General features: G+C 42.9%; 8 protein-coding genes across 14 annotated transcripts in view; 2 read left to right on the forward strand and 6 right to left on the reverse strand.

Annotated features, from left to right (window-relative positions):
* Positions 1-12,806: 12,806 nt before the first annotated feature.
* LOC123995247 (GTPase IMAP family member 8-like) lies at positions 12,807-18,918 on the reverse strand. Of its 3 annotated transcripts, XR_006831797.1 has the most exons (4): positions 18,798-18,918; positions 14,453-15,059; positions 12,971-13,982; positions 12,807-12,852 (listed from the first exon to the last, which is right to left on the reverse strand). XR_006831797.1 is itself a non-coding variant. In XM_046298721.1 (3 exons), exons 2-3 carry the CDS (start codon positions 15,027-15,029, stop codon positions 13,132-13,134), a joined length of 1,428 nt encoding a protein of 475 aa, XP_046154677.1. In that variant the 5' UTR covers positions 15,030-15,059; positions 18,798-18,918; the 3' UTR covers positions 12,889-13,131. The 3 variants fall into 3 exon arrangements, 2 of the variants coding, with proteins under 2 accessions (XP_046154677.1, XP_046154689.1); XM_046298721.1 differs by lacking the exon at positions 12,807-12,852 and having other exon boundaries at positions 12,889-13,982; XM_046298733.1 differs by lacking the exons at positions 12,807-12,852; positions 18,798-18,918 and adding an exon at positions 15,328-15,635 and having other exon boundaries at positions 12,889-13,982; positions 14,453-15,261.
* An 8,371-nt stretch (positions 18,919-27,289) lies between these two features.
* LOC123995262 (GTPase IMAP family member 7-like) lies at positions 27,290-31,855 on the reverse strand. Of its 4 annotated transcripts, none has more exons than XM_046298755.1 (4): positions 31,810-31,855; positions 30,909-30,968; positions 28,354-28,407; positions 27,290-28,202 (listed from the first exon to the last, which is right to left on the reverse strand). In XM_046298755.1, the coding sequence occupies exons 1-4, from the start codon at positions 31,832-31,834 to the stop codon at positions 27,310-27,312; spliced, it is 1,032 nt and encodes a 343-aa protein (XP_046154711.1). In that variant the 5' UTR covers positions 31,835-31,855; the 3' UTR covers positions 27,290-27,309. The 4 variants fall into 4 exon arrangements, 3 of the variants coding, with proteins under 3 accessions (XP_046154711.1, XP_046154702.1, XP_046154720.1); XM_046298746.1 differs by having other exon boundaries at positions 28,354-28,410; positions 31,810-31,849; XM_046298764.1 differs by lacking the exon at positions 28,354-28,407 and having other exon boundaries at positions 31,810-31,834.
* A 6,557-nt stretch (positions 31,856-38,412) lies between these two features.
* zgc:64002 (uncharacterized protein LOC393330 homolog) lies at positions 38,413-48,528 on the reverse strand. Its single transcript, XM_046292031.1, is given in 4 exon segments — positions 38,413-39,070; positions 39,366-39,573; positions 48,406-48,438; positions 48,441-48,528. Coding segments are annotated over 4 exon segments (753 nt in total). The 3' UTR covers positions 38,413-38,646.
* An 11,767-nt stretch (positions 48,529-60,295) lies between these two features.
* On the forward strand, positions 60,296-103,913 carry LOC123995277 (B-cell receptor CD22-like). Its single transcript, XM_046298781.1, has 11 exons — positions 60,296-60,457; positions 60,722-60,769; positions 63,173-63,214; positions 74,042-74,305; positions 76,128-76,391; positions 76,616-76,882; positions 93,328-93,591; positions 95,292-95,576; positions 96,614-96,701; positions 97,042-97,111; positions 103,340-103,913. Exons 2-11 carry the CDS (start codon positions 60,724-60,726, stop codon positions 103,580-103,582), a joined length of 1,833 nt encoding a protein of 610 aa, XP_046154737.1. The 5' UTR covers positions 60,296-60,457; positions 60,722-60,723; the 3' UTR covers positions 103,583-103,913.
* An 8,979-nt stretch (positions 103,914-112,892) lies between these two features.
* Positions 112,893-195,049, reverse strand: LOC123995284 (solute carrier family 46 member 3-like). 2 transcript variants are annotated; one of them, XR_006831803.1, is made up of 8 exons: positions 194,924-195,049; positions 193,273-193,490; positions 129,994-130,870; positions 121,319-121,402; positions 118,757-118,913; positions 114,818-114,922; positions 114,138-114,394; positions 112,893-114,069 (listed from the first exon to the last, which is right to left on the reverse strand). XR_006831803.1 is itself a non-coding variant. In XM_046298794.1 (7 exons), exons 2-6 carry the CDS (start codon positions 193,453-193,455, stop codon positions 114,823-114,825), a joined length of 1,401 nt encoding a protein of 466 aa, XP_046154750.1. In that variant the 5' UTR covers positions 193,456-193,490; positions 194,924-195,049; the 3' UTR covers positions 112,893-114,394; positions 114,818-114,822. The 2 variants fall into 2 exon arrangements, 1 of the variants encoding a protein (XP_046154750.1); XM_046298794.1 differs by having other exon boundaries at positions 112,893-114,394.
* A 16,501-nt stretch (positions 195,050-211,550) lies between these two features.
* Positions 211,551-227,992, forward strand: LOC124015578 (protein Mis18-alpha-like). The gene is given in 6 exon segments (XM_046330921.1): positions 211,551-211,814; positions 211,817-211,837; positions 221,620-221,689; positions 224,960-225,082; positions 225,522-225,624; positions 227,644-227,992. Coding segments are annotated over 6 exon segments (609 nt in total). The 5' UTR covers positions 211,551-211,600; the 3' UTR covers positions 227,722-227,992.
* Positions 227,993-244,044: 16,052 nt separating this feature from the next.
* On the reverse strand, positions 244,045-246,182 carry LOC124015572 (pollen-specific leucine-rich repeat extensin-like protein 2). The gene is made up of 2 exons (XM_046330891.1): positions 245,853-246,182; positions 244,045-245,192 (listed from the first exon to the last, which is right to left on the reverse strand). The coding sequence occupies exon 2, from the start codon at positions 245,113-245,115 to the stop codon at positions 244,453-244,455; it is 663 nt and encodes a 220-aa protein (XP_046186847.1). The 5' UTR covers positions 245,116-245,192; positions 245,853-246,182; the 3' UTR covers positions 244,045-244,452.
* Positions 245,570-288,358, reverse strand: part of LOC123990973 (hormonally up-regulated neu tumor-associated kinase homolog A-like) — a 50,709-nt gene continuing 7,920 nt past the window's right edge. The window contains exons 2-10 of the mRNA XM_046292042.1: positions 279,131-279,273; positions 264,245-264,394; positions 262,835-262,890; positions 255,010-255,145; positions 254,047-254,174; positions 252,669-252,795; positions 252,107-252,275; positions 245,853-246,012; positions 245,570-245,583 (exon numbers count right to left, since the gene is read on the reverse strand). Of these exons, the coding sequence (XP_046147998.1) occupies positions 245,570-245,583; positions 245,853-246,012; positions 252,107-252,275; positions 252,669-252,795; positions 254,047-254,174; positions 255,010-255,145; positions 262,835-262,890; positions 264,245-264,394; positions 279,131-279,273 (1,083 nt within the window). The remainder of the gene's footprint in view (positions 245,584-245,852; positions 246,013-252,106; positions 252,276-252,668; positions 252,796-254,046; positions 254,175-255,009; positions 255,146-262,834; positions 262,891-264,244; positions 264,395-279,130; positions 279,274-288,358) is intronic.

Raw genomic sequence — 288,358 nt, forward strand, 5'->3', positions numbered from 1 at the left:
TTACTAGATGCTGTTCTTCCACTAACCTCATTGCAACTCCTCCAAGTCTCCGACCACTGCCTTGTATCCTTTTCCCTCTCGCTCTCATCCAACACCTCCCACAATGCCCCTATTCGGATGGTATCGCGCCGTCCCAACCTTCGCTCTCTCTCCCCCTCTACTCTCTCCTCTTCCATCCTATCATCTCTTCCCTCCGCTCAAACCTTCTCCCACCTATCTCCTGATTCTGCCTCCTCAACCCTCCTCTCCTCCCTCTCTGCATCCCTTGACTCTCTATGTCCCCTATCCTCCAGGCCGGCTCGGTCCTCCCCTCCCGCTCCGTGGCTCGATGACTCATTGCGAGCTCACAGAACAGGGCTCCGGGCAGCCGAGCGGAAATGGAGGAAAACTCGCCTCCCTGCGGACCTGGCATCCTTTCACTCCCTCCTCTCTACATTTTCCTCCTCTGTCTCTGCTGCTAAAGCCACTTTCTACCACGCTAAATTCCAAGCATCTGCCTCTAACCCTAGGAAGCTCTTTGCCACCTTCTCCTCCCTCCTGAATCCTCCGCCCCCTCCCCCTCCTCCCTCTCTGCAGATGACTTCGTCAACCATTTTGAAAAGAAGGTCGACGACATCCGATCCTCGTTTGCTAAGTCAAACGACACCGCTGGTTCTGCTCACACTGCCCTACCCTGTGCTCTGACCTCTTTCTCCCCTCTCTCTCCAGATGAAATCTCGCGTCTTGTGACGGCCGGCCGCCCAACAACCTGCCCGCTTGACCCTATCCCCTCCTCTCTTCTCCAGACCATTTCCGGAGACCTTCTCCCTTACCTCACCTCGCTCATCAACTCATCCCTGACCGCTGGCTACGTCCCTTCCGTCTTCAAGAGAGCGAGAGTTGCACCCCTTCTGAAAAAACCTACACTCGATCCCTCCGATGTCAACAATTACAGACCAGTATCCCTTCTTTCTTTTCTCTCCAAAACTCTTGAACGTGCCGTCCTTGGCCAGCTCTCCCGCTATCTCTCTCTGAATGACCTTCTTGATCCAAATCAGTCAGGTTTCAAGACTAGTCATTCAACTGAGACTGCTCTCCTCTGTATCACGGAGGCGCTCCGCACTGCTAAAGCTAACTCTCTCTCCTCTGCTCTCATCCTTCTAGATCTATCGGCTGCCTTCGATACTGTGAACCATCAGATCCTCCTCTCCACCCTCTCCGAGTTGGGCATCTCCCGGCGCGGCCCACGCTTGGATTGCGTCCTACCTGACAGGTCGCTCCTACCAGGTGGCGTGGCGAGAATCTGTCTCCTCACCACGCGCTCTCACCACTGGTGTCCCCCAGGGCTCTGTTCTTGGCCCTCTCCTATTCTCGCTATACACCAAGTCACTTGGCTCTGTCATAACCTCACATGGTCTCTCTTATCATTGCTATGCAGACGACACACAATTAATCTTCTCCTTTCCCCTTCTGATGACCAGGTGGCGAATCGCATCTCTGCATGTCTGGCAGACATATCAGTGTGGATGACGGATCACCACCTCAAGCTGAACCTCGGCAAGACGGAGCTGCTCTTCCTCCCGGGGAAGGACTGCCCGTTCCATGATCTCGCCATCACGGTTGACAACTCCATTGTGTCCTCCTCCCAGAGCGCCAAGAACCTTGGCGTGATCCTGGACAACACCCTGTCATTCTCAACCAACATCAAGGCGGTGGCCCGTTCCTGTAGGTTCATGCTCTACAACATCCGCAGAGTACGACCCTGCCTCACACAGGAAGCGGCGCAGGTCCTAATCCAGGCACTTGTCATCTCCCGTCTGGATTACTGCAACTCGCTGTTGGCTGGGCTCCCTGCCTGTGCCATTAAACCCCTTCAACTCATCCAGGACGCCGCAGCCCGTCTGGTGTTCAACCTTCCCAAGTTCTCTCACGTCACCCCGCTCCTCCGTTCTCTCCACTGGCTTCCAGTTGAAGCTCGCATCCGCTACAAGACCATGGTGCTTGCCTACGGAGCTGTGAGGGGAACGGCACCTCAGTACCTCCAGGCTCTGATCAGGCCCTACACCCAAACAAGGGCACTGCGTTCATCCACCTCTGGCCTGCTCGCCTCCCTACCACTGAGGAAGTACAGCTCCCGCTCAGCGCAGTCAAAACTGTTCGCTGCCCTGGCCCCCCAATGGTGGAACAAACTCCCTCACGACGCCAGGACAGCGGAGTCAATCACCACCTTCCGGAGACACCTGAAACCCCACCTCTTTAAGGAATACCTAGGATAGGATAAGTAATCCCTCTCACCCCCCTTAAGTTTTAGATGCACTATTGTAAAGTGACTGTTCCACTGGATGTCATAAGGTGAATGCACCAATTTGTAAGTCGCTCTGGATAAGAGCGTCTGCTAAATGACTTAAATGTAAATGTAATGTAAATGTGTGTCTTGGTGTGTCTTGGTGTGTTGTGGTGTCTTGGTGTGGTGTGTCTTGGTGTGTCGTGGTGTGTCTTGGTGTGTCGTGGTGTTAAATAGATTTTGGGGTGGTTTGTATGATTTGATTTACACAACATGCCAACCACTCTGAAGACACTAAATATGTTTTATTTTGAAGCAAAACAACAAATAAGACCAAAAAAACAGAACTTGAGTGTGCATAACTATTCACCCCCCAAAGTCAATACTTTGTAGAGCCACCTTTTGCAGCAGTTACAGCTGCAAGTCTCTTGGGGTATGTCTCTATAAGCTTGGCACATCTAGCCACTGGGATTTTTGCCCATTCTTCAAGGCAAAACTGCTCCAGCTCCTTCAAGTTGGATGTGTTCCGCTGAGGTCAGGGCCAAAGTTGTGGAGAAGTACAGATCAGGGTTGGGTTATAAAATATTTGAAACTTTGAACATCTCACGGAGCACCATTAAATCTGTTATTTAAAAAATGGAAAGAATATGGCACCACAACAAGCCTGCCAAGAGAGGCTGCCCACCAAAACTCACAGACCAGGCAAGGAGGGCGTTAATCAGAGAAGCAACAAAGACACCAAAGATAACCCTGAACGAGTTGCAAAGCTCCACAGCGGAGATTGGAGTATCTGTCCATAGGACCACTTTAAGCCGTACACTCCACAGCGCTGGGCTTTACGGAAGAGTGGCCAGAAAAAAAGCCATTGCTGAAAGAAAAAAAGAAACAAACACGTTTGGTGTTCACCAAAAGGCATGTAGGAGACTCCCCAAACAGATGGAAGAAGGTACCGTGGGAGACTCCCCAAACATATGGAAGAAGGTACCGTGGGAGACTCCCCAAACATATGGAAGAAGGTACCGTGGGAGACTCCCCAAACATATGGAAGAAGGTACCGTGGGAGACTCCCCAAACATATGGAAGAAGGTACCGTGGGAGACTCCCCAAACATATGGAAGAAGGTACCATGGGGGACTCCCCAAACAGATGGAAGAAGGTACCGTGGGAGACTCCCCAAACATATGGAAGAAGGTACCGTGGGAGACTCCCCAAACATATGGAAGAAGGTACTGTAGGAGACTCCCCAAACATATGGAAGAAGGTACTGTGGTAGACTCCCCAAACATATGGAAGAAGGTACCGTGGGAGACTCCCCAAACATATGGAAGAAGGTACCATGGGGGACTCCCCAAACATATGGAAGAAGGCATGTGGGAGACTCCCCAAACATATGGAAGAAGGTACTGTGGGAGACTCCCCAAACATATAGAAGAAGCCATGTGGGAGACTCCCCAAACATATGGAAGAAGGTACTGTAGGAGACACCCCAAACATATGGAAGAAGGTACTGTAGGAGACACCCCAAACATATGGAAGAAGGTACTGTGGGAGACTCCCCAAACATATAGAAGAAGCCATGTGGGAGACTCCCCAAACATATGGAAGAAGGTACTGTAGGAGACTCCCCAAACATATGGAAGAAGGTAATCTGGTCAGATGAGGCTGAAAATGAGCTTTTTGGCCATCAAGAAAAACGCTATGTCTGGCACAAACCCAACACCTCTCTTGACCCCGAGAACACTATGTTTTTCATCAGCAGGGACTGGGAAACTGGTCAGAATTGAAGGATTGAAGGATGGTGCTAAATACAGGGAAATTCTTGAGGAAAACCTGTTTCAGAGATTTGGTAATGGGACAGAGGTTCACCTTCCAGCAGGACAATTGAGAATATGTGGTATGACTTAAAGATTGCTGTACACCAGTGGAACGGAAAGCTCCTTGGTCTTCATGGTGCCGCTTGCTTGGTGGTGCCACTTGCTTAGTGGTGTTGCAGACTCTGGGGCCTTTCAGAACAAGTGTATATATACTGAGATTATGTAACACTTAAATAAAGTCCACCTGTGTGCACTCTAACTAATGATGTGACTTCTGTAGGTAATTGGAAGGCACCAGATCTTATTTTGGGGTGAATACATATGAACACATCACTTTTCCGTTTATTTCTTACTTATTTTTATTTTCTTAAAGAAATAAAACAAAATCACTTAATAAAAATCCATTTAAATTACAGGTTGTAATGCAACAAAATAGGAAAAACGCCAAGAAAGACGAGTACTTTTTCAAGGCACTGTATTAGCTAGCTAAGTGCACAGACGCAATGCACACAGCACTAAGTACTTTCTCCAAGCTAACTGTAGCTAGTATTACAATTAAATCACAATGGATTAGATCTTTTCTGTCACGCCCTGACCTTAGAGATCCTTGTTATTCTCTATGTTTGGTTAGGTCGGGGTGTGATTTGGCATTTTATGTTCCCTATTTCTTTGTGTTTGGCCGAGTATGGTTCCCAATCAGAGGCAGCTGTCTTTCATTGTCTCTGATTGGGGATCATACTTTGGCAGCCCTTTTTCCCTCCTTCAGTGTGGCATCTTGTCTTTGTTTGAGTGCGTGTAGTTTGCACGACAAAGCTTTTCGTTCGTTATATTGTTTATATTTTTTTTGGTGTAACATTTCAAATGAAAGAAGAATGTCTACCACACTGCACCTTGGTCTCCTTCCGATGACAAACGGTTTCAATGAAACAGCTGCCTGTGTTAGCTTCCTAGCTAGTGCAGTGTCCTTAGCATTGCAGTGTCCTGAGCTAGCTACATATATATATATATATATATATATATATATATATATATATATATATATATATATATATATATATATATATGAAAAAGTATGTGGACACCCCTTCAAATAAGTGGATTCTGCTATTCCAGCCACACCCATTGCTGACAGGTTTATACAACCGAGCACACCGCCATGCAATCTCCATAGACAAACATTGGCAGTAGAATATTGTATATTGACGATATGAAAGATGCTTGTTCTTGCCTTTTTCTTTATGCGGATGACTCTACACTTCTGGTGTCTCACAAAGGTAAAACTACGTTGGAGAGTATACTTAGCACAGAACTAACTAACATTAGGAAATGGCTTGGAGATAATAAGCTATCTCTGCACTTTGGGAAAACTGAGACAATTATTTTGGGATCCAGATCTAAAATGAGTAGGTCCTCTGAAATCAGAGTGGAGTTAGTGGGTGAGGTGCTGACTACTGTTAGCTACTTGGGATGTATCCTTGATGGAAGCTTGGGAGGTGTGAGCATGGCCAATAAAGTGCTAGGTAGGTTAATGCCAGGACTACATTTTTAGCTAGAAAGTCCAAGCTGCTGGATTCCATGTAAGTGCTAGCTACTGCCCTCATTCAATGCCATTTTGACTACGCTAGTACTTCCTGGTTTGAAGGGCTTATCTAAACTAATGAAGGAGAAGCTCCAGTTATCCCAGAATAAGCTGATCATGGTAGTACTGAAGGTGAGTCCACGTACTCACATAGGCAAGAGCTGCTTTCAGGAACTAAACTGGCTACATGTTGAGGCGTATTAGGTATGCACACAATCACAGCATCAGATCAGGTGTTGCTGATGTGTGCTTATACAGGTTCAGGAGTAATGCTGGGAAAGGTACTGTCTAGTATACTGGAGCTTCAGAATGGAATGAGTTGCCTCTGCCTATAAAAACAACGTCCTCTCTGGGCAGCTTTAAACATAAAGTAAAAATATGTTTGTTTTCTGTGCCCATATGAATAACCCCTATGATGTAACTGCAATGATGAGATAGATGTTCTTCTTCTCTGTTTTTGACGAGATAGATGTTCTTCTTCTCTGTTTTTGATGAGATAGATGTTCTTCTTCTCTGTTTTTGACGAGATAGATGTTCTTCTTCTCTGTTTTTGATGAGATAGATGTTCTTCTTCTCTGTTTTTGATGAGATAGATGTTCTTCTTCTCTGTTTTTGATGAGATAGATGTTCTTCTTCTCTGTTTTTGATGAGATAGATGTTCTTCTTCTCTGTTTTTCATGAGATAGATGTTCTTCTTCTCTGTTTTTGATGAGATAGATGTTCTTCTTCTCTGTTTTTGATGAGATAGATGTTCTTCTTCTCTGTTTTTGATGAGATAGATGTTTTTGATGAGATAGATGTTCTTCTTTTTGTTTTATTGTTTCACTGCCATACTGTGTTTAACTGTGTTGGATCTTGTCCAGCCATCTTGTCTCAAGAGGACCACAATGGAAATAAGTCCCAGACTTTATTATGTGTTATCCTCGATTTTAGTCATGTGTATGTATGGCTATTTCAAATGTTATGTTTGTTTGTTTGTTTTAAATGGTCAAAATAATAAACTAAACAAAAAAAAGCCTTACTGAAGAGCTCAGTGACTTTCAATGAGACACCATCACCTTTCCAACAAGTCAGTTTGTCAAATTTCTGCTCAGCTAGATCTGCACCCGGTCAACTCTAAGTGCTGTTATTGTGAAGTGGAAATGTCTAGGAGCAACAACGGCTCACAGAACTGAACTAAGAGAAGCGCAAAGCGTGTCAAAATCGTCTGTCCTCGGTTGCAAGTCTCATTACCGAGTTACAAACTGCCTTCGGACTCTGGAGCAGTAGAAACACGTTCTCTGGTATGATAAATCACACTTCATCATCTGGCATTCCGACAAACGTATATGGTTTGTAGTAGTGCATATGTAGTGCCAACTGTAAAGTTTGGTGGAGGAGAAATAATAGTCTGAGCTGTTTTTCATGGTTCAGGCCCCTTAGTTCCAGTGAAGGGAAATCTTAACAGTAAAACATACAATGACATTCTAGATGATTCTGTGGCAACAGTTTGGGGAAGGACCTTTCCTGTTTCAGCATGACAATGCCCCTATGCACAAAGCGAGATCCATACAGAAATGGTTTGTTCAGTGTGTGGAATAACTGCCCAACATCAGTGCTTAATTGTCAGGCCAGATGCCCAACATCAGTGCTTAATTGTTAGGCCAGATGCCCAACATCAGTGCTTAATTGTCAGGCCAAATGCCCAACATCAGTGCTTAATTGTCAGGCCAGATGCCCAACCTCACTAGTATCTAGTGGAAACCTTCCCAGAAGAGTGGAGGCTGTTATAGCAGCAATGTTCCAACATCTAGTGGAAACCTTCCCAGAAGAGTGGAAGCTGTTATAGCAGCAATGTTCCAACATCTAGTGGAAAGCCTTCCCAGAAGAGTGGAGGCTGTTATAGCAGCAATGTTCCAACATCTAGTGGAAACCTTCCCAGAAGAGTGGAAGCTGTTGTAGCAGCAATGTTCCAACATCTAGTGGAAAGCCTTCCCAGAAGAGCGGAGGCTGTTATAGCAGCAATGTTCCTACATCTAGTAGAAAGCCTTCCCAGAAGAGCGGAAGCTGTTATAGCAGCAATGTTCCTACATCTAGTGGAAAGCCTTCCCAGAAGAGTAGAGGCTGTTATAGCAGCAATGTTCCTACATCTAGTAGAAAGCCTTCCCAGAAGAGTGGAAGCTGTTGTAGCAGCAATGGGGGACCAACTCCATATTAATGCCTTCCCAGTAGAGTGGAGGCTGTTATAGCAGCAAAGGGGGGACCAACTCCATATTAATGCCTTCCCAGTAGAGTGGAGGCTGTTGTAGCAGCAATGGGGGACCAACTCCATATTAATGCCTTCCCAGTAGAGTGGAGGCTGTTGTAGCAGCAATGGGGGACCAACTCCATATTAATGCCTTCCCAGTAGAGTGGAGGCTGTTGTAGCAGCAAAGGGGGGACCAACTCCATATTAATGCCCATGATTTTGGAATGAGATGTTCTACAAGTGGGTGGCCACTGACTTTTGGTTATGTAGTGCTAAGGAACATGCTAATGTTAGCTAGGTAGCTATTAGTCCTGGCCTCGCTTCCTGTCCCATTAGTCCTGGCCTCGCTTCCTGTCCCATTAGTCCTGGCCTCGCTTCCTGTCCCATTAGTCCTGGCCTCGCTTCCGTTCCCATTAGTCCTGGCCTAGCTTCCTGTCCCATTAGTCCTGGCCTCGCTTCCGTTCCCATTAGTCCTGGCCTAGCTTCCTGTCCCATTAGTCCTCCATCTCCATATGACTAAAGGACCTATCATGGTCCAAACACACCAACATAATCGTGAAGCACGACAACGCCGCTTTCTCCCTCAGGAGGCTGAAAAGATTTGGCATGGCAACTGCTCAGCATCTGACCACAAGGTGCTACAGAGGACAACTACATCACTTGGGCTTCCTGCCACCCAGGACCACTATAACAGGCGGTGTCAGAGGAAGTCCCTAAAAAACTGTCACAGACTCCAGCCATCCAAGTCACAGTCCTTTCTCTCTGCGGTACCAGAGAGCCAAGTCTGAGGACCAAACAGAACCTGAGCGGTTTCTACGCCAAAGCCTTAACAGTTAAACGGCTACCCAGACGTTCTACCTACATATACAGGGCCTTCAGAAAGTATTCAGACCCCATGACTTTTCCCACATTGTTAGGTTACATCCTTATTCTAAAACTGATTAAATCTTTCTCTTTTTTTTGCCCTCGTCAATCTATACACAATACTTCATAATGACAAAGCAAAAACAGGTTTTTACACATTTATAGAAGTATTCAGACCCTTTACTCATTACTTTGTTGAAGCACCACTGACAGCAATTACAGCCTCAAGTCTTCTAGGGTGACGCTACAAGTTTGGTACACCTGTATTTGGGGTGTTCCTCCCATTCTTCCCTGCAGATCCTCTCAAGCTCTATCAGGTTGGGATGGGGAGAGTTGCTGCACAGCTATTTTCAGGTCTCGAATGCAGAGATGGCTGTCCTTCTGGAAGGTTCTCCCATCTCCACAGAGGAACTCTAAAGCTCTGTCAGAGTGACCATCGGGTCCTTGGTCAGGGAGATGACCTTCTCCCCAGATTGGCCAGCTCTAGGAGATGTTGGTGGTTTCAAACTGTTTCCATTTAAAGAATGATGGAGACCACTGTGTTCTTGAGGATCTTCAATGCTGCAGAAATGTTTTGGTAGCCTTCTCCAGATCTGTGCCTCGACACAATCCTGTCTCGGAGCCCTATGGACAATTCATTCAACCTCATGACCTAGTTTTTGCTATGACATGCACTGTCAACTGTGGGACCTTATATAGACAGGTGTGTGCCTTTCCAAATCTTGTCCAATCAATTGAATTTACCACAGGTGGACTCCAATCAAGTTGTAGAAACATCTCAAGGATGATCAATGGAAACAAGATGCACCTGAGACGAATTTCGAGTCACATAGCAAAGAGTCTGAATACTGAAGTAAATAAGGTATCTGTTTATTTTTAATACATTTGCTAAAATTTCCAAAAACTTGTTTTCTCTTTGTCATTATTGGGGTATTGTGATGTCATTCTGGGGTATTGTGATGTCATTCTGGGGTATTGTGATGTCATTATTGGGGTATTGTGTGTAGATTGCGGAGTTTCTATTTCATTTAATACATTTTAGAATAAGGCTGTAATGTAACAAAATGTGGAAAAAGTCAAGGGGTCTGAATGAATACTTTAAAACTTTTTTTTCACCCAACTACCTCATAGCCCAGTACACAGACTCTGTACTGGTAACTCTTGTATATTATTTTATTGTGTCATTTTACTGTGTTACTATTTAATTTATAACTATTTAAATGCGTTTTTTGGTTAAGGGCTCGTAAGTAAGCATTTCATTGTTAAGTTCAGACTTCTTGTATTCGGCGCATGATCACATTACATAAGCATAGTCTCTCTCACTGTGTGTGTGTGTGTGTGTGTGTGTGTGTGTGTGTGTGTGTGTGTGTGTGTGTGTGTGTGTGTGTGTGTGTGTGTGTGTGTGTGTGTGTGTGTGTGTGTGTGTGTGTGTGTGTGTGTGTGTGTGTGTGTGTGTGTGTGTGTGTGTGTGTGTGTGTGTGTGTGTGTGTTAGAGAGAGAAAGAACATCAGGCAGGGGAGTGTAAACCAGCCAGATAGGACTTTGGAATGCAACAAACTGATTGAAAGATCTCTTGCTAAGTTCTAACATTAACCACAGAAGCGCTTGATGAGAGAAAGAGTTATTTTATTATTTCGTAAACCTTTTGCTGTTTAAGATTTAATATAATGTATTAAAAAGCACAAGAAACAGTGAGATACATTACATTTAGAAAGATTAAAAAATAAAAAACATTTATAAAAAAAGGCCTCCATACACAATCAAATTTTGAAACGGACCAAAAAAAAATCTCATAATATCCTTAAAGTTGAAATGTTTTTATTTTATTTAACTAGGCAAGAAAAAATGTGTATTTACAATGACGGCCTACCCCGGCCAAACCCGGACGACACTGGGCCAATTGTGATCATATACAATTCAAATATATCGAGCACCTTTTTACTGAAGCATGTGTTTGTTTTCTATGAATGTGTTTTGCTTTTTGTGTTTTGATGTGAGTATTGAGGTGAATATTGGAGGTGAATATTGAGGTGAATATTGAGGTGAGTATTGAGGTGAATATTGAGTGAGTATTGAGGTGAATATTGAGTGAGTATTGAGGTGAATATTGAGGTGAATATTGAGGTGAATATTGAGGTGAATATTGAGGTGAGTATTGAGGTGAATATTGAGTGAGTATTGAGGTGAATATTGAGTGAGTATTGAGGTGAATATTGAGTGAGTATTGAGGTGAATATTGAGGTGAGTATTGAGGTGAATATTGAGTAAATATTGAGGTGAGTATTGAGGTGAGTATTGAGGTGAGTATTGACGTGAGTATTGAGTAAATATTGAGGTGAATATTGAGGTGAGTATTGAGGTGAATATTGACGTGAGTATTGAGTAAATATTGAGGTGAATATTGAGGTGAATATTGAGATGGAACACCTTGGCCCTCTGTTAATAAATGAGATGGAACACCTTGGCCTTCTGTTAATAAATGAGATGGAACACCTTGGTAGAGCATGGCGCTTGTAACGCCAGGGTAGTGGGTTCGATCCCCGGGACCACCCATACGTAGAATGTATGCACACATGACTGTAAGTCGCTTTGGATAAAAGCGTCTGCTAAATGGCATATATTATTATTATATTAATAAATGAGATGGAACACCTTGGCCCTCTGTTAATAAATGAGATGGAACACCTTGGCACTCTGTTAATAAATGAGATGGAACACCTTGGCCCTCTGTTAACAAATGAGATGGAACACCTTGGCCCTCTGTTAACAAATGAGATGGAACACCTTGGCCCTCTGTTAATAAATGAGATGGAACACCTTGGCACTCTGTTAATAAATGAGATGGAACACCTTGGCACTCTGTTAACAAATGAGATGGAACACCTTGGCACTCTGTTAACAAATGAGATGGGACACCTTGGCACTCTGTTAACAAATGAGATGGGACACCTTGGCACTCTGTTAACAAATGAGATGGGACACCTTGGCACTCTGTTAACAAATGAGATGGGACACCTTGGCCCTCGGTTAATAAATGAGATGGAACACCTTGGCCCTCTGTTAATAAATGAGATGGAACACCTTGGCCCTCGGTTAATAAATGAGATGGAACACCTTGGCCCTCTGTTAATAAATGAGATGGAACACCTTGGCCCTCTGTTAATAAATGAGATGGAACACCTTGGCCCTCTGTTAATAAATGAGATGGAACACCTTGGCCCTCTGTTAATAAATGAGATGGAACACCTTGGCCCTCGGTTAATAAATGAGAAAGATTATTTGAGGGATGTGTGATGTCATTCATCCTTACACATGAACACGTGATAGTTTGTTCAGTCGCATCCTTCTCCCCATCTAATCCCTCCTGCTCCAGTTTCAACTGTTCTGCCTTACTATTATTCAACCATGCTGGTCATTTATGAACATTTGAACATCTTGGCCACATTCTGTTATAATCTCCACCCGGCACAGCCAGAAGAGGACTGGCCACCCCACATAGCCTGGTTCCTCTCTAGGTTTCTTACTAGGTTTTGGCCTTTCTAGGGAGTTTTTCCTAGCCACTGTGCTTTTACACCTGCATTGTTTGCTGTTTGGGGTTTTAGGCTGGGTTTCTGTACAGCACTTTGAGATATCAGCTGATGTACGAAGGGCTATATAAATACATTTGATTTGATTTGATTACACCTGCCCTGATAGTCCTGCAATCTCTGATGACAACTGCCCTGGTAATTCTTACATATATATTTTTTTAACCTTTAACTAGGCACGTCAGAACAAATTCTTATTTACAATGACGGTCTAGGAACAGTGTTCAGGGGCAGAACGACAGATTTATACTTTGTCAGCTCTGGGATTTGAACTTGCAACCTTGCGGTTACTAGTCCAATGCTCTAACCACTAGGCTACCCTGCCACCTCTACACTCTAACCACTAGGCTACCCTGCCACCTCTACACTCTAACCACTAGGCTACCCTGCCACCTCTACACTCTAACCACTAGGCTACCCTGCCACCTCTACACTCTAACCACTAGGCTACCCTGCCACCTCTACACTCTAACCACTAGGCTACCCTGCCACCTCTACACTCTAACCACTAGGCTACCCTGCCGTTCTGACAAAGATGATGGTGTTTTCTACACTCTAACCACTAGGCTACCCTGCCGCCTCTACGCTCTAACCACTAGGCTACTTGCCGCCTCTACACTCTAACCACTACGCTACCTGCCGCCTCTACACTCTAACCACTAGGCTACCCTGCCGCCCCGTATTTTGTTCTATCCACTAACAAGTATCTACCACAACATGGGTACCTCGAAAATAACCTTTAAAAAGTATCCTCAACTGTCTGTAAATATTTCCAGATGATTAAAATGACCTGTGAATTAGCACGTTTGTGAAAGATCGCTGTAATTGTGGGCAGGTTTGTGGGGAAATGTTCTGACAAAGATGATGGTGTTTTCCAAAAAACGTGTAAAAGATTCACGCACTGCTACCCAGATGGCGACCACCCAGTCGCAAAAGCGTCTCCAGGCAGTACTCAGCCTATCGCTGTTATCTGTAGTGGTCTCTCTTTGTTCTCGCATGATAGTGCGCGCTATGCCGACAATCTCACCAACATAGGCTGTAGCACCATTGACTTGTACCATCTCATCTACCTTCGTAAACAACTCCCTAACCTGCCGTTCGTTGTTCATGGATGTGTTGTTGAAGATACAGTATCTGCCACCACACATGTCCACAAGATTTTTAAGATCCTCGTTTGCCTGTATATTTTGTTCAATGTTTTGGCTGCTGAGTCTATCACCATGTGTGAAAAGAACCACTGCATATTTTAAGGCCTCCTTACCAAATGCCTTTTTGAGTAAGTGAATTATCTCATCATCAGTCTTTTCAAACCTGCCCAGTTCAATCACTAAGACAAAAGCATGCAGCCCCTCTTCAGCGAGCAGGCAACTCTTCATCATCTCATTAAACACATGCTGAGGAGTGTGTTTCCCCTTGGAGAGGCCAGGTGTGTCTATCACCTTGACTTCCCTTCCTGCCACTACTGCTGATTTGGCCTGGCTTTTTTCTGTTACTGAGTTAAAGCTACAGTCAGACCTGAACTGCTCTGATCCTCTCAGACCCAAAATGGTGTTTCCTGATGCACTCTTCCCAACTCCACTTCTGCCCAGTAACACAATTCTTCTCTCAGCTGAGCTCTCCGTGGTGTTTTCTGAATTCATGTTGGAAGCTGATGAAGAAGATGAAGAAAAAGCACATTTGTAAAACACTTTTTTTAAAGTTGAGTTAATAGAACCACTGACAATTGTCTCAATAATGTTATTATATTAATTAATTAATAATGCTATTATATTAATTAAGTAATAATGTTATTATATTAATTCATTAATAATGTTATTATATGAATTAATTAATAATGTTATTATATTAATTAAATAATAATGTTATTATATTAATTAATTGATCATGTTATTATAATAATTAATTAATAATGTTATTATATTAATTAATTAATAATGCTATTATATTAATTAAGTAATAATGTTATTATAGTAATTAATTGATAATGTTATTATATTAATTAATTGATAATGTTTTTATATTAATTATCCCCAGATGTCCTTTTCAAATGGAAGACACACTATAACCCGCTTGTCTTTAACAACAGTTTCTACAGGAACAACATGTTACAGTACTCACCAGTCTTTTGGAGTGGTTCTAGTTTGGTCAGAAGATTGTCAACCTGATCACGACTCTCAATCTTATTGTCGAACAGATAGCACCTCCCCTGGAATTTCATCACTGCTTCACGGAAGTCTTCAGCTCCTTCTTCTTGAATCATTTCATCCACTGTCAGCTCATCTGCCATGTCACCATGTGTCAAAAGGATACAGCTTCTTTCCATTCCCTCTTTACCAACTATGTCTTCAATTCTCTCCACGGCTTCTTGCTCTTCCTTTGTGAACCTGTCCACTTTTATTACCACAAGGAAAACACAGGGGACAGGAGATTCCATGGCCCGCTTGCACTCTGCCTCAATCAGTCCATCAGAGCTGTTAGTGCTGAAAATACCCACAGTGTCCACCACAGAGATATTACGACCATTAATTACGCACATGTCTTCTGCACAATCTTTTGTCACAGAGACTAAACTCCGTTTGGACAGAAACGCTTTTCTTCCCAGGATGCTGTTTCCTGATGCACTCTTCCCAACGCCGGTCTTGCCTAACAGGACAATCCTAAGGTGCGGTGACTCTGTCATTCTTGACTCAGCCATCACTTTCGTCTTAAGATGTCCCGAGGATCACTATAGGAAACAACAAGCGTTAAAGCACCTTCAGCAGGTGGAGGTGTCCCGAGGATCACTATAGGAAACAACAAGCGTTAAAGCACCTTCAGCAGGTGGAGGTGTCCCGAGGATCACTATAGGAAACAACAAGCGTTAAAGCACCTTCAGCAGGTGGAGGTGTCCCGAGGATCACTATAGGAAACAACAAGCGTTAAAGCACCTTCAGCAGGTGGAGGTGTCCCGAGGATCACTATAGGAAACAACGTTAAAGCAAGCGTTAAAGCACCTTCAGCAGGTGGAGGTGTCCCGAGGATCACTATAGGAAACAACAAGCGTTAAAGCACCTTCAGCAGGTGGAGGTGTCCCGAGGATCACTATAGGAAACAACAAGCGTTAAAGCACCTTCAGCAGGTGGAGGTGTCCCGAGGATCACTATAGGAAACAACAAGCGTTAAAGCACCTTCAGCAGGTGGAGGTGTCCCGAGGATCACTATAGGAAACAACAAGCGTTAAAGCACCTTCAGCAGGTGGAGGTGTCCCGAGGATCACTATAGGAAACAACAAGCGTTAAAGCACCTTCAGCAGGTGGAGGTGTCCACGAGGATCACTATAGGAAACAACAAGCGTTAAAGCACCTTCAGCAGGTGGAGATGTCCCGAGGATCACTATAGGAAACAACAAGCGTTAAAGCACCTTCAGCAGGTGGAGGTGTCCCGAGGATCACTATAGGAAACAACAAGCGTTAAAGCACCTTCAGCAGGTGGAGGTGTCCCGAGGATCACTATAGGAAACAACAAGCGTTAAAGCACCTTCAGCAGGTGGAGATGTCCCGAGGATCACTATAGGAAACAACAAGCGTTAAAGCACCTTCAGCAGGTGGAGGTGTCCCGAGGATCACTATAGGAAACAACAAGCGTTAAAGCACCTTCAGCAGGTGGAGGTGTCCCGAGGATCACTATAGGAAACAACAAGCGTTAAAGCACCTTCAGCAGGTGGAGATGTCCCGAGGATCACTATAGGAAACAACAAGCGTTAAAGCACCTTCAGCAGGTGGAGGTGTCCCGAGGATCACTATAGGAAACAACAAGCGTTAAAGCACCTTCAGCAGGTGGAGATGTCCCGAGGATCACTATAGGAAACAACAAGCGTTAAAGCACCTTCAGCAGGTGGAGATGTCCCGAGGATCACTATAGGAAACAACAAGCGTTAAAGCACCTTCAGCAGGTGGAGGTGTCCCGAGGATCACTATAGGAAACAACAAGCGTTAAAGCACCTTCAGCAGGTGGAGGTGTCCCGAGGATAACTATAGGAGGTGAGTCATTGATGAGGTTTGCTGAACAAACTGTGAAAAATATTGTTTGTTTATCTGAAGAGAATAAAGTAGAATATCCATAATGATATATCAATGAAAAATGGGGAGAAAAATGACCAATTTATTTCCCCAGGATTCACACAGAAATGTAACCACTCAAATTCACAAGAAATGATTTACCATCATATCAGAATTACAGTTTTAATCTTGTTTTGAGGCTATATTGGGTTTCTTACATGTAGTTTGTTTACAGACATTGTAGTAAAAACAACAACTTATATTTGGGGTTCTGATGGGGTGCAACAGTTGAACTAAGATCACGAGGCTAATAAAGTTATACAGTATTTTTCAAGAATCAATGGGTACACATCATTAATATAAACGTTAAAAAATGGATGTGGCAACTACTGATTGCCCCTTTAACTAAAGTTACTTTGAAAAGTAGTTAACTAAATCCAAACCTTTTTTTGGATGAATGATCATATGACAATCTGAATTGTCAGACCACAAATTGCAAGAACAGAATGAAGCAGGTCTCATGTTGAAAAAGAAAAGCACGTTATTGCCTACAGATTACATTTTTGCTTAATTTTCTTTTTTAAACACTGTAGTTCGCGGTAATGTTGGTTCTATATTGACACTTCCAGACATTCGCCAAACATTTTAAATATCAATAACTAATTCACCGTTTGTCACAGAAACACCAAATGATGTATTATATATATTTATTCTATAAACTTTGAACTTTTACAACCTTTGTTTTGAATAAAAAAATCCAGTTTTGATTTGATAGAGGGAGTGTCGTCTGTCTAGAGGGCGTGTCGTCTGTCTAGAGGGCGTGTCGTCTGCCTAGAGGGCGTGTCGTCTGCCTAGAGGGCGTGTCGTCTGCCTAGAGGGCGTGTCTAGAGGGCATGCCGTCTGCCTAGAGGGCGTGTAGTCTGCCTAGAGGGCATGTCGTCTGTCTAGAGGGGCGTGTGGTCAAAGTTCTAACCAGTCATCAAATCAAATCAAATGTATTTATATAGCCCTTCGTACATCAGCTGATATCTCAAAGTGCTGTACAGAAGCACAGCCTAAAACCCCAAACAGCAAGCAATGCAGGTGTAGAAGCACGGTGGCTAGGAAAAACTCCCTAGAAAGGCCAAAACCTAGGAAGAAACCTAGAGAGGAACCAGGCTATGTGGGGTGGCCAGTCCTCTTCTGGCTGTGCCGGGTGGAGATTATAACAGAACATGGCCAAGATGTTCAAAACCAGTCTGTTATACCCTATTAGAAGGGGCCTGGCAGAAAATACTGCATCTTTAGTCATATTAAATTAGGTTACAGGAAAAAAACGAAGGGATCAGGCCTGACTAACAAAGAAGACAGGTGGATGGATCAAGAGGACATTCCACAGTGGTCGATAAGGAAAAACTAAAAGTGAACCATAATACATACACTTTTTTCTTTAAAGTTATTACAAATAAATGCATATTTTCACCTTTTTCATCGTTAAATGCAATATTTGAGATGATGTATTTATATCAAATCAAAACTGGATTTTTTTCCTCAAAACAAAGGTCGTACAAGTATGCTAGACATTGATTGAATAAATAGTTAGTTAGTTTGAAGTTTTGTGACAAAGGGTGAATTAGTTATTGATTTATACAATTGCAAATGGCTTTTGGCAAATGCCTGTTCAATGCCTAAGAGTAGGCCACTCTTGGCCATGATTAGACACCTGTGTCTTTTGACACTACATAAACGAGTCATACCGCAGTGTTTGTGATTATACCCTGATGAAGACAGCTGGGCTGTCGAAACATTGGATATTAAATCTTTGCATCTGAGCTCCTAGAGTGTGCGGCTCTCCTTCATTTTCAAGTTTTCTACTCCGCTAGCCAGCACCTCACCTAAATAGGTGTGTGTATCTTTTTCTTCTACAATGCCTGTTCAATGCCTGTTCAATGCCTGTTCAATGCCTGTTCAATGCCGGTTCAATGCCTGTTCAATGCCTGTTCAATGCCTGTTCAATGCCTGTTCAATGCCTGTTCAATGCCTGTTCAATGCCGGTTCAATGCCGGTTCAATGTCTGAATATAAAACCAACTTTACCTTTGGTCATGAAGGTTAGGTAAAAGAGAATTGTAGGCTATTTCCTCAGGCGCAACCCAACAACCTCAGCAATTTACCACTTGCTTCAAATTGCAAATGTCTTTTTAAATTCTCTCTTCCTTTCTGACTTCCCCAAGAGACAAACACCACCCATTGTACCCACTAAAGCCTTGAGCGCTTACTAACGTCTCCGAGTGAACTACAATGTAAATATGATCCACATTGAATGCCCAATGAGACAAATTGTGAACTGTGCTACAGTCACAACTTGATAAACTCGCTCTCAAATTTTACAGCATGCGATTATGAAACAGCTAATGATTTAGCTTTGAATAAAATCTTTACACTTACCTATAAGGTCTGATTTATCGGTTAAACTCCGTCCACATAACTACTTTCGGTTGTGAATGTTATATAACAACTGCGTAAGAGACTTCCTCTTCCTCTTTCTTTTTCTTTTGTCTTCTTCTGTGAATTTTATATAGCGGTTGGCAACCAACTGTGCATTACCGCCACCAACTGGACTGGAGTGTGGACCAGAGACAGGGAAGGTCTCAATCCTACCCAATAATCTCGTCTCCCTAAGGAAACTAAATACATAATTAAATACTACTCCTGTTCAACTCCCTATCCCAACCACACCTCTCCCACTACATAGTCCTGTTCAAAGCATGCGCGGACCAACTGTCAAGTGTCTTCACTGACATTTTCAACCTCTCCCTGACCGAGTGTGTAATATCTAAATGTTTTAAGCACGTCACCATAGTGCCCAAGGAAGTGAAGTTAACCTGCCTAAATGATTACCGCCCTATACCACTCACGTCGGTAGCCATGAAGTGCTTTGAAAAGCTGGCCATGGCTCACATCAACAGCATCCTCCCGGAAACCCTGCTTTGAGTACACGTCCTGGTAATCCGTCTGGCCCAGCGGCTTTGTGAATGTTGACCTGTTTAAAAGTTTTGTTCACATAGGCTACCGTGAGCTGTATCACACAGTCATCCAGAACAGCTGGTGCTCTTGTGCATGCTTCAGCCTTGAAGGGAGCATAAACGGCATTTAGCTTGTCTGGTAGGCTCGCATCACTGGGAGGCGTGCGGCAGGGTTTCCCTTTGTAGTCTGTAATAGTTTTCAAGCCCTGCCACCTCTGACAAGCGTCAGTAGTAGGATTCAATCTTAGTCCTGTATTGATGCTTTGCCTGGTTGATGGTTCGTCTGAGGGCATAGCGGGATTTCTTAGAAGCTTCCGGGTTAGAGTCCTGCTCTTTGAAAGCGGCAGCTATACCCTTTAGCTCAGTGCGGATGTTGCTTGTAATCCATGGCTTCTGGTTGGGATATGTACGTACGGTCACTGCAGCGACGACGTCGACGACGTCATCAATGCTATTATTGATGAAGCCAGTGACTGAGGTGGTGGACTCCTCAATGCCATTGGATGAATCCCAGAACATATTCCAGTCTGTGCTGCAAAACAGTCCTGTAGCGTAGCATCTGTAGTTTATCATCCGCATCATCTGACCACTTCCCTATTGAGTGAGTCACTGGCACTTCCTGCTTTAGTTTTTGCTTGTAAGCAGGAATCAGGAGGATAGAATTATGGTCAGATCTACCAAATGGAGGGTGAGGGAGAGCTTTGTATGCATCTCTGTGTGTGGAGTAAAGGTGGTGTAGGATTTTTTTTCCTCCAGGTTGCACATTTAACATGCTGGTAGAAAACATGACATGGCAATTCCATAAGGAATTGGCAAGACAGTTGAAACAGACTGGCACCCGTGCTAGTGAACTGACATTAGCCAGTTTGACAGTAGGCCTGAATAGATACAGGATCAGATTTGCCTCTGGGGATCAATGTTCATTATTAACGAAAATGAATATCTGATCATGAACGATAGGCCAGTATAATTCTGCATCATCTGAGCCCCGAGTTAAAAGCGAACGGCTTCAAATCAAATCACATTTTAATTGTCACATGCTTCGTAAACAACAGCCATAGACAAACATTGAAATTACGGAGAACAATGAACAAGACAAAGATAAATAGAAAAGTAATGACTTTACTTTTTAATAATAAAAATCAAGTAAATTGTCTGTTTTATTCATTTGTATTTTGGTATAAAGAGACAATGTAAAACAACAAGACATTCGTGTTGAAACATTATAAAACCGTTATAATCAATGTGGTCCTCATTACAGTCATATATTTACAAAATACAGTATATGAAAAAAGTAAAAACCCTAAAAACAATATATACATACCACATACTTGCATGAATGATTATTACAATACAAACATTCCCATATTGAACATTCTGTATTCTCTGAAACATACTTAGCTAATTCCTTTGATACAGTATTATTATCAAATGGGCAGTGGCCTCCATTCGCTATTTGTGACATGTATTTTCTACCCTGCCCCTGTTCCTGCCCATTTGATCATGAGCCATACTAAATCAAATCTAATTGAATATATTAGTAAAGATAATATTTAATTGAGAATAGTCTGATGGGTGAAAATATGATCACTTGATGAGGGATAAGCTGTGCAGCCTGAGGCATTTTGCATAACCGGCTGACAAAATGTCATGACTGCCACAGCTTTAGTAGGAAGCTCCTATAGACCGCTGAGTTGTTTTCCTTCAGAGTCAGTGAACAGGTACAACAGGTACCAGGTCATAACATCTACAGAAAAGACAGGAATGCCAATGGTGGAGGTGTTGGTGTTTATATTCAGAACCACATTCCTGTCAAGATTATTCAGATCCATCAGATGTAGTGATCATAATATAATATCCATGTCTAGGAAAACAATGTTGCAAAGACAAAAAATTGTGTATGTGGTCATAAAATAGGTTTTGCAGTGTCGAATATGAGAACAATAGTTGTTTATCTGACGTGTGTAATGAGTAAAAACCCTCATTGTTTTTTGCACAGGCTGTACACACTTCATCAGTCTCTCATTCACAATTTGACGAGCAAACAAATTCCTGGCAGAATCCCCCGTGTGGCCGTAACGCCCCCTAAACAAATCCATGTCTTTTGTGGCCAGTGGCCGTTGCGCCCTTGGGCTGAATATTATAATCCCCTTCTTCCGGCTGCCAATCACTGTGCTCCAAAGCACCTCTCACTCACATGGCTCTCTCAGATGGCTCTCATAAAAATTTACATTTTTATTAGCCAATGCCTGTCACACGATCGTGTCCTTCTCACAGGCATCTCACCTAAGAAGTAAGCTACAAGTGAAGACAGACACATCGGGGACACAACTGCACACGTCCTTCTTATCCAATTCCCGAGGAGCATTTATTAGATGTTAAAAGAACTGTGCACATTTACTTTTCGTCAGCCAACAAGATGAGTAGGTCTAACGAACAGCAACAGCACTAGCCCATATCAATCTACTATCCCCCATAGTACAAAAGTCAACCTATTCCATTGGTCAACTTGTCTTTCTGTGCGAGAAAGACATATTGCAAACATAGTCTGGGACAGTTGTGGAATGAGAGAGATCCCAAATTAATACAACCACTTACATCAACAACAACAAAAAATTACGCAATGTTGCAACAGATCAGAATGTTTAGCTTAAAGTGTGATAAACTATTAGGCTGTTTCTTCACATTTATAAGGGAAGCAATGTGCACACCTCAGTAAGCATGAATGTTCCATTATCAGTAAACACTATTATCAAAACAGACCACAAACATAATGATGCAGGTAATGCTTTTATCATTTTATGGTGAAAATTATCTTCCCCAAACTTGAAACTCAGGCTGCTTTTTGTCTGTAGTTAGTCAGGTTACACCTTTTTGTCTGTAGTTAGTCAGGTTACACCTTTTTGTCTGTAGTTAGTCAGGTTACACCTTTTTGTCTGTAGTTAGTCAGGTTACACCTTTTTGTCTGTAGTTAGTCAGGTTACACCTTTTTGTCTGTAGTTAGTCAGGTTTTTGTCTGTAGTTAGTCAGGTTACACCTTTTTGTCTGTAGTTAGTCAGGTTACTTTTTGTCTGTAGTTAGTCAGGTTACACCTTTTTGTCTGTAGTTAGTCAGGTTACACCTTTTTGTCTGTAGTTAGTCAGGTTACACCTTTTTGTCTGTAGTTAGTCAGGTTACACCTTTTTGTCTGTAGTTAGTCAGGTTACACCTTTTTGTCTGTAGTTAGTCAGGTTACACCAGGTTTTTTGTCTGTAGTTAGTCAGGTTACACCTTTTTGTCTGTAGTTAGTCAGGTTACACCTTTTTGTTTTTGTCTGTAGTTAGTCAGGTTACACCTTTTTGTCTGTAGTTAGTCAGGTTACACCTTTTTGTCTGTAGTTAGTCAGGTTACACCTTTTTGTCTGTAGTTAGTCAGGTTACACCTTTTTGTCTGTAGTTAGTCAGGTTACAGTCTGTAGTTAGTCAGGTTACACCTTTTTGTCTGTAGTTAGTCAGGTTACACCTTTTTGTCTGTAGTTAGTCAGGTTACACCTTTTTGTCTGTAGTTAGTCAGGTTACACCTTTTTGTCTGTAGTTAGTCAGGTTACACCTTTTTGTCTGTAGTTAGTCAGGTTACACCTTTTTGTCTGTAGTTAGTCAGGTTACACCTTTTTGTCTGTTACAGTTAGTCAGGTTACACCTTTTTGTCTGTAGTTAGTCAGGTTACACCTTTTTGTCTGTAGTTAGTCAGGTTACACCTTTTGTCTGTAGTTAGTCAGGTTACACCTTTTTGTCTGTAGTTAGTCAGGTTACACCTTTTTGTCTGTAGTTAGTCAGGTTACACCTTTTTGTCTGTAGTTAGTCAGGTTACACCTTTTTGTCTGTAGTTAGTCAGGTTACACCTTTTTGTCTGTAGTTAGTCAGGTTACACCTTTTTGTCTGTAGTTAGTCAGGTTACACCTTTTTGTCTGTAGTTAGTCAGGTTACACCTTTTTGTCTGTAGTTAGTCAGGTTTTTGTCTGTAGTTAGTCAGGTTACACCTTTTTGTCTGTAGTTAGTCAGGTTACACCTTTTTGTCTGTAGTTAGTCAGGTTACACCTTTTTGTCTGTAGTTAGTCAGGTTTTTTGTCTGTAGTTAGTCAGGTTACACCTTTTTGTCTGTAGTTAGTCAGGTTACACCTTTTTGTCTGTAGTTAGTCAGGTTACACCTTTTTGTCTGTAGTTAGTCAGGTTACACCTTTTTGTCTGTAGTTAGTCAGGTTACACCTTTTTGTCTGTAGTTAGTCAGGTTACACCTTTTTGTCTGTAGTTAGTCAGGTTACACCTTTTTGTCTGTAGTTAGTCAGGTTACACCTTTTTGTCTGTAGTTAGTCAGGTTACACCTTTTTGTCTGTAGTTAGTCAGGTTACACCTTTTTGTCTGTAGTTAGTCAGGTTACACCTTTTTGTCTGTAGTTAGTCAGGTTACACCTTTTTGTCTGTAGTTAGTCAGGTTACACCAGGTTACACCTTTTTGTCTGTAGTTAGTCAGGTTACACCTTTTTGTCTGTAGTTAGTCAGGTTACACCTTTTTGTCTGTAGTTAGTCAGGTTACACCTTTTTGTCTGTAGTTAGTCAGGTTACACCTTTTTGTCTGTAGTTAGTCAGGTTACACCTTTTTGTCTGTAGTTAGTCAGGTTACACCTTTTTGTCTGTAGTTAGTCAGGTTACACCTTTTTGTCTGTAGTTAGTCAGGTTACACCTTTTTGTCTGTTAGTTACCTTTTTGTCAGGTTACACCTTTTTGTCTGTAGTTAGTCAGGTTACACCTTTTTGTCTGTAGTTAGTTAGTCAGGTTACACCTTTTTGTCTGTAGTTAGTCAGGTTACACCTTTTTGTCTGTAGTTAGTCAGGTTACACCTTTTTGTCTGTAGTTAGTCAGGTTACACCTTTTTGTCTGTAGTTAGTCAGGTTACACCAGGTTTTTTGTCTGTAGTTAGTCAGGTTACACCTTTTTGTCTGTAGTTAGTCAGGTTACACCTTTTTGTCTGTAGTTTCAGGTTCAGGTTTCAGGTTACACCTTTTTGTCTGTAGTTAGTCAGGTTACACCTTTTTGTCTGTAGTTAGTCACCTTTTTGTCTGTAGTTAGTCAGGTTACACCTTTTTGTCTGTAGTTAGTCAGGTTACACCTTTTTGTCTGTAGTTAGTCAGGTTACACCTTTTTGTCTGTAGTTAGTCAGGTTTTTTGTCTGTAGTTAGTCAGGTTACACCTTTTTGTCTGTAGTTAGTCAGGTTACACCTTTTTGTCTGTAGTTAGTCAGGTTACACCTTTTTGTCTGTAGTTAGTCAGGTTACACCTTTTTGTCTGTAGTTAGTCAGGTTACCTTTTTGTCTGTAGTTAGTCAGGTTACACCTTTTTGTCTGTAGTTAGTCAGGTTACACCTTTTTGTCTGTAGTTAGTCAGGTTACACCTTTTTGTCTGTAGTTAGTCAGGTTACACCTTTTTGTCTGTAGTTAGTCAGGTTACACCTTTTTGTCTGTAGTTAGTCAGGTTACACCTTTTTGTCTGTAGTTAGTCAGGTTACACCTTTTTGTCTGTAGTTAGTCAGGTTACACCTTTTTGTCTGTAGTTAGTCAGGTTACACCTTTTTGTCTGTAGTTAGTCAGGTTACACCTTTTTGTCTGTAGTTAGTCAGGTTACACCTTTTGTCTGTAGTTAGTCAGGTTACACCTTTTTGTCTGTAGTTAGTCAGGTTACACCTTTTTGTCTGTAGTTAGTCAGGTTACACCTTTTTGTCTGTAGTTAGTCAGGGTTACACCTTTTTGTCTGTAGTTAGTCAGGTTACACCTTTTTGTCTGTAGTTAGTCAGGTTACACCTTTTTGTCTGTAGTTAGTCAGGTTACACCTTTTTGTCTGTAGTTAGTCAGGTTACACCTTTTTGTCTGTAGTTAGTCAGGTTTTTTGTCTGTAGTTAGTCAGGTTACACCTTTTTGTCTGTAGTTAGTCAGGTTACACCTTTTTGTCTGTAGTTAGTCAGGTTACACCTTTTTGTCTGTAGTTAGTCAGGTTACACCTTTTTGTCTGTAGTTAGTCAGGTTACACCTTTTTGTCTGTAGTTAGTCAGGTTACACCTTTTTGTCTGTAGTTAGTCAGGTTACACCTTTTTGTCTGTAGTTAGTCAGGTTACACCTTTTTTACACCTTTTTGTCTGTAGTTAGTCAGGTTACACCTTTTTGTCTGTAGTTAGTCAGGTTACACCTTTTTGTCTGTAGTTAGTCAGGTTACACCTTTTTGTCTGTAGTTAGTCAGGTTACACCTTTTTGTCTGTAGTTAGTCAGGTTACACCTTTTTGTCTGTAGTTAGTCAGGTTACACCTTTTTGTCTGTAGTTAGTCAGGTTACACCTTTTTGTCTGTAGTTAGTCAGGTTACACCTTTTTGTCTGTAGTTAGTCAGGTTACACCTTTTTGTCTGTAGTTAGTCAGGTTACACCTTTTTGTCTGTAGTTAGTCAGGTTACACCTTTTTGTCTGTAGTTAGTCAGGTTACACCTTTTTGTCTGTAGTTAGTCAGGTTACACCTTTTTGTCTGTAGTTAGTCAGGTTACAAGTTAGTCAGGCTTTTTGTCTGTAGTTAGTCAGGTTACACCTTTTTGTCTGTAGTTAGTCAGGTTACACCTTTTTGTATGTAGTTAGTCAGGTTACACCTTTTTGTCTTAGTTAGTCAGGTTACACCTTTTTGTCTGTAGTTAGTCAGGTTACACCTTTTTGTCTGTAGTTAGTCAGGTTACACCTTTTTGTCTGTAGTTAGTCAGGTTACACCTTTTTGTCTGTAGTTAGTCAGGTTACACCTTTTTGTCTGTAGTTAGTCAGGTTACACCTTTTTGTCTAGTTTCAGGACCTTTTTGTCTGTAGTTAGTCAGGTTACACCTTTTTGTCTGTAGTTAGTCAGGTTACACCTTTTTGTCTGTAGTTAGTCAGGTTACACCTTTTTTAGTTACACCTTTTTGTGAGTTAGTCAAATCTTATCAGTTACACCTTTTTGCAAATCAGGCCTTTTTGTGGGTCAGGCTACATGAGTTAGTTAGGCTTTACACCTGTTGAAAAGCAGATTAACGTGCTTCGTTTTAAGAAGTTATTTGGACACTTAGTTGTGATACAAATCTTATCAGAGCAAATAGGCCTGTGGGCTAGGCTACATGAGGTGTGCAACTATGATCTGAAGAAGAAGAAAAAGGCTGTTTCTTGCCTTACTGCACACAAGCTGGGTATCAAGTGATAATACACCATTCACATGTGATAGTCTAATATTGTCACCCATCAGACTATTCTTGATTTAATCTTGTCTTTACATATACTAAATGACATATGTGTGATTGATTTAGAATGGACCATTATCAGGCACCTGTATCGAAACATGTGGAAAAATACATGTCATCTCTGCACTTAAATAGCGAATGGAGGACGTTTTTTCCTGTGGTTCATTTTTATGTCAGGTAATCTATACTCCTGTTGTAAAGATAAGCAATGTGCTTAATAGAAGGAAAATGAAATTTGAGAAATAAATACAGTAGGCCTACTCTATAGAGAGCTGATGGGATCCTCCTCTTTTTAATAGAGGCCATCACTCTGTTTTTCTCACGCAATTGCATAGCCCATAGAAATGTTGAGCAACATGAGCTCTCATGAAGTGTTTGATTAGATTTTCCATTACATTTTGTATTGATGTCAGAGTGATTAGAGGGACAATAGAGTGCTGAGTACCAGGCAGTTAACAAGTTTGGTTGACTACTAACGACTAGCATCAGAGCTTGGAGAACCCGAATTACCGTGACTAAACGGTCATGTGGAATTTGACTGAGGTCCATAACCTATGACTGCCTAGTCACCGTTACAGCCATAGTTATGTATTTCTGGCGGCGGCTAATTGGAGATAAAATACTAAAATCAATCAATCCATTCGTTTCCAGATTAGGCACCTTCTATGCATATTGCTTAATGGAACCCTCTAAAGTCTCAAAATCTGGGATCTGTTCAATAAGCTGTCGTGCATCTTTTTGTAAAGCAGCAAAGTAACGCTTTGTCTCTTTCAGGTCCCTGTCTCTATTGATCTCCAGCTGTCTGATTCTGTTTTCCTTCTCCAGGACCGTCTTCTCAAGAGTTAGATTTTCAATCAGCAGTGCTCTCAGAGCTTCCTCGTATCTAGCTAGTAATGATGCCTCCTTTTCCTGCATTTTCTTCTCAAAGATATCCCTGGCCTTCCTTTCCCTATCAGCAAGCATTTCGTTTACTTGTTGATATGTGTAATTTGTGTAGTAGCTACCCTGATTTTCCTTAATCATTTCATCTATCTTGTCAAAGAGTTTCAGCACTTGGGTACGGTCACTTTTTTCCATATTGTTGAAGACATGGTATCTATTCCCTAACCTCTGCAGAATTTTTCTGAATTCCTCATTTGCCTCTTCCAACATTTTCTCAATCCCTCCTTCAGCACAGGTAAAAAGGATCATGGTGTGCTTCTCTGCATCTTTCCCAAATATTTCCTCAAGTTTGTGTACTGTGCTCATCTCCTCCCTGGTGATGGGACCTACTTTAATAACAACTATGATGGCATGGGGACCAGGTGCTGACATGTTGACACACTTAGCTATCTCTCTCTTCACTGTCAATTCAGGCAGATTTGTGTCTAATAGACCAGGTGTATCGACTACGGTGACCTGCCTGTCTCCCACCTCCCCCGTCTCTTTAGAACACTCTTTGGTGACAGATGACATACGACCAGCTGATCTGAAGGCATCTCTCCCCAGGATGGTGTTGGCTGAAGAACTCTTCCCAGCACCAGTCTTCCCCACCAGCACTATTCTGGTCATGAACACTAGGAGAGAACAAAAAAGGAGTACAGAGTCACATACGCCCCACACAACTATATGGCCTTACTCCTTGAGTAAGTGAATGGACACACGAGTGGTATTGAAAGCATAAATTGATAAACAACTGAGCCACATATTAATGATCCATTTACTAACTCATGTTAGGAGGAAGTTCTGAGCTCCATGTTCTCCGACGTGGCTGGCTCTCATCTACTGATTTTGAAAAAGCAAAGTTAAAACATTGTGTATTAGGAGCTTTTCCCAGCACCAGTAGGCTAATCCACTAGGACAATATTCTGTGTATAAATGCACAGTTAAGCAATGAGAACGGGATAGGGATTATCGTGTGAATAACTTCCAACTAAGGGCCCGGAGCAAAAAAAAGTAATTCAAACGGGGAATGAAACGGGAGATTTAACAAGCGCATTCACAAAATAAAGCACTGTCGTTGCACCAATGTGTACCTAACCATAAACATCAATGCCTTTCTTTAAAATCAATACACAAGTATATATTTTTTTTTAAACCTGCATATTTAGTTAATATTGCCTGCTAACATGAATTTCTTTTAACTAGGGAACTTGTGTCACTTCTCTTGCGTTCTGTGCAAGCAGAGTCAGGGTATATGCAGCAGTTTGGGCCTCCTGGCTCGTTGCGAACTGTGTGAAGACCATTTCTTCCTAACAAAGAACGTAATTCATTTGCCAGAATTGTACATAATTATGACATAACATTGAAGGTTGTGCAATGTAACAGCAATATCTAGACTTAGGGTTGAAAGAATAAACGTTTTGTTTTATATTTATTATAGTTCCCGGATTCGACCATATTAATGACCAAAGGCTCGTATTTACCCCCTGTATATAGCCTCCACATTGACTCTGTACTGGTACCCCCTGTATATAGCCTCCACATTGACTCTGTACCGTAATACCCTGTATATAGCCTCCACATTGACTCTGTACCGTAATACCCTGTATATAGCCTCCACATTGACTCTGTACTGGTACCCCCTGTATATAGCCTCCACATTGACTCTGTACTGGTACCCCCTGTATATAGCCTCCACATTGACTCTGTACCAGTACCCCCTGTATATAGCCTCCACATTGACTCTGTACCGTTACCCCCTGTATATAGCCTCCACATTGACTCTGTACCAGTACCCCCTGTATATAGCCTCCACATTGACTCTGTACCAGTACCCCCTGTATATAGCCTCCACATTGACTCTGTACCGTAACACCCTGTATATAGCCTCCACATTGACTCTGTACCGTAATACCCTGTATATAGCCTCCACATTGACTCTGTACCGTAATAACCTGTATATAGCCTCCACATTGACTCTGTCCCGGTACCCCCTGTATATAGCCTCCACATTGACTCTGTACCGTAACACCCTGTATATAGCCTCCACATTGACTCTGTACCGTAATACCCTGTATATAGCCTCCACATTGACTCTGTACCGTAACACCCTGTATATAGCCTCCACATTGACTCTGTACCGTAATACCCTGTATATAGCCTCCACACTGACTCTGTACTGGTACCCCCTGTATATAGCCTCCACATTGACTCTGTACCCCCTGTATATAGCCTCCACATTGAATCTGTACCAGTACCCCCTGTATATAGTCTCCACATTGACTCTGTACTGGTACCCCCTGTATATAGTCTCCACATTGACTCTGTACTGGTACCCCCTGTATAAAGCCTCCACATTGACTCTGTACTGGTACCCCCTGTATAAAGCCTCCACATTGTACTGGTACCCCCTGTATATAGCCTCCACATTGACTCTGTACTGGTACCCCCTGTATATAGCCTCCACATTGACTCTGTACTGGTACCCCCTGTATATAGCCTCCACATTGACTCTGTACCGGTACCCCCTGTATATAGCCTCCACATTGACTCTGTACTGGTACCCCCTGTATATAGCCTCCACATTGACTCTGTACCGGTACCCTCTGTATATAGCCTCCACATTGTACTGGTACCCCCTGTATATAGCCTCCACATTGACTCTGTACTGGTACCCCCTGTATATAGCCTCCACATTGACTCTGTACTGGTACCCCCTGTATATAGCCTCCACATTGACTCTGTACCGGTACCCCCTGTATATAGCCTCCACATTGACTCTGTACTGGTACCCCCTGTATATAGCCTCCACATTGACTCTGTACCGGTACCCCCTGTATATAGCCTCCACATTGACTCTGTACCGGTACCCCCTGTATATAGTCTGACTATTGTTATTTTACTGCTGCTCTTTAGTTATTTGTTACTTTTATTTATTTATTTTTGCTTCTTTAAAAAAAAATAGCATTGTTGTTTATAGGCTTGTAAAGCTGAATACCTGCTGTATTCGGTGCACGTGACAAATAACATTTGATTTGAACTCCCTGCTATCAACCAATCACCATCCAGGATACAAAACAACTTGCGCATTATACAACCTTATAGTACTTTATTTTGTTAAAATTAGAAGTTATCAGTTATAGATTCATAATATCGTTGTGTAGAAAGATTTAACAAATTAAACTACATTAAAATAGAATTAAATTAAATAGTGACAAATTAACACATTCATTAATATTATTGTAATTGTTACATGAATATGGATGTTTTTCTTCAACTGAAATAGGCTTCTGGAAAAAAAACAAATATTTCCTGCAAAAATAGATAATGGTAATTCTTACAATTGGGACGTCCACCTCTAATGCTGGACCTTCTCTGTCCTCCTGTCAGCAGAGAATCTTCTGCAAAAGATCAAATAATTCTAATGAAAAATAACCCATAATAATAATTTAATACTATTACACATGAGAAAATTGAGAATGATGATATCTGAAACAAATAATTAGCTAGTTAATGTCAAGTTATTCTAGAGGGTGAATTTTCTATTCTTAACCAAGTTTAAATACTTGCAGTTCATGAATGAGCCAAAGTTGACAAGTGGGAAATATGACAAGGCGCGTTCACACTCCCACCTTAGCCCAGAGCTAAAAACAATGCCAGTGTGGAAAGGCCTAACTAGCTGGCCTACACATCTGGCGTGTTTTCACTAGGAACTAAACGGAAGCAAACGAGCCAATAGGGGAACGGACCTTAACTTGTCCAACACGAAACTCTCGATTTCGTTCCAAAAAGTATTCCGCTGAAAAACGTTTCGCTACGGTTTGCACTCATTTCAAATACTGATAAATGTAAGAGATTATGGATACTCGACCCCAGGCCAAATGTATCACCACAAACACAGCATTTTTAATTGGATTTTTCATTGATTAAAAAAATAAATAAGGAAAATTGTACGTGGCTTACTTTCACTTTCATGTCCAAACGTAACCAAATGTATGTTGTCCTCTGCGTATAGGAACATATACATTAAGGCTAACTGTTGAACTGTAAACTACCTAACAATTCAGTATAGGCCATCGTTTTCGGGTGTAGACTCGCTGCATGCTATGTTAGGCGCGTCTAGTCTTATCGTCCGTGGAATAGGAATAGACGAATGGAATAGTCCAACAAATATCCAAAAACATATGGCCAGTTTGTGAGAAGTATTCTAATAGATGCATAGTGCATTGTCAAATGACTCACCGTCGGTCGGTTTAGATGATGCCATTGAGAATTTAAATAACAGACGTCCGTGAATTTACTAAAGACAGCACAGTATGAAGACAGGCTAAAACTCCTTAACCAATAGAAATCCGTGATCACGCCTGACGATTTGGGCAGCCTAAACTCCTGCGTAAATCACGTCATCCGTCATCACGTCATCAAGTGAAACCGTCGTTTCGCGACGAATTGCGCATGTGTAGGCCGTCAACTCAAAGACACGCTTTCGATATAAGTTGTTTTTTGACAAAAATAAAAACGTGTCAGTTTGTCACTTTCACGAAGTTTGAGTAATAACATGTTCAAATACTTGAGATTGGTTCGAATCTAGGTTGTGTGTCTTTCAGGTTGAGAGAAAATTAAAGAATATTAAGAATATTTCAATTCTCTCATTGTTCTCAAACCCAAATCCCCCGGCCTGGTCTAATTTTGCGCCTCTGGGTTTAAAGAAAACTCTGTGATTTTACCATCCCATCGGCTGATGGTTAACTGCACCATTACACGGAGTACTGCAACGGTGCGGGTAGGCCTACAGTACTTAGTCAGGCCTACTAAGAAGCCCGTGTAAAAAAAAAAAACATTATCGTAAAGGATAAACATGTCACAATCATATAATGCAGAGGATGCTTGATCAAATAAATAAACAGTGCTTAGCAAGAGTTTTTAATCTGAGTAGAGTTTTCTTTGTATACTAGATATTAACCTACCACAGGAGTTTATTACAGTCTCCTAAACCACAGACATCCTGTTCCAGCCCAGCCTCACGTTCAATTCATCCTGTTCAACTAAAGGTTTCTGTTGCAACTGAGATGCAGAAACAATGCAGCAGAGATTCGCCATATAAGGCAGAATATTAATATTAAGCCCGGTGAAAAAGTTGGTAACAAAAATGACAAAAAACGTTCTCATTGAGTTTCCAAGTGCACACAATATTGATGGAAGGGGGGGGGGTAAAACTGGGCTTTGGTTTATAAGTCATTATTGTCCAACAGGGATGGACCTCTTGTGCTAGCCTGGAAAAATCTGTTCATAATAAAATTCCACTCCTTCAAATCAAATCATGTTTTATTTGCACTGAATACAACCAGTGAAATGCTTACTTATACGAGCCCTTTCCCAACAATGCAGAGTTAAAAGGTAAACATAATAATAACTAGCACAAAAAATATATATATTAACACAATAAAATAAGAATAACGAGGCTTTACAGTGTATTAGTATTCAGACCCCTTGACTTTTTCCACAATTTGTTATGTCAGGAAGCAAGTTCAGGGAGTGCGTCATTTAAAAAGCAATGACCAAAACAAGTAACATGAACAACGCACAGACAAGAAACAGAAACAATGACTCCTGGGGAAGGAACCAAAGGGTGTGACATATATAGGACAGGAAATCAAGGAGGTGATGGAGTCCAGGTGAGCCTGATGACGTGCAGGTGTAACGATGGTGACTGGTGTGCACCATAATGAGCAGCCTGATGACCGAGAGGACGGAGAGGGAGCACACGTGACAACAGCCTTATTCAAAAATTGATTAAATAGTTGTTTTAACCTCATCAATCACAATACCTCATAATGACATCACAATACCCCATAATGACATCACAATACCCCATAATGACATCACAATACCTCATAATGACATCACAATACCCCATAATGACATCACAATACCCCATAATGACATCACAATACCTCATAATGACAAAAGCAACTAAAAAAACTTATGTGAATGCACCAATTTGTAAGTCGCTCTGGATAAGAGCGTCTGCTAAATGACTTAAATGTAAATGTAAATGTTATTTACTTAAGTATTCAGACCCTTTGCTGTGAGACTCAGAATTGAGCTCAGGTGCATCCTGTTTCCATTGATCATCCTTGAGATGTTTCTACAACTTGATTGGAGTCCACCTGTGGTAAATTAAATTGATTGGACATGATTTGGAAAGGCACACACCTGTCTATATAAGGTCACACAGTTGACAGGGCATGTCAGAGCAAAAGTCAAGCCATGAGGTCAAATGAATTGTCTGTAGAGCTCCGCGGCAGGATTGTGTCAGGGGCACAGATCTGGGGCAGGGCACCAAAACATTTCTGCAGCATTGAAGGTCCCCAAGAACACAGTGGCCTCCATCATTCTTAAATGGAAGAAGTTTGGAACCACCAAGACTCTTTCTAGAGCTGACCGCCTGTTAGAGTGATGGTCACTCTGATAGAGCTCCAGAGTTCCTCTGTGGAGATGGGGGAACCTTCCAGAAGGACAACCATCTCTGCAGCACTCCACCAATCAGGCCTTTATGGTAGAGTGGCCAGACGGAAGCCACTCCTCAGTAAAAGGCACATGACAGCCCACTTGGAGTTTTCCAAAAGGCACCTAAAGGACGTTCAGACCATGAGAAACAAGATTCTCTGGTCTGATGAAACCAAGATTGAACTCTTTGGCCTGAATGCCAAGCGTCACATCTGGAGGAACCCTGAGACCATCCCTATGGTGAAGCATGGTGGTGGCAGCATCATGCTGTGGGGATGTTTTTCAGCAGCAGGGATTGGGAGACTAGTCAGGATCGAGGGAAAGATGAACAGAGCAAAATACAGAGATAGCCTTGATGAAAACCTGCTCAGGACCTCAGACCGGGCGAAGGTTCACCTTCCAACAGGACAATGACCTAAGCACACAGTCAAGACAACACAGGAGTGGCTTCAGGACAAGTCTCTGAATGTCCTTGAGTGGCCCAGCCAGAGCCCGGACTTGAACCCAATCGAACATCTCTGGAGAGACCTGAAACTAGTCGGGAGATGCTCCCCATCCAACTTGCAGAGCTTGAGAGGATCTGTAGAGAAGAATGGGATAAACTCCCCAAATACGGTTTCTATAAACCTGTTTTTGCTTTATCATTATGGGGTATTGTGTGTGGATGGGAGCTCGGGAGCTCGGTCCCTGTAATGTACTGGGCCGTACGCACTACCCTCTGCCTTTGCGGTCAGATGCAGATCAGTTGCCATATCAAGGGGTAATGCAGCCAGTCAAGATGCTCTCAATGGTGCAGAGGGAAGAGGTTTTGTTGTGCACTCTTCACATTTGTGTTTATGTGTGGACCATGATAGGTCCTTAGTGATGTGGACACCGAGCAACCTGAAGCTCTCGACCCGCCCCGTCGATGTGAATGGGGGCGTCCTTGGCATGGAATGGAAGGATGCCCCCATTCTCAGCTCCTTTGTCTTGCTGACGTTGCAGTCCTTGCATCACACTGTCTCATAAATCAAATCAAATCAAATTTGATTTGTCACATACACATGGTTAGCAGATGTTAATGCGAGTGTAGTGAAATGCTTGTGCTTCTAGTTCCGACAATGCAGTGATAATTCCAAAACTACTACCTTATAGACACAAGTGTAAGGGGATAAAGAATTTGTACATTAAGATATATGAATGAGTGATGGTACAGAGCAGCATAGGCAAGATACAGTAGATGGTATTGAGTAGGCATATGAGAAGATAAACAAACATAGTTAAAGTGGCTAGATGGGATGCAGTAGATGATATAGAGTACAGTATATACATATGAGATGAGTATGTAAACAAAGTGGCATAGTTAAAGTGGCTAGTGATACATGTATTATATAAGTATTACATAAAGATGCAGTAGATGATATAGAGTACAGTATATACATATGCATAATAGATTAATAATGTAGGGTATGTAAACATTATATTAGGTAGCATTGTTTAAAGTGGCTAGTGATACATGTATTACATAAGGATGCAGTAGATGGTATAGAGTGCAGTATATACATATGAGATGAGTATGTAAACAAAGTGGCATAGTTAAAGTGGCTAGTGATACATGTATTATATAAGGATGCAGTCGATGATATAGAGTACAGTATATACATATGAGATGAGTATGTAAACAAAGTGGCATAGTTAAAGTGGCTAGTGATACATTTATTATATAAGGATGCAGTCGATGATGTAGAGTACAGTATATTTGTAACATTATATTAGGTAGCATAGTTAAAGTGGCTAGTGATACATGTATTATATAAGGATGCAGATTCATGTATTACATAAGGATGCAAACATGTAAACATTATATTAGGTAGCATAGTTAAAGTTAGTGAAGTGGCTAGTGATGTAAACATTATATTGTATTATATAAGGATGCAGTAGATGATATAGAGTACATAGTTAAAGTGGCTATGATTTGTAACATTATATTAGGTAGCATTATATTGTTTAAAGTGGCTAGTGATACATGTATTACATAAGGATGCAGGGTAGTAAACATTATATTAGGTTGCATTGGTTAAAGTGGCTAGTGATTCATGTATTACATAAGGATGCAGATTAATAATGTAGGGTATGTAAACATTATATTAGGTAGCATTGTTTAAAGTGGCTAGTGATACATGTATTACATAAGGATGCAGTAGATGATATAGAGTACAGTATATTTGTAACATTATATTAGGTAGCATTGGTTAAAGTGGCTAGTGATACATGTATCAACCACTCTGCAGCTTGCTATATGTAGTTCCCACCGTGTTGACTTGTACCACCACAGGCCTCTATTTTCTATCAGGGCCTATGTTCACAGTGAGTCAGTGTAGGAGTGGTGATCTAGGATCAGGTCTAGGATCAGGTTAACAGGGTAGGATTGGTGGTCTAGGATCAGGTCTAGGATCAGGTCTCAGGGTAGGAGTGGTGGTCTAGGATCAGGTCTCAGGGTAGGAGTGGTGGTCTAGGATCAGGTCTAGGATCAGGTCTCAGGTTAGGAGTGGTGGTCTAAGATCAGGTCTCAGGGTAGGAGTGGTGGTCTAGGATCAGGTCTCAGGGTAGGAGTGGTGGTCTAGGATCAGGTCTAGGATCAGGTCTCAGGTTAGGAGTGGTGGTCTAAGATCAGGTCTCAGGGTAGGAGTGGTGGTCTAGGATCAGGTCTCAGGGTAGGAGTGGTGGTCTAGGATCAGTTCTAGGATCAGGTCTCAGGGTAGGAGTGGTGGTCTAGGATCAGGTCTCAGGGTAGGAGTGGTGGTCTAGGATCAGGTCTCAGGGTAGGTGCTGATCTGGTGGTCTCAGGGATCAGTGATCTAGGATCAGGTCTCAGGGTAGGAGTGGTGATCTAGGATCAGGTCTCAGGGTAGGACTGGTGATCTAGGATCAGGTCTCAGGGTAGGAGTGGTGATCTAGGATCAGGTCTCAGGGTAGGAGTGGTGATCTAGGATCAGGTCTCAGGGTAGGAGTGGTGATCTCAGGATCAGGGTCTCAGGATCAGGTAGGAGTGTGTGATCTAGGATCAGGTCTCAGGGTAGGAGTGGTGATCTAGGATCAGGTCTCAGGGTAGGAGTGGTGATCTAGGATCAGGTCTCAGGGTAGGAGTGGTGATCTAGGATCAGGTCTCAGGGTAGGAGTGGTGATCTAGGATCAGGTCTCAGGGTAGGAGTGGTGATCTAGGATCAGGTCTCAGGGTAGGAGTGAACCCATTTGGGATGCAGAGTGAATGCCTGTTCCCTATATTGCCGTTCACTACTTTAGACCAGAGCTCATTTGGGATGCAGAGTGAATGTTCCTGTCTGACACCCTCTGTTCCATATGTCTGTTTCTATCTCTCCCTGTCCCGGATAAATTGGTTTTGGAAAGAAATGAGAGATAATAATAATAATAAAAATAATAATTACAATAAAAAGTAGTAAATAATGTTTAAATTCAACACTGTGGCATGTCGGAGGACAGCATGAGTGACTGAGTGACTGAGTACTTACAGCTGGATATTCAATACTGTGGCATGTCGGAGGACAGCATGAGTGACTGAGTGACTGAGTACTTACAGCTGGATATTCAATACTGTGGCATGTCGGAGGACAGCGTGAGAGACGGAGTGACTGAGTACTTACAGCTGGATATTCAATACTGTGGCATGTCGGAGGACAGCGTGAGAGACGGAGTGACTGAGTACTTACAGCTGGATATTCAATACTGTGGCATGTCGGAGGACAGCGTGAGAGACAGAGTGACTGAGTACTTACAGCTGGATATTCAATACTGTGGCATGTCGGAGGACAGCGTGAGTGCCGGAGTGACTGAGTACTGACAGCTGGATATTCAATACTGTGGCATGTCGGAGGACAGCGTGAGTGACGGAGTGACTGAGTACTTACAGCTGGATATTCAATACTGTGGCATGTCGGAGGACAGCGTGAGTGCCGGAGTGACTGAGTACTAACAGCTGGATATTCAATACTGTGGCATGTCGGAGGACAGCATGAGTGACTGAGTACTTACAGCTGGACCCGATGAGCGTGCCCGATCTCCCAAGAAGAGTCCTGTGACAACACCCTTATGGAAAACCTGATGAACTGGAATAACACACACGTGTGTGTGTGTGTGTGTGTGTGTGTGTGTGTGTGTGTGTGTGTGTGTGTGTGTGTGTGTGTGTGTGTGTGTGTGTGTGTGTGTGTGTGTGTGTGTGTGTGTGTGTGTGTGTGTGTGTGTGTGTGTGTGTGTGTGTGTGTGTGTGTGTGTTTGCCAGATCAGCACTAGACAAAACAAGAACATAAATGTATAAACTAAAAAAAATCCATAAACACATTTTATCCACCATATGTTATTTTTTTATTAACATTTAAGAAGGAAAACCCAGACACTGCTCTTGCTTTTATTACCCCCAAGCCATAAGACTCCTGAACAGGTCGTCAAATGGCTACCTGGACTATCTGCATTGTGTCCCACCACCCGCCAACCCCTCTTTTTATAGTGTATAATAACCCATAACACAACCACAAGAGTGTTACATAGTTTCTTACATAAACGTACAAGAGGTGATCAGTGTTTGATGGCGATGAGATGAAAGGAGGCGGCGTAGTCACACTTGTGGTTGCTGTTCCGGTCCTCAGCCTGCTGCAGAGTGAACTCCTCCACAGACAGTCCCAGCTTCGACAGCGTCTCGGTGATGAACTCCTCGCTCAGGTTGACACAGTCGAACCTCTGCTCTCCCACCGTGTAGAAGGTCTCATCCAGGTCCCCGACCAGGACCAGGACCCCTCCAGACCTCAGTAGGTCCACCATGGAGGACAGCGAGCGGTGGTAGGACTCGCGGTCCTTACACGCCGCTTCCAGGCACAGCGAGGAGAGGACACAGTCCGCCGGAGGAACCGTGACAGGGTGGAACGGGTTCTCCAGGCAGATGTCACACTTTAGAACCTGTTTAACCCTCTGACGGAGAGTGTCTGAGATGATCGCTGGGGTTCTGGTGAGAGCAAGAGACAGAAGGAGAATTAGGTTTTTATAAGTAAATAGAATACAACGATTACAAGAAAGAAATTAACCGCAAAGAGGGATACCTACATTTAAAAAAAAAAATTTTTTTAACCATAGTTGAAACCGTACAACTTCTAACCTGTATCTGCACTGTAAAAATACAGTACATTTTCTTTGGAATGTATGGTAACGTACTGTACTTTTTAATTTTATTTACAGTAACTGTCAGGTAACCAGATGCCAGTAAGTTAATGTAAAAAAACTAAAAAACAGGATTACTGCACCTTTTCCTCTCCAGATCACAGACATACTGGAGGTGAGCGTTCCAGTCTAAACATCCCTCCTCGGCGTTCAGCCACTTCTCAATCTCCTTCCTGTTGCTGTCCACGTAGTCCGACACCACGATCTCATCATAGTACTCACAGGCACTGATCAGCGTGTGGATGGTTGGCCCTGTACCCACCTCTATCAGCCTCTGGCCCCTGTACTTACCTGAGGAGAGAAACAACACAGTTTCGTTCATTCTCTGTTGATATGGATTTAACTGTCCATTATATAGAGGGGATTCGGAAAGTATTCAGACCCCTTCCCTTTTGGCCACATTTTGTTACATTACAGCCTTATTGTAAAATGGATGAAAACCTAATGTAACGATCGTCGTCGGAACGAGACCAAAGTGCAGCGTGGTAAGTTTTCTTTAATATATTAAATGTTCCACCAAAAACAATCAACAATTCAACGAACGAAAATCAATGAAATGCAACAAACAAAGACAAGATTCCACAAATGAAAGAGGGAAAAAGGCCGAAGTGTGATTCCCAATCAGAGACAACGATGGACAGCTGCCTCTGATTGGGAACCATAACAGGCCCAACACAAAGAAACAGATAACATAGAAAGTCCAAATCACACCTTGACCTAACCAAAATAGAGAATAAAAACCTCTCTATGGCCAGGGTATGACAACAAATATTTCCTCATCAAGCTACACACAATACACCATAATGACATCACAATAATCCATAATGACATCACAATACCCCATAACGACGTCACAATACCCCATAATGACATCACAATACCCCATAATGACATCACAATACCCCATAATGACAAAGCCTACATTTTTTGCAAATGTATATAAAAAAAACTAAAACAGAAATACCCTATTTGTATTCATTATGGATCCCCATTAGCTGCTGTCAATGCAGCTGCTACTCTTCTTGGGATCCAGCAAAATTAAGGCAGTTTATAAAACATGTAAAACATTACAATACATTCACAGATTTCACAACACACTGTGTGCCCTCAGGCCCCTACTCCACCACTACCACATACCTACATTACTAATTTACAGTCTAGACAGTACTGAAGCCATGTGTATGCATAGTGTGTATGTTGTCGTGTGTGTGTGTGTGTGTGTGTGTGTGTGTGTGTGTGTGTGTGTGTGTGTGTGTGTGTGTGTGTGTGTGTGTGTGTGTGTGTGTGTGTGTGTGTGTGTGTGTGTGTGTGTGTGTGTGTGTGTGTGTGTGTGTGTGTGTGTGTGTGTGTGTGTGTGTGTGTGTGTGTGTGTGTGTGTGTGTGTGTTGCATCAGTCCCCACTGTTCCATTTTCCAACAGCAGTCTAGGTGTATTTTAATCTGTTTTTAATTATAATTTCACTGTTTGAGTCAGTGACCTGATGTGGAATAGAGTTCCATGGAGTCATGGCTCTATGTAGTACTGTGGAATAGAGTTCCATGTAGTCATGGCTCTATGTAGTACTGTGGAATAGAGTTCCATGTAGTACTGTGGAATAGAGTTCCATGTAGTCGTGGCTCTATGTAGTCCTGTGGAATAGAGTTCCATGTAGTCATGGCTCTATGTAGTCCTGTGGAATAGAGTTCCATGTAGTCATGGCTCTATGTAGTACTGTGGAATAGAGTTCCATGTAGTCATGGCTCTATGTAGTACTGTGGAATAGAGTTCCATGTAGTCATGTCTCTATGTAGTTCTGTGGAATAGAGTTCCATGTAGTCATGGCTCTATGTAGTACTGTGGAATAGAGTTCCATGTAGTACTGTGGAATAGAGTTCCATGTAGTCATGGCTCTATGTAGTACTGTGGAATAGAGTTCCATGTAGTCATGGCTCTATGTAGTACTGTGGAATAGAGTTCCATGTAGTCATGGCTCTATGTAGTACTGTGGAATAGAGTTCCATGTAGTCATGGCTCTATGTAGTACTGTGGAATAGAGTTCCATGTAGTCATGGCTCTATGTAGTACTGTGGAATAGAGTTCCATGTAGTCATGTCTCTATGTAGTTCTGTGGAATAGAGTTCCATGTAGTCATGGCTCTATGTAGTACTGTGGAATAGAGTTCCATGTAGTACTGTGGAATAGAGTTCCATGTAGTCATGGCTCTATGTAGTACTGTGGAATAGAGTTCCATGTAGTCATGGCTCTATGTAGTACTGTGGAATAGAGTTCCATGTCGTCATGGCTCTATGTAGTACTGTGGAATAGAGTTCCATGTAGTCATGTCTCTATGTAGTACTGTGGAATAGAGTTCCATGTAGTCATGGCTCTATGTAGTACTGTGGAATAGAGTTCCATGTAGTACTGTGGAATAGAGTTCCATGTAGTCATGGCTCTATGTAGTACTGTGTAATAGAGTTCCATGTAGTCATGGCTCTATGTAGTACTGTGGAATAGAGTTCCATGTAGTCATGGCTCTATGTAGTACTGTGGAATAGAGTTCCATGTAGTCACGGCTCTATGTAGTACTGTGGAATAGAGTTCCATGTAGTCATGGCTCTATGTAGTACTGTGGAATAGAGTTCCATGTGGTCATGGCTCTATGTAGTACTGTGGAATAGAGTTCCATGTAGTCATGGCTCTATGTAGTACTGTGGAATAGAGTTTCATGTAGTCGTGGCTCTATGTAGTACTGAGGAATAGAGTTCCATGTAGTCATGGCTCTATGTAGTACTGTGGAATAGAGTTCCATGTCGTCATGGCTCTATGTAGTACTGTGGAATAGAGTTCCATGTAGTCATGTCTCTATGTAGTACTGTGAAATAGAGTTCCATGTAGTCATGGCTCTATGTAGTACTGTGGAATAGAGTTCCATGTAGTCATGGCTCTATGTAGTACTGTGGAATAGAGTTCCATGTAGTCACGGCTCTATGTAGTACTGTGGAATAGAGTTCCATGTAGTCATGGCTCTATGTAGTACTGTGGAATAGAGTTCCATGTAGTCATGGCTCTATGTAGTACTGTGGAATAGAGTTCCATGTAGTCATGGCTCTATGTAGTACTGTGGAATAGAGTTCCATGTAGTCATGGCTCTATGTAGTACTGTGGAATAGAGTTCCATGTAGTCGTGGCTCTATGTAGTACTGTGGAATAGAGTTCCATGTAGTCATGGCTCTATGTAGTACTGTGGAATAGAGTTCCATGTAGTCGTGGCTCTATGTAGTACTGTGTAATAGAGTTCCATGTAGTCATGGCTCTATGTAGTACTGTGGAATAGAGTTCCATGTAGTCATGGCTCTATGTAGTACTGTGGAATAGAGTTCCATGTAGTCATGGCTCTATGTAGTACTGTGGAATAGAGTTCCATGTAGTCATGGCTCTATGTAGTACTGTGGAATAGAGTTCCATGTAGTCATGGCTCTATGTAGTACTGTGGAAAAGAGTTCCATGTAGTCATGGCTCTATGTAGTACTGTGGAATAGAGTTCCATGTAGTCATGTCTCTATGTAGTACTGTGGAATAGAGTTCCATGTAGTCATGGCTCTATGTAGTACTGTGGAACAGAGTTCCATGTAGTCATGGCTCTATGTAGTACTGTGGAATAGAGTTCCATGTAGTCATGGCTCTATGTAGTACTGTGGAATAGAGTTCCATGTAGTCATGGCTCTATGTAGTACTGTGGAATAGAGTTCCATGTAGTCATGGCTCTATGTAGTACTGTGGAATAGAGTTCCATGTAGTCATGGCTCTATGTAGTACTGTGGAATAGAGTTCCATGTAGTCATGGCTCTATGTAGTACTGTGCGCCTCCCATAGTCTGTTCTGGACTTGGGGACTGTGGCAGAGACCTCTGGTGGCATGTCTTGTGGGGCATGTATGTGTGTCCAAGCTGTGTGCTAGTAGTTTAGACAGACAACTCTGTGCATTCAACATGTCAATACCTCTCACAAATACAAGTTGTGATGAAGTCAAACTCTTCTCCACTTTGAGCCAGGAGAGATTGACATGCATATTATTAATATTATCTCTCTGTGTACATGCAAGGGCCAGCCGTGCTGCCCTGTTCTGAGACAATTGCAATTTTCCAAAGTCCTTTTTCGTGGCACCTGACTGTAGTCGTGTGGTCAGTAGTCCAAGTATGACAAAACTAGGGCCTGTAGGACCTGCCTTGTTGATAGTGTTGTTAAGAAGGTAGAAACTAGGGCCTGTAGGACCTGCCTTGTTGATAGTGTTGTTAATAAGGTAGAAACTAGGGCCTGTAGGACCTGCCTTGTTGATAGTGTTGTTAAGAAGGTAGAGACTAGGGCCTGTAGGACCTGCCTTGTTGATAGTGCTGCTAAGAAGGTAGAAACTAGGGCCTGTAGGACCAGCCTTGTTGATAGTGTTTTTAAGAAGGTAGAAACTAGGGCCTGTAGGACCTGCCTTGTTGATAGTGTTGTTAAGAAGGTAGAAACTAGGGCCTGTAGGACCTGCCTTGTTGATAGTGTTGTTAAGAAGGCAGAGCAGAGCTTTATTATGGACAGACTTCTCCCCATCTTAGCTACTGTTGTATCAATATGTTTTGACTATGACAGTTTTACAATCCAGGGTTACTCCAAGTAGTTTATGTAACGGTTTTCTTCCGTCGAAGGAGAGTCGGACCAAAATGCAGCGTGGTAATTTTGATACATGTTTAATAATGATGAAAAACGAACAATACAAAAACAACAAACGGAATGAGAAAACCTATACAGCCTATCTGGTGACAACGAACACAGAGACAGGAACAATCACCCACAAAATACTCAAAGAATATGGCTGCCTAAATATGGTTCCCAATCAGAGACAACGATAATCACCTGACTCTGATTGAGAACCGCCTCAGGCAGCCATAGGCTATGCATGACACCCCACAAAACCCCAATACAAAAACACACCACAATAACCCATGTCACACCCTGGCCTGACCAAATAAATGAAGACAAACATACATTACTTCGACGAGGGCGTGACAGAACCCCCCCCTAAGGTGCGGACTCCCGGACGCACATCAAAACAATAGGGAGGGTCCGGGTGGGCGTCTGTCCATGGTGGCGGCTCTGGCTCGGGACGTGGACCCCACTCCATCAATGTCTTAGTTCCTCCCCCTCGCGTCCTAGGATAGTCCACCCTCGCCGCCGACCATGGCCTAGTAGTCCTCACCCAGAACCCCACTGGACTGAGGGGCAGCTCGGGACTGAGGGACAGCTCGGGACTGAGGGGCAGCTCGGGACTGAGGCAGCTCGGGACTGAGGGGTAGCCTGGCACTGACGGGAAGCTCAGCACTGATGGGAAGCTCAGCACTGAGGGGAAGCTCAGCACTGAGAGGAAGCCCAGCACTGAGAGGAAGCTCAGCACTGAGAGGAAGCTCAGTCAGGTAGTTGGATCCGGCAAATCCTGGCTGGCTGGCGGATCTGGAAGAGTCTGGTTGACTGGCGGATCTGGAAGAGTCTGGTTGACTGGAGGATCTGGAAGAGTCTGGTTGACTGGCAGATCTGGAAGAGTCTGGTTGACTGGCAGATCTGGAAGAGTCTGGCTGACTGGCAGATCTGGAAGAGTCTGGCTAACTGGCGGATCCTGGCTGACTGGCGGATCTGGAAGATCATGGCTGACTGGCGGATCCTGGCTGACTGGCGCATCCTGGCTGACTGGTGGATCTAGCTGCTCTGGCTGCTCCATGCAGACTGGCAGCTCTGGCTGCTCCATTTATACTGGCAGCTCTGGCTGCTCCATGCAGACTGGCAGCTCTGGCTGCTCTATGCAGACTGGCAGCTCCATGCAGACTGGCAGCTCTGGCTGCTCTATGCAGACTGGCAGCTCTATGCAGACTGGCAGCTCTGGCTGCCCCATGAAAACTGGCAGCTCTGGCTGCTCCATGCAAACTGGCAGATCTGGCTGCTCCATGCAGACTGGCAGCTCTGGCTGCTCCATGCAGACTGACAGCTCAGGCTGCTCCATGCAGGCTGGCAGCTCTGGCTGCGCTGAACAGGCAGGAGACTCCAGCAGCGCTGTAGAGGAGGAAGGCTCTGGCAGTGCTGAACAGGCGGGAGACTCCGGCAGCACATGAGTGGAGGAAGGCTCTGGCTGCGCTAAACAGGCGGGAGACTCCAGCAGCGCTGTAGAGGAGGAAGGCTCTGGCTGCGCTGAACATGCGGGAGGCTCCGGCAGCGCTGTAGAGGAGGAAGGCTCTGGCTGCGCTAAACAGGCGGGAGACTCCGGCAGCGCCAGAGAGGAGGAAGGCTCTGATAGCGCTAGACAGGTGAGGCGCACTGAAGGCCTGGTGCGTGGTGCTGGAACTGGTGGTACTGGACCAAGGACACGCACAGGAAGCCTGGTGCGGGGAGCTGCCACCGGAGGACTGGTGTGTGTAGGTGGCACTGGATAGACCGGACCGTGCAGGCGCACTGGAGCTCTTGAGCACCGAGCTTGCCCAACCTTACCTGGCTCGATGCCGACTCTAGCCCGGCCAATACAAAGAGCTGGTATGTACCGCACCGGGCTATACACCCGCACTGGAAACACCGTGCACTCCATAGCATAACACGGTGCCTGCCCGGTCTCTTTAGCCCCCCGGTAAGCACAGGAAGTTTGCGCAGGTCTCCTACCTGGCGTAGCCATACTCCCTGTGAGCCCCCACCCAATACATTTTTGGGGCTGACTCTCGGGCTTCCATCCGCGTCGCCGTGCTGCCTCTTCATACCAGCACCTCTCCGCTTTCAACGCCTCCAGTTCTTCTTTGGGGCGTCGATATTCACCAGGCTGTGCCCAGGGTCCTTTTCCATCCAATATCTCCTCTCAAGTCCAGAAGTCCTGTGATCGCTGCTCCTCGCAATAAACAGGGGATGTTGGCTCAGTTCTGAACCCTGACTCTGCCACACTCTCCCTGAGCCCCCCCCCCCAAGAAATGTTTGGGGCTGACTTTCGGGCTTCCTTGCCAACCGTGTTCCCTCGTATCATCGGCTCCTCTCTCCGGCTGCCTCTGCTCTCCTAAGTGCCTCCACCTGTTCCCATGGGAGGCGATCTCTTCCAGCCAGTATCTCCTCCCAAGTGTGACAACCCTTGCCATACAAAACGTCTTCCCATGTCCATTCCTCCTTTCGCTGCTTCTGCTGTCGCTGCCTATCACCACGCTGCTTGGTCCTGGTGTGGTGGGTGATTCTGTTACAGTTTTCTTCCGTCGAAGGAGAGTCGGACCAAAATGCAGCGTGGTAATTTTGATACATGTTTAATAATGATGAAACACGAACAATACAAAAACAATAAACGGAATGTGAAAACCTATACAGCCTATCTGGTGACAACGAACACAGAGACAGGAACAATCACCCACAAAATACTCAAAGAATATGGCTGCCTAAATATGGTTCCCAATCAGAGACAACGATAATCACCTGACTCTGATTGAGAACCGCCTCAGGCAGCCATAGACTATGCATGACACCCCACAAAACCCCAATACAAAAACACCCTGGCCTGATCAATTAAATGAAGTCAAACATACATTACTTCGACCAGGGCGTGACAGTTTAGTCACCTCAACTTGCTAAATTATTTATAATAAGATTTAGTTGAGGTTTAGGGTTTAGTGAGTGTTTTGTTCCAAATTCAATGCTTTTAGTTGTATAAATATTTAGGGCCACCCACTCTGAAACTAACTCCAGCTCTTTGTTGAGTGTAGCAGTCATTTCAGTCGCTGTGGTAGCTGACGTGTATAGTGTTGAGTCATCCACATACATAGAAACTCTGGCTTTACTCAGTCAGTGGCATATCGTTCGTAAAAATTTTAAAAAGCAACCCCTTGCTAAACAAGAAGAGAAGAAGCTTCCACCCTCTGTGTTCTGTTAGACAGGTAACACTTTATCCACATTATAGCAGGGAGTGTAAAGCCATAACACATACGTTTTTCCAGCAGCAGACTAGGATCGATAATGTCAAAAGCTGCACTGAGGGCCTCCCGGGTGGCGCAGAGATTCTGGGTTCGAGCCCAGGCTCTGCCACAGCCGGCCGCGACCGGGAGGCCCATGGGGCGACGCACAATTGTCTCATCGCGCACTAGCGACACACAATTGTCTCATCGCGCACTAGCGACTCCTGTGGCGGGCCGGGCACAGTGCACGCTGACACGGTCGCCAGGTGTACGGTGTTTCCTCCGACACATTGTTGCAGGTGGCTTCCGGGTTGGATGTGCATTGTGTCAAGAAGCAGTGCGGCTGGGTTTTGTTTCGGAGGACGCACAGCTCTCGACCTTCGCCTCTCCCCAGTCCGTACGGGAGTTGCAGCGATGAGACAAGACTGTAACTACCAATTGGAAACCTTGAAATTGGGGAGAAAAAATGGGGTACAAAAATAAAAAATCTGAAATCTAACAAAACAGAATCATTTTGTCGTCAATGTCTCTCAGCCAATCATCAGTCATTTGTGTAAGTGCTGTGGTTGTTGAGTGTCCTTCAATACATGCTGAAAGTCTGTCAATTTATTTACTGTAAAATAGCATTTTATCTGGTCAAACACAATTTTTTCAAGAAGTTTACTAAGGGTTGGTAACAGTCGGCTATTTGAAGGGGGCTTGACTATTCTTGAGTAGCGGAATGACTTCTGCTTCCCTCCAGGCCTGAGGAAACGCTTTCTAGTAAGCTTACATTGAAGATGTGGCAATATGCTTAGACACACCAATTGCCTTATCAATACACCTATAATAATATATGCCATTTAGCAGACGCTTTTATCCAAAGCGACTTACAGTCATGTGTGCATACATTCTACGTTGGGTGGTCAATTGAACCCACTTCCCTAGACACACGCAATGCTCTACCAACTGAGCATTATTGGAATCAAACACACCACTTACCTTATCAATACACCTGTCCCTACCTTATCAATACACCTAAACAGAAGGTCTATAAATACAGATAGACACACCGATTACCTTATCAATACACCTAAACACACCACTTACCTTATCAATACACCTAGACACACCAATTACCTTATCAATACACCTAGACACACCAATGAAATTACATTATTGGAATCAATGACACAGAGTGATCTACTGTCCCTGTTGTGTACCTGTTGAGAAGGTCTTGCTGAGCTGACAGAGGTGGTGTGGTGGCTATTGTCTTTCTGGGTGGCAGCAAACTGGTGGCAGTAGTTGAGGTGGTCTTTGGGTGGTGGCTGGTGGCAGCTGTTCATGGTGCTGTTCAGGTGGTGTGGTGGCTGTTCAGGTGGTGTGGTGGCTGTTCAGGTGGTGTGGTGGCTGTTCAGGTATTCAGGTGGTGTGGTGGCTATTCAGGTGTTCAGGTGGTCTGGTGGGTGTTCAGGTGTGCGACTCAGGATGGTGGTGGGAGAGGTGCAGTACCTGTGAGAGAGAGGGGAAACAATCGGTTAGATACTACAGCCCATTGTGCAGAAACCTCCCTTTTCCCCCTGACACCAGGAGTGGTGTCGCCCTGGGTGGCTGTCTAAAGCCCCTGCTGCAAGTGTGTGTGTGTGTGTGTGTGTGTGTGTGTGTGTGTGTGTGTGTGTGTGTGTGTGTGTGTGTGTGTGTGTGTGTGTGTGTGTGTGTGTGTGTGTGTGTGTGTGTGTGTGTGTGTGTGTGTGTGTGTGTGTGTGTGTGTGTGTGTGTGTGTGTGTGTGTGTGTGTGTGTGTGAACTACAGACCTATAGTCACAGACTGATATCTGACCAGGCCCTGTATTACAGACCAATAGCCACAGACTGAAATCTGACCAGGCCCTGTATTACAGACCAATAGCCACAGACTGATATCTGACCAGTCTCTGTATTACAGACCAATAGCCACAGACTGAAATCTGACCAGTCTCTGTATTACAGACCAATAGCCACAGACTGAAATCTGACCAGTCTCTGTATTACAGACCAATAGCCACAGACTGAAATCTGACCAGTCTCTGTATTACAGACCTATAGCCACAGACTGATATCTGACCAGTCTGTGTGGAGTACTATTAGATCTCATTGGCTGTTTGTAATGGAAAGCCAAATGTCGTGTTGGACATGTCAGACAGACACTCATGTAAAGACATCACATCAGAGAAACAGAAAGTTGACTGTGTGAAAGTAGGGTAAATATACCTCCACCTCCTGGAATAGAGTTTGTATATCACCATAAAATGATGTTATACCTCCACCTCCTGGAATAGAGTTTGTATATCACCATAAAATGATGTTATACCTCCACCTCCTGGAATAGAGTTTGTATATCACCATAAAATGATGTTATACCTCCACCTCCTGGAATAGAGTTTGTATTTATCACCATAAAATGATGTTATACCTCCACCTCCTGGAATAGAGTTTGTGGTAATCACCATAAAATGATGTTATACCACCTCCTGGAATAGAGTTTGAAATATCACCATAAAATGATGTTACACCTCCACCTCCTGGAATAGAGTTTGTATATCACCATAAAATGATGTTATACCTGACCACCTCCTGGAATAGAGTTTTATATCACCATAAAATGATTTATACCTCCACCTCCTGGAATAGAGTTTGTACATTTCAGCCATAAAATGATGTTATACCTCCACCTCCTGGAATAGAGTTTGTATATCACCATAAAATGATGTTATACTGGTTCCACATAATTCCTGGAATAGAGTTTGTATATCACCATAAAATGATGTTATAAACTCCACCTCCTGGAATAGCAGCCGTGCCTTATTCCTATTATAAACTGGTTACCAACATTTGTATATAAACATCACCATAAAATGATGTTATACCTATTATAAACCTCCTGGAATTAGAGTTTGTTATTATCACCATACAAATGATGTATAAATACCACCTCCAGCAGCCGTGAGTTTGTATTATCACCATTAAAATGATGTTATATAAACTGGGAATAGAGTTTGTCCTATTATAAACTGGTTACCATAAAATGATGTTATTATAAACTGGTTCCACCTGGAATAGAGTTTTATAAACTGGTTCAACATAAAATGATGTTATTATAAACTGGTTACCTCCTGGAATAGCAGTTTGTATATAAACACAACATAAAATGATGTTATAAACTCCACCTCCTGGAATAGAGTTTGTTATCACCATAATTAAAATTATGTTATAAACTGCCAACATTATTCCTGGGCCGGAGTTTGCTAATAAACTGGTTACCAACAGATAACTTTTTATTATAAATAAAATATTTAGACGGACACTTTCTGTTATTATAAACTGGAAACCAATCAACATTACAGGACTACTTATTCCTATTATAAACTGGTTACCAAATACAACGGTGTCATTTCATTGAAATAGCCATGATAAAGTTATTTAAAGTGGTAATCAGCAGTTTAAACAATAACAAATTACAGCAGCCGTGCCTTATTGATCTCACCACCGATGGGGGATGGGGATGAATAAATGGTTACCAACATAAAACACTGCCTTATTCTATTATAAACTGGTTCAAATAATTACAGCAGCCGATTGTTATATAAACTGGTTACTGAACATCCATTATATTATAAACTGGTTACCAACATTATATTATATTATTGTTATTTTGACCAAATTTTTTGAGGCTATACAGTTTTATAAACTTTACCAACATTAAACAAGGTTTTATTTAAACTGGTTCTTATGGGGCTTATTCCTATTATAAACTGGTTGAGCTAAGCTCTATTATAAACTGCCATTTCTAAGTTACATTTAAAGCAAATTATTACAGAGGTGCCTTATTCCTATTATAAACTGGTTACCAACATAACCCACAGCTATTATAAACTGGTTACCAACATTATTACAGCCGTGGTATTATAAACTGTTACCAACATACCACAAGCAGCCGTGCCTTATTGTTATTATAAACTGGTTACCAACATTATTACAGCAGCCGTGCCTTATTGTTATTATAAACTGGTTACCAACATTATTACAGCAGCCGTGCCTTATTCCTATTATAAACTGGTTACCAACATAATTACAGCAGCCGTGCCTTATTCCTATTATAAACTGGTTACCAACATTATTACAGCAGCCGTGCCTTATTCCTATTATAAACTGGTTACCAACATTATTACAGCAGCCGTGCCTTATTCCTATTATAAACTGGTTACCAACATAATTACAGCAGCCGTGCCTTATTCCTATTATAAACTGGTTACCAACATTATTACAGCAGCCGTGCCTTATTCCTATTATAAACTGGTTACCAACATAATTACAGCAGCCGTGCCTTATTGTTATTATAAACTGGTTACCAACATAACTACAGCAGTAAAAATACATGTTTTGTCATAACCGTGATATACGGTCTGATATATACCACGGCTGTCAGCCAATCAGCATTCAGTGCTCAAACCACCCAGTTCATAATCTTCAACAATCAAATGGGTACATATCATTCATTTATAAGTCCCCAAAAAATGGATGTAGGGAACTGCTGATTGGCCCTTGTGAGATTGTCTCTGTCAGACCTGGTGAGTGTACATTATTCACCGCTGTTGGTATCATCAATGTAAACATGCAGAGATATGCGATGCCAACATTTATGGCAACAGGCACAATCGGACAGACAGACAGCATTGTTCCACTGTGTATTACATGGAGAAAGAGAAATCCCATACTGGCCCACTGACAGACCTTCTCAACTCCGTGCAGTGATTCGTTGACACTACTGCTCCTCTTGCGCCCAGAAATATTTTATAGGTGCGATTTCTTGGTCCACGCTGAGCGCGCAATGCAGCGTGCCGAAAGGGTAAGGGGATGTATTAATAAACTCCAGCTGTCCGGATACAGAATGTATTCTGGGGAGTTCTGTAGAAACAACTACAAGGCGCGCCTGGCTATTTTCATTCGCTCACTGGCTACAGAAATAAATAATTTACTAATGATTTTATAAATGTAGGAAAACGTTAAACTCCAGATAGGAAACTTTGAAACAAGGCAAGTGCAGAATGATTGCGGGACTGTAGCCTAGATCTCCAAATGTCATAGCAGCGCTGTTTCAGGAAGCGCAACACCAGCCGGCAGTGTGACATGCGACGGTTACCATGTGGTCAATTTTAAGAAAAATCACATTTACAAGAGAGAAGACATTGAACAAAATAGTTAACCGCTCAAAGTAGTAGTTCATAGTAACACATGTTTAAATGCAATACTGTGGCATGTCGGAGGACAGCATGAGTGACTGAGTACTTACAGCTGGACCCGATGAGCGTGCCCGATCTCCCAAGAAGAGTCCTGTGACAACACCCTTATGGAAAACCTGATGAACTGGAATAACACACGCGTGTGTGTGTGTGTGTGTGTGTGTGTGTGTGTGTGTGTGTGTGTGTGTGTGTGTGTGTGTGTGTGTGTGTGTGTGTGTGTGTGTGTGTGTGTGTGTGTGTGTGTGTGTGTGTGTGTGTGTGTGTGTGTGTGTGTGTGTGTGTGTGTGTGTGTGTGTGTGTGTGTGTGTGTGTGTGTGTGTGTGTGTGTGTGTTTGCCAGATCAGCACTAGAACATGTAAAGAGAAGAACATCATTTAGAAACTAAAAAATCCATAAACACATTTTATCCACCATATGTTATTTTTTTATTAACATTTAAGAAGGAAAACCCAGACACTGCTCTTGCTTTTACCCCCAAGCTCTACTGTATATAGCCTCTCTACTGTATATAGCCTCTCTACTGTATATAGCCCCTCTACTGTATATAGCCTCTCTACTGTATATAGCCTCTCTACTGTATATAGCCTCTCTACTGTATATAGCCTCTCTCCTGTATATAGCCTCTCTACTGTATATAGCCCCTCTACTGTATATAGCCCCTCTACTGTATATAGCCTCTCTACTGTATATAGCCTCTCTACTGTATATAGCCTCTCTACTGTATATAGCCTCTCTACTGTATATAGCCCCTCTACTGTATATAGCCCTCTCTACTGTATGTAGCCCTCTACTGTATATAGCCCTCTACTGTATATAGCCCCTCTACTGTATATAGCCTCTCTACTGTATATAACCTCTCTACTGTATATAGCCCTCTACTGTATATAGCCTCTCTACTGTATATAGCCTCTCTACTGTATATAGCCTCTCTACTGTATATAGCCTCTCTACTGTATATAGCCTCTCTACTGTATATAGCCTCTCTACTGTATATAGCCTCTCTACTGTATATAGCCTCTCTACTGTATATAGCCCCTCTACTGTATATAGCCTGTCTACTGTATATAGCCCCTCTACTGTATATAGCCTCTCTACTGTATATAGCCTGTCTACTGTATATGGCCCTCTACTGTATATAGCCTCTCTACTGTATATAGCCCTCTACTGTATATAGCCTCTCTACTGTATATAGCCCCTCTACTGTATATAGCCCCTCTACTGTATATAGCCTCTCTACTGTATATAGCCTCTCTACTGTATATAGCCTGTCTACTGTATATAGCCTCTCTACTGTATATAGCCTCTCTACTGTATATAGCCTGTCTATTGTATATGGCCCTCTACTGTATATAGCCTCTCTACTGTATATAGCCTCTCTACTGTATATAGCCCCTCTACTGTATATAGCCTGTCTACTGTATATAGCCTCTCTACTGTATATAGCCTGTCTACTGTATATAGCCTCTCTACTGTATATAGCCTCTCTACTGTATATCGCTATAGGTAGCTAACAGGTCTATAGGTAGCCCCTCTACGGGTATATAGGTAGTCTACTGTATATAGGTCTCTACTGTATATAGGTCTTTACTGTATATAGGTCTTTACTGTTATATAGCAGGTCTTTACTGTATATAGTCTATTGGTATAGCAGGTCTCCTAGGTAGCTAGCCTCTCTACTGTATATAGCCCCTACTGGTCTATAGGTAGCTAGCAGGTCTATAGGTAGCTAACTGGTCTATAGTAGCTAGCTGTCTATAGGTAGCTAGTTGGTCTATAGGTAGCTAGCAGGTCTATAGGTAGCTAGCAGGTCTATAGGTAACTAGCTAGCAGGTCTATAGGTAGCTAGCAGGTCTACTGTATATAGCTGGTCTATAGGTATATAGCCTCTCTACTGTATATAGCCTCTCTACTGCTATAGGTCTTTAGGTATTAGCATGTCTTTAGGTAGCTAGCTGGTCTTTAGGTAGCTAGCTGGTCTACTAGGTTTATAGCTGGTCTATAGGTATATAGCAGGTCTACAGGTAGCTAACTGGTCTTTATATAGCTAGCTGGTCTATAGGTAGCTAGTTGGTCTACACCCAAACAAGGGCACTATTGTTCATCCACCTCTACTGTATATAGCCTCCCTACCACTGAATATAGTTCCCTCTCAGCCCAGTCAAAACTGTTACTGTATATAGCCCTCTACTGGAACAAACCCCTCACTGTATATAGCCAGGACACTGTATCAATCAACCCTTACTGTATATAGACACCTGAAACCCCACCTCTTTAAGGAATACCTAGGATAGGATATAGTAATCCTTCTCACCCCCCTTTAAGATTTAGATGCACTATTGTAAAGTGACTGTTCTACTGGATGTCATAAGGTGAATGCACCACTTTGTAAGTCGCTCTGTATATAGCGTCTGCTAAATGACTTAAATGTAAATGTAATGTAAATGGCTATGTACAGATGGGCTATTTACAGATGGGCTGTGTACAGATGGGTAAATTACAGATGGGCTATTTACAGATGGGGTATTTACAGATGGGCTGTGTACAGCTGGGAAATTTACAGATGGGCAATTTACAGATGGGCTATTTACAGATGGGATATTTACAGATAGGCTGTGTACAGATGGGCTATGTACAGATGTGCTATGTACAGATGGGCTGTGTACAGGTGCTACTGATATAGCTGCTCTGACAGCTGATGCTTAAAGTGGGTAGGGAGATATAAGTCTCCAGCTTCAGTGATTTTTGCAATTCTCCAGTCATTGGCAGCAGAGAACTGAAGGATAGCGGCCAAATGAGGAATTGGCTTTGGGGGTGACCAGTGAGATATACCTGCTGGAGCACGTGTATAGGTAGGTGTTGCTATGGTGACCAGTGAGATATACCTGCTGGATAGCGCGTGCTACGGGTGGGTGCTGCTATGGTGACCTGAAATATAGCCTGCTGGAGCGCGTGCTACGGGTGGGTAGCTGCTATGGTGACCAGTGAAATATACCTGCTATAGCGCGTGCTACGGGTGGGTGCTGCTATGATGACCAGTGAAATATACCTGCTGGAGCACGGGTGGGTGTTGCTACTGGTGACCAGTGAAATATACCTGCTGGAGCACGTGCTATAGGGTGTTACTATGGTGACCAGTGAGCTGGGATAAGGTGGGGCTTTAACTGTAAAGACTTATAGATGACCTAGCCAGTGGGTTTCTACTGTATATAGCGAGGGCCAGCCACTGTATATAGGTTCTAGTGGTGGTATAGCCTCTGGTCATTGTATCTTGTGTTTTTCTTATATGTTTGGGTAGGCCAGGGTGTGACATGGGTTTATATGTTGAGCCTCTCTTTAGCCTGTATATAGGGTTTCTATTAATTGGGAGTGTCTACTTATTAGGGTGTGTCTAGTTAGGCTTGGCTGCCTGTAGGCGATTCTAATTGGAGTCAGCTGATTCTAGTTGTCTCTACTGTATTGGGAACCTCTCTACTGTTATAGCCCCTCTACTGTATATAGCCTGGTGATTGTACCTGTCTTACTGTGTTAGTCACCAGATAGGCTGTATTAGTTTCATTGTTTGTTGTTTTCTTCTGTTATTTCATGTACTGTATATAGCTTCATTAAAGTCATGAGTAGCCCCTCTACTGTATATAGCCTGTCTACTTTCTACTACCAACTACTGTATATATCATTACAGATATCACCCACTCTCGATTGTATATACCGAGCAGTGTATGAACTAGGATCTGAACTGATGATATAGATTATACTACTGGGAAGTATATAGCGGCCTACCCAGTGTATATAGCCTCGCCTGGGATTCCCTACAGCAATGCGAAGAAAGGTATACACGGATGGGTCTATAGGTAGTTAACGGTGTTTAGGTGCGGGTGCTATAGCCAGCTGCAGGTCTTTAGGTAGCCAGCCCTTCTATTGGCCGGGCTAAGTGGTCATAGGTAGCCAGGTGGTCTTGGGCAGGCTCGGTGGTCTATAGGTAGCTAGCAGGTCGCCTAGGTAGCTATCCAGAGCCACCTATAGGTACACCAGTCCTCCTAGCAGGCTATAGGTAGCACCAGGCTTCCTGTAGGTGCTAGCTGGTCCACCAGTTCCAGCCACGCACCAGGTCCAGTGCGTCGCCTGTTCAGCGTCTTTAGGTAGCTTGCTGTCTTTAGGTAGCTAGTCTGGTCTTTAGGTAGCTAGCTGGTCTCTTCTCCTGGTCTATAGGTAGTCTAGCAGGTCTGTTTAGGTAGCTAACTTCTTCTAGGTAGCTAGCTGGTCTATAGGTAGCCAGTGGTCCACGGCCCAGCGCGTCCAGTGCGCCTCGCCTGTTCAGCGCAGCCAGAGCCTTTCCCTCCCTACCACTGAGGAGTCTCCTGTCTGCCCAGCGCAGCCCAGTCAAAACTGTTCGCAGTCTGCCCCCAATGGTGGAACAAACTGCCAGTCTGCCAGGATCAGCCAGAAGTGCCAGTCACCAAGATCTTCTAGATCGGAGACACCTGAAACCCCACCAGCCAGCCAGGAATACCTAGGATAGGATAAGTAATCCTTCTCACCTTCCTTTAAGATTTAGATGCACTATTGTACTGACTGTTCTACTGGATGTCATAAGGTGAATGCTTCCTCTCAGTACCGAGCTTCCTCTCATAAGAGCTCTCTAAATGACTTAAATGCTAAATGTAATGTAAATGGCTTGTACAGATGGGCTTTTACAGATGGGCTGTACAGATGGGTACAGATGCCCCTCTTACAGATGCCCCTCTGTTACAGATGCCCCTCTGTCCCAGCTGCCAGATGGGCCTCTGTCCCAGATGCCCCAATTTACAGATGCTGCTCGGTTACAGATGGGATGCCCTCGTGTCCAGATGGGCTGCCCCTCAGTTATGTGGGGATCAGATGGGACTGGCCAGGTGCGGATGATGGATTATCCTGCTCTGACAGCTGATGCATTTAAAGTGGGTGAGGGAGCCAGAAGTCTGGACAGCTTCAGTGATTTTTGCAATTGTTCCAGTCATTGGCAGTCAGAGAACTGGAAGGGGGGCCAAATGTCACGAATTGGTCATTGGGGGTGACCAGTGTTTTTGTTATATGTTTGGAGGCCAGGGTGTGACATGTGGGTGTTGCTATGGTGACCAGTGAGATATACCTGCTGGGAGTGTGTATTATTAGGGGTGTGTCTATGTTAGGCTTGGCTGCCTGAGGCGATTCCCAATTGGAGTCAGCTGATTCTAGTTGTCTCGGATTGGGAACCGTATTTAGGTAGCCTGAGTGCGCGTTGTATTTCGTGGGTGATTGTACCTGTCTTAGTGTTAGTCACCAGATAGGCTGTATTAGTTTCATTCGTTTGTTGTTTTCTTCTTCGTTATTTCATGTATCGTATTAGCTTCATTAAAAGTCATGAGTAACCTACACGCTGCATTTCGGTCTGACTTTCTACTACCAACAGACGAAGATCATTACAGGTGGGTAGTATATGGGGCTTTGGTGACAAAACGGATGGCACTGTGATAGACCACATCCAATTAGCTAAATAGAGTGTTGGAGGGTATTTTGTTAATGACATCGCCAAAGTCGAGGATCGGTAGGATGGTCCGTTTTATGAAGGTATGTTTGGCAGCATGAGTGAACAATACTTTGCTGTGAAATAGGAAGCCGATTCTAGATTTAATTTTGGATTGGAGATGTTTGATGTGGGTTGGAGATGTTTGATGTGGGTTGGAGATGTTTGATGTGGGTTGGAGATGTTTGATGTGGGTTGGAGATGTTTGATGTGGGTTGGAGATGTTTGATGTGGGTTGGAGATGTTTGATGTGGGTTGGAGATGTTTGATGTGGGTTGGAGATGTTTGATGTGGGTTGGAGATGTTTGATGTGGATTGGAGATGTTTGATGTGGGTTGGAGATGTTTGATGTGGTTTGGAGATGTTTGATGTGGATTGGAGATGTTTGATGTGGGTTGGAGATGTTTGATGTGGGTTGGAGATGTTTGATGTGGGTTGGAGATGTTTGATGTGCGTTGGAGATGTTTGATGTGGGTTGGAGATGTTTGATGTGGATTGGAGATGTTTGATGTGGGTTGGAGATGTTTGATGTGGGTTGGAGATGGAAGGAGATGCTTAGAGTGAAGTGAACAGGCGCACACTTTATTCAGGTAAAATGACAAAAGCACAACAAAAACATTCATTCTGTCTCCTAGAGATAAACGTACTTAGGTGCGAGAAGTGCAAGTCAATCCCAGAACAACAGCAAAGGACCTTGTGAAGATGCTGGAGGAAACAGGTAGACAAGTATCTATAGCCACAGTAAAACAAGTCCTATATCGACATAACCTGAAACCGCTCAGAAAGGAAGAAGACACTGCTCCAAAACCGCCATAAAAAAAAGCCCGACTACGGTTTGCAAATGCACATGGGGACGAAGATTGTACTTTTTGGAGAAAAGTCCTCTGGTCTGATGAAACAAAAATAGAACTGTTTGACCATAATGACCATCGTTATGTTTGGAGGAAAAAGGGGGAGGCTTGCAAACCGAAGAACACCATCCCAACCTTGAAGCATGGGGGTGGCAGCATCATGTTGTGGGAGTGCTTTGTTGCAGGAGGGACTGGTGCACTCCACAAAATAGATAGCATAATGAAGTAGGAAAATTCTGTGTATATATTAAAGCAACATCTCAAGACATCAGTCAGGAAGTTAAAGCTTGGTCGCAAATGGGTCTTCCAAATGGACAATGACCCCAAGCATGTTTCCAAAGTTGTGGCCAAATGGCTTAAGGACAACAAAGTCAAGGTATTGGAGTGGCCATCACAAAGCCCTGACCTCAATCCTATAGAAATTGTGTGGGCAAACTGAAAAAGCATGTGCGAGCAAGGAGGCCTACAAACCAAATCAAATCAAATCAAATCAAATGACTCAGTTACACCAACTCTGTCAGGAGGAATGGGCCAAAATTCACCCAACTTATTGTGGGAAGCTTGTGGCAGGCTACCCGAAACAGTTTGACCCAAGTTAAACTATTTAAAGGCAATGCTACCAAATACTAATTGAGTATATGTAAACTTCTGACCCACTGGGAATGTGATGAAAGAAATAAAAGCTGAAATAAATCATTCTCTCTACTATTATTCTGACATTTCACATTCTTAAAATAGAGTGGTGATCCTAACTGATCTAAGACAAGTACTTTTTAATAATGTTAAATGTCAGGAATTGTGATAAAACTTCCGACTTCAACTGTAAATATAAATATATATATATTTTTTCTTCCTCAACAGTATTGCACTGGGCCTTTACTAGTCCTGTATTAGTGGACTGATATTCCCTGATATTCATATTTCTATGTGATTTTGGTTGGTTGCCCAAAAACTTACATATTGCAGCTTTAAAGGGATAATTAAGGTAAATGTACTGAAAACCCTATTGAATGAAAACTCCATGAGACAATCTGTTTGCCAGCAAGTGGGAGTGTTTTCAGCGGTGTAGGTAAATGTATTCAGCGCGAGCAAAGGGAACCATGTCTGCAAAGCCCATTAAAATACCCCCAACTACTGAGAAGTGAGTAGAAAATTATTTTTGTAAGAAAGGCATTTTTAATGTCCTAAATCAGATTCGTGCCCTTTATGATTTGTATGCTATTATCATGCTTAAATTCAAGGTCAGAATACGGGTAGAGAGAAAAGCGCATATAACAAAGAGTGAATTTACGTTTCATTGACGTGCACATAACACGGGTTGAAATTCCCCCGTTTCTAGTAGCTGATATAATTGTATTGAACAGCCAGCAGATGTAGCCCTCGGTCTATTCCTTTTCAAGCCATTTATTTAAACGCTATTGATGGATACTAATGATGTCATTTGTGTCTGTATTCGTGCTTGACGACGGGACCACTCCGTGTCTGGGTGAAGAATGAGAAGGACCACTATTTCCATCAGAGGAATTATCATTAGGACAATCGTTTTTAAAACCGTTTTATTTGGGGGTTTAAAAAAAAACATTTCTAGGTGTTGGAAACTTTACATGGTAGGTTGATTTATTGTCTATTTACAATAAATCAGTGTGACAAAAACAACAATGAATGGTTGAACATGTATGGATGTTTATAGGAACTTATGATATTATTTAGTTTAAACTTTTTTTTGATGTGACGATGATTATTTATTTGTTTTACATTGATGACTAATTGTGCATTTTTGATGGTCATGTAGTGAGAGTGTCTGCTGATTATATCGTGTGTGTGTGTGTGTGTGTGGTGTGTGTGTGTGTGGTGTGTCTCACCCCGTGTAGAGATGAAAGGCGCAGAGAGACTCATCTTTCTGGGCTGGCTGCTGACAGGTTTTTATTTCATTTGCTACATTTCTTTCTAATATATGTTCAGGTCAAGTTTGAGAAGGAAGAATTTTTCCATTTTTAGAGGAATTCAAAAATGATCAATTTGTCAATAAACGTAGGTTATGATGTGATAGGTATTCCTTCAGTGTCAGTATTGTATTAGGGTTGTTGAACCCAGCCCTGGGTACAGAGACCACTAACTCAGTCCTGTTGAACCCAGCCCTGGGAACAAAGACCACTAACTCAGTTCTGTTGAACCCAGCCCTGGGAACAGAGACCACTAACTCAGTCCTGTTGAACCCAGCCCTGGGAACAGAGACCACTAACTCAGTTCTGTTGAACCCAGCCCTGGGAACAGAGACCACTAACTCAGTCCTGTTGAACCCAGCCCTGGGAACAGAGACCACTAACTCAGTTCTGTTGAACCCAGCCCTGGGAACAGAGACCACTAACTCAGTTCTGTTGAATCCAGCACTGGGAACAGAGACCACTAACTCAGTCCTGTTGAACCCAGCCCTGGGAACAGAGACCTCTAACTCAGTCCTGTTGAACCCAGCCCTGGGAACAGAGACCACTAACTCAGTTCTGTTGAACCCAGCCCTGGGAACAGAGACCACTAACTCAGTCCTGTTGAACCCAGCCCTGGGAACAGAGACCACTAACTCAGTTCTGTTGAATCCAGCCCTGGGAACAGAGACCACTAACTCAGTTCTGTTGAACCCAGCCCTGGGAACAAAGACCACTAACTCAGTCCTGTTGAACCCAGCCCTGGGAACAGAGACCTCTAACTCAGTCCTGTTGAATCCAGCCCTGGGAACAGAGACCACTAACTCAGTTCTGTTGAACCCAGCCCTGGGAACAGAGACCACTAACTCAGTCCTGTTGAACCCAGCCCTGGGAACAGAGACCACTAACTCAGTCCTGTTGAACCCAGCCCTGGGAACAGAGACCACTAACTCAGTTCTGTTGAACCCAGCCCTGGGTACAGAGACCACTAACTCAGTCCTGTTGAACCCAGCCCTGGGAACAGAGACCACTAACTCAGTTCTGTTGAACCCAGCCCTGGGTACAGAGACCACTAACTCAGTTCTATTGAACCCAGCACTGGGTACAGAGACCACTAACTCAGTTCTGTTGAACCCAGCCCTGGGAACAGAGACCACTAACTCAGTCCTGTTGAACCCAGCCCTGGGAACAGAGACCACTAACTCAGTTCTGTTGAACCCAGCCCTGGGAACAGAGACCACTAACTCAGTTCTGTTGAATCCAGCCCCGGGAACAGAGACCACTAACTCAGTTCTGTTGAACCCATCCCCGGGAACAGAGACCACTAACTCAGTTCTGTTGAACCCAGCCCTGGGAACAGAGACCACTAACTCAGTCCTGTTGAACCCAGCCCTGGGAACAGAGACCACTAACTCAGTCCTGTTGAACCCAGCCCTGGGAACAGAGACCACTAACTCAGTCCTGTTGAACCCAGCCCTGGGAACAGAGACCACTAACTCAGTTCTGTTGAACCCAGCCCTGGGAACAGAGACCACTAACTCAGTCCTGTTGAACCCAGCCCTGGGAACAGAGACCACTAACTCAGTCTTGTTGAACCCAGCCCTGGGAACAGAGACCACTAACTCAGTTCTGTTGAACCCAGCCCTGGGAACAGAGACCACTAACTCAGTCCTGTTGAACCCAGCCCTGGGAACAGAGACCACTAACTCAGTCTTGTTGAACCCAGCCCTGGGAACAGAGACCACTAACTCAGTCCTATTGAACCCAGCCCTGGGAACAGAGACCACTAACTCAGTCCTGTTGAACCCAGCCCTGGGAACAGAGACCACTAACTCAGTCCTGTTGAACCCAGCCCTGGGAACAGAGACCACTAACTCAGTTCTGTTGAACCCAGCCCTGGGAACAGAGACCACTAACTCAGTTCTGTTGAACCCAGCCCTGGGAACAGAGACCACTAACTCAGTTCCATAAAAACTGCTGTTTTGCCTGTTTCCTCCCAGTCACAACGTAACCAATTTCTTGGAATTTAGCTTGAAATGAAAACATCCTGTCAGATCACTAAGAGCAGTGAGCAGGTCCAGGACATTTCAGGGGCCATATTCATGAAGCGATTCGGAGTAGGACTGCTTATCTAGGATCAGTTTAGCCTTTTAGATCAGAATAAATCAATAAAGATGACATTAACAGGAGGAACCTAATCCTAGATCTATTTATAAATACGGCCTCAGATTATGTAAATTGTAATGTCAATGGTCAATGGTTAATGGTTAATCAATTGGGAAGCAGTTTAATAATTATAAACTGTTAATCTTTTTACTAACTTAGTAGTTTGTTGTCCAAGCCATCTATCAAGCAGGGTTGGGGTCAACGGGCCTGATAGAGAACTGCTGTGTGTTTCAGGTACCCTGTGTCAAGGTGGGGTGGAAGGAACGGTCTGCACTAGTGAGTATTCAGATCAGTGTATTTCAAACAGTGGGTCAGAACTACTTCACTGGTGGGGTGTGGCTAAAGACTAGATTTATGAGGGTTCTGAGGCTTCTTCATTACACTGATAGAACCAGAGGGTTCTTCATTACACTGATAGAACCATAGGGTTCCACTGATAGACCCAGAGGGTTCTTCATTACACTGATAGAACCAGAGGGTTCTTCATTACACTGATAGAACCAGAGGGTTCTTCATTACACTGATAGAACCATAGGGTTCCACTGATAGACCCAGAGGCTTCTTCATTACACTGATAGAACCAGAGGGTTCTTCATTACACTGATAGAACCATAGGGTTCCACTGATAGATCCAGAGGTTTCTTCATTACACTGTAAGAAAAAAAATCCCAGTTACTGATTACAGTGGAAATATGGTAAATATACAAAACATTGCTGCATTTTTAAGGAATTATTACTGTTAAGGACAGTATGCTGCTGTATTCTGATTACTTAATGTATTCTGATTACTTCCTGTATTCTGATTACTTCCTGTATTCTGATTACTTAATGTATTCTGATTACTTCCTGTATTCTGATTACTTAATGTATTCTGATTACTTAATGTATTCTGATTACTTAATGTATTCTGATTACTTCCTGTATTCTGATTACTTAATGTATTCTGATTACTTAATGTATTCTGATTACTTCCTGTATTCTGATTACTTCCTGTATTCTGATTACTTAATGTATTCTGATTACTTAATGTATTCTGATTACTTAATGTATTCTGATTACTTAATGTATTCTGATTACTTAATGTATTCTGATTACTTAATGTATTCTGATTACTTAATGTATTCTGATTACTTCCTGTATTCTGATTACTTCCTGTATTCTGATTACTTACTGTATTCTGATTACTTACTGTATTCTGATTACTTCCTGTATTCTGATTACTTACTGTATTCTGATGACTTACTGTATTCTGATGACTTACTGTATTCTGATTACTTGGGAGTCAATCTCACTGGGACTTTGAACTCACAACCTCTTTGTTGCCAGTGAACTGAATTTCCCGCTACACCACCGGCTCTGCGGGTATGATGACGATTGAGAAAGATCGTTAAAAGATTAAAAACAATAGACAATCTGTCATTTGTCCCTATGGGGGAACCCTATGGGGGAACCCTATGGGGGAACCTTTTTGAGTTCCACGTACAACCCTTTTTTTGGTTTATAATCCTCTCATGAAGAACCCTCTGCTTCCATGTAGAACCATAGGTTACAGCCTTATTCTAAAATGGATGAAATTATAATAATAATAATATAATAATATATGCCATTTAGCAGACGCTTTTATCCAAAGCGACTTACAGTCATGTGTGCATACATTCTACGTATGGGTGGTCCCGGGGATTGAACCCACTTCCCTGGCGTTACAAGCGCCATGCTCTACCAACTGAGCTACAGGACCACCATTATAATGCCCCCCCCCTCATCTAATTAATCTAATCATCTAATTTAAAATTAAAAACAGAAATTCCTTATTTACTTAAGTATTCAGACCCTTTGCTATGAGTCTCAAAATTCAGCTCAAGTGCATCTTGTTTCCATTGATCATCCTTGAGATTCTGGCAGCATTGAAGGTCCCCAAGAACACAGTAGCTTCCATCATTCTTAAATGGAAGAAGTTTGGAACCAACTCCTCCTAGAGCTGGCCGCCCGGCCAAACTGAGCAATCGGGGGTGAAGGACCTTGGTCAGGGAGATGACCAAGAACCTGATGGTCACTCTTACAGAGCTCCAGAGTTCCTCTGTGGAGATCTGAGAACCTTCCAGAAGGACAACCATCTCTGCAGCTCTCCACCAATCAGGCCTTTATGATAAGTGTGGCCAGACGGAAGCCACTCCTCAGTAAAAGTCACATGACAAGGCACTTGGAGTTTGCCAAAAGGCACCAGACCACAATAAACAAGATTCTCTGGTCTGATGAAACCAAGATTGAACACTTTGGCCTGAACGCCAAGCATCACATCTGGAGGAAACCTTGCACCATCCCTACGGTGAAGCATGGTGGTGGCAGCATCACGTCTGGAGGAAACCTTGAACCATCCCTACGGTGAAGCATGGTGGTGGCAGCATCACGTCTGGAGGAAACTTTGCACCATCCCTACGGTGAAGCACCATCCCTACGGTGAAGCACCATCCCTACGGTGAAGCACCATCCCTACGGTGAAGCACCATCCCTACGGTGAAGCATGGTGGTGGCAGTTCTGAATGCTCCGTACATATATGATACTTTAGATGCAGTTATGGTTGTTAGGTAACTCACATGCTAATGGTCAGTGCCTTCATGGGTAAAGATGTAGTATAATGGGACATTTTCTACCCAATATATTCAATGTAAGGAACAATCATTTCTGAACCTTGAAATGTGGGTGGGGCAATGTGCTGGCGGAGGGATTATTAGCATATTTTGGGGCATGGTCTAAAATATGTTGTATTTGTGCCAGCTGTTACTGGAAGTGTTGGGGCCTATTAGCATATTTGGGGGCTTGGTCTAAAATATGTTGTATTTGTGCCAGCTGTTACTGGAAGTGTTGGGGCCTATTAGCATATTTGGGGGCTTGGTCTAAAATATGTTGTATTTGTGCCAGCTGTTACTGGAAGTGTTGGGGCCTATTAGCATATTTGGGGGCATGGTCTAAAATATGTTGTATTTGTGCCAGCTGTTACTGGAAGTGTTGCATAATTTAAGTAAAGGTTTATTTTTTTATGACTTCCTCACACTCCCTTAGGGCATGGTGAAATTATTAATTACACTTTGGATGGTGTATCAATACACCCAGTCACTACAAAAATACAGGCGTCCTTCCAAACTCGGTCGCAGGTTAGGAAGGAAACCACTCAGAGATTTCCATTCTGTACAGGCTTCCTTCTTTTCACTCAGTCATTTAGGTTAGTATTGTGGAGTAACTATAATGTTGTTGAACCATCCTCTGTTTTCTATCACAACCATTAAACTCTTATGGTTTTAAAGTCACCATTGATCTCATCGTGAAATCCCTGAGCAGTTTCCTCAAAGGGATATTCAATGTCTGCTTCTTTTTTCTCATTTTGACCCATCTACCAATAGGTGCTCTTCTTTTTTCTCATTTTGACCCATCTACCAATAGGTGCTCTTCTTTTTTCTCATTTTGACCCATCTACCAATAGGTGCTCTTCTTTTTTCTCATTTTGACCCATCTACCAATAGGTGCTCTTCTTTTTTCTCATTTTGACCCATCTACCAATAGGTGCTCTTCTTTTTTCTCATTTTGACCCATCTACCAATAGGTGCTCTTCTTTTTTCTAATTTTGACCCATCTACCAATAGGTGCTCTTCTTTTTTCTAATTTTGACCCATCTACCAATAGGTGCTCTTCTTTTTTCTAATTTTGACCCATCTACCAATAGGTGCTCTTCTTTTTTCTAATTTTGACCCATCTACCAATAGGTGCTCTTCTTTTTTCTAATTTTGACCCATCTACCAATAGGTGCTCTTCTTTTTTCTAATTTTGACCCATCTACCAATAGGTGCTCTTCTTTTTTCTAATTTTGACCCATCTACCAATAGGTGCTCTTCTTTGCGAGTCATTGGAAAACCTCCCTGGTCTTTGTGGTTGAATCTCTGTTTGAAATTCACTGCTGGACTGAGGGACCTGACAGATAATTGCATGTGTTGGGGGGTGCAGAGATGGGGGGGAAGTCATTTAAAAATCACGTTGAACACTATAATTTGCACACGGAGTGTTAAGCACATTGACTCAAGACATTTCAGCTTTCCACTTGTAATACTTATTTAAAAAATTACAGTTATCCAAAAGAGTATATTTCCCTTGTGACATTCTGGTGTATTGTGGGTAGGCCAATGACACATAGTCTGAATTTAATTCATTTTAAATTCAGGCTGCAACAACAACAAAAATGGTGGACAACTTTCTGAAAAGTTGTCAGTGTTTACAATTGGCTCATTCATCCCCCTCCTCTCCCCTCATTCATCCCCTCCTCTCCCCTCATTCATCCCTCCTCCTCTCCCCTCATTCATCCCTCCTCCTCTCCCCTCATTCATCCCCTCCTCTCCCCTCATTCATCCCTCCTCCTCCCCTCATTCATCCCCCTCCTCTCCCCTCATTCATCCCCCTCCTCTCCCCTCATTCATTCCTCTCCCCTCATTCATTCAACCCATCCTCCTCTCCCCTCATTCAATCTCCCTCCCCTCCTCCTCTCCCCTCATCCCCTTCCCTCATTCCTCTCCCTCATTCATCCCCCTCCTCTCCCCTCCTCCTCTCCCTCATTCATCCCCCTCCCTCTCCCCCTCATTCATTCATCCCTCCTCCCCCCTCTCTCTCCCTCATTCATCCCCCTCCCCTCCTCTCCCCTCATTCATCCCCCTCCTCTCCCCTCATTCATCCCCTCCTCTCCCCTCATTCATCCCCTCCTCTCCCCTCATTCATTCCCCTCCTCCCTCCCCTCATTCATTCTCCCCCTCCTCCTCCCCTCATTCATCCCCCTCCTCTCCCCTCATTCATCCCCCTCCCCTCATCCCCCCCTCATTCATCCCCTCCTCTCCCCTCATTCATCCCCTCCTCTCCCCTCATTCATCCCCCTCCTCTCCCCTCATTCATCCCTCCATCCCCTCCTCCCTCATTCATCCCCCTCCTCTCCCCTCATTCATTCATCCCCCCCTCATTCATCCCCTCCCTCATTCATCCCCCCTCTCCCCTCTCATCCCCCCCTCCCCTCATTCATCCCCCTCCTCTCCCTCATTCATCCCCTCCTCCTCTCCCCTCATTCATCCCTCCTCCTCTCCCCTCATCCCCTCATTCATCCCTCATTCTCCCCCTCTCCCTCATTCATCCCCCTCTCCCCTCATTCATCCCTCCTCTCCCCTCATTCATCCCCCTCCTCTCCCCTCATTCATCCCCCTCCTCTCCCCTCATTCATCTCTCCCCCATCATCTCCTCATTCTCCCCTCATTCATCCCCCTCCCCTCATTCATCCTCCTCCTCTCCCCTCATTCATCCCCCCTCCTCCTCTCCCCTCATTCATCCCCCCTCCTCTCCCCTCATTCATCCCCCTCTCCCCTCATTCATCCCCTCTCCTCTCCCCTCATTCATCATTCATCCCTCCCTCCTCCCCTCATTCATCCCCCCCCTCCCTCATTCATCCCCCTCCTCTCCCCTCATTCATCCCCCCTCTCTCCCCTCATTCATCCCCCTCCTCTCCCCTCATTCATTCATCCCCCCCCCCCTCTCCCCTCATTCATCCCCCTCCTCTCCCCTCATTCATCCCCCTCCTCTCCCCTCATTCATCCCCCTCCTCTCCCCTCATTCATCCCCCTCCCTCCCTCATTCATTCTCATCCCCCTCTCCCCTCATTCATCCCTCCCTCATTCATCCCCCCTCCCCTCATTCATCCCCCCTCCTCTCCCCTCATTCATCCCCCTCCTCTCCCCTCATTCATCCCCCTCCTCTCCCCTCATTCATCCTCCTCCTCTCCCTCATTCATCCCCTCCTCTCCCCTCATTTCCCCCTCCTCTCCCCTCATTCATCCCCCTCCCCCTCATTCTCCCCTCATTCTCCCCTCCCCCTCCTCCCCTCATTCATCCCCTCCTCTCCCCTCATTCATCCCCCTCCTCTCCCCTCATTCATCCCCCTCCTCTCCCCTCATTCATCCCCCTCCTCTCCCCTCATTCATCCCCCTCCTCTCCCCTCATTCATCCCCCCTCCCTCTCCCCTCATTCATCCCCCTCCTCCTCCCCCTCATTCATCCCTCCTCCTCTCCCCTCATTCATCCCCCTCCTCTCCCCTCTCCCTCATTCATCCCCCCTCTCCCCTCATTCATCCCCCTCCTCTCCCCTCATTCACCCCCTCCTCTCCCCTCATTCATCCCCCTCTCCCTCATTCATCCCTCCTCTCCCCTCATTCATCCCCCTCCTCTCCCCTCATTCATCCCCCTCCTCTCCCCTCATTCATCCCCTCTCCCTCATTCTCTCCCCTCATTCATCCCCATTCTCCCTCCTCCCTCCCCTCCCCTCATTCTCCCTCCTCCTCCCTCATTTCATCCCCCTCCTCTCCCCTCATTCATCCCCCTCCTCTCCCCTCATTCATCCCTCCTCCTCTCCCCTCATTCATCCCCCTCCTCTCCCCTCCTCTCCCCTCATTCATCCCCCTCCTCTCCCCTCATTCATCCCCCTCCTCTCCCCTCATTCATCCCTCCTCCTCTCCCCTCATTCATCCCCCTCCTCTCCCCTCATTCATCCTCTCCCCTCATTCATCCCTCCTCCTCCCTCATTCATCCCCCCCTCCTCCTCATTCTCTCCCCTCATTCATCCCCCTCCTCTCCCCTCATTCTCCCCTCATTCATCCCTCCTCCTCTCCCCTCATTCATCCCCCTCCTCCTCTCCCCTCATTCATCCCCCTCCTCTCCCCTCATTCATCCCTCCTCCTCCTCTCCCCTCATTCATCCCCCTCCCCTCCCTCCCCTCATTCATCCCTCCTCCTCTCCCCTCATTCATCATTCATCCCCCCCTCCCCTCATTCATCCCCCTCCCTCCCTCATTCATCCCCCTCCTCTCCCCTCATTCATCCCCTCCTCTCCCTCATTCTCCTCCTCTCCCCTCATTCATCCCTCCTCCTCTCCCCTCATTCATCCCCCTCCTCTCTCCCCTCATTCATCCCCCCTCCTCTCCCCTCATTCATCCCCTCCTCTCCCCTCATTCATCCCCCTCCTCTCCCCTCCATCCCCCTCTCCCCTCATTCATCCCCCTCCATTCTCCCCCTCCCTCATTCATCCCCCTCCTCTCCTCATTCATCCCCCTCATCCTCCCCTCATTCATCCCCTCCCTCATTCTCTCCCTCCCCTCATTCATCCCCCTCCTCTCCCCTCATTCATCCCCCTCCTCTCCCCTCATTCATCCCCCTCCTCTCCCCTCATTCATCCCTCCTCCTCTCCCCTCATTCATCCCCTCCTCCTCTCCCTCATTCATCCCCCTCCTCTCCCCTCATTCTCCCCCTCATTCATCCCCCTCCTCTCCCCTCATTCATCCCCTCCCCTCCTCTCCCCTCCTCTCCCCTCATTCATCCCCCATCCTCTCCCCTCATTCATCCCCCTCCTCCTCATTCATCCCCCTCCTCTCCCCTCATTCATCCCCCTCCTCTCCCCTCATTCATCCCCCTCCTCTCCCCTCATTCATCCCCCTCCTCTCCCCTCATTCATCCCCCTCCTCTCCCTCATTCATCCCCCTCCTCTCCCTCATTCATCCCCCCCCTCCCCTCATTCTCCCCTCATTCATCCCCCTCCTCTCCCCTCATTCATCCCTCCTCCTCTCCTCATTCATCATCCCCTCCTCTCCCCTCATTCATCCCCCTCCTCTCCCCTCATTCATCCCTCCTCCTCTCCCCTCATTCATCCCCCTCCTCTCCCCTCATTCATCCCCCTCCTCTCCCCTCATTCATCCCCCTCCTCTCCCCTCATTCATCCCCTCCTCTCCCCTCATTCATCCCCCTCATTCATCCCCCTCATTCATCTCCCCTCATTCATCCTCCTCCCCTCATTCATCCCTCCTCCTCTCCCTCATTCATCCCTCCTCCTCCTCATTCATCCCTCCTCCTCTCCCTCATTCATCCCTCCTCCCCCCCTCCTCTCCCCTCATTCATCCCCCTCCTCTCCCCTCATTCATCCCCCTCCCTCCCCTCATTCATCCCCTCCTCTCCCCTCATTCATCCCTCCTCCTCTCCCCTCATTCATTCACCTCATTCATCCCCCTCCCTCCCCCTCATTCATCCCCCTCCTCTCCCTCATTCATCCCCCTCCTCTCCCCTCATTCATCCCCCTCCTCTCCCCTCATTCATCCCCCTCCTCTCCCCTCATTCATCCCCCTCCTCTCCCCTCATTCATCCCCCTCCTCTCCCCTCATTCATCCCCCTCCCTCTCCCCTCATTCATCCTCTCCCTCCCCTCATTCATCCCCCTCCTCCTCTCCCCTCATTCATCCCCCTCCTCTCCCCTCATTCATCCCCCTCCTCTCCCCTCATTCATCCCCCTCCTCTCCCCTCATTCATCCCCTCCTCTCCCCTCATTCATCCCCCTCCTCTCCCCTCATTCATCCCTCCTCCTCTCCCCTCATTCATCCCCCTCCTCTCCCCTCATTCATCCCCTCATTCATCCCCCTCCTCTCCCCTCATTTCCCCCTCCTCTCCCCTCCTCTCCCCCTCATTCATCCCTCCTCCTCTCCCCTCATTCATCCCCCTCCTCTCCCCTCATTCATCCCCCTCCTCTCCCCTCATTCATCCCTCCTCCTCTCCCCTCATTCATCCCTCCTCCTCTCCCCTCATTCATCCCTCCTCCTCTCCCCTCATTCATCCTCTCCCCTCATTCATCCCCCTCCTCTCCCCTCATTCATCCCCCCCCTCATTCATCCCCCTCCTCTCCCTCATTCATCCCCTCCTCTCCCCTCCTCTCCCCTCATTCATCTCCCCTCCTCTCCCTCATTCATCCCCTCATTCATCCCCCCTCTCTCACCTCATTCATCCCCTCCTCTCCCCTCCTCTCCCCTCATTCATCCCCCCTCCTCTCCCCTCCTCTCACCTCATTCAACCCCCTCCTCTCCCCTCATTCATCCCCCTCCTCTCACCTCATTCATCCCCCTCCTCTCCCCTCATTCATCCCCTCCTCTCCCCTCATTCATCCCCTCCTCTCCCCTCATTCAACCCTCCTCCTCTCCCCTCATTCAACCCTCCTCCTCTCACCTCATTCATCCCCTCCTCTCCCCTCATTCAACCCTCCTCCTCTCCCCTCATTCAACCCTCCTCCTCTCACCTCATTCATCCCCTCCTCTCCCCCCTCCTCTCCCCTCATTCATCCCCCTCCTCTCCCCTCATTCATCCCCCTCCTCTCCCCTCATTCATCCCCCTCCTCTCCCCTCATTCATCCCCCTCCTCTCCCCTCATTCAACCCCCTCCTCTCACCTCATTCATCCCCTCCTCTCCCCTCCTCTCCCCTCATTCATCCCCCTCCTCTCCCCTCCTCTCCCCTCATTCATCCCCCTCCTCTCCCCTCATTCATCCCCCTCCTCTCACCTCATTCATCCCCCTCCTCTCCCCTCATTCATCCCCTCCTCTCCCCTCATTCATCCCCTCCTCTCCCCTCATTCAACCCTCCTCCTCTCCCCTCATTCAACCCTCCTCCTCTCACCTCATTCATCCCCTCCTCTCCCCTCATTCAACCCTCCTCCTCTCCCCTCATTCAACCCTCCTCCTCTCACCTCATTCATCCCCTCCTCTCCCCTCCTCTCCCTCATTCATCCCCTCCTCTCCCCTCCTCTCCCCTCATTCATCCCCTCCTCTCCCCTCATTCATCCCCCTCCTCTCCCCTCATTCATCCCCTCCTCTCCCCTCCTCTCCCCTCATTCATCCCCTCCTCTCCCCTCCTCTCCCCTCATTCATCCCCTCCTCTCCCCTCCTCTCCCCTCATTCATCCCCTCCTCTCCCCTCCTCTCCCCTCATTCATCCCCTCCTCTCCCCTCATTCATCCCCTCCTCTCCCCTCCTCTCCCCTCATTCATCCCCTCCTCTCCCCTCCTCTCCCCTCATTCATCCCCTCCTCTCCCCTCATTCATCCCCCTCCTCTCCCCTCATTCATCCCCTCCTCTCCCCTCATTCATCCCCTCCTCTCCCCTCCTCTCCCCTCATTCATCCCCCTCCTCTCCCCTCATTCATCCCCCTCCTCTCCCCTCATTCAACCCTCCTCCTCTCACCTCATTCATCCCCTCCTCTCCCCTCCTCTCCCCTCATTCATCCCCTCCTCTCCCCTCCTCTCCCCTCATTCATCCCCCTCCTCTCCCCTCATTCATCCCCCTCCTCTCCCCTCATTCATCCCCCTCCTCTCCCCTCATTCATCCCTCCTCCTCTCCCCTCATTCATCCCCCTCCTCTCCCCTCATTCAACCCTCCTCCTCTCACCTCATTCATCCCCTCCTCTCACCTCCTCTCCCCTCATTCATCCCCCTCCTCTCCCCTCATTCATCCCCCTCCTCTCCCCTCATTCATCCCCCTCCTCTCCCCTCATTCATCCCCCTCCTCTCCCCTCATTCATCCCCCTCCTCTCCCCTCATTCATCCCTCCTCCTCTCCCCTCCTCTCCCCTCATTCATCCCTCCTCCTCTCCCCTCATTCATCCCTCCTCCTCTCCCCTCATTCATCCCCCTCCTCTCCCCTCATTCATCCCCCTCCTCTCCCCATTCATCCCTCCTCCTCTCACCTCATTCAACCCCCTCCTCTCACCTCATTCATCCCTCCTCCTCTCACCTCATTCATCCCCCTCCTCTCCCCTCATTCATCCCTCCTCCTCTCCCCTCATTCATCCCTCCTCCTCTCCCCTCATTCATCCCTCCTCCTCTCCCCTCATTCATCCCCCTCCTCTCCCCTCATTCATCCCCCTCCTCTCCCCTCATTCATCCCCCTCCTCTCCCCTCATTCATCCCTCCTCCTCTCCCCTCATTCATCCCTCCTCCTCTCCCCTCATTCATCCCCCTCCTCTCCCCTGTAACTATTCCCCAGGTCGTTGCTGTAAATGAGAACGTGTTCCTGGTAAAATAACAGATAAATACAAATAAAAAATAGATTTAAAAAATCACCCTCACCTCTGACCTTTTTTATTGGAGTGTCTTAATTAAAGATGTATATAATCTGTCAGATCAAACTGTTTTTTTTGTGTTTGTTGCTGTTTTGTTGACATTAATTGGTTGTATTAATTTGTTGACATGATAAGATGATAATTTTTATGTTTTGTTTTCCTTCCAGATCCTCCCAGGAACACGTCAGTATCTGTGATTCCCTCTGGCGAAGTGTTAGAGGGCAGCTCAGTGACTCTGACCTGCAGCAGTGATGCCAACCCACCAGGGATCAGCTACCGCTGGTACTCAGTGAGAGTGGGTGACACCAGATCGACAGGCTACGGGCCGGTCCTGAGGACCAAAATCTGGGCGGACAATACCCACTTCTACTGTGAAGCCAAGAATAAGTGTGGAGCACATAATTCAACGATCACTAAAGTAACTGTGTGGTGTAAGTGTAGTGGAGTGTGTTCAAAGAACCAGAGTACAGTAAGCTTGTCTGTGGCCCTCTGTATCACAATGGTAGAGCATAGCCCTCCCTCCGTTCAGGGTTGTAGGTTCAGTTCCCGGGGGGACCACCCATATGTTAAATGTATGCACGCATGACTGGAAGTTGCTTTGGCTAAAAGTGTCTGCTTAAATGTCACTTATATTATAAATATCAACCAGGCTTTATGTCTTTTTTTAAATTTGAACCTTTATTAAACCAGGAAGGGCTCATTGAGATTTAAAATATTTTTTTCAAGAGCATCCTGGCCAAGATAGTCAGCACCAAGTCATTACAGACAAACAACATGAAAAACTACAAGTAATCTAGTAAAAACCATAGAATTCACAAGAGTATAACAAAATCAAAAACAGCAAATTAAAAACATTGACAGATCAGGGAATCAGTCTCAAGATCATTCATCAGTGATTTAAAAACACCAATCGGGACAAGTTCTTCCACTTTAAAAGTATTTTGTAAGGCGTTCCAAGACGATGGCGCAGAGTACATAAAAGCTCTTTTACCAAATTCAGTTTGGACATTTGGAACAGTTAGCAAGTCCTGAGAAACGAAGAGAGTACCCACCACATTTCTGAACAATAAAAATGCACAAATAAAAAGGTAGTAAACCCAAAATAGCTTTGTAAATAAAAGTATATCAGTGACTGAACCTACGAGTGACTAGAGAAGGACAGCCAACCCTGGTATACAAAGTGCAGTGGTGCGTAAGGGTTTGGCAGTTTAAAATAAATCTCAAAGTGCCTTGGTAAAGGGTGTCAATTGATCTCAAACACTGAGCGGAAGCATTCATATATAAAATACCCCCATAGTCTAGTAAAGGCATAAATGTAGCTGATACTAGCCTCCTTCTGGCTTCAAAACAAAAACAGGCCTTATTCCTAAAATAAAATCCCAATTTCAGCTTAATTTTTTTTGAAGCTGTTGAATATGCAATTTAAAAGAGAGGCTGTCATCAATAAAATATTCCACGATATTTATATGAGGTTACAGTCTCAATCTCCTTGCCCTGACAGGTAATAACAGGTGAAAAGTTCAGAGGTCTATTTCTTGCATTAGAAAACACCATTAGTTTAGTTTTGTCAGTATTGAGGATAAGGTATGTTGAACAGTATAAAAAGCAGTTTGCATGTTCTGGAAAGCTTTTGTAAGAGACGAGGCACAACTGTAAATAACAGTATCATCAGCATAAAAGTGAAGTTGCGCATTTTGGACATTTTTGTCTAAATCATGTATATAAATAGTGAATAAGAGAGGACCAAGTACAGAGCCTTGGGGCACACCATTACAGACAGACCATTTAACAGACATGAGCCCATCCAACAGAGTGCACTGAGTTCTATCAGACAGATAGTTAGCAAACCATGCAACTGCGTGCTCCGAAAGACCTCCACTCGACAATCTCTGCCTCAGTATAGCATGATCAACTGTATCAAAAGCCTTAGAGAGATCAATAAAAAGTGAGACACAGTGCTGTGTTTTGTCAATGGCTTCAGTGATATCATTTAAAACCTTCATGGCGGCTGTAATTGTGCTATGCTTCTTCCTGAAGCCCGATAGGTACATTGATAAAAATAGAGTTAGTAAATAAAAACTATTTTAGCTGTTCACTCACAAGGGTTTAGCTCAGTAGACTAACATAGTCTCAAGTCTGTAAAGATACATAAGCCTATATAATACTGGTGTTAAAAAGGCTTTAGCTCAGGAGGCTAATGAAGCCTTGAGTCACACATACAGTATAACATGTGTATTGTCTATTTCCCTCCAGATGGTCCTAAAACCATGTCTGTGTCAATCACCCCATCTGGACCCGTGTTTGATGGTGCGATGGTGATTCTGACCTGCAGCAGCAATGGCAACCCACCAGTAAGCAGCTTCACCTGGTACAGTGTGAAGGGAGACCAGGCGACACGGCTTGGGGTTGGGACGAGGCTAGAGACCAGTGTGTCTGCAGAAGTCCACCAGTTTTACTGTGAGGGCAGAAACGACCACGGAGGACAGAACTCAACGCTGATAGAAGTGGTTGTACAGTGTATGTATACTGTAGCTACAAGACCAATTCAACCATCGCCAAACATTTTTGGCAGTTATTCAACAATGCTGTTCTTGTTCTTCTTCTTCTTCTTCTTCTTCTTCTTGTTCTTCTTGTTCTTGTTCTTCTTCTTCTTCTTCTTCTTCTTCTTGTTCTTGTTCTTGTTCTTGTTCTTCTTGTTCTTCTTGTTGTGTATTAATGCAGATACCAATCTATCTCTCCAGATCCTCCCAGAAACACGTCAGTATCAGTGAATTCCTCTGGTCCCGTGTTGAAGGGCAGTTCAGTGACTCTGACCTGCATCAGTGATGCCAACCCACCAGTGTCCAGCTATAACTGGTACTCAGTCGACGAGAGCGAAACACGCAGTGTAATAGGAGTTGAACAGATGTACACAGTAGCTAATGTCCATGGTAATACACAGTACTTCTGCATAGCTAAAAATCAACACGGATCGGACAATTCAACAACGCTCCAGCTCGACATTCAGTGTACGTTTTAATATCATAAACATCATGTAATGTGCCCCCAAATGGGACAGGGTCATTTTGTTGATGCAAGTCAGTGGTAATGTTTACCAAGCAACCCACTTAAATTCTAGATCTGGTCAACCACATTACTTCCATTATCCGATGGATCAACATTTAAACGGCCCTTGTTGGGTCATGGCACAACCATGTCTGGAAACCACTGATTATAAACACAATCTGATAAACACAGGCTAGTAATTCCACAAAGGTCTGTTGTAATGGTGTTACTCACAGTAGACATAGTATTCATATCTGTAGTCAAAGTAGTTATAGTAGTCAAAGTAGGTATAATTGTTATAATAGTTATAGTAGTTATAGTGGTATAATAGTTATAGTGGTATAATAGTTATAGTGGTATAATAGTTATAGTAGTTATAGTGGTATAATAGTTATAGTAGTATAATAGTTATAGTGGTATAATAGTTATAGTAGTATAATAGTTATAGTGGTATAATAGTTATAATAGTTATAGTGGTATAATAGTTATAGTAGTATAAAAGTTATAGTGGTATAATAGTATAATAGTTATAGTAGTATAATAGTTATAATAGTTATAGTGGTATAATAGTTATAGTGGTATAATAGTTATAATAGTTATATTAGTATAATAGTTATAGTGGTATAATAGTTATAGTGGTATAATAGTGATAGTAGTATAATAGTTATAATAGTTATAGTGGTATAATAGTTATAATAGTATAATAGTTATAATAGTTATAGTGGTATAATAGTTATATTAGTTATAGTAGTATAGTAGTTATAGTGGTATAATAGTTATAGTGGTATAATAGTTATAGTGGTATAATAGTTATAGTGGTAATAGTTATAGTGGTATAATAGTTATAGTAGTATAATAGTTATAGTGGTATAATAGTTATAGTGGTATAATAGTTATAGTGGTATAATAGTTATAGTGGTATAATAGTTATAGTAGTTATAGTGGTATAATAGTTATAGTAGTATAATAGTTATAGTGGTATAATAGTTATAGTGGTATAATAGTTATAGTGGTATAATAGTTATAGTGGTATAATAGTTATAGTAGTATAAAAGTTATAGTGGTATAATAGTATAATAGTTATAGTAGTATAATAGTTATAATAGTTATAGTGTTATAATAGTTATAGTGGTATAATAGTTATAATAGTTATATTAGTATAATAGTTATAGTGGTATAATAGTTATAGTGGTATAATAGTTATAATAGTTATATTAGTATAATAGTTATAGTAGTATAATAGTTATAGTGGTATAATAGTTATAGTGGTATAATAGTTATAGTAGTATAAAAGTTATAGTGGTATAATAGTATAATAGTTATAGTAGTATAATAGTTATAATAGTTATAGTGGTATAATAGTTATAGTGGTATAATAGTTATAATAGTTATATTAGTATAATAGTTATAGTGGTATAATAGTTATAGTGGTATAATAGTGATAGTAGTATAATAGTTATAATAGTTATAGTGGTATAATAGTTATAATAGTATAATAGTTATATTAGTATAATAGTTATAGTGGTATAATAGTTATAGTGGTATAATAGTTATAGTGGTATAATAGTTATAGTGGTATAATAGTTATAGTGGTATAATAGTTATAATAGTATAATAGTTATATTAGTATAATAGTTATAGTGGTATAATAGTTATAGTGGTATAATAGTTATAATAGTTATAATAGTTATAGTAGTATAATAGTTATAGTGGTATAATAGTTATAGTGGTATAATAGTTATAATAGTTATAGTGGTATAATAGTTATAATAGTTATAGTGGTATAATAGTTATAATAGTTATAGTGGTATAATAGTTATAGTAGTATAATAGTTATAATAGTTATAGTAGTATAATAGTTATAGTGGTATAATAGTTATAGTGGTATAATAGTTATAATAGTTATAGTGGTATAATAGTTATAATAGTTATAGTGGTATAATAGTTATATTAGTATAATAGTTATAGTGGTATAATAGTTATAGTGGTATAATAGTTATAGTGGTATAATAGTTATAGTAGTATAATAGTTATAATAGTTATAGTGGTATAATAGTTATATTAGTTATAGTGGTATAATAGTTATAGTGGTATAATAGTTACAGTGGTATAATAGTTATAGTAGTTATAGTGGTATAATAGTTATAGTGGTATAATAGTTATAGTAGTATAATAGTTATAGTGGTATAATAGTTATAGTGGTATAATAGTTATAATAGTTATAGTGGTATAATAGTTATAGTGGTATAATAGTTATAGTAGTATAGTAGTTATAGTGGTATAATAGTTATAGTAGTATAATAGTTATAGTAGTATAGTAGTTATAGTGGTATAATAGTTATAGTAGTATAATAGTTATAGTAGTATAGTAGTTATAGTGGTATAATAGTTATAGTGGTATAATAGTTATAGTGGTATAATAGTTATAGTGGTATAATAGTTATAGTGGTATAATAGTTATAGTAGTATAATAGTTATAGTGGTATAATAGTTATAATAGTTATAGTGGTATAATAGTTATAGTGGTATAATAGTTATAGTGGTATAATAGTTATAGTAGTTATAGTGGTATAATAGTTATAGTAGTATAATAGTTATAGTGGTATAATAGTTATAGTAGTATAATAGTTATAGTGGTATAATAGTTATAATAGTTATAGTGGTATAATAGTTATAGTAGTATAATAGTTATAGTGGTATAATAGTTATAGTAGTTATAGTGGTATAATAGTTATAGTAGTATAATAGTTATAGTGGTATAATAGTTATAGTAGTATAATAGTTATAGTGGTATAATAGTTATAGTGGTATAATAGTTATAGTAGTATAAAAGTTATAGTGGTATAATAGTATAATAGTTATAGTAGTATAATAGTTATAATAGTTATAGTGGTATAATAGTTATAGTGGTATAATAGTTATATTAGTATAATAGTTATAGTGGTATAATAGTTATAGTGGTATAATAGTTATAGTGGTATAATAGTGATAGTAGTATAATAGTTATAATAGTTATAGTGGTATAATAGTTATAATAGTATAATAGTTATAATAGTTATAGTGGTATAATAGTTATATTAGTTATAGTAGTATAGTAGTTATAGTGGTATAATAGTTATAGTGGTATAATAGTTATAGTGGTATAATAGTTATAGTGGTAATAGTTATAGTGGTATAATAGTTATAGTAGTATAATAGTTATAGTGGTATAATAGTTATAGTGGTATAATAGTTATAGTGGTATAATAGTTATAGTGGTATAATAGTTATAGTAGTTATAGTGGTATAATAGTTATAGTAGTATAATAGTTATAGTGGTATAATAGTTATAGTGGTATAATAGTTATAGTGGTATAATAGTTATAGTGGTATAATAGTTATAGTAGTATAAAAGTTATAGTGGTATAATAGTATAATAGTTATAGTAGTATAATAGTTATAATAGTTATAGTGGTATAATAGTTATAGTGGTATAATAGTTATAATAGTTATATTAGTATAATAGTTATAGTGGTATAATAGTTATAGTGGTATAATAGTTATAATAGTTATATTAGTATAATAGTTATAGTAGTATAATAGTTATAGTGGTATAATAGTTATAGTGGTATAATAGTTATAGTAGTATAAAAGTTATAGTGGTATAATAGTATAATAGTTATAGTAGTATAATAGTTATAATAGTTATAGTGGTATAATAGTTATAGTGGTATAATAGTTATAATAGTTATATTAGTATAATAGTTATAGTGGTATAATAGTTATAGTGGTATAATAGTGATAGTAGTATAATAGTTATAATAGTTATAGTGGTATAATAGTTATAATAGTATAATAGTTATATTAGTATAAAAGTTATAGTGGTATAATAGTTATAGTGGTATAATAGTTATAGTGGTATAATAGTTATAGTGGTATAATAGTTATAGTGGTATAATAGTTATAATAGTATAATAGTTATATTAGTATAATAGTTATAGTGGTATAATAGTTATAGTGGTATAATAGTTATAATAGTTATAATAGTTATAGTAGTATAATAGTTATAGTGGTATAATAGTTATAGTGGTATAATAGTTATAATAGTTATAGTGGTATAATAGTTATAATAGTTATAGTGGTATAATAGTTATAATAGTTATAGTGGTATAATAGTTATAGTAGTATAATAGTTATAATAGTTATAGTAGTATAATAGTTATAGTGGTATAATAGTTATAGTGGTATAATAGTTATAGTGGTATAATAGTTATAATAGTTATAGTGGTATAATAGTTATAATAGTTATAGTGGTATAATAGTTATATTAGTATAATAGTTATAGTGGTATAATAGTTATAGTGGTATAATAGTTATAGTAGTATAATAGTTATAATAGTTATAGTGGTATAATAGTTATATTAGTTATAGTGGTATAATAGTTATAGTGGTATAATAGTTACAGTGGTATAATAGTTATAGTAGTTATAGTGGTATAATAGTTATAGTGGTATAATAGTTATAGTAGTATAATAGTTATAGTGGTATAATAGTTATAGTGGTATAATAGTTATAATAGTTATAGTGGTATAATAGTTATAGTGGTATAATAGTTATAGTAGTATAGTAGTTATAGTGGTATAATAGTTATAGTAGTATAATAGTTATAGTAGTATAGTAGTTATAGTGGTATAATAGTTATAGTAGTATAATAGTTATAGTAGTATAGTAGTTATAGTGGTATAATAGTTATAGTGGTATAATAGTTATAGTGGTATAATAGTTATAGTGGTATAATAGTTATAGTGGTATAATAGTTATAGTGGTATAATAGTTATAGTAGTATAATAGTTATAGTGGTATAATAGTTATAATAGTTATAGTGGTATAATAGTTATAGTGGTATAATAGTTATAGTGGTATAATAGTTATAGTAGTTATAGTGGTATAATAGTTATAGTAGTATAATAGTTATAGTGGTATAATAGTTATAGTAGTATAATAGTTATAGTGGTATAATAGTTATAATAGTTATAGTGGTATAATAGTTATAGTAGTATAATAGTTATAGTGGTATAATAGTTATAGTAGTTATAGTGGTATAATAGTTATAGTAGTATAATAGTTATAGTGGTATAATAGTTATAGTAGTATAATAGTTATAGTGGTATAATAGTTATAGTGGTATAATAGTTATAGTAGTATAAAAGTTATAGTGGTATAATAGTATAATAGTTATAGTAGTATAATAGTTATAATAGTTATAGTGGTATAATAGTTATAGTGGTATAATAGTTATATTAGTATAATAGTTATAGTGGTATAATAGTTATAGTGGTATAATAGTTATAGTGGTATAATAGTGATAGTAGTATAATAGTTATAATAGTTATAGTGGTATAATAGTTATAATAGTATAATAGTTATAGTGGTATAATAGTTATATTAGTTATAGTAGTATAGTAGTTATAGTGGTATAATAGTTATAGTGGTATAATAGTTATAGTGGTATAATAGTTATAGTGGTAATAGTTATAGTGGTATAATAGTTATAGTAGTATAATAGTTATAGTGGTATAATAGTTATAGTGGTATAATAGTTATAGTGGTATAATAGTTATAGTGGTATAATAGTTATAGTAGTTATAGTGGTATAATAGTTATAGTAGTATAATAGTTATAGTGGTATAATAGTTATAGTGGTATAATAGTTATAGTGGTATAATAGTTATAGTGGTATAATAGTTATAGTAGTATAAAAGTTATAGTGGTATAATAGTATAATAGTTATAGTAGTATAATAGTTATAATAGTTATAGTGGTATAATAGTTATAGTGGTATAATAGTTATAATAGTTATATTAGTATAATAGTTATAGTGGTATAATAGTTATAGTGGTATAATAGTTATAATAGTTATATTAGTATAATAGTTATAGTAGTATAATAGTTATAGTGGTATAATAGTTATAGTGGTATAATAGTTATAGTAGTATAAAAGTTATAGTGGTATAATAGTATAATAGTTATAGTAGTATAATAGTTATAATAGTTATAGTGGTATAATAGTTATAGTGGTATAATAGTTATAATAGTTATATTAGTATAATAGTTATAGTGGTATAATAGTTATAGTGGTATAATAGTGATAGTAGTATAATAGTTATAATAGTTATAGTGGTATAATAGTTATAATAGTATAATAGTTATATTAGTATAATAGTTATAGTGGTATAATAGTTATAGTGGTATAATAGTTATAGTGGTATAATAGTTATAGTGGTATAATAGTTATAGTGGTATAATAGTTATAATAGTATAATAGTTATATTAGTATAATAGTTATAGTGGTATAATAGTTATAGTGGTATAATAGTTATAATAGTTATAATAGTTATAGTAGTATAATAGTTATAGTGGTATAATAGTTATAGTGGTATAATAGTTATAATAGTTATAGTGGTATAATAGTTATAATAGTTATAGTGGTATAATAGTTATAGTAGTATAATAGTTATAGTGGTATAATAGTTATAGTGGTATAATAGTTATAATAGTTATAGTGGTATAATAGTTATAATAGTTATAGTGGTATAATAGTTATATTAGTATAATAGTTATAGTGGTATAATAGTTATAGTGGTATAATAGTTATAGTAGTATAATAGTTATAATAGTTATAGTGGTATAATAGTTATATTAGTTATAGTGGTATAATAGTTATAGTGGTATAATAGTTACAGTGGTATAATAGTTATAGTAGTTATAGTGGTATAATAGTTATAGTGGTATAATAGTTATAGTAGTATAATAGTTATAGTGGTATAATAGTTATAGTGGTATAATAGTTATAATAGTTATAGTGGTATAATAGTTATAGTGGTATAATAGTTATTACATTTACATTTAAGTCATTTAGCAGACGCTCTTATCCAGAGCGACTTACAAAGTTATAGTAGTATAGTAGTTATAGTGGTATAATAGTTATAGTAGTATAATAGTTATAGTAGTATAGTAGTTATAGTGGTATAATAGTTATAGTAGTATAATAGTTATAGTAGTATAGTAGTTATAGTGGTATAATAGTTATAGTGGTATAATAGTTATAGTGGTATAATAGTTATAGTGGTATAATAGTTATAGTGGTATAATAGTTATAGTAGTATAATAGTTATAGTGGTATAATAGTTATAATAGTTATAGTGGTATAATAGTTATAGTGGTATAATAGTTATAGTGGTATAATAGTTATAGTAGTTATAGTGGTATAATAGTTATAGTAGTATAATAGTTATAGTGGTATAATAGTTATAGTAGTATAATAGTTATAGTGGTATAATAGTTATAATAGTTATAGTGGTATAATAGTTATAGTAGTATAATAGTTATAGTGGTATAATAGTTATAGTAGTTATAGTGGTATAATAGTTATAGTAGTATAATAGTTATAGTGGTATAATAGTTATAGTAGTATAATAGTTATAGTGGTATAATAGTTATAGTGGTATAATAGTTATAGTAGTATAAAAGTTATAGTGGTATAATAGTATAATAGTTATAGTAGTATAATAGTTATAATAGTTATAGTGGTATAATAGTTATAGTGGTATAATAGTTATATTAGTATAATAGTTATAGTGGTATAATAGTTATAGTGGTATAATAGTTATAGTGGTATAATAGTGATAGTAGTATAATAGTTATAATAGTTATAGTGGTATAATAGTTATAATAGTATAATAGTTATAATAGTTATAGTGGTATAATAGTTATATTAGTTATAGTAGTATAGTAGTTATAGTGGTATAATAGTTATAGTGGTATAATAGTTATAGTGGTATAATAGTTATAGTGGTAATAGTTATAGTGGTATAATAGTTATAGTAGTATAATAGTTATAGTGGTATAATAGTTATAGTGGTATAATAGTTATAGTGGTATAATAGTTATAGTGGTATAATAGTTATAGTAGTTATAGTGGTATAATAGTTATAGTAGTATAATAGTTATAGTGGTATAATAGTTATAGTGGTATAATAGTTATAGTGGTATAATAGTTATAGTGGTATAATAGTTATAGTAGTATAAAAGTTATAGTGGTATAATAGTATAATAGTTATAGTAGTATAATAGTTATAATAGTTATAGTGGTATAATAGTTATAGTGGTATAATAGTTATAATAGTTATATTAGTATAATAGTTATAGTGGTATAATAGTTATAGTGGTATAATAGTTATAATAGTTATATTAGTATAATAGTTATAGTAGTATAATAGTTATAGTGGTATAATAGTTATAGTGGTATAATAGTTATAGTAGTATAAAAGTTATAGTGGTATAATAGTATAATAGTTATAGTAGTATAATAGTTATAATAGTTATAGTGGTATAATAGTTATAGTGGTATAATAGTTATAATAGTTATATTAGTATAATAGTTATAGTGGTATAATAGTTATAGTGGTATAATAGTGATAGTAGTATAATAGTTATAATAGTTATAGTGGTATAATAGTTATAATAGTATAATAGTTATATTAGTATAAAAGTTATAGTGGTATAATAGTTATAGTGGTATAATAGTTATAGTGGTATAATAGTTATAGTGGTATAATAGTTATAGTGGTATAATAGTTATAATAGTATAATAGTTATATTAGTATAATAGTTATAGTGGTATAATAGTTATAGTGGTATAATAGTTATAATAGTTATAATAGTTATAGTAGTATAATAGTTATAGTGGTATAATAGTTATAGTGGTATAATAGTTATAATAGTTATAGTGGTATAATAGTTATAATAGTTATAGTGGTATAATAGTTATAATAGTTATAGTGGTATAATAGTTATAGTAGTATAATAGTTATAATAGTTATAGTAGTATAATAGTTATAGTGGTATAATAGTTATAGTGGTATAATAGTTATAGTGGTATAATAGTTATAATAGTTATAGTGGTATAATAGTTATAATAGTTATAGTGGTATAATAGTTATATTAGTATAATAGTTATAGTGGTATAATAGTTATAGTGGTATAATAGTTATAGTAGTATAATAGTTATAATAGTTATAGTGGTATAATAGTTATATTAGTTATAGTGGTATAATAGTTATAGTGGTATAATAGTTACAGTGGTATAATAGTTATAGTAGTTATAGTGGTATAATAGTTATAGTGGTATAATAGTTATAGTAGTATAATAGTTATAGTGGTATAATAGTTATAGTGGTATAATAGTTATAATAGTTATAGTGGTATAATAGTTATAGTGGTATAATAGTTATAGTAGTATAGTAGTTATAGTGGTATAATAGTTATAGTAGTATAATAGTTATAGTAGTATAGTAGTTATAGTGGTATAATAGTTATAGTAGTATAATAGTTATAGTAGTATAGTAGTTATAGTGGTATAATAGTTATAGTGGTATAATAGTTATAGTGGTATAATAGTTATAGTGGTATAATAGTTATAGTGGTATAATAGTTATAGTGGTATAATAGTTATAGTGGTATAATAGTGATAGTAGTATAATAGTTATAATAGTTATAGTGGTATAATAGTTATAATAGTATAATAGTTATAATAGTTATAGTGGTATAATAGTTATATTAGTTATAGTAGTATAGTAGTTATAGTGGTATAATAGTTATAGTGGTATAATAGTTATAGTGGTATAATAGTTATAGTGGTATAATAGTTATAGTGGTAATAGTTATAGTGGTATAATAGTTATAGTAGTATAATAGTTATAGTGGTATAATAGTTATAGTGGTATAATAGTTATAGTGGTATAATAGTGATAGTAGTATAATAGTTATAATAGTTATAGTGGTATAATAGTTATAATAGTATAATAGTTATAATAGTTATAGTGGTATAATAGTTATATTAGTTATAGTAGTATAGTAGTTATAGTGGTATAATAGTTATAGTGGTATAATAGTTATAGTGGTATAATAGTTATAGTGGTAATAGTTATAGTGGTATAATAGTTATAGTGGTATAATAGTTATAGTGGTATAATAGTTATAGTGGTATAATAGTTATAGTGGTATAATAGTTATAGTAGTATAAAAGTTATAGTGGTATAATAGTATAATAGTTATAGTAGTATAATAGTTATAATAGTTATAGTGGTATAATAGTTATAGTGGTATAATAGTTATAATAGTTATATTAGTATAATAGTTATAGTGGTATAATAGTTATAGTGGTATAATAGTTATAATAGTTATATTAGTATAATAGTTATAGTAGTATAATAGTTATAGTGGTATAATAGTTATAGTGGTATAATAGTTATAGTAGTATAAAAGTTATAGTGGTATAATAGTATAATAGTTATAGTAGTATAATAGTTATAATAGTTATAGTGGTATAATAGTTATAGTGGTATAATAGTTATAATAGTTATATTAGTATAATAGTTATAGTGGTATAATAGTTATAGTGGTATAATAGTGATAGTAGTATAATAGTTATAATAGTTATAGTGGTATAATAGTTATAATAGTATAATAGTTATATTAGTATAAAAGTTATAGTGGTATAATAGTTATAGTGGTATAATAGTTATAGTGGTATAATAGTTATAGTGGTATAATAGTTATAGTGGTATAATAGTTATAATAGTATAATAGTTATATTAGTATAATAGTTATAGTGGTATAATAGTTATAGTGGTATAATAGTTATAATAGTTATAATAGTTATAGTAGTATAATAGTTATAGTGGTATAATAGTTATAGTGGTATAATAGTTATAATAGTTATAGTGGTATAATAGTTATAATAGTTATAGTGGTATAATAGTTATAATAGTTATAGTGGTATAATAGTTATAGTAGTATAATAGTTATAATAGTTATAGTAGTATAATAGTTATAGTGGTATAATAGTTATAGTGGTATAATAGTTATAGTGGTATAATAGTTATAATAGTTATAGTGGTATAATAGTTATAATAGTTATAGTGGTATAATAGTTATATTAGTATAATAGTTATAGTGGTATAATAGTTATAGTGGTATAATAGTTATAGTAGTATAATAGTTATAATAGTTATAGTGGTATAATAGTTATATTAGTTATAGTGGTATAATAGTTATAGTGGTATAATAGTTACAGTGGTATAATAGTTATAGTAGTTATAGTGGTATAATAGTTATAGTGGTATAATAGTTATAGTAGTATAATAGTTATAGTGGTATAATAGTTATAGTGGTATAATAGTTATAATAGTTATAGTGGTATAATAGTTATAGTGGTATAATAGTTATAGTAGTATAGTAGTTATAGTGGTATAATAGTTATAGTAGTATAATAGTTATAGTAGTATAGTAGTTATAGTGGTATAATAGTTATAGTAGTATAATAGTTATAGTAGTATAGTAGTTATAGTGGTATAATAGTTATAGTGGTATAATAGTTATAGTGGTATAATAGTTATAGTGGTATAATAGTTATAGTGGTATAATAGTTATAGTGGTATAATAGTTATAGTAGTATAATAGTTATAGTGGTATAATAGTTATAATAGTTATAGTGGTATAATAGTTATAGTGGTATAATAGTTATAGTGGTATAATAGTTATAGTAGTTATAGTGGTATAATAGTTATAGTAGTATAATAGTTATAGTGGTATAATAGTTATAGTAGTATAATAGTTATAGTGGTATAATAGTTATAATAGTTATAGTGGTATAATAGTTATAGTAGTATAATAGTTATAGTGGTATAATAGTTATAGTAGTTATAGTGGTATAATAGTTATAGTAGTATAATAGTTATAGTGGTATAATAGTTATAGTAGTATAATAGTTATAGTGGTATAATAGTTATAGTGGTATAATAGTTATAGTAGTATAAAAGTTATAGTGGTATAATAGTATAATAGTTATAGTAGTATAATAGTTATAATAGTTATAGTGGTATAATAGTTATAGTGGTATAATAGTTATATTAGTATAATAGTTATAGTGGTATAATAGTTATAGTGGTATAATAGTTATAGTGGTATAATAGTGATAGTAGTATAATAGTTATAATAGTTATAGTGGTATAATAGTTATAATAGTATAATAGTTATAATAGTTATAGTGGTATAATAGTTATATTAGTTATAGTAGTATAGTAGTTATAGTGGTATAATAGTTATAGTGGTATAATAGTTATAGTGGTATAATAGTTATAGTGGTAATAGTTATAGTGGTATAATAGTTATAGTAGTATAATAGTTATAGTGGTATAATAGTTATAGTGGTATAATAGTTATAGTGGTATAATAGTTATAGTGGTATAATAGTTATAGTAGTTATAGTGGTATAATAGTTATAGTAGTATAATAGTTATAGTGGTATAATAGTTATAGTGGTATAATAGTTATAGTGGTATAATAGTTATAGTGGTATAATAGTTATAGTAGTATAAAAGTTATAGTGGTATAATAGTTATAGTAGTATAATAGTTATAATAGTTATAGTGGTATAATAGTTATAGTGGTATAATAGTTATAATAGTTATATTAGTATAATAGTTATAGTGGTATAATAGTTATAGTGGTATAATAGTTATAATAGTTATATTAGTATAATAGTTATAGTAGTATAATAGTTATAGTGGTATAATAGTTATAGTGGTATAATAGTTATAGTAGTATAAAAGTTATAGTGGTATAATAGTATAATAGTTATAGTAGTATAATAGTTATAATAGTTATAGTGGTATAATAGTTATAGTGGTATAATAGTTATAATAGTTATATTAGTATAATAGTTATAGTGGTATAATAGTTATAGTGGTATAATAGTGATAGTAGTATAATAGTTATAATAGTTATAGTGGTATAATAGTTATAATAGTATAATAGTTATATTAGTATAATAGTTATAGTGGTATAATAGTTATAGTGGTATAATAGTTATAGTGGTATAATAGTTATAGTGGTATAATAGTTATAGTGGTATAATAGTTATAATAGTATAATAGTTATATTAGTATAATAGTTATAGTGGTATAATAGTTATAGTGGTATAATAGTTATAATAGTTATAATAGTTATAGTAGTATAATAGTTATAGTGGTATAATAGTTATAGTGGTATAATAGTTATAATAGTTATAGTGGTATAATAGTTATAATAGTTATAGTGGTATAATAGTTATAATAGTTATAGTGGTATAATAGTTATAGTAGTATAATAGTTATAATAGTTATAGTAGTATAATAGTTATAGTGGTATAATAGTTATAGTGGTATAATAGTTATAATAGTTATAGTGGTATAATAGTTATAATAGTTATAGTGGTATAATAGTTATATTAGTATAATAGTTATAGTGGTATAATAGTTATAGTGGTATAATAGTTATAGTAGTATAATAGTTATAATAGTTATAGTGGTATAATAGTTATATTAGTTATAGTGGTATAATAGTTATAGTGGTATAATAGTTACAGTGGTATAATAGTTATAGTAGTTATAGTGGTATAATAGTTATAGTGGTATAATAGTTATAGTAGTATAATAGTTATAGTGGTATAATAGTTATAGTGGTATAATAGTTATAATAGTTATAGTGGTATAATAGTTATAGTGGTATAATAGTTATAGTAGTATAGTAGTTATAGTGGTATAATAGTTATAGTAGTATAATAGTTATAGTAGTATAGTAGTTATAGTGGTATAATAGTTATAGTAGTATAATAGTTATAGTAGTATAGTAGTTATAGTGGTATAATAGTTATAGTGGTATAATAGTTATAGTGGTATAATAGTTATAGTGGTATAATAGTTATAGTGGTATAATAGTTATAGTGGTATAATAGTTATAGTGGTATAATAGTTATAGTAGTATAATAGTTATAGTGGTATAATAGTTATAATAGTTATAGTGGTATAATAGTTATAGTGGTATAATAGTTATAGTGGTATAATAGTTATAGTAGTTATAGTGGTATAATAGTTATAGTAGTATAATAGTTATAGTGGTATAATAGTTATAGTAGTATAATAGTTATAGTGGTATAATAGTTATAATAGTTATAGTGGTATAATAGTTATAGTAGTATAATAGTTATAGTGGTATAATAGTTATAGTAGTTATAGTGGTATAATAGTTATAGTAGTATAATAGTTATAGTGGTATAATAGTTATAGTAGTATAATAGTTATAGTGGTATAATAGTTATAGTGGTATAATAGTTATAGTAGTATAAAAGTTATAGTGGTATAATAGTATAATAGTTATAGTAGTATAATAGTTATAATAGTTATAGTGGTATAATAGTTATAGTGGTATAATAGTTATATTAGTATAATAGTTATAGTGGTATAATAGTTATAGTGGTATAATAGTTATAGTGGTATAATAGTGATAGTAGTATAATAGTTATAATAGTTATAGTAGTATAATAGTTATAGTGGTATAATAGTTATAATAGTATAATAGTTATATTAGTATATTAGTTATAGTGGTATAATAGTTATAATAGTTATAGTGGTATAATAGTTATAGTGGTATAATAGCGATAGTAGTATAATAGTTATAATAGTTATAGTAGTATAATAGTTATAGTGGTATAATAGTTATAATAGTATAATAGTTATATTAGTATATTAGTTATAGTGGTATAATAGTTATAATAGTTATAGTGGTATAATAGTTATAGTGGTATAATAGTTATAATAGTATAATAGTTATATTAGTATATTAGTTATAGTGGTATAATAGTTATAGTGGTATAATAGTTATATTAGTTATAGTGGTATAATAGTTATAATAGTATAATAGTTATAATAGTATAATAGTTATAATAGTATAATAGTTATAATAGTATAATAGTTATATTAGTATATTAGTTATAGTGGTATAATAGTTATAATAGTATAATAGTTATATTAGTATAATAGTTATAGTGGTATAATAGTTATAGTGGTATAATAGTTATATTAGTTATAGTGGTATAATAGTTATAATAGTTATAGTGGTATAATAGTTATAATAGTTATAGTAGTATAATAGTTATAGTGGTATAATAGTTATATTAGTTATAGTGGTATAATAGTTATAATAGTTATAGTGGTATAATAGTTATATTAGTATAATAGTTATAGTGGTATAATAGTTATAATAGTTATAGTGGTATAATAGTTAGAATAGTTATAGTGGTATAATAGTTATAGTAGTATAATAGTTATAATAGTTATAGTAGTATAATAGTTATAGTGGTATAATAGTTATAATAGTTATAGTGGTATAATAGTTATAATAGTTATAGTGGTATAATAGTTATATTAGTATAATAGTTATAGTGGTATAATAGTTATAGTGGTATAATAGTTATAGTAGTATAATAGTTATAATAGTTATAGTGGTATAATAGTTATATTAGTTATAGTGGTATAATAGTTATAGTGGTATAATAGTTATAATAGTTATAGTGGTATAATAGTTATATTAGTTATAGTGGTATAATAGTTATAGTGGTATAATAGTTATAGTGGTATAATAGTTATATTAGTTATAGTGGTATAATAGTTATAGTGGTATAATAGTTATAGTAGTATAATAGTTATAGTGGTATAATAGTTATAATAGTTATAGTGGTATAATAGTTATAATAGTTATAGTGGTATAATAGTTATATTAGTATAATAGTTATAGTGGTATAATAGTTATAGTGGTATAATAGTTATAGTAGTATAATAGTTATAGTGGTATAATAGTTATAGTGGTATAGTGGTATAATAGTTATAGTGGTATAATAGTTATAATGGTATAATAGTTATATTAGTATAATAGTTATAGTGGTATAATAGTTATAGTGGTATAATAGTTATAGTGGTATAATAGTTATAGTAGTATAATAGTTATAGTGGTATAATAGTTATAGTGGTATAATAGTTATAGTGGTATAATAGTTATAGTGGTATAATAGTTATAATAGTTATAGTGGTATAATAGTTATAGTAGTATAATAATTATAGTAGTATAATAGTTATAGTAGTATAATAGTTATAGTGGTATAATAGTTATAGTGGTATAATAGTTATAGTGGTATAATAGTTATAGTGGTATAATAGTTATAATAGTTATAGTAGTATAATAGTTATAGTAGTATAATAGTTATAGTGGTATAATAGTTATAGTAGTATAATAGTTATAGTGGTATAATAGTTATAGTGGTATAATAGTTATAGTAGTATAATAGTTATAGTGGTATAATAGGTATAGTGGTATAATAGGTACAGTAGTTATAGTAGGTATAATAGTTATAGTAGTATAATAGTTATAGTGGTATAATAGGTATAGTAGTTATAGTAGGTATAATAGTTATAGTTGGTATAATAGTTATAGTAGTCGTAGTATCAATTGTTGTGCTTTCAGAGCTGATGGTAATTATGTCCTTTCCCTCCAGATCCTCCCAGGAACACGTCAGTATCTGTGAGTCCCTCTGATTCTGTGTTAGAGGACAGTTCAGTGACTCTGACCTGCAGCAGCGATGCCAACCCACCAGTGACCAGTTACCGCTGGTACTCAGTGAGAGAGGGGAAGGAGGACTATGTGGCCTCTGGACAAAAACTAATCCAGGCCACAATGAATGTTATTGACGGAAGAGAATACTACTGTAAAGCCCAGAATCATCATGGAGAGGATCAGTCAATGACTGCATCTATGGAGTGTAAGTGAGGTTGCAAAATTCCGTAACTCTCCCAAAATATTCAGTTTTTATTTTTTCACCTTTCTGGGGCCGAGGGTAGAATTTAGTTGTTTGGATGAATGAGGTGCACTATGTAAACTGCCTGTTACTCAGCTAGGATATGCATATCATTGGTATTATTTTATAGAAAACACTCCAAAGTTTCCAAAACCGTTAAAATAATGTATGTGAGTATAACAGAACTGATATAGCAGGCAAAAACCTGAGGAAAATCCATCCAGCAAATGCTATTATTTTGAAATGGCTGTTTTTCCATTGAAAGCCTACCCACCATACAAAGTCTTATGACCCAGTTCACGATCCCTATGGCTTCCACTACATGTGGCCAGTCTTTAGGCATTGTTGCAGGCTTTTACTCTTAAAAATGAGGGAGAAACATGGTATGCTTTCCCCGTAAAGCCTTTTTGAAATCTGACACAGCGGTTGGATTAACAAGAAGTTCATCTTTTAGCCGATGTATAACACTTGTATCTTTTATGTATGTTTATTATGAGAATTTCTGTTTTGTTGAGTTTCACGCTCTGCAATTTCACCAGATGTTGTTTGAGATAGTGGATTACTAAACAAAAATAGCTAACAAAGCTGAGGTTTTTGATATAAAGAGGGACTTTATCAAACAAAACAAACATTTATTGGGTAACTGGGGTCGTGTGAGTGCAACCATATGAAGATCATCAAAGGTAAGTGATTAATTTTATCTCTATTTCTGACTTCTGTAACTCCTCTACTTGGCTGGTTACTGTTTGTAATGTTTTGTGAGCTGGGCTCTGTCCTCAGATAATCGCATGGTATGCTTTCCCCGTAAAGTATTTTTGAAATCTGACACTATGGTTGGATTAACATGAATTTAATCTTTAAAACGATGTATTACACTTGTATGTTTTAGGAATTATTATAATGAGTATTTCTGTTTTTTAATTTGGCGATCTGCAATTTCACTGGCTGTTGACCAGGTGTTCCGCTAGCGCTACCCTGGTTGGTAGATTTTGGGAAGTTATCACATTGTTGTAACCCTCGGTGTAACCCTCGGTGTAACCCTAGATGTAACCCTCAGTGTAACCCTCGATGTAACCCTAGATGTAACCCTCTCAGTGTAACCCTCGGTGTAACCCTCGGTGTAACCCTCTCGGTGTAACCCTAGGTGCAACCCTCGGTGTAACCCTAGATGTAACCCTCGGTGTAACCCTAGATGTAACCCTCGGTGTAACCCTCGGTGTAACCCTAGATGTAACCCTCAGTGTGACCCTCGGTGTGACCCTAGATGTAACCCTCGGTGTAACCCTAGGTGTAACCCTAGGTGTAACCCTCGGTGTAACCCTAGATGTAACCCTCGGTGTAACCCTAGATGTAACCCTCGTTGTAACCCTCGATGTAACCCTCGGTGTAACCCTCGGTGTAACCCTAGGTGTAACCCTCGGTGTAACCCTCGGTGTAATCCTAGGTGTAACCCTCGGTGTAACCCTCGGTGTAACCCTAGGTGTAACCCTCGGTGTAACCCTAGATGTTATGGTTTTTTGTCCTCAATCAAACATTTTGCTCGTTAGCAATTAATGAAACAGTATGAGTTATCAAAGTTTCATTAACTATAAAATAAGGATGAAGGTCAAACTTGAATAGAAAATGTTAATTCCTCTCCTTGTTCTTCTGTCTCTTCTTTCTAGTTGCTCCTCAGATCTCATCCTCCTCTCGCTGCCTCCACTCCGGATCTCAGGTCAGCTGTACCTGTGACAGCCACGCTAACCCCGCTCCCTTGGTGCAGTGGCGTCTGTCTGGCCGACATGTCAATCATTCCACAGCCACGGCCATCAGGGAGGAGCCTCTGGGCAGAATTGGCCTCAGGAGTACTCTCACCATCCGTCAATCACAAGAAGACACGCCCACTGCACTTTGCCTCAGCTCCAACTCTCAGGGCTCTGCCAGTCTGCAGCTTTGTGTCACCTCCACAGGTAAAACACACCTCCACAGGTAAGACACACCTCAACAGGTAAGACACTCTCCATAGGTAAGACACACTTCCATAGGTAAGACACACCTCCACTGGTAAGACACACCTCCACAGGTAAGACACCTCTACAGGTAAGACACCTGTGTAGGTAAAGGGTCAGGTGAGAGATAAAGGGTCAGGTGAGAGATAAATAGGGACCGCTCCAACTGTCAGGACTCTGCCAGGCTGCAACTCTGTGCCACCTCCACAGGTAAGAGGAACAGTTAAAACACACCTGGACAGGTGATGAGAAAGACAGATGGAGCTGAAGTGGAACAGAATCCTCTGAGGAAGGATAGCTTAGACAGTTCCACGTCAACAGGTAAGACACCTGGACAGGTGATGAGAAAGACAGATGGAGCTGAAGTGGAACAGAATCCTCTGAGGAAGGATAGCTTAGACAGTTCCACGTCAACAGGTAAGACACCTGGACAGGTGAGAAAGACAGATGGAGCTGAAGTGGAACAGAATCCTCTGAGGAAGGATAGCTTAGACAGTTCCACGTCAACAGGTAAGACACCTGGACAGGTGAGAAAGACAGATGGAGCTGAAGTGGAACAGAATCCTCTGAGGAAGGATAGCTTAGACAGTTCCACAGGTCAACAGGTAAGACACCTGGACAGGTGAGAAAGACAGATGGAGCTGAAGTGGAACAGAATCCTCTGAGGAAGGATAGCTTAGACAGTTCCACGTCAACAGGTAAGACACCTGGACAGGTGAGAAAGACAGATGGAGCTGAAGTGGAACAGAATCCTCTGAGGAAGGATAGCTTAGACAGTTCCACGTCAACAGGTAAGACACCTGGACAGGTGAGAAAGACAGATGGAGCTGAAGTGGAACAGAATCCTCTGAGGAAGGATAGCTTAGACAGTTCCACGTCAACAGGTAAGACACCTGGACAGGTGAGAAAGACAGATGGAGCTGAAGTGGAACAGACAGAAACAAGTGAGAGAGAGCTGGTCTCCCGGTCTCTTTCATGTCTCGTCCTTCTGACCGTAGGTTACCAGATGCTGTCTCTGTTGGTGGGAGCTGGGGCAGGTGCTGCTGGGATGCTGTTGCTGTGCGTCGTAACATGTGTCATTGCCAGGTCAGTCATACACCCCTCATACCGTGCTGCTGAGTGTAAGAACACTGTTCATAACTTTATCCTGTTCAGTATTTGGCAGACATCAGGTTATCCAGACATGAATGATATATGGTTGTAAACACAGGAGACTGATATATGGTTGTAAACACAGGAGACTGATATATGGTTGTAAACACAGGAGACTGATATATGGTTGTAAACACAGGAGACTGATATATGGTTGTAAACACAGGAGACTGATATATGGTTGTAAACACAGGAGGCTGATATATGGTTGTACACACAGGAGACTGATATATGGTTGTAAACACAGGAGACTGATATATGGTTGTAAACACAGGAGATTGCATGCCAAGACAACCTGGGATCTGAAACCGGAGGACATAACAGAGCTCATACTAACTGACTGGGTAAGTGTCAGTACACACACACACACACACACACACACACACACACACACACACACACACACACACACACACACACACACACACACACACACACACACACACACACACACACACACACACACACACACACACACACACACACACACACACACACACACACACACACACCCAAACACACACACCCAAACACACACACACACACCCACCCTTCCTGTATCCTCCCCAACCTATCCTGTTTACTGCCCTGTTTTATGCCTCTCTCCTTGTCTGGTACCTCTCTCAACACAGCCTGATCTGATTGACTTTGTCTGGTACCTCTCTCAACACAGCCTGATCTGATTGACTTTGTCTGGTACCTCTCTCAACACAGCCTGATCTGATTGACTTTGTCTGGTACCTCTCTCAACACAGCCTGATCTGATTGACTTTGTCTGGTACCTCTCGCAACACAGCCTGGTCTGATTGACTTTGTCTGGTACCTCTCTCAACACAGCCTGGTCTGCACATCCCATTATTCTACGTGCTCCGTTTACTGAGTGGTGTCCATCACCAGCTTTGTTTTTCAACTCTCTCTCCACCTTCTACCAACTCTCTCTCCACCTTCTACCAACTCTCTCTCCACCTTATACCAACTCTCTCTCCACCTTCTACCAACTCTCTCTCCACCTTCTACCAACTCTCTCTCCACCTTCTACCAACTCTCTCTCCACCTTCTACCAGCTCTCTCTCCACCTCACACCAACTCTCTCTCCACCTTCTACCAGCTCTCTCTCCACCTTCTACCAGCTCTCTCTCCACCTCACACCAACTCTCTCTCCACCTTCTACCAGCTCTCTCTCCACCTTCTACCAGCTCTCTCTCCACCTTCTACCAACTCTCTCTCCACCTCATACCAACTCTCTCTCCACCTTATACCAACTCTCTCCACACCTTCTACCAGCTCTCTCTCCACCTTCTACCAACTCTCTCCACACCTTATACCAACTCTCTCCCTCTCCACACCTTATACCAACTCTCTCCACACCTTCTACCAACTATCTCTCCACACCTTCTACCAACTCTCCCCACCTTATACCAACTCTCTCCACCTTCTACCAACTCTCTCTCCACCTTATACCAACTCTCTCTCCACATTATACCAACTCTCTCTCCACCTTATACCAACTCTCTCCACCTTATACCAACTCTCTCCCCACTTTATACCAACTCTCTCCCCCTTATACCAACTCTCTCTCCACCTTATACCAACTCTCTCTCCACCTTATACCAACTCTCTCTCCACCTTATACCAACTCTCTCTCCACCTTATACCAACTCTCTCTCCACCTTATACCAACTCTCTCCCCACCTTATACCAACTCTCTCCCCACCTTATACCAACTCTCTCCACACCTTATACCAACTCTCTCTCCACCTTATACCAACTCTCTCCCCACCTTATACCAACTCTCTCCACCTTATACCAACTCTCTCCACCTTATACCAACTCTCCCACCTTCTACCAGCTCTCTCTCCACCTTCTACCAACTCTCTCTCCACCTCATACCAACTCTCTCTCCACCTTATACCAACTCTCCACACCTTCTACCAGCTCTCTCTCCACCTTCTACCAACTCTCTCCACACCTTATACCAACTCTCTCCCTCTCCCCACCTTCTACCCTCTCTCCACACCTTATACCAACTCTCTCCCACCTTCTACCAACTATCTCTCCACACCTTCTACCAACTCTCCCCACCTTATACCAACTCTCTCCACCTTCTACCAACTCTCTCTCCACCTTATACCAACTCTCTCTCCACATTATACCAACTCTCTCTCCACCTTATACCAACTCTCTCTCCACCTTATACCAACTCTCTCCACCTTATACCAACTCTCTCCCCACTTTATACCAACTCTCTCCACCTTATACCAACTCTCTCTCCACCTTATACCAACTCTCTCTCCACCTTATACCAACTCTCTCTCCACCTTATACCAACTCTCTCCCCACCTTCTACCAACTCTCTCCACCTTATACCAACTCTCTCCACCTTATACCAACTCTCTCCCCACCTTATACCAACTCTCTCCACACCTTATACCAACTCTCTCCCCACCTTCTACCAACTCTCTCCCCACCTTCTACCAACTCTCTCCACCGTATACCAACTCTCTCCACACCTTATACCAACTCTCTCTCCACCTTATACCAACTCTCTCCACCTTATACCAACTCTCTCCACCTTCTACCAACTCTCTCCACACCTTATACCAACTCTCTCCCTCTCCCCACCTTCTACCAACTCTCTCTCCACACCTTATACCAACTCTCTCCACACCTTCTACCAACTATCTCTCCACACCTTCTACCAACTCTCCCCACCTTATACCAACTCTCTCCACCTTCTACCAACTCTCTCTCCACCTTATACCAACTCTCTCTCCACATTATACCAACTCTCTCCACCTTCTACCAACTCTCTCCACACCTTATACCAACTCTCTCCCTCTCCCCACCTTCTACCAACTCTCTCTCCACACTTTATACCAACTCTCTCCCCTTATACCAACTCTCTCTCCACCTTATACCAACTCTCTCTCCACCTTATACCAACTCTCTCTCCACCTTATACCAACTCTCTCTCCACCTTATACCAACTCTCTCTCCACCTTATACCAACTCTCTCCCCACCTTATACCAACTCTCTCCCCACCTTATACCAACTCTCTCCACACCTTATACCAACTCTCTCTCCACCTTATACCAACTCTCTCCCCACCTTATACCAACTCTCTCCACCTTATACCAACTCTCTCCACCTTATACCAACTCTCCCCACCTTCTACCAGCTCTCTCTCCACCTTCTACCAACTCTCTCTCCACCTCATACCAACTCTCTCTCCACCTTATACCAACTCTCTCCACACCTTCTACCAGCTCTCTCTCCACCTTCTACCAACTCTCTCCACACCTTATACCAACTCTCTCCCTCTCCCCACCTTCTACCAACTCTCTCTCCACACCTTATACCAACTCTCTCCACACCTTCTACCAACTATCTCTCCACACCTTCTACCAACTCTCCCCACCTTATACCAACTCTCTCCACCTTCTACCAACTCTCTCTCCACCTTATACCAACTCTCTCTCCACATTATACCAACTCTCTCTCCACCTTATACCAACTCTCTCTCCACCTTATACCAACTCTCTCCACCTTATACCAACTCTCTCCCACTTTATACCAACTCTCTCCACCTTATACCAACTCTCTCTCCACCTTATACCAACTCTCTCTCCACCTTATACCAACTCTCTCTCCACCTTATACCAACTCTCTCCCCACCTTCTACCAACTCTCTCCACCTTATACCAACTCTCTCCACCTTATACCAACTCTCTCCCCACCTTATACCAACTCTCTCCACACCTTATACCAACTCTCTCCCCACCTTCTACCAACTCTCTCCCCACCTTCTACCAACTCTCTCCACCGTATACCAACTCTCTCCACACCTTATACCAACTCTCTCTCCACCTTATACCAACTCTTTCCACCTTATACCAACTCTCTCCACCTTCTACCAACTCTCTCCACACCTTATACCAACTCTCTCCCTCTCCCCACCTTCTACCAACTCTCTCTCCACACCTTATACCAACTCTCTCCACACCTTCTACCAACTATCTCTCCACACCTTCTACCAACTCTCCCCACCTTATACCAACTCTCTCCACCTTCTACCAACTCTCTCTCCACCTTATACCAACTCTCTCTCCACATTATACCAACTCTCTCTCCACCTTATACCAACTCTCTCTCCACCTTATACCAACTCTCTCCACCTTATACCAACTCTCTCCCCACTTTATACCAACTCTCTCCACCTTATACCAACTCTCTCTCCACCTTATACCAACTCTCTCTCCACCTTATACCAACTCCCTCTCCACCTTATACCAACTCTCTCCCCACCTTCTACCAACTCTCTCCACCTTATACCAACTCTCTCCACCTTATACCAACTCTCTCCCCACCTTATACCAACTCTCTCCACACCTTATACCAACTCTCTCCCCACCTTCTACCAACTCTCTCCCCACCTTCTACCAACTCTCTCCACCTTATACCAACTCTCTCCACACCTTATACCAACTCTCTCTCCACCTTATACCAACTCTCTCCACCTTATACCAACTCTCTCCACCTTATACCAACTCTCTCCCCACCTTATACCAACTCTCCCCACCTTATACCAACTCTCTCCACCTTATACCAACTCTCTCCACCTTATACCAACTCTTTCCACCTTATACCAACTCTCTCTCCACCTTCTACCAACTCTCTCCCTCTCTCCACCTTCTACCAACTCTCTCCACCTTATACCAACTCTCTCTCCACCTTATACCAACTCTCTCTCCACCTTCTACCAACTCTCTCCCTCTCTCCACCTTCTACCAACTCTCTCCACCTTCTACCAACTCTCTCCACCTTATACCAACTCTCTCTCCACCTTATACCAACTCTCTCCCCACCTTCTACCAACTCTCTCTCCACCTTCTACCAACTCTCTCTCCACCTTATACCAACTCTCTCCCCACCTTATACCAACTCTCTCCCCACCTTATACCAACTCTCTCCACCTTATACCAACTCTCTCCCTCTCTCCACCTTCTACCAACTCTCTCCACCTTATACCAACTCTCTCTCCACCTTATACCAACTCTCTCTCCACCTTCTACCAACTCTCTCCCTCTCTCCACCTTATACCAACTCTCTCCACCTTATACCAACTCTCTCCCCACCTTATACCAACTCTCTCCCCACCTTCTACCAACTCTCTCTCCACCTTCTACCAACTCTCTCTCCACCTTATACCAACTCTCTCCACCTTATACTAACTCTCTCCCCACCTTATACCAACTCTCTCCCCACCTTATACCAACTCTCTCCACCTTATACCAACTCTCTCCACCTTATACCAACTCTCTCCCCACCTTCTACCAACTCTCTCCCTCTCTCCACCTTATACCAACTCTCTCTCCACCTTCTACCAACTCTCTCCCTCTCTCCACCTTATACCAACTCTCTCCACCTTATACCAACTCTCTCCATCTTATACCAACTCTCTCCCCACCTTCTACCAACTCTCTCTCCACCTTCTACCAACTCTCTCTCCACCATCTACCAACTCTCTCCACCTTCTACCAACTCTCTCTCCACCTTCTACCAACTCTCTCTCCACCTTCTACCAACTCTCTCTCCACCTTCTACCAACTCTCTCCCTCTCTCCACCTTATACCAACTCTCTCCACCTTATACCAACTCTCTCCACCTTCTACCAACTCTCTCTCCACCTTATACCAACTCTCTCTCCACCTTCTACCAACTCTCTCCCTCTCTCCACCTTCTACCAACTCTCTCCACCTTATACCAACTCTCTCTCCACCTTATACCAACTCTCTCCCCACCTTCTACCAACTCTCTCTCCACCTTCTACCAACTCTCTCTCCACCTTATACCAACTCTCTCCACCTCATACCAACTCTCTCCCCACCTTATACCAACTCTCTCCCCACCTTATACCAACTCTCTCCACCTTATACCAACTCTCTCCCTCTCTCCACCTTCTACCAACTCTCTCCACCTTATACCAACTCTCTCTCCACCTTATACCAACTCTCTCTCCACCTTCTACCAACTCTCTCCCTCTCTCCACCTTATACCAACTCTCTCCACCTTATACCAACTCTCTCCCCACCTTATACCAACTCTCTCCCCACCTTCTACCAACTCTCTCTCCACCTTCTACCAACTCTCTCTCCACCTTATACCAACTCTCTCCACCTTATACCAACTCTCTCCCCACCTTCTACCAACTCTCTCTCCACCATCTACCAACTCTCTCCACCTTCTACCAACTCCCTCCCCACCTTATACCAACTCCTTCCCCACCTTATACCAACTCTCTCCACCTTATACCAACTCTCTCCACCTTATACCAACTCTCTCCCCACCTTATACCAACTCTCTCCACCTTATACCAACTCTTCCCACCTTATACCAACTCTCCACACCTTATACCAACTCTCTCCCCACCTTATACCAACACTCTCCACCTTCTACCAACTCTCTCCACCTTATACCAACTCTCCACACATTTGAACAATTTGTGCTCACCAGCACATCGTTTTTTAAAGTTTTTCCATACAGATTGTTTAGTGTGTCTTCTATCTTCTAGACTCTCTCTCAGGAAGAGGACTCTCTGTACGCCAGTAAATCCACCCTGACCGGACACCCGCGAGCCAACGGGGCCAATGGGAAAGGGACCAGAGGGGTTAATCCAGACCTCCATGGGCCCCAACCCACAGACCCTCCTGGAGGTCTACACTACAAACCCCCACCCATAGGCCCCCCTAACTGTGATCACGTACCCCTCCAGCACTCCAGCCTGGACACCACCACGACCTGGATAGAGGGGTAGGGAGCAGGGGGGGTGACATCACAGGTGACATCACAGGTAACAGCAGGGGTGACATCACGGGTGACATCACAGGTGACATCAGGGGTGAGAGAGGGTGACAGTTTCCAACCAGGAGAACACCTGTATGTCAGTTTCCAACCAGAACACCTATATGTTCTGCTGTTTTACAATCTGTTGTTATGAGCTGAACCCTGTTCAAATCAAAGCATATGTTATTGGTCACATACACATGGTTATCAGATGATATTGGTCACATACACATGTTTAGCAGATGTTATTGGTCACATGGTTAGCAGATGTTATTGGTCACATACACATGGTTAGCAGATGTTATTCGTCACATACACATGGTTATCAGATGTTATTGGTCACATGGTTAGCAGATGTTAATGGTCACATGGTTAGCAGATGTTATTGGTCACATACACATGGTTAGCAGATGTTATTCGTCACATACACATGATTAGCAGATGTTATTGGTCACATACACATGGTTAGCAGATGATATTGGTCACATACACATGGTTAGCAGATGCTATTGGTCACATACACATGGTTAGCAGATGTTATTGGTCACATACACATGGCTAGCAGATGTTATTGGTCACATACACATGGTTAGCAGATGTTAATGTGAGTGTAGTGAAATGCTTCTAGTTCCGACAGTGCAGTAGCAAGTATCTAACAATTCCCCAACTACCCAATACACACACATCTAAAGGGGTGAATGAGAATATGTACATATAAATATATGGATGAGTGATGGACGAACGGCATAAGCAAGGTGCAATAGATGGTATAAAATACAGTATATACATATGAGATGAGTAATGTAATATATGTAAACGCTATTAAAGTGGCATTTTATAAAGTCCCTAGTGATCCATTTATTAAAGTGTCCAGTGATTGGGTCTCAATGTAGGCAGCAGCCTCTCTGAGTTAGTGATTTCTGTTTAGCAGTCTGATGGCATTGAGATAGAAGCTGTTCTTCAGTCTCTCTGAGTTACTGGTGGCTGTTTAACAGTCTGATGGCCTTGAGATAGAAGCTGTTTAACAGTCTGATGGCCTTGAGTTAGAAGCTGTTTAACAGTCTGATGGCCTTGAGTTAGAAGCTGTTTAACAGTCTGATGGCCTTGAGATAGAAGCTGTTTAACAGTCTGATGGCCTTGAGATAGAAGCTGTTTAACAGTCTGATGGCCTTGAGATAGAAGCTGTTTAACAGTCTGAGGGCCTTGAGATAGAAGCTGTTTAACAGTCTGATGGCCTTGAGTTAGAAGCTGTTTAACAGTCTGATGGCCTTGAGATAGAAGCTGTTTAACAGTCTGATGGCCTTGAGATAGAAGCTGTTTTTCAGTCTCTCGGTCCCAGCTTTGATGCACCTGTACTGACCTCGCCTTCTGGATGATAGCGGGGTGAACAGGCAGTGGCTCGGGTGGTTGTTGTCCTTGATGATCTTTATGGCCTTCCTGTAACATCGGGTGGTGTAGGTGTCCTGGAGGGGAGGTAGTTTCCCCCGGTGATGCGTTGTGCAGACCTCACTACCCTCTGGAGAGCCTTACGGCTATGGGCGGAGCAGTTGCCGTACCAGGCGGTGATACAGCCCGACAGGATGCTCTCGATTGTGCATCTATAAAAGTTTGTCAGGGTTTTGGGTGACAAGCCAAATTTCTTCAGCGTCCTGAAGTTGAAGAGGCGCTGTTACGCCTTCTTCATCACCCTGTCTGTGTGGGTGGACCATTTCAGTTTGTCTGTGATGTGTACGCCGAGGAACATAAAACTTAATACTCTCTCCTGACCATGCTACTTTAGAGATGAACATGCTACTTTAGAGATGAACATGCTACTTTAGAGATGAACATGCTACTTTAGAGATGAACATGCTACTTTAGAGATGAACGTGCTACTTTAGAGATGAACGTGCTACTTTAGAGATGAACGTGCTACTTTAGAGATGAACATGCTACTTTAGATGAACATGCTACTTTAGAGATGAACATGCTACTTTAGTGATGAACATGCTACTTTAGAGATGAACATTCTACTTTAGTGATGAACATTCTACTTTAGTGATGAACATTCTACTTTAGTGATGAACATTCTACTTTAGTGATGAACATTCTACTACGCCGAGGGAACTTTCCACCTTCTCCTTCTCCGCTGCTGTCCCTTCGATGTGGATAGGGGGGTGCACCCTCTGCTGTGTCCTGAGGTCCACGATCATCTCCTTTGTTTTGTTGACGTTGAGTGAGAGGTTATTTTCCTGACACCACACTCTGAGGGCCCTCACCTCCTCCCTGTAGGCCGTCTCGTCGTTATTGGTAATCAAGCCCACTGCTGTTGTGTCGTCTGCAAACTTGATGATTGAGTTGGAGTCGTGCATGGCCACGCAGTCATGGGTGAACAGGGAGTACAGGCGGAGGCTGAGCATGCACCCTTGGTGGGGCCCCGGTGTTCAGGGTCAGTGAAAATGGTGGTGTTGTTTCCTACCTTCACCACCTGGGGGCGGCCCGTCAGGAAGTCCAGGATGGCAGGGTTGAGACCCAGGGCCTCCAGCTTGATTATGAGCTTGGAAGGTATGGTTTTGAACGCTGCGCTGTGGTCAATGAACAGCATTCTTACATAGGTATTCCTCTTGTCCAGATGGGTCAGGGCAGTGTGAAGTTGGATGGCGATTGCATCGTCTGTTGACCTGTTGGGGCGGTAAGCAAACTGAAGTGGGTCTAGGGTGTCAAGTAGGGTGGAGGTGATATGATCCTTGACTAGCCTATCAAAGCACTTCATGATGACAGGAAGTGAGTGCTACGGGGCGATAGTCATTTAGTTCAGTTACCTTTTCCTTTTGGGGACTATGTGAACATTGTTGTTATGATTTAAACCCTGTTGTTATGATTTAAACCCTGTTGTTATGATTTAAACCCTGTTGTTATGATTTAAACACTGCTGTTATGATTTAAACACTGTTGTTCTGATTTAAACCCTGTTGTTATGATTTAAACCCTGTTGTTATGATTTAAACCATGTTGTTCTGATTTAAACCCTGTTGTTATGATTTAAACCCTGTTGTTATGATTTAAACCCTGTTGTTCTGATTTAAACCCTGTTGTTATGATTTAAACCCTGTTGTTATGATTTAAACACTGCTGTTATGATTTAAACACTGTGACATGTTTTTGTTGAACTTCTAAATGCCTTGAAGAGTAAAAAGTGTTCCAGAAAAGTGTTTAGCTATCTGTTCAGATCATAAACACTTGGCTTTACAGTGTAGAAAGTAGGGGGGTATGGGTTAGTAGGGAGGGGGACAAAGGAGGGAAGGGGAGACAAGGAGGAGGGGGGACATGGGGGAGAGAGGCCAGCATCAAAGGACAACAGCCAGAGGAGGAAGAGGCGGATTCGGAGCTTGGGAATTGTGTCTTAACGTCCTAGTAAGACAAAAGCCGGAGTGAGAATGAATGCCGTGGTTGGGTCAGGAACTGGCAGGGAGGGTGGGGTTAACGCAGGACAAGCAGGAAAGGAAGGGCAACAAAAGACTCTAGAACCTGGACCAATAGAATGCTATCTGACTGGCTGATTGTCTCCAGGAGCCCAGGAGGGACACAATGGAGACTTCGTTTGTTTTGCTTTCTGTGAATGTAACGCTGTATTTATAAACTCTGGAATTATAAAAAAAACAATGTTGAATAAAATCCAAATAAGTTTATAATAGAGAGATTGTGGCCCAGGATATGACACAGTGGGTGGAGACAGAGGAATAACGTTTATCCAATACTCAAACCTTATTTTTGCCTGGCAACCCAAACACCTTGTTCCGGCCAAAAGCTACAGAATGAGTCGGGATCTGAGTCGGGATCTGAGTCGGGATCTGAGTCGGGATCTGAGTCGGGATCTGAGTCGGGATCTGAGTCGGATCTGAGTCGGGATCTGAGTACCTAACCGATGATTTCAAGAATGTAAATGGGGTGGCAGGTACACTAGCGGTTAAGAGCATTTGACCAGTAACCAAAAGGTTGCTGGTTTGAATATCAGAGCCGATTAGGTGAACAATATTGAGCAAGGCACTTAATCCTGATTGCTAATGTAAAATAATTCAGCTTGTTTCGTCAGGTAAACCCTATCCACGGCCAAGACAGCAGCTACTCTTCCTGGGGTTTATTATGGATCCCCATTAGTTCCTGCCAAGGCAGCAGCTACTCTTCCTGGGGTTTATTATGGATCCCCATTAGTTCCTGTCAAGGCAGCAGCTACTCTTCCTGGGGTTTATTATGGATCCCCATTAGTTCCTGCCAAGGCAGCAGCTACTCTTCCTGGGGTTTATTATGGATCCCCATTAGTTCCTGCCAAGGCAGCAGCTACTCTTCCTTCCTGGGGTTTATTATGGATCCCCATTAGTTCCTGCCAAGGCAGCAGCTACTCTTCCTTCCTGGGGTTTATTATGGATCCCCATTAGTTCCTGCCAAGGCAGTAGCTACTCTTCCTGGGGTTTATTATGGATCCCCATTAGTTCCTGCCATGGCAGCAGCTACTCTTCCTGGGGTTTATTATGGATCTCCATTAATAATTAGTAAATTGTGTAAGTGCTGTGCTTGTTGAATGTCCTTTCCTATAAGCTATAGGCTGTTGTCAATTTGTTTACAGTAAAACAGCATTGTATCCGGTCAAACACAATTTCTTCCAAAAGTTTACAAAGGGTCAGCCTTTTGAGCCAGTAAAGGGGGGCTTTCCTATTCTTAGGTAGCGGAATGACTTTATCTTCCCTCCAAGCCTGAGGGAACACGCTCTCTAGTAGGCTTAAATTGAAGATGTGGCAAATAGGAGTGGCAATATCGTAGGAGCAGCCCCCCAAAGAAATGCCACCCCACACCATGACTGACCCACCGCCAAACCGGTCATACTGGAGGATGTTGCAGGCAGCAGAATGTTCTCCACGGCTTCTCCCTACTCTGTCAGGTCTGTCACATGTGCTTAGTGTGAACCTGCTTTCATCTGTGAAGGGCACAGGGCGCCAGTGGCGAATTTGCCAATCTTGGTGTTCTCTGGCAAATGCCAAACGTCCTGCATGGTGTTGGGATGTAAGCACAACCCCCACCTGTGGACGTCGGGCCCTCATACCACCCTCATGGAGTCTGTTTCTGACCGTTTGAGCAGACACATGCACATTTGTCACCTGCTAGAGGTCATTTTGCAGGGCTCTGGCAGTGCTCCTCCTGCTCCTCCTTGCACAAAGGCGGAGGTAGCGGTCCTGCTGCTGGGTTGTTGCCCTCCTACGGCCTCCTCCACGTCTCCTGATGTACTGGCCTGTCTCCTGGTAGCGCCTCCATGCTCTGGACACTACACTGAAGTGTGATTGACTTGGAGTTACATTGTGTTGTTTAAGTGTTCCCTTTATTTTTTTGAGCAGTATATATATTTTATTGTTCAGGGAAGGGGGGGGGTCAAGGTGAGGAGGATTATTTAAGATACTGTTTGAAGAAGTTTCAGAAGTTTTCAGAAGATGGGCAGGGACTCTGCTGTTAGGGGTGGGAGGGCAGAGAAGAGCTTGGACTGGGCTGAGCGGGAGCTGCCCTCCTGTAGGGGTGGGGGGACAGAAAAGAGCTTGGACTGGGCTGAGTGGGAGCTGCCTCCTGTAGGGGTGGGAGGACAGAGAAGAGCTTGGACTGGGCTGAACGGGAGCTGCCTCCTGTAGGGGTGGGAGGGCAGAGAGACCAGAGGTGGCAGAACAGAGTGCTCAGGTTGGGGTGTAGGGTTGGAACAGAGCCTGAAGGTAGGGAGGGGCAGTTCCTCTTGCTGTTCCATAGGGAAGCACCATGGTCTAGTAGTGGATGGGTTGGGGTGTAGGGTTGGAGCAGAGCCTGAAGGTAGAGAGGGGCAGTTCCTCTTGCTGTTCTGTAGGTAACACCATGGTCTAGTAGTAGATGGGTTGGGGTGTAGGGTTGGAGCAGAGCCTGAAGGTAGAGAGGGGCAGTTCCTCTTGCTGTTCTGTAGGTAAGCACCATGGCCTGGAGTGGATGTGAGCTTCAACTGGAAGCCAGTGGAGTGTGAAGAGGAGCAGAGTGACATGGGAGAACTTGGGAAGGTTGAACACCAGGCGGGCAGCATCGTTCTGGATAAGTTGCAGGGGTTTGATGGCACAAGAGAGGGACCCAGCCAACAGCGAGTTGCAGTAGTCCAGACGGGAGATGACAAGTGGATTAGGACCTGCGCCACTCCCTGTGTGAGGTAGAGTCTCTCTACAGATGTTGTAGAGCATGAACCTGCAGGAGCGAGTCACTGCTTTGATGTTTACAGAGAACGACAGGGTGTTGTCCATGGTTACACCAAGGTTATTTGCTCTCTGGGAGGGCGACACCGTGATGGAGAGGTCTTGGAGCAGGCAGGCCTTCTCTGGGAAGAGGAGCAGATTCATCTGGTCCAGGTTGAGCTTGAGGTGGTGGGCTGACATCCAAGTTGAGATATCTGCCAGGCACACAGAGATGTGTGGCGCCACCTGGGTGTCAGAAGGGGGGAAGGAGAAAAGTAGTGGAGTGTAATCCTCATAGCAGTGATAGGAGAGACCATGCGAGGATATGACAGAGCTGAGTGACTTGGTCTATAGAGAGAAGAAGAGAGGGACTAGAACCGAGCCCTGGGGGACACCAGTAGTGAGAGTATGTGGTGCAGACACAGATCCTCTCCACGTCACCTGGTAGGAGCAGCCTGCTAGGTAGGATGCAATCCAAGAGTGGGCAGAGCCTGAGAAGCTCAGATCTGAGAGGGTGGAGAGGAGGATCTGATAGAGCCTGAGACACCCAGCCCTGAGAGGGTGGAGAGGAGGATCTGATAGAGCCTGAGACACTCAGCCCTGAGAGGGTGGAGAGGAGGATCTGATAGAGCCTGAGACACTCAGCCCTGAGAGGGTGGAGAGGTGGATCTGATAGAGCCTGAGTCGCCCAGCCCTGAGAGGGTGGAGAGGAGGCAGAGACTGAGACGCCCAGCCCTGAGAGGGTGGAGAGGAGGCAGAGACTGAGACGCCCAGCCCTGAGAGGGTGGAGAGGAGGCAGAGACTGAGATGCCCAGCCCTGAGAGGGGGGAGAGGAGGCAGAGACTGAGACGCCCAGCCCTGAGAGGGTGGAGAGGAGGCAGAGACTGAGATGCCCAGCCCTGAGAGGGTGGAGAGGAGGCAGAGACTGAGACGCCCAGCCCTGAGAGGGGGGAGAGGAGGCAGAGACTGAGTCTCCCAGCCCTGAGAGGGTGGAGAGGAGGATCTGATAGAGACTGAGACTCCCAGCCCTGAGAGAGTGGAGAGGAGGATCTGATAGAGACTGAGACTCCCAACCCTGAGAGGGTGGAGAGGAGGATCTGATAGAGACTGAGACTCCCAGCCCTGAGAGGGTGGAGAGGAGGATCTGATAGAGTCTGAGACAACCAGCCCTGAGAGGGTGGAGACCTGATGGTTCACTGTATCGGAGGCAGCAGATAGATCTAGGAGGATGTGGGCGGGAGGAGGGGATGAGGGAGGGAGGAGGGGATGAGGGAAGTGATGAATGGTCTCCAGAGATGGTCTGGAGAAGGGAGGAGGGGATGAGGGAGGGAGGAGGGGATGGGGGAGGGAGGAGGGGATGGGGGAAGGAGGAGGGGATGAGGGAGGGAGGAGGGGATGGAGCCAGTGGTCAGATGACTTAAATGTAATGTAAATGAGGATGAGAACAGAGGAAACAGTCAGCTTTGGCAGTGTGGAGAGCCTCTATGACACAGAGAAGAGCAGTCTCGGTTGAGTGAACAGTCTTGAAGCCTGATTGGTTAGGGTCCAGAAGATCATTCTGACAGAGTTGATCAGAAACAGCAAACAGGGTTTTGGAAAGAAAACACGTCAGATGAGTCAAGAGTTGGTTTCTTGAGGAGGGGATGAGGGAGGGAGGAGGGGATGAGGGAGGGGATGAGGGAGGGAGGAGGGGATGAGGGAGGGAGGAGGGGATGAGGGAGGGGATGAGGGATGGGAGGAGGGGATGAGGGAGGGAGGAGGGGATGAGGGGGAGGAGGGGGTGAGGGAGGGGATGAGGGAGGGAGGAGGGGATGAGGGAGGGAGGAGGGGATGAGGGAGGGAGGAGGGGATGGAGCCAGTGGTCAGGGATGAGTTGATGAGGGAAGTGAGGAGGGGATGAGGGAGGGAGGAGGGGATGAGGGAGGAGGGGATGAGGGAGGAGGGGATGGGGCCAGTGGTTAGGGATGAGTTGATGAGGGAAGTGAGGAGGGGATGAGGGAGGGAGGAGGGGATGAGGGAGGGAGGAGGGGATGAGGGAGGGAGGAGGGGATGCAGCCAGTGGTCAGGGATGAGTTGATGAGGGAAGTGAGGAGGGGATGAGGGAAGGAGGAGGGGATGAGGGAGGGAGGAGGGGATGAGGGAGGAGGGGATGGAGCCAGTGGTTAGGGATGAGTTGATGAGGGAAGTGAGGAGGGGATGAGGGAGGGAGGAGGGGATGAGGGAGGGAGGAGGGGATGCAGCCAGTGGTTAGGGATGAGTTGATGAGGGACGTGAGGAGGGGATGAGGGAGGGAGGGGGATGAGGAGGGAGGAGGGGATGAGGGAGGGAGGAGGGGATGGAGCCAGTGGTCAGGGATGAGTTGATGAGGGAAGTGAGGAGGGGATGTGGGCGGGAGGAGGGGATGAGGGAGGGAGGAGGGGATGAGGGAAGTGATGAATGGGAGAAGGTCTCCAGAGATGGTCTGGAGAAGGGAGGAGGGGATGAGGGAGGGAGGAGGGGATGGGGGAAGGAGGAGGGGATGAGGGAAGGAGGAGGGGATGAGGGAGGGAGGAGGGGATGGAGCCAGTGGTCAGAGATGAGTTGATGAAGGAAGTGCCTTCGATAAAAGACTGTGCAGCATCCTTTTAAATTATAATACGTGATCTAAAAATATTTTATTTATTTTTTCCCTTGAAGTATACTTTTTTTGGATTACCAATGTTACGGTCCCCACAACAACAAACAAAAATACATGTCATTTGGTCCTTGAAACATTAATTTGAAATACTGTTGAATTTCATTAATTTATATGGAGGACTGCTCCTACAGGGGAATGCCAAAATGGCCGGTGGCTTCAAAGCCTCTCAATGGCCAATGTATAACATCAACTTTCTAGGGGTTTTATACATCATTCGGTGGGCGTTACGTCCTAATCCAACAGTGACACCTGGTGGCCACTGTAGGTACTACACTCAGGTTTTGCTTTTCTAGAAACCAATGACCGCAAATGATGCAGTCCAGCCACTTCAATGTTTAGTTGTCAGAAAACATATGAAAAAGAGTTTCATGAATTCCGTCACACATTTTATACCAATACATTTTTTATTTTATTTTTTATTTTATTTTACACAATTAATTATTAAAGAGTTTCATAAATTCCGTCACACATTTAAAAAAAAATATTTTACACAATTACACAAACAGTGTGGCAGTCATAAATTATTGTAAAAATAACAGCACACATCCAATGGTTTCAAAATACAACTTTTTAAAACATTCTTCTCTAAAGTAGTATTTTCCAATACTGTCCTTCACATCCAATTGACTATGCTGGTTTTTACATGATCAGTTCTGAGTTATTGATCGTTGTTGTTAATCAATCATTAAGTGGAGGTAACCTACTGTAACAGTGTAGTTGAAATATCAATCAACAAAGTGTTTTCATCCTGATCCTAGATCTGTTTGTAGATCTGTTTGTGACATCATGACAACGACAGCAAGAGCCCAAACTGGTCTAGGGTCAGCCCAAAGAGCAACACTGTAATTCCAACCAGTTGCCATTGAAATGACATCTTTTCTCAACCAGTTTTGATCACTGGGGAAACTAACAAAAGTCGTGACATAGTTCAGACAGAAAGTGCATTTCCTTGAGCGTCTATACAAGTCTATCATGTTGGTGTAAGGCACAGCTAAACGAGTTTGACAGTTTGAGCCTTGTCACGTAACGACAACACAGACAGATCAGTAATATAATAATAATAATATATGCCATTTAGCAGACGCTTTTATCCAAAGCGACTTACAGTCATGTGTGCATACATTCTACGTATGGGTGGTCCCGGGGATCGAACCCACTACCCTGGCGTTACAAGCGCCATGCTCTACCAACTGAGTTACAGAAGGACCAGACAGGTAAACAGGTAAGTAGGACATGATATACAGTCAGAACCTGTGAATTAGGTAGATTACCGCGGTCTGCTATTACGGTCGCTCTGTTTGATATCAATATTCATTTCACTTCAGAGACTTCTAGCTACTTATTAAAACATTTTGGAAAATCAATTTGCTTATTTCCCATTTTTTTGTTGTTGCAACAACGTGAATAATTGAATCATGTACAACGTCATAACAGCGACTAATTATTCCACAGTGAGAGATCGGAATATCAGAAGAATTGTGTTTAATTAAAACGCGGCCTTTACTTGACAGAGAAATTGACGCTGAGAAAAGATGGGAAATCAAACCAAAAGCAACACCTGTGATTCCGACGCACCTGTGATTCCGACGCACCTGTGATTCCGACGCACCTGTGATTCCGACGCACCTGTGATTCCGACGCACCTGTGATTCCGACGCACCTGTGATTCCGACGCACCTGTGATTCCGACGCACCTGTGATTCCGACGCACCTGTGATTCCGACGCACCTGTGATTCCGACGCACCTGTGATTCCGACGCCCAACAAACAAAAGTTCACTTAGCAGACTCTCTTATTCAGAGCAACCTCAAGGACACATTCGACAGATTTTTCCACCTTGCCGGCTCGATGATTTGAACCAAGGACCTTTTGGTTACTGGCCCAACCGCTACCTGCCACCCTGTACATAAAAAGATGCATTGGAATGACTGCATTGATCATAGACATAGGTTATTATTATGGATGGCAGAAATATAACATGTGTATGAATAATATATAAGTGACCAGATTGAAGGAGCTCTGCAATATTTTCCCCAGGGCCCAAAAGCTATTATGTTACTGAAGCCCTCTAGAAACATCCAAAATCTGACTTCATATCAGAACAATTCAAACTGAAGTAATCGATCTCTTAGAGTCCTCGACTGCTGATTGGTTTAAGAGTCCAGCTCTGTTTGTCCATCCACATGCCACCATGGGCAAATTTTCCAAAACACAGATTAAGTATAGATCTACAGTAGGTGCCAGAACAGACCCCACAGAGTGAGAGAGAAGAGAAGAGAACAAATCAAAGGGCACCAGGCCAAGGTTTCTAGTCTTGCCTCACCAGCCTCAGGTGAGGAGAGGGTCATCGTCTCCGGCCAGGCCTTCCTCTTCTGGGATGAGGACCTCTGCCTCTTTACTTTCATCCACCCCCAGCAGCCCCACAATCCTGTAGGTCACAGAAAGAGCAAGAGAAGGAGCCAGAGAGAGGGAAAGAGACGGGGAGAGAGTGAGACGGTGAGACAGGGAGATATGTGGAGAGAAACAGGGAGATATGTGGAGAGAAACAGTGAGAGAGAGCGAGACGGAGAGATTGACAGAGATTGAGAGAGAGACAGGGAGAGAGAGAGAGAGACAGGGAGAGAGAGCGAGACTGAGAGATTGAGAGAGAGACCGGGAGAGAGACAGAGAGAGAGACAGAGAGAGACAGGGAGAGAGAGAGCGAGACGGAGAGATTGACAGAGAGACCGGGAGAGAGACAGAGAGAGAGAGACAGAGAGAGACAGGGAGAGAGAGAGCGAGATGGAGAGATTGACAGAGAGACCAGGAGAGAGACAGAGAGAGAGACAGAGAGAGACAGGGAGAGAGAGAGCGAGACGGAGAGATTGACAGAGAGACAGGGAGAGAGACAGAGAGAGAGACAGAGAGAGACAGGGAGAGAGAGAGCGGGACGGAGAGATTGACAGAGAGACAGGGAGAGAGACAGAGAGAGACAGGGAGAGAGAGAGCGAGACGGAGAGATTGACAGAGACAGGGAGAGAGACAGAGAGAGACAGGGAGAGAGAGAGCGAGATGGAGAGATTGACAGAGAGACCGGGAGAGAGACAGAGAGAGACAGGGAGTCCAAAGAACCTGCCTCCAGTCTCTCACTACATCCTTTGACCTGCATAGAGTCTGACAGAGACAGGGAGAGAGACAGAGAGAGAGACAGAGAGAGACAGGGAGAGAGAGAGCGAGATGGAGAGATTGACAGAGAGACCGGGAGAGAGACAGAGAGAGACAGGGAGTCCAAAGAACCTGCCTCCAGTCTCTCACTACATCCTTTGACCTGCATAGAGTCTGGCATTATAGAAGAGGACAGGTGAACGGCAGATTCCCTGTGGAATACAGTTTGTAGTTTTCACCTTTTCGGGGCTTTTAATTCAGTGCAGATGAAAGAAAGGAGACAATATAATAATAATAATAATAATATATGCCATTTAGCAGACGCTTTTATCCAAAGCGACTTACAGTCATGTGTGCATACATTCTACGTATGGGTGGTCCTGGGAATCGAACCCACTACCCTGGCGTTACAAGCGCCATGCTCTACCAACTGGGCTACAGAAGGACCACTGAGACAAGGAGGGGAAGCCTCTTAAAAGTTATAGAGATGCACACAAGGGGAGTCAGTAGCGGTTCCAGACAGCCAGAGAACCTGTTGGTTTGTTTACGCGGCAGGATGGGAGAGCCAGCAGGATGGGAGAGCCAGCAGGATGGGAGAGCCAGCAGGATGGGAGAGCCAGCGTGGCAGGATGGGAGAGCCAGCGTGGCAGGATAGGAGAGCCAGCAGGATAGGAGAGCCAGCAGGATGGGAGAGCCAGCGTGGCAGAATAGGAGAGCCAGCAGGATGGGAGAGCCAGCGTGGCAGGTTGGGAGAGCCAGCGCGGCAGGATGGGAGAGCCAGCAAGATGGGAGAGCCAGCAGGATGGGAGAGCCAGCAGGATGGGAGAGCCAGCAGGATGGGAGAGCCAGCAGGATGGGAGAGCCAGCGTGGCAGGATGGGAGAGCCAGCAGGATGGGAGAGCCAGCAGGATGGGAGAGCCAGCGTGGCATGATGGGAGAGCCAGCGTGCCAGCTCATCAGAGCGAGGTTAAGGTTATGAAAAGGGTTAGGCTTAGCTATAATGCTACAGTTGTCAACTGTTGTCCCTGACTCGACCACTAGATGGCGCTGTAGGCCTACTCCATCTCGCCACAACCGTAACCAGACCAACAGCATCATAACACTGATCCAATGAAACGCCTACGAAGAACGACCTTTGCAACCAGATTCACAACAACATCCAGCCCTTGATAAGGAAAGGAAAGCTGACAGAAGTCACTCAAATCAAATTTTATTTGTCACATACACATGGTTAGCAGATGTTAATGCGAGTGTAGCGAAATGCTTGTACTTGAGTGTGTATTCATGTGGTTGGCTGAGTAACATCATGGGGCAGAAGGTAGCCTAGTTCTTAGAGATGTGAGCCAGCAACTGCTGGGATGCCACTTTAAAATATTGGGTCTGATGAGGAAAAATCTGTCGGGAAGTGAGCTGGCAACAGTAGCGTTGCTGGTATCAAATCCTAGAGGACGTTGCCACCGTTGCGCCCTTGAGCAAAGCACTTAAACACCCCCCCATTGTGGCAGTAGTAGTGGTAGTATATTAGTAGTAGAATATTATTATTAGTAGTATATTAGTAGTAGTAGTATATTATTATTATTAGTAGTAGTAGTAGTAGTAGTAGTAGTATATTAGTAGTAGTATATTATTATTATTATTATTAGTAGTAGTATATTATTATTATTATTATTAGTAGTAGTATATTAGTAGTAGTAGTAGTAGTAGTATATTAGTAGTAGTATATTATTATTATTATTATTATTATTAGTAGTAGTATATTAGTAGTAGTAGTATATTATTATTAGTAGTATATTAGTAGTAGTAGTATATCAGTAGTAGTAGTAGTATATTAGTTGTAGTATTATTATATTAGTATATCAGTATATTATTATTAGTAGTAGTATATTAGTTGTAGTATTATTATATTAGTAGTAGTAGTATATTATTATTATTAGTAGTATATTAGTAGTAGTAGTAGTAGTAGTAGTATATTATTATTAGTAGTAGTAGTATTATACTATTATTATTATTATTAGTAGTATATTAGTAGTAGTAATAGTCGTCGTATATTAGTAGTATATTATTATTATTATTAGTAGTATATTAGTAGTAGTAGTAGTAGTAGTAGTAGTATATTAGTAGTAGTAGTAGTAGTAGTAGTATATCAGTAGTATATTATTATTAGTATTAGTAGTAGTATAGTAGTAGTATATTATTATTATTATTAGTAGTATATATATAGTAGTAGTAGTAGTAGTAGTAGTATATTAGTAGTAGTAGTAGTAGTAGTAGTATATCAGTAGTATATTATTATTATTATTAGTAGTAGTAGTAGTAGTATTATATTATATTATTATTAGTAGTAGTAGTATATCAGTAGTAGTAGTAGTCTTCGTATATTAGTAGCAATAGTAATATATTAGTAGCAATAGTAGTATATTAGTAGTAGTATATTATTATTAGTAGTATATTAGTAGTAGTAGTATATTAGTAGTATATTATATTAGTATTAGTAGTAGTAGTATATTAGTTGTAGTATTATTATATTAGTAGTAGTAGTATATTATTATTATTATTATTAGTAGTATATTAGTAGTAGTAGTAGTAGTAGTAGTAGTATATTAGTTGTAGTATTATTATATTAGTATATCAGTATATTATTATTAGTAGTAGTATATTAGTTGTAGTATTATTATATTAGTAGTAGTAGTATATTATTATTATTATTATTAGTAGTATATTAGTAGTAGTAGTAGTAGTAGTATATTATTATTATTAGTAGTAGTAGTAGTATATTAGTAGTAGTAGTAGTCGTAGTATATTAGTAGCAATAGTAGTATATTAGTAGAAATAGTAGTATATTAGTAGTAGTACATTAGTAGTAGTAGTCGTATATTAGTAGTAGTAGTCGTATATTAGTAATAGTATATTAGTAGTAGTATATTAGTAGTAGTAGTAGTAGTCGTATATTAGTAGTAGTAGTAGTAGATTAGTAGCAATAGTAGTATATTAGTAGTAGTACATTAGTAGTAGTAGTCATATATTAGTAGTAGTAGTATATTAGTAGTAGTAGTAGTAGATTTGTCGTAGTAGGAAGTATATTAGTAGATGTATAGTATTAGTAGCATATAATACTCACACTAGCAGGACCAACGGGATGACACAGAGTCCAGCAGACAACAGGAAGCAGAATCCAGGGTACCAGGTTACCGTGGCAGCGTAGAGACTACTGAACACAGCTATCGCCACACTGTTGTTCACACTGTCCAGGCAAGCCAAGCACGCAAACAACGCTCCTACACACACACACACACACACACACACACACACACACACACACACACACACACACACACACACACACACACACACACACACACACACACACACACACACACACACACACACACACACACACACACACACACACACACACACACACACACACACACACACACACACACACACACACACGAGAGAGAGAATACACTGTCAGATAAATTGGTTCAAAGTTAAAGGTTAAGCATCACTGCCCCCGCGGAAGTGCTGAAAAAGTACGTTCCTACATGTCGACACTTCAGCCTAACGTTGAGACAGAAAGAGTCTCCATGTCGACACTTCAGCCTAACGTTGAGACAGAAAGAGTCTCCATGTCAACACTTCAGCCTAACGTTGAGACAGAAAGAGTCTCCATGTCAACACTTCAGCCTAACGTTGAGACAGAAAGAGTCTCCATGTCGACACTTCAGCCTAACGTTGAGACAGAAAGAGTCTCCATGTCAACACTTCAGCCTAACGTTGAGACAGAAAGAGTCTCCATGTCAACACTTCAGCCTAACGTTGAGACAGAAAGAGTCTCCATGTCAACACTTCAGCCTAACGTTGAGACAGAAAGAGTCTCCATGTCAACACTTCGGCCTAACGTTGAGACAGAAAGAGTCTCCATGTCAACACTTCGGCCTAACGTTGAGACAGAAAGAGTCTCCATGTCAACACTTCGGCCTAACGTTGAGACAGAAAGAGTCTCCATGTCAACACTTCAGCCTAACGTTGAGACAGTCTCCATGACAACACTTCAGCCTAACGTTGAGACAGAAAGAGCAGGGTACAACTCCTGTTATCTAGGTCCGGGACAAAAGAGTTGCTTTACGTTCCACATGGTTTCGTCAAGTGTCCGTGTAGGAGAGGACGGCTTAAAAGAAGAGCACTTCAGACATTGCTCTCTGGTCAGACAAGGGTCCTCCTCTGTGGTCTAGAACGTTCTCTGTTTAAACTAACCATGGCTCAGGAATGCACAAACACAGGTGCAGACACATGACAACATAACATATAAACGTGGATTTAGTACTGTAGATATGTGGTAGTGGTGGAGTAGGGGCCTGAGGGCACACAGTGTGTTGTGAAATCTGTAATGTATAGTAACTTTTTGAAATGATCCATAATAAACCCCAGGAAGAGTAGCTGCTGCCTTGGCAGGAACTAATGGGGATCCATAATAAACCCCAGGAAGAGTAGCTGCTGCCTTGGCAGGAACTAATGGGGATCCATAATAAACCCCAGGAAGAGTAGCTGCTGCCTTGGCAGGAACTAATGGGGATCCATAATAAACCCCAGGAAGAGTAGCTGCTGCCTTGGCAGGAACTAATGGGGATCCATAATAAACCCCAGGAAGAGTAGCTGCTGCCTTGGCAGGAACTAATGGGGATCCATAATAAACCCCAGGAAGAGTAGCTGCTGCCTTGGCAGGAACTAATGGGGATCTATAATAAACCCCAGGAAGAGTAGCTGCTGCCTTGGCAGGAACTAATGGGGATCCATAATAAACCCCAGGAAGAGTAGCTGCTGCCTTGGCAGGAACTAATGGGGATCCATAATAAACCCCAGGAAGAGTAGCTGCTGCCTTGGCAGGAACTAATGGGGATCCATAATAAACCCCAGGAAGAGTAGCTGCTGCCTTGGCAGGAACTAATGGGGATCCATAATAAACCCCAGGAAGAGTAGCTGCTGCCTTGGCAGGAACTAATGGGGATCTATAATAAACCCCAGGAAGAGTAGCTGCTGCCTTGGCAGGAACTAATGGGGATCCATAATAAACCCCAGGAAGAGTAGCTGCTGCCTTGGCAGGAACTAATGGGGATCCATAATAAACCTCAGGAAGAGTAGCTGCTGCCTTGGCAGGAACTAATGGGGATCCATAATAAACCCCAGGAAGAGTAGCTGCTGCCTTGGCAGGAACTAATGGGGATCCATAATAAACCTCAGGAAGAGTAGCTGCTGCCTTGACAGGAACTAATGGGGATCCATAATAAACCCCAGGAAGAGTAGCTGCTGCCTTGGCAGGAACTAATGGGGATCCATAATAAACCCCAGGAAGAATAGCTGCTGCTTTGGCAGGAACTAATGGGGATCCATAATAAACCCCAGGAAGAATAGCTACTGCCTTGACAGGAACTAATGGGGATCCATAATAAACCCCAGGAAGAGTAGCTGCTGCCTTGGCAGGAACTAATGGGGATCCATAATAAACCCCAGGAAGAGTAGCTGCTGCCTTGGCAGGAACTAATGAGGATCCATAATAAACACAAAGGCATGAAAATAAGTCTAAATAAATCTGTGTGTTTCCTCCTCAATTATTTTATTAACGGATTGCGGTCGTGTTTTAAAGCATTAGTTTAGTCAAAGAAAGTGAACTAAAACTCACCCTGCTCGGTCTTTGACACGATCTTCGACATCATGGATCTCAGCACGGGGAATGGCATGATGGCCAGAAGCATTGGAAGCCTGACTGAGGAGAACAAACATGACAGTTTCCTTGTAGATTTCATTCTGGAATTGTTGCTTGTCAGTTTTTACTTTTCACAGCATTGTTATCCCATGTATGATTGTTTTGTTGTTGCTCAAACATATTGTTCATTTTTGTAATATTTCCTATACATTTCTTTGGCAACAGTGTTGTCCCTTTTTGGAAAGGAGCTTAGATAGAGACCTGATTGGCTGAAATGTTGGCTAAACCTTTGTGGTAATCCATGTATTACAAAGATAATTGAAATCTAGTGGCTCGTTGTATTATGATGTAATGTACATCTGAATGAGTCTCCTTAACGTTTTCATTGTATCAGATTGCATAGTCAAATAAAACAGCCTCGGAACGTTGCCAAGTAAATCGTCCAATCAAATTCAGGCTGCACTTCATTCAGTTCAGTGTGTGAAATCGGAGGGCCTGTTGTCCGGACCTCTGGCAGTCTCTATGGGGGTACCACAGGGTTCAATTCTCGGGCCGACACTTTTCTCTGTATACATCAACGATGTTGTTCTCGCTGCGGGTGATTCCTTGATCCACCTCTATGCAGACGACACCATTCTGTATACATCTGGCCCCTTCCTTGGACACTGTGCTAATAAACCTCCAGATGAGCTTCAATGCCGTACAACTCTCCTTCCGTGGCCTCCAACTGCTCTTAAACGCTAGTAAAACTAAATGCATGCTCTTCAACCGATCGCTGCCCACACCTGCCCGCCCGCCCAGCATCACTACTCTGGACGGTTCTGACTTAGAATATGTGGACAACTACAAATACCTAGGTGTCTGGTTAGACTGTAAACTCTCCTTCCAGACTCACATTAAACATTTCCAATCCAAAATGAAATCGACTTCCTATTTCGCAACAAAGCATCCTTCACTAACACCGCCAAACATACCCTCGTAAAACTGACTATCCTACCAATTCTTGACTTTGGCGATGTCATTTACAAAATTAGGTCCCAATACTCTACTCAGCAAATCGGATGCAGTCTATCACAGTGCCATCCGTTTTGTCACCAAAGCCCATATTCTACCCACCACTGCGACCTGTAAACTCTCGTTGGCTGGCCCTCGCTACATATTCGTTGCCAGACCCACTGGCTCCAGGTCATCTATAAGTCTCTGCTAGGTAAAGCTCTGCCTTATCTCAACTCACTGGTCACCATAGCAACACCCACCCATAGCACGCGCTGCAGCAGGTATATCTCACTGGTCATCCCCAAAGCCAATTCCTACTTTGGCCACCTGTCGTTCCAGTACTCTGCTGCCTGTGACTGGAACGAATTTCAAAAATCGCTGAAGCTGGAGACTTTTATATCCCTCACCAACTTTAAACATCAGCTATCTGAGCAGCAAACCGATCGCTGCAGCTGTACACAACCCATCTGTAAATAGCCCACCCAATCTACCTACCTCATCCCCATATTGTTTTTATTTACTTTTCTGCTCTTTTGCACACCAGTATCACTACTTACACACACCATCATCTGCTCATCATCATCTCCTCATCTATCACTCCAGTGTTAATTTGCTAAATTGTAATTACTTCGCTACCATGGCCTATTTATTGCCTTACCTCCTCACGCCATTTGCACACACTGCATATAGACTTTATTTTACTGTATGGTTGTTTATTCCATGTGTAACTCTGTGTTGTTGTTTGTGTCTCACTGCTTTGTTTTATCTTGGCCAGGTCACAGTTGTACATGAGAACTTGTTCTCAACTAGCCTTCCTGGTTGCCCCATCATCACCCTGTGGACTATACTGGGAGCCCTCCCCTGTCTCATCACCCTGTAGACTATACTGGGAGCCCTCCCCTGCCTCATCACCCTGTAGACTATACTGGGAGCCCTCCGTTGTCTCATCACCCTGTAAACTATACTGGGAGCTCTCCCCTGTCTCATCACCCTGTAGACTATACTGGGAGCCCCTCCCCCGTCTCATCATCACCCTGTAGACTATACTGGGAGCCCCTCCCCTGTCTCATCATCACCCTGTAGACTATACTGGGAGCCCTCCCCCTGTCTCATCATCACCCTGTAGACTATACTGGGAGACCTCCGTTGTCTCATCACCCTGTAGACTATACTGGGAGACCTCCCCTGTCTCATCATCACCCTGTAGACTATACTGGGAGCCCTCACCCTGTCTCATCACCCTGTAGACTATACTGGGAGACCTCCCCTGTCTCATCATCACCCTGTAGACTATACTGGGAGCCCCTCCCCTGTCTCATCACCCTGTAGACTATACTGTGAGCCCCTCCCCTGTCTCATCATCACCCTGTAGACTATACTGGGAGACTCCCCTGTCTCATCATCACCCTGTAGACTATACTGGGAGCCCCTCCCCTGTCTCATCACCCTGTAGACTATACTGGGAGCCCTCCGTTGTCTCATCACCCTGTAAACTATACTGGGAGCTCTCCCCTGTCTCATCACCCTGTAGACTATACTGGGAGCTCCTCCCCCGTCTCATCATCACCCTGTAGACTATACTGGGAGCCCCTCCCCTGTCTCATCATCACCCTGTAGACTATACTGGGAGCCCTCCCCCCTTTCTCATCATCACCCTGTAGACTATACTGGGAGCCCTCCCCCCTGTCTCATCATCACCCTGTAGACTATACTGGGAGACCTCCGTTGTCTCATTACCCTGTAGACTATACTGGGAGACCTCCCCTGTCTCATCATCACCCTGTAGACTATACTGGGAGCCCCTCCCCTGTCTCATCATCACCCTGTAGACTATACTGGGAGACTCCCCTGTCTCATCATCACCCTGTAGACTATACTGGGAGCCCCTCCCCTGTCTCATCATCACCCTGTAGACTATACTGGGAGCCCTCCCCTGTCTCATCACCCTGTAGACTTTACTGGGAGACCTCCCCTGTAGACTATACTGGGAGCCCTCCCTTGTCTCATCATCACCCTGTAGACTATACTGGGAGCCCTCCCCTGTCTCATCATCACCCTGTAGACTATACTGGGAGCCCTCCCCTGTCTCATCATCACCCTGTAGACTATACTGGGAGACTCCCCTGTCTCATCATCACCCTGTAGACTATACTGGGAGCCCTCCCCCGTCTCATCATCACCCTGTAGACTATACTGGGAGCCCTCCCCCCTGTCTCATCACCTTGTAGACTATACTGGGAGCCCCTCCCCTGTATCATCACCCTGTGTGTTATACCAGCAGCTGTACCATCCAACCAATAAAACCTCACACCAGTGTGTGGCGATGTCCAACTCTCCACAGCAAAAATATCTCCCATAGTCAACCCATTAAACAACGCCCAAGACGCTGTCAGACCCCTGGCTGGTTCACCGCTATGTAAACCCCAACGCCGCGCTGCGATGTGGCAGAGAGATGGCCTCCACAATCCAATGGGAGAGACACTGCTTAGCCATGACTTACAAGAAGGGTGTCCAGGCAACGTGTTGAGGTCTCCAAAGAGTTTAGCCCAAAGCCATGAGCAGGGAGGTTCTGTAGGAGGAAGATCTTCAGATCCACTGACTCCAGAGGCTCAAAAGGTGGCTGCACACAGTGCCTCCAAAACCAGCACCAAGACCCACGTGGGCGCAATAGGTTCTAGAAACCGGCCTGAGAAGAGGTACACCTTTCAGGAACCCCCCCCCCCCGCGTCAATTCTACCATAACGTGCTGAGATCGCAGCCAGGTACCCTTTTAACGTGGAGAATGTGCGTCCCTGCTTGATAAACTCCAGTAAAAACAAAATGGAGTCCTTTATCTTGGCACCTATATGGCCACCTCAGGGTGGGATTGAGGGAGCCCTGCAGACTGGAGGGATTGAGGGAGCCCTGCAGACTGGTGGGATTGAGGGAGCCCTGTAGACTGGAGGGATTGAGGGAGCCCTGTAGACTGGAGGGAGCCCTGTAGACTGGAGGGATTGAGGGAGCCCTGCAAACTGGAGGGATTGAGGGAGCCCTGTAGACTGGAGGGATTGAGGGAGCCCTGTAGACTGGAGGGATTGAGGGAGCCCTGTAGACTGGAGGGATTGAGGGAGCCCTGCAGACTGGAGGGATTGAGGGAGCCCTGCAGACTGGAGGGATTGAGGGAGCCCTGCAAACTGGAGGGATTGAAGGAGCCCTGTAGACTGGAGGGATTGAGGGAGCCCTGTAGACTGGAGGGATTGAGGGAGCCCTGCAAACTGGAGGGATTGAGGGAGCCCTGTAGACTGGAGGGATTGAGGGAGCCCTGTAGACTGGAGGGATTGAGGGAGCCCTGTAGACTGGAGGGATTGAGGGAGCCCTGTAGACTGGAGGGATTGAGGGAGCCCTGCAGACTGGAGAGATTGAGGGAGCCCTGTAGACTGGAGGGATTGAGGGAGCCCTGCAGACTGGTGGGATTGAGGGAGCCCTGTAGACTGGTGGGATTGAGGGAGCCCTGTAGACTGGAGGGATTGGGGGAGCCCTGCAGACTGGAGGGATTGAGGGAGCCCTGTAGACTGGTGGGAGCCCTGTAGACTGGTGGGATTGAGGGAGCCCTGCAAACTGAAGGGATTGAGTGAGCCCTGTAGACTGGGGGGAGCCCTGTAGACTGGAGGGAGCCCTGTAGACTGGAGGGATTGAGGGAGCCCTGCAAACTGGAGGGATTGAGGGAGCCCTGCAAACTGAAGGGATTGAGGGAGCCCTGTAGACTGGTGGGAGCCCTGTAGACTGGAGGGATTGAGGGAGCCCTGCAAACTGGAGGGATTGAGGGAGCCCTGCAAACTGGAGGGATTGAGGGAGCCCTGCAGACTGGTGGGATTGAGGGAGCCCTGTAGACTGGAGGGAGCCCTGTAGACTGGAGGGAGCCCTGTAGACTGGAGGGATTGAGGGAGCCCTGCAAACTGGAGGGATTGAGGGAGCCCTGCAAACTGGAGGGATTGAGGGAGCCCTGCAAACTGGAGGGATTGAGGGAGCCCTGTAGACTGGTGGGATTGAGGGAGCCCTGTAGACTGGAGGGAGCCCTGCAAACTGGAGGGATTGAGGGAGCCCTGTAGACTGGTGGGAGCCCTGTAGACTGGAGGGATGGAGGGAGCCCTGCAAACTGGAGGGATTGAGGGAGCCCTGCAAACTGGAGGGATTGAGGGAGCCCTGTAGACTGGTGGGATTGAGGGAGCCCTGTAGACTGGAGGGAGCCCTGTAGACTGGAGGGAGCCCTGTAGACTGGAGGGATTGAGGGAGCCCTGCAAACTGGAGGGATTGGGGGAGCCCTGTAGACTGGAGGGATTGAGGGAGCCCTGCAGACTGGTGGGATTGAGGGAGCCCTGGAGACTGGTGGGATTGAGGGAGCCCTGCAGACTGGTGGGAGCCCTGTAGACTGGAGGGAGCCCTGTAGACTGGAGGGATTGAGGGAGCCCTGTAGACTGGAGGGAGCCCTGCACACTGGTGGGATTGAGGGAGCCCTGTAGACTGGTGGGATTGAGGGAGCCCGCAAATTGAAGGGATTGGGAGCCCTGTAGACTGGAGGGATTGAGGGAGCCCTGCAGACTGGAGGGATTGAGGGAGCCCTGCAGACTGGAGGGATTGAGGGAGCCCTGTAGACTGGAGGGATTGAGGGAGCCCTGCAGACTGGAGGGATTGAGGGAGCCCTGCAGACTGGAGGGATTGAGGGAGCCCTGCAGACTGGAGGGATTGAGGGAGCCCTGTAGACTGGAGGGAGCCCTGTAGACTGGAGGGATTAAGGGAGCCCTGTAGACTGGAGGGAGCCCTATAGTCTGGAGGGATTGTGGGAGCCCTGCAGACTGGAGGGATTGAGGGAGCCCTGTAGACTGGTGGGATTGAGGGAGCCCTGTAGACTGGAGGGATCGAGGGAGCCCTGCAGACTGGTGGGATTGAGGGAGCCCTGCAGACTGGTGGGATTGAGGGAGCCCTGCAGACTGGTGGGATTGAGGGAGCCCTGCAGACTGGTGGGATTGAGGGAGCCCTGCAGACTGGTGGGATTGAGGGAGCCCTGCAGTTGGAATGGTAGCAGTTGAAATATCTGGCCTCGCGTGCCAAACCTGCACAGTGGGTCAACGGGTCCCTGCCAATGGGAGAAGCCACGCGTCCCTGCCTAAAAGGCAAAAGATCCCCACGAATCAACGCTGCTGTGTCGCTGGGGAGCCACAAGAGTCAACGGTAATCCCTCCCAGCAATCCTTCCAACGTGGGCTGAACCAGAACCACTGCCCGGAAACATGTATAGGAGGGTCCGAGGCCACTGGCGGGCCAGAGGGTCTGTTCCCATCCAAGCGCATTGCTAGCACCCAGCGCTGGAACAGCCACATCAATTATAGTCCCAGGGGAACGAACCCTACCATAGAAGACCTCATCCCCAGTAGGTCACATCAATTATAGTCCCAGGAGAACAAACCCTACCATAGAAGACCTCATCCCCAGTAGGTCACATCAATTATAGTCCCAGGGGAACGAACCCTACCATAGAAGACATCCCCATTAGACCCAGGAACTGTCAAAAACATACTGGGTGCACCAACCAGAATTGGGTCAAGCAGAGCTGGAACCCAGACACCTCTCAGAGGATAGAATGTTACCATGTGAATATCCTCCTTATTCCTGACCATGTGAATACCCTCCTTATTCCTGACCATGTGAATACCCTCCTTATTCCTGACCATGTGAATACCCTCCTTATTTCCATGTTACCATGACCCTCCTTATTCCTGACCATGTGAATACCCTCCTTATTCCTGACCATGAATACCCTCCTTATTTACCATGTGAATACCCTCCTTATTCCTGACCATGTTACCATGTGAATACCCTCCTTATTCCTGACCATGTGAATACCCTCCTTATTCCTGACCATGTTAATACCCTCCTTATTCCTGACCATGTTAATATCCTCCTTATTCCTGACCATGTTAATACCCTCCTTATTTCCATGTTACCATGTGAATACCCTCCTTATTCCTGACCATGTTACCATGTGAATACCCTCCTTATTCCTGACCATGTGAATACCTTATTCCTGACCATGAATACCCTCCTTATTCCTGACCATGTTAATACCTTATGACCATGAATACCCTCCTTATTCCTGACCATTGAATTCCTTATACCTGACCATGTTACCATGTGAATACCCTCCTTATTCCTGACCATGTTACCATGTGAATACCCTCCTTATTCCTGACCATGTGAATACCCTCCTTATTCCTGACCATGTTACCATGTGAATACCCTCCTTATTCCTGACCATGTTACCATGTGAATACCCTCCTTATTCCTAACCATGTGAATACCCTCCTTATTCCTGACCATGTGAATACCCTCCTTATTCCTGACCATGTGAATACCCTCCTTATTCCTGACCATGTGAATACCCTCCTTATTCCTGACCATGTGAATACCCTCCTTATTCCTGACCATGTGAATACCCTCCTTATTCCTGACCATGATACCACGTGAATACCCTCCTTATTCCTGACCATGTTACCATGTGAATACCCTCCTTATTCCTGACCATGTTACCATGTGAATAACCTCCTTATTCCTGACCATGTGAATACCCTCCTTATTCCTGACCATGTTAATACCCTCCTTATTCCTGACCATGTTAATATCCTCCTTATTCCTGACCATGTTAATACCCTCCTTATTCCTGACCATGTGAATACCCTCCTTATTCCTGACCATGTTACCATGTGAATACCCTCCTTATTCCTGACCATGTTACCATGTGAATACCCTCCTTATTCCTGACCATGTGAATACCCTCCTTATTCCTGACCATGTTACCATGTGAATACCCTCCTTATTCCTGACCATGTTACCATGTGAATACACTCCTTATTCCTAACCATGTGAATACCCTCCTTATTCCTGACCATGTGAATACCCTCCTTATTCCTGACCATGTGAATACCCTCCTTATTCCTGACCATGTTAATACCCTCCTTATTCCTGACCATGTGAATACCCTCCTTATTCCTGACCATGTTACCATGTGAATACCCTCCTTATTCCTGACCATGTTACCATGTGAATACCCTCCTTATTCCTGACCATGTTACCATGTGAATACACTCCTTATTCCTGACCATGTGAATACCCTCCTTATTCCTGACCATGTTACCATGTGAATACCCTCCTTATTCCTGACCATGTTACCATGTGAATACACTCCTTATTCCTAACCATGTGAATACCCTCCTTATTCCTGACCATGTGAATACCCTCCTTATTCCTGACCATGTGAATACCCTCCTTATTCCTGACCATGTGAATACCCTCCTTATTCCTGACCATGTGAATACCCTCCTTATTCCTGACCATGTGAATACCCTCCTTATTCCTGACCATGTTACCATGTGAATACCCTCCTTATTCCTGACCATGATACCACGTGAATACCCTCCTTATTCCTGACCATGTTACCATGTGAATACCCTCCTTATTCCTGACCATGATACCACGTGAATACCCTCCTTATTCCTGACCATGTTACCATGTGAATACCCTCCTTATTCCTGACCATGTTACCATGTGAATACCATCCTTATTCCTGACCATGTGAATACCCTCCTTATACCTGACCATGTGAATACCCTCCTTATTCCTTACCCAGGAACATCATGAGCGTGGTCTTGGCGAAGGCCACCAGGGTCATACCCGCCATGACACTCAGTATCCCTATGAGAATGATGACGATGTTGGGCACGCCGCAGCGAGAGAACACCGTCACACCCACGAAGCTGGTTAGGAACATCGTCATGGACAGTGCAGAGCCATAGCCAATTAGGATCTCGTTCCAGCACAGCGGCTGGTTGAGCTCGTACAGTGTGATCATGGAGTGCCCGCCCATGTTGGCGAAGGAGAAGGAGCCGAAGAGGAGCAGGAGAAGCATCAGAAGGACGTTACGCCTCCTACTGGCCCCTGCAAACAGTTGGTAGGCCCCGTAGGCCAGCTGATGCATGGCGGTGCGACGCAGGGAGCCGTCCAGGGGGGCATCCAGGGGTCGTTGGAGCGTCTCCTCCAGGATGAAGACAGCGTAGAGCAGGTTGAAACACAGGAACAGAGCAGAGGTGAAGAAGGGCCAGTTGAAGCCTGCTGCTCGGAGGAAGTATCCCGTAGAGATAGAGGCCACTCCAGACAGCAGGCCGATCACCATGTCTATCCCGGCCATACGCAGGGTCTTCTGCTGTCCGTCCTCACACAGGTCAGCGATGTAGGAGAAACAGCCACCCAGGAACGTCCCCGAGCCCCCGAACAGGGCGCTGACGAACGACGAGACGATGAGGAGGTAGAGGTTAAGCTCGAAGAAGGAGACTGCCAGGAAGGACAGCGCGTAGAACAGAGAACCAATCAGAGGCAGGATGATGGTGATCTTGCGTCCGCGCTGGTCGCTGTAGGCAACGAGGATGAAGGTGACGGCCAGAGAGGGGATAATGGAGATGAGCTCGGTGTAGAGGGAGAAGAGAGACGCCGCCTTCTGCACCTCCTGGTGTAAACAGAAAACAACAAGGTAAACAAACACGTAACCAACAACGACAAGGGAGGTGTCATGGAGAAGAGGGTGAAGTTATTAACGTTACCGCTGCTGAAAACACAATCAATTAAACACGAGGTGTAATGGATAATGTCTCTGATGGATGGGGGAAAACACAATCAGTTAAACACGAGGTGTAATGGATAATGTCTCTGATGGATGGGGGAAAACACAATCAGTTAAACACGAGGTGTAATGGATAATGTCACTGATGGATGGGGGAAAACACAATCAGTTAAACACGAGGTGTAATGGATAATGTCTCTGATGGATGGGGGAAAACACAATCAGTTAAACACGAGGTGTAATGGATAATGTCTCTGATGGATGGGGGAAAACACAATCAGTTAAACACGAGGTGTAATGGATAATGTCACTGATGGATGGGGGAAAACACAATCAGTTAAACACAGAAGGAACTGTAACATATTAAAGGCAGACAGCTCCATACAGAACACTCTCTTCACAGGCAGACAGTTCCACACAGAACACTCTCTTCACAGGCAGACAGCTCCACACAGAACACTCTCTTCACAGGCAGACAGTTCCACACAGAACACTCTCTTCACAGGCAGACAGTTCCACACAGAACACTCTCTTCACAGGCAGACTGTTCCACACAGAACACTCTCTTCACAGGCAGACAGTTCCACACAGAACACTCTCTTCACAGGCAGACAGCTCCACACAGAACACACTCTTCACAGGCAGACAGCTCCACACACTCTTCACAGGCAGACAGCTCCACACACTCTTCACAGGCAGACAGCTCCACATACTCTTCACAGGCAGACAGCTCCACACACTCTTCACAGGCAGACAGCTCCACACACTCTTCACAGGCAGACAGCTCCACACACTCTTCATCCACAGATATTGACTGCAGCCTGTTAAAAGGCCATGATGAAAAAGAGGAAGTATGCAAAGTGAAAAGGAGAAATGTGTCTCTGCTCTGCTCTGTTCAAGGCCAGTATGACAGCTCTACATGGAAATATAATGTTATTTACACCAATCTTGGTTTCAAGCCGGAGGAAGTTAACCCTTGTCTAAACCCACAACAGGCTACAGGTGGTTCTTGCCTTTCAAAAATCGAGAACAAGCAGGCATCTCCTGAACAAGTCATTAATCAGTCTCCTGTCAACCAGCTACTGTAACTGGTGAGACGTGACCTCCTAGTTGGTTACAAAATAAAAATTGAAATTTCATCAGCCGTTGATTGTCAAGCAAATAACCGTCGGTCCGTCGCGGTAACTGACCGTTAATTAACACACGCATCATCTCCTGGCTTCCACACAGCCCACAGGCCCCTGATGCAGACCTTTGGAACATCCTGGCTTCCACACAGCCCACAGGCCCCTGATGCAGACCTTTGGAACATCCTGGCTTCCACACAGCCCACAGATGCAGACCTTTGGAACATCCTGGCTTCCACACAGCCCACAGGCCACTGATGCAGACCTTTGGAACATCCTGGCTTCCACACAGCCCACAGATGCAGTCCTTTGGAACATCCTGGCTTCCACACAGCCCACAGGCCACTGATGCAGTCCTTTGGAACATCCTGGCTTCCACACAGCCCACAGGCCCCTGATGCAGTCCTTTGGAACATCCTGGCTTCCACACAGCCCACAGATGCAGACCTTTGGAACATCCTGGCTTCCACACAGCCCACAGGCCCCTGATGCAGACCTTTGGAACATCCTGGCTTCCACACAGCCCACAGATGCAGACCTTTGGAACATCCTGGCTTCCACACAACCCACAGGCCACTGATGCAGACCTTTTGAACATCCTGGCTTCCACACAGCCCACAGGCCCCTGATGCAGTCATTTGGAACATCCTGGCTTCCACACAGCCCACAGGCCACTGATGCAGACCTTTGGAACATCCTGGCTTCCACACAGCCCACAGATGCAGACCTTTGGAACATCCTGGCTTCCACACAGCCCACAGGCCACCGATGCAGACCTTTGGAACATCCTGGCTTCCACACAGCCCACAGATGCAGACCTTTGGAACATCCTGGCTTCCACACAGCCCACAGGCCCCTGATGCAGACCTTTGGAACATCCTGGCTTCCACACAGCCCACAGGCCACTGATGCAGACTAGTCTAGTAAATAGATGTAATATAGTCTACTCCATCACAATAAATCCATGTAATATAGTCTACCTACACCATCACAATAAATCCATGTAATATAGTCTACACCATCACAATAAATCCATGTAATATAGTCTACCTACACCATCACAATAAATCCATGTAATATAGTCTACACCATCACAATAAATCCATGTAATATAGTCTACCCCATCACAATAAATCCATGTAATATAGTCTACACCATCACAATAAATCCATGTAATATAGTCTACACCTACACAATAAATCCATGTAATATAGTCTACCTACACCATCACAATAAATCCATGTAATATAGTCTACACCATCACAATAAATCCATGTAATATAGTCTACCCCATCACAATAAATCCATGTAATATAGTCTACACCATAAATTCATTGTTTATTTTAGACAGGTCTAAAGAAACTGTGATATGAAGAAAATGTTTATTATTTATGGTCTATTTCAGAAAAACAGAATAACATACTCTGAGTTGTCCTCATGTTAGGTCCTGTTAGGTCCTGTCCTCATGTTAGGTCCTGTCCTCATGTTAGGTCCTGTCCTCATGTTAGGTCCTGTCCTCATGTTAGGTCCTGTCCTCATGTTAGGTCCTGTTAGGTCCTGTCCTCATGTTAGGTCCTGTCCTCATGTTAGGTGCTGTCCTCATGTTAGGTCCTGTCCTCATGTTAGGTCCTGTCCTCATGTTAGGTCCTGTCCTCATGTTAGGTCCTGTCCTCATGTTAGGTCCTGCCCTCATGTTAGGTCCTGCCCTCATGTTAGGTCCTGCCCTCATGTTAGGTCCTGTCCTCATGTTAGGTCCTGTCCTCATGTTAGGTCCTGTCCTCATGTTAGGTCCTGTTAGGTCCTGTCCTCATGTTAGGTCCTGTTAGGTCCTGTCCTCATGTTAGGTCCTGTTAGGTCCTGTCCTCATGTTATGTCCTGTCCTCATGTTAGGTGCTGTCCTCATGTTAGGTGCTGTCCTCATGTTAGGTCCTGTCCTCATGTTAGGTCCTGTCCTCATGTTAGGTCCTGTCCTCATGTTAGGTCCTGTTAGGTCCTGTCCTCATGTTAAGTCCTGTCCTCATGTTAGGTGCTGTCCTCATGTTAGGTCCTGCCCTCATGTTAGGTCCTGCCCTCATGTTAGGTCCTGCCCTCATGTTAGGTCCTGCCCTCATGTTAGGTCCTGTCCTCATGTTAGGTCCTGTTAGGTCCTGTCCTCATGTTAGGTCCTGTCCTCATGTTAGGTCCTGTCCTCATGTTAGGTCCTGTCCTCATGTTAGGTCCTGTCCTCATGTTAGGTCCTGTCCTCATGTTAGGTCCTGTTAGGTCCTGTCCTCATGTTAGGTCCTGTCCTCATGTTAGGTCCTGTCCTCATGTTAGGTCCTGTCCTCATGTTAGGTCCTGTCCTCATGTTAGGTCCTGTTAGGTCCTGTCCTCATGTTAGGTCCTGTCCTCATGTTAGGTCCTGTCCTCATGTTAGGTCCTGTCCTCATGTTAGGTCCTGTCCTCATGTTAGGTCCTGCCCTCATGTTAGGTCCTGCCCTCATGTTAGGTCCTGCCCTCATGTTAGGTCCTGCCCTCATGTTAGGTCCTGCCCTCATGTTAGGTCCTGTCCTCATGTTAGGTCCTGTCCTCATGTTAGGTCCTGTCCTCATGTTAGGTCCTGTTAGGTCCTGTCCTCATGTTAGGTCCTGTTAGGTCCTGTCCTCATGTTAGGGTCCTGTTAGGTCCTGTCCTCATGTTAGGTCCTGTCCTCATGTTAGGTGCTGTCCTCATGTTAGGTGCTGTCCTCATGTTAGGTCCTGTCCTCATGTTAGGTCCTGTCCTCATGTTAGGTCCTGTCCTCATGTTAGGTCCTGTTAGGTCCTGTCCTCATGTTAAGTCCTGTCCTCATGTTAGGTGCTGTCCTCATGTTAGGTCCTGTCCTCATGTTAGGTCCTGTCCTCATGTTAGGTCCTGCCCTCATGTTAGGTCCTGTCCTCATGTTAGGTCCTGTCATGTTAGGTCCTGTTAGGTCCTGTCCTCATGTTAGGTCCTGTCCTCATGTTAGGTCCTGTCCTCATGTTAGGTCCTGTCCTCATGTTAGGTCCTGTCCTCATGTTAGGTCCTGTCCTCATGTTAGGTCCTGTTAGGTCCTGTCCTCATGTTAGGTCCTGTCCTCATGTTAGGTCCTGTCCTCATGTTAGGTCCTGTCCTCATGTTAGGTCCTGTCCTCATGTTAGGTCCTGTTAGGTCCTGCCCTCATGTTAGGTCCTGCCCTCATGTTAGGACCTGCCCTCATGTTAGGACCTGCCCTCATGTTAGGACCTGTCTTCATGTTAGGTCCTGTCCTCATGTTAGGTCCTGTCCTCATGTTAGGTCCTGTCCTCATGTTAGGTCCTGTCCTCATGTTAGGTACTGTTCGGTCCTGTCCTCATGTTAGGTCCTTTCCTCATGTTAGGCCCTGCCCTCATGTTAGGCCCTGCCCTCATGTTAGGCCCTGCCCTCATGTTAGGCCCTATCCTCATGTTAGGTCCTATCCTCATGTTAGGTCCTGTCCTCATGTTAGGTCCTGTTCTCATGTTAGGTCCTGTTCTCATGTTAGGTCCTGTTAGGTCCTGTCCTCATGTTAGGTCCTGTCCTCATGTTAGGTCATGTTAGGTCCTGTCCTTATGTTAGGTCCTGTCCTCATGTTAGGTCCTGTCCTCATGTTAGGTCCTGTCCTCATGTTAGGTCATGTTAGGTCCTGTCCTCATGTTAGGCCCTGTCCTCATGTTAGGCCCTGTCCTCATGTTAGGTCATGTTAGGTCCTGTCCTCATGTTAGGTCCTGTCCTCATGTTAGGTCATGTTAGGTCCTGTCCTCATGTTAGGTCCTGTCCTCATGTTAGGTCCTGTCCTCATGTTAGGTCCTGCCCTCATGTTAGGTCCTGCCCTCATGTTAGGTCCTGCCCTCATGTTAGGTCCTGCCCTCATGTTAGGTCCTGCCCTCATGTTAGGTCCTGCCCTCATGTTAGGTCCTGTCCTCATGTTAGGTCCTGTCCTCATGTTAGGTCCTGTCCTTATGTTAGGTCCTGTCCTCATGTTAGGTCATGTCCTCATGTTAGGTCATGTCCTTATGTTAGGTCATGTTAGGTCCTGTCCTCATGTTAGGTCCTGTCCTCATGTTAGGTCCTGTCCTTATGTTAGGTCATGTTAGGTCCTGCCCTCATGTTAGGTCATGTTAGGTCCTGTCCTCATGTTAGGTCCTGTCCTCATGTTAGGTCCTGTCCTCATGTTAGGTCCTGTCCTCATGTCAGGTCCTGTCCTCATGTTAGGTCCTGTCCTCATGTTAGGTCCTGTCCTCATGTTAGGTCCTGTCCTCATGTTAGGTCCTGTCCTCATGTTAGGTCCTGTCCTCATGTTAGGTCCTGTTAGGTCCTGTCCTCATGTTAGGTCCTGTCCTCATGTTAGGTCCTGTCCTCATGTTAGGTCCTGTCCTCATGTTAGGTCCTGTCCTCATGTTAGGTCCTGTCCTCATGTTAGGTCCTGTCCTCATGTTTGGTCCTGTTAGGTCCTGTCCTCATGTTAGGTCCTGTCCTCATGTTTGGTCCTGTTTGGTCCTGTCCTCATGTTAGGTCCTGTCCTCATGTTAGGTCCTGTTAGGTCCTGTCCTCATGTTAGGTCCTGTCCTCATGTTAGGTCCTGTCCTCATGTTAGGTCCTGTCCTCATGTTAGGTCCTGCCCTCATGTTAGGTCCTGTCCTCATGTTAGGTCCTCTCCTCATGTTAGGTCCTCTCCTCATGTTAGGTCCTCTCCTCATGTTAGGTCCTGTCCTCATGTTAGGTCCTGTCCTCATGTTAGGTCCTGTTAGGTCCTGTCCTCATGTTAGGTCCTGTTAGGTCCTGTCCTCATGTTAGGTGCTGTCCTCATGTTAGGTGCTGTCCTCATGTTAGGTGCTGTCCTCATGTTAGGTGCTGTCCTCATGTTAGGTGCTGTCCTCATGTTAGGTGCTGTCCTCATGTTAGGTGCTGTCCTCATGTTAGGTCCTGTCCTCATGTTAGGTCCTGTCCTCATGTTAGGTCCTGTCCTCATGTTAGGTCCTGTTAGGTCCTGTCCTCATGTTAAGTCCTGTCCTCATGTTAGGTGCTGTCCTCATGTTAGGTGCTGTCCTCATGTTAGGTCCTGTCCTCATGTTAGGTCCTGTCCTCATGTTAGGTCCTGTCCTCATGTTAGGTCCTGCCCTCATGTTAGGTCCTGTCCTCATGTTAGGTCCTGTCCTCATGTTAGGTCCTGTCCTCATGTTAGGTCCTGTCCTCATGTTAGGTCCTGTCCTCATGTTAGGTCCTGTCCTTATGTTAGGTCCTGTCCTCATGTTAGGTCCTGTCCTCATGTTAGGTCCTGTCCTCATGTTAGGTCCTGTCCTCATGTTAGGTCCTGTCCGGTCCTGTCCTTATGTTAGGTCCTGTCCGGTCCTGTCCTCATGTTAGGTCCTGCCCTCATGTTAGGTCCTGCCCTCATGTTAGGTCCTGCCCTCATGTTAGGTCCTGTCCTCATGTTAGGTCCTGTCCTCATGTTAGGTCCTGTCCTCATGTTAGGTCCTGTCCTCATGTTAGGTCCTGTCCTCATGTTAGGCCCTGTCCTCATGTTAGGCCCTGTCCTCATGTTAGGCCCTGCCCTCATGTTAGGCCCTGTCCTCATGTTAGGCCCTGTCCTCATGTTAGGTCCTGTCCTCATGTTAGGTCCTGTCCTCATGTTAGGTCCTGTCCTCATGTTAGGTCCTGTCCTCATGTTAGGTCCTGTCCTCATGTTAGGTCCTGAACTGGCTACATCATATGGCTGTGGGCTCCACCAGTTCATTTAGCAGACAAGATTGGCTTAGAATTCCATGGCATTATTTTATATTCTGTTATAGTATGAAGAATTCAATTGAAGATAGATCAATAAAATAGAAAGGATATTTTCCCCCAAACGATGAGGAAGTGTTGCACGAGGTTATTCTGTGTTGCGGGGTTAGCAAAGAAACAGGTCCTCCTAACTGCTTCCTTTAGAGTTATTAATGTGACTTCAGTTGTTCTACAAACGTTGGGTTATACGTTTGATTTAATATATTGTACGGTTGCATAATGAGACAAATGATGATTTGATTAAAGTCACCTGAAAAAGGCATGAGTTCTGCTTAGTTTTTTTGCGCCGGCTGTACACACTTCATCATTCTCTCATTCACAATCACTTGATAATTCCTCGAATTTCACGGCAGCATCCCATTTGTGGCTGTAATGAAATCCCCGCCCCCCAAAAAAAATGCCTTTTGCGGCCAGCCTTCTTCGTGAGTGCTGCCTGCGCCGAAGCATCACTCACTCACACAGCTCTCCATCACGCCATTGAGATGGAGAGCTGTTCATTAAAAATCCTACAATGTGATTTTCTGGATTTTTTTCTCATTTTGTCTGTCATAGTTGAAGTGTACCTATGATGAAAATTACAGGCCTCTCATCTTTTTAAGTGGGAGAACTTGCACAATTGGTGGCTGAATAAATACTTGTTTTACTTTTTTGCCCCACTGTATATGTTGGTTAGGTCTATAACCCCTATATGTAGTTGTGTTGGTTAGGTCTATAACCCCTATATGTAGTTGTGTTGGTTAGGTCTATAACCCCTATATGTAGTTGTGTTGGTTAGGTCTATAACCCCTATATGTAGTTGTGTTGGTTAGGTCTATAACCCCTATATGTAGTTGTGTTGGTTAGGTCTATAACCCCTATATGTAGTTGTGTTGGTTAGGTCTATAACCCCTATATGTAGTTGTGTTGGTTAGGTCTATAACCCCTATATGTAGTTGTGTTGGTTAGGTCTATAACCCCTATATGTAGTTGTGTTGGTTAGGTCTATAACCCCTATATGTAGTTGTGTTGGTTAGGTCTATAACCCCTATATGTAGTTGTGTTGGTTAGGTCTATAACCCCTATATGTAGTTGTGTTGGTTAGGTCTATAACCCCTATATGTAGTTGTGTTGGTTAGGTCTATAACCCCTATATGTAGTTGTGTTGGTTAGGTCTATAACCCCTATGTAGTTGTGTTGTAGTTGTGTTGGTTAGGTCTATAACCCCTATATGTAGTTGTGTTGGTTAGGTCTATAACCCCTATATGTAGTTGTGTTGGTTAGGTCTATAACCCCTATATGTAGTTGTGTTGGTTAGGTCTATAACCCCTATATGTAGTTGTGTTGGTTAGGTCTATAACCCCTATATGTAGTTGTGTTGGTTAGGTCTATAACCCCTATATGTAGTTGTGTTGGTTAGGTCTATAACCCCTATATGTAGTTGTGTTGGTTAGGTCTATAACCCCTATATGTAGTTGTGTTGGTTAGGTCTATAACCCCTATATGTAGTTGTGTTGGTTAGGTCTATAACCCCTATATGTAGTTGTGTTGGTTAGGTCTATAACCCCTAATATGTAGTTGTGTTGGTTAGGTCTATAACCCCTATATGTAGTTGTGTTGGTTAGGTCTATAACCCCTATATGTAGTTGTGTTGGTTAGGTCTATAACCCTATATGTAGTTGTGTTGGTTAGGTCTATAATGTAGTTGTGTTGGTTAGGTCTATAACCCCTATATGTAGTTGTGTTGGTTAGGTCTATAACCCCTATATGTAGTTGTGTTGGTTAGGTCTATAACCCCTATATGTAGTTGTGTTGGTTAGGTCTATAACCCCTATATGTAGTTGTGTTGGTTAGGTCTATAACCCCTATAATATGTAGTTGTGTTGGTTAGGTCTATAACCCCTATATGTAGTTGTGTTGGTTAGGTCTATGTAGTTGTGTTGGTTAGGTCTATAAGGTCTATAACCCCTATATGTAGTTGTGTTGGTTAGGTCTATAACCCCTATATGTAGTTGTGTTGGTTAGGTCTATAACCCCCCTATATGTAGTTGTGTTGGTTAGGTCTATAACCCCTATATGTAGTTGTGTTGGTTAGGTCTATAACCCCTATATGTAGTTGTGTTGGTTAGGTCTATAACCCCTATATGTAGTTGTGTTGGTTAGGTCTATAACCCCTATATGTAGTTGTGTTGGTTAGGTCTATAACCCCTATATGTAGTTGTGTTGGTTAGGTCTATAACCCCTATATGTAGTTGTGTTGGTTAGGTCTATAACCCCTATATGTAGTTGTGTTGGTTAGGTCTATAACCCCTATATGTAGTTGTGTTGGTTAGGTCTATAACCCCTATATGTAGTTTGTTGTTGGTTAGGTCTATAACCCCTATATGTAGTTGTGTTGGTTAGGTCTATAACCCCTATATGTAGTTGTGTTGGTTAGGTCTATAACCCCTATATGTAGTTGTGTTGGTTAGGTCTATAACCCCTATATGTAGTTGTGTTGGTTAGGTCTATAACCCCTATATGTAGTTGTGTTGGTTAGGTCTATAACCCCTATATGTAGTTGTGTTGGTTAGGTCTATAACCCCTATATGTAGTTGTGTTGGTTAGGTCTATAACCCCTATATGTAGTTGTGTTGGTTAGGTCTATAACCCCTATGTAGTTGTGTTGGTTGTAGTTGTGTTGGTTAGGTCTATAACCCCTATATGTAGTTGTGTTGGTTAGGTCTATAACCCCTATATGTAGTTGTGTTGGTTAGGTCTATAACCCCTATATGTAGTTGTGTTGGTTAGGTCTATAACCCCTATATGTAGTTGTGTTGGTTAGGTCTATAACCCCTATATGTAGTTGTGTTGGTTAGGTCTATAACCCCTATATGTAGTTGTGTTGGTTAGGTCTATAACCCCTATATGTAGTTGTGTTGGTTAGGTCTATAACCCCTATATGTAGTTGTGTTGGTTAGGTCTATAACCCCTATATGTAGTTGTGTTGGTTAGGTCTATAACCCCTATATGTAGTTGTGTTGGTTAGGTCTATAACCCCTATATGTAGTTGTGTTGGTTAGGTCTATAACCCCTATATGTAGTTGTGTTGGTTAGGTCTATAACCCCTATATGTAGTTGTGTTGGTTAGGTATGTAGTTGTGTTGGTTAGGTCTATAACCCCTATATGTAGTTGTGTTGGTTAGGTCTATAACCCCTATATGTAGTTGTTGTGTTGGTTAGGTCTATAACCCCTATATGTAGTTGTGTTGGTTAGGTCTATAACCCCTATATGTAGTTGTGTTGGTTAGGTCTATAACCCCTATATGTAGTTGTGTTGGTTAGGTCTATAACCCCTATATGTAGTTGTGTTGGTTAGTTGTGTCTATAACCCCTATATGTAGTTGTGTTGGTTAGGTCTATAACCCCTATATGTAGTTGTGTTGGTTAGGTCTATAACCCCTATATGTAGTTGTGTTGGTTAGGTCTATAACCCCTATATGTAGTTGTGTTGGTTAGGTCTATAACCCCTATATGTAGTTGTGTTGGTTAGGTCTATAACCCCTATATGTAGTTGTGTTGGTTAGGTCTATAACCCCTATATGTAGTTGTGTTGGTTAGGTCTATAACCCCTATATGTAGTTGTGTTGGTTAGGTCTATAACCCCTATATGTAGTTGTGTTGGTTAGGTCTATAACCCCTATATGTAGTTGTGTTGGTTAGGTCTATAACCCCTATAGTTGTGTTGGTTAGGTCTATAACCCCTATATGTAGTTGTGTTGGTTAGGTCTATAACCCCTATATGTAGTTGTGTTGGTTAGGTCTATAACCCCTATATGTAGTTGTGTTGGTTAGGTCTATAACCCCTATATGTAGTTGTGTTGGTTAGGTCTATAACCCCTATATGTAGTTGTGTTGGTTAGGTCTATAACCCCTATATGTAGTTGTGTTGGTTAGGTCTATAACCCCTATATGTAGTTGTGTTGGTTAGGTCTATAACCCCTATATGTAGTTGTGTTGGTTAGGTCTATAACCCCTATATGTAGTTGTGTTGGTTAGGTCTATAACCCCTATATGTAGTTGTGTTGGTTAGGTCTATAACCCCTATATGTAGTTGTGTTGGTTAGGTCTATAACCCCTATATGTAGTTGTTGTTGTTGTTAGGTCTATAACCCCTATATGTAGTTGTGTTGGTTAGGTCTATAACCCCTATATGTAGTTGTGTTGGTTAGGTCTATAACCCCTATATGTAGTTGTGTTGGTTAGGTCTATAACCCCTATATGTAGTTGTGTTGGTTAGGTCTATAACCCCTATATGTAGTTGTGTTGGTTAGGTCTATAACCCCTATATGTAGTTGTGTTGGTTAGGTCTATAACCCCTATATGTAGTTGTGTTGGTTAGGTCTATAACCCCTATATGTAGTTGTGTTGGTTAGGTCTATAACCCCTATATGTAGTTGTGTTGGTTAGGTCTATAACCCCTATATGTAGTTGTGTTGGTTAGGTCTATAACCCCTATATGTAGTTGTGTTGGTTAGGTCTATAACCCCTATATGTAGTTGTGTTGGTTAGGTCTATAACCCCTATATGTAGTTGTGTTGGTTAGGTCTATAACCCCTATATGTAGTTGTGTTGGTTAGGTCTATAACCCTATGTAGTTGTGTTGGTTAGGTCTATAACCCCTATATGTGTAGTGTAGTTGTGTTGGTTAGGTCTATAACCCCTATATGTAGTTGTGTTGGTTAGGTCTATAACCCCTATATGTAGTTGTGTTGGTTAGGTCTATAACCCCTATATGTAGTTGTGTTGGTTAGGTCTATAACCCCTATATGTAGTTGTGTTGGTTAGGTCTATAACCCCTATATGTAGTTGTGTTGGTTAGGTCTATAACCCCTATATGTAGTTGTGTTGGTTAGGTCTATAACCCCTATATGTAGTTGTGTTGGTTAGGTCTATAACCCCTATATGTAGTTGTGTTGGTTAGGTCTATAACCCCTATATGTAGTTGTGTTGGTTAGGTCTATAACCCCTATATGTTGGTTAGGTCTATAACCCCTATATGTAGTTGTGTTGGTTAGGTCTATAACCCCTATATGTAGTTGTGTTGGTTAGGTCTATAACCCCTATGTGTTGGTTAGGTCTATAACCCCTATATGTAGTTGTGTTGGTTAGGTCTATAACCCCTATATGTAGTTGTGTTGGTTAGGTCTATAACCCCTATATGTAGTTGTGTTGGTTAGGTCTATAACCCCTATATGTAGTTGTGTTGGTTAGGTCTATAACCCCTATATGTAGTTGTGTTGGTTAGGTCTATAACCCCTATATGTAGTTGTGTTGGTTAGGTCTATAACCCCTATATGTAGTTGTGTTGGTTAGGTCTATAACCCCTATATGTAGTTGTGTTGGTTAGGTCTATAACCCTATATGTAGTTGTGTTGGTTAGGTCTATAACCCATATGTAGTTGTGTTGGTTAGGTCTATAACCCCTATATGTAGTTGTGTTGGTTAGGTCTATAACCCCTATATGTAGTTGTGTTGGTTAGGTCTATAACCCCTATATGTAGTTGTGTTGGTTAGGTCTATAACCCCTATATGTAGTTGTGTTGGTTAGGTCTATAACCCCTATGTAGTTGTGTTGTAGGTCTATAACCCCTATATGTAGTTGTTGGTTAGGTCTATAACCCCTATATGTAGTTGTGTTGGTTAGGTCTATAACCCCTATATGTAGTTGTGTTGGTTAGGTCTATAACCCCTATATGTAGTTGTGTTGGTTAGGTCTATAACCCCTATATGTAGTTGTGTTGGTTAGGTCTATAACCCCTATAACCCCTATATGTAGTTGTGTTGGTTAGGTCTATAACCCCTATATGTAGTTGTGTTGGTTAGGTCTATAACCCCTATATGTAGTTGTGTTGGTTAGGTCTATAACCCCTATATGTAGTTGTGTTGGTTAGGTCTATAACCCCTATATGTAGTTGTGTTGGTTAGGTCTATAACCCCTATATGTAGTTGTGTTGGTTAGGTCTATAACCCCTATATGTAGTTGTGTTGGTTAGGTCTATAACCCCTATATGTTGTGTTGGTTGTGTAGTTGTGTTGGTTAGGTCTATAACCCCTATATGTAGTTGTGTTGGTTAGGTCTATAACCCCTATATGTAGTTGTGTTGGTTAGGTCTATAACCCCTATATGTAGTTGTGTTGGTTAGGTCTATAACCCCTATATGTAGTTGTGTTGGTTAGGTCTATAACCCCTATATGTAGTTGTGTTGGTTAGGTCTATAACCCCTATATGTAGTTGTGTTGGTTAGGTCTATAACCCCTATATGTAGTTGTGTTGGTTAGGTCTATAACCCCTATATGTAGTTGTGTTGGTTAGGTCTATAACCCCTATATGTAGTTGTGTTGGTTAGGTCTATAACCCCTATATGTAGTTGTGTTGGTTAGGTCTATAACCCCTATGTAGTTGTGTTGGTTAGGTTGTAGTTGTTGGTTAGGTCTATAACCCCTATATGTAGTTGTGTTGGTTAGGTCTATAACCCCTATATATGTAGTTGTGTTGGTTAGGTCTATAACCCCTATATGTAGTTGTGTTGGTTAGGTCTATAACCCCTATATGTAGTTGTGTTGGTTAGGTCTATAACCCCTATATGTAGTTGTGTTGGTTAGGTCTATAACCCCTATATGTAGTTGTGTTGGTTAGGTCTATAAGTTGTGTTGGTTAGGTCCCCTATATGTAGTTGTGTTGGTTAGGTCTATAACCCCTATATGTAGTTGTGTTGGTTAGGTCTATAACCCCTATATGTAGTTGTGTTGGTTAGGTCTATAACCCCTATATGTAGTTGTGTTGGTTAGGTCTATAACCCCTATATGTAGTTGTGTTGGTTAGGTCTATAACCCCTATGTATGTTAGTGTGTTGGTTAGGTCTATAACCCCTATATGTAGTTGTGTTGGTTAGGTCTATAACCCCTATATGTAGTTGTGTTGGTTAGGTCTATAACCCCTATATGTAGTTGTGTTGGTTAGGTCTATAACCCCTATATGTAGTTGTGTTGGTTAGGTCTATAACCCCTATATGTAGTTGTGTTGGTTAGGTCTATAACCCCTATATGTAGTTGTGTTGGTTAGGTCTATAACCCCTATATGTAGTTGTGTTGGTTAGGTCTATAACCCTATATGTAGTTGTGTTGGTTAGGTCTATAACCCCTATATGTAGTTGTGTTGGTTAGGTCTATAACCCCTATATGTAGTTGTGTTGGTTAGGTCTATAACCCCTATATGTAGTTGTGTTGGTTAGTCTATCTATAACCCCTATATGTAGTTGTGTTGGTTAGGTCTATAACCCCTATATGTAGTTGTGTTGGTTAGGTCTATAACCCCTATATGTAGTTGTGTTGGTTAGGTCTATAACCCCTATATGTAGTTGTGTTGGTTAGGTCTATAACCCCTATATGTAGTTGTGTTGGTTAGGTCTATAACCCCTATATGTAGTTGTGTTGGTTAGGTCTATAACCCCTATATGTAGTTGTGTTGGTTAGGTCTATAACCCCTATATGTAGTTGTGTTGGTTAGGTCTATAACCCCTATATGTAGTTGTGTTGGTTAGGTCTATAACCCCTATATGTAGTTGTGTTGGTTAGGTCTATAACCCCTATATGTAGTTGTGTTGGTTAGGTCTATAACCCCTATATGTAGTTGTGTTGGTTAGGTCTATAACCCCTATATGTAGTTGTGTTGGTTAGGTCTATAACCCCTATTGTGTTGTGTTAGGTCTATAACCCCTATATGTAGTTGTGTTGGTTAGGTCTATAACCCCTATATGTAGTTGTCTATAACCCCTATATGTAGTTGTGTTGGTTAGGTCTATAACCCCTATATGTAGTTGTGTTGGTTAGGTCTATAACCCCTATATGTAGTTGTGTTGGTTAGGTCTATAACCCCTATATGTAGTTGTGTTGGTTAGGTCTATAACCCCTATATGTAGTTGTGTTGGTTAGGTCTATAACCCCTATATGTAGTTGTGTTGGTTAGGTCTATAACCCCTATATGTAGTTGTGTTGGTTAGGTCTATAACCCCTATATGTAGTTGTGTTGGTTAGGTCTATAACCCCTATATGTAGTTGTGTTGGTTAGGTCTATAACCCCTATAAGGTCCCCTATATGTAGTTGTGTTGGTTAGGTCTATAACCCCTATATGTAGTTGTGTTGGTTAGGTCTATAACCCCTATATGTAGTTGTGTTGGTTAGGTCTATAACCCCTATATGTAGTTGTGTTGGTTAGGTCTATAACCCCTATATGTAGTTGTGTTGGTTAGGTCTATAACCCCTATATGTAGTTGTGTTGGTTAGGTCTATAACCCCTATATGTAGTTGTGTTGGTTAGGTCTATAACCCCTATATGTAGTTGTGTTGGTTAGGTCTATAACCCCTATATGTAGTTGTGTTGGTTAGGTCTATAACCCCTATATGTAGTTGTGTTGGTTAGGTCTATAACCCCTATATGTAGTTGTGTTGGTTAGGTCTATAACCCCTATATGTTGGTTAGGTCTATAACCCCTATATGTAGTTGTGTTGGTTAGGTCTATAACCCCTATATGTAGTTGTGTTGGTTAGGTCTATAACCCCTATATGTAGTTGTGTTGGTTAGGTCTATAACCCCTATATGTAGTTGTGTTGGTTAGGTCTATATGTAGTTGTGTTGGTTAGGTCTATAACCCCTATATGTAGTTGTGTTGGTTAGGTCTATAACCCCTATATGTAGTTGTGTTGGTTAGGTCTATAACCCCTATATGTAGTTGTGTTGGTTAGGTCTATAACCCCTATATGTAGTTGTGTTATGTAGTTGTGTTGGTTAGGTCTATAACCCCTATAGTTGTGTTGGTTGTAGTTGTGTTGGTTAGGTCTATAACCCCTATATGTAGTTGTGTTGGTTAGGTCTATAACCCCTATATGTAGTTGTGTTGGTTAGGTCTATAACCCCTATATGTAGTTGTGTTGGTTAGGTCTATAACCCCTATATGTTGTTGTGTTGGTTAGGTCTATAACCCCTATATGTAGTTGTGTTGGTTAGGTCTATAACCCCTATATGTAGTTGTGTTGGTTAGGTCTATAACCCCTATATGTAGTTGTGTTGGTTAGGTCTATAACCCCTATGTAGTTGTGTTGGTTAGGTCTATAACCCCTATATGTAGTTGTGTTGGTTAGGTCTATAACCCCTATATGTAGTTGTGTTGGTTAGGTATATGTAAGGTCCCCTATATGTAGTTGTGTTGGTTAGGTCTATAACCCCTATATGTAGTTGTGTTGGTTAGGTCTATAACCCCTATATGTAGTTGTGTTGGTTAGGTCTATAACCCCTATATGTAGTTGTGTTGGTTAGGTCTATAACCCCTATATGTAGTTGTGTTGGTTAGGTCTATAACCCCTATATGTAGTTGTGTTGGTTAGGTCTATAACCCCTATATGTAGTTGTGTTGGTTAGGTCTATAACCCTATATGTAGTTGTGTTGGTTAGGTCTATAACCCCTATATGTAGTTGTGTTGGTTAGGTCTATAACCCCTATATGTAGTTGTGTTGGTTAGGTCTATAACCCCTATATGTAGTTGTGTTGTAGTTGTGTTGGTTAGGTCTATAACCCCTATATGTAGTTGTGTTGGTTAGGTCTATAACCCCTATATGTAGTTGTGTTGGTTAGGTCTATAACCCCTATATGTAGTTGTGTTGGTTAGGTCTATAACCCCTATATGTAGTTGTGTTGGTTAGGTCTATAACCCCTATATGTAGTTGTGTTGGTTAGGTCTATAACCCCTATATGTAGTTGTGTTGGTTAGGTCTATAACCCCTATATGTAGTTGTGTTGGTTAGGTCTATAACCCCTATATGTAGTTGTGTTGGTTAGGTCTATAACCCCTATATGTAGTTGTGTTGGTTAGGTCTATAACCCCTATATGTAGTTGTGTTGGTTAGGTCTATAACCCCTATATGTAGTTGTGTTGGTTAGGTCTATAACCCCTATATGTAGTTGTGTTGGTTAGGTCTATAACCCCTATATGTAGTTGTGTTGGTTAGGTCTATAACCCCTATATGTAGTTGTGTTGGTTAGGTCTATAACCCCTATATGTAGTTGTGTTGGTTAGGTCTATAACCCCTATATGTAGTTGTGTTGGTTAGGTCTATAACCCCTATATGTAGTTGTGTTGGTTAGGTCTATAACCCCTATATGTAGTTGTGTTGGTTAGGTCTATAACCCCTATATGTAGTTGTGTTGGTTAGGTCTATAACCCCTATATGTAGTTGTGTTGGTTAGGTCTATAACCCCTATATGTAGTTGTGTTGGTTAGGTCTATAACCCCTATATGTAGTTGTGTTGGTTAGGTCTATAACCCCTATATGTAGTTGTGTTGGTTAGGTCTATAACCCCTATATGTAGTTGTGTTGGTTAGGTCTATAACCCCTATATGTAGTTGTGTTGGTTAGGTCTATAACCCCTATATGTAGTTGTGTTGGTTAGGTCTATAACCCCTATATGTAGTTGTGTTGGTTAGGTCTATAACCCCTATATGTAGTTGTGTTGGTTAGGTCTATAACCCCTATATGTAGTTGTGTTGGTTAGGTCTATAACCCCTATATGTAGTTGTGTTGGTTAGGTCTATAACCCCTATATGTAGTTGTGTTGGTTAGGTCTATAACCCCTATATGTAGTTGTGTTGGTTAGGTCTATAACCCCTATATGTAGTTGTGTTGGTTAGGTCTATAACCCCTATATGTAGTTAGGTGTTGGTTAGGTCTATAACCCCTATATGTAGTTGTGTTGGTTAGGTCTATAACCCCCCTATATGTAGTTGTGTTGGTTAGGTCTATAACCCCCTATATGTAGTTGTGTTGGTTAGGTCTATAACCCCTATATGTAGTTGTGTTGGTTAGGTCTATAACCCCTATATGTAGTTGTGTTGGTTAGGTCTATAACCCCTATATGTAGTTGTGTTGGTTAGGTCTATAACCCCTATATGTAGTTGTGTTGGTTAGGTCTATAACCCCTATATGTAGTTGTGTTGGTTAGGTCTATAACCCCTATATGTAGTTGTGTTGGTTAGGTCTATAACCCCTATATGTAGTTGTGTTGGTTAGGTCTATAACCCCTATATGTAGTTGTGTTGGTTAGGTCTATAACCCCTATATGTAGTTGTGTTGGTTAGGTCTATAACCCCTATATGTAGTTGTGTTGGTTAGGTAGTTGTGTTGGTTAGGTCTATAACCCCTATGTGTTGGTTAGGTCTATAACCCCTATATGTAGTTGTGTTGGTTAGGTCTATAACCCCTATATGTAGTTGTGTTGGTTAGGTCTATAACCCCTATATGTAGTTGTGTTGGTTAGGTCTATAACCCCTATATGTAGTTGTGTTGGTTAGGTCTATAACCCCTATATGTAGTTGTGTTGGTTAGGTCTATAACCCCTATATGTAGTTGTGTTGGTTAGGTCTATAACCCCTATATGTAGTTGTGTTGGTTAGGTCTATAACCCCTATATGTAGTTGTGTTGGTTAGGTCTATAACCCCTATATGTAGTTGTGTTGGTTAGGTCTATAACCCCTATATGTAGTTGTGTTGGTTAGGTCTATAACCCCTATATGTAGTTGTGTTGGTTAGGTCTATAACCCCTATATGTAGTTGTGTTGGTTAGGTCTATAACCCCTATATGTAGTTGTGTTGGTTAGGTCTATAACCCCTATATGTAGTTGTGTTGGTTAGGTCTATAACCCCTATATGTAGTTGTGTTGGTTAGGTCTATAACCCCTATATGTAGTTGTGTTGGTTAGGTCTATAACCCCTATATGTAGTTGTGTTATAACCCCTATATGTAGTTGTGTTGGTTAGGTCTATAACCCCTATATGTAGTTGTGTTGGTTAGGTCTATAACCCCTATATGTAGTTGTGTTGGTTAGGTCTATAACCCCTATATGTAGTTGTGTTGGTTAGGTCTATAACCCCTATATGTAGTTGTGTTGGTTAGGTCTATAACCCCTATATGTAGTTGTGTTGGTTAGGTCTATAACCCCTATATGTAGTTGTGTTGGTTAGGTCTATAACCCCTATATGTAGTTGTGTTGGTTAGGTCTATAACCCCTATATGTAGTTGTGTTGGTTAGGTCTATAACCCCTATATGTAGTTGTGTTGGTTAGGTCTATAACCCCTATATGTAGTTGTGTTGGTTAGGTCTATAACCCCTATATGTAGTTGTGTTGGTTAGGTCTATAACCCCTATATGTAGTTGTGTTGGTTAGGTCTATAACCCCTATATGTAGTTGTGTTGGTTAGGTCTATAACCCCTATATGTAGTTGTGTTGGTTAGGTCTATAACCCCTATATGTAGTTGTGTTGGTTAGGTCTATAACCCCTATATGTAGTTGTGTTGGTTAGGTCTATAACCCCTATATGTAGTTGTGTTGGTTAGGTCTATAACCCCTATATGTAGTTGTGTTGGTTATGTAGTTGTGTTGGTTAGGTCTATAACCCCTATATGTAGTTGTGTTGGTTAGGTCTATAACCCCTATATGTAGTTGTGTTGGTTAGGTCTATAACCCCTATATGTAGTTGTGTTGGTTAGGTCTATAACCCCTATATGTAGTTGTGTTGGTTAGGTCTATAACCCCTATATGTAGTTGTGTTGGTTAGGTCTATAACCCCTATATGTAGTTGTGTTGGTTAGGTCTATAACCCCTATATGTAGTTGTGTTGGTTAGGTCTATAACCCCTATATGTAGTTGTGTTGGTTAGGTCTATAACCCCTATATGTAGTTGTGTTGGTTAGGTCTATAACCTATATGTAGTTGTGTTGGTTAGGTCTATATGTAGTTGTGTTGGTTAGGTCTATAACCCCTATATGTAGTTGTGTTGGTTAGGTCTATAACCCCTATATGTAGTTGTGTTGGTTAGGTCTATAACCCCTATATGTAGTTGTGTTGGTTAGGTCTATAACCCCTATATGTAGTTGTGTTGGTTAGGTCTATAACCCCTATATGTAGTTGTGTTGGTTAGGTCTATAACCCCTATATGTAGTTGTGTTGGTTAGGTCTATAACCCCTATATGTAGTTGTGTTGGTTAGGTCTATAACCCCTATATGTAGTTGTGTTGGTTAGGTCTATAACCCCTATATGTAGTTGTGTTGGTTAGGTCTATAACCCCTATATGTAGTTGTGTTGGTTAGGTCTATAACCCCTATATGTAGTTGTGTTGGTTAGGTCTATAACCCCTATATGTAGTTGTGTTGGTTAGGTCTATAACCCCTATATGTAGTTGTGTTGGTTGTGTTGGTTAGGTCTATAACCCCTATATGTAGTTGTGTTGGTTAGGTCTATAACCCCTATATGTAGTTGTGTTGGTTAGGTCTATAACCCCTATATGTAGTTGTGTTGGTTAGGTCTATAACCCCTATATGTAGTTGGTTAGGTCTATAACCCCTATATGTAGTTGTGTTGGTTAGGTCTATAACCCCTATATGTAGTTGTGTTAGGTCTATAACCCCTATATGTAGTTGTGTTGGTTGGTGGTTAGGTCTATAACCCCTATATGTGTTAGTTGTGTTGGTTAGGTCTATAACCCCTATATGTAGTTGTGTTGGTTAGGTCTATAACCCCTATATGTAGTTGTGTTGGTTAGGTCTATAACCCCTATATGTAGTTGTGTTGGTTAGGTCTATAACCCCTATATGTAGTTGTGTTGGTTAGGTCTATAACCCCTATATGTAGTTGTGTTGGTTAGGTCTATAACCCCTATATGTAGTTGTGTTGGTTAGGTCTATAACCCCTATATGTAGTTGTGTTGGTTAGGTCTATAACCCCTATATGTAGTTGTGTTGGTTAGGTCTATAACCCCTATATGTAGTTGTGTTGGTTAGGTCTATAACCCCTATATGTAGTTGTGTTGGTTAGGTCTATAACCCCTATATGTAGTTGTGTTGGTTAGGTCTATAACCCCTATATGTAGTTGTGTTGGTTAGGTCTATAACCCCTATATGTAGTTGTGTTGGTTAGGTCTATAACCCCTATATGTAGTTGTGTTGGTTAGGTCTATAACCCCTATATGTAGTTGTGTTGGTTAGGTCTATAACCCCTATGTGTTGGTTAGGTCTATAACCCTATATGTAGTTGTGTTGGTTAGGTCTATAACCCCTATATGTAGTTGTGTTGGTTAGGTCTATAACCCCTATATGTAGTTGTGTTGGTTAGGTCTATAACCCCTATATGTAGTTGTGTTGGTTAGGTAACCCTATAACCCCTATATGTAGTTGTGTTGGTTAGGTCTATAACCCCTATATGTAGTTGTGTTGGTTAGGTCTATAACCCCTATATGTAGTTGTGTTGGTTAGGTCTATAACCCCTATATGTAGTTGTGTTGGTTAGGTCTATAACCCCTATATGTAGTTGTGTTGGTTAGTCTATAACCCCTATATGTAGTTGTGTTGGTTAGGTCTATAACCCCTATATGTAGTTGTGTTGGTTAGGTCTATAACCCCTATATGTAGTTGTGTTGGTTAGGTCTATAACCCCTATATGTAGTTGTGTTGGTTAGGTCTATAACCCCTATATGTAGTTGTGTTGGTTAGGTCTATAACCCCTATATAGGTAGTTGTGTTGGTTAGGTCTATAACCCCTATATGTCTATAACCCTATATGTAGTTGTGTGTTGGTTAGGTCTATAACCCCTATATGTAGTTGTGTTGGTTAGGTCTATAACCCCTATATGTAGTTGTGTTGGTTAGGTCTATAACCCCTATATGTAGTTGTGTTGGTTAGGTCTATAACCCCTATATGTAGTTGTGTTGGTTAGGTCTATAACCCCTATATGTAGTTGTGTTGGTTAGGTCTATAACCCCTATATGTAGTTGTGTTGGTTAGGTCTATAACCCCTATATGTAGTTGTGTTGGTTAGGTCTATAACCCCTATATGTAGTTGTGTTGGTTGGTTATGTTGGTCTATAACCCTATATGTAGTTGTGTTGGTTAGGTCTATAACCCTATATGTATGGTTAGTCTATTAGTTGTGTTGGTTAGGTCTATAACCCCTATATGTAGTTGTGTTGGTTAGGTCTATAACCCCTATATGTAGTTGTGTTGGTTAGGTCTATAACCCCTATATGTATGTAGTTGTGTTGGTTAGGTCTATAACCCTATATGTGTTGGTTAGTCTATAACCCCTATATGTAGTCTATAGGTCTACCCTATATGTAGTTGTGTTGGTTAGGTCTATAACCCCTATATGTAGTTGTGTTGGTTAGGTCTATAACCCCTATATGTAGTTGTGTTGGTTAGGTCTATAACCCCTATATGTAGTTGTGTTGGTTAGGTCTATAACCCCTATATGTAGTTGTGTTGGTTAGGTCTATAACCCCTATATGTAGTTGTGTTGGTTAGGTCTATAACCCCTATATGTAGTTGTGTTGGTTAGGTCTATAACCCCTATATGTAGTTGTGTTGGTTAGGTCTATAACCCCTATGTGTTGGTTAGGTTGTGTTGGTTAGGTCTATAACCCCTATATGTAGTTGTGTTGGTTAGGTCTATAACCCCTATATGTAGTTGTGTTGGTTAGGTCTATAACCCCTATATGTAGTTGTGTTGGTTAGGTCTATAACCCCTATATGTAGTTGTGTTGGTTAGGTCTATAACCCCTATATGTAGTTGTGTTGGTTAGGTCTATAACCCCTATATGTAGTTGTGTTGGTTAGGTCTATAACCCCTATATGTAGTTGTGTTGGTTAGGTCTATAACCCCTATATGTAGTTGTGTTGGTTAGGTCTATAACCCCTATATGTAGTTGTGTTGGTTAGGTCTATAACCCCTATATGTAGTTGTGTTGGTTAGGTCTATAACCCCTATATGTAGTTGTGTTGGTTAGGTCTATAACCCTATATGTATGTTGGTTAGGTCTATAACCCCTATATGTAGTTGTGTTGGTTAGGTCTATAACCCCTATATGTAGTTGTGTTGGTTAGGTCTATAACCCCTATATGTAGTTGTGTTGGTTAGGTCTATAACCCCTATATGTAGTTGTGTTGGTTAGGTCTATAACCCCTATATGTAGTTGTGTTGGTTAGGTCTATAACCCCTATATGTAGTTGTGTTGGTTAGGTCTATAACCCCTATATGTAGTTGTGTTGGTTAGGTCTATAACCCCTATATGTAGTTGTGTTGGTTAGGTCTATAACCCCTATATGTAGTTGTGTTGGTTAGGTCTATAACCCCTATATGTTGGTTGTGTTGGTTAGGTCTATAACCCCTATATGTAGTTGTGTTGGTTAGGTCTATAACCCCTATATGTAGTTGTGTTGGTTAGGTCTATAACCCCTATATGTAGTTGTGTTGTTAGGTCTATAACCCCTATATGTAGTTGTGTTGGTTAGGTCTATAACCCCTATATGTAGTTGTGTTGGTTAGGTCTATAACCCCTATATGTAGTTGTGTTGGTTAGGTCTATAACCCCTATATGTAGTTGTGTTGGTTAGGTCTATAACCCCTATATGTAGTTGTGTTGGTTAGGTCTATAACCCCTATATGTAGTTGTGTTGGTTAGGTCTATAACCCCTATATGTCTATAACCCCTATATGTAGTTGTGTTGGTTAGGTCTATAACCCCTATATGTAGTTGTGTTGGTTAGGTCTATAACCCCTATATGTAGTTGTGTTGGTTAGGTCTATAACCCCTATATGTAGTTGTGTTGGTTAGGTCTATAACCCCTATATGTAGTTGTGTTGGTTAGGTCTATAACCCCTATATGTAGTTGTGTTGGTTAGGTCTATAACCCCTATATGTAGTTGTGTTGGTTAGGTCTATAACCCTATATGTAGTTGTGTTGGTTAGGTCTATAATATGTAGTTGTGTTGGTTAGGTCTATAACCCCTATATGTAGTTGTGTTGGTTAGGTCTATAACCCCTATATGTAGTTGTGTTGGTTAGGTCTATAACCCCTATATGTAGTTGTGTTGGTTAGGTCTATAACCCCTATATGTAGTTGTTGGTTAGGTCTATAACCCCTATATGTGTTGTGTTGGTTAGGTCTATAACCCCTATATGTAGTTGTGTTGGTTAGGTCTATAACCCCTATATGTAGTTGTGTTAGGTCTATAACCCTATATGTAGTTGTGTTGGTTAGGTCTATAACCCCTATATGTAGTTGTGTTGGTTAGGTCTATAACCCCTATATGTAGTTGTGTTGGTTAGGTCTATAACCCCTATATGTAGTTGTGTTGGTTAGGTCTATAACCCCTATATGTAGTTGTGTTGGTTAGGTCTATAACCCCTATATGTAGTTGTGTTGGTTAGGTCTATAACCCCTATATGTAGTTGTGTTGGTTAGGTCTATAACCCCTATGTAGTTGTGTTGGTTAGGTCTATAACCCCTATATGTAGTTGTGTTGGTTAGGTCTATAACCCCTATATGTAGTTGTGTTGGTTAGGTCTATAACCCCTATATGTAGTTGTGTTGGTTAGGTCTATAACCCCTATATGTAGTTGTGTTGGTTAGGTCTATAACCCCTATATGTAGTTGTGTTGGTTAGGTCTATAACCCCTATATGTAGTTGTGTTGGTTAGGTCTATAACCCCTATATGTAGTTGTGTTGGTTAGGTCTATAACCCCTATATGTAGTTGTGTTGGTTAGGTCTATAACCCCTATATGTAGTTGTGTTGGTTAGGTCTATAACCCCTATATGTAGTTGTGTTGGTTAGGTCTATAACCCCTATATGTAGTTGTGTTGGTTAGGTCTATAACCCCTATATGTGTTGTAGTCTATAACCCCTATATGTAGTTGTGTTGGTTAGGTCTATAACCCCTATATGTAGTTGTGTTGGTTAGGTCTATAACCCCTATATGTAGTTGTGTTGGTTAGGTCTATAACCCCTATATGTAGTTGTGTTGGTTAGGTCTATAACCCCTATATGTAGTTGTGTTGGTTAGGTCTATTATGTAGTTGTGTTGGTTAGGTCTATAACCCCTATATGTAGTTGTGTTGGTTAGGTCTATAACCCCTATATGTAGTTGTGTTGGTTAGGTCTATAACCCCTATATGTAGTTGTGTTGGTTAGGTCTATAACCCCTATATGTAGTTGTGTTGGTTAGGTCTATAACCCCTATATGTAGTTGTGTTGGTTAGGTCTATAACCCCTATATGTAGTTGTGTTGGTTAGGTCTATAACCCCTATATGTAGTTGTGTTGGTTAGGTCTATAACCCCTATATGTAGTTGTGTTGGTTAGGTCTATAACCCCTATATGTAGTTGTGTTGGTTAGGTCTATTGGTTAGGTCTATAACCCCTATATGTAGTTGTGTTGGTTAGGTCTATAACCCCTATATGTAGTTGTGTTGGTTAGGTCTATAACCCTATATGTAGTTGTGTTGGTTAGGTCTATAACCCCTATATGTAGTTGTGTTGGTTAGGTCTATAACCCCTAGTTGTGTTGTAGTTGTGTTGGTTAGGTCTATAACCCCTATATGTAGTTGTGTTGGTTAGGTCTATAACCCCTATATGTAGTTGTGTTGGTTAGGTCTATAACCCCTATATGTAGTTGTGTTGGTTAGGTCTATAACCCCTATATGTAGTTGTGTTGGTTAGGTCTATAACCCCTATATGTAGTTGTGTTGGTTAGGTCTATAACCCCTATATGTAGTTGTGTTGGTTAGGTCTATAACCCCTATATGTAGTTGTGTTGGTTAGGTCTATAACCCCTATATGTAGTTGTGTTGGTTAGGTCTATAACCCCTATATGTCTATAACCCCTATATGTAGTTGTGTTGGTTAGGTCTATAACCCCTATATGTAGTTGTGTTGGTTAGGTCTATAACCCCTATATGTTTGTGTTGGTTAGGTCTATAACCCCTATATGTAGTTGTGTTGGTTAGGTCTAATAAGGTCCCCTATATGTAGTTGTGTTGGTTAGGTCTATAACCCCTATATGTAGTTGTGTTGGTTAGGTCTATAACCCCTATATGTAGTTGTGTTGGTTAGGTCTATAACCCCTATATGTAGTTGTGTTGGTTAGGTCTATAACCCCTATATGTAGTTGTGTTGGTTAGGTCTATAACCCCTATATGTAGTTGTGTTGGTTAGGTCTATAACCCCTATATGTAGTTGTGTTGGTTAGGTCTATAACCCCTATATGTAGTTGTGTTGGTTAGGTCTATAACCCCTATATGTAGTTGTGTTGGTTAGGTCTATAACCCCTATATGTAGTTGTGTTGGTTAGGTCTATATGTTGGTTACCCCTATATGTAGTTGTGTTGGTTAGGTCTATAACCCCTATATGTAGTTGTGTTGGTTAGGTCTATAACCCCTATATGTAGTTGTGTTGGTTAGGTCTGTGTTGGTTAGGTCTATAACCCCTATATGTAGTTGTGTTGGTTAGGTCTATAACCCCTATATGTAGTTGTAGTTGTGTTGGTTAGGTCTATAACCCCTATATGTAGTTGTGTTGGTTAGGTCTATAACCCCTATATGTAGTTGTGTTGGTTAGGTCTATAACCCCTATATGTAGTTGTGTTGGTTAGGTCTATAACCCCTATATGTAGTTGTGTTGGTTAGGTCTATAACCCCTATATGTAGTTGTGTTGGTTAGGTCTATAACCCCTATATGTAGTTGTGTTGGTTAGGTCTATAACCCCTATATGTAGTTGTGTTGGTTAGGTCTATAACCCCTATATGTAGTTGTGTTGGTTAGGTCTATAACCCCTATATGTAGTTGTGTTGGTTAGGTCTATAACCCCTATATGTAGTTGTGTTGGTTAGGTCTATAACCCCTATATGTAGTTGTGTTGGTTAGGTCTATAACCCCTATATGTAGTTGTGTTGGTTAGGTCTATAACCCCTATATGTAGTTGTGTTGGTTAGGTCTATAACCCCTATATGTAGTTGTGTTGGTTAGGTCTATAACCCCTATATGTAGTTGTGTTGGTTAGGTCTATAACCCCTATATGTAGTTGTGTTGGTTAGGTCTATAAGTATGTGTTGGTTAGGTCTATAACCCCTATATGTAGTTGTGTTGGTTAGGTCTATAAGGTCTATAACCCCTATATGTAGTTGTGTTTAGGTCTATAACCCCTATATGTAGTTGTGTTGGTTAGGTCTATAACCCCTATATGTAGTTGTGTTGGTTAGGTCTATAACCCCTATATGTAGTTGTGTTGGTTAGGTCTATAACCCCTATATGTAGTTGTGTTGGTTAGGTCTATAACCCCTATATGTAGTTGTGTTGGTTAGGTCTATAACCCCTATATGTAGTTGTGTTGGTTAGGTCTATAACCCCTATATGTAGTTGTGTTGGTTAGGTCTATAACCCCTATATGTAGTTGTGTTGGTTAGGTCTATAACCCCTATATGTAGTTGTGTTGGTTAGGTCTATAACCCCTATATGTAGTTGTGTTGGTTAGGTCTATAACCCCTATATGTAGTTGTGTTGGTTAGGTCTATAACCCCTATATGTAGTTGTGTTGGTTAGGTCTATAACCCCTATATGTAGTTGTGTTGGTTAGGTCTATAACCCCTATATGTAGTTGTGTTGGTTAGGTCTATAACCCCTATATGTTGGTTAGGTCTATAACCCCTATATGTAGTTGTGTTGGTTAGGTCTATAACCCCTATATGTAGTTGTGTTGGTTAGGTCTATAACCCCTATATGTAGTTGTGTTGGTTAGGTCTATAACCCCTATATGTAGTTGTGTTGGTTAGGTCTATAACCCCTATATGTAGTTGTGTTGGTTAGGTCTATAACCCCTATGTAGTTGTGTTGGTTAGGTCTATAACCCCTATATGTAGTTGTGTTGGTTAGGTCTATAACCCCTATAACCCCTATATGTAGTTGTGTTGGTTAGGTCTATAACCCCTATATGTAGTTGTGTTGGTTAGGTCTATAACCCCTATATGTAGTTGTGTTGGTTAGGTCTATAACCCCTATATGTAGTTGTGTTGGTTAGGTCTATAACCCCTATATGTAGTTGTGTTGGTTAGGTCTATAACCCCTATATGTAGTTGTGTTGGTTAGGTCTATAACCCCTATATGTAGTTGTGTTGGTTAGGTCTATAAGGTCTATAACCCCTATATGTAGTTGTGTTGGTTAGGTCTATAACCCCTATATGTAGTTGTGTTGGTTAGGTCTATAACCCCTATATGTAGTTGTGTTGGTTAGGTCTATAACCCCTATATGTAGTTGTGTTGGTTAGGTCTATAACCCCTATATGTAGTTGTGTTGGTTAGGTCTATAACCCCTATATGTAGTTGTGTTGGTTAGGTCTATAACCCCTATATGTAGTTGTGTTGGTTAGGTCTATAACCCCTATATGTAGTTGTGTTGGTTAGGTCTATAACCCCTATATGTAGTTGTGTTGGTTAGGTCTATAACCCCTATATGTAGTTGTGTTGGTTAGGTCTATAACCCCTATATGTAGTTGTGTTGGTTAGGTCTATAACCCCTATATGTAGTTGTGTTGGTTAGGTCTATAACCCCTATATGTAGTTGTGTTGGTTAGGTCTATAACCCCTATATGTAGTTGTGTTGGTTAGGTCTATAACCCCTATATGTAGTTGTGTTGGTTAGGTCTATAACCCCTATATGTAGTTGTGTTGGTTAGGTCTATAACCCCTATATAGTTGTGTTGGTTAGGTCTATAACCCCTATATGTAGTTGTGTTGGTTAGGTCTATAACCCCTATATGTAGTTGTGTTGGTTAGGTCTATAACCCCTATATGTAGTTGTGTTGGTTAGGTCTATAACCCCTATATGTAGTTGTGTTGGTTAGGTCTATAACCCCTATATGTAGTTGTGTTGGTTAGGTCTATAACCCCTATATGTAGTTGTGTTGGTTAGGTCTATAACCCCTATATGTAGTTGTGTTGGTTAGGTCTATAACCCCTATATGTAGTTGTGTTGGTTAGGTCTATAACCCCTATATGTAGTTGTGTTGGTTAGGTCTATAACCCCTATATGTAGTTGTGTTGGTTAGGTCTATAACCCCTATATGTAGTTGTGTTGGTTAGGTCTATAACCCCTATATGTAGTTGTGTTGGTTAGGTCTATAACCCCTATATGTAGTTGTGTTGGTTAGGTCTATAACCCCTATGTAGTTGTGTTGGTTAGGTCTATAACCCCTATATGTAGTTGTGTTGGTTAGGTCTATAACCCCTATATGTAGTTGTGTTGGTTAGGTCTATAACCCCTATATGTAGGTTGTGTTGGTTAGGTCTATAACCCCTATATGTAGTTGTGTTGGTTAGGTCTATAACCCCTATATGTAGTTGTGTTGGTTAGGTCTATAACCCCTATATGTAGTTGTGTTGGTTAGGTCTATAACCCCTATATGTAGTTGTGTTGGTTAGGTCTATAACCCCTATATGTAGTTGTGTTGGTTAGGTCTATAAGTATGTGTTGTGTTAGGTCTATAACCCCTATATGTAGTTGTGTTGGTTAGGTCTATAACCCCTATATGTAGTTGTGTTGGTTAGGTCTATAACCCCTATATGTAGTTGTGTTGGTTAGGTCTATAACCCCTATATGTAGTTGTGTTGGTTAGGTCTATAACCCCTATATGTAGTTGTGTTGGTTAGGTCTATAACCCCTATATGTAGTTGTGTTGGTTAGGTCTATAACCCCTATATGTAGTTGTGTTGGTTAGGTCTATAACCCCTATATGTAGTTGTGTTGGTTAGGTCTATAACCCCTATATGTAGTTGTGTTGGTTAGGTCTATAACCCCTATATGTAGTTGTGTTGGTTAGGTCTATAACCCCTATATGTAGTTGTGTTGGTTAGGTCTATAACCCCTATATGTAGTTGTGTTGGTTAGGTCTATAACCCCTATATGTAGTTGTGTTGGTTAGGTCTATAACCCCTATATGTAGTTGTGTTGGTTAGGTCTATAACCCCTATATTGGTTAGGTCTATAACCCCTATATGTAGTTGTGTTGGTTAGGTCTATAACCCCTATATGTAGTTGTGTTGGTTAGGTCTATAACCCCTATATGTAGTTGTGTTGGTTAGGTCTATAACCCCTATATGTAGTTGTGTTGGTTAGGTCTATAACCCCTATATGTAGTTGTGTTGGTTAGGTCTATAACCCCTATATGTAGTTGTGTTGGTTAGGTCTATAACCCCTATATGTAGTTGTGTTGGTTAGGTCTATAACCCCTATATGTAGTTGTGTTGGTTAGGTCTATAACCCCTATATGTAGTTGTGTTGGTTAGGTCTATAACCCCTATATGTAGTTGTGTTGGTTAGGTCTATAACCCCTATATGTAGTTGTGTTGGTTAGGTCTATAACCCCTATATGTAGTTGTGTTGGTTAGGTCTATAACCCCTATATGTAGTTGTGTTGGTTGTGTTGGTTAGGTCTATAACCCCTATATGTAGTTGTGTTGGTTAGGTCTATAACCCCTATATGTAGTTGTGTTGGTTAGGTCTATAACCCCTATATGTAGTTGTGTTGGTTAGGTCTATAACCCCTATATGTAGTTGTGTTGGTTAGGTCTATAACCCCTATATGTAGTTGTGTTGGTTAGGTCTATAACCCCTATATGTAGTTGTGTTGGTTAGGTCTATAACCCCTATAGTTGTGTTGGTTAGGTCTATAACCCCTATATGTAGTTGTGTTGGTTAGGTCTATAACCCCTATATGTAGTTGTGTTGGTTAGGTCTATAACCCCTATATGTAGTTGTGTTGGTTAGGTCTATAACCCCTATATGTAGTGGTGTGTTGGTTAGGTCTATAACCCCTATATGTAGTTGTGTTGGTTAGGTCTATAACCCCTATATGTAGTTGTGTTGGTTAGGTCTATAACCCCTATATGTAGTTGTGTTGGTTAGGTCTATAACCCTATATGTAGTTGTGTTGGTTAGGTCTATAACCCCTATATGTAGTTGTGTTGGTTAGGTCTATAACCCCTATATGTAGTTGTGTTGGTTAGGTCTATAACCCCTATATGTAGTTGTGTTGGTTAGGTCTATAACCCCTATATGTAGTTGTGTTGGTTAGGTCTATAACCCCTATATGTAGTTGTGTTGGTTAGGTCTATAACCCCTATATGTAGTTGTGTTGGTTAGGTCTATAACCCCTATATGTAGTTGTGTTGGTTAGGTCTATAACCCTATATGTAGTTGTGTTGGTTAGGTCTATAACCCCTATATGTAGTTGTGTTGGTTAGGTCTATAACCCCTATATGTAGTTGTGTTGGTTAGGTCTATAACCCCTATATGTAGTTGTGTTGGTTAGGTCTATAACCCCTATATGTAGTTGTGTTGGTTAGGTCTATAACCCCTATATGTAGTTGTGTTGGTTAGGTCTATAACCCCTATATGTAGTTGTGTTGGTTAGGTCTATAACCCCTATATGTAGTTGTGTTGGTTAGGTCTATAACCCCTATATGTAGTTGTGTTGGTTAGGTCTATAACCCCTATATGTAGTTGTGTTGGTTAGGTCTATAACCCCTATATGTAAGGTCTATAACCCCTATATGTAGTTGTGTTGGTTAGGTCTATAACCCCTATATGTAGTTGTGTTGGTTAGGTCTATAACCCCTATATGTAGTTGTGTTGGTTAGGTCTATAACCCCTATATGTAGTTGTGTTGGTTAGGTCTATAACCCCTATATGTAGTTGTGTTGGTTAGGTCTATAACCCCTATATGTAGTTGTGTTGGTTAGGTCTATAACCCCTATATGTAGTTGTGTTGGTTAGGTCTATAACCCCTATATGTAGTTGTGTTGGTTAGGTCTATAACCCCTATATGTAGTTGTGTTGGTTAGGTCTATAACCCCTATATGTAGTTGTGTTGGTTAGGTCTATAACCCCTATATGTAGTTGTGTTGGTTAGGTCTATAACCCCTATATGTAGTTGTGTTGGTTAGGTCTATAACCCCTATATGTAGTTGTGTTGGTTAGGTCTATAACCCCTATATGTAGTTGTGTTGGTTAGGTCTATAACCCCTATATGTAGTTGTGTTGGTTAGGTCTATAACCCCTATATGTAGTTGTGTTGGTTAGGTCTATAACCCCTATATGTAGTTGTGTTGGTTAGGTCTATAACCCCTATATGTAGTTGTGTTGGTTAGGTCTATAACCCCTATATGTAGTTGTGTTGGTTAGGTCTATAACCCCTATATGTAGTTGTGTTGGTTAGGTCTATAACCCCTATATGTAGTTGTGTTGGTTAGGTCTATAACCCCTATATGTAGTTGTGTTGGTTAGGTCTATAACCCCTATATGTAGTTGTGTTGGTTAGGTCTATAACCCCTATATGTAGTTGTGTTGGTTAGGTCTATAACCCCTATATGTAGTTGTGTTGGTTAGGTCTATAACCCCTATATGTAGTTGTGTTGGTTAGGTCTATAACCCCTATATGTAGTTGTGTTGGTTAGGTCTATAACCCCTATATGTAGTTGTGTTGGTTAGGTCTATAACCCCTATATGTAGTTGTGTTGGTTAGGTCTATAACCCCTATATGTAGTTGTGTTGGTTAGGTCTATAACCCCTATATGTAGTTGTGTTGGTTAGGTCTATAACCCCTATATGTAGTTGTGTTGGTTAGGTCTATAACCCCTATATGTAGTTGTGTTGGTTAGGTCTATAACCCCTATATGTAGTTGTGTTGGTTAGGTCTATAACCCCTATATGTAGTTGTGTTGGTTAGGTCTATAACCCCTATATGTAGTTGTGTTGGTTAGGTCTATAACCCCTATATGTAGTTGTGTTGGTTAGGTCTATAACCCCTATATGTAGTTGTGTTGGTTAGGTCTATAACCCCTATATGTAGTTGTGTTGGTTAGGTCTATAACCCCTATATGTAGTTGTGTTGGTTAGGTCTATAACCCCTATATGTAGTTGTTAGGTTGGTTAGGTCTATAACCCCTATATGTAGTTGTGTTGGTTAGGTCTATAACCCCTATATGTAGTTGTGTTGGTTAGGTCTATAACCCCTATATGTAGTTGTGTTGGTTAGGTCTATAACCCCTATATGTAGTTGTGTTGGTTAGGTCTATAACCCCTATATGTAGTTGTGTTGGTTAGGTCTATAACCCCTATATGTAGTTGTGTTGGTTAGGTCTATAACCCCTATATGTAGTTGTGTTGGTTAGGTCTATAACCCCTATATGTAGTTGTGTTGGTTAGGTCTATAACCCCTATATGTAGTTGTGTTGGTTAGGTCTATAACCCCTATATGTAGTTGTGTTGGTTAGGTCTATAACCCCTATATGTAGTTGTGTTGGTTAGGTCTATAACCCCTATATGTAGTTGTGTTGGTTAGGTCTATAACCCCTATATGTAGTTGTGTTGGTTAGGTCTATAACCCCTATATGTAGTTGTGTTGGTTAGGTCTATAACCCCTATATGTAGTTGTGTTGGTTAGGTCTATAACCCCTATATGTAGTTGTGTTGGTTAGGTCTATAACCCCTATATGTAGTTGTGTTGGTTAGGTCTATAACCCCTATATGTAGTTGTGTTGGTTAGGTCTATAACCCCTATATGTAGTTGTGTTGGTTAGGTCTATAACCCCTATATGTAGTTGTGTTGGTTAGGTCTATAACCCCTATATGTAGTTGTGTTGGTTAGGTCTATAACCCCTATATGTAGTTGTGTTGTTAGTTGTGTTGGTTAGGTCTATAACCCCTATATGTAGTTGTGTTGGTTAGGTCTATAACCCCTATATGTAGTTGTGTTGGTTAGGTCTATAACCCCTATATGTAGTTGTGTTGGTTAGGTCTATAACCCCTATATGTAGTTGTGTTGGTTAGGTCTATAACCCCTATATGTAGTTGTGTTGGTTAGGTCTATAACCCCTATATGTAGTTGTGTTGGTTAGGTCTATAACCCCTATATGTAGTTGTGTTGGTTAGGTCTATAACCCCTATATGTAGTTGTGTTGGTTAGGTCTATAACCCCTATATGTAGTTGTGTTGGTTAGGTCTATAACCCCTATATGTAGTTGTGTTGGTTAGGTCTATAACCCCTATATGTAGTTGTGTTGGTTAGGTCTATAACCCCTATATGTAGTTGTGTTGGTTAGGTCTATAACCCCTATATGTAGTTGTGTTGGTTAGGTCTATAACCCCTATATGTAGTTGTGTTGGTTAGGTCTATAACCCCTATATGTAGTTGTGTTGGTTAGGTCTATAACCCCTATATGTAGTTGTGTTGGTTAGGTCTATAACCCCTATAATGTAGTTGTGTTGGTTAGGTCTATAACCCCTATATGTAGTTGTGTTGGTTAGGTCTATAACCCCTATATGTAGTTGTGTTGGTTAGGTCTATAACCCCTATATGTAGTTGTGTTGGTTAGGTCTATAACCCCTATATGTAGTTGTGTTGGTTAGGTCTATAACCCCTATATGTAGTTGTGTTGGTTAGGTCTATAACCCCTATATGTAGTTGTGTTGGTTAGGTCTATAACCCCTATATGTAGTTGTGTTGGTTAGGTCTATAACCCCTATATGTAGTTGTGTTGGTTAGGTCTATAACCCCTATATGTAGTTGTGTTGGTTAGGTCTATAACCCCTATATGTAGTTGTGTTGGTTAGGTCTATAACCCCTATATGTAGTTGTGTTGGTTAGGTCTATAACCCCTATATGTAGTTGTGTTGGTTAGGTCTATAACCCCTATATGTAGTTGTGTTGGTTAGGTCTATAACCCCTATATGTAGTTGTGTTAGGTCTATAACCCCTATATGTAGTTGTGTTGGTTAGGTCTATAACCCCTATATGTAGTTGTGTTGGTTAGGTCTATAACCCCTATATGTAGTTGTGTTGGTTAGGTCTATAACCCTATATGTAGTTGTGTTGGTTAGGTCTATAACCCCTATATGTAGTTGTGTTGGTTAGGTCTATAACCCCTATATGTAGTTGTGTTGGTTAGGTCTATAACCCCTATATGTAGTTGTGTTGGTTAGGTCTATAACCCCTATATGTAGTTGTGTTGGTTAGGTCTATAACCCCTATATGTAGTTGTGTTGGTTAGGTCTATAACCCCTATATGTAGTTGTGTTGGTTAGGTCTATAACCCCTATATGTAGTTGTGTTGGTTAGGTCTATAACCCCTATATGTAGTTGTGTTGGTTAGGTCTATAACCCCTATATGTAGTTGTGTTGGTTAGGTCTATAACCCCTATATGTAGTTGTGTTGGTTAGGTCTATAACCCCTATATGTAGTTGTGTTGGTTAGGTCTATAACCCCTATATGTAGTTGTGTTGGTTAGGTCTATAACCCCTATATGTAGTTGTGTTGGTTAGGTCTATAACCCCTATATGTAGTTGTGTTGGTTAGGTCTATAACCCCTATATGTAGTTGTGTTGGTTAGGTCTATAACCCCTATATGTAGTTGTGTTGGTTAGGTCTATAACCCCTATATGTAGTTGTGTTGGTTAGGTCTATAACCCCTATATGTAGTTGTGTTGGTTAGGTCTATAACCCCTATATGTAGTTGTGTTGGTTAGGTCTATAACCCCTATATGTAGTTGTGTTGGTTAGGTCTATAACCCCTATATGTAGTTGTGTTGGTTAGGTCTATAACCCCTATATGTAGTTGTGTTGGTTAGGTCTATAACCCCTATATGTAGTTGTGTTGGTTATGTTGGTTAGGTCTATAACCCCTATATGTAGTTGTGTTGGTTAGGTCTATAACCCTATATGTAGTTGTGTTGGTTAGGTCTATAACCCCTATATGTAGTTGTGTTGGTTAGGTCTATAACCCCTATATGTAGTTGTGTTGGTTAGGTCTATAACCCCTATATGTAGTTGTGTTGGTTAGGTCTATAACCCCTATATGTAGTTGTGTTGGTTAGGTCTATAACCCCTATATGTAGTTGTGTTGGTTAGGTCTATAACCCCTATATGTAGTTGTGTTGGTTAGGTCTATAACCCCTATATGTAGTTGTGTTGGTTAGGTCTATAACCCTATATGTAGTTGTGTTGGTTAGGTCTATAACCCCTATATGTAGTTGTGTTGGTTAGGTCTATAACCCCTATATGTAGTTGTGTTGGTTAGGTCTATAACCCCTATATGTAGTTGTGTTGGTTAGGTCTATAACCCCTATATGTAGTTGTGTTGGTTAGGTCTATAACCCCTATATGTAGTTGTGTTGGTTAGGTCTATAACCCCTATATGTAGTTGTGTTGGTTAGGTCTATAACCCCTATATGTAGTTGTGTTGGTTAGGTCTATAACCCCTATATGTAGTTGTGTTGGTTAGGTCTATAACCCCTATATGTAGTTGTGTTGGTTAGGTCTATAACCCCTATATGTAGTTGTGTTGGTTAGGTCTATAACCCCTATATGTAGTTGTGTTGGTTAGGTCTATAACCCCTATATGTAGTTGTGTTGGTTAGGTCTATAACCCCTATATGTAGTTGTGTTGGTTAGGTCTATAACCCCTATATGTAGTTGTGTTGGTTAGGTCTATAACCCCTATATGTAGTTGTGTTGGTTAGGTCTATAACCCCTATATGTAGTTGTGTTGGTTAGGTCTATAACCCCTATATGTAGTTGTGTTGGTTAGGTCTATAACCCCTATATGTAGTTGTGTTGGTTAGGTCTATAACCCCTATATGTAGTTGTGTTGGTTAGGTCTATAACCCCTATATGTAGTTGTGTTGGTTAGGTCTATAACCCCTATATGTAGTTGTGTTGGTTAGGTCTATAACCCCTATATGTAGTTGTGTTGGTTAGGTCTATAACCCCTATATGTAGTTGTGTTGGTTAGGTCTATAACCCCTATATGTAGTTGTGTTGGTTAGGTCTATAACCCCTATATGTAGTTGTGTTGGTTAGGTCTATAACCCCTATATGTAGTTGTGTTGGTTAGGTCTATAACCCCTATATGTAGTTGTGTTGGTTAGGTCTATAACCCCTATATGTAGTTGTGTTGGTTAGGTCTATAACCCCTATATGTAGTTGTGTTGGTTAGGTCTATAACCCCTATATGTAGTTGTGTTGGTTAGGTCTATAACCCCTATATGTAGTTGTGTTGGTTAGGTCTATAACCCCTATATGTAGTTGTGTTGGTTAGGTCTATAACCCCTATATGTAGTTGTGTTGGTTAGGTCTATAACCCCTATATGTAGTTGTGTTGGTTAGGTCTATAACCCCTATATGTAGTTGTGTTGGTTAGGTCTATAACCCCTATATGTAGTTGTGTTGGTTAGGTCTATAACCCCTATATGTAGTTGTGTTGGTTAGGTCTATAACCCCTATATGTAGTTGTGTTGGTTAGGTCTATAACCCCTATATGTAGTTGTGTTGGTTAGGTCTATAACCCCTATATGTAGTTGTGTTGGTTAGGTCTATAACCCCTATATGTAGTTGTGTTGGTTAGGTCTATAACCCCTATATGTAGTTGTGTTGGTTAGGTCTATAACCCCTATATGTAGTTGTGTTGGTTAGGTCTATAACCCCTATATGTAGTTGTGTTGGTTAGGTCTATAACCCCTATATGTAGTTGTGTTGGTTAGGTCTATAACCCCTATATGTAGTTGTGTTGGTTAGGTCTATAACCCCTATATGTAGTTGTGTTGGTTAGGTCTATAACCCCTATATGTAGTTGTGTTGGTTAGGTCTATAACCCCTATATGTAGTTGTGTTGGTTAGGTCTATAACCCCTATATGTAGTTGTGTTGGTTAGGTCTATAACCCCTATATGTAGTTGTGTTGGTTAGGTCTATAACCCCTATATGTAGTTGTGTTGGTTAGGTCTATAACCCCTATATGTAGTTGTGTTGGTTAGGTCTATAACCCCTATATGTTGGTTAGGTCTATAACCCCTATATGTAGTTGTGTTGGTTAGGTCTATAACCCCTATATGTAGTTGTGTTGGTTAGGTCTATAACCCCTATATGTAGTTGTGTTGGTTAGGTCTATAACCCTATATATGTTGGTTGGTCTATAACCCCTATATTAGTTGTGTTGGTCTATAACCCCTATATGTAGTTGTGTTGGTTAGGTCTATAACCCCTATATGTAGTTGTGTTGGTTAGGTCTATAACCCCTATATGTAGTTGTGTTGGTTAGGTCTATAACCCCTATATGTAGTTGTGTTGGTTAGGTCTATAACCCCTATGTTGGTTAGTATGTAGTTGGTTAGGTCTATAACCCCTATATGTAGTTGTGTTGGTTAGGTCTATAACCCCTATATGTAGTTGTGTTGGTTAGGTCTATAACCCCTATATGTAGTTGTGTTGGTTAGGTCTATAACCCCTATATGTAGTTGTGTTGGTTAGGTCTATAACCCCTATATGTAGTTGTGTTGGTTAGGTCTATAACCCCTATATGTAGTTGTGTTGGTTAGGTCTATAACCCCTATATGTAGTTGTGTTGGTTAGGTCTATAACCCCTATATGTAGTTGTGTTGGTTAGGTCTATAACCCCTATGTGTTGGTTAGGTCTATAACCCCTATATGTAGTTGTGTTGGTTAGGTCTATAACCCCTATATGTAGTTGTGTTGGTTAGGTCTATAACCCCTATATGTAGTTGTGTTGGTTAGGTCTATAACCCCTATATGTAGTTGTGTTGGTTAGGTCTATAACCCCTATATGTAGTTGTGTTGGTTAGGTCTATAACCCCTATATGTAGTTGTGTTGGTTAGGTCTATAACCCCTATATGTAGTTGTAGTTGTGTTGGTTAGGTCTATAACCCCTATATGTAGTTGTGTTGGTTAGGTCTATAACCCCTATATGTAGTTGTGTTGGTTAGGTCTATAACCCCTATATGTAGTTGTGTTGGTTAGGTCTATAACCCCTATATGTTGGTTAGGTCTATAACCCCTATATGTAGTTGTGTTGGTTAGGTCTATAACCCCTATATGTAGTTGTGTTGGTTAGGTCTATAACCCCTATATGTAGTTGTGTTGGTTAGGTCTATAACCCCTATATGTAGTTGTGTTGGTTAGGTCTATAACCCCTATATGTAGTTGTGTTGGTTAGGTCTATAACCCCTATATGTAGTTGTGTTGGTTAGGTCTATAACCCCTATATGTAGTTGTGTTGGTTAGGTCTATAACCCCTATATGTAGTTGTGTTGGTTAGGTCTATAACCCCTATATGTAGTTGTGTTGGTTAGGTCTATAACCCCTATATGTAGTTGTGTTGGTTAGGTCTATAACCCCTATATGTAGTTGTGTTGGTTAGGTCTATAACCCCTATATGTAGTTGTGTTGGTTAGGTCTATAACCCCTATATGTAGTTGTGTTGGTTAGGTCTATAACCCCTATATGTAGTTGTGTTGGTTAGGTCTATAACCCCTATATGTAGTTGTGTTGGTTAGGTCTATAACCCCTATATGTAGTTGTGTTGGTTAGGTCTATAACCCCTATATGTAGTTGTGTTGGTTAGGTCTATAACCCCTATATGTAGTTGTGTTGGTTAGGTCTATAACCCCTATATGTAGTTGTGTTGGTTAGGTCTATAACCCCTATATGTAGTTGTGTTGGTTAGGTCTATAACCCCTATATGTAGTTGTGTTGGTTAGGTCTATAACCCCTATATGTAGTTGTGTTGGTTAGGTCTATAACCCCTATATGTAGTTGTTGGTTAGGTCTATAACCCCTATATGTAGTTGTGTTGGTTAGGTCTATAACCCCTATATGTAGTTGTGTTGGTTAGGTCTATAACCCCTATATGTAGTTGTGTTGGTTAGGTCTATAACCCCTATATGTAGTTGTGTTGGTTAGGTCTATAACCCTATATGTAGTTGTGTTGGTTAGGTCTATAACCCCTATATGTAGTTGTGTTGGTTAGGTCTATAACCCCTATATGTAGTTGTGTTGGTTAGGTCTATAACCCCTATATGTAGTTGTGTTGGTTAGGTCTATAACCCCTATATGTAGTTGTGTTGGTTAGGTCTATAACCCCTATATGTAGTTGTGTTGGTTAGGTCTATAACCCCTATATGTAGTTGTGTTGGTTAGGTCTATAACCCCTATATGTAGTTGTGTTGGTTAGGTCTATAACCCCTATATGTAGTTGTGTTGGTTAGGTCTATAACCCTATATGTAGTTGTGTTGGTTAGGTCTATAACCCTATATGTAGTTGTGTTGGTTAGGTCTATAACCCCTATATGTAGTTGTGTTGGTTAGGTCTATAACCCCTATATGTAGTTGTGTTGGTTAGGTCTATAACCCCTATATGTAGTTGTGTTGGTTAGGTCTATAACCCCTATATGTAGTTGTGTTGGTTAGGTCTATAACCCCTATATGTAGTTGTGTTGGTTAGGTCTATAACCCCTATATGTAGTTGTGTTGGTTAGGTCTATAACCCCTATATGTAGTTGTGTTGGTTAGGTCTATAACCCCTATATGTAGTTGTGTTGGTTAGGTCTATAACCCCTATATGTAGTTGTGTTGGTTAGGTCTATAACCCCTATATGTAGTTGTGTTGGTTAGGTCTATAACCCCTATATGTAGTTGTGTTGGTTAGGTCTATAACCCCTATATGTAGTTGTGTTGGTTAGGTCTATAACCCCTATATGTAGTTGTGTTGGTTAGGTCTATAACCCCTATATGTAGTTGTGTTGGTTAGGTCTATAACCCCTATATGTAGTTATGTTGGTTAGGTCTATAACCCCTATATGTAGTTGTGTTGGTTAGGTCTATAACCCCTATATGTAGTTGTGTTGGTTAGGTCTATAACCCCTATATGTAGTTGTGTTGGTTAGGTCTATAACCCCTATATGTAGTTGTGTTGGTTAGGTCTATAACCCCTATATGTAGTTGTGTTGGTTAGGTCTATAACCCCTATATGTAGTTGTGTTGGTTAGGTCTATAACCCCTATATGTAGTTGTGTTGGTTAGGTCTATAACCCCTATATGTAGTTGTGTTGGTTAGGTCTATAACCCCTATATGTAGTTGTGTTGGTTAGGTCTATAACCCCTATATGTAGTTGTGTTGGTTAGGTCTATAACCCCTATATGTAGTTGTGTTGGTTAGGTCTATAACCCCTATATGTAGTTGTGTTGGTTAGGTCTATAACCCCTATATGTAGTTGTGTTGGTTAGGTCTATAACCCCTATATGTAGTTGTGTTGGTTAGGTCTATAACCCCTATATGTAGTTGTGTTGGTTAGGTCTATAACCCCTATATGTAGTTGTGTTGGTTAGGTCTATAACCCCTATATGTAGTTGTGTTGGTTAGGTCTATAACCCCTATATGTAGTTGTGTTGGTTAGGTCTATAACCCCTATATGTAGTTGTGTTGGTTAGGTCTATAACCCCTATATGTAGTTGTGTTGGTTAGGTCTATAACCCCTATATGTAGTTGTGTTGGTTAGGTCTATAACCCCTATATGTAGTTGTGTTGGTTAGGTCTATAACCCCTATATGTAGTTGTGTTGGTTAGGTCTATAACCCCTATATGTAGTTGTGTTGGTTAGGTCTATAACCCCTATATGTAGTTGTGTTGGTTAGGTCTATAACCCCTATATGTAGTTGTGTTGGTTAGGTCTATAACCCCTATATGTAGTTGTGTTGGTTAGGTCTATAACCCCTATATGTAGTTGTGTTGGTTAGGTCTATAACCCCTATATGTAGTTGTGTTGGTTAGGTCTATAACCCCTATATGTAGTTGTGTTGGTTAGGTCTATAACCCCTATATGTAGTTGTGTTGGTTAGGTCTATAACCCCTATATGTAGTTGTGTTGGTTAGGTCTATAACCCCTATATGTAGTTGTGTTGGTTAGGTCTATAACCCCTATATGTAGTTGTGTTGGTTAGGTCTATAACCCCTATATGTAGTTGTGTTGGTTAGGTCTATAACCCCTATATGTAGTTGTGTTGGTTAGGTCTATAACCCCTATATGTAGTTGTGTTGGTTAGGTCTATAACCCCTATATGTAGTTGTGTTGGTTAGGTCTATAACCCCTATATGTAGTTGTGTTGGTTAGGTCTATAACCCCTATATGTAGTTGTGTTGGTTAGGTCTATAACCCCTATATGTAGTTGTGTTGGTTAGGTCTATAACCCCTATATGTAGTTGTGTTGGTTAGGTCTATAACCCCTATATGTAGTTGTGTTGGTTAGGTCTATAACCCCTATATGTAGTTGTGTTGGTTAGGTCTATAACCCCTATATGTAGTTGTGTTGGTTAGGTCTATAACCCCTATATGTAGTTGTGTTGGTTAGGTCTATAACCCCTATATGTAGTTGTGTTGGTTAGGTCTATAACCCCTATATGTAGTTGTGTTGGTTAGGTCTATAACCCCTATATGTAGTTGTGTTGGTTAGGTCTATAACCCCTATATGTAGTTGTGTTGGTTAGGTCTATAACCCCTATATGTAGTTGTGTTGGTTAGGTCTATAACCCCTATATGTAGTTGTGTTGGTTAGGTCTATAACCCCTATATGTAGTTGTGTTGGTTAGGTCTATAACCCCTATATGTAGTTGTGTTGGTTAGGTCTATAACCCCTATATGTAGTTGTGTTGGTTAGGTCTATAACCCCTATATGTAGTTGTGTTGGTTAGGTCTATAACCCCTATATGTAGTTGTGTTGGTTAGGTCTATAACCCCTATATGTAGTTGTGTTGGTTAGGTCTATAACCCCTATATGTAGTTGTGTTGGTTAGGTCTATAACCCCTATATGTAGTTGTGTTGGTTAGGTCTATAACCCCTATATGTAGTTGTGTTGGTTAGGTCTATAACCCCTATATGTAGTTGTGTTGGTTAGGTCTATAACCCCTATATGTAGTTGTGTTGGTTAGGTCTATAACCCCTATATGTAGTTGTGTTGGTTAGGTCTATAACCCCTATATGTAGTTGTGTTGGTTAGGTCTATAACCCCTATATGTAGTTGTGTTGGTTAGGTCTATAACCCCTATATGTAGTTGTGTTGGTTAGGTCTATAACCCCTATATGTAGTTGTGTTGGTTAGGTCTATAACCCCTATATGTAGTTGTGTTGGTTAGGTCTATAACCCCTATATGTAGTTGTGTTGGTTAGGTCTATAACCCCTATATGTAGTTGTGTTGGTTAGGTCTATAACCCCTATATGTAGTTGTGTTGGTTAGGTCTATAACCCCTATATGTAGTTGTGTTGGTTAGGTCTATAACCCCTATATGTAGTTGTGTTGGTTAGGTCTATAACCCCTATATGTAGTTGTGTTGGTTAGGTCTATAACCCCTATATGTAGTTGTGTTGGTTAGGTCTATAACCCCTATATGTAGTTGTGTTGGTTAGGTCTATAACCCCTATATGTAGTTGTGTTGGTTAGGTCTATAACCCCTATATGTAGTTGTTGTTAGGTAACCCCTATAGGTCTATAACCCCTATATGTAGTTGTGTTGGTTAGGTCTATAACCCCTATATGTAGTTGTGTTGGTTAGGTCTATAACCCCTATATGTAGTTGTGTTGGTTAGGTCTATAACCCTATATGTAGTTGTGTTGGTTAGGTCTATAACCCCTATATGTAGTTGTGTTGGTTAGGTCTATAACCCCTATATGTAGTTGTGTTGGTTAGGTCTATAACCCCTATATGTAGTTGTGTTGGTTAGGTCTATAACCCCTATATGTAGTTGTGTTGGTTAGGTCTATAACCCCTATATGTAGTTGTGTTGGTTAGGTCTATAACCCCTATATGTAGTTGTGTTGGTTAGGTCTATAACCCCTATATGTAGTTGTGTTGGTTAGGTCTATAACCCCTATATGTAGTTGTGTTGGTTAGGTCTATAACCCCTATATGTAGTTGTGTTGGTTAGGTCTATAACCCCTATATGTAGTTGTGTTGGTTAGGTCTATAACCCCTATATGTAGTTGTGTTGGTTAGGTCTATAACCCCTATATGTAGTTGTGTTGGTTAGGTCTATAACCCCTATATGTAGTTGTGTTGGTTAGGTCTATAACCCCTATATGTAGTTGTGTTGGTTAGGTCTATAACCCCTATATGTAGTTGTGTTGGTTAGGTCTATAACCCCTATATGTAGTTGTGTTGGTTAGGTCTATAACCCCTATATGTAGTTGTGTTGGTTAGGTCTATAACCCCTATATGTAGTTGTGTTGGTTAGGTCTATAACCCCTATATGTAGTTGTGTTGGTTAGGTCTATAACCCCTATATGTAGTTGTGTTGGTTAGGTCTATAACCCCTATATGTAGTTGTGTTGGTTAGGTCTATAACCCCTATATGTAGTTGTGTTGGTTAGGTCTATAACCCCTATATGTAGTTGTGTTGGTTAGGTCTATAACCCCTATATGTAGTTGTGTTGGTTAGGTCTATAACCCCTATATGTAGTTGTGTTGGTTAGGTCTATAACCCCTATATGTAGTTGTGTTGGTTAGGTCTATAACCCCTATATGTAGTTGTGTTGGTTAGGTCTATAACCCCTATATGTAGTTGTGTTGGTTAGGTCTATAACCCCTATATGTAGTTGTGTTGGTTAGGTCTATAACCCCTATATGTAGTTGTGTTGGTTAGGTCTATAACCCCTATATGTAGTTGTGTTGGTTAGGTCTATAACCCCTATATGTAGTTGTGTTGGTTAGGTCTATAACCCCTATATGTAGTTGTGTTGGTTATGTAGTTGTGTTGGTTAGGTCTATAACCCCTATATGTAGTTGTGTTGGTTAGGTCTATAACCCCTATATGTAGTTGTGTTGGTTAGGTCTATAACCCCTATATGTAGTTGTGTTGGTTAGGTCTATAACCCCTATATGTAGTTGTGTTGGTTAGGTCTATAACCCCTATATGTAGTTGTGTTGGTTAGGTCTATAACCCCTATATGTAGTTGTGTTGGTTAGGTCTATAACCCCTATATGTAGTTGTGTTGGTTAGGTCTATAACCCCTATATGTAGTTGTGTTGGTTAGGTCTATAACCCCTATATGTAGTTGTGTTGGTTAGGTCTATAACCCCTATATGTAGTTGTGTTGGTTAGGTCTATAACCCCTATATGTAGTTGTGTTGGTTAGGTCTATAACCCCTATATGTAGTTGTGTTGGTTAGGTCTATAACCCCTATATGTAGTTGTGTTGGTTAGGTCTATAACCCCTATATGTAGTTGTGTTGGTTAGGTCTATAACCCCTATATGTAGTTGTGTTGGTTAGGTCTATAACCCCTATAGTTGTGTTGGTTAGGTATGTTGGTTAGTTGTGTTGGTTAGGTCTATAACCCCTATATGTAGTTGTGTTGGTTAGGTCTATAACCCCTATATGTAGTTGTGTTGGTTAGGTCTATAACCCCTATATGTAGTTGTGTTGGTTAGGTCTATAACCCCTATATGTAGTTGTGTTGGTTAGGTCTATAACCCCTATATGTAGTTGTGTTGGTTAGGTCTATAACCCCTATATGTAGTTGTGTTGGTTAGGTCTATAACCCCTATATGTAGTTGTGTTGGTTAGGTCTATAACCCCTATATGTAGTTGTGTTGGTTAGGTCTATAACCCCTATATGTAGTTGTGTTGGTTAGGTCTATAACCCCTATATGTAGTTGTGTTGGTTAGGTCTATAACCCCTATATGTAGTTGTGTTGGTTAGGTCTATAACCCCTATATGTAGTTGTGTTGGTTAGGTCTATAACCCCTATATGTAGTTGTGTTGGTTAGGTCTATAACCCCTATATGTAGTTGTGTTGGTTAGGTCTATAACCCCTATATGTAGTTGTGTTGGTTAGGTCTATAACCCCTATATGTTAGTTGTCTATGTTAGTTGTGTTGGTTAGGTCTATAACCCCTATATGTAGTTGTGTTGGTTAGGTCTATAACCCCTATATGTAGTTGTGTTGGTTAGGTCTATAACCCCTATATGTAGTTGTGTTGGTTAGGTCTATAACCCCTATATGTAGTTGTGTTGGTTAGGTCTATAACCCCTATATGTAGTTGTGTTGGTTAGGTCTATAACCCCTATATGTAGTTGTGTTGGTTAGGTCTATAACCCCTATAAGGTCTATAACCCCTATATGTAGTTGTGTTGGTTAGGTCTATAACCCCTATATGTAGTTGTGTTGGTTAGGTCTATAACCCCTATATGTAGTTGTGTTGGTTAGGTCTATAACCCCTATATGTAGTTGTGTTGGTTAGGTCTATAACCCCTATATGTAGTTGTGTTGGTTAGGTCTATAACCCCTATATGTAGTTGTGTTGGTTAGGTCTATAACCCCTATATGTAGTTGTGTTGGTTAGGTCTATAACCCCTATATGTAGTTGTGTTGGTTAGGTCTATAACCCCTATATGTAGTTGTGTTGGTTAGGTCTATAACCCCTATATGTAGTTGTGTTGGTTAGGTCTATAACCCCTATATGTAGTTGTGTTGGTTAGGTCTATAACCCCTATATGTAGTTGTGTTGGTTAGGTCTATAACCCCTATATGTAGTTGTGTTGGTTAGGTCTATAACCCCTATATGTAGTTGTGTTGGTTAGGTCTATAACCCCTATATGTAGTTGTGTTGGTTAGGTCTATAACCCCTATATGTAGTTGTGTTGGTTAGGTCTATAACCCCTATATGTAGTTGTGTTGGTTAGGTCTATAACCCCTATATGTAGTTGTGTTGGTTAGGTCTATAACCCCTATATGTAGTTGTGTTGGTTAGGTCTATAACCCCTATATGTAGTTGTGTTGGTTAGGTCTATAACCCCTATATGTAGTTGTGTTGGTTAGGTCTATAACCCCTATATGTAGTTGTGTTGGTTAGGTCTATAACCCCTATATGTAGTTGTGTTGGTTAGGTCTATAACCCCTATATGTAGTTGTGTTGGTTAGGTCTATAACCCCTATATGTAGTTGTGTTGGTTAGGTCTATAACCCCTATATGTAGTTGTGTTGGTTAGGTCTATAACCCCTATATGTAGTTGTGTTGGTTAGGTCTATAACCCCTATATGTAGTTGTGTTGGTTAGGTCTATAACCCCTATATGTAGTTGTGTTGGTTAGGTCTATAACCCCTATATGTAGTTGTGTTGGTTAGGTCTATAACCCCTATATGTAGTTGTGTTGGTTAGGTCTATAACCCCTATATGTAGTTGTGTTGGTTAGGTCTATAACCCCTATATGTAGTTGTGTTGGTTAGGTCTATAACCCCTATATGTAGTTGTGTTGGTTAGGTCTATAACCCCTATATGTAGTTGTGTTGGTTAGGTCTATAACCCCTATATGTAGTTGTGTTGGTTAGGTCTATAACCCCTATATGTAGTTGTGTTGGTTAGGTCTATAACCCCTATATGTAGTTGTGTTGGTTAGGTCTATAACCCCTATATGTAGTTGTGTTGGTTAGGTCTATAACCCCTATATGTAGTTGTGTTGGTTAGGTCTATAACCCCTATATGTAGTTGTGTTGGTTAGGTCTATAACCCCTATATGTAGTTGTGTTGGTTAGGTCTATAACCCCTATATGTAGTTGTGTTGGTTAGGTCTATAACCCCTATATGTAGTTGTGTTGGTTAGGTCTATAACCCCTATATGTAGTTGTGTTGGTTAGGTCTATAACCCCTATATGTAGTTGTGTTGGTTAGGTCTATAACCCCTATATGTAGTTGTGTTGGTTAGGTCTATAACCCTATATGTAGTTGTGTTGGTTAGGTCTATAACCCCTATATGTAGTTGTGTTGGTTAGGTCTATAACCCCTATATGTAGTTGTGTTGGTTAGGTCTATAACCCCTATATGTAGTTGTGTTGGTTAGGTCTATACCCCTATATGTAGTTGTGTTGGTTAGGTCTATAACCCCTATATGTAGTTGTGTTGGTTAGGTCTATAACCCCTATATGTAGTTGTGTTGGTTAGGTCTATAACCCCTATATGTAGTTGTGTTGGTTAGGTCTATAACCCCTATATGTAGTTGTGTTGGTTAGGTCTATAACCCCTATATGTAGTTGTGTTGGTTAGGTCTATAACCCCTATATGTAGTTGTGTTGGTTAGGTCTATAACCCCTATATGTAGTTGTGTTGGTTAGGTCTATAACCCCTATATGTAGTTGTGTTGGTTAGGTCTATAACCCCTATATGTAGTTGTGTTGGTTAGGTCTATAACCCCTATATGTAGTTGTGTTGGTTAGGTCTATAACCCCTATATGTAGTTGTGTTGGTTAGGTCTATAACCCCTATATGTAGTTGTGTTGGTTAGGTCTATAACCCCTATATGTAGTTGTGTTGGTTAGGTCTATAACCCTATATGTAGTTGTGTTGGTTAGGTCTATAACCCCTATATGTAGTTGTGTTGGTTAGGTCTATAACCCCTATATGTAGTTGTGTTGGTTAGGTCTATAACCCCTATATGTAGTTGTGTTGGTTAGGTCTATAACCCCTATATGTAGTTGTGTTGGTTAGGTCTATAACCCCTATATGTAGTTGTGTTGGTTAGGTCTATAACCCCTATATGTAGTTGTGTTGGTTAGGTCTATAACCCCTATATGTAGTTGTGTTGGTTAGGTCTATAACCCCTATATGTAGTTGTGTTGGTTAGGTCTATAACCCCTATATGTAGTTGTGTTGGTTAGGTCTATAACCCCTATATGTAGTTGTGTTGGTTAGGTCTATAACCCCTATATGTAGTTGTGTTGGTTAGGTCTATAACCCCTATATGTAGTTGTGTTGGTTAGGTCTATAACCCCTATATGTAGTTGTGTTGGTTAGGTCTATAACCCCTATATGTAGTTGTGTTGGTTAGGTCTATAACCCCTATATGTAGTTGTGTTGGTTAGGTCTATAACCCCTATATGTAGTTGTGTTGGTTAGGTCTATAACCCCTATATGTAGTTGTGTTGGTTAGGTCTATAACCCCTATATGTAGTTGTGTTGGTTAGGTCTATAACCCCTATATGTAGTTGTGTTGGTTAGGTCTATAACCCCTATATGTAGTTGTGTTGGTTAGGTCTATAACCCTATGTAGTTGTGTTGGTTAGGTCTATAACCCCTATATGTAGTTGTGTTGGTTAGGTCTATAACCCCTATATGTAGTTGTGTTGGTTAGGTCTATAACCCCTATATGTAGTTGTGTTGGTTAGGTCTATAACCCCTATATGTAGTTGTGTTGGTTAGGTCTATAACCCCTATATGTAGTTGTGTTGGTTAGGTCTATAACCCCTATATGTAGTTGTGTTGGTTAGGTCTATAACCCCTATATGTAGTTGTGTTGGTTAGGTCTATAACCCCTATATGTAGTTGTGTTGGTTAGGTCTATAACCCCTATATGTAGTTGTGTTGGTTAGGTCTATAACCCCTATATGTAGTTGTGTTGGTTAGGTCTATAACCCCTATATGTAGTTGTGTTGGTTAGGTCTATAACCCCTATATGTAGTTGTGTTGGTTGTGTTGGTTAGGTCTATAACCCCTATATGTAGTTGTGTTGGTTAGGTCTATAACCCCTATATGTAGTTGTGTTGGTTAGGTCTATAACCCCTATATGTAGTTGTGTTGGTTAGGTCTATAACCCCTATATGTAGTTGTGTTGGTTAGGTCTATAACCCCTATATGTAGTTGTGTTGGTTAGGTCTATAACCCCTATATGTAGTTGTGTTGGTTAGGTCTATAACCCCTATATGTAGTTGTGTTGGTTAGGTCTATAACCCTATATGTAGTTGTGTTGGTTAGGTCTATAACCCCTATATGTAGTTGTGTTGGTTAGGTCTATAACCCCTATATGTAGTTGTGTTGGTTAGGTCTATAACCCCTATATGTAGTTGTGTTGGTTAGGTCTATAACCCCTATATGTAGTTGTGTTGGTTAGGTCTATAACCCCTATATGTAGTTGTGTTGGTTAGGTCTATAACCCTATATGTAGTTGTGTTGGTTAGGTCTATAACCCCTATATGTAGTTGTGTTGGTTAGGTCTATAACCCCTATATGTAGTTGTGTTGGTTAGGTCTATAACCCCTATATGTAGTTGTGTTGGTTAGGTCTATAACCCCTATATGTAGTTGTGTTGGTTAGGTCTATAACCCCTATATGTAGTTGTGTTGGTTAGGTCTATAACCCCTATATGTAGTTGTGTTGGTTAGGTCTATAACCCCTATATGTAGTTGTGTTGGTTAGGTCTATAACCCCTATATGTAGTTGTGTTGGTTAGGTCTATAACCCCTATATGTAGTTGTGTTGGTTAGGTCTATAACCCCTATATGTAGTTGTGTTGGTTAGGTCTATAACCCCTATATGTAGTTGTGTTGGTTAGGTCTATAACCCCTATATGTTGTAGTGTAGTGTTGGTTAGGTCTATAACCCCTATATGTAGTTGTGTTGGTTAGGTCTATAACCCCTATATGTAGTTGTGTTGGTTAGGTCTATAACCCCTATATGTAGTTGTGTTGGTTAGGTCTATAACCCCTATGTAGTTGTGTTAGTTGTGTTATGTAGTTGTGTTGGTTAGGTCTATAACCCCTATATGTAGTTGTGTTGGTTAGGTCTATAACCCCTATAGTTGTGTTGTTAGGTCTTGTGTTGGTTAGGTCTATAACCCCTATATGTAGTTGTGTTGGTTAGGTCTATAACCCCTATATGTAGTTGTGTTGGTTAGGTCTATAACCCCTATATGTAGTTGTGTTGGTTAGGTCTATAACCCCTATATGTAGTTGTGTTGGTTAGGTCTATAACCCCTATATGTAGTTGTGTTGGTTAGGTCTATAACCCCTATATGTAGTTGTGTTGGTTAGGTCTATAACCCCTATATATGTAGTTGTGTTGGTTAGGTCTATAACCCCTATATGTAGTTGTGTTGGTTAGGTCTATAACCCCTATATGTAGTTGTGTTGGTTAGGTCTATAACCCCTATATGTAGTTGTGTTGGTTAGGTCTATAACCCCTATATGTAGTTGTGTTGGTTAGGTCTATAACCCCTATATGTAGTTGTGTTGGTTAGGTCTATAACCCCTATATGTAGTTGTGTTGGTTAGGTCTATAACCCCTATATGTAGTTGTGTTGGTTAGGTCTATAACCCCTATATGTTAGTCTATTGTAGTTGTGTTGGTTAGGTCTATAACCCCTATATGTAGTTGTGTTGGTTAGGTCTATAACCCCTATATGTAGTTGTGTTGGTTAGGTCTATAACCCCTATATGTAGTTGTGTTGGTTAGGTCTATAACCCCTATATGTAGTTGTGTTGGTTAGGTCTATAACCCCTATATGTAGTTGTGTTGGTTAGGTCTATAACCCCTATATGTAGTTGTGTTGGTTAGGTCTATAACCCCTATATGTAGTTGTGTTGGTTAGGTCTATAACCCCTATGTAGTTGTGTTGGTTAGGTCTATAACCCCTATATGTAGTTGTGTTGGTTAGGTCTATAACCCCTATATGTAGTTGTGTTGGTTAGGTCTATAACCCCTATATGTAGTTGTGTTGGTTAGGTCTATAACCCCTATATGTAGTTGTGTTGGTTAGGTCTATAACCCCTATATGTAGTTGTGTTGGTTAGGTCTATAACCCCTATATGTAGTTGTGTTGGTTAGGTCTATAACCCCTATATGTAGTTGTGTTGGTTAGGTCTATAACCCCTATATGTAGTTGTGTTGGTTAGGTCTATAACCCCTATATGTAGTTGTGTTGGTTAGGTCTATAACCCCTATATGTAGTTGTGTTGGTTAGGTCTATAACCCCTATATGTAGTTGTGTTGGTTAGGTATAGTTGTGTTGGTTAGGTCTATAACCCCTATATGTAGTTGTGTTGGTTAGGTCTATAACCCCTATATGTAGTTGTGTTGGTTAGGTCTATAACCCCTATATGTAGTTGTGTTGGTTAGGTCTATAACCCCTATATGTAGTTGTGTTGGTTAGGTCTATAACCCCTATATGTAGTTGTGTTGGTTAGGTATGTAGTTGTGTTGGTTAGGTCTATAACCCCTATATGTAGTTGTGTTGGTTAGGTCTATAACCCCTATATGTAGTTGTGTTGGTTAGGTCTATAACCCCTATATGTAGTTGTGTTGGTTAGGTCTATAACCCCTATATGTAGTTGTGTTGGTTAGGTCTATAACCCCTATATGTAGTTGTGTTGGTTAGGTCTATAACCCCTATATGTAGTTGTGTTGGTTAGGTCTATAACCCCTATATGTAGTTGTGTTGGTTAGGTCTATAACCCCTATATGTAGTTGTGTTGGTTAGGTCTATAACCCCTATATGTAGTTGTGTTGGTTAGGTCTATAACCCCTATATGTAGTTGTGTTGGTTAGGTCTATAACCCCTATGTAGTTGTGTTGGTTAGGTCTATAACCCCTATATGTAGTTGTGTTGGTTAGGTCTATAACCCCTATATGTAGTTGTGTTGGTTAGGTCTATAACCCCTATATGTAGTTGTGTTGGTTAGGTCTATAACCCCTATATGTAGTTGTGTTGGTTAGGTCTATAACCCCTATATGTAGTTGTGTTGGTTAGGTCTATAACCCCTATATGTAGTTGTGTTGGTTAGGTCTATAACCCCTATATGTAGTTGTGTTGGTTAGGTCTATAACCCCTATATGTAGTTGTGTTGGTTAGGTCTATAACCCCTATATGTAGTTGTGTTGGTTAGGTCTATAACCCCTATATGTAGTTGTGTTGGTTAGGTCTATAACCCCTATATGTAGTTGTGTTGGTTAGGTCTATACCCCTATATGTAGTTGTGTTGGTTAGGTCTATAACCCCTATATGTAGTTGTGTTGGTTAGGTCTATAACCCCTATATGTAGTTGTGTTGGTTAGGTCTATAACCCCTATATAGTTGTGTTGGTTAGGTCTATAACCCCTATATGTAGTTGTGTTGGTTAGGTCTATAACCCCTATATGTAGTTGTGTTGGTTAGGTCTATAACCCCTATATGTAGTTGTGTTGGTTAGGTCTATAACCCCTATATGTAGTTGTGTTGGTTAGGTCTATAACCCCTATATGTAGTTGTGTTGGTTAGGTCTATAACCCCTATATGTAGTTGTGTTGGTTAGGTCTATAACCCCTATATGTAGTTGTGTTGGTTAGGTCTATAACCCCTATATGTAGTTGTGTTGGTTAGGTCTATAACCCCTATATGTAGTTGTGTTGGTTAGGTTGTGTTAGGTCTATAACCCCTATATGTAGTTGTGTTGGTTAGGTCTATAACCCCTATATGTAGTTGTGTTGGTTAGGTCTATAACCCCTATATGTAGTTGTGTTGGTTAGGTCTATAAGGTCTATATGTAGTTGTGTTGGTTAGGTCTATAACCCCTATATGTAGTTGTGTTGGTTAGGTCTATAACCCCTATATGTAGTTGTGTTGGTTAGGTCTATAACCCCTATATGTAGTTGTGTTGGTTAGGTCTATAACCCCTATATGTAGTTGTGTTGGTTAGGTCTATAACCCCTATATGTAGTTGTGTTGGTTAGGTCTATAACCCCTATATGTAGTTGTGTTGGTTAGGTCTATAACCCCTATATGTAGTTGTGTTGGTTAGGTCTATAATATGTAGTTGTGTTGGTTAGGTCTATATGTAGTTGTGTTGGTTAGGTCTATAACCCCTATATGTAGTTGTGTTGGTTAGGTCTATAACCCCTATATGTAGTTGTGTTGGTTAGGTCTATAACCCCTATATGTAGTTGTGTTGGTTAGGTCTATAACCCCTATATGTAGTTGTGTTGGTTAGGTCTATAACCCCTATATGTAGTTGTGTTGGTTAGGTCTATAACCCCTATATGTAGTTGTGTTGGTTAGGTCTATAACCCCTATATGTAGTTGTGTTGGTTAGGTCTATAACCCCTATATGTAGTTGTGTTGGTTAGGTCTATAACCCCTATATGTAGTTGTGTTGGTTAGGTCTATAACCCTATATGTAGTTGTGTTGGTTAGGTCTATAACCCCTATATGTAGTTGTGTTGGTTAGGTCTATAACCCCTATATGTAGTTGTGTTGGTTAGGTCTATAACCCCTATATGTAGTTGTGTTGGTTAGGTCTATAACCCCTATATGTAGTTGTGTTGGTTAGGTCTATAACCCCTATATGTAGTTGTGTTGGTTAGGTCTATAACCCCTATATGTAGTTGTGTTGGTTAGGTCTATAACCCCTATATGTAGTTGTGTTGGTTAGGTCTATAACCCCTATATGTAGTTGTGTTGGTTAGGTCTATAACCCCTATGTAGTTGTGTTGGTTAGGTCTATAACCCCTATATGTAGTTGTGTTGGTTAGGTCTATAACCCCTATATGTAGTTGTGTTGGTTAGGTCTATAACCCCTATATGTAGTTGTGTTGGTTAGGTCTATAACCCCTATATGTAGTTGTGTTGGTTAGGTCTATAACCCCTATATGTAGTTGTGTTGGTTAGGTCTATAACCCCTATATGTAGTTGTGTTGGTTAGGTCTATAACCCCTATATGTAGTTGTGTTGGTTAGGTCTATAACCCCTATATGTAGTTGTGTTGGTTAGGTCTATAACCCCTATATGTAGTTGTGTTGGTTAGGTCTATAACCCCTATATGTAGTTGTGTTGGTTAGGTCTATAACCCCTATATGTAGTTGTGTTGGTTAGGTCTATAACCCCTATATGTAGTTGTGTTGGTTAGGTCTATAACCCCTATATGTAGTTGTGTTGGTTAGGTCTATAACCCCTATATGTAGTTGTGTTGGTTAGGTCTATAACCCCTATATGTAGTTGTGTTGGTTGTAGTTGTGTTGGTTAGGTCTATAACCCCTATATGTAGTTGTGTTGGTTAGGTCTATAACCCCTATATGTAGTTGTGTTGGTTAGGTCTATAACCCCTATATGTAGTTGTGTTGGTTAGGTCTATAACCCCTATATGTAGTTGTGTTGGTTAGGTCTATAACCCCTATATGTAGTTGTGTTGGTTAGGTCTATAACCCCTATATGTAGTTGTGTTGGTTAGGTCTATAACCCCTATATGTAGTTGTGTTGGTTAGGTCTATAACCCCTATATGTAGTTGTGTTGGTTAGGTCTATAACCCCTATATGTAGTTGTGTTGGTTAGGTCTATAACCCCTATATGTAGTTGTGTTGGTTAGGTCTATAACCCCTATATGTAGTTGTGTTGGTTAGGTCTATAACCCCTATATGTAGTTGTGTTGGTTAGGTCTATAACCCCTATATGTAGTTGTGTTGGTTAGGTCTATAACCCCTATATGTAGTTGTGTTGGTTAGGTCTATAACCCCTATATGTAGTTGTGTTGGTTAGGTCTATAACCCCTATATGTAGTTGTGTTGGTTAGGTCTATAACCCCTATATGTAGTTGTGTTGGTTAGGTCTATAACCCCTATATGTAGTTGTGTTGGTTAGGTCTATAACCCCCCTATAATATGTAGTTGTGTTGGTTAGGTCTATAACCCCTATATGTAGTTGTGTTGGTTAGGTCTATAACCCCTATATGTAGTTGTGTTGGTTAGGTCTATAACCCCTATGTAGTTGTGTTGGTTAGGTCTATAACCCCTATATGTAGTTGTGTTGGTTAGGTCTATAACCCCTATATGTAGTTGTGTTGGTTAGGTCTATAACCCCTATATGTAGTTGTGTTGGTTAGGTCTATAACCCCTATATGTAGTTGTGTTGGTTAGGTCTATAACCCCTATATGTAGTTGTGTTGGTTAGGTCTATAACCCCTATATGTAGTTGTGTTGGTTAGGTCTATAACCCCTATATGTAGTTGTGTTGGTTAGGTCTATAACCCCTATATGTAGTTGTGTTGGTTAGGTGTATAAGGTCCCCTATATGTAGTTGTGTTGGTTAGGTCTATAACCCCTATATGTAGTTGTGTTGGTTAGGTCTATAACCCCTATATGTAGTTGTGTTGGTTAGGTCTATAACCCCTATATGTAGTTGTGTTGGTTAGGTCTATAACCCCTATATGTAGTTGTGTTGGTTAGGTCTATAACCCCTATGTGTTGTGTTAGGTCTATAACCCCTATATGTAGTTGTGTTGGTTAGGTCTATAACCCCTATATGTAGTTGTGTTGGTTAGGTCTATAACCCCTATATGTAGTTGTGTTGGTTAGGTCTATAACCCCTATATGTAGTTGTGTTGGTTAGGTCTATAACCCCTATATGTAGTTGTGTTGGTTAGGTCTATAACCCCTATATGTAGTTGTGTTGGTTAGGTCTATAACCCCTATATGTAGTTGTGTTGGTTAGGTCTATAACCCCTATATGTAGTTGTGTTGGTTAGGTCTATAACCCCTATATGTAGTTGTGTTGGTTAGGTCTATAACCCCTATATGTAGTTGTGTTGGTTAGGTCTATAACCCCTATATGTAGTTGTGTTGGTTAGGTCTATAACCCCTATATGTAGTTGTGTTGGTTAGGTCTATAACCCCTATATGTAGTTGTGTTGGTTAGGTCTATAACCCCTATATGTAGTTGTGTTGGTTAGGTCTATAACCCCTATATGTAGTTGTGTTGGTTAGGTCTATAACCCCTATATGTAGTTGTGTTGGTTAGGTCTATAACCCCTATATGTAGTTGTGTTGGTTAGGTCTATAACCCCTAGTTGTGTTGGTTAGGTCTATAACCCCTATATGTAGTTGTGTTGGTTAGGTCTATAACCCCTATATGTAGTTGTGTTGGTTAGGTCTATAACCCCTATATGTAGTTGTGTTGGTTAGGTCTATAACCCCTATATGTAGTTGTGTTGGTTAGGTCTATAACCCCTATATGTAGTTGTGTTGGTTAGGTCTATAACCCCTATATGTAGTTGTGTTGGTTAGGTCTATAACCCCTATATGTAGTTGTGTTGGTTAGGTCTATAACCCCTATATGTAGTTGTGTTGGTTAGGTCTATAACCCCTATATGTAGTTGTGTTGGTTAGGTCTATAACCCCTATATGTTGGTTAGGTCTATGTAGTTGTGTTGGTTAGGTCTATAACCCCTATATGTAGTTGTGTTGGTTAGGTCCCCTATATGTAGTTGTGTTGGTTAGGTCTATAACCCCTATATGTAGTTGTGTTGGTTAGGTCTATAACCCCTATATGTTAAGGTCTATAACCCCTATATGTAGTTGTGTTGGTTAGGTCTATAACCCCTAGGTCTATGTAGTTGTGTTGGTTAGGTCTATAACCCCTATATGTAGTTGTGTTGGTTAGGTCTATAACCCCTATATGTAGTTGTGTTGGTTAGGTCTATAACCCCTATATGTAGTTGTGTTGGTTAGGTCTATAACCCCTATATGTAGTTGTGTTGGTTAGGTCTATAACTATATGTAGTTGTGTTGGTTAGGTCCCTATATGTAGTTGTGTTGGTTAGGTCTATAACCCCTATATGTAGTTGTGTTGGTTAGGTCTATAACCCCTATATGTAGTTGTGTTGGTTAGGTCTATAACCCCTATATGTAGTTGTGTTGGTTAGGTCTATAACCCCTATATGTAGTTGTGTTGGTTAGGTCTATAACCCCTATATGTAGTTGTGTTGGTTAGGTCTATAACCCCTATATGTAGTTGTGTTGGTTAGGTCTATAACCCCTATATGTAGTTGTGTTGGTTAGGTCTATAACCCCTATATGTAGTTGTGTTGGTTAGGTCTATAACCCCTATATGTAGTTGTGTTGGTTAGGTCTATAACCCCTATATGTAGTTGTGTTGGTTAGGTCTATAACCCCTATATGTAGTTGTGTTGGTTAGGTCTATAACCCCTATATGTAGTTGTGTTGGTTAGGTCTATAACCCCTATATGTAGTTGTGTTGGTTAGGTCTATAACCCCTATATGTAGTTGTGTTGGTTAGGTCTATAACCCCTATATGTAGTTGTGTTGGTTAGGTCTATAACCCCTATATGTAGTTGTGTTGGTTAGGTCTATAACCCCTATATGTAGTTGTGTTGGTTAGGTCTATAACCCCTATATGTAGTTGTGTTGGTTAGGTCTATAACCCCTATATGTAGTTGTGTTGGTTAGGTCTATAACCCCTATATGTAGTTGTGTTGGTTAGGTCTATAACCCCTATATGTAGTTGTGTTGGTTAGGTCTATAACCCCTATATGTAGTTGTGTTGGTTAGGTCTATAACCCCTATATGTAGTTGTGTTGGTTAGGTCTATAACCCCTATATGTAGTTGTGTTGGTTAGGTCTATAACCCCTATATGTAGTTGTGTTGGTTAGGTCTATAACCCCTATATGTAGTTGTGTTGGTTAGGTCTATAACCCCTATATGTAGTTGTGTTGGTTAGGTCTATAACCCCTATATGTAGTTGTGTTGGTTAGGTCTATAACCCCTATATGTAGTTGTGTTGGTTAGGTCTATAACCCCTATATGTAGTTGTGTTGGTTAGGTCTATAACCCCTATATGTAGTTGTGTTGGTTAGGTCTATAACCCCTATATGTAGTTGTGTTGGTTAGGTCTATAACCCCTATATGTAGTTGTGTTGGTTAGGTCTATAACCCCTATATGTAGTTGTGTTGGTTAGGTCTATAACCCCTATATGTAGTTGTGTTGGTTAGGTCTATAACCCCTATATGTAGTTGTGTTGGTTAGGTCTATAACCCCTATATGTAGTTGTGTTGGTTAGGTCTATAACCCCTATATGTAGTTGTGTTGGTTAGGTCTATAACCCCTATATGTAGTTGTGTTGGTTAGGTCTATAACCCCTATATGTAGTTGTGTTGGTTAGGTCTATAACCCCTATATGTAGTTGTGTTGGTTAGGTCTATAACCCCTATATGTAGTTGTGTTGGTTAGGTCTATAACCCCTATATGTAGTTGTGTTGGTTAGGTCTATAACCCCTATATGTAGTTGTGTTGGTTAGGTCTATAACCCCTATATGTAGTTGTGTTGGTTAGGTCTATAACCCCTATATGTAGTTGTGTTGGTTAGGTCTATAACCCCTATATGTAGTTGTGTTGGTTAGGTCTATAACCCCTATATGTAGTTGTGTTGGTTAGGTCTATAACCCCTATATGTAGTTGTGTTGGTTAGGTCTATAACCCCTATATGTAGTTGTGTTGGTTAGGTCTATAACCCCTATATGTAGTTGTGTTGGTTAGGTCTATAACCCCTATATGTAGTTGTGTTGGTTAGGTCTATAACCCCTATATGTAGTTGTGTTGGTTAGGTCTATAACCCCTATATGTAGTTGTGTTGGTTAGGTCTATAACCCCTATATGTAGTTGTGTTGGTTAGGTCTATAACCCCTATATGTAGTTGTGTTGGTTAGGTCTATAACCCCTATGTTGTAGTTGTGTTGGTTAGGTCTATAACCCCTATATGTAGTTGTGTTGGTTAGGTCTATAACCCCTATATGTAGTTGTGTTGGTTAGGTCTATAACCCCTATATGTAGTTGTGTTGGTTAGGTCTATAACCCCTATATGTAGTTGTGTTGGTTAGGTCTATAACCCCTATATGTAGTTGTGTTGGTTAGGTCTATAACCCCTATATGTAGTTGTGTTGGTTAGGTCTATAACCCCTATATGTAGTTGTGTTGGTTAGGTCTATAACCCCTATATGTAGTTGTGTTGGTTAGGTCTATAACCCCTATATGTAGTTGTGTTGGTTAGGTCTATAACCCCTATATGTAGTTGTGTTGGTTAGGTCTATAACCCCTATATGTAGTTGTGTTGGTTAGGTCTATAACCCCTATATGTAGTTGTGTTGGTTAGGTCTATAACCCCTATATGTAGTTGTGTTGGTTAGGTCTATAACCCCTATATGTAGTTGTCTATAACCCCTATAGTTGTGTTGGTTAGGTCTATAACCCCTATATGTAGTTGTGTTGGTTAGGTCTATAACCCCTATATGTAGTTGTGTTGGTTAGGTCTATAACCCCTATATGTAGTTGTGTTGGTTAGGTCTATAACCCCTATATGTAGTTGTGTTGGTTAGGTCTATAACCCCTATATGTAGTTGTGTTGGTTAGGTCTATAACCCCTATATGTAGTTGTGTTGGTTAGGTCTATAACCCCTATATGTAGTTGTGTTGGTTAGGTCTATAACCCCTATATGTAGTTGTGTTGGTTAGGTCTATAACCCCTATATGTAGTTGTGTTGGTTAGGTCTATAACCCCTATATGTAGTTGTGTTGGTTAGGTCTATAACCCCTATATGTAGTTGTGTTGGTTAGGTCTATAACCCCTATATGTAGTTGTGTTGGTTAGGTCTATAACCCCTATATGTAGTTGTGTTGGTTAGGTCTATAACCCCTATATGTAGTTGTGTTGGTTAGGTCTATAACCCCTATATGTAGTTGTGTTGGTTAGGTCTATAACCCCTATATGTAGTTGTGTTGGTTAGGTCTATAACCCCTATATGTAGTTGTGTTGGTTAGGTCTATAACCCCTATAGTTGTGTTGGTTAGGTCTATAACCCCTATATGTTGTGTTGGTTAGGTCTATAACCCCTATATGTAGTTGTGTTGGTTAGGTCTATAACCCCTATATGTAGTTGTGTTGGTTAGGTCTATAACCCCTATATGTAGTTGTGTTGGTTAGGTCTATAACCCCTATATGTAGTTGTGTTGGTTAGGTCTATAACCCCTATATGTAGTTGTGTTGGTTAGGTCTATAACCCCTATATGTAGTTGTGTTGGTTAGGTCTATAACCCCTATATGTAGTTGTGTTGGTTAGGTCTATAACCCCTATATGTAGTTGTGTTGGTTAGGTCTATAACCCCTATATGTAGTTGTGTTGGTTAGGTCTATAACCCCTATATGTAGTTGTGTTGGTTAGGTCTATAACCCCTATATGTAGTTGTGTTGGTTAGGTCTATAACCCCTATATGTAGTTGTGTTGGTTAGGTCTATAACCCCTATATGTAGTTGTGTTGGTTAGGTCTATAACCCCTATATGTAGTTGTGTTGGTTAGGTCTATAACCCCTATATGTAGTTGTGTTGGTTAGGTCTATAACCCCTATATGTAGTTGTGTTGGTTGTGTTGGTTAGGTCTATAACCCCTATATGTAGTTGTGTTGGTTAGGTCTATAACCCCTATATGTAGTTGTGTTGGTTAGGTCTATAACCCCTATATGTAGTTGTGTTGGTTAGGTCTATAACCCCTATATGTAGTTGTGTTGGTTAGGTCTATAACCCCTATATGTAGTTGTGTTGGTTAGGTCTATAACCCCTATATGTAGTTGTGTTGGTTAGGTCTATAACCCCTATATGTAGTTGTGTTGGTTAGGTCTATAACCCCTATATGTAGTTGTGTTGGTTAGGTCTATAACCCCTATATGTAGTTGTGTTGGTTAGGTCTATAACCCCTATATGTAGTTGTGTTGGAGGTCTAACCCCTATATGTAGTTGTGTTGGTTAGGTCTATAACCCCTATATGTAGTTGTGTTGGTTAGGTCTATAACCCCTATATGTAGTTGTGTTGGTTAGGTCTATAACCCCTATATGTAGTTGTGTTGGTTAGGTCTATAACCCCTATATGTAGTTGTGTTGGTTAGGTCTATAACCCCTATATGTTGGTTGTGTTGGTTAGGTCTATAACCCCTATATGTAGTTGTGTTGGTTAGGTCTATAACCCCTATATGTAGTTGTGTTGGTTAGGTCTATAACCCCTATATGTAGTTGTGTTGGTTAGGTCTATAACCCCTATATGTAGTTGTGTTGGTTAGGTCTATAACCCCTATATGTAGTTGTGTTGGTTAGGTCTATAACTCCTATATGTAGTTGTGTTGGTTAGGTCTATAACCCCTATATGTAGTTGTGTTGGTTAGGTCTATAACCCCTATATGTAGTTGTGTTGGTTAGGTCTATAACCCCTATATGTAGTTGTGTTGGTTAGGTCTATAACCCCTATATGTAGTTGTGTTGGTTAGGTCTATAACCCCTATATGTAGTTGTGTTGGTTAGGTCTATAACCCCTATATGTAGTTGTGTTGGTTAGGTCTATAACCCCTATATGTAGTTGTGTTGGTTAGGTCTATAACCCCTATATGTTGGTTAGGTCTATAACCCCTATATGTAGTTGTGTTGGTTAGGTCTATAACCCCTATATGTAGTTGTGTTGGTGAGGGATTATACAGTAACTGACCTTATGGTGGAGACAGGGTAGGCTGTGTTGTCAGAGACAGGGTAGGCTGTGTTGTCGGAGACAGGGTAGGTTGTGTTGTCAGAGACAGGGTAGGATGGGTTGTCGGAGACAGGGTAGGATGGGTTGTCAGAGACAGGGTAGGATGGGTTGTCAGAGACAGGGTAGGATGGGTTGTCAGAGACAGGCTAGGATGGGTTGTCGGAGACAGGGTAGGATGGGTTGTCAGAGACAGGGTAGGATGGGTTGTCAGAGACAGGGTAGGCTGTGTTGTCAGAGACAGGGTAGGATGTGTTGTCAGAGACAGGGTAGGCTGTGTTGTCAGAGACAGGGTAGGATGTGTTGTCAGAGACAGGGTAGGTTGTGTTGTCAGAGACAGGGTAGGATGTGTTGTCAGAGACAGGGTAGGATGGGTTGTCAGAGACAGGGTAGGCTGTGTTGTCAGAGACAGGGTAGGATGTGTTGTCAGAGACAGGGTAGGATGTGTTGTCAGAGACAGGGTAGGCTGTGTTGTCAGAGACAGGGTAGGATGTGTTGTCAGAGACAGGGTAGGTTTCTACAGTAACTAACCTCATTGTGGCTGCTGGTGTTGGAAGGATCACAGCGTGATGTGTTGTCAGAGACAGGGTAGGTGGTGTTGGTTATATCCTGCCATAGCCTCCTGTAGACATACTGCGGTACCAGAGGATAGACCAGGAAACTGGCGAAAGCATAGAAGGCTACCAGTGGCTCTATCAGCAATAACCCCTTCATTCTTACCAGGGGAGATTGGACACAAAGACAGATCCCTGTAAGACAAGGTAGAAGAGTTCAGTGGACATACAGATCCTTGAGACGGGAGAGGGCAAACAGACAGATTCCTGGAAGACAAGGTAGGAGAGTTCAGTGGACATACAGATCCTCGAGACGGGAGAGGACAAACAGACAGATTCCTGGAAGACAAGGTAGGAGAGTTCAGTGGACACACAGATCCTCGAGACGGGAGAGGACCAACAGACAGATTCCTCAATGATCTGATCTGTCTAGCTAGCCACTGAACTCTCCTACCTTGTCTTCCAGGGGAATGAACAGAGATCCCTGGGAGGGGAGTGGACAGAGATCCCTGGGAGGGGAGTGGACAGAGATCCCTGGGAGGGGAGTGGACAGAGATCCCTGGGAGGGGAGTGGACAGAGATCCCTGGGAGGGGAGTGGACAGAGATCCCTGGGAGGGGAGTGGACAGAGATCCCTGGGAGGGGAGTGGACAGAGATCCCTGGGAGGGGGGTGGATTAGAGGTTGACCGATTAGTCGGCATGGCTGATTAATTAGGGCCGATTTCAAGTTTTCATAACAATCGGTAATCAGCATTTTTGGACGGTGATTATGGACAATTACATTGCACTCCACGAGGAGACTGGGTGGCAGGCTGACCATCTGTTACGTAAGTGCAGTAAGGAGCCTAGGTAAGTTGCTAGCTAGCATTAAACGCATCTTAACATAATCACTATGGATCCCCCCCTGACAAGGCGGCAGCTACTCATCCTGGGGTTTATTATGGATCCCCATTAGTTCCTGCCAAGGCAGCAGCTATTCTTCCTGGGGTTTATTATGGATCCCCATTAGTTCCTGCCAAGGCAGCAGCTATTCTTCCTGGGGTTTATTATGGATCCCCATTAGTTCCTGCCAAGGCAGCAGCTATTCTTCCTGGGGTTTATTATGGATCCCCATTAGTTCCTGCCAAGGCAGCATCTACTCTTCCTGGGGTTTATTATGGATCCCCATTAGTTCCTGCCATGGCAGCATCTACTCTTCCTGGGGTCCAACCACATTAAGGTACATCACAAAAACAAACTCACTAACTCAGTACATCATTACGGCACTACATATCTGCAACACAAAATGTGTAGTCCCTATACAACAATATCAACATTTACACGTGTGTAGAGTACGTGTGCGAGTGTCTGTCCCTAAACAGTCTGCATTGTTCCATAAAGTGTAGTTTTACCCCCCCCCCCTTCCCCCATCTGTAATGAGATCTCTGGAGGCATGTCTGAGCTGTTTGCTAGTCCTCGGTGCATTCAGCATGTCAATACCGCTCGTTCAGTTATGATGTGTCAAGATTGGCTGACACTGATGAGACTGCTACTAAAAATAAAGGTGACCATGCCAACACTTTGCTTACTGACTGTCCAGGTTCATAGGATAAAGAACATGCAAAAAAAAAAAAAAGTAAATTTCTCACCTTTTTAGTTTGTCATTTGGTTCAGAGTAAGTATCATGAAACGCCCTTCCCACTCGTCCTGGATGTTCAGACCATTTCCGCGGACATCTGTTGAGAGTCTCATGTACTTTACCGCAGGCCCATCACTTATGAAAGGTTTAATTTCCTGTGTTCAGCCCCTTCTGCCCTGTGATTGGATAACACTCAGCGGAGCGTCCTGTCTGTTTTCCACACAGCAGAACATTTAGAGACAGGCAGACTTTTCCCTTTTTCTGGTTTCCTGCGCATAGGTTACCTCAGACATCTCATTTTATTTTTGTATTATTTTATTAGTATTAAATCCGAATTGTTTAACCAAAATATGACGTTCAAAGGGAACTCATTTACCTGTATGGAATCTCCTCTTGAATTTGTTTACCTTAGTGTTGCTGTATTCTCTTTTTCTCCGTCAGTTAACTCACTTTTCCTTTATTCTAATGATCCATAACTTTATGTAAATGTAATTTAAGGTTAACGTAAGAGGTGTGTCGTCACGTACCGCGAGCGGTGGCAGGAGACGTCGTTATTAATTATTGAGGACCGAGACGAAAAACCCGGCAGCAAATGTCATTTGTCTACGGTGTACCATTTAAAACGATGGATAAATACGGGGAAAATAGCTCCGGTTCTATTTCCCACCGCGCCAGGTTAGTTAGTCGGGGCGGCAGGTAGTGGTTAGAGAGAGGGTTAGGGTTGCCTGTTCCCAGGTAGGCAGTCACTGGAAATCATCATTTTGTTCTTCACTGACTTGTCTCGTTAAATACATCACATGTTGCTCCTGCCATCCTGTACCATCCAAGCCGTTACGTTTTCCTGACAAGCTGTCATTCAACATACCGTTACTGTGTTTTCGAAATAATTGGTAAGATGTTGTCAGTGGGTGGAAAATGTACTCGATTGTCATACTTGAGTAAAAGTAAAGATACCTTTAACAGAAAATGACTTAAGTAAAAGTGAAAGTCAGTAAAATTATACAAGTATTTAAAAGATATATATATATATATATAAACTTAAGTATCAAAAGTAAACATATTTCAAATTCCTTACATTAAGCAAATCAGATGGCACCTTTTAAACAATATATAAATAATACTAATTTGGGTAACCAGGGAAACACAACGCTCAAACATAATTTACAAACTAAGCATTTGTGTTTAGTGAGTCCTCCAGGTCAGAGGTCCAATTCAAAGGGTCTTTATTGGCATGTGAAACATATACTGTGTTTACATTGCCATAGCAAGTGAAATAAACAATCAGAAATGGAACAGTAAACACCACACACAAAGTTTCAAAAGTGACTCTCCGTGTCCTCTGACAGGGACCATTAGGACAGATCTTATGTATCTGTTGAAAGGGACAGATGCTGAGTTGTGGTAAAGGGGCTTTCTTTTCTCTCTCTGTTTCTCTGTCTGGTTTTCTACAGACCTATAGTTCCTCAGTCAGAAATAAAAGTTGGTCCCAAAACAACTCCTAGTCCTTTGGGGCCTGTTTCACGGACACAGATTAGGGCAAACTAATCCTGACCTGGACTAAAACGCTCAATCAAAACATGCTGTTTAGTCCAGGATCAGTTTTAATCTGTGTCCTGGAAACCAGCCCTTAGTATCTGCAGTTCTGAAAGAACTAGGGGTGGTAACAATATAGTGGAAGCTCCAATAAAGCCTAGGGGTCTGGACTAGGAGTTGATTTATGACAGGGTTGTAGTCTGGGTTAATGTCTGACAGGGTTGTAGTCTGGGTTGATGTCTGACAGGGTTGTACTCTGGGTTGATGTCTGACAGGGTTGTAGTCTTAACTGTTCGCTAATGGTCTGGACTAGGGGCTGATGTAGTCTTAACTGTTCGCTAATGGTCTGGACTAGGGGCTGATGTAGTCTTAACTGTTCGCTAATGGTCTGGACTAGGGGTTGATGTAGTCTTAACTCGGTTCGCTAATGGTCTGGACTAGGGGTTGATGTAGTCTTAACTCGGTTCGCTAATGGTCTGGACTAGGGGTTGATGTAGTCTTAACTCTGTTCACTAATGGTCTGGACTAGGGGTTGATGTTAATGTTCACTAATGGTCTGGACTAGGGGCTGATGTAGTCTTAACTCTATTCACTAATGGTCTGGACTAGGGGTTGATGTAGTCTTAACTCTGTTCACTAATGGTCTGGACTAGGGGTTGATGTAGTCTTAACTCTGTTCACTAATGGTCTGGACTAGGGGTTGATGTTAATGTTCACTAATGGTCTGGACTAGGGGCTGATGTAGTCTTAACTCTGTTCACTAATGGTCTGGACTAGGGGCTGATGTAGTCTTAACTCTATTCACCAATGGTCTGGACTAGGGGTTGATGTAGTCTTAACTCTGTTCACTAATGGTCTGGACTAGGGGCTGATGTAGTCTTAACTCTGTTCACTAATGGTCTGGACTAGGGGTTGATGTTAATGTTCACTAATGGTCTGGACTAGGGGCTGATGTAGTCTTAACTCTATTCACTAATGGTCTGGACTAGGGGTTGATGTAGTCTTAACTCTGTTCACTAATGGTCTGGACTAGGGGTTGATGTAGTCTTAACTCTATTCACTAATGGTCTGGACTAGGGGTTGATGTAGTCTTAACTCTGTTCACTAATGGTCTGGACTAGGGGTTGATGTAGTCTTAACTCTGTTCACTAATGGTCTGGACTAGGGGTTGATGTAGTCTTAACTCTGTTCACTAATGGTCTGGACTAGGGGCTGATGTAGTCTTAACTCTATTCACTAATGGTCTGGACTAGGGGCTGATGTAGTCTTAACTCTATTCACTAATGGTCTGGACTAGGGGCTGATGTAGTCTTAACTCTGTTCACTAATGGTCTGGACTAGGGGTTGATGTTAATGTTCACTAATGGTCTGGACTAGGGGTTGATGTAGTCTTAACTCTGTTCACTAATGGTCTGGACTAGGGGTTGATGTAGTCTTAACTCTGTTCACTAATGGTCTGGACTAGGGGCTGATGTAGTCTTAACTCGGTTCACTAATGGTCTGGACTAGGGGTTGATGTTAATGTTCACTAATGGTCTGGACTAGGGGCTGATGTAGTCTTAACTCTATTCACTAATGGTCTGGACTAGGGGTTGATGTAGTCTTAACTCTGTTCACTAATGGTCTGGACTAGGGGTTGATGTAGTCTTAACTCTATTCACTAATGGTCTGGACTAGGGGCTGATGTTAATGTTCACTAATGGTCTGGACTAGGGGTTGATGTTAATGTTCACTAATGGTCTGGACTAGGGGTTGACTTTACAACAGGGTTGTAGTCTTTGCTTTTCTGTTTTGTCTTTATTCTTATTAATGCTACTGAGATCAATATACAGTGGGGAGAACAAGTATTTGATAACCTGCTAAATCGGCAGTGTTTCCTACTTACAAAGCATGTAGAGGTCTGTAATTTTTATCATAGGTACACTTCAACTGTGAGAGATGAAATCTAAAACAAAAATCCAGAAAAATCACATTTTATGATTTTTAAGTAATTCATTTTCATTTCATCCCATTTTCTCAGAGACATATTTTATGGCATAGTACTATAGTTTACCAGTAATAAGTATTTACTTAGCTATATTGTGCTATAGTTGTATTAGTGTTTCCACATAGGCTTTTAGTTTTAGTGTTGTTTAGTTAAACCCTGCCTAGCCTCCAACCTAATAAGACCTTTATACTAGAGGAATTTTAAACACTTACAGTTGAAGTCGGAAGTTTACAAACACCTTAGCCAAAGACATTTAAACTCAGTTTTCACAATTCCTGACATTTAATCCCAGTAAAAATTCCCACTCTTAGGTCAGTTAGGATCACCACTTTATTTTAAGAATGTGAAATGTCAGAATAATAGTAGAGAGGATTATTTATTTCAGCTTTTATTTCTTTCATTACATTCCCAGTGCGTCAGAAGTTTACATACACTCAATTAGTATTTGGTAGCATTGCCTTTAAATTGTTTAACTTGGGTCAAACATTTCGGGTAGCCTTCCACAAGCTTCCCACAATAAGTTGGGTGAATTTTGGCCCATTCCTCCTGACAGAGCTGGTGTAACTGAGTCAGGTTTGTAGGCCTCCTTGCTGGATTGAGGTCATGGCTTTGTGATGGCCACTCCAATACCTTGACTTTGTTGTCCTTAAGCCATTTTGCCACAACTTTGGAAGTATGCTTGGGGTCATTGTCCATTTGGAAGACTCATTTGCGACCAAGCTTTAACTTCCTGACTGATGTCTTGAGATGTTGCTTCAATATATCCACATCATTTTCTTTCCTCACAAAGCCATCTATTTTGTGAAGTGCACCAGTTCCTCCTGCAGCAAAGCACCCCCACAACATGATGCTGCCACCCCCGTTCTTCAAGGTTGGGATGTTGTTCTTCGGCTTGCAAGCCACCCCCTTTTTTCCTCCAAACATAACGATGGTCATTATGGCCGAACAGTTCTATTTTTGTTTCATCAGACCAGAGGACATTTCTCCAAAAAGTACGATCTTTGTCCCCATGTGCAGTTGCAAACCATAGTCTGGCTTTTTTATGGAGGTGTTAGACTAGTGGCTTCTTCCTTGCTGAGCGGCCTTTCAGGTTATGTCGATATAGGACTCATTTTACTGTGGCTATAGATACTTTTGTACCTGTTTCCTCCAGCAAGGTCCTTTGCTGTTGTTCTGGGATTGATTTGCACTTTTCCACCAAAGTACTTCAGCTCTAGGGTACATAATGCGTCTCCTTCCTGAGCAGTAAGACTGAATGGTATGATGGCTGCGTGGTCCCATGGTGTTTATACTTGTGTACTATTGTTTGTACAGAATGTGGTACCTTCAGGAGTTTGGAAATTGCTCCCAAGGATGAACCAGACTTGTGGAGGTCTACACATTTTTTTCTGAGATCTTGGCTGATTTCTTTTGATTTTCCCATGATGTCAAGCAAAGAGACACTGAGTTTGAAAGTAGACCTTGAAATACATCCACAGGTACACCTCCAATTGACTCAAAACATGTCAATTAGCCTATCAGAAGCTTCTAAAGCCATGACATAATTTTCTGGAATTTTTAAAGCTTGGAAATTCCTTCATCTTGGCTAATTCTTGTGGCTTAAATTGTTAAAATTGTTCCACCGGTCCGATCTGATTTTGTTCAATTGCGGTTTTCAATTTCAGCAAGTGTCTTTTTGGTATAATTCAACTTATTGCGTTTAAGTTTGTTTCTACTGTTTCCGAGTTTCAAAGTGTTCTTATCGTAGCTCTGGGTTGTTTTGCTACTTGTGTTTTATATTTGACATTTTGTCTTAGGTGTTTCCTAATTGTTTTACATTAATTATCAAAAACTATATTACATTTTATGTTTGTTGCATTTCTTTGGTTTTCTCAGATTTGCTTTTGATGCTGCTTTTTGGAATATGCAGTTGATGTTTCTAGGAGCTGAATTGACACCAGCTGTATTGTTTTGGTATTGTGAGTTATTGAAAAACTGTATAGAGTTCATAATTTCATTTGAGTTTAATGTTTCAATGAATTTCTCTGCACTGTTTGGAGCCCATCTGTACGATTGGTTCATGTTGTAGAGTTTATTGGGCTGTTTTGTTTGAATGAATATTGCCGGTTAATTTCTTCCGAAACTCGTTGATCTGACAATGGTGTCTGTGGTCTGACAGTGAATTCACTAATGGCGGAGGGGTCGATGTCCGTGATGGCATAATCGACTACACTTGTCCCAAGAGCTGAGCTGTAAGTAAACCGACCTAAAGAGTCCCCTCTGATTCTACCATGAAGCATGTACAGGCCTAAGACTCGACAGAGATGCACTAACTCCTTCCCGTTTCTGGTCAGGATTCGGTCAGGGCCGTTTCTATTATTTATAATAGGGCTACTGTACAAGGAGGGGTGTCCAAATACGTGGTGGTTACCTCCCTCGTCAGTGTAGTCAGGCTCAGAACCTGTCATTGAAATCTCCACAACGAAGCACTTGACCCTCTGCCTGAAATTGTAGGATTTCTGTCTGGAGATTGTTAAAAAATAATCATTAAAAAACCTGGTCATCATAATATGATGAATCTGAAGGAGGAGCTGCACATCATTGTCACAATAGATTGTACCTTTTTGTTTAAGTTTCATCCAGTCCTGCTTTATGCTAAATGTTAACATGTTTTATGTTTGATCGATGGTAGTAAACCTTCTCTATAGCCTGAGGGACACTGATTATCTATGTCTCCAGGACACCATGTTTCCAGTAGGGTTAGGATGTCCTGTACCTTGACTTTCTCTATAGCTCAAAGTTGTATCTTTACATAAATTATCACATTATCACAGCAGACACAGTGACAATAGACACAGCAGACACAGTGACAATAGACACAGCAGACAGCAGACACAGTGACAATAGACACAGCAGACACAGAGACAATAGACACAGCAGACACAGTGACAATAGACACAGCAGACAGCAGACACAGTGACAATAGACACAGCAGACACAGGGACAATAGACACAGCAGACACAGTGACAATAGACACAGCACACAGCAGACACAGTGACAATAGACACAGCAGACACAGTGACAATAGACACAGCACACAGCAGACACAGTGACAATAGACACAGCAGACACAGTGACAATAGACACAGCAGACACAGAGACAATAGACACAGCACACAGCAGACACAGTGACAATAGACACAGTGACAATAGACACAGCAGACACAGTGACAATAGACACAGCAGACACAGTGACAATAGACACAGCAGACACAGTGACAATAGATACAGCAGACACAGTGACAATAGACACAGCAGACAGCAGACACAGTGACAATAGACACAGCAGACACAGTGACAATAGACACAGCAGACACAGAGACAATAGACACAGCAGACACAGTGACAATAGACACAGCAGACACAGTGACAATAGACACAGCACACAGCAGACACAGTGACAATAGACACAGTGACAATAGACACAGCAGACATAGTGACAATAGACACAGCAGACACAGTGACAATAGACACAGCAGACACAGTGACAATAGACACAGCAGACAGCAGACACAGTGACAATAGACACAGCAGACACAGTGACAATAGACACAGCAGACATAGTGACAATAGACACAGCAGACATAGTGACAATAGACACAGCAGACACAGTGACAATAGGCACAACAGACACAGTGACAATAGACACAGCAGACACAGTGACAATAGACACAGCAGACAGCAGACATAGTGACAATAGACACAGCAGACACAGTGACAATAGACACAGCAGACACAGTGACAATAGACACAGCAGACACAGTGACAATAGACACAGCACACAGCAGACACAGTGACAATAGACACAGCAGACACAGGGACAATAGACACAGCAGACACAGTGACAATAGACACAGCACACAGCAGACACAGTGACAATAGACACAGCAGACACAGTGACAATAGACACAGCACACAGCAGACACAGTGACAATAGATACAGCAGACACAGTGACAATAGACACAGCAGACAGCAGACACAGTGACAATAGACACAGCAGACACAGTGACAATAGACACAGCAGACACAGTGACAATAGACACAGCAGACACAGTGACAATAGACACAGCAGACAACAGACACAGTGACAATAGACACAGCAGACACAGTGACAATAGACACAGCAGACACAGTGACAATAGACACAGCAGACACAGTGACAATAGACACAGCAGACAGCAGACACAGTGACAATAGACACAGCAGACAGCAGACATAGTGACAATAGACACAGCAGACACAGTGACAATAGACACAGCAGACACAGTGACAATAGACACAGCAGACACAGTGACAATAGACACAGCAGACACAGTGACAATAGACACAGCAGACACAGTGACAATAGACACAGCAGACACAGTGACAAGACACAGCACACAGCAGACACAGTGACAATAGACACAGCAGACACAGGGACAATAGACACAGCAGACACAGTGACAATAGACACAGCACACAGCAGACACAGTGACAATAGACACAGCAGACACAGGGACAATAGACACAGCAGACACAGTGACAATAGACACAGCACACAGCAGACACAGTGACAATAGACACAGCAGACACAGTGACAATAGACACAGCACACAGCAGACACAGTGACAATAGATACAGCAGACACAGTGACAATAGACACAGCAGACAGCAGACACAGTGACAATAGACACAGCAGACACAGTGACAATAGACACAGCAGACACAGTGACAATAGACACAGCAGACACAGTGACAATAGACACAGCAGACAACAGACACAGTGACAATAGACACAGCAGACACAGTGACAATAGACACAGCAGACACAGTGACAATAGACACAGCAGACACAGTGACAATAGACACAGTGACAATAGACACAGCAGACACAGTGACAATAGACACAGCAGACACAGTGACAATAGACACAGCAGACACAGTGACAATAGATACAGCAGACACAGTGACAATAGACACAGCAGACAGCAGACACAGTGACAATAGACACAGCAGACACAGTGACAATAGACACAGCAGACACAGAGACAATAGACACAGCAGACACAGTGACAATAGACACAGCAGACACAGTGACAATAGACACAGCACACAGCAGACACAGTGACAATAGACACAGTGACAATAGACACAGCAGACATAGTGACAATAGACACAGCAGACACAGTGACAATAGACACAGCAGACACAGTGACAATAGACACAGCAGACAGCAGACACAGTGACAATAGACACAGCAGACACAGTGACAATAGACACAGCAGACATAGTGACAATAGACACAGCAGACATAGTGACAATAGACACAGCAGACACAGTGACAATAGGCACAACAGACACAGTGACAATAGACACAGCAGACACAGTGACAATAGACACAGCAGACAGCAGACATAGTGACAATAGACACAGCAGACACAGTGACAATAGACACAGCAGACACAGTGACAATAGACACAGCAGACACAGTGACAATAGACACAGCACACAGCAGCAGACACAGTGACAATAGACACAGCAGACACAGGGACAATAGACACAGCAGACACAGTGACAATAGACACAGCACACAGCAGACACAGTGACAATAGACACAGCAGACACAGTGACAATAGACACAGCACACAGCAGACACAGTGACAATAGATACAGCAGACACAGTGACAATAGACACAGCAGACAGCAGACACAGTGACAATAGACACAGCAGACACAGTGACAATAGACACAGCAGACACAGTGACAATAGACACAGCAGACACAGTGACAATAGACACAGCAGACAACAGACACAGTGACAATAGACACAGCAGACACAGTGACAATAGACACAGCAGACACAGTGACAATAGACACAGCAGACACAGTGACAATAGACACAGCAGACAGCAGACACAGTGACAATAGACACAGCAGACAGCAGACATAGTGACAATAGACACAGCAGACACAGTGACAATAGACACAGCAGACACAGTGACAATAGACACAGCAGACACAGTGACAATAGACACAGCAGACACAGTGACAATAGACACAGCAGACACAGTGACAATAGACACAGCAGACACAGTGACAATAGACACAGCACACAGCAGACACAGTGACAATAGACACAGCAGACACAGGGACAATAGACACAGCAGACACAGTGACAATAGACACAGCACACAGCAGACACAGTGACAATAGACACAGCAGACACAGGGACAATAGACACAGCAGACACAGTGACAATAGACACAGCACACAGCAGACACAGTGACAATAGACACAGCAGACACAGTGACAATAGACACAGCACACAGCAGACACAGTGACAATAGATACAGCAGACACAGTGACAATAGACACAGCAGACAGCAGACACAGTGACAATAGACACAGCAGACACAGTGACAATAGACACAGCAGACACAGTGACAATAGACACAGCAGACACAGTGACAATAGACACAGCAGACAACAGACACAGTGACAATAGACACAGCAGACACAGTGACAATAGACACAGCAGACACAGTGACAATAGACACAGCAGACACAGTGACAATAGACACAGCAGACAGCAGACACAGTGACAATAGACACAGCAGACAGCAGACATAGTGACAATAGACACAGCAGACACAGTGACAATAGACACAGCAGACACAGTGACAATAGACACAGCAGACACAGTGACAATAGACACAGCAGACACAGTGACAATAGACACAGCAGACACAGTGACAATAGACACAGCAGACACAGTGACAATAGACACAGCACACAGCAGACACAGTGACAATAGACACAGCAGACACAGGGACAATAGACACAGCAGACACAGTGACAATAGACACAGCACACAGCAGACACAGTGACAATAGACACAGCAGACACAGGGACAATAGACACAGCAGACACAGTGACAATAGACACAGCACACAGCAGACACAGTGACAATAGACACAGCAGACACAGTGACAATAGACACAGCAGACAGCAGACACAGTGACAATAGACACAGCAGACACAGTGACAATAGACACAGCAGACACAGTGACAATAGACACAGCACACAGCAGACACAGTGACAATAGATACAGCAGACACAGTGACAATAGACACGGCAGACAGCAGACACAGTGACAATAGACACAGCAGACACAGTGACAATAGACACAGCAGACACAGTGACAATAGACACAGCAGACACAGTGACAATAGACACAGCAGACACAGTGACAATAGACACAGCAGACAGCAGACACAGTGAAAAGAGAGAAACTGTGGCTGAAAGACAGGGAAAACTGCATTTATTTATCTGTGCAAGAGAGTGGTCATCGATGGGAAAGAAATGCGGACAAATCAGAACATTGGAGTGAGGGGCGGAGTCTATCTCGGACAGAACTGTCGGGCCAAAAAAATGATTACCAGGTCCAGGTATTATAAAATGTACACAAACACTTGAATGAGAAAAGGCTGACCTGAGAACTGGTAAACTCAACACTAACTATAGGTGAATAATGAGAAAAGGCTGACCTGAGAACTGGTAAACTCAACACTAACTATAGGTGAATAATGAGAAAAGGCTGACCTGAGAACTGGTAAACTCAACACTAACTATAGGTGAATAATGAGAAAAGGCTGACCTGAGAACTGGTAAACTCAACACTAACTATAGGTGAATAATGAGAAAAGGCTGACCTGAGAACTGGTAAACTCAACACTAACTATAGGTGAATAATGAGAAAAGGCTGACCTGAGAACTGGTAAACTCAACACTAACTATAGGTGAATAATGAGAAAAGGCTGACCTGAGAACTGGTAAACTCAACACTAACTATAGGTGAATAATGAGAAAAGGCTGACCTGAGAACTGGTAAACTCAACACTAACTATAGGTGAATAATGAGAAAAGGCTGACCTGAGAACTGGTAAACTCAACACTAACTATAGGTGAATAATGAGAAAAGGCTGACCTGAGAACTGGTAAACTCAACACTAACTATAGGTGAATAATGAGAAAAGGCTGACCTGAGAACTGGTAAACTCAACATTAACTATAGGTGAATAACTGCTTATTGTAAAGTGTACACAATGTCTCCCCCTTGTGGGAGTTTCAATACTTTGGTAACTTTATGACCAATATTTTATTTATTTTTTGTTGGAGAGGATGATAATGGGATGGAAACCCTTTTGAGTTACATGTCCTTAGGAAAAGCTTATATTCACATAACAAGGTTGTTAGTTGAAGTTTATGCCTTTATCTCATTGTTCAATCAATGTCGGGGGTATTCGTAATTTACTCAAACGTAAGGCTATTTTCCTGTAATGCAGACTTTTACTTTCTACAAGAGACTCATGCTTGTCCTTCCGGTCTATCTTTTTGGAAAAATCAATGGGGTAACGATATCTGATTGTCAAATGGCAACAACCACTCTGCAGGTGTAGCAGTTTTAAGAGGTGCGTTTAAAGGGAAGGTCATCAGTAGTAAGACTCACCACTCTGCAGGGGTAGCAGTTTTAAGAGGTGCATTTAAAGGGGATTAAAGGGGAGGTCATCAGTAGTAAGACTCCCCACTCTGCAGGTGTAGCAGTTTTAAGAGGTGCACTTAAAGGGAAGGTCATCAGTAGTAAGACTCCCCACTCTGCAGGTGTAGCAGTTTAAAGAGGTGCATTTAAAGGGAAGGTCATCAGTAGTAAGAATCACCACTCTGCAGGTGTAGCAGTTTTAAGAGGTGCATTTAAAGGGGATTAAAGGGAAGGTCATCAGTAGTAAGACTCCCCACTCTGCAGGTGTAGCAGTTTTAAGAGGTGCACTTAAAGGGAAGGTCATCAGTAGTAAGACTCCCCACTCTGCAGGTGTAGCAGTTTTAAGAGGTGCACTTAAAGGGAAGGTCATCAGTAGTAAGACTCCCCACTCTGCAGGTGTAGCAGTTTAAAGAGGTGCATTTAAAGGGAAGGTCATCAGTAGTAAGAATCACCACTCTGCAGGGGTAGCAGTTTTAAAAGGTGCATTTAAAGGGAAGGTCATCAGTAGTTAGAATCACCACTCTGCAGGGGTAGCAGTTTTGAGAGGTGCATTTAAATGGGATTAAAGGGGAGGTCATCAGTAGTGAGACTCACCACTCTGCAGGTGTAGCAGTTTTAAGAGGTGCATTTAAAGGGAAGGTCATCAGTAGTAAGACTCCCCACTCTGCAGGTGTAGCAGTTTAAAGAGGTGCATTTAAAGGGAAGGTCATCAGTAGTAAGACTCCCCACTCTGCAGGGGTAGCAGTTTTAAGAGGTGCATTTAAAGGGAAGGTCATCAGTAGTAAGAATCACCACTCTGCAGGGGTAGCAGTTTTAAGAGGTGCATTTAAAGGGAAGGTCATCAGTAGTAAGAATCACCACTCTGCAGGGGTAGCAGTTTTAAGAGGTGCGTTTAAAGGGAAGGTCATCAGTAGTAAGAATCACCACTCTGCAGGGGTAGCAGTTTTAAGAGGTGCATTTAAAGGGAAGGTCATCAGTAGTAAGACTCACCACTCTGCAGGTGTAGCAGTTTTAAGAGGTGCATTTAAAGGGAAGGTCATCAGTAGTAAGACTCCCCACTCTGCAGGTGTAGCAGTTTTAAGAGGTGCATTTAAAGGGAAGGTCATCAGTAGTAAGAATCACCACTCTGCAGGGGTAGCAGTTTTAAGAGGTGCGTTTAAAGGGAAGGTCATCAGTAGTAAGAATCACCACTCTGCAGGTGTAGCAGTTTAAAGAGGTGCATTTAAAGGGAAGGTCATCAGTAGTAAGAATCACCACTCTGCAGGGGTAGCAGTTTTAAGAGGTGCATTTAAAGGGAAGGTCATCAGTAGTAAGACTCACCACTCTGCAGGTGTAGCAGTTTAAAGAGGTGCATTTAAAGGGAAGGTCATCAGTAGTAAGACTCACCACTCTGCAGGGGTAGCAGTTTTAAGAGGTGCATTTAAAGGGAAGGTCATCAGTAGTAAGAATCACCACTCTGCAGGGGTAGCAGTTTTAAGAGGTGCATTTAAAGGGAAGGTCATCAATAGTAAGAATCACCACTCTGCAGGGGTAGCAGTTTAAAGAGGTGCATTTAAAGGGAAGGTCATCAGTAGAACGAAATAAAAAACAAGGATAGTTTTATTTGTATTATTTCTCCTTTCTTATTTTTATTGGTCACACAAGTTATGGCACTTCATATAAATAAGGATAGTTTTAGGGGTATTCAGATACAACACAAAGAGATCAAATGTTCACAATTGGCCGACGACACCACCATTTTCTTGAAAGATCACATGTATCAGGTTTATCTCCGAATATTAGGTGCTATTCCTCTCTTAGGAGAATATAACAATACTCCAAGTGCAACTGTTGAGGATTTTGTAGCCTCAATACAACTAGAAGAAATTGACATTTTAAACTATAACATGTTTATATAAGGAAACTATTTCAATATGTTACTATTCCCTCTGCTAAAATGTACTGGAATACAGCCCTGGGACAAGGTAACTGGAACAACGTTTCGTTGTTGTCTGGTAAATATTGTATATCTAATAAGATGACAGAAGTATCATAAAAACTCATTCATAGAATCTACCCTGTAAAGACCTTTATCATACACAGATTGTAATTAGCTGTTGATAACAAATGTGTATTTTGTGATTGATTGTGACCCAGAGACTCTTGACCATTTATTTAGGGACTGCACTTATGTCAGAAGATTTATTTAGGGACTGCTCTTATGTCAGAAGATTTATTTAGGGACTGCTCTTATGTCAGAAGATTTATTTAGGGACTGCTCTTATGTCAGAAGATTTATTTAGGGACTGCTCTTATGTCAGAAGATTTATTTAGGGACTGCTCTTATGTCAGAAGATTTATTTAGGGACTGCTCTTATGTCAGAAGATTTATTTAGGGACTGCTCTTATGTCAGAAGATTTATTTAGGGACTGCTCTTATGTCAGAAGATTTATTTAGGGACTGCTCTTATGTCAGAAGATTTATTTAGGGACTGCTCTTATGTCAGAAGATTTATTTAGGGACTGCTCTTATGTCAGAAGATTTATTTAGGGACTGCTCTTATGTCAGAAGATTTATTTAGGGACTGCTCTTATGTCAGAAGATTTATTTAGGGACTGCTCTTATGTCAGAAGATTTATTTAGGGACTGCTCTTATGTCAGAAGATTTATTTAGGGACTGCTCTTATGTCAGAAGATTTATTTAGGGACTGCTCTTATGTCAGAAGATTTATTTAGGGACTGCTCTTATGTCAGAAGATTTATTTAGGGACTGCTCTTATGTCAGAAGATTTATTTAGGGACTGCTCTTATGTCAGAAGATTTATTTAGGGACTGCTCTTATGTCAGAAGATTTATTTAGGGACTGCTCTTATGTCAGAAGATTTATTTAGGGACTGCTCTTATGTCAGAAGATTTATTTAGGGACTGCTCTTATGTCAGAAGATTTATTTAGGGACTGCTCTTATGTCAGAAGATTTATTTAGGGACTGCTCTTATGTCAGAAGATTTATTTAGGGACTGCTCTTATGTCAGAAGATTTATTTAGGGACTGCTCTTATGTCAGACGATTTATTTAGGGACTGCTCTTATGTCAGAAGATTTATTTAGGGACTGCTCTTATGTCAGAAGATTTTGGATTTTGAAGATTTTCTTTTCAAAGAAACGACTATTAATGTTAATTTGAAAGATGTGTTTTATTTTGAACCAAATGACCCTGATTGAACTTTCATTGTTCATTTGTTTATCTTTCCTGGAAGATTCTTTGTCCATAAAATGAAGTGGGCAGAGAACAAACCCCTTTTCACATTATTTAAGATTGATTTCAAAATAATATTTCAATTCTTCAGTAAATGTAAAAACAACAAAGCAATATGCACCACCTTCCAGACCCATATCAAACATCTACAATTCAAAGTTAAATCTAGAATTGGCTTCCTATTTCGCAACAAAGCATTCTTCACTCATGCTGCCAAACATACCCTTGTAAAACTGACCATCCTACCAATCCTCGACTTTGGCGATGTCATTTACAAAATAGCCTCCAATACCCTACTCAACAAATTGGATGCAGTCTATCACAGTGCAATCCGTTTTGTCACCAAAGCCCCATATACTACCCACCACTACAGCCTGTACGCTCTCGTTGGCTGGCCCTCGCTTCATACTCGTCGCCAAACCCACTGGCTCCAGGTCATCTACAAGACCCTGCTAGGTAAAGTCCCCCTTATCTCAGCTCGCTGGTCACCATAGCATCTCCCACCTGTAGCACACGCTCCAGCAGGTATATCTCTCTAGTCACCCCCAAAACCAATTCTTTCTTTGGCCGCCTCTCCTTCCAGTTCTCTGCTGCCAATGACTGGAACGAACTACAACAATCTCTGAAACTGGAAACACTTATCTCCCTCACTACCTTTAAGCACCAACTGTCAGAGCAGCTCACAGATTACTGCACCTGTACATAGTCCACCTATAATTTAGCCCAAACAACTACCTCTTTCCCAACTGTATTTAATTTATTTATTTATTTTGCTCCTTTGCACCCCATTATTTTTATTTCTACATTGCACATTCTTCCATTGCAAAACTACCATTCCAGTGTTTTACTTGCTATATTGTATTTACTTTGCCACCATGGCCTTTTTTGCCTTTACCTCCCTTCTCACCTCATTTGCTCACATTGTATATAGACTTGTTTATACTGTATTATTGACTGTATGTTTGTTTTACTCCATGTGTAACTCTGTGTCGTTGTATCTGTCGAACTGCTTTGCTTTATCTTGGCCAGGTCGCAATTGTAAATGAGAACTTGTTCTCAACTTGCCTACCTGGTTAAATAAAGGTGAAATAAATAAAATAAAAGTATTTGAAATTGAAAATGAATCTCGATATGTAATACCCCCGTCTGTTAGGTTTATGTACTCTTGTTTGTATATTTCTGAGGAGTTTTGTATTTGTTGTGTTCATAATAAAAATAAATTATAATTAAAACAAATAAATAATAATATATATTTTTTTTTAATTAAAAAAATGATGACATGAAACTTCCGCTTTTCTTTTTTTAGGCATGACGTATTTCCTGTATCGTCTGTCGCCAAACCCGCCCAAGTTCGAAAAAAATAAAATAAACATGTCTGGGAGAAGAGCACTTTGCAAAGATTCAAACGTGACATATGAAGTCACCGTCAACGATGGAGTTTATGCTGACTCGACCATCATTAAGGACAACTCTAAACAAGGGAAGTTCGTAGAAGACGACGATAGCGACCCACCGGTCGTCTTTTTCTGCGGGAGTTGCAAGTTGCCCGTCGGTGACTCGTTGTCTTGGGCTGGGAGTGAGGACGAAAAAATCAAATACTGCTGAACCGTAAGTTGCTGGCGGACTACATTGTAGATCTGGATAGTGTGATAACCTTGGTTTGTGTCAGAATTACAATGCATTACTCATTTTGTTCGTGTCTGTTTTGACACTGAACAATGTTATTGAGAAGTCCCCCCCCGCCCGGTTTTTCCCAGATGGCGAAACGAGGTTCAAATTGTATTTGTCATCTGCGCCGAATACAACAGATGTAGACTTGACCGTGAAGTGTTTAACTTTACAGTGGGAGTCCTTTCCCAACGATGCAGAGGTCATTAAAGATGCAAAATGCAGACAGCGCTCCGTCCGACATTTCCTGGTTACTACAATTTATAAAAAATTGGCCTAATTTCATTTCTGTGACAAAATGAACAAGGATTGTGTGTAGAGGATCATTTGTACCTTAACTACTGTGAAATATATTTTCCATTCGTCCAAAATAATGTACTTTCAGCTGTTTTGAAACGGGTGTACAAAACCAAAGTAAAATATTGTAGCGACCCGCACAAACAGCTGTGTGTTATGTGTTAGGCTAGGAGGTGGTTGTGTTGTACTGACCAGTACCCGGTGTTCGCGGGGTCCAACCTGTCAATCAACCTGCTATCTGCCAATCACGGGAATGCCTGGAATGTTCTGATGCCGGGCATCCTGGTGGTTGGTGGAGTGGCGTGGAGGGGGGTTGGGCAGGGGGGTGGAGCATTGGAAGTTAAGACCAGGTTCAGCTTTTGTTCTCTCTCTCTTACGTCTGGGCTTCACAAGAGAAGGTCACGATTGGCTTGTGTCATCTATTTGGCGTGTGCTACGGCCCAAACAGTAGCCTGTGTAAAGTTGGTGTAATAAACCGTCAATTCGTAAACTCAAGCCTCTGTCAGGACAATTGTTCCTTTATGATCTAGTCGGGTCATTACATTGGTGTCAGAAGTAAAAACGTTGATACAAGTTAGCCAGCTAGCTAGCTGACTTATGTGGCTAGCTACCGTAGGTGAGAACGGGGATGGAAAATGCTTAGAGGGAATCCGAAAGTGAAGGTGGAGGTAGGGGACGATTATGGCCAAGGAGCTGCATGTGAATGGACGTCGGGGGCTCTGTCTGAGGAGATCGCCAGGGCGTCGGAGCGCAGAGGCCGCTTGAGGGAGGACGTTAGAGCGATGGCGGCTGAAGCGGGCATGAGTGCTTCGTCGAATGTATTTCGCGCGGATTCTGGTGGGCGGACCGAAGTGGTGACGTCGACGCGGCGTGATGAGGAATCTGGGGCTCAGGATGTAAACAAACATGGCGGCGCCCAGTTCCCGGCTGCGTCCGTATCTGTTAAGACCCCGAAGTATTCCGGTAAGGCGGATTGGGAAGCTTTTCATGCTCAGTTTGAACTGTTAGCTCATTTTAGGGGGTGGTCGGATGAAGAAAGGGCACTGCAGTTGGCTTTATGCCTCACGGATGAAGCTCTGGCCTGTTTGATATTGATTAGCCCTGAGGACAGGCATGATTATGGGGCTTTAGTGGGAGCACTGAGGAGGCGCTATGGTCAGTGTGTACAGCCCGGGCTACTGCGCTCCGAACTGAGTAATAGACGCAGGCAGCCTGGAGAGCCTCTACGGGTGCTAGCTAATGACATTGAGAGCCTCTCTCGGCGGGCATATGCTCACATGCCCCCCTCCGTGCAGAGCGAGCTAGCACGGGACCAGTTCATACAGGCGCTCTCTCCTACGGAGCTGCGCATACAGACCCAGCTGGCTCATCCTGAGTCATTGCAGACAGCCTTGGAGATGGCTTTGGAGAGGGAGCTGGTGTGGGCTGGGGCTTCAGCTGGGGCTTTGGTGGGGGTGCAGGGAGACACACCCTCTGTGCGAGCTGGGGGGCAGAGCAGTCCGGAGCCGGAAAAGCCTGCTTGGGTGGCCGAAATGACAAAACTCATTCGTGCTGTGTCGCTACAGGCGGAACGAAACACACGCCCTGGTCCCAGGGTCTGCTGGGGTTGTGGCCAGCCAGGCCATCTGCGCCGAGTTTGCCCCATGTCCCCCAGAGCTCAGGGAAACGGCTCGGGGTCCGCATAGACCGGGTAGTGCGGACCCCTGGCTTTCTATCCCAACCACCATCATCTTCTGGAGGAGCCCACCGGCACAGACGGGAAGCAAGGCTCCACTTCCCCAGAAGCAGACGAGGGCAAGCGGATGGAGCCTGTTGTTGTGGTGGGCCGGACCTGTGTTGGGGACTTTTGTCATGTCCCTGTCACTGTGGAGGGGGTGCCCTGCTCCGCCCTGGTGGACACTGGTTCCACAGTAACCCTGGTGAGGCCAGATATTGTGCCAGGTTGGACTCAGTGTGAGCCTACAACTGTGCAGCTCCGCACAGTCACAGGTGAGCTGGCACCCATGAAAGGGAAGGGAATAATGACTCTGACAGTAGGGGGCAGGACTGTGCGTCATCCTGTGTGGGTGGCGGCTGTGCAGGACCCTTGTATCCTGGGGTTGGACTTTCTTAGGAGCACAGGCTGCCAGTTAGACCTAAATAGGGGCACACTGAGCTTCCAGGGAGGGACGGAAGTCACCATGGCCCCCTAATGTCACATTCACTCAACCCAACAAACCCTTTACTCCAACAGTTAAAGCAGCAGAGACTCATGGCTGCGCCCCCTCCCCCACAGATGTGGGTGACTTTTCCCCAGTCCCCCTGTCACCTACAGCGGTGTGTTACATTCCCCCAGCTACCTCCATGACACAGCCCTCTGTGAGCCCGGGTCGCATCCCCCCAGCCCAGCTACCCCAGATGGGAGAGGAGAGGACACTGTCTGCAGTGAGGGAGATATGGGGGAGGAACTGTGTTGGTCTTGACCCTGAGCAGCAGGAACGGTTGTGGCAGTTGCTGTTTGAATTCAGAGACAGCTTTGCGTTGAGTGAGGAAGAGGTGGGTCAGACTCATCTGGTGCAGCATGAGATCGACACAGGTGATGCTCGACCCATCAAGATGCGTCCCCGCCGTATCCCGCTGGCACGCCAGGAGGCGGCAGACAAGGCTGTGTTGGAGATGCAGCGGGCAGACTTCATTGAGCCCTCAGACAGCCCCTGGGCGGCGCCAGTCGTCATGGTTCCGAAGAAGGGGGGCAAGCTGAGGTTCTGTGCGGACTACAGGCGGCTGAATGAGGTAACCAGGAAGGACTCATACCCCATACCACGTATCGATGAGTCGCTGGACCTGGTTAGGGGTCCTCCTGGTTCTCCTCACTAGACCTCCGCAGTGGCTACTGGCAGGTGCCCCTCTCCCCAGAGGCCAGAGCCAAAACTGCGTTCTCCACTAACAGAGGACACTGGCAGTTCAAGGTCCTGTGCTTTGGCCTGTGCAACGCTCCAGCTACTTTTGAGCGTTTGATGGACAGGGTGCTGGATGGCATCCCCCGACAGCAGTGTCTGGTATACCTCGATGACATCCTGGCCCATGGCAGCTCCTTCCAGTCAGCCCTGGGGCGCTACGGCGTGTGCTGGAGAGGGTGGCTGCCGCAGGTCTGAAGCTCCACCCCGAGAAGTGCCACTTCATGAGGAGAGGTGTCCTTCTTGGGCCACCGAGTGGGGAAGGAGGGGATCAGCACCATGGAGGACAAGGTAGGGGCTGTCAGAGACTGGCCCACCCCACCGACCAGCGTCAGCTGAAGAGCTTCCTGGGCCTGGCCTCGTACTACAGGAGGTTTGTACGGGGCTTCTCAAGCGTTGCTGCTCCACTGAACCGCCTGCTGCCGAAGGACAAGGCTTTCACTTGGACAGTGGAGTGTGAGGAGCGTTCAACACCCTCAAACGTGCACTGATCGAGGCCCCGTGCTCGCCCCCCTGACCTCACCTTGCCCTTTATCCTGGACACAGACGCGAGCAATGTGGGCATGGGTGGGGTGCTGGCCCAGGTGGGGCCAGAGGGGAGAGAGTGGTGGCGTACTTCAGCAAAACATTTGACAAACATGAGCGCCGCTACTGTGTCACCCGGCGGGAGCTCTTGGCTGTTGTGGCTTCCGTCAAACACTTCAAGTACTACCTGGGTGGTCTGCCCTTTACTGTAAGGACTGACCACTCTGCTCTCCAGTGGCTCATGTCTTTCAGAGAGCCAGAGGGGCAGGTGGCACGCTGGTTGGAGGAGCTTCAGCCGTATGACTTCACGGTGGTGCACAGGGCAGGGGCACGCCACTCCAACGCCGACGCCATGTCCCGTCGGCCCTGTACTGCAGACGGCTGCCGCCACTGTGAACGGAGAGAGGGACGGGAGAGAGAGCTGCGGGCAGAGGAGGTGTCTGTGCCACAGTGTGTCGGGCGAGCGGGCCTGTCTGCTGTGAGCTGCAGACTGTCGACGTGGCTGAATGGCGGCAGCAGCAGGGACGGGACACAGACCTACAGCCAGTGCTACAGTGGGTAGAGGCGCAGGTGAGGCCACCATGGGAAGAGGTGACAGCGCTCTCACTCGCGACCAAAGGGTTGTGGTCGAAGTTTGAGAGACTGCGGCTGGCTGATGGCGTGCTACAGCGGGCATGGAAGGAGTCAGCTACGGGAGAGGAGAGGTGGCAGGTGGTGGTCCCAAAAGCATTGCGGGAGGCTGTGCTCCAGAGTACTCATGGGGGGGTGGGGACTGGACACTTTGGGGTCACAAAAACACTGCGCCGTCTCCGTCAGGGCTTCTACTGGGGGCAGCACAAGAGGGATGTGGAGGACTTTTGTCGCCGCTGTGACAACTGCACAGCGAGAAAGGGCCCCCCAGGCCGCTCTCATGCTCAGCTACAACAGTTCCCAGTGGGGGCTCCCATGGAGAGGGTGGGAGTGGATGTAGTTGGGCCGTTCCCCACCACAGACAGTGGAAACCGCTGGGTGCTCACGGCCATGGACTATTTCACAAAATGGCCCGAGGCCTATGCTCTGCCTGACCAGGAGGCAGAGACCATCGTCGACGCCCTGACAGCGGGGATGTTCAGCAGGTTTGGAGCTGCAGAGTCCATCCACAGCGACCAAGGCAGAAACTTTGAGTCCCGTGTGTTCGCCACCATGTGTGAGAGGCTGGGCATGCACAAGACCCGCACTACTCCTCTCCATCCTCAAAGTGATGGCCTTGTGGAGCGCTTCAACAAAACGCTTGGACAGCAGCTGGCCATCGTCTCTTCCAAACACCAGCATGACTGGGACAAGCACCTGCCTATGGTCCTCATGGCATGCCGCTCCGCTGTCCAAGACTCCACTTCCTGCACGCCTGCCCTCCTCATGCTGGGGGAGAGATCCGCACCCTGCGGAGATGGCGTTTGGTCGGCCCCTGGATAGCCCTCATGTTCCTCCGGGGCCGGAATATGCCCGGAGACTCCAGGACCGCCTGGAGACAGCCCACACCTTCGCCAGAGAGCAGCTGGTGAATGCAGGTGTGAGGCAGAAAAGGAACTATGACGTGCACACCCGGGAAGGCACTTTGTGGCTGGGGAGCTGGTCTGGGTCTACAGCCCCTAAGGAAAAAGGCAGATGCCCCAAGTTGGACAGTCACTGGGTGGGACCCTGCAGTGTCCTGGAGAGGGTAGGGAGGTTGTGTACCGGGTGCAGCTTCCTCCCAGGGGGAGAAAGGTGGCACTGCACCGGGACAGGTTAGCCCCATACAGAGGGGCCTCTTCTCCCCAAACCCCAGGAACCCCCACAATTCCCCTCTCTGGCAATGACATTCTCCAGGCACCCACCCTCAGGTGCCGCAGACAAGGCTCCAGACAGCCCACTCCCCAGTCTCCCCCTGTGTCACCGCGTGGTTCCCCAGAGCCACGGACTGTATTACCCGTTCCCGCTTCCTTGTCACCCATATCCCTGCCTTCATCCCCTGGGTCCCAGAGGGCACTCTGCGACCATCACGACCACGCAGGCAAAGGAGACCTCCGGGTCGCTTCAGAGACTTTGTTTGTTCCCTCGGGGACGAGGGACTTTAAGCGACCCGCACAGACAGCTGTGTGTTATGTGTTAGGCTAGGAGGTGGTTGTGTTGTACTGACCAGTACCCGGTGTTCGCGGGGTCCAACCTGTCAATCAACCTGCTATCTGCCAATCACGGAATGCCTGGAATGTTCTGATGCCGGGCATCCTGGTGGTTGGTGGAGTGGCGTGGAGGGGGGTTGGGCAGGGGGGTGGAGCATTGGAAGTTAAGACCAGGTTCAGCTTTTGTTCTCTCTCTCTTACGTCTGGGCTTCACAAGAGAAGGTCACGATTGGCTTGTGTCATCTATTTGGCGTGTGCTACGGCCCAAACAGTAGCCTGTGTAAAGTTGGTGTAATAAACCGTCAATTCGTAAACTCAAGCCTCTGTCAGGACAATTGTTCCTTTATGATCTAGTCGGGTCATTACAATATGTTAATCGCGGGAAGCATAGAAATAGTGCAGAACAGATCTACCGCCTCTTAGACTTGCTTTCAATGACACATCTGTAACACACATATGTGAATTTCTTCTGGTCTCCTTAAAGACTTTGCAGATTAGAAATAGCATGAATAGAACTAACATTCGTTAGAATCAGTGCGGTTTGTTTGTTCTACATAATGCCTTCAGAAGGGCTGTCTAACTTCCAGGTACAAAATGTATTTATTAAGAATCCTCATTCGTTGCTGCCGCAGGAGGAACATTGTCCGATGTTGAGATGTGTCTGTTACTTGAACTCTGAAGCATTTATTTGGGCTGCAATTTCTGAGGCTGGTAACTCTAATGAACCCATCCTCTGCAGCAGAAGTAACTCTGGGTCTTTCTTTCCTGTGGTGGTCTTCATGAGAGCCAGTTTCATCATAGCGCTTGATGGTTTTTGTGACTGCACTTATAGGAACTTTCAAAGTTGTTTACATTTTCAGGATTAATTGACCGTGTCAAATTTTTGTCCGTCCTCCTCCTTCTACCCATATGAAAGCAGCCACAACGGTGGAATTAGCTGTTTCCTTCAAAATCTAAGGACAAAGCGAAAACAAGTTTTTGGAAATGTTTGCAAATGTATTACAAATAAACAACATAAGTATTCAGACCCTTTGCTGTGAGACTCGAAATTGAGCTCAGGTGCATCCAGTTTCCACTGATCATCCTTGATGTTTCTATAACTTGGAGTCCACCTGTGGTAAATTCAGTTGTTTGGACATGGTATGGAAAGGAACACACCTGTCTATATAAGGTCCCACAGTTGACAGTGCATGTCAGAGCAAAAACCAAGCCATGAGGTTGAAGGAATTGTCCGTAGAGCTCCGAGACAGGATTGTGTCTGACCTTTTTTGGGGATTTCTACAACTTGATTGGAGGCCACCTGTGGTCCTTGAGTGGCCCAGCCAGAGCCCGGACTTGAACCTGATCAAACATCTCTGGATAGACCTGAATCAAAATCAAATCAAATTTTATTTGTCACATACACATGGTTAGCAGATGTTAAATGCGAGTGTAGCGAAATGCTTGTGCTTCTAGTTCCGACAATGCAGTAATAACCAACAAGTAATCTAACTAACAATTCCAAAACTACTGTCTTATACACAGTGTAAGGGGATAAGGAACATGTACATAAGGATATATGAATGAGTGATGGTACAGAGCAGCATACAGTAGATGGTATCGAGTACAGTATATACAGATGAGATGAGTGTGTAGACAAAGTAAACAAAGTGGCATAGTTAAAGTGGCTAGTGATACATGTGTTACATAAGGATGCAGTCGATGATATAGAGTACAGTATATACGTATGCATATGAGATGAATAATGTAGGGTAAGTAACTTTATATAAGGTAGCATTGTTTAAAGTGGCTAGTGATATATTTACATCATTTCCCATCAATTCCCATTATTAAAATGGCTGGAGTTGGGTCAGTGTCAATGACAGTGTGTTGGCAGCAGCCACTCAATGTTAGTGGTGGCTGTTTAACAGTCTGATGGCCTTGAGATAGAAGCTGTTTTTCAGTCTCTCGGTCCCAGCTTTGATGCAACTGTACTGACCTCGCCTTCTGGATGATAGCGGGGTGAACAGGCAGTGGTTCGGGTGGTTGATGTCCTTGATGATCTTTATGGCCTTCCTGTAACAACGGGTGGTGTAGGTGTCCTGGAGGGCAGGTAGTTTGCCCCCGGTGATGCGTTGTGCAGTCCTCACTACCCTCTGGAGAGCCTTACGGTTGAGGGCGGAGCAGTTGCCGTACCAGGCGGTGATACAGCCCGCCAGGATGCTCTCGATTGTGCATCTGTAGAAGTTTGTGAGTGCTTTTGGTGACAAGCCGAATTTCTTCAGCCTCCTGAGGTTGAATAGGCGCTTCTGCGCCTTCTTCACGACGCTGTCAGTGTGAGTGGACCAATTCAGTTTGTCTGTGATGTGTATGCCGAGGAACTTAAAACTAGCTACCCTCTCCACTACTGTTCCATCAATGTGGATAGGGGGGTGTTCCCTCTCTCCCTCTCCCTCTGCTGTCCTGTGTTCCCTCTGCCGCCCTGTGCACCTGGGTACTGGACTTCCTGACGGGCCGCCCCCAGGTGGTGAAGGTAGGCAACAACATCTCCTCCCCGCTGATCCTGAAAATAGCAGTGCTGCGACCCTCCCCATCCAACCTGACAGAGGATCTGCAGAGAAGAATGGGAGAAACTCCCCAAATAAAGGTGTGCCAAGCTTGTTGCGTCATACCCAAGAATACTTCACGTAGTCACTGCCAAAGTACTAAGTAAAGGGTGTCAATACTTGTGATATTTTAATAAATTAACAAAATTCTAAACCTGTTTTTGCTTTGTCATTATTGGGTATTGTGTGTAGATTGAAGAGAAACCTATTTATTCACATGTTGGTACAAGGCTTTAACCGAAACAAAATGGGAAAAGTCAAAAATGTGGGAAAAGCACACATGACTGTAAGTCTTTGGATAAAAGCGTCTCTAAATGGCATTTATTATTATTATTATTCCGAAGGCAGTGTTTATGAACCGTACAGCCCTAACCCATTTCATGTGTAAAATCCATAGGTATCAGCCTGCTCAGTAACACCCACAGTACACTACTATGTAGAGTTTACACACACATTACCATCTTAGTCTGCTAAATGGCTTATATTATATTATTAGTTCTATTGCAGGTCTCTGAAACTACTGTGCAATTAGCCATTATTAGCTCTGAATGATCAATCGTAATACATTGACTGGTGAGCTAATGCAGTGGGTGTAATCAATGCCTGTTCTACCTACTCAGGGGGGTTAGTTAATCTAGTTGGTGATGCCTGTCCTACTCGGGGGGGGGGGGGGGTTAGTTAATCTAGTTGGTTACCCCTGCCCTATGCAGTGGGTTAGTTAATCTAGTTGGTTACCCCTGCCCTATGCAGTGGGTTAGTTAATCTAGTTGGTGACCCCTGTAGTGGGTTGTTAATCTGTTGGTTACCCCTGCCCACAGTGGGTTAGTTAATCTAGTTGGTTACCCCTGCCCTATGCAGTGGGTTAGTTAATCTAGTTGGTTATCCCTGCCCTATGCAGTGGGTTAGTTAATCTAGTTTGACCCCTGTATGTGAATTGACACTATAATTCGCACGTGAAGTTACTCCGTTTTGGGGTTAGGGTTATTTCAGTTTTAATCATTTATATAAAGTTTTTACAGTGATACTGTTCCATGTGCCACCCTGTTCCATGTGCCACCCTGTTCCATTGCCACCCTGTTCCATGTGCCACCCTGTTCCATGTGCCACCCTGAATTGGCAAGACCACAAACACATCTTGGATCAGGCTATTGTCTAAGGACAAGACAGATTGATTTCCTAATTAGATATTGTTCTCCCAATTTCCCAAAGAGACTGAACAATTCCCTCTTTTTATATTGCAGGTGTCAGTGACAATGTTTTGGTTGGCAAAGAAACTCACTTCTCTGGTACCTGTAAGAAGGATCTAGGCTGGTAAGTCAGTGCGTATGTCTGTTAGCCGTATGTCTGTTCCATGTCTGTGCGTATGTCTGTTAGCCGTATGTCTGTTAGCCGTATGTCTGTTAGCCGTATGTCTGTTAGCCGTATGTCTGTTAGCCGTATGTCTGTTAGCCGTATGTCTGTTAGCCGTATGTCTGTTAGCTTGGTAGGCTATTGTATGTCTGTTAGCCGTATGTCTGTTAGCCGTATGTCTGTTAGCCGTAATTAGCCGATATTGTCTCAAATTCCTCAATGTTTACCTTCATCATAGACAGAACTGAACTAATATTAACCCAGAAGTAAAATATTTATATTGGTCAGGTGTCAGTGAGCTGTTGTCACTCCCTCCCCCTGATGTTTTGACCTGTCGTGTGATATTCCCCACCCCCTGACCTGTCGTGTGATATTCCCCCCCTGACCTGTCGTGTGATATTCCCCCCCCGACCTGTCTGGATATTCCCCCCCGACCTGTCGTGTAATATCCCCCCCGACCTGTCGTGTGATATTCCCCCCGACCTGTCGTGTGATAGACCTGTCGTGTGATATCCCCCGACCTGTCGTGTGATATCCCCTCCCCCCGACCTGTCGTGTGATATCCCCCCGACCTGTCGTGTGATATCCCCCCGACCTGTCGTGATATCGTGTGATATCCCCGACCTGTTGTGTGATATCCCCCCCCGACCTGTCGTGTGATAGACCTGTCGTGTGATATCCCCCCCGACCTGCTGATATTCCCCCCCGACCTGCCGTGTGATATCCCCCCTGACCTGTCTGTGATATTCCCCCCCCCTGACCTGCCGATATCCCCCTGACCTCTGATATCCCCCCGAGCCGTACCTGTCTGATATACCTGCGTGTGATATCCCCCACCCGACCTGTCTGTTCCCCCACCCGACCTGTCGTGTGATATTGACCTGTGTGATATTCCCCCCCGACCTGTCGTGTGATATTCCCCCCGACCTGTCTGATATTCCCCCCCCGACCTGTCCGATATTCCCCCCGACCTGTCGTGTGATATTCCCCCCGACCTGTCGTGTGATATTCCCCCCTGACCTGTCGTGTGATATTCCCCCTGACCTGTCGTGTGATATCCCCCCTGACCTGTCGTGTGATATCCCCCCTGACCTGTCGTGTGATATCCCCCTGACCTGTCGTGTGATATTCCCCCCCCGACCTGTCGTGGGATATTTCCCCCCCGACCTGTCGTGGGATATTTCCCCCCCGACCTGTCGTGGGATATTTCCCCCGACCTGTCGTGGGATATTTCCCCCCCGACCTGCTGGGATATTTCCCCCGACCTGCTGAAATAACCTGTCTGTGATATTCCCCCCAAATTCCTCAATGTTTACCTTCATCATAGATTCCCCAGAATGTGATCTTATTGATATTCCCCCCCGACCTGTCGTGTGATATCCCCCGACCTGTCGTGTGATATCCCCCGACCTGTCGTGTGATATCCCCCTGACCTGTCGTGTGATATCCCCCCCCTGACCTGTCGTGTGATATCCCCCTGACCTGTCGTGTGATATCCCCCTGACCTGTCGTGTGATATTCCCCCCCCTGACCTGTCGTGTGATATTCCCCCCCCTGACCTGTCGTGTGATATTCCCCCCCCCCCCCTGACCTGTCGTGTGATATTCCCCCCGACCTGTCGTGTGATATCCCCCCGACCTGTCGTGTGATATCCCCCGACATGTCGTGTGATATCCCCCCGACCTGTCGTGTGATATTCCCCCTGAACTGTCGTGTGATATCCCCCCGACCTGTCGTGTGATATCCCCCCGACCTGTGATATCCCCCCGACCTGTCGTGTGATATTCACCCCCCCGACCTGTCGTGTGATATTCACCCCCCGACCTGTCGTGTGATATTCACCCCCGACCTGTCGTGTGATATTCCCCCCCGACCTGTCGTGTGATATTCACCCCCGACCTGTCGTGTGATATTCACCCCGACCTGTCGTGTGATATTCACCCCCCGACCTGTCGTGTGATATCCCCCCGACAGGTCGTGTGATATCCCCCCCGACCTGTCGTGTGATATTCCCCCCCCGACCTGTCGTGTGATATTCCCCCTGAACTGTCGTGTGATATTCCCCCTGAACTGTCGTGTGATATTCCCCCTGACCTGTCGTGTGATATTCACCCCCCCCGACCTGTCGTGTGATATCCCCCCGATGATATCCCCCGACCTGTCGTGTGATATTCCCCCCCGACCCGTGTGATATTCCCCCCTGAACTGTCGTGTGATATTCCCCCCCGACCTGTCGTGTGATATTCCCCCCCCCGTGTGATATTGACCTGTCGTGTGATATTCACCCCCCCTGTCGTGTGATATCCCCCCCGACAGGTCGTGTGATATCCCCCCGACCTGTCGTGTGATATTCCCCCGACCTGTCGTGTGATATTCCCCCCGACCTTTCGTGTGATATTCCCCCTGAACTGTCGTGTGATATTCCCCCCTGAACTGTCGTGTGATATTCCCCCCGACCTGTCGTGTGATATTCCCCCCCCGACCTGTCGTGACCTGATATATCCCCCCGACCTGTCGTGTGATATTCCCCCTTGACCTGTCGTGTGATATTCCCCCCTGAACTGTCTGTATTCCCCCCCCGACCTGTCGTGTGATATTCCCCCCCCGACCTGTCGTGTGATATTCACCCCCCGACCCGTGTGATATTCACCCCCCCGACCTGTCGTGTGATATTCACCCCCGACCTGTCCCTGATATTCACCCCCCCCGACCTGTCGTGTGATATTCACCCCCGACCTGTCGTGTGATATTCACCCCCGACCTGTCGTGTGATATCCCCCCGACAGGTCGTGTGATTCCCCCCGACCTGTCGTGTGATATTCCCCCCCCCGACCTGTCGTGTGATATTCCCCCCGACCTGTCGTGTGATATTCCCCCTGAACTGTCGTGTGATATTCCCCCCTGAACTGTCGTGTGATATTCCCCCCCTGAACTGTCGTGTGATATTCCCCCCTGAACCCCCCCCTGTCGTGTGATATCCCCCTGACCTGTCGTGTGATATCCCCCTGACCTGTCGTGTGATATCCCCCCCCGTGTGATATCCCCTGACCTGTCGTGTGATATCCCCCCGACCTGTCGTGTGATATCCCCCTGTCGTGTGATGCCCCCCCCCCGACCTGTCGTGTGATATTCCCCCCGACCTGTCGTGTGATATCCCCCCGACCTGTCGTGTGATATTCCCCCCCGACCTGTCCCCCCCTGACCTGTCGTGTGATATTCCCCCTGTTACAGCCTGAAAGTCCACCTGACCTGTCGTGGCTGCAGCTCTCTGCTTGGCATGGTCTACATCTCTACACCCAGGAAACTGGACCACATCAGGTCTCTGTTCTGCCTCAATGTGACTGCCATAGAGAGGTGAGCCATGGGGGGGGGGGGGGCAGGCTGTCTGAGCAGGACTTAAACCAGTGACTGATATAGTTGTAGTAGTTATCGTGGGGGAATTTAAACATTGACTTTAAATATTGGTGATTTTCACAATGTTTATGCAGCACCTGTTGTCCTGTTTTCATGGCATCTTGCTGCTGTGATTGGTATTTCAACTAACAGAAATGGGAGGTTATCAATGTTTTTTATTGTTCATATTCTTTGTAGATCTGTGTGGAAATATTTATCTTAGTGTGGTCTGGACTCTCTCACACAGCATCTCTGACACTCATGATGACAAATCATGTTGCCAGTAGTAACAGCCCCGCTAAAATATTTTTAGATTGATTTACGAGATGATAGTTTGTCTATTCTGTTGGCTTTAAAAAGTAATTTATATTGATGTAAAATCATTCTGCGGTCCGTGCAGCTATGTCCTGGGGTCTTCCAGTCAGCAGGTGGCAGCAGTGAGCCCCAAGCAGCAGCCGGTCACTCTGGAGTACAGACAGGCTGTAGAGCGACAACTGGATGAGGTAACCCTCTGGACTGTGAAGCTTCCCGTTAGTTCACTACTGTTGATCAGGGCTCTGTCATGTGTGTTTGAAGAAGGTATTACTTGCAATGATCTTGTGGGAGTGGATTGGTTAAGACACACCCACATTAAACCACGCCTCCCAACACCCACCCACATTAAACCACGCCTCCCAACACCCACCCACATTAAACCACGCCTCCCAACACCCACCCACATTAAACCACGCCTCCCAACACCCACCCACATTAAACCACGCCTCCCAACACCAACCCACATTAAACCACGCCTCTCTCAAAACACCCACCCACATCAAACCACGCCTCCCAACACCCACACACATCAAACCACGCCTCCCAACACCCACACACATCAAACCACGCCTCCCAACACCCACACACATCAAACCACGCCTCTCTCAAAACACCAACCCTCATTAAACCACGCCTCCTAAAACACCCACCCACATTAAACCACGCCTCCTAAAACACCCACCCACATTAAACCACGCCTCCTAAAACACCCACCCACATTAAACCACGCCTCCTAAAACACCCACCCACATTAAACCACACCTCTTTACTAAAGTAATTTCATGCCATACATTTATATTGAAGTGAACCTTCAGAGCCCATTGATGAGGACATGTTGTCTGGTGGACATCTGGTCTGGTGGAGACACATGCCAAACTGGGTCTTCATTAGCCAATAGAGAGAGACCCGGGACATTAACCAGAAGGCCAATCAGCTTAATCTACGAACCAATCGTCTCCCACAGCAACTTCCTCCTAACCTTCCCCGTGCCTCGCAGTCGTGTGATTCGCCAAAAAATGAAATGACAAGTACTTTACTCAGTACGTCAGTCCTATAGATCCCAGGCTTATAGGATGGAGACGAGGTTATTGACAAGCCAATCGTAGACACGAGGTTGATAGAGGAGTTGGCATGATGGCACACTGGTTCTCAGGCTTGTTCTTTGTCTGCTTAGTACCTGTGTTTGTCTTGGAGAAAAACGCACACTAGATGGTGGTGTTGCTCAGGAACGGCAGTCAGACACTCCTCGATACTGTACCAGCAGGAACAATAGAATGTCTGTTTATTTCTTTCTGTGTGTTTGTTTTGGGGGCGGGGTCTGACTTAAGGTGTCCGCATGCTTCCCAGCTGAAACAGTTCGTCAGCGCTTGTGCATATATTATGATGACGTTTTGGGCTCTGGCCCCGGGGGGCTACGGGCTCTGGCCCCGGGGGGCTACGGGCTCTGGCCCGGGGGGCTACGGGCCCTGGCCCCGGGGGGCTACGGGCCCTGGCCCCGGGGGGCTACGGGCTCTGGCCCCGGGGTTTTATCTGCTGTTCCGGCACACACTTTTTTTTCTGGAAGCATAATGAAGGTCTGAAACCGACGCCCCTTTGTCAGTGATTTGGTCAACATTGGGGATTCTTCAATCAAGTCTTTGCATGAAAACAAGTTCTCTCGTTGAACTCTTTCATAGCAAAATACTTCACCAGTCGTCTTAGTTCGATGTCAAATTGTCACCTAAGATCTCTTCAGCAAAAATGTCAATTAATGGCCGATTTTTTAAAATATTTTTTTTCGAGTTACAAGATCTTGGATTAATTATATTTTGAAGAAGTGTATACCGACTACGCCGACTCAAAATGGACAAACTACTATTGCCGCTTTTTCAAGCGAAGGTGTTTTAATGCGAACAAACTCGTTAGACTCGACGCCAGCTGAACTCTGACCTGGTCAGACACTTGTTTCTTAATGTATTCTGTCTGAGAGGCAGAGAGACCATGTTTGGGTTTTCCACCTTGTAAATTTAACGACCTCATCCTCTCCTTCCCTCCCTCTCTCCCTCTGTTCTCTATCCCCATCTCTCTCTCCTCCTCCTCTGTCCCCCCTCCCTCCCTTCTCTACTCTTTTTCCTCCTCCCACTCCTCTGTCCCTTCCTCCTTCCTCTCTTCCCCCTCTTCCCTCCCTTCTCTCCTCTCATCTTCCTCCCCTCTTTCCCCCTCTCTAGATTAAGGCGGTGACTCTGTCTATGGGGCAGAGGTTGTTGGTGCTGGAGGGTGACCAGCAGAGTAAATGTCATATGTGATGATGCATCTTGACAGTGATGGACTACGTCATGGGGGGCCCGGGGGCCCGCTGAGGTCTCACATACACACAGTACTAAGTAACTCAACCCTCCCTCCCCATTTCTACCTAAATCCCACTTTGCCCTCTACCCCCCCCCTCCTTTGTTAGTTCTGATGGGGAACCACAAGAGCCACAATCTGTTTGTTCCACAAGGTTTAAACACCTCTATCACAATAAATGGCACCCTATTCCCTATATAGTGCACTACTATAGACCAGAGCCCTATGGAACCCTATATTCCCTATATAGTGCACTACTTTAGACCAGAGCCCTATGGAACCCTATTCCCTATATAGTGCACTACTTTAGACCAGAGCCCTATGCCACCCTATTCCCTATATAGTGCACTACTTTAGACCAGAGCCCTATGCCACCCTATTCCCTATATAGTGCACTACTTTAGACCAGAGCCCTATTTGGTTAATTATTGAAAGCCCTATGGAACCCTATAGGGTGTCATTTGTGATGAAACTATTGTCCCCTCCAAGCGGTTTGTGGTTTATGTCAAGTTGAGACTGTTCTGTGTTAGAACTCATAGTTTGGATACTGTTAACTGTTTTCTGTGTGTTGGAACTCATAGTTTGGATACTGTTAACTGTTTTCTGTGTTGGAACTCATAGTTTGGATACTGTTAACTGTTGGAACTCATAGTTTGGATACTGTTAACTGTTTTCTGTGTTAGAACTCATAGTTTGGATACTGTTAACTGTTTTCTGTGTGTTGGAACTCATAGTTTGGATACTGTTAACTGTTTTCTGTGTGTTGGAACTCATAGTTTGGATACTGTTAACTGTTTTCTGTGTTGGAACTCATAGTTTGGATACTGTTAAGTGTTCTCATAGATCATGTGACTCTAAACAAAGCATTCATAAATAGAAACATGTCCTGTTGTCTTAAAGATATACTTCCATTCTCTTTGTCTATGATGGAATTGTATTCAATATGACGGCTTTTATATCCCCTACTGGACTAGGCTTGTGTCTGGGGGGAACCAGGCCTTTATGTCTGGGGGGAACCAGGCCTTTATGTCTGGGGGGGAACCAAGCCTTTATGTCTGGGGGGAACCAAGCCTTTATGTCTGGGGGAACCAAGCCTTTATGTCTGGGGGAACCAAGCCTTTATGTCTGGGGGAACCAGGCCTTTATGTCTGGGGGAACCAGGCCTTTATGTCTGGGGGGAACCAGGCCTTTATGTCTGGGGGAACCAGGCCTTTGTCTGGGGGAACCAGGCTTTTGTCTGGGGGAACCAGGCTTTTGTCTGGGGGAACCAGGCTTTTGTCTGGGGGAACCAGGCCTTTATGTCTGGGGGAACCAGGCCTTTATGTCTGGGGGGAACCAGGCCTTTATGTCTGGGGGAACCAGGCCTTTATGTCTGGGGGAACCAGGCCTTTATGTCTGGGGGGAACCAGGCCTTTATGTCTGGGGGGAACCAGGCCTTTATGTCTGGGGGGAACCAGGCCTTTATGTCTGGGGGGAACCAGGCCTTTATGTCTGGGGGGAACCAGGCCTCTATGTCTGGGTGGAACCAGGCTTGTGTCTTGGGGGAACCAGGCCTTTATGTCTGGGGGAACCAGGCCTTTATGTCTGGGGGGGGAACCAGGCTTTTATATCCCCTACTGGACTAGGCTTGTGTCTGGGGGGAACCAGGCCTTTATGTCTGGGGGGAACCAGGCCTTTATGTCTGGGGGGAACCAGGCCTTTATGTCTGGGGGAACCAGGCCTTTATGTCTGGGGGAACCAGGCCTTTATGTCTGGGGGAACCAGGCCTTTATGTCTGGGGGAACCAGGCCTTTATGTCTGGGGGAACCAGGCCTTTATGTCTGGGGGGAACCAGGCCTTTATGTCTGGGGGAACCAGGCCTTTATGTCTGGGGGGAACCAGGCCTTTAGGTCTGGGGGGGAACCAGGCCTTTATGTCTGGGGGGGGAACCAGGCCTTTATGTCTGGGGGGGGAACCAGGCTTTTATATCCCCTACTGGACTAGGCTTGTGTCTGGGGGGAACCAGGCCTTCAATTCAGACATCATTCAAGCTATTATTTTCCACTTTTATCAGTTCTTTGTTGTTCAAAGTGATTTATATAAATAAAGTTATATAAAACATGATTTGTTTTTTTGTTTGTATTTTTATAGTTTACATTAGAAAGCAGTTTCTCAGGGACAGAACGTGTGTAAGGGGGAGGGGCCGGGGATGTCTGGTGTTTACATGTTTACTCTCTATTTACCAACAACAGTCTAATGTGCCTCCCTACACAACAGCCCTTGGAGCTGACCTCCCCCATCACCCTCCCCTCATGTTCCCTCCCCCACCACGCGGTTTCAGTGTGCTGCCATAACAACCGCTAGGTTCTAGAGGATGACGTGGTGGTCCAACCAGCTGTATCCGCCCGTATCCAGGGGCAGGTTGCTATGGTAATAAAAAAGGGAGCACGTGCTGTGTTTTGCTGAGCGCCTGTTACCATCTCACCAACGATTTCCAAGGTGAAAAAAAAAAAGCCAGCCAGCTTGCTGGCCTGTAAGAGAACACACACTCAGGGTGTAGAGGAGGAGTCTGGTCTGTCTCACCGAGACTGACGGGCCTAATCCCTGTGGGTGTGTGAGATGGTGTTTTTAACCCTCCTGACTCCCCTCTCCATTCCTCAGGCTCTCATCACTCTATCGCCGGGTAAAAACACAACAACATTATCTGTCCGGCCGCGTGGTCTTTGTTCCCAGCAGGAGATCTTTGTTTCTGTTCCCCAGTAGAGGCTGAGTTGTCTGGGTACAGGCCAGCTGGTGGAGAGGGGTGCTGGTGGAGAGGGGTGCTGGGGAGAGAGCTGTTTCTGCTCCCCCAGTAGAGGCTGAGCTGTCTGGGTACAGGCCAGCTGGGGAGAGGGGTGCTGGTGGAGAGGCCAGCTGGGGAGAGAGCTGTTTCTGCTCCCCCAGTAGAGGCTGAGCTGTCTGGGTACAGGCCAGCTGGTGGCAGGGGAGCTGGTGGAGGGACCTGGATGTGATCTGTTACGACCTCATATGGCATTAGGGAGGATTGTCTTGACTCCCTGGTTGGTTCTTTTGTTTGTTTTGATACATTGAATGGTAATATTGTGAAACTGTTTAAACCATTTTTTATTTTTTTACCTCCTGTTTCAGGAAGTGATGTCACTGAGTACTGTCACTGAGTACTGGTTTATATATATATATAAACCCCACCTGGGATATGGATGACTGAAGACGTAAGGGTCAAAACGTCGTTAATAAATATAACCTGGGAGCACGAGCAGTGGCGTTCTCCTTTCTGTTTTCCTGTTTTGTTTGTCATGATTTGAGGGCCCATTAATCTGTGTGTGAGAGAGAGACACACGTCAACAGCAACCTAAAGGAAAATCCCCTTGCATTATCATTAACAGCAGACTCATATATTTCCTCAGTGAAAACAATGTACTGAGCAAACGTCAAACTGGATTTTTACCAAACTGCTGTACGACCGACCACGGATTCACCCTTACACACCCTAATTGAAAAACAAACCAAAACGAAGACAGTCTTCTCATGCTTGACTTATAAAAAAAAAACATTTGATGCAATTTGGAATGAGGGTCTGCTATACAGATTGATGCAATGTGGTGTTTGGGAGGAGAAACACAAAATCCCATGTACACAAACAAGTGTGGTTAAAATGGTCACATTTTTTTCCACGGGGTCGTGGGGTGAGACAGGGATGCTGTTTGAGTCCCACTCTCTTCAACATTTATATCAGTGAATTGGCGAGTCTCTCTCCCCTGCCCAGAAAGTCTGCTGCACCCGGCCTCACCCTACTAGAATCTGAAGTCAAATGTCTTACCTGTTAGGAATAAATGACTAAACACAATATCCCCATTATAAATAGAACTGTAACTAAGTAAATGTGTACTCTGTTTTATATCTGATTAATAAGGAAGGGATTGTGGAGCATGAGAATGGGGGTAATTAAATAAAATAAATACCATTCCAGCCAGGTTGGAGGAGACTGGAATTGTGGGTTTTTAAGTAAGCAAAAAGGGTCATTAACCTATGGTTGAACCCACTCAACTTAGCTCTGGGATGTTTAGATAAGGCAGAGAGTGTTTTCCTGGGTTTTCCATTATCTGGAACTGTCTTCTAAATAGTGATGGATGAAGGTGAAGATTCCAGAAGTTAATAGATAAGTGTGTTTCTGGAGTGAGCGAGCTAGTGGGTTGGAATGAGCTTTTCAACTTGTTGGGTCCTGGTTGATAGGAGGAAGGACGTTTGTATATAAACTGTTGTTCGTGCTTACATGGCAGCGCGCTCCAAGAATAAATACGATTAAATAAATAATAAATACGATTATCTAATTTTGATAAGACTGGTCTCTGTCTATTTTATGCAAATAAGAATCTTACAAATTCTCATAAAATAGACTAAGTGAATTCAATTAATGAAAACCTATTGGAATTATGAAATTACCTGAACACTACATTTTGCTGATGATCTGGTGTTTGTCACTAACCAAGCAGGACCTACAGCAGCAACTAGTTCAACAACGGCTCAGCCGCGAAGTGTCAGACCACAAGTTCACAGAACGAGACTGCAGAGTGATTAACTATGTTAAAAAACTTTTTTTTAAATTGTCCTCAGTTCTAACTCTCACTACCGAGTTCCAAACTGCCTCTGGAAGCAACGTCAGCACAATAACTGTTTGTTAGGAGCTTCATGAAATGGGTTTCCATGGCTGAGCAGCCGCACACAAGCCTAAGATCACCACGCATGATACCAAGCATCGGCTGGTGTGTAAATCTCACCACCATTGGAGTCTGGAGCAGTGGAAACACGTTCTCTCGAGTTATGAATCACTCTTCATTATCTGGCAGATCTGACGGCCGACTCTGGGTTTGGTGGATGGCAGGAGAACGCTACCTGCCCCAATGCATAGTGCTAACTGTCAAGTTTGGTGGAGGAGAAATAATAGTCTGTGGCTGTTTTTCATGGTTTGAGCTAGGCCCCTTAGTTCCAGTGAAGGGAAATCTTAATGCTGCAGCATATAATGACATTCCAGATGATTCTGTACTTCCAACTTTGTGGCAACAGTTTGGGGAAGGCCTGTTCCTGTTTCAGCATGACAAAGCGAGGTCCATACAGAAATGGTTTGTCGATCGGTGTGGAAGAACTTGACTGGTCTGCACAGAGCCCTAACCTCAACCCCATCGAACACCTATGGATTTAATTGAAACCCTGACTGCGAGCCAGGACTAATCGCCCAACATCAGTGACCGACCTCACTAATGCTCTTATGGCTGAATGGAAGTCCCAGCAGCAATGTTCCAACATCTAGTGGAAAGCCTTCCCAGAAGAGTGGAGGCTGTTATAGCAGCAATGTTCCAACATCTAGTGGAAAGCCTTCCCAGAAGAGTGGAGGCTGTTATATCAGCAATGTTCCAACATCTAGTGGAAAGCCTTCCCAGAAGAGTGGAGGCTGTTATAGCAGCAATGTTCCAACATCTAGTGGAAAGCCTTCCCAGAAGAGTGGAGGCTGTTATAGCAGCAATGTTCCAACATCTAGTGGAAAGCCTTCCCAGAAGAGTGGAGTCTGTTATAGCAGCAATGTTCAACATCTAGTGGAAAGCCTTCCCAGAAGAGTGGAGGCTGTTATGGCAGCAATGTTCCAACATCTAGTGGAAAGCCTTCCCAGAAGAGTGGAGTCTGTTATAGCAGCAATGTTCAACATCTAGTGGAAAGCCTTCCCAGAAGAGTGGAGGCTGTTTTAGCAGCAAAGGGGGGACCAACTCCATATTAATGACTTCCCAGAAGAGTGGAGGCTGTTATAGCAGAAAAGGGGGGGACCAATTCCATATTAAAGCCCATGATTTTGGAATGAGATGTTCGATGAATAGGTGTCCACATACTTTTGGTAATGTGTATTTCCCACAGATTACAAAGATCCACAAAGAATTTGAAACCACACCATGTTGATAAACTCTCATATCTACTGGGTGAAATTCCACAGTGTGCCATCACAGCAGCAAGATGTGTGACCTGTTGCCACGAGAAAAGGGCAACCAGTGAAGAACAAACACCATTGTAAATACAACTCATATTTATGCTTATTTATTTTTTGTACTTTAACTATTTGTACATGGTTACAACACTGTATACAGACATAATATGACATTTTGAAATCTCTTTTATTTTGGAACTTCTGTGAGTGTAATGTTTACTGTTCATTTTTGTTTATTTCACTTTTTGTTTATCTACTTCACTTGCTTAGGCAATGTTAACATATGTTTCCCATGCCAACAAAGCCCTTTGAATTAGACATGGAGAGAAAGAGGTGTTTGGCTGGTTGAATTGCACTGTGAGATGCAATTATTGCTGTTCCCTCACCCCAGCCTGTCAACACACTGACTCTCTCTCTCGCTCTCCAAGTCCTCAGGGACTCCGGTTGAATAATGCAGAGGTGGTGTCAGAGTGAAACGAGCAGCCTCTCTTTCCATCCCTCCCATCCATTCACCTTCTGAAGCTATGTTGCCATGGAGCTTCTGAAGCAACAGCTCCCAGGCAGCCAATCACAGCCTTTCCTGCCTGTAACACTGTGGCCAATCACAGCCAGGCCCAATGCTACAGTTACCACAGACGCTGAGCAGCCATTGGCTGAGAGAGCTGCCTTCTGATTGGTTTTCCTACTGGCGTTATTGAGGGATAGTGTCTGAGGGAGTGCCACCTGTGAGCTAACAGACCGGTTTGCTTCCCAAATGGCTCCCGATTCACCATACGGCCCTGGTCAAAAGCAGGACTACTAGGGAATAGGGCTTTAGTATAAAGTAGTACCCTATATAGGGAATAGGGCTGTAGTATAAAGTAGTGTACTATATAGGGAATAGGGCTGTAGTATAAAGTAATGTACTATATAGGGAATAGGGCTGTAGTATAAAGTAGTGTACTATATAGGGAATAGGGCTGTAGTATAAAGTAGTGTACTATATAGGGAATAGGGCTGTAGTATAAAGTAGTGTACTATATAGGGAATAGGGCTGTAGTATAAAGTAGTGTACTATATAGGGAATAGGGCTGTAGTATAAAGTAGTGTACTATATAGGGAATAAGGCTGTAGTATAAAGTAGTGTACTATATAGGGAATAGGGCTGTAGTATAAAGTAGTGCCCTATATAGGGAATAGGGCTGTAGTATAAAGTAGTGTACTATATAGGGAATAGGGCTGTAGTATAAAGTAGTGTACTATATAGGGAATAGGGCTGTAGTATAAAGTAGTGTACTATATAGGGAATAGGGCTGTAGTATAAAGTAGTGTACTATATAGGGAATAGGGCTGTAGTATAATGTAATTCCCTATATAGGGTTGTAGTATAATGTAATTCCCTATATAGGGCTGTAGTATAATGTAATTCCCTATATAGGGCTGTAGTATAATGTAATTCCCTATATAGTGCTGTAGTATAATGTAATTCCCTGTATAGGGCTGTAGTATAATGTAATTCCCTATACAGGGCTGTAGTATAATGTAATTCCCTTTATAGGGCTGTAGTATAATGTAATTCCCTTTATAGGGCTGTAGTATAATGTAATTCCCTTTATAGGGCTGTAGTATAATGTAATTCCCTTTATAGGGCTGTAGTATAATGTAATTCCCTATATAGGGCTGTAGTATAATGTAATTCCCTATATAGGGCTGTAGTATAATGTAATTCCCTATATAGGGCTGTAGTATAATGTAATTCCCTATACAGGGCTGTAGTATAATGTAATTCCCTTTATAGGGCTGTAGTATAATGTAATTCCCTTTATAGGGCTGTAGTATAATGTAATTCCCTATATAGGGCTGTAGTATAATGTAATTCCCTATATAGGGCTGTAGTATAATGTAATTCCCTATATAGGGCTGTAGTATAATGTAATTCCCTATATAGGGCTGTAGTATAATGTAATTCCCTTTATAGGGCTGTAGTATAATGTAATTCCCTTTATAGGGCTGTAGTATAATGTAATTCCCTTTATAGGGCTGTAGTATAATGTAATTCCCTTTATAGGGCTGTAGTATAATGTAATTCCCTATATAGGGCTGTAGTATAATGTAATTCCCTATATAGGGCTGTAGTATAATGTAATTCCCTTTATAGGGCTGTAGTATAATGTAATTCCCTTTATAGGGCTGTAGTATAATGTAATTCCCTTTATAGGGCTGTAGTATAATGTAATTCCCTATATAGGGCTGTAGTATAATGTAATTCCCTATATAGGGCTGTAGTATAATGTAATTCCCTTTATAGGGCTGTAGTATAATGTAATTCCCTATATAGGGCTGTAGTATAATGTAATTCCCTATATAGGGCTGTAGTATAATGTAATTCCCTTTATAGGGCTGTAGTATAATGTAATTCCCTTTATAGGGCTGTAGTATAATGTAATTCCCTTTATAGGGCTGTAGTATAATGTAATTCCCTATATAGGGCTGTAGTATAATGTAATTCCCTTTATAGGGCTGTAGTATAATGTAATTCCCTTTATAGGGCTGTAGTATAATGTAATTCCCTTTATAGGGCTGTAGTATAATGTAATTCCCTTTATAGGGCTGTAGTATAATGTAATTCCCTATATATGGAATTGGGTGCCATCTGGTTTTAACATTATCCACAACACTTATTATATACTGTATTCTTGACATATCTCACTATCTACTCTGTACTTATCATTCTAGTATATCTACCCTGTACTTATCATTCTAGTATATCTACTCTGTACTTATCATTCTAGTATATCTACTCTGTACTTATCATTCTAGTATATCTACTCTGTACTTATCATTCTAGTATATCTACTCTGTACTTATCATTCTAGTATATCTACTCTGTACTTATCATTCTAGTATATCTACTCTGTACTTATCATTCTAGTATATCTACTCTGTACTTATCATTCTAGTATATCTACTCTGTACTTATCATTCTAACTTATCATTCTAGTATATCTACTCTGTACTTATCATTCTAGTATATCTACTCTGTACTTATCATTCTAGTATATCTCCCTTTACTTATCATTCTAGTATATCTACTCTGTACTTATCATTCTAGTATATCTACTCTGTACTTATCATTCTAGTATATCTACTCTGTACTTATCATTCTAGTATATCTACTCTGTACTTATCATTCTAGTATATCTACTCTGTACTTATCATTCTAGTATATCTACTCTACTTATCATTCTAGTATATCTACTCTGTACTTATCATTCTAGTATATCTACTCTGTACTTATCATTCTAGTATATCTACTCTGTATCATTCTAGTATATCTACTCTGTACTTATCATTCTAGTATATCTCTCTGTACTTATCATTCTAGTATATCTACTCTGTACTTATCATTCTAGTATATCTACTCTGTACTTATCATTCTAGTATATCTACTGTACTTATCATTCTAGTATATCTACTCTGTACTTATCATTCTAGTATATCTACTCTGTACTTATCATTCTAGTATATCTACTCTGTACTTATCATTCTAGTATATCTACTCTGTACTTATCATTCTAGTATATCTACTCTGTACTTATCATTCTAGTATTTCTACTGTAAATTAATCTCAGAGATTGCATCTGTTTTGCTGCTTAGGCTGTTTATCGGTTTGATAATTTGTGTACTTTGTTTGACATTTTACTTAATTGTTACAGCTAGTAACAAACATTATGTTGCACTGTGTCTACGCTAAATGTGGATCATATTTTGATTTATTGACTAGTTCATGAGGAGTGTCTGCCCCTATCCTCTCTCTGCGTTTGCAAGAGTGTCAGCGTACAGTAAATTGATCGTCTGTTTTTCTCAGACACAAAGGCAGTTCCAGACCCTATGCCACCACCCTGCGTAGTTGTGTGTGTGTGTGTGTGTGTGTGTGTGTGTGTGTGTGTGTGTGTGTGTGTGTGTGTGTGTGTGTGTGTGTGTGTGTGTGTGTGTGTGTGTGTGTGTGTGTGTGTGTGTGTGTGTGTGTGTGAGAGAGAGAGAGAGAGGGGGAGATGGGCAGAGAGAGAGAGAAAGATGGACGGAGAGGCAGACAGAGAGAGCAAGAGGCAGGCGGAAACATAGGGAGTGAAAGAGCGGGAGGGGTAGAGGGAGAAGGAGACAGCCAGGGAGGGGTAGAGGGAGAAGGAGACAGCCAGGGAGGGGTAGAGGGAGAAGGAGACAGCCAGGGAGGGGTAGAGGGAGGAGGAGACGGCCAGGGAGGGGTAGAGGGAGGAGGAGACGGCCAGGGAGGGGTAGAGGGAGGAAGAGACGGCCAGGGAGGGGTAGAGGGAGGAAGAGACGGCCAGGGAGGGAGGGGTAGAGGGGAGGAGGGAGACGGCCAGGGAGGGGTAGAGGGAGGAGGAGACGGCCAGGGAGGGGTAGAGGGGGAGGAGACGGCCAGGGAGGGGTAGAGGGAGGAGGAGACGGCCAGGGAGGGGTAGAGGGAGGAGGAGACGGCCAGGGAGGGGTAGAGGGAGGAAGAGACGGCCAGGGAGGGGTAGAGGGAGGAGGAGACGGCCAGCGAGTGGTAGAGGGAGGAGGAGACGGCCAGGGAGGGGTAGAGGGAGAAGGAGACAGCCAGGGAGGGGTAGAGGGAGGAGGAGACAGCCAGGGAGGGGTAGAGGGAGGAGGAGACGGCCAGGGGGGGTAGAGGGAGAAGGAGACAGCCAGGGAGGGGTAGAGGGAGGAGGAGACGGCCAGGGAAGGGTAGAGGGAGGAGGAGACAGCCAGGGAGGGGTAGAGGGAGGAGGAGACAGCCAGGGAGGGGTAGAGGGAGGAGGAGACAGCCAGGGAGGGATAGAGGGAGGAAGAGAGGCAGAGAGCGAGAGAAAGAGAGACCCACAAAGGGAGCGAGGGAGAGAAATAGACCAAGAGAGAGATGGAGGGTGAGACAGACAGACATAGATAAGGAGAGATGGGACAAATGACTGAAAACAGGATTAGTGTGGTTGGGTTTTAAGGCTGAACATGTTGACAGATGAGAAGCCGGGTCCGGTCTGGTACACAGTATGTTTGAAGTACACGGTTTGTGACCGTCTGGTACACAGTATGTTTGAAGTACACAGTACGTGGTTTAGTGACGAGTGTTTAACACTGTCCTTAGGAGGAGGCTTGAAGTGCTGGGCACCTTGTTATGACATCATTATCTGAATTGGACCAACGGAGGAGCTGCTTCTATGGAGGAACCTTGACTGTCCTTTGAGCTAGCTAGCTAACGAGCGATACCAGGTTTAAAAACACGTCTTACCTTTTTGCAGTTAGTAAATCTAACTTGAATCGTGATATCTCGGCCTGTAGTATCCTTAACTAGCATTGAAAAAGTTCATCCATTCTTCTCTAGCTAATTAAAAATCTCTCTCTTCTGAATCACATATGTAACGTCAGTACAGTAGCCTATCGTAACGTCAGGTCGGTAGCCTATGGTAACGTCAGTACAGTAACCTATCGTAACGTCAGGTCAGTAGCCTATTGTAACGGCAGGTCGGTAGCCTATCGTAACGGCAGGTCAGTAGCCTATGGTAACGTCAGTACAGTAGCCTCCTCAGAAGGAGGGGGAGGGGCAGGCAGACACTGGAGTATGTTTCTGAATGACAGGGAGTGACAGCATAGTCACTTTTTTTGTGAGACTGGAAAAAATGCCTGGATTGTGAAGTATCGTTATTAACCATTTCCCATGCTTTTAAAATAGAGGTTCTGTTCCGGAACATTGTGGATCACTTTCCTGTCTGTTCCTCGAAAAATTCTGTTCTTTTCCGGTTTTTGGTTCTGTTCCGGAACATTGTGGATCACTTTCCTGTCTGTTCCTTGAAAAATTCTGTTCTTTTCCGGTTTTTGGTTCTGTTCTTTTCCTTGAAAAATTCTGTTCTTTTCCGGTTTTTGGTTCTGTTCCGGAACATTATGGATCACTTTCCTGTCTGTTCCTTGAAAAATTCTGTTCTTTTCCGGTTTTTGGTTCTATTCCAGGAACCAGTTCCAACCCCTGATTTACAATGGTGTTTGTTCTTCACTGGTTCCCCTTTTCACGTGGCAACAGGTCACACATCTTGCTGCTGCACACTGGTATTTCACCCAGTAGATATGGGAGTTTATCAAAATTGGATTTTGTTTTTCGAATTCTTTGTGGATCTGTGTAATCTGAGGGAAATATGTCTCTCTAATATGGTCATACATTGGGCAGGAGGTTAGGAAGTGCAGCTCAGTTTCCACCTCATTTTGTGGGCCGTGAGCACATAGCCTGTCTTCTCTTGAGAGCCATGTCTGCCTACGGCGGCCTTTCTCAATAGCAAGGCTATGCTCACTGAGTCTGTACATAGTCAAAGCTTTCCTTAAGTTTGGGTCAGTCACAGTGGTCAGGTATTCTGCCACTGTGTACTCTCTGTGTAGGGCCAAATAGCATTCTAGTTTGCTCTGATTTTTTGTTAATTCTTTTCAATGTGTCAAGTAAATATCTTTTTGTTTTGTCATGATTTGATTGGGTCTAATTGTGCTGCTGTCCAGGGGCTCTGTGGGGTGTGTTTGTGTTGTGAACAGAGCCCCAGGACCAGCTTGCTTAGGGGACTCTTCTCCAGGTTCATCTCTCTGTAGGTGATGGCTTTGTTATGGAAGGTTTGGGAATCGCTTCCTTTTAGGTTGAAGAATTTAACGTCTCTTTTCTGGATTTTGATAATTAGTGGGTATCGGCCTAATTCTGCTCTGCATGCATTATTTGGTTTTCTACGTTGTACACGGAGAATATTTTTGCAGAATTCTGCATGCGGAGTCTCAATTTGGTGTTTGTCCCAATTAGTGAAGTCTTGGTTGGTGAGCAGGACCCCAGACATCACAACCATAACGGGCAATAGGTTCTATAAATGATTCATGTATTTTTAGCCAGATCCTAATTGGTATGTTGAATTCGATGTTCTTTTTGATGGCATGGAAGTTAACCCAGTGTTTTCAGGCTCGTAGACTGTAGTTAACCCAGAGTGTTTTCAGGCTCGTAGACTGTAGTTAACCCAGAGTGTTTTCAGGCTCGTAGACTGTAGTTAACCCAGTGTTTTCAGGCTCGTAGACTGTAGTTAACCCAGAGTGGTCCTGGTGTGTAGTGTTATCACCCTTTTTGTCCAGTCTGTGTCTAAGCTATAGGGGTCTGTGTCATCGTCTGTTTCTGGTGCTACGGGGGTGATTTGGCTCTCACTGTCCCCTTTGGTAAACAAAGGGCTTAGACCCTAATACCCCCCCCCCCTCTCATCTCGGCTCTCAGCGGCTCAGCCACACCGATTTAACCAGGGAGTCCTGTTTTTGCTGCGTGCATGTCTCACAGAACCCCCCCTTTCTTTGTCTGGTCGTGACAGAGTGTGACAGAGAACGGTTTATGGACCGCGGCGCCGTACTTGAGTGTATTAACATGGGGGGGGGGGGGGGTTGGTCAGTACCAAGGGGTCGTTCAGCTGTGGTGTTGGTTTCATGACCACCACAGATGTCTTGTGGGAAATGGATACAGCATGTGTTGGGAGAAGCCACAGAAGGCCGTGTCCTCATCAGCCTACTGGGAGGTGTTCCACATTTACCAAGTCTGTCCAGACGTGAGACACGGGGGTTTCTAGGATTTCATACAAATTAAACTTAACATTTGATTTGATCAATGTTTTGTTTCTTTAGTGACATAGAAACCAAATAAATCCGATGTTTATTTATAAAACTGGATTATATTGGCAAATGTATAGCATTTCAGGAATGTTCATTAAAAGGTTGAGTACACACACACACACACACACACACACACACACACACACACACACACACACACACACACACACACACACACACACACACACACACACACACACACACACACACACACACACACACACACACACACACACACACACACACACACAGTGTCTACTGACACACAAACACACACACAGTGTCTACTGACCCACACACACACAGTGTCTACTGACACACACACACACACAGTGTCTACTGACACACACACACACACAGTGTCTACTGACACACACACACACACATAGTGTCTACTGACACACACACAGTGTCTACTGACACACACACAGTGTCTACTGACACACACACACACACACACACACACACACACACACACACACACACACACACACACACACACACACACACACACACACACACACACACACACACACACACACACACACACACACACACACAGTGTCTACTGACACACACACACACACACACACACACACACACACACACACACACACACACACACACACACACACACACACACACACACACACACACACACACACACACAGTGTCTACTGACAAGCCCCCAGACAAGGGGCATGTGGCGTAGAAGGAGCAGACAGAGACATCATGGATTTAGTATAAATATTTTAAATATTTCATAAGGCATCATAAAAAATCTCTCAACGCACAAAATAAAAAATACACATTACAAAAGCATTACTAAAGAACGTGACTCAAATCCAAATCAATATGAATATTGACAACATCAAAAAAGATTTACAAAGACATTTCTTGTTTAAAAGAAAAATGCAAAGTTTCTTCACATTTACATATTAAAACGGTTTTGCAGATTTGGCCAGGTATGAAAGACTCAACAGTGAGAAGCCCTGTGTATGAAAGAGAAGCCTCTCAACAGTGAGAAGCCCTGTGTATGAAAGAGAAGCCTCTCAACAGTGAGAAGCCCTGTGTACAGTAAATGGAAGCATTAGTTAGTCCAATACAGTGATTATATGAATGTAAAATCTTAGTGACACTAGAGTCCATAATTAGAACATGTGGTATTCACAGGTAACGTTCTTCACCGGTTCCATTTGTCCAGAACACCTTGGCAATACCGGCAGGCAGAACACACATATAGTACTATTATAGCACAGACTACAGTCAGAATTACTTAAGGTGACATGGATCATTCAGCTCTGTGTGTGTGTCACTCAGCTTTCTCTCTCTCTCTCTCTGTGTGTCACTCAGCTCTCTCTCTCTCTCTCTCTCTCTCTCTCTCTCTCTCTCTCTCTCTCTCTCTCTCTCTCTCTCTCTCTCTCTCTGTCACTCAGCTCTCTCTCTCTCTCTCTCTCTCTCTGTCACTCAGCTCTCTCTCTCTCTCTCTCTCTCTCACTCAGCTCTCTCTCTCTCTCTCTCTCTCTCTCTCTCTCTCTCTCTCTGTCACTCAGCTCTCTCTCTCTCTCTCTCTCTCTCTGTCACTCAGCTCTCTCTCTCTCTCTGTCACTCAGCTCTCTCTCTGTCTGTCTCTCAGCTCTCTCTCTCTCTCTCTCACTCAGCTCTCTCTCTCTCTCTCTCTCTCTCTCTCTCTGTCACTCAGCTCTCTCTCTCTCTCTCTCTCTCTCTCTCTCTCTCTCTCTCTCTCTCTCTCTCTCTGTCACTCAGCTCTCTCTCTCTCTCTCTCTCTCTCTCTCTCTCTCTCTGTCACTCAGCTCTCTCTCTCTCTCTCTCTCTCTCTCTCTGTCACTCAGCTCTCTCTCTCTCTCTCTCTCTCTCTCTCTCTCTCTCTCTCTCTCTCTCTCTGTCACTCAGCTCTCTCTCTCTCTCTCTCTCTCTCTCTCTCTCTCTCTCTCTCTCTCTGTCACTCAGCTCTCTCTCTCTCTCTCTCTCTCTCTCTCTCTCTCTCTCTCTCTCTCTCTCTCACTCAGCTCTCTCTCTCTCTCTCTCTCTCTCTCTCTCTCTCTGTCTCTCTCTCTCTCTCTCTCTCTCTCTCTCTCTCTCTCTCTCTCTCTCTCTCTCTGTCACTCTCTCTCTCTCTCTCTCTCTCTCTCTCTCTCTCTCTCTCTCTCTCTCTCTCTCTCTCTCTCTGTATTACTCAGCTCTCTCTCTCTCTCTGTGTGTCACTCAGCTCTCTCTATGTGTGTCACTCAGCTCTCTCTCTCTGTGTGTGTCACTCAGCTCTCTCTCTCTGTGTGTGTGTCACTCAGCTCTCTCTCTCTGTGTGTGTGTCTCTGTGTGTCACTGTGTGTGTGTGTGTGTCACTCTCTCTCTCTCTGTGTGTCACTCAGCTCTCTCTCTCTCTGTATTACTCAGCTCTCTCTCTCTCTCTCTCTCTCTCTCTCTGTGTGTGTGTCACTCAGCTCTCTCTCTCTGTGTGTGTGTGTGTGTGTGTGTGTGTGTGTGTGTGTGTGTGTGTGTGTGTGTGTGTGTGTGTGTGTGTGTGTGTGTGTGTGTGTGTGTGTGTGTCACTCAGCTCTCTCTCTCTCTCTCTCTGTGTGTGTGTGTGTCACTCAGCTCTCTCTCTCTCTCTCTCTCTGTGTGTGTGTGTCACTCAGCTCTCTCTCTCTGTGTGTGTGTGTTGTCACTCAGCTCTCTCTCACAGCACAATATACAACAATGACAGGTAACACTGTGGAGCTTGGTTGGTCATGTGTTCCAGTCACCGGTGTCACAACAAAGGCCTTTAGTCAGCCGAAACACTCGTTGACAACGTGGCATTTTATCCACCTTAATCTTTCTCTGTCTTTAATGTTTAATGCATTAATTACTATTATTACAATAGTTTATCTCTGTGATACCAAGAGGGTCTCTAGAGTCGTAGTGTTGTCATGGCGACTGCCTCCGCAGAGGACGAAATCCAAGGCTGCTCAGGAGTGAACTCAAAAACGACCCCACCCTATCCCCTCGTTTCACAGTGCACTACTTTGGACCAGAGCCACATCATCATCTTTGTACCGCTACCCACAATGCTTCAGCAGAGGGTCTTGAGCGCCCCGGAGGCGCAGAGCAGCGTCTGCATGTGGTACGGGGGCGGAGACACCAGATCCTCCTCCACCGCTTGCTCCGCCCTGAAACTGAACGGCTGGAAGGGACCCTTCTTCTTCAGGATCTGACCGATGCCCATAGAAGGGAACTTGCTGTGCTGGGGGCTGTCTGGCTCAACGCTGCCCCCGGCGGACGGAGGACTGAACGCAGAGGATGGGTTGAGGGGACTGAAGGCTGATTTGGGCGGGGAGAAGGCAGAACCTCCCGGGGGGCTGCCGAAGATACTAGGGGGGTTGTCACCCGAGTTAGAGGAGGAGTTTTTTGGCTGGGGGTTGACGATGAGGACGGGGGGGCTGGGGATAGTCGCCTTTTTTAGGTAGGACGAATCAGGGTGGAAGGCTGAGACGTGTCGCGGAGGAGAGAAGGTCCCATTGGTCAGTTTGTACCAGGGTGTGGCCGAGGCGGGGACCACGACGTCGTCGATTGTCTCAGCTTTGGCGAGGGAGTCGTAGGAGTGCATGCCGATTGGAGACGGAGCCGGGGGGGCGGGGATGTGGTCAGGGCTGGTATTGGCTGCCTGGAGGGTTTCTAGGTGCCTGGTTGGCTGGGACGTGCGGGGGAAGAGGGGGTGGATCTCTAGGTATTCCATGGAGGACGAGGCGACGGTGCCGGACGGGGCGAGAGGAGAGGCACGGTGGAAGTTACCTGTCACCGCTCGCAGCAGACCTGAGAGAGATGAGGAGAGAGAGGAAGAGGAGAGAGAGGAAGAGGAGAGAGAGGAAGAGGAGAGAGGAAGAGGAGAGAGAGGAAGAGGAGAGAGAGGAAGAGGAGAGAGGATGAGGAGAGAGAGGAAGAGGAGAGAGAGGAAGAGGAGAGAGAGGAAGAGTGTTACCTTCTGGGCTGACCACACAACGGTGGTATTTTTACCCTAAAATAAAACCAATCAGTCCATGAGACTGGACCACTCAGGAACACTCAACACCTCTTGGAAAGCCATTCTGGTGTGTCTCTGGCATGAAAATGTGTGTAAATGTCTCACTGAATAATCAAACTATCTTAGGGTTAGATTTTCAGAAGACTGAGGCGGGTTTTCCTCTAACTTTTTACCTAGACTTCCCTTGTGGAGGGATGGAGGGGAGGGGAGAGGTGAGATGGAGTTGAGGGATGGAGGGGAGGGGAGAGGTGAGATGGAGTTGAGGGATGGAGTGGAGGGATGGAGTGGAGGGATGGAGTTGAGGGATGGAGTGGAGGGAGGGAGGGGAGGGATGGAGTGGAGGGGAGAGGTGAGATGGAGTTGAGGGATGGAGGGGAGGGGTGGAGGTCCATTGTTGTTGAGAGCAGTCAGTGCCTGTCTGTCTGAGTGTGTTTCTCTCTCTCTGGTCTCACCGTTCCTGTGCTTCTTCTCCTTGCTCGGGCCCTTGCTGACGGCCAGGTAGACGGGAGTCTGTTTAGGAGGGATGGTGACCTTCTCTACGTGTTTTCTCCACTGGGTCTGGAAGTACTCATTCTTCTCTGTCTTCTTCTCCTTCTCCTGGTACACCTTCTCCTGGAGGACAGAGACGTTATTTCAACGTTTATACAACATGGTACACCTTCTCCTGGACGACAGACGTTATTACGTTTATACAACCTGGTACACCTTCTCCTGGAGGACAGAGACGTTATTTCAATGTTTATACAACCTGGTACACCTCCTAGAGGACTGAGACATTATTACGTTTATACAACCTGGTACACCTTCTCCTGGAGGACAGAGACGTTATTTCAACGTTTATTCAACGTTTATACAACCTGGTACACCTTCTCCTAGATGTCTGAGGCGTTATTTCAACGTTATTAACAGGTGGTTTCCTTACATTACAGTAAGTTCCTGTTATTAACAGGTGGTTTCCTTACATTACAGTAAGTTCCTGTCATTAACAGGTGGTTTAACAGAGAATATAATTACAGTAAGTTCCTGTCATTAACAGGTGGTTTAACAGAGAATATAATTACAGTAAGCTCCTGTCATTAACAGGTGGTTTAACAGAGAATATAATTACAGTAAGCTCCTGTTATTAACAGGTGGTTTAACAGAGAATATAATTACAGTAAGTTCCTGCTATTAACAGGTGGTTTAACAGAGACTATAATTACAGTAAGTTCCTGCTATTAACAGGTGGTTTAACAGAGACTATAATTACAGTAAGTTCCTGCTATTAACAGGTGGTTTAACAGAGACTATAATTACAGTAAGTTCCTGTTATTAACAGGTGGTTTAACAGAGACTATAATTACAGTAAGTTCCTGTTATTAACAGGTGGTTTAACAGAGAATATAATTACAGTAAATTCCTGTTATTAACAGGTGGTTTAACAGAGAATATAATTACAGTAAGCTCCTGTTATTAACAGGTGGTTTAACAGAGAATATAATTACAGTAAGTTCCTGTTATTAATAGGTGGTTTCCTTACATTACAGTAAGTTCCTGTCATTAACAGGTGGTTTAACAGAGACTATAATTACAGTAAGTTCCTGCTATTAACAGGTGGTTTAACAGAGACTATAATTACAGTAAGTTCCTGCTATTAACAGGTGGTTTAACAGAGACTATAATTACAGTAAGTTCCTGTTATTAACAGGTGGTTTAACAGAGAATATAATTACAGTAAGTTCCTGCTAGTAACAGGTGGTTTAACAGAGACTATAATTGCAGTAAGTTCCTGCTATTAACAGGTGGTTTAACAGAGATTATAATTACAGTAAGTTCCTGTAATTAACAGGTGGTTTAACAGAGACTATAATTACAGTAAGTTCCTGTTATTAACAGGTGGTTTCCTTACATTACAGTAAGTTCCTGTCATTAACAGGTGGTTTAACAGAGACTATAATTACAGTAAGTTCCTGCTATTAACAGGTGGTTTAACAGAGACTATAATTACAGTAAGTTCCTGCTATTAACAGGTGGTTTAACAGAGACTATAATTACAGTAAGTTCCTGTTATTAACAGGTGGTTTAACAGAGACTATAATTACAGTAAGTTCCTGTTATTAACAGGTGGTTTAACAGAGAATATAATTACAGTAAGTTCCTGTTATTAACAGGTGGTTTAACAGAGACTATAATTACAGTAAGCTCCTGTTCTTAACAGGTGGTTTAACAGAGAATATAATTACAGTAAGCTCCTGTCATTAACAGGTGGTTTCCTTACATTACAGTAAGCTCCTGTTATTAACAGGTGGTTTAACAGAGAATATAATTACAGTAAGCTTCTGTTATTAACAGGTGGTTTAACAGAGAATATAATTACAGTAAGTTCCTGTCATTAACAGGTGGTTTAACAGAGAATATAATTACAGTAAGCTCCTGTTATTAACAGGTGGTTTAACAGAGAATATAATTACAGTAAGCTCTTGCTATTAACAGGTGGTTTAACATTAACATTTAAGTCATTTAGCAGACGCTCTTATCCAGAGCGACTTACAAATTGGTGCATTCACCTTATGACATCCAGTGGAACAGTCACTTTACAATAGTGCATCTAAATCTTAAAGGGGGGTGAGAAGGATTACTTTATCCTATCCTAGGTATTCCTTAAAGAGGTGGGGTTTCAGGTGTCTCCGGAAGGTGGTGATTGACTCCGCTGTCCTGGCGTCGTGAGGGAGTTTGTTCCACCATTGGGGGGCCAGAGCAGCGAACAGTTTTGACTGGGCTGAGCGGGAGCTGTACTTCCTCAGTGGTAGGGAGGTGAGCAGGCCAGAGGTGGATGAACGCAGTGCCCTTGTTTGGGTGTAGGGCCTGATCAGAGCCTGGAGGTACTGAGGTGCCGTTCCCCTCATAGCTCCGTAGGCAAGCACCATGGTCTTGTAGCGGATGCGAGCTTCAACTGGAAGCCAGTGGAGAGAGCGGAGGAGCGGGTGGTTTCCTTACATTACAGTAAGCTCCTGTTATTAACAGGTGGTTTAACAGAGAATATAATTACAGTAAGTTCCTGTTATTAACAGGTGGTTTAACAGAGAATATAATTACAGTAAGTTCCTGTCATTAACAGGTGGTTTAATAGAGAATATAATTACAGTAAGCTCCTGTTATTAACAGGTGGTTGAACAGAGAATATAATTACAGTAAGTTCCTGTCATTAACAGGTGGTTTCCTTACATTACAGTAAGCTCCTGTTATTAACAGGTGGTTTAACAGAGAATATAATTACAGTAAGTTCCTGTCATTAACAGGTGGTTTAATAGAGAATATAATTACAGTAAGCTCCTGTTATTAACAGGTGGTTTAACAGAGACTATAATTACAGTAAGTTCCTGTCATTAACAGGTGGTTTAATAGAGAATATAATTACAGTAAGCTCCTGTTATTAACAGGTGGTTTAACAGAGACTATAATTACAGTAAGCTCCTGTTATTAACAGGTGGTTTAACAGAAACTATAATTACAGTAAGCTCCTGTCATTAACAGGTGGTTTAATAGAGAATATAATTACAGTAAGTTCCTGTTATTAACAGGTGGTTTCCTTACATTACAGTAAGTTCCTGTTATTAACAGGTGGTTTAATAGAGAATATAATTACAGCAAGTTCCTGTTATTAACAGGTGGTTTCCTTACATCACAGTAAGTTCCTGTTATTAACAGGTGGTTTAATAGAGAATATAATTACAGTAAGTTCCTGTTATTAACAGGTGGTTTCCTTACATTACAGTAAGCTCCTGTTATTAACAGGTGGTTTAACAGAGAATATAATTACAGTAAGTTCCTGTCATTAACAGGTGGTTTCCTTACATTACAGTAAGTTCCTGTTATTAACAGGTGGTTTAATAGAGAATATAATTACAGTAAGTTCCTGTTATTAACAGGTGGTTTAACAGAGAATATAATTACAGTAAGCTTCTGTTATTAACAGGTGGTTTCCTTAAAGGGACAGTGTTGAACAGTGTACAGTGTTGTACAGATATTTACAGTCTCAAGTGTTCTGATCTATTTGGTCCTGTTAGTGAAGGACCAGTCCTGTTAGTGAAGAACCGGTCCTGTTGGTGAAGTACCGGTCCTGTTGGTGAAGGACCGGTCCTGTTGGTGAAGGACCGGTCCTGTTGGTGAAGGACCGGTCCTGTTGGTGAAGGACCGGTCCTGTTGGTGAAGGACCGGTCCTGTTGGTGAAGGACCGGTCCTGTTGGTGAAGGACCGGTCCTGTTGGTGAAGGACCGGTCCTGTTGGTGAAGGACCGGTCCTGTTAGTGAAGGACCGGTCCTGTTAGTGAAGGACCGGTCCTGTTGGTGAAGGACCATTCCTGTTAGTGAAGGACCAGTCCTGTTAGTGAAGGACCAGTCCTGTTATTATCTTGTCCAGATTGAATTAGCAGCTCTTTGTCATATCTTCTTAAAGTATTAGGATGGACAACAAAGGATCGGCTGTACTCCAGGTGTTGTTTACCCTAACCTAGCCTGTACTCCAGGTGTTGTTTACACTAACCTAGCCTGTACTCCAGGTGTTGTTTACCCTAACCTAGCCTGTACTCCAGGTGTTGTTTACCCTAACCTAGCCTGTACTCCAGGTGTTGTTTACCCTAACCTAGCCTGTACTCCAGGTGTTGTTTACCCTAGCCTGTACTCCAGGTGTTGTTTACCCTAACCTAGCCTGTACTCCAGGTGTTGTTTACCCTAGCCTGTACTCCAGGTGTTGTTTACCCTAGCCTGTACTCCAGGTGTTGTTTACCCTAACCTAGCCTGTACTCCAGGTGTTGTTTACCCTAACCTAGCCTGTACTCCAGGTGTTGTTTACCCTAACCTAGCCTGTACTCCAGGTGTTGTTTACCCTAACCTAGCCTGTACTCCAGGTGTTGTTTACCCTAACCTAGCCTGTACTCCAGGTGTTGTTTACCCTAACCTAGCCTGTACTCCAGGTGTTGTTTACCCTAACCTAGCCTGTACTCCAGGTGTTGTTTACCCTAACCTAGCCTGTACTCCAGGTGTTGTTTACCCTAACCTAGCCTGTACTCCAGGTGTTGTTTACCCTAACCTAGCCTGTACTCCAGGTGTTGTTTACCCTAACCTAGCCTGTACTCCAGGTGTTGTTTACCCTAACCTAGCCTGTACTCCAGGTGTTGCTTACCCTAACCTAGCCTGTACTCCAGGTATTGTTTACCCTAACCTAGCCTGTACTCCAGGTGTTGTTTACCCTAGCCTGTACTCCAGGTGTTGTTTACCCTAACCTAGCCTGTACTCCAGGTGTTGTTTACCCTAACCTAGCCTGTACTCCAGGTGTTGTTTACCCTAACCTAGCCTGTACTCCAGGTGTTGTTTACCCTAACCTAGCCTGTACTCCAGGTGTTGTTTACCCTAACCTAGCCTGTACTCCAGGTGTTGCTTACCCTAACCTAGCCTGTACTCCAGGTGTTGTTTACCCTAACCTAGCCTGTACTCCAGGTGTTGTTTACCCTAGCCTGTACTCCAGGTGTTGTTTACCCTAACCTAGCCTGTACTCCAGGTGTTGTTTACCCTAACCTAGCCTGTACTCCAGGTGTTGTTTACCCTAACCTAGCCTGTACTCCAGGTGTTGTTTACCCTAACCTAGCCTGTACTCCAGGTGTTGTTTACCCTAACCTAGCCTGTACTCCAGGTGTTGTTTACCCTAACCTAGCCTGTACTCCAGGTGTTGTTTACCCTAACCTAGCCTGTACTCCAGGTGTTGTTTACCCTAACCTAGCCTGTACTCCAGGTGTTGTTTACCCTAACCTAGCCTGTACTCCAGGTGTTGTTTACCCTAACCTAGCCTGTACTCCAGGTGTTGTTTACCCTAACCTAGCCTGTACTCCAGGTGTTGTTTACCCTAACCTAGCCTGTACTCCAGGTGTTGTTTACCCTAACCTAGCCTGTACTCCAGGTGTTGTTTACCCTAACCTAGCCTGTACTCCAGGTGTTGTTTACCCTAACCTAGCCTGTACTCCAGGTGTTGTTTACCCTAACCTAGCCTGTACTCCAGGTGTTGTTTACCCTAACCTAGCCTGTACTCCAGGTGTTGTTTACCCTAACCTAGCCTGTACTCCAGGTGTTGTTTACCCTAACCTAGCCTGTACTCCAGGTGTTGTTTACCCTAACCTAGCCTGTACTCCAGGTGTTGTTTACCCTAACCTAGCCTGTACTCCAGGTGTTGTTTACCCTAACCTAGCCTGTACTCCAGGTGTTGTTTACCCTAACCTAGCCTGTACTCCAGGTGTTGCTTACCCTAACCTAGCCTGTACTCCAGGTGTTGTTTACCCTAGCCTGTACTCCAGGTGTTGTTTACCCTAACCTAGCCTGTACTCCAGGTGTTGTTTACCCTAACCTAGCCTGTACTCCAGGTATTGTTTACCCTAACCTAGCCTGTACTCCAGGTGTTGTTTACCCTAACCTAGCCTGTACTCCAGGTGTTGTTTACCCTAGCCTGTACTCCAGGTGTTGTTTACCCTAGCCTGTACTCCAGATGTTGTTTACCCTAGCCTGTACTCCAGGTGTTGTTTACCCTAGCCTGTACTCCAGATGCTGTTTACCCTAACCTAGCCTGTACTCCAGGTGTTGTTTACCCTAGCCTGTACTCCAGGTGTTGTTTACCCTAGCCTGTACTCCAGGTGTTGTGTGCTAAAGTGTGTTATTATAAAGTGTAGTGTTTCCTAACCTACCCTGTATTCCTTGGAGAGCCTCTTCATCTTGTTGTTGAGCAGGAAGTAGACAGCCAGGGTGTGACAGGCTCTGTTGGTGAGCACGGCACTCAGCACCTCGCTGTGTTTGTAGCCCATCCTCTCTGTCATGTGCAGTAATACCATGTGGTTGATCTCCTCAATGTGGATCCTAGAGAGACAGAGAGAGGTGTCAGCCATCAGACCTGTGTGTGTGTGTGTACCTGTTGAGGTAGGGTGCTCCAGTGTTAGCGTTAGCCTGTTGACCTGTGTGTGTACCTGTTGAGGTAGGGTGCTCCAGTGTTAGCGTTAGCGTTAGCCAGTTGACCTGTGTGTGTACCTGTTGAGGTAGAGTGCTCCAGTGTTAACGTTAGCCTGTTGACCTGTGTGTGTACCTGTGCCAATTTGTAAGTCGCTCTGGATAAGAGCGTCTGCTAAATTACTTAAATGTTAAATGTTAAATGTTGAGGTACGGTGATCCAGTGTTAGCGTTAGCCAGTTGACCTGTGTGTGTACCTGTTGAGGTAGAGTGCTCCAGTGTTAGCCAGTTGACCTGTGTGTGTACCTGTTGAGGTAGGGTGCTCCAGTGTTAGCGTTAGCCAGTTGTAGCCAGGAGTCAGACATGACCTGGTGGATGTTAGGTCTCTTAGCTGGATCTGGTTCTAACAGCTTCTTCATTAGACAGATGGCCGCTGTGGAGAGATAGGAGGGGAGAGGGGGAGAGATAGGAGGGGAGAGAGAGAGGAGGGGAGAGAGAGGAGGGGAGGAGAGAGGGGGAGAGGGGGGGGATGGGGGGGAGAGAGGAGGGGGAGAGATAGGAGGGGAGAGGGGGAGAGAGGAGGGGAGAGAGAGAGGAGGGGGAGAGAGAGGAGGGGAGAGAGCGGAGGGGGAGGGAGAGAGAGGGGAGGGGGGATGGGGAGAGAGAGGGGAGAGGGGGAGAGATAGGGGAGGGGGATGGGGAGAGAGGGGAGAGGGGGAGAGATAGGGGAGGGGGGATGGGGAGAGAGAGGAGGGGGGATGGGGGGAGGGGGGAGAGAGAGGGGAGGGGGATGGGGAGAGAGAGGAGGGGAGAGGGGGAGAGATAGGAGGGGAGAGAGAGAGGAGGGGAGAGAGAGGAGGGGGAGAGAGGGAGGGGGGATGGGGAGAGAGAGGAGGGGAGAGGGGGAGAGAGAGGATGGGGGAGGGGGAGAGAGAGGAGGAGGGGGAGGGGGAGAGAGAGAGATGGAGAGGGAGAGAGATGGAGAGAGAATGGGGTGAGAATTTGTTAAAGCTACAATCTGGGATTTGAAAAACAAGAAAACAGCTGCCAGCCACTTGTTTTGGCACATTTGTTTTCTGTGTGCTCGTCTCTGTGTGCTCGTCTCTGTGTGCTCGTCTCTGTGTGCTCGTCTCTGTGTGCTCGTCTCTGTGTGCTCGTCTCTGTGTGCTCGTCTCTGTGTGCTCGTCTCTGTGTGCTCGTCTCTGTGTGCTCTCGTCTCTGTGTGCTCGTCTCTGTGTGCTCGTCTCTGTGTGCTCGTCTCTGTGTGCTCTCGTCTCTGTGTGCTCGTCTCTGTGTGCTCTCGTCTCTGTGTGCACTCGTCTCTGTGTGCGCTCGTCTCTGTGTGCTCGTCTCTGTGTGCTCGTCTCTGTGTGCGCTCGTCTCTGTGTGCGCTCGTCTCTGTGTGCTCGTCTCTGTGCGCTCGTCTCTGTGCGCTCGTCTCTGTGTGCTCGTCTCTGTGTGCTCGTCTCTGTGTGCTCTCGTCTCTGTGTGCGCTCGTCTCTGTGTGCGCTCGTCTCTGTGTGCTCTCGTCTCTGTGCGCTCGTCTCTGTGTGCTCTCGTCTCTGTGCGCTCGTCTCTGTGTGCTCGTCTCTGTGTGCTCGTCTCTGTGCTCTCGTCTCTGTGCTCTCGTCTCTGTGTGCTCGTCTCTGTGTGCTCGTCTCTGTGTGCTCGTCTCTGTGTGTACCTGTAGAGAGAGAGGGCGGTAGAGGGTTCATATCCTTGTCCACCATCTTCTGGTGCAGAGCCCTGAGGCTGAAGGGCTCCACGGTGAAGGGAAGGCTGCCGGTCAGCATGGCGTACATGTTCACTCCTCTGTCAGGGAGACAAGGAGACAAGGTAAGGGGACAACACGCACAGGGACGTTACCCACCCCTGTACAACACTCACCACTCCACTGTCAGGGACAACATGCACAGGAACGTCATCCACCCGTGTACAACACTCACCCAGCCACTAATAAATCTCATAATAAATGAGTTCTAGTGATGGAAACAGGAACGTTACCCAGCCGTGTACAACACTCACCCAGCCACTAATAAATGTCATAATAAATTAGTTCTAGTGAACTGGTTGAGAAGTGATCTCGTAGTTCGAATAGATGTCTTTACTGTTTACAGTCTAGAAGTATTTATTCTGACAGAGAAATAGGGTGTGTGAATGACATGAGACGTAATTGTTGTAAACGGTAGACATGAGACGTAATTGTTGTAAACGGTAGACATGACGCGTAATTGTTGTAAACGGTAGACATGAGACGTAATTGTTGTAAACGGTAGACATGAAATCTGTTTGTTGTAAACGGTAGACATGAGGCGTAGTTGTTGTAAACGGTAGACATGAGACGTAGTTGTTGTAAACGGTAGACATGAGACGTAGTTGTTGTAAACGGTAGACATGAGACGTAGTTGTTGTAAACGGTAGACATGAGACGTAGTTGTTGTAGACGTGAAATTGTTGTGTATAAAACCTGTCAGTTGTGTGGTTTATGTACTCAAATCAAATTTTATTCGTCACATACACATGATTAGCAGATGTTAATACGAGTGTAGCTAAATGCTTGTGCTTCTAGTTCCGACCGTGCAGTAATAACCAACGAGTAACCTAGCTATTAAGAAATAACGTGTAAAAAAAAGCAGAGAATACTCACATGGACCAGACATCCACCTTGGGGCCGTACTTCTTGCGGGACAGAAGTTCTGGAGCAGCGTAGGCTGGACTCCCGCACTGTGTACTGAACGGATCTGAGTAACCCAGGATCCCTGCACAGTTACTGAGCCCAAAATCTACAGGGGAGGAGACAGGTTCTGAATGTCATTTAGGTGTGAAAGAGGGAGAGCAACATAAAGACAGAACTAGTTAGAAAGGTGGAAAAACAAGGACATTTCTAAGTGACCCCAAACTTTTGAACGGTAATGTATATATTATCTGTTATTAATGAGCTGTTTGGTTTTATAATGTATATTACCTGTTATTAATGAGCTGTTTGGTTTTATAATGTATATTATCTGTTATTAATGAGCTGTTTGGTTTTATAATGTATATTATCTGTTATTAATGAGCTGTTTGGTTTTATAATGTATATTATCTGTTATTAATGAGCTGTTTGGTTTTATAATGTATATTATCTGTTATTAATGAGCTGTTTGGTTTTATAATGTATATTATCTGTTATTAATGAGCTGTTTGGTTTTATAATGTATATTATCTGTTATTAATTGAGCTGTTTGGTTTTATAATGTATATTATCTGTTATTAATGAGCTGTTTGGTTTTATAATGTATATTATCTGTTATTAATGAGCTGTTTGGTTTTATAATGTATATTATCTGTTATTAATGAGCTGTTTGGTTTTATAATGTATATTATCTGTTATTAATGAGCTGTTTGGTTTTATAATGTATATTATCTGTTATTAATGAGCTGTTTGGTTTTATAATGTATATTATCTGTTATTAATGAGCTGTTTGGTTTTATAATGTATATTATCTGTTATTAATGAGCTGTTTGGTTTTATAATGTATATTATCTGTTATTAATGAGCTGTTTGGTTTTATAATGTATATTATCTGTTATTAATGAGCTGTTTGGTTTTATAATGTATATTATCTGTTATTAATGAGCTGTTTGGTTTTATAATGTATATTATCTGTTATTAATGAGCTGTTTGGTTTTATAATGTATATTATCTGTTATTAATGAGCTGTTTGGTTTTATAATGTATATTACCTGTTATTAATGAGCTGTTTGGTTTTATAATGTATATTATCTGTTATTAATGAGCTGTTTGGTTTTATAATGTATATTATCTGTTATTAATGAGCTGTTTGGTTTTATAATGTATATTATCTGTTATTAATGAGCTGTTTGGTTTTATAATGTATATTATCTGTTATTAATGAGCTGTTTGGTTTTATAATGTATATTATCTGTTATTAATGAGCTGTTTGGTTTTATAATGTATATTATCTGTTATTAAAGCTGTTTGGTTTTATAATGTATATTATCTGTTATTAATGAGCTGTTTGGTTTTATAATGTATATTATCTGTTATTAATGAGCTGTTTGGTTTTATAATGTATATTATCTGTTATTAATGAGCTGTTTGGTTTTATAATGTATATTACCTGTTATTAATGAGCTGTTTGGTTTTATAATGTATATTATCTGTTATTAATGAGCTGTTTGGTTTTATAATGTATATTATCTGTTATTAATGAGCTGTTTGTTTTATAATGTATATTATTTTATAATGTTTTATATTATCTGTTATTAATGAGCTGTTTGGTTTTATAATGTATATTATCTGTTATTAATGAGCTGTTTGGTTTTATAATGTATATTATCTGTTATTAATGAGCTGTTTGGTTTTATAATGTATATTATCTGTTATTAATGAGCTGTTTGGTTTTATAATGTATATTATCTGTTATTAATGAGCTGTTTGGTTTTATAATGTATATTATCTGTTATTAATGAGCTGTTTGGTTTTATAATGTATATTATCTGTTATTAATGAGCTGTTTGGTTTTATAATGTATATTATCTGTTATTAATGAGCTGTTTGGTTTTATAATGTATATTATCTGTTATTAATGAGCTGTTTGGTTTTATAATGTATATTATCTGTTATTAATGAGCTGTTTGGTTTTATAATGTATATTATCTGTTATTAATGAGCTGTTTGGTTTTATAATGTATATTACCTGTTATTAATGAGCTGTTTGGTTTTATAATGTATATTATCTGTTATTAATGAGCTGTTTGGTTTTATAATGTATATTATCTGTTATTAATGAGCTGTTTGGTTTTATAATGTATATTACCTGTTATTAATGAGCTGTTTGGTTTTATAATGTATATTATCTGTTATTAATGAGCTGTTTGGTTTTATAATGTATATTATCTGTTATTAATGAGCTGTTTGGTTTTATAATGTATATTACCTGTTATTAATGAGCTGTTTGGTTTTATAATGTATATTATCTGTTATTAATGAGCTGTTTGGTTTTATAATGTATATTATCTGTTATTAATGAGCTGTTTGGTTTTATAATGTATATTATCTGTTATTAATGAGCTGTTTGGTTTTATAATGTATATTATCTGTTATTAATGAGCTGTTTGGTTTTATAATGTATATTATCTGTTATTAATGAGCTGTTTGGTTTTATAATGTATATTATCTGTTATTAATGAGCTGTTTGGTTTTATAATGTATATTATCTGTTATTAATGAGCTGTTTGGTTTTATAATATATATTACCTGTTATTAATGAGCTGTTTGGTTTTATAATGTACATTATCTGTTATTAATGAGTTGTTTGGTTTTATAATGTATATATTATCTGTTATTAATGAGCTGTTTGGTTTTATAATGTATATTATCTGTTATTAATGAGCTGTTTGGTTTTATAATGTATATATTATAATGGGGGCCGTCATTGTAAATGAGAATTTGTTCTTAACTGTCTTGCCTAGTTGAATAAAGATTACTTTAAAAAACAAAATGTATTAAATACAAAATCCATTTGTGTTTTACCATTTAGGAAAGAAAGAATGTAGATCCCCATTTAAAGGTGTCATAACTCTACTGTATTAAAGTAGTCAAACATGTAGGATTTGGTCCCCTGTTCCTAACATGCAGTGAAGACATGAGGCTTGTGACTCTACAAACGTGTAGGATTTGGTCCCCTGTTCCTAACATGCAGTGAAGACATGAGGCTTGTGACTCTACAAACGTGTAGGATTTGGTCCCCTGTTCCTAACATGCAGTGAAGACATGAGGCTTGTGATTATGTCCAATAAACATGGATGGTTAAAAAATGAGTTCTATCACTGGAGGCACCAGGTTCTGTCTGACCCAGCTACTGGAGGGACCAGGTTCTGTCTGACCCAGCTACTGGAGGCACCAGGTTCTGTCTGACCCAGCTACTGGAGACACCAGGTTCTGTCTGACCCAGCTACTGGAGGGACCAGGTTCTGTCTGACCCAGCTACTGGAGGGACCAGGTTCTGTCTGACCCAGCTACTGGAGGCACCAGGTTCTGTCTGACCCAGCTACTGAAGGCGCCAGGTTCTGTCTGACCCAGCTACTGGAGACACCAGGTTCTGTCTGACCCAGCTACTGGAGACACCAGAGGTTCTGTCTGACCCAGCTACTGGAGACACCAGAGGTTCTGTCTGACCCAGCTACTGGAGGGACCAGGTTCTATCTGACCCAGCTACTGGAGACACCAGAGGTTCTGTCTGACCCAGCTACTGGAGGGACCAGGTTCTATCTGACCCAGCTACTGGAGGCACCAGGTTCTGTCTGACCCAGCTACTGGAGACACCAGGTTCTGTCTGACCCAGCTACTGGAGGGACCAGGTTCTGTCTGACCCAGCTACTGGAGGGACCAGGTTCTGTCTGACCCAGCTACTGGAGGCATCAGGTTCTGTCTGACCCAGCTACTGAAGGCGCCAGGTTCTGTCTGACCCAGCTACTGGAGACACCAGGTTCTGTCTGACCCAGCTACTGGAGACACCAGAGGTTCTGTCTGACCCAGCTACTGGAGACACCAGAGGTTCTGTCTGACCCAGCTACTGGAGGGACCAGGTTCTATCTGACCCAGCTACTGGAGACACCAGAGGTTCTGTCTGACCCAGCTACTGGAGGGACCAGGTTCTGTCTGATCCAGCTACATTTACATTTACATTTAAGTAATTTAGCAGACGCTCTTATCCAGAGCGACTTACAAATTGGTGACCCAGCTACTGGAGGGACCAGGTTCTGTCTGACCCAGCTACTGGAGACACCAGGTTCTGTCTGACCCAGCTACTGGAGGGACCAGGTTCTGTCTGACCCAGCTACTGGAGACACCAGATGTTCTGTCTGACCCAGCTACTGGAGACACCAGAGGTTCTGTCTGACCCAGCTACTGGAGACACCAGGTTCTGTCTGACCCAGCTACTGGAGACACCAGAGGTTCTGTCTGACCCAGCTACTGGAGGCAACAGATTCTGTCTGACCCAGCTACTGGAGACACCAGAGGTTCTGTCTGACCCAGCTACTGGAGACACCAGAGGTTCTGTCTGACCCAGCTACTGGAGACACCAGAGGTTCTGTCTGACCCAGCTACTGTTGTCATCTTCTGCCTGTTTGTTTAGCCTCTGTAGAAGATGGCAACTTTAACTCCTCCAGCTGAATTTGTTACAAATAAAATACACACAGAGAGAGAGACAAAGCAGGGGTTGGTTAACACACACACACACACACACACACACACACACACACACACACACACACACACACACACACACACACACACACACACAGAGACAAAGCAGGGGTTGGTTAACACACACACAGAGAGAGAGAGAGACAAAGCAGGAGTTGGTTAACGCACACAGAGAGAGAGAGAGAGAGACAAAGCAGGGGTTGGTTAACACACACCCAGAGAGAGAGAGACAAAGCAGGGGTTGGTTAACACACACACACACACACACAGAGAGAGACAAAGCAGGGGTTGGTTAACACACACACACACACAGAGAGACAAAGCAGGGGTTGGTTAACACACACACACAGAGAGAGACAAAGCAGGGGTTGGTTACACACACACACACACACAGAGAGAGAGAGAGAGACAAAGCAGGGGTTGGTTAACACACACACACACACACACACACACACACACACACACACACACACACACACACACACACACACACACACACACACACACACACACACACACACAGAGAGACAAAGCAGGGGTTGGTTAACACACACACACAGAGAGACAAAGCAGGGGTTGGTTAACACACACACACACACACACAGACAAAGCAGGGTTGGTTAACACACACAGAGACAGAGCAGGGTTGGTTGACACAGACACAAAGCAGGGTTGGTTAACACAGAGACAGAGCAGGGTTGGTTAACACAGAGACAGAGCAGGGTTGGTTAACACAGAGACAGAGCAGGGTTGGTTAACACAGACACAGAGCAGGGTTGGTTGACACAGAGACAGAGCAGGGTTGGTTGACACAGAGACAGAGCAGGGTTGGTTAACACAGAGACAGAGCAGGGTTGGTTAACACAGAGACAGAGCAGGGTTGGTTAACACAGAGACAGAGCAGGGTTGGTTAACACCGAGACAGAGCAGGGTTGGTTAACACAGACACAGATACAGAGCAGGGTTGGTTAACACAGACACAGATACAGAGCAGGGTTGGTTAACACAGACACAGATACAGAGCAGGGTTGGTTAACACAGAGACAGCGCAGGGTTGGTTAACACAGAGACAGAGCAGGGTTGGTTAACACAGACACAGATACAGAGCAGGGTTGGTTACCACAGAGACAGAGCAGGCTTGGTTAACACAGACACAGATACAGAGCAGGGTTGGTTAACAGAGACAGAGCAGGTTTGGTTAACACAGAGACAGATACAGAGCAGGGTTGGTTAACACAGAGACAGATACAGAGCAGGGTTGGTTAACACAGAAACAGAGCAGGCTTGGTTAACATAGAGACAGAGCAGGGTTGGTTAACAGAGATAGGGCAGGGTTGGTTAACACAGAGACAGAGCAGGGTTGGTTAACACAGAGACAGAGCAGAGTTGGTTAACACAGACAGAGCAGGGTTGGTGAACACAGAGACAGAGCAGGGTTGGTGAACACAGAGACAGAGCAGGGTTGGTTAACACAGAGACAGAGCAGGGTTGGTTAACACATACACAGAGACAGCAGGGTTGGTTAACACAGACACAGAGCAGGGTTGGTTAACACAGACACAGAGACAGAGCAGGGTTGGTTAATTATTAACACAGAGACAGAGCAGGGTTGGTTAACACACACACAGAGACAGAGCAGGGTTGGTTAACACAGACACAGAGCAGGGTTGGTTAACACAGAGACAGAGCAGGGTTGGTTAACACAGAGACAGAGCAGGGTTGGTTAACACAGAGACAGAGCAGAGTTGGTTAACACAGACAGAGCAGGGTTGGTGAACACAGACACAGAGCAGGGTTGGTTAACACAGACACAGAGACAGAGCAGGGTTGGTTACACAGAGACAGAGCAGGGTTGGTTAACACAGAGACAGAGCAGGGTTGGTTAACACAGAGACAGAGCAGGGTTGGTTAACACAGACACAGAGCAGGGTTGGTTGACACAGAGACAGAGCAGGGTTGGTTGACACAGAGACAGAGCAGGGTTGGTTAACACAGAGACAGAGCAGGGTTGGTTAACACAGAGACAGAGCAGGGTTGGTTAACACAGAGACAGAGCAGGGTTGGTTAACACAGAGACAGAGCAGGGTTGGTTAACACCGAGACAGAGCAGGGTTGGTTAACACAGACACAGATACAGAGCAGGGTTGGTTAACACAGACACAGATACAGAGCAGGGTTGGTTAACACAGATACAGAGCAGGGTTGGTTAACACAGAGACAGCGCAGGGTTGGTTAACACAGAGACAGAGCAGGGTTGGTTAACACAGACACAGATACAGAGCAGGGTTGGTTACCACAGAGACAGAGCAGGCTTGGTTAACACAGACACAGATACAGAGCAGGGTTGGTTAACAGAGACAGAGCAGGTTTGGTTAACACAGAGACAGATACAGAGCAGGGTTGGTTAACACAGAGACAGATACAGAGCAGGGTTGGTTAACACAGAAACAGAGCAGGCTTGGTTAACATAGAGACAGAGCAGGGTTGGTTAACAGAGATAGGGCAGGGTTGGTTAACACAGAGACAGAGCAGGGTTGGTTAACACAGAGACAGAGCAGAGTTGGTTAACACAGACAGAGCAGGGTTGGTGAACACAGAGACAGAGCAGGGTTGGTGAACACAGAGACAGAGACAGAGCAGGGTTGGTTAACACAGAGACAGAGCAGGGTTGGTTAACACAGAGACAGAGCAGGGTTGGTTAACACAGAGACAGGGCAGGGTTGGTTAACACAGAGCAGGGTTGGTTAACACAGAGACAGAGCAGGGTTGGTTAACACAGAGACAGAGCAGGGTTGGTTAACACAGAGACAGAGCAGGGTTGGTTAACACAGAGACAGAGCAGGGTTGGTTAACACAGAGACAGAGCAGGGTTGGTTAACACAGAGACAGGGCAGGGTTGGTTAACACAGAAACAGGGCAGGGTTGGTTAACACAGAAACAGAGCTGGGTTGGTTAACACAGAGACAGAGCAGGGTTGGTTAACACAGAGACAGAGCAGGGTTGGTTAACACACAGACAGAGCAGGGTTGGTTAACACAGAGACAGGGCAGGGTTGGTTAACACAGAGACAGGGCAGGGTTGGTTAACACAGAAACAGAGCTGGGTTGGTTAACACAGAGACAGAGCAGGGTTGGTTAACACACAGACAGAGCAGGGTTGGTTAACACAGAGACAGGGCAGGGTTGGTTAACACAGAGACAGGGCAGGGTTGGTTAACACAGAGACAGGGCAGGGTTGGTTAATTAAACAGTTGTACCTATGAGCTTGATGTGTTCCTGTTCATCCAACAGCAGGTTTTCAATTTTCAGGTCCCTGTGAGACAGACACACAGAGGTCAACACAGAACACAGAGGTCAACCTTATCAGCACAGTGACCACACAGACACTGCGACCGACTGTCAATGTATGGTAGGACATTAGTATATTCTGATCACTCTGATCACTGTCCTCCCTACATTGTGTGTGTCTACGTGCGTGTGTGTCTACCTGTGTGTGTGTCTACCTGTGTGTGTGTGTGTGTGTCTACCTGTGTGTGTGTGTCTACCTATGAGTGTGTGTGTGTGTGTCTACCTCTGTGTGTGTGTGTGTCTCCCTCTACCTGTGTGTGTGTGTCTACCTGTGTGTGTGTGTGTCTACCTGTGTGTGTGTGTCTCCCTCTACCTGTGTGTGTGTGTGTGTGCGTGTGTGTGTGTGTCTCCCTCTACCTGTGTGTGTGTGTGTGTGTGTGTGTGTGTGTGTGTGTGTGTGTCTCCCTCTACCTGTGTGTGTGTGTGTGTCTACCTGTGTGTGTGTGTCTCCCTCTACCTGTGTGTGTCTCCCTCTACCTGTGTGTGTGTGTTTCTACCTGTGTGTGTGTGTGTCTACCTGTGTGTGCGTGTGTGTGTGTGTGTGTGTGTGTGTGTGTGTGTGTGTGTGTGTGTGTGTGTGTGTGTGTGTGTGTGTGTGTGTGTGTGTGTGTGTGTGTGTGTGTGTGTGTGTGTGTGTGTGTGTGTGTGTGTCTACCAGTGTGTGTGTGTGTCTCCCTCTACCTGTGTGTGTCTACCTGTGTGTCTCCCTCTACCTGTGTGTGTCTACCTGTGTGTGTGTGTGTGTCTCCCTCTACCTGTGTGTGTGTGTGTGTGTGTGTGTGTGTGTGTGTGTGTGTGTGTGTGTGTGTGTGTGTGTGTGTGTGTGTGTGTGTGTGTGTGTGTGTGTGTGTGTGTGTGTGTGTGTGTGTGTGTGTGTGTCTACCTGTGTGTCTACCTGTGGGTGTGTGTGTGTCTACCTGTGGGTGTGGGTGTGTCTACCTGTTGGTGTGTACCTGTGAGAGTGTGTGTGGGTGTGTGTGTCTACCTGTGGGTGGGTGTGTGTGTGTGTGTCTACCTGTGGGTGTGGGTGTGTGTGTGTCTACCTGTGGGTTTGGGTGTGTGTGTGTCTACCTGTGGGTTTGGGTGTGTGTGTGTGTGTGTGTGTGTGTGTGTGTGTGTGTGTGTGTGTGTGTGTGTGTGTGTGTGTGTGTGTGTGTGTGTGTGTGTGTGTGTGTGTGTGTGTGTGTGTGTGTGTGTGTGTGTGTGTGTGTGTGTGTATACCTGTGTGTGTACCTGTGTGTGTACCTGTGTGTGTGTGTGTGTGCGTGTGTGTGTGTGTGTGTGTATACCTGTGTGTGTGTGTGTGTGTGGGTGTCTACCTGTGCACCACTCCAGCTCTGTGCAGATGTTCCACAGCCATCACCAGCTGCCGTACGTATTTCTGAGTCTCTCTCTCGTCCAGCTTCTTCTTATCGTAGATCCGGTTCATGAGGTTTCCTCCAGGACACAACTCCATCACCAGGTAGTAACTGATGATAACAGATGACAGGACACAACTCCATCACCAGGTAGTAACTGATGATAACAGAACACAACTCCATCACCAGGTAGTAACTGATGATAACAGAACACAACTCCATCACCAGGTAGTAACTGATGATGACAGGACACAACTCCATCACCAGGTAGTAACTGATGATAACAGAACACAACTCCATCACCAGGTAGTAACTGATGATAACAGATGACAGGACACAACTCCATCACCAGGTAGTAACTGATGATAACAGAACACAACTCCATCACCAGGTAGTAACTGATGATAACAGAACACAACTCCATCACCAGGTAGTAACTGATGATAACAGAACACAACTCCATCACCAGGTAGTAACTGATGATAACAGAACACAACTCCATCACCAGGTAGTAACTGATGATAACAGAACACAACTCCATCACCAGGTCGTAACTGATGATAGTATGCCCAGTAGTCTATTGTATAATATAGTATAGTATCTGTTCTCAGTCTCCAGTATGTCCAGTATAGTATAGTATCTGTTCTCAGTCTCCAGTATGTCCAGTATAGTATAGTATAGTACCTGTTCTCAGTCTCCAGTATGTCCATTATAGTATAGTACCTGTTCTCAGTCTCCAGTATGCCCAGTATAGTATAGTACCTGTTCTCAGTCTCCAGTATGTCCAGTATAGTATAGTATAGTATCTGTTCTCAGTCTCCAGTATAGTATAGTATAGTACCTGTTCCCAGTCTCCAGTATGTCCAGTATAGTATAGTATAGTACCTATTCTCAGTCTCCAGTATAGTATAGTACCTATTCTCAGTCTCCAGTATGTCCAGTATAGTATAGTATAGTATCTGTTCTCAGTCTCCAGTATGTCCAGTATAGTATAGTATAGTACCTGTTCTCAGTCTTCAGTATGTCCAGTATGTCCAGTATAGTATAGTACCTGTTCTCAGTCTCCAGTATGTCTATTATAGTATAGTATAGTACCTGTTCTCAGTCTCCAGTATGTCCAGTATAGTATAGTATAGTACCTGTTCTCAGTCTCCAGTATGTCTATTATAGTATAGTATAGTACCTGTTCTCAGTCTCCAGTATGTCCAGTATAGTATAGTACCTTTTCTCAGTCTCCAGTATGTCCAGTATAGTATAGTACCTGTTCTCAGTCTCCAGTATGTCCAGTATAGTATAGTACCTGTTCTCAGTCTCCAGTATAGTATAGTACCTGTTCTCAGTCTCCAGTATAGTATATTACCTGTTCTCAGTCTCCAGTATAGTATATTATAGTACCTATTCTCAGTCTCCAGTATGTCCAGTATAGTATAGTACCTGTTCTCAGTCTCCAGTATAGTATAGTACCTGTTCTCAGTCTCCAGTATGTCCAGTATAGTATAGTACCTGTTCTCAGTCTCCAGTATAGTATAGTACCTATTCTCAGTCTCCAGTATGTCCAGTGTAGTATAGTACCTGTTCTCAGTCTCCAGTATGTCCAGTATAGTATAGTATAGTACCTGTTCTCAGTCTCCAGGATGTCCAGTATAGTATAGTATAGAATAGTATAGTATAGTATAGTACCTGTTCTCAGTCTCCATTATGTCCAGTATAGTATAGTATAGTACCTGTTCTCAGTCTCCAGTATGTCCACTATAGTATAGTATAGTACCTGTTCTCAGTCTCCAGTATGTCCAGTATAGTATAGTACCTGTTCTCAGTCTCCAGTATAGTATAGTATAGTACCTGTTCTCAGTCTCCAGTATAGTATAGTATAGTACCTGTTCTCAGTCTCTCAGTCCTCCAGTATAGTATAGTACCTGTAGTCTCCAGTATGTCCAGTATAGTATAGTATAGTACCTGTTCTCAGTCTCCAGTATGTCCAGTATAGTATAGTATAGTACCTGTTCTCAGTCTCCAGTATGTCCATTATAGTATAGTACCTGTTCTCAGTCTCCAGTATGTCCAGTCCAGTAGTATAGTACCTGTTCTCAGTCTCCAGTATGTAGTATAGTACCTCAGTTCTCCAGTATAGTATAGTACCTGTTCTCAGTCTCCAGTATGTCCAGTATAGTCTCAGTCTCCAGTACCTGTTCTCAGTCCAGTATGTCCAGTATAGTATAGTACCTGTTCTCAGTCTCCAGTATGTCCAGTATAGTATAGTACCTGTTCTCAGTCTCCAGTATAGTACCTGTTCTCAGTCTCCAGTATAGTATAGTACCTGTTCTCAGTCTCCAGTATGTCCAGTATAGTATAGTACCTGTTCTCAGTCTCCAGTATGTCCAGTATAGTACCTGTTCTCAGTCTCCAGTATGTCCAGTATAGTACCTGTTCTCAGTCTCCAGTATAGTATAGTACCTGTTCTCGGTCTCCAGTATGTCCAGTATAGTATAGTACCTGTTCTCAGTCTCCAGTATGTCCAGTATAGTCAGTACCTGTTCTCAGTGTCCAGTCAGTCTCCAGTAGTATAGTACCTGTTCTCAGTCTCCAGTATGTCCAGTATAGTATAGTACCTGTTCTCTGGTCTCCAGTATGTCCAGTATAGTATAGTACCTGTTCTCAGTCTCCAGTATGTCCAGTATATAGTACCTGTTCTCAGTCTCCAGTATCCAGTATAGTACCTGTTCTCAGTCTCTCCAGTATAGTATAGTACCTGTTCTCAGTCTCCAGTATAGTATAGTACCTGTTCTCAGTCTCCAGTACCTGTTCTCAGTCTCCAGTATAGTATAGTACCTGTTCTCAGTCTCCAGTATAGTATAGTACCTGTTCTCAGTCTCCAGTATGTCCAGTATAGTATAGTACCTGTTCTCAGTCTCCAGTATAGTATAGTATAGTACCTACCTGTTCTCAGTCTCCAGTATGTCCAGTATAGTACCTGTTCTAGTACCTGTAGTATAGTACCTGTTCTCAGTCTCCAGTATGTCCAGTATAGTACCTGTTCTGTTCCTCAGTATAGTACCTGTTCTCAGTCAGTATGTCCAGTATAGTAGTACCTGTTCTCAGTCTCCAGTATGTCCAGTATAGTACCTGTTCTCAGTCTCCAGTATGTCCAGTATAGTACCTGTTCTCAGTCTCCAGTATGTCCAGTATAGTATAGTACCTGTTCTCAGTCTCCAGTATGTCCAGTATAGTACCTGTTCTCAGTCTCCAGTATGTCCAGTATAGTACCTGTTCTCAGTCTCCAGTATAGTATAGTACCTGTTCTCAGTCTCCAGTATGTCCAGTATAGTAGTAGTATCTCCAGTACCTAGTACCTGTTCTCAGTCTCCAGTATGTACCTGTTCTCAGTCTCCAGTATAGTATAGTACCTGTTCTCAGTCTCCAGTATGTCCAGTATAGTACCTGTTCTCAGTCTCCAGTACCTGTTCTCAGTCTCCAGTATAGTATAGTACCTGTTCTCAGTCTCCAGTATCCAGTATAGTATAGTACCTGTTCTCAGTCTCCAGTATAGTATAGTACCTGTTCTCAGTCTCCAGTATGTCCAGTATAGTATAGTACCTGTTCTCAGTCTCCAGTATAGTATAGTACCTGTTCTCAGTCTCCAGTATAGTATAGTACCTGTTCTCAGTCTCCAGTATGTCCAGTATAGTACCTGTTCTCAGTCTCCAGTATAGTATAGTACCTGTTCTCAGTCTCCAGTATAGTAGTATAGTACCTGTTCTCAGTCTCCAGTATAGTATAGTACCTGTTCTCAGTCTCCAGTATGTCCAGTATAGTACCTGTTCTCAGTCTCCAGTATAGTATAGTACCTGTTCTCAGTCTCCAGTATGTCCAGTATAGTACCTGTTCTCTCCAGTATGTCTCAGTCTCCAGTATGTCCAGTATAGTACCTGTTCTCAGTCTCCAGTATGTCCAGTATAGTATAGTACCTGTTCTCAGTCTCCAGTATAGTACCTGTTCTCAGTCTCCAGTATAGTATAGTACCTGTTCTCAGTCTCCAGTATAGTACCTGTTCTCAGTCTCCAGTATTTCCAGTATAGTACCTGTTCTCAGTCTCCAGTATAGTATAGTACCTGTTCTCGGTCTCCAGTATGTCCAGTATAGTATAGTACCTGTTCTCAGTCTCCAGTATAGTATAGTACCTGTTCTCAGTCTCCAGTAGTATAGTATAGTACCTGTTCTCAGTCTCCAGTATAGTATAGTACCTGTTCTCAGTCTCCAGTATGTCCAGTATAGTATAGTACCTGTTCTCAGTCTCCAGTATAGTATAGTACCTGTTCTCAGTCTCCAGTATGTCCAGTATAGTATAGTACCTGTTCTCAGTCTCCAGTATAGTATAGTACCTGTTCTCAGTCTCCAGTATGTCCAGTATAGTATAGTACCTGTTCTCAGTCTCCAGTATAGTATAGTACCTGTTCTCAGTCTCCAGTATGTCCAGTATAGTATAGTACCTGTTCTCAGTCTCCCAGTACCTGTTCTCAGTCTCCAGTGTCCAGTATAGTATAGTACCTGTTCTCAGTCTCCAGTATAGTATAGTACCTGTTCTCAGTCTCCAGTATGTATAGTATAGTACCTGTTCTCAGTCTCCAGTATGTCCAGTATAGTATAGTACCTGTTCTCAGTCTCCAGTATAGTATAGTATAGTACCTGTTCTCAGTCTCCAGTATAGTATAGTATAGTACCTGTTCTCAGTCTCCAGTATGTCTAGTATAGTATAGTATAGTACCTGTTCTCAGTCTCCAGTATGTCCAGTATAGTATAGTACCTGTTCTCAGTCTCCAGTATGTCCAGTATGTCCAGTATAGTATAGTACCTGTTCTCAGTCTCCAGTATGTCCAGTATAGTATAGTACCTGTTCTCAGTCTCCAGTTCAGTATAGTATCAGTTCTCAGTCCAGTATGTCCAGTATAGTATAGTACCTGTTCTCAGTCTCCAGTATAGTAGTATAGTATAGTACCTGTTCTCAGTCTCCAGTATGTCCAGTATAGTACCTGTTCTCAGTCTCCAGTATGTCCAGTATAGTATAGTACCTGTTCTCAGTCTCCAGTATGTCCAGTATAGTATAGTACCTGTTCTCAGTCTCCAGTATAGTATAGTACCTGTTCTCAGTCTCCAGTATGTCCAGTATAGTATAGTACCTGTTCTCAGTCTCCAGTATGTCCAGTATAGTAGTTCTCAGTCTCCAGTATGTATAGTACCTGTTCTCAGTCAGTATGTCCAGTATAGTATAGTACCTGTTCTCAGTCTCCAGTATGTCCAGTATAGTATAGTACCTGTTCTCAGTCTCCAGTATGTCCAGTATGTCCAGTATAGTATAGTACCTGTTCTCAGTCTCCAGTATGTCCAGTATAGTATAGTACCTGTTCTCAGTCTCCAGTATGTCCAGTATAGTATAGTACCTGTTCTCAGTCTCCAGTATGTCCAGTATGTCCAGTATAGTATAGTACCTGTTCTCAGTCTCCAGTATGTCCAGTATAGTATAGTACCTGTTCTCAGTCTCCAGTATGTCCAGTATAGTACCTGTTCTCAGTCTCCAGTCCAGTATAGTACCTGTTCTCAGTCTAGTATAGTATAGTACCTGTTCTCAGTCTCCAGTATGTCCAGTATAGTATAGTACCTGTTCTCAGTCTCCAGTATGTCCAGTATAGTATAGTAGTTCTCAGTCTCCAGTATAGTATTACCTGTTCTCAGTCTCCAGTATGTCCAGTATAGTATAGTACCTGTTCTCAGTCTCCAGTATAGTATAGTACCTGTTCTCAGTCTCCAGTATGTCCAGTATAGTATAGTACCTGTTCTCAGTCTCCAGTATGTCCAGTATAGTATAGTACCTGTTCTCAGTCTCCAGTATAGTATAGTACCTGTTCTCAGTCTCCAGTATGTCCAGTATAGTATAGTACCTGTTCTCAGTCTCCAGTATAGTATAGTACCTGTTCTCAGTCTCCAGTATGTCCAGTTACCTGTTCTCAGTCTCAGTATGTCCAGTATAGTACCTGTTCTCAGTCTCCAGTATAGTATAGTACCTGTTCTCAGTCTCCAGTATGTCCAGTATAGTACCTGTTCTCAGTCTCCAGTATAGTATAGTACCTGTTCTCGGTCTCCAGTATGTCCAGTATAGTATAGTACCTGTTCTCAGTCTCCAGTATGTCCAGTATAGTATAGTACCTGTTCTCAGTCTCCAGTATAGTATAGTATGTCCAGTATAGTATAGTACCTGTTCTCAGTCTCCAGTATGTCCAGTATAGTATAGTACCTGTTCTCAGTCTCCAGTATAGTATAGTACCTGTTCTCAGTCTCCAGTATGTCCAGTATAGTATACCTGTTCTCACCTGTTCTCAGTCTCCAGTATGTCCAGTATAGTATAGTACCTGTTCTCAGTCTCCAGTATAGTAGTACCTGTTCTCAGTCTCCAGTATAGTATAGTACCTGTTCTCAGTCTCCAGTATGTCCAGTATATAGTACCTGTTCTCAGTCTCCAGTATGTCCAGTAGTAGTCTCCAGTATGTCCAGTATAGTACCTGTTCTCAGTCTCCAGTATGTCCAGTATAGTATAGTACCTGTTCTCAGTCTCCAGTATAGTATAGTACCTGTTCAGTCTCAGTCTGTTCTCAGTATGTCCAGTATAGTATAGTACCTGTTCTCAGTCTCCAGTATATCCAGTATAGTACCTGTTCTCAGTCTCCAGTATAGTATAGTACCTGTTCTCAGTCTCAGTATAGTATGTACCTGTTCTCAGTCTCCAGTATAGTATAGTACCTGTTCTCAGTCTCCAGTATAGTATAGTACCTGTTCTCAGTCTCCAGTAAGTCGAGTATAGTATAGTACCTGTTCTCAGTCTCCAGTATAGTATAGTACCTGTTCTCAGTCTCCAGTATGTATAGTACCTGTTCTCAGTCTCCAGTATGTCCAGTATAGTATAGTACCTGTTCTCAGTCTCCATAGTATCTCAGTATAGTATAGTACCTGTTCTCAGTCTCCAGTATGTCCAGTATAGTACCTGTTCTCGGTCTCCAGTATGTCCAGTATAGTACCTGTTCTCAGTCTCCAGTATGTCCAGTATAGTATAGTACCTGTTCTCAGTCTCCAGTATAGTATAGTATAGTACCTGTTCTCAGTCTCCAGTATAGTATAGTATAGTACCTGTTCTCAGTCTCCAGTATAGTATAGTACCTGTTCTCAGTCTCCAGTATGTCCAGTATAGTATAGTACCTGTTCTCAGTCTCCAGTATGTCCAGTATAGTATAGTACCTGTTCTCAGTCTCCAGTATGTCCAGTATAGTATAGTACCTGTTCTCAGTCTCCAGTATAGTATAGTACCTGTTCTCAGTCTCCAGTACCTGTTCTCAGTCTCCAGTATAGTATAGTACCTGTTCTCAGTCTCCAGTATGTCCAGTATAGTATAGTACCTGTTCTCAGTCTCCAGTATGTCCAGTATAGTATAGTACCTGTTCTCAGTCTCCAGTATAGTATAGTACCTGTTCTCGGTCTCCAGTATGTCCAGTATAGTATAGTACCTGTTCTCAGTCTCCAGTATGTCCAGTATAGTACCTGTTCTCAGTCTCCAGTATGTCCAGTATAGTATAGTACCTGTTCTCAGTCTCCAGTATCCAGTATAGTACCTGTTCTCAGTCTCCAGTACCTGTTCTGTCTCCAGTATGTCCAGTATAGTATAGTACCTGTTCTCAGTCTCCAGTATGTCCAGTATAGTACCTGTTCTCAGTCTCCAGTATGTCCAGTATAGTACCTGTTCTCAGTCTCCAGTATAGTATAGTACCTGTTCTCAGTCTCCAGTATAGTATAGTACCTGTTCTCAGTCTCCAGTATGTCCAGTATAGTATAGTACCTGTTCTCAGTCTCCAGTATAGTATAGTACCTGTTCTCGGTCTCCAGTATGTCCAGTATAGTATAGTACCTGTTCTCAGTCTCCAGTATGTCCAGTATAGTATAGTACCTGTTCTCAGTCTCCAGTATAGTATAGTACCTGTTCTCAGTCTCCAGTATGTCCAGTATAGTATAGTACCTGTTCTCAGTCTCCAGTATAGTATAGTACCTGTTCTCAGTCTCCAGTATGTCCAGTATAGTATAGTACCTGTTCTCAGTCTCCAGTATAGTATAGTACCTGTTCTCAGTCTCCAGTATAGTATAGTACCTGTTCTCAGTCTCCAGTATGTCCAGTATAGTACCTGTTCTCAGTCTCCAGTATAGTATAGTACCTGTTCTCAGTCTCCAGTATAGTATAGTACCTGTTCTCAGTCTCCAGTATGTCCAGTATAGTATAGTACCTGTTCTCAGTCTCCAGTATAGTATAGTACCTGTTCTCAGTCTCCAGTATAGTATAGTACCTGTTCTCAGTCTCCAGTATGTCCAGTATAGTATAGTACCTGTTCTCAGTCTCCAGTATGTCCAGTATAGTACCTGTTCTCGGTCTCCAGTATGTCCAGTATAGTACCTGTTCTCAGTCTCCAGTATGTCCAGTATAGTACCTGTTCTCAGTCTCCAGTATGTCCAGTATAGTACCTGTTCTCAGTCTCAGTATGTCCAGTATAGTACCTGTTCTCAGTCTCCAGTATAGTACCTGTTCTCAGTCTCCAGTATGTCCAGTATAGTACCTGTTCTCAGTCTCCAGTATGTCCAGTATAGTACCTGTTCTCAGTCTCCAGTATGTCCAGTATAGTACCTGTTCTCAGTCTCCAGTATAGTATAGTACCTGTTCTCAGTCTCCAGTATAGTATAGTATGTTCTCAGTATAGTCCAGTATAGTACCTGTTCTCAGTCTCTCCAGTATAGTATAGTACCTGTTCTCAGTCTCCAGTATAGTATATAGTTCTACAGTATCCAGTATAGTATAGTACCTGTTCTCAGTCTCCAGTATGTCCAGTATAGTATAGTACCTGTTCTCAGTCTCCAGTATGTCCAGTATAGTACCTGTTCTCAGTCTCCAGTAGTATAGTACCTGTTCTCAGTCTCCAGTATGTCCAGTATAGTACCTGTTCTCAGTCTCCAGTATAGTATAGTACCTGTTCTCAGTCTGTCCAGTATAGTATAGTACCTGTTCTCAGTCTCCAGTATAGTATAGTACCTGTTCTCAGTCTCCAGTATCAGTCCAGTATAGTATAGTACCTGTTCTCAGTCTCCAGTATGTAGTATAGTACCTGTTCTCAGTCTCCAGTAGTATAGTATAGTACCTGTTCTCAGTCTGTCCAGTATAGTATAGTACCTGTTCTCAGTCTCCAGTATAGTATAGTACCTGTTCTCAGTCTCCAGTATGTCCAGTATAGTACCTGTTCTCAGTCTCCAGTATGTCCAGTATAGTATAGTACCTGTTCTCAGTCTCCAGTATAGTATAGTACCTGTTCTCAGTCTCCAGTATAGTATAGTACCTGTTCTGTCCAGTATGTCAGTAGTATAGTACCTGTTAGTATAGTACCTGTTCTCAGTCTCCCAGTATAGTATAGTACCTGTTCTCAGTCTCCAGTATAGTATAGTACCTGTTCTCAGTCTCCAGTATGTCCAGTATAGTACCTGTTCTCAGTCTCCAGTATAGTATAGTACCTGTTCTCAGTCTCCAGTATGTCCAGTATAGTATAGTACCTGTTCTCAGTCTCCAGTATGTCCAGTATAGTACCTGTTCTCAGTCTCCAGTATGTCCAGTATAGTATAGTACCTGTTCTCAGTCTCCAGTATAGTATAGTACCTGTTCTCAGTCTCCAGTATAGTATAGTACCTGTTCTCAGTCTCCAGTATAGTATAGTACCTGTTCTCAGTCTCCAGTATAGTATAGTACCAGTATAGTATAGTACCTGTTCTCAGTCTCCAGTATGTCCAGTATAGTACCTGTTCTCAGTCTCCAGTATAGTATAGTACCTGTTCTCAGTCTCCAGTATGTCCAGTATAGTATAGTACCTGTTCTCAGTCTCCAGTATGTCCAGTATAGTACCTGTTCTCAGTCTCCAGTATAGTATAGTACCTGTTCTCAGTCTCCAGTATGTCCAGTATAGTACCTGTTCTCAGTCTCCAGTATGTCCAGTATAGTACCTGTTCTCAGTCTCCAGTATGTCCAGTATAGTACCTGTTCTCAGTCTCCAGTATGTCCAGTATAGTATAGTACCTGTTCTCAGTCTCCAGTATAGTATAGTACCTGTTCTCAGTCTCCAGTATAGTATAGTACCTGTTCTCAGTCTCCAGTATAGTATAGTACCTGTTCTCAGTCTCCAGTATGTCCAGTATAGTATAGTACCTGTTCTCAGTCTCCAGTATAGTATAGTACCTGTTCTCAGTCTCCAGTATAGTATAGTACCTGTTCTCAGTCTCCAGTATGTCCAGTATAGTATAGTACCTGTTCTCAGTCTCCAGTATAGTATAGTATAGTACCTGTTCTCAGTCTCCAGTATAGTATAGTACCTGTTCTCAGTCTCCAGTATGTCCAGTATAGTATAGTACCTGTTCTCAGTCTCCAGTATAGTATAGTACCTGTTCTGTCTCCAGTATAGTATAGTACCTGTTCTCAGTCTCCAGTATAGTATAGTACCTGTTCTCAGTCTCCAGTATGTCCAGTATAGTATAGTACCTGTTCTCAGTCTCCAGTATGTCCAGTATAGTACCTGTTCTCATCCAGTATAGTACCAGTATAGTATAGTACCTGTTCTCAGTCTCCAGTATGTCCAGTATAGTATAGTATGTCCAGTATGTCCAGTATAGTATAGTACCTGTTCTCAGTCTCCAGTATGTCTCCAGTATAGTATAGTACCTGTTCTCAGTCTCCAGTATGTCCAGTATAGTACCTGTTCTCAGTCTCCAGTATCAGTCCAGTATAGTACCTGTTCTCAGTCTCCAGTATAGTATAGTATAGTACCTGTTCTCAGTCTCCAGTATAGTATAGTACCTGTTCTCAGTCTCCAGTATAGTATAGTACCTGTTCTCAGTCTCAGTATGTCAGTCTCCATCCAGTATAGTACCTGTTCTCAGTCTCCAGTATAGTATAGTACCTGTTCTCAGTCTCCAGTATGTCCAGTATAGTATAGTACCTGTTCTCAGTCTCCAGTATGTCCAGTATAGTACCTGTTCTCAGTTCCAGTATGTATAGTATAGTACCTGTTCTCAGTCTCCAGTATGTCCAGTATAGTATAGTACCTGTTCTCAGTCTCCAGTACCTGTTCTCAGTCTCCAGTATAGTATAGTACCTGTTCTCAGTCTCCAGTATAGTATAGTACCTGTTCTCAGTCTCCAGTATAGTATAGTACCTGTTCTCAGTCTCCAGTATAGTATAGTACCTGTTCTCAGTCTCCAGTATGTCCAGTATAGTATAGTACCTGTTCTCAGTCTCCAGTATAGTATAGTACCTGTTCTCAGTCTCCAGTATGTCCAGTATAGTACCTGTTCTCGGTCTCCAGTATGTCCAGTATAGTATAGTACCTGTTCTCAGTCTCCAGTATAGTATAGTACCTGTTCTCAGTCTCCAGTATGTCCAGTATAGTATAGTACCTGTTCTCAGTCTCCAGTATGTCCAGTATAGTACCTGTTCTCAGTCTCCAGTATGTCCAGTATAGTACCTGTTCTCAGTCTCCAGTATAGTATAGTACCTGTTCTCGGTCTCCAGTATGTCCAGTATAGTATAGTACCTGTTCTCAGTCTCCAGTATGTCCAGTATAGTAGTACCTGTTCTCAGTTCTCAGTATAGTATAGTCCTGTCTCAGTCTCCAGTATAGTATAGTACCTGTTCTCAGTCTCCAGTATGTCCAGTATAGTATAGTACCTGTTCTCAGTCTCCAGTATAGTATAGTACCTGTTCTCAGTCTCTCAGTACCTGTTCTCAGTCCAGTCCAGTATAGTATAGTACCTGTTCTCAGTCTCCAGTATGTCCAGTATAGTATAGTACCTGTTCTCAGTCTCCAGTATAGTATAGTACCTGTTCTCGGTCTCCAGTATGTCCAGTATAGTATAGTACCTGTTCTCAGTCTCCAGTATGTCCAGTATAGTATAGTACCTGTTCTCAGTCTCCAGTATAGTATAGTACCTGTTCTCAGTCTCCAGTATGTCCAGTATAGTACCTGTTCTCAGTCTCCAGTATGTCCAGTATAGTATAGTATCAGTCCAGTATAGTATAGTACCTGTTCTCAGTCTCCAGTATAGTATAGTACCTGTTCTCAGTCTCCAGTATGTCCAGTATAGTATAGTACCTGTTCTCAGTCTCCAGTATAGTATAGTACCTGTTCTCAGTCTCCAGTATAGTATAGTACCTGTTCTCAGTCTCCAGTATGTCTCCAGTATGTATAGTATAGTACCTGTTCTCAGTCTCCAGTATGTCCAGTATAGTATAGTACCTGTTCTCAGTCTCCAGTATAGTATAGTACCTGTTCTCAGTCTCCAGTATAGTATAGTACCTGTTCTCAGTCTCCAGTATAGTATAGTACCTGTTCTCAGTCTCCAGTATGTCCAGTATAGTATAGTACCTGTTCTCAGTCTCCAGTATGTCCAGTATAGTACCTGTTCTCGGTCTCCAGTATGTCCAGTATAGTACCTGTTCTCAGTCTCTAGTATAGTACCTGTTCTCAGTCTCCAGTATGTCCAGTATAGTATAGTACCTGTTCTCAGTCCAGTATGTCCAGTACCTGTTCTCAGTCTCCAGTATAGTATAGTACCTGTTCTCAGTCTCCAGTATAGTATAGTACCTGTTCTCAGTCTCCAGTATGTCCAGTATAGTATAGTACCTGTTCTCAGTCTCCAGTATAGTATAGTACCTGTTCTCAGTCTCCAGTATGTCAGTCTCCAGTATAGTATAGTACCTGTTCTAGTACCTGTTCTCAGTCCAGTATAGTATAGTACCTGTTCTCAGTCTCCAGTATAGTACCTGTTCTCAGTCTCCAGTATGTAGTATAGTACCTGTTCTCAGTCTCCAGTATAGTATAGTACCTGTTCTCAGTCTCCAGTATAGTATAGTACCTGTTCTCAGTCTCCAGTATGTCCAGTATAGTATAGTACCTGTTCTCAGTCTCCAGTATGTCCAGTATAGTATAGTACCTGTTCTCAGTCTCCAGTATGTCCAGTATAGTACCTGTTCTCAGTCTCCAGTATGTCCAGTATAGTACCTGTTCTCAGTCTCCAGTATGTCCAGTATAGTACCTGTTCTCAGTCTCCAGTATGTCCAGTATAGTACCTGTTCTCAGTCTCCAGTATAGTATAGTACCTGTTCTCAGTCTCCAGTATAGTATAGTACCTGTTCTCAGTCTCCAGTATGTCCAGTATAGTATAGTACCTGTTCTCAGTCTCCAGTATAGTATAGTACCTGTTCTCAGTCTCCAGTATAATATAGTACCTGTTCTCAGTCTCCAGTATTTCCAGTATAGTATAGTACCTGTTCTCAGTCTCCAGTATAGTATAGTACCTGTTCTCGGTCTCCAGTATGTCCAGTATAGTACCTGTTCTCAGTCTCCAGTATGTCCAGTATAGTACCTGTTCTCAGTCTCCAGTATGTCCAGTATAGTACCTGTTCTCAGTCTCCAGTATGTCCAGTATAGTACCTGTTCTCAGTCTCCAGTATGTCCAGTATAGTACCTGTTCTCAGTCTCCAGTATAGTATAGTACCTGTTCTCAGTCTCCAGTATAGTATAGTACCTGTTCTCAGTCTCCAGTATGTCCAGTATAGTATAGTACCTGTTCTCAGTCTCCAGTATAGTATAGTACCTGTTCTCGGTCTCCAGTATGTCCAGTATAGTATAGTACCTGTTCTCAGTCTCCAGTATAGTATAGTACCTGTTCTCAGTCTCCAGTATGTCCAGTATAGTACCTGTTCTCAGTCTCCAGTATAGTATAGTACCTGTTCTCAGTCTCCAGTATGTCCAGTATAGTATAGTACCTGTACCTAGTATAGTCTGTTCAGTCTCCAGTATGTCCAGTATAGTACCTGTTCTAGTCAGTCTCCAGTATAGTATAGTACCTGTTCTCAGTCTCCAGTATGTCCAGTATAGTACCTGTTCTCAGTCTCCAGTATAGTATAGTACCTGTTCTCAGTCTCCAGTATGTCTATTATAGTATAGTATAGTACCTGTTCTCAGTCTCCAGTATGTCCAGTATAGTATAGTACCTGTTCTCAGTCTCCAGTATGTCCAGTATAGTAGTACCTGTTCTCAGTCTCCAGTATGTAGTCCAGTATGTCCAGTATAGTACCTGTTCTCAGTCTCCAGTATAGTATAGTACCTGTTCTCAGTCTCCAGTATGTCCAGTATAGTACCTGTTCTCAGTCTCCAGTATAGTATAGTACCTGTTCTCAGTCTCCAGTATGTCCAGTATAGTATAGTACCTGTTCTCAGTCTCCAGTATAGTATAGTACCTGTTCTCAGTCTCCAGTATAATATAGTACCTGTTCTCAGTCTCCAGTATGTCCAGTATAGTATAGTACCTGTTCTCAGTCTCCAGTATGTCCAGTATAGTATAGTATAGTATAGTATAGTATAGTACCTGTTCTCAGTCTCCAGTATGTCCAGTATAGTATAGTACCTGTTCTCAGTCTCCAGTATAGTATAGTATAGTATAGTATAGTACCTGTTCTCAGTCTCCAGTATGTCCAGTATAGTATAGTACCTGTTCTCAGTCTCCAGTATAGTATAGTACCTGTTCTCAGTCTCCAGTATAGTATAGTACCTGTTCTCAGTCTCCAGTATGTCCAGTATAGTATAGTACCTGTTCTCAGTCTCCAGTATAGTATAGTACCTGTTCTCAGTCTCCAGTATAGTATAGTACCTGTTCTCAGTCTCCAGTATGTCCAGTATAGTATAGTACCTGTTCTCAGTCTCCAGTATGTCCAGTATAGTATAGTACCTGTTCTCAGTCTCCAGTATGTCCAGCAGCTGGGTGATGTTGGGATGTCTGATCATCTGTTGGATTTGACCTTCTCTCCGGAGGTTCTTAGTCACGTAAGAGTCCTTCTTCGCCTTCCTCTTATCGATCACCTTTACCGCGACCTGGGACAGGATGGAGGTGGGGGGGAGTGAGAAAAAAATACACAAATCAGTCTAGATTCTGGCTGCGTTTCAAACTCATTAAAGACACTCTCTCCTACCCTCGCCTCTTGCCCTTGGGGGAATCCCCGCGGCCATATTTGTCGTCGGTCCAAATGATTAGCCAGGCAAGGGAAGTTTGCAACGTAAGCCCCTCAGCTGTTTGCGAGTGTACAATTATGTTCACTTCGGGGCCTGAAACGCCATATAATTCAATTCGCAATGATTGTACCTCCGCTAAGAAGAGTCAGCCAAAACTTGAACCCTCAACGACAATATGGAGGAGTCGACATACAAGTGTAAGTAAAAACGAATGTAAATAAGTTAGAAATTGTGCAGCGAATGAAGACACAAGGACATCATGTTAAAGTATGTTTTTGTTTAGTTAGCTTCTGAAAATTGTAGAAATGAAACATTTTCCTTCTTCAGAACTTCCAGCTAGGCAGGCTAACGTTAGTTAGCTAATTCATTTGCTAGCTATCATAAAGTAGGCAGGCTAACGTTAGTTAGCTAATTCATTTGATAGCTATCATACAGTAGGCATCTATTAATAATTATATATTTAATATAAGTAGACATGCAATTATAATTGGCTGTAGATGTAACGGATGTGAAACAGCTAGCTTAGTTAGCGGAGGTGCGCACTAAATAGCGTTTCAATCGGTGACATCACTTGCTCTGAGACCTTGAAGTAGTAGTTCCCCTTGCTCTGCAAGGGCCTCGGCTTTTGTGGAGTGATGGTTAACGATGCTTCGAGGGTGTCTGTTGTTGATGTGTGCAGAGGGTCCCTGGTTCGCGCCCGGGTATGGGCGAGGGGACGGTCTAAAGTTATACTGTTACATTGGTGCCGTGACCCGGATCACTGGTTGCTGCGGAAAAGGAGGTGGTCAAAAGGGGGTTGAGTGTAACGGATGTAAAACAGCTAGCTTAGTTAGCGGAGGTGCGCACTAAATAGCGTTTCAATCGGTGACATCACTTGCTCTGAGACCTTGGTTCGAGCCCGGGTATGGGCGAGGGGACGGTCTAAAGTTATACTGTTACATAGAACAAGTGAAACATTTCCGGCCAAGGGCGGTCCATTTAAAATGAATTCTCGTCAGACGTCATGATTCGTCATCAGAAGTATCCACTTAATATCAGGGATGAGGGGAGAGGGTGTGTCTTTTAAGGACAGCCCGACCTCGCCACTCTCTGAGACAGCTCGACCACGCCACTCTCTGAGGCAGTCCGACCTCGCCACTCTCTGAGACAGCCCGACCTCGCCACTCTCTGAGGCAGCCTGACCTCGCCACTCTCTGAGACAGCCCGACCTCGCCACTCTCTGAGACAGCCCGACCTCGCCACTCTCTGAGACAGCCCGACTTCACCACTCTCTGAGACAGCCCGACCTCGCCACTCTCTGAGACAGCCCGACTTCGCCACTCTCTGAGACAGCCCGACCTCGCCACTCTCTGAGGCAGTCCGACCTCGCCACTCCCTGAGACAGCCCGACCTCGCCACTCTCTGAGGCAGCCCGACCTCGCCACTCTCTGAGGCAGTCCGACCTCATCTGTCCCCACTCCCTGTATATAGTAACCTGTCCAGGTCTGTCTCCATACCATCCTGTATATAGTAACCTGTCCTGGCCTGTCTCCATACCATCCTGTATATAGTAGCCTGTCCTGGTCTGTCTCCACTTCCTGTATATAGTAACCTGTCCTGGTCTGTCTCCACTTCCCGTATATAGTAACCTGTCCGGGTCTGTCTCCATACCATCCTGTATATAGTAACCTGTCCTGGTCTGTCTCCACTCCCTGTATATAGTAACCTGTCCTAGTCTGTCTCCACTTCCTGTATATAGTAACCTGTCCTGGTCTGTCTCCACTTCCTGTATATAGTAACCTGTCCTGGTCTGTCTCCATACCATCCTGTATATAGTAACCTGTCCTGGTCTGTCTCCACTTCTTGTATATAGTAACCTGTCCTGGTCTGTCTCCACTTCCTGTATATAGTAACCTGTCCTGGTCTGTCTCCACTTCCTGTATATAGTAACCTGTCCTGGTCTGACTCCACTTCCTGTATATAGTAACCTGTCCTGGTCTGTCTCCACTTCCTGTATATAGTAACCTGTCCTGGTCTGACTCCACTTCCTGTATATAGTAACCTGTCCTGGTCTGTCTCCACTTCCTGTATATAGTAACCTGTCCTGGTCTGTCTCCATACCATCCTGTATATAGTAACCTGTCCTGGTCTGTCTCCACTTCCTGATTAGCCCAGTGGCCACGCAACACACACACACACACACACACACACACACACACACACACACACACACACACACACACACACACACACACACACACACACACACACACACACACACACACACACACACACACACACACACACACACACACACACGGACCTGCACAAATGTAGACTCTATGCCACAGGCCTAATGAGGTCTTTCTCAGTTAATTACAACAAACAATCCCACTACCTCCACTACCTCCCACTGTCTCATTCCCACTACCTCCACTACCTCCCACTGTCTCATTCCCACTACCTCCCACTGTCTCAATCCCACTACCTCCCACTGTCTCATTCCCACTACCTCCCACTGTCTCATTCCCACTACCTCCCACTGTCTCATTCCCACTACCTCCCACTGTCTCATTCCCACTACCTCCCACTGTCAAAACCCCACTACCTCCCACTGTCTCATTCCCACTACCTCCACTACCTCCCACTGTCAAAACCCCACTACCTCTCACTGTCTCAATCCCACTATCTCCACTACCTCCCACTGTCTCATTCCCACTACCTCCACTACCTCCCACTGTCTCAATCCCACTACCTCCCACTACCTCCACTACCTCCCACTGTCTCATTCCCACTACCTCCACTACCTCCCACTATCTCAATCCCACTACCTCCCACTACCTCCACTACCTCCCACTGTCTCATTCCCACTACCTCCCACTGTTTCATTCCCACTACCTCCACTGTTTCATTCCCACTACCTCCCACTGTCTCATTCCCACTACCTCCACTACCTCCCACTGTCTCATTCCCACTACCTCCACTACCTCCCACTGTCTCATTCCCACTACCTCCCACTGTCTCAATCCCACTACCTCCCACTGTCTCATTCCCACTACCTCCCACTGTCTCATTCCCACTACCTCCCACTGTCTCATTCCCACTACCTCCACTACCTCCCACTATCAAAACCCCACTACCTCCCACTGTCTCATTCCCACTACCTCCCACTGTCTCATTCCCACTACCTCCCACTGTCTCATTCCCACTACCTCCCACTGTCTCAATCCCACTACCTCCACTACCTCCCACTGTCTCAATGCCACTATCTCCACTCCCTCCCACTGTCTCAATCCCACTACCTCCACTACCTCCCACTGTCTCAATCCCACTACCTCCACTACCTCCCACTGTCTCAATCCCACTACCTCCCACTGTCTCAATGCCACTACCTCCACTACCTCCCACTGTCTCAATGCCACTACCTCCACTACCTCCCACTGTCTCAATCCCACTACCTCCACTACCTCCCACTGTCTCAATCCCACTACCTCCCACTGTCTCAATCCCACTACCTCCCACTGTCTCAATCCCACTACCTCCCACTGTCTCAATCCCACTACCTCCACTACCTCCCACTATCTCAATCCCACTACCTCCACTACCTCCCACTGTCTCAATCCCACTACCTCCACTACCTCCCACTGTCTCAATCCCACTACCTCCACTACCTCCCACTATCTCAATCCCACTACCTCCACTACCTCCCACTGTCTCAATCCCACTACCTCCACTACCTCCCACTGTCTCATTCCCCTCCTCACTGTCTCATTCCACACCTCCACTACCTCCCACTGTCACTGTCTCATTCCCACTACCTCCACTACCTCCCACTGTCAAACCCCCACAACTTCCCACTGTCAAAACCCCACTACTTCCCACTGTCTCAATCCCACTACCTCCACTACCTCCCACTGTCTCATTCCCACTACCTCCCACTGTCTCAATCCCACTACCTCCCATTGTCTCATTCCCACTACCTCCCACTGTCTAAATCCCACTACCCCCCCTACAACTCACACTGTCTCAATCACACTACCTCCCACTGTCTCAATCCCACTACCTCCCACTGTCTCATTCCCACTACCTCCCACTGTCTCATTCCCACTACCTCCCATTGTCTCATTCCCACTACCTCCCACTGTCTCAATCCCACTACCTCCACTACCTCCCACTGTCTCATTCCCACTACCTCCCACTGTCTCAATCCCACTACCTCCACTACCTCCCACTGTCTCATTCCCACTACCTCCCACTGTCTCAATCCCACTACCTCCACTAACTCCCACTGTCTCAATCCCCACTACCTCCCACTGTCTCAATCCCACTACCTCCCACTACCTCCACTTCCTCCCACTGTCTCAATGCCACTACCTCCACTACCTCCCACTGCCTCATTCCTACTACCTCCACTACCTCCCACTGTCTCAATCCCACTACCTCCCACTACCTCCACTTCCTCCCACTGTCTCAATGCCACTACCTCCACTACCTCCCACTGCCTCATTCCTACTACCTCCACTACCTCCCACTGTCTCATTCCCACTACCTCCCACTGTCTCAATCCCACTACCTCCCACTGTCTCATTCCTACTACCTCCACTACCTCCCACTGTCTCATTCCCACTACCTCCACTACCTCCCACTGTCTCATTCCCACTACCTCCCACTGTCTCATTCCCACTACCTCCCACTACCTCCACTACCTCCCACTGTCTCATTCCCACTACCTCTCACTGTCTCATTCCCACTACCTCCACTACCTCCCACTGTCTCAATCCCACTACCTCCACTACCTCCCACTGTCTCATTCCCACTACCTCCCACTGTCTCAATCCCACTACCTCCCACTGTCTCATTCCCACTACCTCTCACTGTCTCATTCCCACTACCTCCACTACCTCCCACTATCTCAATCCCACTACCTCCCACTGTCTCAATGCCACTACCTCCACTACCTCCCACTGTCTCAATGCCACTATCTCCACTCCCTCCCACTGTCTCAATCCCACTACCTCCACTACCTCCCACTGTCTCAATCCCACTACCTCCACTACCTCCCACTGTCTCAATGCCACTACCTCCACTACCTCCCACTGTCTCATTCCCACTACCTCTCACTGTCTCAATCCCACTACCTCCACTACCTCCCACTGTCTCAATGCCACTACCTCCACTACCTCCCACTGTCTCAATCCCACTACCTCCACTACCTCCCACTGTCTCAATCCCACTACCTCCCACTGTCTCAATCCCACTACCTCCCACTGTCTCAATCCCACTACCTCCCACTGTCTCAATCCCACTACCTCCACTACCTCCCACTATCTCAATCCCACTACCTCCACTACCTCCCACTGTCTCAATCCCACTACCTCCACTACCTCCCACTGTCTCAATCCCACTACCTCCACTACCTCCCACTGTCTCAATCCCACTACCTCCACTACCTCCCACTGTCTCATTCCCACTACCTCTCACTGTCTCAATCCCACTACCTCCACTACCTCCCACTGTCTCAATCCCACTACCTCCACTACCTCCCACTGTCAAAACCCCACTACCTCCCACTGTCTCATTCCCACTACCTCCACTACCTCCCACTGTCAAAACTCCACTACTTCCCACTGTCTCAATCCCACTACCTCCACTACCTCCCACTGTCTCATTCCCACTACCTCCCACTGTCTCAATCCCACTACCTCCCATTGTCTCATTCCCACTACCTCCACTACCTCCCACTGTCTCAATCCCACTACCTCCACTACCTCCCACTGTCTCATACCCACTACCTCCCACTGTCTCAATCCCACTACCTCCCACTGTCTCAATCCCACTACCTCCACTACCTCCCACTGTCTCATTCCCACTACCTCCCACTGTCTCAATCCCACTACCTCCCACTGTCTCATTCCCACTACTTCCCACTGTCTCATTCCCACTACCTCTCACTGTCTCATTCCCACTACCTCCACTACCTCCCACTGTCAAAACCCCACTACCTCCACTACCTCCCACTGTCTCATTCCCACTACCTCCACTACCTCCCACTGTCAAAACCCCACTACCTCCCACTGTCTCAATCCCACTACCTCCACTACCTCCCACTGTCTCAATCCCACTACATCCACTACCTCCCACTGTCTCAATCCCACTACCTCCCACTGTCTCAATCCCACTACCTCCACTACCTCATTCCCACAACCTCCACTACCTCCCACTGTCTCAATCCCACTACCTCCCACTGTCTCAATCCCACTACCTCCCACTGTCTCAATCCCACTACCTCCACTACCTCCCACTGTCTCCTCCCTCCTCGCCTCCCACCTCTCCTCCCACCTCTCCTCTCTCCTCCCCTCGCTCTACCCCACCTCTCTCCTCCCCTCCCACCTCGCTCCACCCACCTCTCCTCTCTCCTCCCCTCGCTCCACCCCACCTCTCTCCTCCCCTCCCACCTCACTCCACCCCACCTCTCTCCTCCCCTCCCACCTCGCTCCACCCCACCTCTCTCCTCCCCTCCCACCTCGCTCCACCCACCTCTCCTCTCTCCTCCCCTCGCTCCACCCCACCTCTCTCCTCCCCTCCCACCTCGCTCCACCCCACCTCTCTCCTCCCCTCCCACCTCGCTCCACCCCAACTCTCTCCCACCTCGATCCACCCCACCTCTCTCCTCCCCTCCCATCTCGCTCCACCCCATCATCTCTCCCCTCCCACCTCGCTCCACCCCACCTCTCTCCCTCCCACTCTCTCCTCCCCCTCCCCTCCCACCTCGCTCCACCCCACCTCTCCCCCCTCCCACCTCTCTCCCCCCTCCCCTCCCACCTCGCTCCACCCCACCTCCCTCTCCTCCCCCTCCCCTCCCCCTCACCTCCACTCCCACCTCTCCTCCCTCTCTCCTCCCCTCCCCTCCCACCTCTCTCCTCCCCCTCGCTCCACCCCACCTCTCCCCCCTCCCTCCCTCTCTCCTCCCCTCCCACCTCGCTCCACCCCACCTCTCTCCTCCTCTCCCCTCCCTCCTCGCTCCACCCCACCTCTCCCCCCCACCTCTCTCCTCCCCTCCCCTCCCACCTCGCTCCACCCCACCTCTCTCCCCCTCCCACCTCTCTCCTCCCCTCCCCTCCCACCTCGCTCCACCCCACCTCTCTCCTCCCCTCCCCTCCCACCTCGCTCCACCCCACCTCTCCCTCCCCTCGCTCCACCCCACCTCTTTCCCCCCTCCCACCTCTCTCCTCCCCTCCCCTCCCACCTCGCTCCACCCCACCTCTCTCCCCCTCCCACCTCTCCCCCTCCCCTCCCACCTCGCTCCACCCCACCTCTCTCCTCCCCTCCCCTCCCACCTCGCTCCACCCCACCTCTCTCCTCCCCCGCTCCCCTCCCCCCCACCTCTCTCCCCCTCCCCCACCTCTCTCCTCCCCTCCCCTCCCTCCTCGCTCCACCCCACCTCTCCCCTCCCCTCCCCTCCCTCCTCGCTCCACCCCACCTCTCTCCTCCCCTCCCCTCCCTCCTCGCTCCACCCCACCCCCTCCCTCCCCTCCCACCTCCTCCACCCCCCTCCTCCTCCCCTCCTCCCACCCTCCACCCCACCTCTCTCCTCCCTCCCCTCCCACCTCGCTCCACCGCCCTCTCTCCTCCCCTCCCCTCCCTCCCACCTCGCTCCACCCCACCTCTCTCCTCCCCTCCCCTCCCTCCTCGCTCCACCCCACCTCTCTCCTCCCCTCCCCTCCCTCCTCGCTCCACCGCACCTCTCTCCTCCCCTCCCCTCCCACCTCGCTCCACCCCACCTCTCTCCTCCCCTCCCCTCCCACCTCGCTCCACCCCACCTCTCTCCTCCCCTCCCTCCTCTCTGACTGTTATTGCCAAATGTTTGCATCATCCACACAAAGAGAACGAGGGGAGGAGGGGGAAATGGAGAGGAGCTTTCTCTCTCTCTGCTCTCCTCAGCAACAGAGTGAAAAGGGGTACAGGGAAGGGGGGGGTCTAATTCAAGTCACACACACACAGGTATATCACATCACAGTCCCGAGCTGATGGAATCACTATGAAACACAAACACCTTTTATCAAAGACATAATTTAATATGTAAGTACCGCAATGTGTATATAAAATGAAGAGAGAGAGAGAGAGAGAGAGAGAGAGAGAGAGAGAGAGAGAGAGAGAGAGAGAGAGAGAGAGAGAGAGAGAGAGAGAGAGAGAGAGAGAGAGAGAGAGAGAGAGAGAGAGACAGAGAGACAGAGAGAGAGACAGAGAGACACAGAGAGACAGAGAGAGACAGACACAGAGACACAGAGACAGAGAGACAGAGACACAGAGACACAGAGACAGAGAGACAGAGAGAGAGACAGAGAGACACAGAGACAGAGAGACAGAGAGACAGAGAGACAGAGAGAGAGAGAGAGACAGAGAGAGAGAGAGACAGAGAGAGAGAGAGAGAGAGACAGAGAGACAGAGAGACAGAGACAGAGAGAGAGAGACAGAGACAGAGACAGAGACAGAGAGAGACACAGAGAGACAGAGAGAGACAGAGACAGAGACAGAGACAGAGACAGAGACAGAGAGAGAGAGACAGAGAGACAGAGAGAGACAGAGAGAGAGACAGAGACAGAGAGAGACAGAGAGAGACAGAGACAGAGACAGAGACAGAGACAGAGACAGAGAGAGACAGAGAGACAGAGAGACAGAGAGACAGAGAGACAGAGAGAGACAGAGAGAGAGAGAGAGACAGAGAGACAGAGAGACAGAGACAGAGACAGAGACAGAGAGAGACAGAGAGACAGAGAGACAGAGACAGAGAGACAGAGACAGAGACAGAGAGACAGAGACAGAGACAGAGACAGAGAGACAGAGAGACCTAAATGCAGAGACAGAACCTGACACCCTCAGCACAGAGAGACAGGGGGACAAACAGAGAGAGAGACTGCTAAATGCCAGAGACACCCTCAGCACTGACAAACACCTACCTGAAGGTAGC

The sequence above is a fragment of the Oncorhynchus gorbuscha genome, linkage group LG02 (assembly GCF_021184085.1).
Source record: "Oncorhynchus gorbuscha isolate QuinsamMale2020 ecotype Even-year linkage group LG02, OgorEven_v1.0, whole genome shotgun sequence".
NCBI lineage: Eukaryota > Metazoa > Chordata > Actinopteri > Salmoniformes > Salmonidae > Oncorhynchus > Oncorhynchus gorbuscha.

What these genes read in the sequence shown, in the direction of transcription:
- LOC123995247 (XM_046298721.1), bottom strand. Translation starts at nt 15,029, where the DNA reads ATGGCTGAGTCAAGAATGACAGAGTCACCGCACCTTAGGATTGTCCTG. An exon ending in AGAACCACTCCAAAAGACTG is followed by an intron (nt 13,983 to 14,452) that starts GTGAGTACTGTA and finishes CTTCTTCATCAG; the next exon opens with CTTCCAACATGAATTCAGAA.
- LOC123995262 (XM_046298746.1), bottom strand. Translation starts at nt 31,834, where the DNA reads ATGGCATCATCTAAACCGACCGACG. An exon ending in ATCATCTAAACCGACCGACG is followed by an intron (nt 30,969 to 31,809) that starts GTGAGTCATTTG and finishes GATCTTTTGCAG; the next exon opens with AAGATTCTCTGCTGACAGGA. An exon ending in AGAACTTCCTCCTAACATGA is followed by an intron (nt 28,203 to 28,353) that starts GTTAGTAAATGG and finishes GTTCTCTCCTAG; the next exon opens with TGTTCATGACCAGAATAGTG.
- LOC123995277 (XM_046298781.1), top strand. Translation starts at nt 60,724, where the DNA reads ATGAAAGGCGCAGAGAGACTCATCTTTCTGGGCTGGCTGCTGACAG. An exon ending in GCTTTGTGTCACCTCCACAG is followed by an intron (nt 95,577 to 96,613) that starts GTAAAACACACC and finishes TTCTGACCGTAG; the next exon opens with GTTACCAGATGCTGTCTCTG. An exon ending in GTAACATGTGTCATTGCCAG is followed by an intron (nt 96,702 to 97,041) that starts GTCAGTCATACA and finishes TTGTAAACACAG; the next exon opens with GAGATTGCATGCCAAGACAA.
- LOC123995284 (XM_046298794.1), bottom strand. Translation starts at nt 193,455, where the DNA reads ATGAAGGGGTTATTGCTGATAGAGCCACTGGTAGCCTTCTATGCTTTC. An exon ending in CGTGTCAAAGACCGAGCAGG is followed by an intron (nt 118,914 to 121,318) that starts GTGAGTTTTAGT and finishes GTGTGTGTGTAG; the next exon opens with GAGCGTTGTTTGCGTGCTTG. An exon ending in ATCCCGTTGGTCCTGCTAGT is followed by an intron (nt 114,923 to 118,756) that starts GTGAGTATTATA and finishes TGTGACCTACAG; the next exon opens with GATTGTGGGGCTGCTGGGGG.
- LOC124015572 (XM_046330891.1), bottom strand. Translation starts at nt 245,115, where the DNA reads ATGGAATACCTAGAGATCCACCCCCTCTTCCCCCGCACGTCCCAGCCA.